Here is a 288,358-nt window from a genome sequence, read left to right on the forward strand (position 1 = left end):
ACTGGCTCCGACGCTTGTCTTATGTGGCAGGGCTTGCAAACTATTACAGACTACAAAGGGAAGCACAGACGTGAGCTGCCCAGTGACACGAGCCTACCAGACGAGCTAAATCACTTCTATGCTTGCTTCGAGGCAAGCAACACTGAGGCATGCATGAGCGCATCAGCTGTTCCGGATGACTGTGTGATCACGCTCTCCGTAGCCGACGTGAGTAAGACCTTTAAGCAGGTCAACATACACAAGGCTACAGGGCCATACGAATTACGAGGATGTGTGCTCCGGGCATGTGCTGACTAACTGGCAGGTGTCTTCACTGACATTTTCAACATGTCCCTGATTGAGTCTGTAATACCAACATGTTTCAAGCAGACCACCATAGTCCCTGTGCCCAAGAACACAAAGACAACCTGCCTAAATGACTACAGACCCGTAGCACTCACATCCGTAGCCATAAAGTGCTTTAAAAGGCTGCTCGTGGCTCACATCAACACCATTATCCCAGAAACCCAAGACCCACTCCAATTTGTATACCGCCCAAACAGATCCACAGATGATGCAAACTCTATTGCACTCCACACTGCACTTTCCCACCTGGAGAAAAGGAACACTTATGTGAGAATGCTATTCATCGACTACAGCTCAGCGTTCAGCACAATAGTACCCTCAAAGCTCATCACTAAGCTAAGGATCCTGGGACTAAACACCTCCCTCTGCAACTGGATCCTGGACTTCCTGACTGGCCGCCCCAGGTGGTGAGGGTAGGTAACAACACATCTGCCACGCTGATCCTCAACACTGGAGCCCCCCAGGGGTGCGTGCCAGGCACGACTCCAACACCATCATTAAGTTGGCAGACGACACAACAGTGGTAGGCCTGATCACCGACAATGACGAGACAGCCTATAGGGAGGAAGTCAGAGACCTGGCCGGGTGGTGCCAGAATAACAACCTATCCCTCAACGTAACCAAGACTAAGGAGATGATTGTGGACTACAGGAAAAGGAGGACCGAGTATGCCCTGATTCTCATCAACGGGGCTGTAGTGGAGCAGGTTGAGAGCTTCAAGTTCCTTGGTGTCCACATCACCAACAAACTAGAATGGTCCAAACACACCAAGACAGTCGTGAAGAGGGCACGACAAAGCCTATTCCCCCTCAGGAAACTAAAAAGATTTGGCATGGGTCCTGAGATCCTCAAAAGGTTCTACAGCTGCAACATCGAGAGCATCCTGACTGGTTGCATCACTGCCTGGTACGGCAATTGCTCGGCCTCCGACCGCAAGGCACTACAGAGGGTAGTGCGTACGGCCCAGTACATCACTGGGGCTAAACTGCCTGCCATCCAGGACCTCTACACCAGGCAGTGTCAGAGGAAGGCCCTAAAAATTGTCAAAGACCCCAGCCACCCCATTCATAGACTGTTCTCTCTACTACCGCATGGCAAGCGGTACTGGAGTGCCAAGTCTAGGACAAAAAGGCTTCTCAACAGTTTTTACCCCCAAGCCATAAGACTCCTGAACAGGTAATCAAATGGCTACCCGGACTATTTGCATTGTGTGCCCCCCCAACCCCTCTTTTACGCTGCTGCTACTCTCTGTTTATCATATATGCACAGTCACTTTAAGTATACATTCATGTACATATGTACAGTCGTATGAAAAAGTTTGGGCACTTCTGACAATTTCCATGATTTCCATTTATAAATAATTGGGTGTTTGGATCAGCAATTGCATTTTGATCTATCAAATAACTGATGGACACAGTAATATTTCAGTAGTGAAATGAGGTTTATTGGATTAACAGAAAATATGCAATATGCATCAAAACAAAATTAGACAGGTGCATAAATTTGGGCACCCCAATAGAAAAATCACATCAATATTTAGTAGAGCCTCCTTTTGCTAAAATAACAGCCTCTAGACGCTTCCTATAGCCTCTAATGAGTGTCTGGATTCTGGATGAAGGTATTTTGGACCATTCCTCCTTACAAAACATCTCTAGTTCAGTTAGGTTTGATGGTTGCCGAGCATGGACAGCCCCCCTCAAATCATCCCACAGATTCTCAATGATATTCAGGTCTGGGGACTGGGATGGCCATTCCAGAACATTGTACTTGTTCCTCTGCATAAATGCCCGGGTAGATTTTGAGCAGTGTTTTGGGTCGTTGTCTTGTTGAAATATCCAGCCCCGGCATAACTTCAACTTTGTGACTGATTCTTCAACATTATTCCCAAGAATCTGCTGATATTGAGTGGAATCCATGCGACCCTCAACTTTAACAAGATTCCCAGTACCGGCACTGGCCACACAGCCCCACAGCATGATGGAACCACCACCAAATTTTACTGTGGGTAGCAAGTGTTTTTCTTGGAACGCTGTGTTCTTTTGCCGCCATGCATAACGTCCCTTGTTATGACCAAATAACTCAATCTTTCTTTCATCAGTCCACAGCATCTTATTCCAAAATGAAGCTGGCTTGTCCAAATGTGCGTTTGCATACCTCAAGCGACTCTGTTTGTGGCGTGTGTGCAGAAAAGGCTTCTTCCGCATCACTCTCCCATACAGCTTCTCCTTGTGCAAAGTGCGCTGAATTGTTGAACGATGCACAGTGACAACATCTGCAGCAAGATGATGTTGTAGGTCTTTGGAGGTGGTCTGTTGGCCGTTTTTTACCGTTCTCACCATCCTTCGCCTTTGCCTCTCCAATATTTTACTTGGCCTGCCACTTCTGGCCTTAACAAGAACTGTGCCTGTGGTCTTCCATTTCCTCACTGTGTTCCTTACAGTGGACACTGACAGCTTACATCTCTGCGATAGCTTTTTGTAGCCTTCCTCTAAACCATAATGTTGAACAATCTTCGTTTTCAGGTCATTTGAGAGTTGTTTTGAGGCCCCCATGTTGCCACTCTTCAGAGGAGAGTCAAAGAGAACAAGAACTTGCAATTGGCCACCTTAAATACCTTTTCTCATGATTGGATGCACTTGTCTATTAAGTTCAAGGCTTAATGAGCTCACCAAACCAATTGTGTGTTCCAATTAATCAGTGCTAAGTAGTTACAGGTATTCAAATCAACAGAATGACAAGGGTGCCCACATTTTTGCATAGCCTATTTTTCACATCTGATTTAATTTCATACAACTTAATATTGCTACACTAAAAATCTTTGTCTGGACAATACCCCAGTACTCAGCTTTTATTAGAAAATGAATGTCATGTGATAATTTTCTGTGACGACAGAGTAAATTATTATGCAGCCTACCCCTCTTTACCCTACTGCTACTCTCTGTTCATCATATATGTGTAACCAATGTGAAATGGCTAGTTAGTTAGCGGTGGTGCGCGCTAATAGCGTTTCAATCGGGTGACGTCATTCGCTCTGCGACCTGAAGTAGTTGTTCCCCTTGCTCTGCAAGGGCTGCAGCGTTTGTGGCGCGATGGGTATCAATGTTTTGTGGGTGTCAGTTGTTGATGTGTGCAGAAGGTCCCTGGTTCAACCCCAGGTTGGGGCGAGGAGAGGAACAGAAGCTGAACTGTTACATATGCATAGTAACTTTAACCATATCTACATGTATATACTACCTCAATCAGCCTGACTAACCGGTGTCTGTATATAGCCTCGCTACTGTTTTTCTCTGTCTTTTTACTGTTGTTTTTATTTCTTTACTTACCTATTGTTCACCTAATAGCTTTTTTGCACTATTGGTTAGAGCCTGTAAGTAAGCATTTCACTGTAAGGTTTATACCATTTTATATGAACCCCCGTATTAATAAAAGCCCCAATTGAACAGGTCTTCAAAAAATTGATCAAAGTGCTACTACTCAGATTGGCACAATGTACACAAAGCCTGTTTGGTGTTGTAATAATACTCCTCAAAGCCATTAAGGCTGATTTGGGGGGCTGGACCTGAATGGGCCTGGTAATGGCACAAAGGGAGAGCAGGGATGTCATGACAATAGCACCTCTTCCCCCTCTATCTCCCATCTCTTCCCCCCTCAGCCCCTTCTGCCCCTGTGCCTAGGCCCAGTGTGTGTAATCACTCTAGAAGACTCTGAGATGCTCTGATTAAGTATGGCTGACGATCGATGGGCATGACTGGAATATATTGTGGAGCCAGAGGTGTCATTAAACTTGTGTGGAATGGCTGTTGTGTGGGTTGCTGTGTGCGCCTCGTCTGCCTCACTCTGCTCCGTCTAGGAGTTTGCCCCCGAGAGCTCTGCTCCGTGCCATGTTGATGTTATTTTCGAGGAGTGCCAGGTTTGAACCGAACACATGTGGGTTTTATTTTACACATAATTCAGGGTTCGCTAAACCTGCTGATAAATGTTCTGCACAGTAGTCTGTCTAGTCTCTACTCCCTCACATCCCTCCCCACCTCAGCCCAGTGTGGCCACCAATGCTTAGGTCAATACCTCTGCAGCCATTCCATTTTCAAACCCTGGAGTCTGTCTGACCTGCACAAAATAAGATTCTTTATCTGTTCATGTCATGTGGGACTTGTAGTTTCAGTGAGAAAGTCTGACTGGGACTGGGAAAAGAGGGCATTCAAACTGTGATTGAGAGTCATCAAAAAATAGCCAGTCGTGTGCAGAAATGTAAAAAGTCCTCTTAGAATTCTAAGACTGCAGGTCAGCCCTGAAGGTGACCTTGGAGCCAAGGAGTGTGAGGATGGAGAGAGGATGGTTTACGGAGGGGAAGAAGAAGACAGGTGTACGGGAGGGGGTGGGCACTGGGCAGGCACTGGAGGCGCTGACTGGTCCCCTGATGGGCTCTTTTCAGGGTGTTTGAGTCTGGTGGGATTGGGATTTGACCAGTGTGAAAGTCTCCTCTCTCCTCCATTGGAGTGACCCAGGACCCTGCTGGCCCCAGGCTGTTAAAGCATCTGCTCTGTCCCCCTTCTACTCTCACATTGCTCACTGACACTCCTCTCACGTCGCTCTCTCACAGTCCTCTCACGTTGCTCACTGACACTCCGCTCACGTCTCTCACAGTCCTCTCACGTTGCTCACTGACACTCTGCACACGTCTCTCTCTCACAGTCCTCTCACGTTGCTCACTGACACTCCGCTCACGTCTCTCACAGTCCTCTCACGTTGCTCACTGACACTCTGCACACGTCTCTCTCTCACAGTCCTCTCACGTTGCTCACTGACACTCCTCTCACGTTGCTCACTGACACTCCAGTCGCCTATGATGATGACATCAGTAATGGTATCCAATGCTGAATAGAACATTTTATAGAACTACATTCCCCACTCTACAAATTGTCTAATGCTTTTGTTTTTCTGTTTCTTCAAAACTGATCATTGTTGTTGAACTACTAAATAATCACTACTGAAACTATTTCCTGGAGGACGTAGACCGTCATTGTAAATATGAATTTGTTCTTAACTGACTTGCCTAGTTAAATAAAGGTTCAATTTATTTTTATTTTTATAAAAACTCACCATGTAAATGCAGCCAATTCATTCCGTGCACCTGAACAGTATTTATTTACTGTGCTCTGCTGTGCTTCATTACTAACTAGTCTAGTATTGTAAATGACATACAGTTGAAGTCGGAAGTTTACATACACCATAGCCAAATACATTTAAACTCAGTTTTTCACAATTCCTGACATTCCTGACTATAGTTTTGGCAAGTCGTTTAGGACATCTACTTTGTGCATGACACAAGTCATTTTTCCACCAATTGTTTACAGACAGATTAGTTCACTTATAATTCACTGTATCACAATTTCAGTGAGTCAGAAGTTTACATACACTAAGTTGACGGTGCCTTTAAACAGCTTGTAAAATTCCAGAAAATGATGTCATGGCTTTAGAAGCTTCTGACAGGCTATTTGACATAATTCGAGTCAATTGGAGGTGTACCTGTGGATGTATTTCAAGGCCTACATTCAAACTCAGTGCCTCTTTGCTTGACATCATGGGACAATCAAAAGAAATCAGCCAAGACCTCAGAAAAAAATTGTAGACCTCCACAAGTCTGGTTCATCCTTGGGAGCAAATTCCAAACGCCTGAAGGTACCACATTCATCTGTACAAACAATAGTACGCAAGTATAAACACCATGGTACCCCGCAGCCGTCATACTGCTCGGGAAGGAGACGCGTTCTGTCTCCTAGAGATGAACATACTTTGGTGCGAAAAGTGCAAATCAATCCCAGAACAACAGCAAAGGAACTTATGAAGATGCTGGAGGAAAAGTACCTGTATCCACAGTAAAATGAGTCCTATATCGACATAACCTGAAAGGCTGCTCAGCAAGGAAGAAGCCACTGCTCCAAAACCGCCATAAAAAAGCCAGACTACGGTTTGCAACTGCACATGGGGACAAAGATCGTACTTTTTGGAGAAATGTCCTCTGGTCTGATGAAACAAAAATAGAACTGTTTGGCCATAATGACCATTGTTATGTTTGGAGGAAAAAGGGGGAGGCTTGCAAGCCGAAGATCACCATCCCCACCGTGAGGCAAAGGGGTGGCAGCATCATGTTGTGGGTGTGCTTTGCTGCAGGAGGGACTGGTGCACTTCACAAAATAGATGGCATCATGAGGTAGGAAAATGATCTGGATATATTGAAGCAACATCTCAAGACATCAGTCAGGAAGTTAAAGCTTGGTCGCAAATGGGTCTTCCAAATGCAATGACCCCACCATACTTCAAAAGTGGTCGCAAAGTGGCTTAAGGACAACAAAGTTAAGGTATTGGAGTGGCCATCACAAAGCTCTGACCTCAATCCTATAGAAAATTTGTGGGCAGAACTGAAAAAGCGTGTGCGAGCCAGAAGGCCTACAAACCTGACTCAGTTACACCAGCTCTGTTAGGTGGAATGGGCCAAAATTCACCCAACTTATTGTGGAAGGCTACCCGAAATGTTTGTCCCAAGTTAAACAATTTAAAGGCAATGCTACCAAATACTAATTGAGTGTATGTAGACTTCTGACCCACTGGGAACGTGATGAAAGAAATCAAAGCTGAAATAAATCATTCTTTCTACTATTATTCTGAAATTTCACATTCTTAAAATAAAGTGGTGATCCTAACTGACCTAAGACAGGGAATTTTTACTAGGATTAAATGTCATGAAATGTGAAAAACCGAGTTTGAATGTTTTTGGCTAAGGTGTTTGTAAACTTTCAACTTCAACTGTAGGTCTGACTCATCTCACTGTTGTTCAAGCTGTTCAGAAGCTGAACTGTTGAGTTGGTGTATTAATCCTTTTGTGGCTGGTTGTGGCTGTCTAAAGGTATCAGCGTGCTTCAGTTTGGCTGGCAGCTAGCCAAAGTCGGCTAGGCAAACCGAACGAGTGTGCTCCCATACTCCCTTAAAAGATCTTCACTTGTAAAACGAGAAAAAAGTGGCAATAGTACTGTTTGTCCTATTTGAGAGCCGTAGCCAGTATACATGTCCTCAAAATAGTCAGAATTAATCTAAGGAATCTGTCATTAATAAAAAAATTGCAGAGGAGATCTTAGTCGCGCAATTTTACATCTAAGATGTTTGGTTCAGTATTTCTCCATTAAAAAATTTGCTTGAAAGCGAGTCGTTGACAACAAAAACTTTATTGAAGAATCCTTACAGTTTACCAATTATGGACAAGGGGCGTAAACTTCGGCTCCCGAACTTCGGCTGGCCTTGAGAAAAATGTTTGTGTGCCCAAGCTGCCCCCCAAAAACTTACCGGAGTCCAAAATGAACAAAAACATCACAAAATATCGTCATTATATATGCACAAACTGTTTTGAGCTTAACAGTCCCTGTCTCTGTCTCTACATGTTGGAATCCTCTTCCTTGTCTTGTGAGAAAGGCTCTCTGCGGCAGCAGCTATCAAGCAATCTCTGTGCCTGAGGCGTCTGACCACCAGGTGCTTTAGCCTTAGAGGGACCTGTCTGGGCCCTTTTCTCTCCCGGCGTCCCTCCCTCCTCAGGCCGGTCTTAGCTATCAGCCTCCATGCTTTCCAACGTGAGTCAAACTGATATTTTGTTTTTCTCAACACCTCTCTCCTCTGTTCTCTTCTTTCAGATCCAGAATGCTGAAGCCAGGATGGATCCTCCAGGTTATCTGAGACGGTCCGCGTGTTCTCCCTGTTCTCCGTCTGCGACGGCCCCCTCATCCCCGAGCCTCGTCCCGCGGGGCCCCATCTGGCTCTCCATCTCCCAGCAGCAGCCCCCAGTTGCGGAGTAGCAGTGGAAAGGCGACCCTGTAAATATGTCTGGATGGAGGTCTCAATGGCGTCTCGTCCTGCTGAACTCCCTGACCTGCGGCCTGGAGATTTGCGTGGCAGCTGGGATCACGTATGTTCCCCCCCTGCTACTGGAGGCTGGGGTAGAGGAACAGTACATGACTATGGTACTAGGTAAGCCAGCTCTGGTTACTCCCCCCTTGTCCCCTCTCTCTGACAGGAAATTCAATAGACTTGAAAGAGTCTTCATCTAAGGGGAAGATGAGAGCCCCCCCCTGCCCCATTAGCTATATATCACCCAACACACACACACACACACACACACACACACACACACACACACACACACACACACACACACACACACACACACACACACACACACACATACACAGTCCCTTGTGGAGAGAAACTGGAGAATAGGATTCATCCGTCTCTTCTGTTGTTCTCTAGCTGACCACTTGATGGATTGTTGGGTGTCAACTGTTTCCCATTATTTAATACATTAGTGTTTCTGCTGCGCCTTTTTCATCTTTATTTGGTAGAAAATATGATTATACCCCATCGCATAATTTTTATGTCCCTTTTTATTGCAGTTAAACTGTCTGCAGATTGCAGTGCCAATATACTTTGAGACTCATTAGTTAATGTAGTCCCAGGAAATGTGTAACTCATATGAAAGCCAAACAAATTGAAATGTATTCTGTGGGTTGATGAACAACTGTGTAGCATATGTGAATGATTTATCAGTTGTTGGTGGCTTAGACTTGATATTCAAATTGATTATGTCCTCTGTAGGAAGGGTAAAGGATAGGAGACAAACCTCTTATTAAAGTGTCTGTGTGTGTGTGCTTGCCTGCTAGCGGGCCTGTGACTGTGTGTGACTATGTCTGGGAGATAGGGTTGGGCAGGGCCACAGGTCTCTCGCTATTAGTCCATTTCCCACTGGCCTTGTAGGCGTCAATGAGGCCATTACCTTAATCAGAGGCCAAATCACTTGTTGCTTTGTTCAGGTCGTAATCAGGTGCTAATTGAAAGGCATTGGGAGACAGAGAGACGGAACGGCTGGAGGCAGCAGCCCTCAGTTTCACAGGCCTACTTTTACTCTTTACATGAGTTGCACTTCAGAACTCAAAACTGAAATGAAGCAGGTCATTTCAGATGTGAATATGAACACGTTTCCATTTGCCCTTTCACTTCTCACGCAATCTCTGTTTTTGTTATGGATGTGTTTGTAATGTCTCTGCTAGTTTGGCTAATTTCTCGGAGCGTAGCTGCATTGTGTTCTATAATGTTTTCATTGCTGTGCAGCTAGGGATTTTACTGGTGAGGGTTGTCAGAGGACTTAGTGTGGAGGTACAGAGGCCCAGTGCTCTGGAGTGGTCTCATCCTGCTGGAAGTGGACAGGGCAGTGCCCCAACAGCCCGTTAGAAAATGTATCTACAACAGCCTGCTGTCTCCTGTGGCTGTTGGCCTGCTGGCACAGGACCACATTTCCAAAAACATATTCACTGTTTTGTCCTGATGGACAGGCTCATTTTAGATCCCCATAGTTGAGTTTCTAATGTGGTTCTGGACTGTGGCTGCAGGGTTGTTCTACACTAACAACAGCAGCCTACTCTTACCGATAGATACAAAGAGGGGTGGTTGTTGTTAGACCTCATTGCCTGCAAACTGTGGCATGCTGTTATATTTGACCTAACATTAATGCTGAATTAGATGTTTAGGTTTAAAATAGACACCACTATGTACAATTGAAGTCGGAAGTTTACATACACTTAGGTTGGAGTCATTAAAACTCGTTTTTCAACCACTCCACAAATTTCTTGTTAACAAACTATAGTTTTGGCAAGTCGGTGAGGACATCTACTTTGTGCATGACACAAGTAATTTTTCCAACAATTTTTTACAGACAGATTATTTCATCTATAATTAACTGTATCACAATTCCAGTGGGTCAGAAGTTTACATACACTAAGTTGACTGTGCCTTTAAACAGCTTGGAAAATTCCAGAAAATGTCATGGCTTTAGAAGCTTCTGATGTATTTCAAGGCCTACCTTCAAACTCAGTGTCTCTTTGCTTGACATCATGGGAAAATCAAAAGAAATCAGCCAGGACCTCAAAAAAATTATAGACCTCCACAAGTCTGGTTCATCCTTGGGAGCAATTTGAAGGTACCACGTTCATCTGTACAAACAATAGTATGCAAGTATAAACACCGTGGGACCACGCAGCCGTCATACCGTTCAGGAAGGAGACACGTTCTGTCTCCTAGAGATGAATGTACTGCGAAAAGTGAAAATCAATCCCATTTTGCCACAACTTTGGAAGTATGCTTGGGGTCATTGTCCATCCGGAAGACCCATTTGCGACCAAGCTTTAACTTCCTGACTGATGACTTGAGATGTTGCTTCAATATATCCACATAATTTTCTTTCCTCATGATGCCATCTATTTTGTGAAGTGCACCAGTCCCTCCTGCAGCAAAGCACCCCCACAACATGATGCTGCCACCCCCGTGCTTCACAGTTGGGATGGTGTTCTTTGTACTTGCAAGCCTCTCCCTTTTTCCTCCAAACATAACGATGGTCATTATGGCCAAACAGTTCTATTTTTGTTTCATCAGACCAGAGGACATTTCTCCAAAAAGTACGATCTTTGTCCCCATGTGCAGTTGCAAACCATAGTCTGGCTTTTTTATGGTGGTTTTGGAGCAGTGGCTTCTTCCTTACTGAGCGGCCTTTCAGGTTATGTCGATATTGGACTCGTTTTACTGTGGATATACTTTTGTACCTGTTTCCTCCAGCATCTTCACAAGGTCCTTTGCTGTTGTTCTGGGATTGATTTGCACTTTTCGCACCAAAGTATGTTCATCTCTAGGAGACAGAACACATCTCCTTCCTGAGAGGTATGACGGCTGCGTGGTCCCATGGTGTTTATACTTGCGTACTATTGTTTGTACAGTTGAACGTGGTACCTTCAGGCGTTTGGAAATTTCTCCCAAGGATGAACCAGACTTGTGGACGTCTAAAATTTATTTTCTGAGGTCTTGGCTGATTTCTTTTGATTTTCCCATGATGTCAAGCAAAGAGGCACTGAGTTTGAAAGTAGGCCTTGAAATACATCCACAGGTACACCTCCAATTGACTCAAATGATGTCAATTAGCCTATCAGAAGCTTCTAAAGCCATGACATCATTTTCTGGAATTTTCCAAGCTCTTTAAAGGCACAGTCAACTTAGTGTATGTAAACTTCTGACCCACTGGAATTTTGATACAGTGAATTATAAGTGAAATAGTCTGTCTGTAAACAATTGTTGGAAAAATGACTTGTGTCATGCACAAAGTAGATGTCCTAACCGACTTGCCAAAACTATTGTTCGTGAACAAGAAATTTGTGGACTGGTTGAAAAACAAGTTTTAATGACTCCAACCTAAGTGTATGTAAACTTCCGACTTCAACTGTATATATAGCCACCGTGCTGCACCCCTGGCTCTGTGTATATATAGCCACCGTGCTGCACCACTGGCTCTGTGTATATATAGCCACCGTGCTGCACCACTGGCTCTGTGTATATATAGCCACCGTGCTGCACCCCTGGCTCTGTGTATATATAGCCACCGTGCTGCACCACTGGCTCTGTGTATATATAGCCACCGTGCTGCACCACTGGCTCTGTGTATATATAGCCACCGTGCTGCACCACTGGCTCTGTGTATATATAGCCACTGTGCTGCAGTGGATTTTTTGTGTAGGCGATGTGAATAGTTGCATCATCCTGTTGCCCGCAAATTGCTTCCACATGGTTTGCTGTAAAGGCATTTCTTCTCTCTCTCAGATTATCTTGTGACCAAACGGATTGAGATTGTCCCTCCGAAATGTGCATATGGCAATTACAGCTCCAATGGACGGATAATATGAGATGTCTTAACGTACACTCCACTCTCCCTCTCTCTAAACAGCTGCACGCAAACAGGAGAAAAAATGTATTTGTATTGTTCCCACACAACCCGTAAACCTGATCGGGGAATGGCACAAAACCTCATTCACTTTCTGCTTTAGCTTCTTCTAATGGAACGGTCAAGTGTTAAGTGAATGGAGATGGAAATTGCGTCCTGGAGGCTTATGTCTGATTTTCCTAGCAGTTATGTCAGATTCTCAGATGCAGTCCATCTACTTTATCTAATGGCTACTTCTCTGGATTTATACTTCCCAGTTGCCTCTCTTTAATTCTTTAATCTACTCTTCTACTCTGCTTTCTGTAGAGTGGCTCAGGGGCATGTCTTATATTAAAAAATCACATTATACTGTGTGTCCTGTATATGAGTGCAAAGCACATGGTGGTGTGTGTATACTGCTTAAAAGTTAGTGATCTCATGGTGGTGGTGGTGATGGTGGTGGTGGTGGTGGTGGTGTGTGATTGTGTGCGTGTGTGTGTGTGTGTGTGTGTGTGTGTGTGTGTGTGTGTGCGTGTGCATATGGTGCGTGTGTACTGTATCAAGTTAAAAAGCACATTGCTGTGTGTGTATTCTATATGAGAAAGTATATTGTGGTGTGCATACATACTGGGATTGTATGTCAAATCATATTGATTGGTAACATACACATATTTAGCAGATGTTATTGCGGGTGTAGTGAAATGTTTGTGGTGTGTGGTGAGGGAAAGAGAGCTCATATTTAGCAGAGTAGGACCGTGTGTGTGAGAGTTCAGACTGTACCATCAGGCTCTACACACTGGATTGTTATGATGGGCTCCCACAGCTGCGGCAGCCAGGCAGAAATGTGAGTGAGGGTCTGACTGCAGTGACCCATTCTGTATGTCTCTGTCTCTGTCTCTGGCCTTCCGTCCGCCTGCCTGTCCGTCCGTCCGTCCGTCCGTCAGTCTGTCTGTGGGGCTGCTCCACTGAGAGCCTGTCAACATGAACTAAACCCCCAACCAACCACATGTTTTCCTGGGAACCATTACACAACTTAATGCCAATAAAATAGTATCTGGTTTCTTTCATTTCATTGTGTAACAGTTTTCAACAAAGTGTTGTTGTCAGATATCCATCCAGGTAGAGAAATCCCAAACATTAAAGGGAACATTGTCTGGGAATGGAATAATGGAATATTCATTATACTCTCCAGTCTCCACACATATTTAATCACAATGACACTTGTGGCGTCATGTGGATCTAGTTAATATGTTTTATTTTTAATTTTTGATGGAATTTGAAACCATGTTTTCAAAAGAAGCATTCCGTGCGTGTTCCCATTGTGAAACCAGAGGCATACATCTGGCCGTTGTGGGGAATGTGAGTTGTGTTGCTCCACAAGCAGCCTTTGTCATGAGGTGTTCCAATTAGCCCAAGCTAGCAGTGGGGAGCAGTGGGGAGCAGTGGGGAGCAGTGGGGAGCAGTGGGGAGGAGGGTGAGGTTGACGGTGAGTTAGCTCGGGGCACAGAACCATCTGTAGGCATCCTTCACAAGCACTCAAAGAGATGGATGTAGCAGTAAAGCGGCCAGTGGGGCCACAGAGCCTGCCTCCAAGCCCTGTCAGCACGGGGAAGGTAGTGAAATAGTAAACTGGAAGATACCAGAAAACATCAGATGCAGCCAGGATATTTGTTGGATTGCACATTTCCTAGTTCACAGGTAAATATTGTGGTAAAACTCAAATCCAATAACTATTATGTTGGCTTTGACTTTGATACTGACAACCAATGAATCAACCTCACTACTTCCCTCCTTTCTGTTCCCAGGTATCGGCCCAGTGTTAGGTCTCATCTTCATCCCTCTGATTGGCTCAGCCAGTGACCATTGCAACAGCAGCTACGGCCGCCGCCGGCCCTTCATCTGGCTGCTGTCCCTGGGAGTCCTCTTAGCCCTCCTCATCATCCCCCATGCCGACCTGCTGGCTGCCTACTTCGCCTGGGGCGGATGCGCCCTGCAGGTGGCCTTCCTCATCCTCGGTGTGGGCCTACTCGACTTCTGTGGCCAGGTGTGCTTCACGCCACTGGAGGCGCTCCTGTCTGACCTGTACCGCGACGAGGAGGACTGCAACCAGGCCTTCGCCATGTTCTCCTTTATGGTCAGTCTGGGAGGCTGTGTGGGCTACCTGCTGCCTGCGCTGGACTGGAGCCGGGGCCTGCTGTCCGTCTACCTGGGTGGCCAAGCAGAGTGCCTCTTCTTCATGCTCATCCTCATCTTCGTGACCAGCGTGCTGATCACCATGAAGGTGTCGGAGGAGCCGCAATGCGCCGCGGCCCTGGAGCCTGGTCCTCTCTTGGAGGCAGGTCGCTGTGGTGTGCCGCGCTCCTGCTGGTACCTGCTCAAGTCGGTTCCGCTACTGTGCCTGCTGAGGACGTGCTGGTCCATGACTCCGGCCATCTACCGCAGCTACTGCCACGTGCCCCGGGTGATGAGGCAGCTGTGCATGGCCCAGCTCTGCAGCTGGATGGCCGTCATGTCCTTCATGCTCTTTTACACAGACTTTATGGGGGAGGGGCTGTACGAAGGCATGCCCAGCGCCGCCCCCGGGACCGCCTCCAGGCAGCGCTACGAGGATGGTGAGTTGACTCTCTTTTTGTAGATATACTATGTGACTCTATCACTAACTTCGGCAGGGCAAGCTTCAGAGTGCCTCTCCATCTCTCATGTAGACACTATTTGATATTATCACATAAATACTTTGGCTGGGCAAGCTCTGCTTCATTGGGACTAGATCCTTGATCTTTGATGGATTCACAATCAGAGAACCCAAAGTTCTCAAATGGCCAATAGAGCAGTGGTGTAAAGTAACTAAGTAAAACTTGTTTGGAGTACTACTTAAGTCGTTTTTTGGGGTACCTGTACTTTACTATTTATATGTTTGACAACTTAAAATTTTACTCCACTACATTCCTAAATAAAATATGTACTTTTTACTCCCATACATTTTCCCTGACACCCAAAAGTACTTGTTGCATTTCGAATGCTCTGGCAGGACAACAATATGGTCCAATTCACGCACCTAGCAATTTAACACGTCGTCATTCCTACTGCCTCTTATCTGGCGGACTCAGTGTTTGTAAATTATGTCTGAGTCTTGGAGTGTGCTCCTGGCTGTCCATAAAAATTAAAAAAAGAACATTGTGCTGTTCGGTTTGCTTAATATAAGGGATTTGATGTATAGCATTTACTTTTACTTTTTACTTTTCCTCAAGTATAAAAATGTACTACTTTTTCCACCACTGTACTTAAGTACATTTCAATCCAGATACTGTATGTGCTGTTACGAAGAAGAAAAAAACATATATGCTATGAAGATTACACGTTTATAGTCGTAGCTACATCCATCGTAACAAGAAATAGTTGACAATGGTGGTAATTTCAGCTCATTGGATTTTTTTCCAATCGCTATGACTGATTGGTAGCACAATCCACTAAGACAGTTTGCTCATAGTTGTGAGTTCTAGTCCCACATGAGGCAGATATGCAGCATTTACGGTGATACGGCCTCTGCAGAAGTCAGGGCATTCATACTTCTTGCGCTTCGCAGAGCAGTTGTGCAGAGCTGTTGTGAAGGATGTTGTCAAGGAAGTGAGTTTGTCTTTATACAGGACCTCCCGCTCCCGCTCCGACCTACCATCAACCAATCATGTCAATGCAGACCTATAAGTAGCTATATGGAGCCCTCCGCATTGTTAAAAAATGTGGGAGGTGCACAGCGATGCAATACGGTGCTCAATTTGGCCTCTGAATGCCTCCAGAGGCTCCACAATTGCGTCACACCCTCCATACCACATTTTCAGTTCAAGCATAAATTGGCTTTTACCCTTTAATAGTGTGGTTCCTAATCCCCTACACTCTTAGAAAAAAGGTTGGTTGCAGATAGAACCCTTTTTGGTTCCAGGTAGAACCCTTTTGGGTTCCATGTAGAACCCTCTGTGGAAAGGGTTCTACATTGAACCCAAAAGGGTTCTACCTGGAACCAAAAATGGTTCATCAAAGGGTTCTCCTATGGCAGGGATCTGCAGCAGGCGGCCAGGGGGCCAAAACCAGCCTGCAAGCCATTTTTTTATGACTAGAAAGATGACTAAAATCGAAGGAATTCAGCAAAAATAAATCTGTTCCCAAGTAATCCCACAAATAAAAAAAGAGATGTGATCGTGTCTCAAAATAATCAACGTGTTAAATTATTGTTATTTTCAAATACAATCTTTTTTGGGGCTTAGATGTGATCTGTGTACAAATTATAATATTTATTTTTCGTCCCCCCGACCATTCACGCCAACAAAAATCGTCCCGCGGCTGAATCTTGTTGCCTAATAGCCGAATAACTCTTTTAGGTTCTTGATAGCACCACTTAATCTAAGCGTGTAGAAGATTGCATAGCTTTATTGGATGAGAAGTGGAAGGTCACTGTAAAAGGAGAAGAGCACTGTCAGTGTCTTTGACCTTCAAACTGCATTAAATCTGACTGGTGGATCACACAGCAGCCTTGGTTGGGGGTGACCTGTGTGAGACAGGCATAGTATCCCAGACTCCCAGCAGAGAGAGGTGAGAGACAAAGAGAGACAGACCCAGAGCAAAAGAGACAAAGTGAGAGAGAAACCGAAAGTGAGCGCCCTCCAGGTCTCTTCTCTGTGTGTAGTGGAGCTCTGCAATGCTTCCTGCTTCTACCTCCCTCTCTCTCCCATGCCTGCAGGACCAGGAGGAATGTCACACTCACAGTGCATTAATGTCATAATCAGTGCACAAAGAGCATGTTCATTCAAGTACAGGACAGGCCAAGCACAAAAGTCTGAAGCCTGACATCATATTTATTGAAGTTATAATAAAGCATGTATTATAAAATCAAATCAAACTTTATTTGTCACAAACGCCCCGAATACAACAAGTGTAAACCTTACCATGAAATGCTTACTTACAAGCCCTTAATCATCAGTGCAGTTCAAGAAGAGTTAAGAAAATATTTAAGTGAAAAATTATAAAAAGTAACACAATAAAATAACAATAACGAGGCTATATACAGGGGGTACCGGTGTTTGGCCACACAATTGTGGGTGAACAGGGAGTACAGGAGGGGACTAAGTACACTCCCCTGAGGGGACCCAGTGTTGAGGATCAGCATGGCAGACGTGCTGTTGCCTACCGTTACCACCTTGGGGCGGCCGTCAGCAAGTCCAGGATCCAGTTGCAGAGGGAAGTGTTTAGTCCCAGGGTCCTTAGCTTATTGATGAGCTTCGTGGCCGCTATGGTGTTGAACGCTGAGCTGTAGTCAATGAACAGCATTCTCACATAGGTGTTCCTTTTGTCCAGGTGGGAAAGGGCATTGTGGAGTGTGATTGAGATTACACCCCATAATTGAGATTATCTTGTGTTAACCTTTTTTTTTTACCGCAATGTGGCTTTTCCTCAGTGCAGGTCTGATTGTATACCCTGAACTTCCAATGCTGGTTAAATCTAATCCACTATCTCAAGCAGTGTTTGTAATGTGGGCTTAGTCCTTTGCTTTAAAACAGCTAGCCCATCCACATCCTTTTCCCATGTGTCACGACTTCCGCCGAAATTGGTGCCTCTCCCTGCGTGGAAATGATTGTTGTTTCTTTTCGATTTTACTCAGTTCTGTGTCTTGCGCCTGACTCCGTCCTACCACTGCACACTGACCCCTGACACCATGTGATATTAGCTGCCATGTTGCTGAACTTGTGACCTATGCACTTACAGCCTACTGTAATATCAGACCGCTTTAAATACTACAAATAAAGTCGGTCCGGGTAGACGTCTTTCCATGGTAGTTATAGGCCCCTTCATGTATTTATTTGGAATCTAGATCCTCCTTGTAATGCCATGTAGACTGTAGAGGGTAGAACAAACTGCTTTTCAGACATATTTGAGCTCAGGAGTCTGCACCTCCTTCTCTGTCGGGTGTTTGAACACTGAATTTCTCTTCAGTGGGTGAGACCCTGAGCAGGCGCTGGTGGGACCCAGACCTGGGTTCAAATACTTAAAAAAAAAAGTTTTTTAAATAACCCTATTTCACCTTTATTTAACCAGGTAGGCTAGTTGAGAACAAGTTCTCATTTACAACTACGACCTGGCCAAGATAAAGCAAAGCAGTGTGACACAAACAACAACACAGAGTTACACATAGAAAACAAACATACTGTCAATAACACAATAGAAAAAAGAAAGTCTATATACAGTGTGTGCAAATGAGGTAAGATAAGGGAGGTAAGACAATAAATAGGCCATAGTGGCGAAATAATTACAATTTAGCAATTAAACACTGGAGTGATAGATGTGCAGAAGATGAAGATAGTTGAATTCTTTGGAGCGTTCACTCTAGCCTACCTGGAGTGCCAGATGGGCAGGGTTTTCAGTTTTGGGACTATTCTATTAGTCCATTAAGCTCAATCAAGCACATATTAAGTATTTGAAAATATATACAATTGTTTTTTAACCCAGATCTGGTGGAACTGGAGCAAGAGCTACCGCCTCAGCAAACATGTCAATTTGGTCTGTGATGGTTTCCGATACAGTCCAGTCAAACTGTTTGCTGACTCAACCGTTTGCTTGTCTTTAAATTCCTCCCAGAGCAGATCTCTTCTGTGAGTTGATGGCGTATGCAAACAGAATTTCAAAACACATAAAGAACCATTAATGCAGCTAAAGGTTAATCTGTGGTAAAGTGTGTTGTATCTTTAGATGGGTTGAAAGTATGACGTGAAATGGAAAAAACACACTTAGAACACAGATCATAACCCGGATCCTACAGGGGTAGTTTTGAATACTTAGTGTCCGGATGAGGCTACTGGTTGTATTTTACATTTGCAACCGCAGCAGGTTGTGGTGTATTAGTATTGTGTTTGACCTTGGGTTGTTCCTGTTTGTGTATTGTCACACCCTGATCTGTTTCACCTGTCTTTGTGATTGTCTCCACCCCCCAAGATGGGTGACACCTGGAAGGGGTGTGTTCTCTGTTTGTCTGTTGCCAGTTCGTCTTGTTTGTTCAAGTCAAACAGCGTTTTGTGTCTCAGCTCCTGCTTTTTCCAGTCTCTCTTTTCTCGCCCTCCTGGTTTTGACCCTTGCCTGTCTGACCACTCTGCCTGCCCCTTACCCTGAGCCTGCCTGCCGACCTGTACCTTTGCCCTCCCTCTGGATTACCGACCTCTGCCTTGCCCTGAGCCTGCCTGCTGCCCGGTACCGTTGCCCCACCTCTGGTTTACATACCCCTGCCTGCCTTGACCTGTCTATTGCCTGCCCCTGTTGGAATATTAAACTCTTGTTTATTTGATGTGGTGTGCATCTGGGTCTTACCTTCATATCTGATATGTATGCATGAACCTGAGGCGATTAGCAATCTAATGGCTAGCTTACTAACTACAATTAGAATAATAAGAATTAGAATAATGAGGAATTACTGTAACCAATAACCATTTTGTATATATATGTTTTTATTTATTGAACCTTTATCTAACTAGGCAAGTCAGTTAAGAACAAATTCTTATTTACCAAAATGCAAAAGGCCTCCTGCGGGGACGGGGGCCTGGGATTAAAAAATAAAAATAAAAATATATATAATATAGGACAAAACACACATCACAACAAGAGAGGCAACATAACACTACATAAAGAGAGACCTAAGACAACAACATAGCAAGGCAGCAACACATGACAACACAGCATGGTAGCAACACAACATGATAACATGGTAGCAACACAACATGGTAGCAGCACAAACCATGGTACAAACATTATTGGGCACAGACAACAGCACAAAGGGCAAGAAGGTAGAGACAACAATACATCACACAAAGCAGCCACAACTGTCAGTAAGTGTCCATGATTGAGTCTTTGAATGAAGAGATTGAGATAAAACTGTCCAGTTTGAGTGTTAGGGCATAGAATTAATATAACATAATATTTTATCTTAATTTGTTGCCACAATTTCAATCCTGTCTTGCAGGCATCCGTATGGGCAGCCTGGGCCTGTTCTTGCAGTGTGCTACCTCAACCGTCTTCTCCCTGCTCATGAGCCGACTGGTTCGCCATTTTGGCTCGCGCCGGGTCTACCTGAGCAGCATGGTGAGCTTCACCATCTCTGCCCTGGTCATATGTATGTCCAAGAGCGTGGTCCTGGTCAGCCTGATGTCAGCTCTGACAGGCTTTGCCTACGCCACGCTGCAGACGCTGCCCTACACCCTCACTTGTCACTACCACAAGGAAATGGAGGTAAGGACCGAAAGGCATACTTACATACAGGACTCTGTGGTCCCTGCACTGTGAATAGTGTATATGGGTCTTTCTATAAACTAGGGTACCAGTGAGGATTTCTTACAATTAACAGCTTGTTACAGCTGTTGATAAGTCATTGATAATAATGCCTTTTTCATGTTATTACATTGATATAAGGGGGATCATAGCTATATTCAATCAAATTAACAAGTTGATTTAAAACCTGTGTTTTACCCTTTATCATTGTTGGTGTCTTGACAGATTTGTCCAAAATCATGTGACATAAAACATAACTTTTCTGTCCTTGCATTTATGGCAGTGTAAGTTGTTCTTATATATGTTAAGCATTAATCAGTTAAATTAGACATTGAACTTGAACCCTGTGAGAATCCTGGATCTAGCTGTCGGAACATGCAGTGTAAGTACAGGTACATTTAGTGTCTCCTTATGTTACTGGTGAAAACGGTATTCATGTGCACACAAATTCAAAATAATGTATGTATTGCAAAATCAAATGCTTCTAACCGATAAAGAGTCACCTTACTTTGATAGTTAACACCTAAATTGATACTGCCATTAACGTGGTTCTTCAATAATTATGCATAATACTTGTTGGATGAGCATTTGGTGTCCAGCTGATTAGTTATGCCGTGATATTTTCACACATAATCTGATCCAGGATGGAATTTTACAAATGACAGTCAAGTGAGGAACAGCTGATGTGATAGCACATGCCATGCAACAGCTCAAGTGCTGGAAAAAGGAATGTCCAGAATATTTTGGTGTCTCGTTCATTTCACCAGTGAAGACCGTTGTACCTGGATCCACTGTTGGATCTAATATCCCTAGCGAATTGATGTTGATCATCTGTTGTTGACTGTTTGATTTCTAGCAGGGTCTCCTTAGATTTAACAGAGAAAGCATCAAGGGAATGAGTTCATGTTTTCATATGTTTTTGTGCCTCGGATTGGACACAGTCTACAATTGTGTGCAACACCCAACGCTCTTCCTATGAATTATTTAAGATATGAAAACAAATGACATAGCCTAGTGGGCTTATTCAAAATATAACCTGGTAAATAAATAAAAACATTTTGCTTTCCATGTTAGACTGCAATTTTAAAGAATACAAGGGTCTTGAAGTAGCTTACTTGAACTGGGAGCTCAGAAATTCAAGTACAAATCAACCTACCTTGAAAATCAGACATGTCCTCAATTTGGTGCGAGAAATGATATTGTAGCCAATTTATGTTCTCCTGCTCCCTTATAAATCTCCATGATTTCATTTTTTATCTGTTTTTGTGAGAGATGTGGCCACTCGTTTGTTTCCCTCCACTTCAATTGAAGGGTGTTGCGCTACTCTGTTGCTGTAAAACCACATGCGGTTATTATAATCTCTGCTTTCCATACAAATCCTTCCATTAGAAAAGGAACCTGTTTTTTGGTCACTTTCTCATTACTAAAACAGTGATGATGAGATGAATGCTAAAGCTATTCATTGCTTTATGTGGGACTCTGTCGGCCCAAAAATCGCCATGCATGCATCCAGTCTATTCAAATCAGGAATTCTCCTAATTATTCACACATTTTAGAATGTAATAATACTTTGAATATCAATGCATTGGCAAGGCCTAAAATATAATTTATTCTTAAAGGGGTAATGGCCACTTTCTGCATGCCATTTGTGGGGAGGAGTGGTTCTATATTAGGCCCTGTATGTACAATTATATAACTTTGGGGTCCTTGAAAATTACAATGAAGTGCTTGAAAAATTCCCTGAAAGTCCTTGAATTTGACTTGCCAATGTCTGTATGAACCCTGCTGAAAGGATGTATAGTTGTGTAGGTGGAGTCATGAACCGGCTCGAAGTTCGTAACAAAAAAGGGAGACAACATAGAGATAAGGAATAACAATACATTTATTAACTGAAGTAAACTAAATACAATTAACAATGTGTAGTTAGTAATCAGTAGTGTAAGTGAGTGGTTGCAAATGTGATAGAGGGGTATTGAAAGGTGCCAAAGCAAACAGAAACAGCCACAAAAATGCCACAACCAAAATCTAACAGTGTGTCTGCATGGAGAGAGTCTCCTCAATGAATGGGGAAGCGGTGTATTTATCCCGGGACACACTCGAGCCCAGGTGTCCCATTTCGCTGACAACCCTCCCGGCTCCGCCCACCGACATCCTATTAAGGAAAACAAGAGCAAAGAGAAAGAATTTGGCAGACAGAGTGGGAGGGTCATCACACACCCCCCCTATAAAACCGGGGACCAACAAGGACCCCGGAACATCATACCAGTCAAACAAAATATTGCCCTGGATCCTAATAGAAGACCCAGCCTGTGTCCCAAATCCATGAGGGTACGTGTTCAAACTTCCACTTGCCCTAACCAACCTCGTCCTCAGCAACCTTTATGCACAGGAAGCAACCTTAAGAGGAAAGAAGAAAATGAGACCAGAAGGGAACAGACAGGAGCGATAGAACAGGACAACACAAGACAGTGGTCAGTCACGTGGACATTCAGGAACAGGGCGCACGAGAGAACGCGTCAGCAACGACATTATCAGTCCCCCTGATGTGCCGCACATCGAGCTAGTGTTTATTTTTACAAGCATTCCATCTCATTATCCTCTGGTTAGGACACATCATGGACCTCAAGGTGAGAGGGTTATGGTCGGTGTAGACCACAATAGGTCCTACTCCCAACCCGACATACACCTCGAAGTGTTGTAGCACCCATATGAGTGCTAGCTTTTCTTTTTCCATGACCGAGTAGTTCAACTGATAAATGGTTAAACTTTTTGGAAAATAAACTAATAGGTCTCTCAACACCAGACACATCTGCACCTGCCCCCACATGACTAGCATCCACCTGCAAGGTAAATGAAAAATCCACACAAGGAGCAGCCAGCACTGGAGTTGAGGTAAGCAGCCTCTTTGCATCTTAAAAAGCTTGTTGACAACAAGACCAGACGTAAACAGCCTTAGTTTTCAGCAAATCTGTCAAATGAGTGACCACAGTAGAGAAGTTCCTACAAAAACTACGGTAATAACCAATCATTCCCAAGAAACGCACTAGTTCCTTTTTAGTAGTTGGTGGTGGAAAAGCATCAATAGCTACCACCTTAGCCCAAACAGGACGCACTTCACCCTGCCCAACCACCTTTCCAAGGTATGTAACAGTCGCCTGAGCAAACTCACATTTAGCCAGATTGATCGTGAGGCGACCCGCAGCTAAGCGGTCGAACAAGGCTTAAATACGGGACAGATGTTCCTCCCAAGTATCTGCATATATCACTACATCGTCCAGATAAACAGCGCACCCGGCCAGACCGGAGACAACCCTGTTCATAAGTCGCTGAAAAGTGGCAGGTGCATTACGCAGGCCGAAACGCATAACCGAATACGAGTACAGACAAGAGGGTGTAATAAAGGCAGAGATTTCACGTGCCCTACTTGTCAGTGGCACCTGCCAAAAGCCCTTTAACAGGTCAAATTTGCTCACAAACTTAGCTGCGCCGACCTGATCAACGCAGTCCTCCAGCCGAGGAAGAGGAAATTAATCTGGCTTAGTGACACTTTACCTTACAGTAGTCCATACAAAATCTGTTTGTCCCATCCAGTTTACTGACCAAGATAGAGGGAGAAGCCCAACTGGAGAAAGGCTCTGCTATATCACTCTCTAGCATGTACCTGACCTCAGCATCCAGACAACGCCGTTTCTCTGAAGAAACTCTATAGAACCTCTGACGAATAGGGTCAGCATCCAACATCAATATCGTGTTCTATTAAGTTTGTACGTGTAGGTGTATCAGAAAACAAACCTGGAAATCTCAGAATCAGACCGATCATCTCTTCCCGCCCATCAACAGGTAGATGAGCGAGAAGGCTGTCTAAAACATCCAGTGTCTGAATTTTTCAATCTACCCTGCAGTATGCAATCGTCGGGACCAAGAACATCTTCCTCCCCATGCATGGACCTAGCATGACAAGAACCCAGCGAAATAACGGTATCGGCCAAAAGAACAGGTTTTACCGTCCTCTGTAGACTCCCACTGTTCAGCCTCAGAGGAACGTGCATAATAGGGTTAACAGATTTACATGGCACAGTTGGTGTGCTTTTCTCTGGTCTAGAGTGGCAACTAGATAGTTTTGTGCACTGACGCACAACCGTATATGGACCTTGAAACTTGGCTTGAAAAGGAGAACCAACAATTGGCAGCAGAGCAAGAACTGGTCACCTGGACTAAAGTGACGAGGCTCAGTTCACTGATCAAATATGCCCTTCATCCTCTCCTGTGAAGATGATAGCTTGTCTTTAGCCATCTCACCAGCGGCGTACAGGCATCACCGGAAATCACACATAAAATAACAGGGACTGACTTCTAGTCATCCTGGAGAACTGATAGGGTGTGTGGACTTCTATGTCCAAACAAGTTCATTTGGACAAACCCGTGCACTCCTGTGAAACCTCCTTAGCGGCTAACAGTAACCAAGGCAACCCCTCCTCCCAATCCTTCTCAGTACAATAAGCTCTCAACAAAGACTTAAGTGTTTGATGGAAACATTCCAGCGCTCCTTGACTCTGCGCGTGATAGGCGCTAGACAAATTGTGTTTAATATGGAGCTGTTGGAGAACCTGACCAAACAGATTAGAGGTGAAATTAGATCCTTGATCACTCTGAATGACCTTAGGGATTCCAAACAGAGAAACTGAGTCAAAGCTTTTAGCACAGACTTAGTCGTGATAGACCGGAGAGGATGGGCAGCAGGAAACCTAGTGGTCTGACACATCACAGTGAACAGGTAACTAGTACCCTTTTTAGAACGAGGCAGAAGACCAACACAGTCAATAATCAGATACTCAAAAGGTTGGCTGAGTAAAGGAATAAAAAACAGTAGTACCGGCTTAATAGCTTGATTAGGTTTACCAGTTAATTGACAGGTGTGACAAGTTTTGATGAACTCAGAAACATCCCTCTTTAACCTAGGCCAAAAGAAATGTCTTAACCTCTATGGGCTCAACAGCCAGTGCAATCCCGTGGCGCGTTATTCAAATACCTCAAAAATGCAAAAACTTCAATTTTTCAAACATATGACTATTTTACAACATTTTAAAGACAAGACTCTCGTTAATCTAACCACACTGTCCGATTTCAAAAAGGCTTTACAACGAAAGCAAAACATTAGATTATGTCAGCAGAGTACCCAGCCAGAAATAATCAGACACCCATTTTTCAAGCTAGCATATAATGTCACATAAACCCAAACCACAGCTAAATGCAGCACTAACCTTTGATGATCTTCATCAGATGACGACCCTAGGACATTATGTTATACAATACATGCATGTTTTGTTCAATCAAGTTCATATTTATATAAAAAAACAGCTTTTTACATTAGCATGTGACTAGCATTCCCACCGAACACTGCCGGTGAATTTACTAAATTACTCACGATAAAAGTTCACAAAAAGCATAACAATTATTTTAAGAATTATAGATACAGAACTCCTCTATGCACTCGATATGTCCGATTTTAAAATAGCTTTTCGGTGAAAGCACATTTTGCAATATTCTCAGTAGATAGCCCGGCATCACAGGGCTAGCTATTTAGACACCCAGCAAGTTTAGCACTCACCAAAGTCAGATTTACTATAAGAAAAATGTTATTACCTTTGCTGTCTTCGTCAGAATGCACTCCCAGGACTTCTACTTCAATAACAAATGTTGGTTTGGTCCCAAATAATCCATTGTTATATCCAAATAGTGGCGCTTTGTTCGTGCGTTCAAGACACTATCCGAAAGGGTAAATAAGGGTGACGAGCATGGCGCAATTCGTGACAAAAAAAATCTAAATATTCCATTACCGTACTTCGAAGCATGTCAACCGCTGTTTAAAATACATTTTTATGCCATTTTTCTCATAAAAAAAGCTATAATATTCCGACCGGGAATCTGCGTTTAGGTAAACAGACAAAAGAAAATAAAGCATGGGGTCGACTCGGGCACGCGCCTAAGCCCATAGTACTCTGATCGGCCACTTGCCAAACGCGATAATGTGTTTCAGCCAGAGGCTGCCTCGATATCGTTCAGCTTTTTCCCGGGCTCTGAGAGCCTATGGGAGCCGTAGGAAGTGTCACGTTATAGCAAAGATCCCCAGTCTTCAATAAAAAGAGCCAAGATGAAACACAACTTGTCAGACAGGCCACTTCCTGCATGGAATCTTCTCAGGTTTTGGCCTGCCATATGAGTTCTGTTATACTCACAGACACCATTCAAACAGTTTTAGAAACTTTAGGGTGTTTTCTATCCAAAGCCAATAATTATATGCATATTCTAGTTACTGGGCAGGAGTAGTAACCAGATTAAATCGGGTATGTTTTTTTATCCGGCCGTGTCAATACTGCCCCCTAGCCCTAACAGGTTAATATGCGATTGTAGGTTTTCCTCACACCCATATGGCCAGCAACATCGTTGTGGGAAGTTGTCAACACCAGGTTGTTGTACCAGCTTAACTGGTACAACAACCTGACTAATAGCCTCTCCCACAAAACTACCACCATGACATCCTCTTTCTCATCAGGACATCCTCTTTCTCATCAGGACATCCTCTTTCTCATCAGGACATCCTCTTTCTCATCAGGACATCCTCTTGGAGAAAATAGCCATGGACGACACCTCCCAACTGTACCACAGGCACAATTTGGTCACAACTCTTCTAACGTTGGGTCAGCCCGTTGCTCCTTGATTAGATCGGAGCAGGGTACAGATAACGGGATAACAGGGAAAGTAGTGACAGAATTCTTTGTGCCATTCTCGTTAGCCGGCGCAGTGACCAGGTCACCACGGCTCATAGAACATGTCACTGCACACGCAGAGAACACTTCTGAGAGACTCTGCGCACTCTCATCAGGAATCCCTACAAATGACAGCTTAGCGGAAATCACTAGAGATGGAAACACAACAAGCCATACACGCTCACTAGCCAAGTTATTCCCAAGGATAGTGTCAATACCCTTAATAGGCAACGAAGGATGCACCCCACAACAACCTCACCTTTCACCAGTCCACAATCCAACATCAGTTTATGCAATGTAACTGACAGTGTTCAAACTTATTCCCCTAATTAAAACACTATTCCCCGAATCAGTCTCAGCAGAGAAGGGTAACAGATTCCAACACAAACGACTCAGAGGCAGCTGTGTCTCTCAGGATTGTTACTGGCACTAGGTCATTACTTCCTAACAGACACAAAACCCTCCGTAATGAAAGGTAAATAGTCTGGGTCAATATGGACTTTCACATGCCCCTGGGAATGAGACAGTGTGTCAGGAGTGAACTAATGTGGGACAGGCACTGCTAACGCCATAGGCTTAGATTTAACACAAGCGCAAGTACTGAATTTACCCTTAGCCCTGAGAACCGGATATTAGTTTTTCCCAATGACCTGAACCCTGACAGTAGTGACTCTTCAAATCAAATCAAATGTATTTATATAGCCCTTCGTACATCAGCTGATATCTCAAAGTGCTGTACAGAAACCCAGCCTAAAACCCCAAACAGCAAGCAATACATGTGAAAGAAGCACGGTGGCTAGGAAAAACTCCCTAGGAAAAACTCCCTAGAAAGGCCAAAAACCTAGGAAGAAACCTAGAGAGGAACCAGGCTATGAGGGGTGGCCAGTCCTCTTCTGGCTGTGCAGGGTGGATATTATAACAGAACATGGTCAAGATGTTAAAATGTTCATAAATGACCAGCATGGTCAAATAATAATCATAGTAGTTGTCGAGGGTGCAACAAGCACGTCCGGTGAACAGGTCAGGGTTTCATAGCCGCAGGCAGAACAGTTGAAACTGGAGCAGCAGCACGGCCAGGTGGACTGGGGACAGCAAGGAGTCATCATGCCAGGTAGTCCTGAGGCATGGTCCTAGGGCTCAGGTCCTCCGAGAGAAAGAGAGAAAGAGACAATTAGAGAGAGCATATTTAAATTTACACAGGACACCGGATAAGACAAGAGAAATACTCCAGATGTAACAGACTGACCCTAGCCCCCCGACACATAAACTACTGCAGCATAAATACTGGAGGCTGAGACAGGAGGGATCAGAAGACACTGTGGCCCCATCCGATGAAACCCCCGGACAGGGCCAAACAGGCAGGATATAACCCCACCCACTTTGCCAAAGCACAGCCCCCACACCACTAAAGGGATGTCTCCAACCACCAACTTCTAAGACAAGGCCGAGTATAGCCCACAACGATCTCCGCCATGGCACAACCCAAGGGGGGGGGGCGCCAACCCAGACAGGAAGACCACGTCAGTGACTCAACCCACTCAAGTGACGCACCCCTCCCATGGACGGCATGGAAGAACACCAGTACGCCAGTGACTCAGCCCCTGTAATAGGGTTAGAGGCAGAGAATCCCAGTGGAAAGAGGGGAACCGGCAAGGCAGAGACAGCAAGGGCGGTTCGTTGCTCCAGCCTTTCCGTTCACCTTCACACTCCTGGGCCAGACTATACTTAATCATAGGACCTACTGAAGAGATAAGTCTTCAGTAAAGACTTAAAGGTTGAGACTGAGTCTGCGTCTCTCACATTGGTAGGCAGACCATTCCATAAAAATGGAGCTCTATAGGAGAAAGCCCTACCTCCAGCCGTTTGCTTAGAAATTCTAGGGACAATTAGGAGGCCTGCGTCTTGTGACCGTAGCGTACGTGTAGGTATGTACGGCAGGACCAAATCGGAAAGATAGGTAGGAGCAAGCCCATGTAATGCTTTGTAGGTTAGCAGTAAAACCTTGAAATCAGCCCTTGCCTTAACAGGAAGCCAGTGTAGGGAGGCTAGCACTGGAGTAATATGATCAAATTTTTTGGTTCTAGTCAGGATTCTAGCAGCCGTATTTAGCACTAACTGAAGTTTGTTTAGTGCTAGGAAAGTAGAGCATTGCAGTAGTCCAGCCTAGAAGTAACAAAAGCATGGATTAATTTTTCTGCGTCATTTTTGGACAGAAAGTTTCTGATTTTTGCAATGTTACGTAGATGGAAAAAAGCTGTCCTTGAAACAGTCTTGATATGTTCTTCAAAATAGAGATCAGGGTCCAGAGTAACGCCGAGGTCCTTCACAGTTTTATTTGAGACGACTGTACAACCATCCAGATTAATTGTCAGATTCAACAGAAGATCTCTTTGTTTCTTGGGACCTAGAACAAGCATCTCTGTTTTGTTCGAGTTTAAAAGTAGAAAGTTTGCAGCCATCCACTTTTTTTATGTCTGAAACACAGGCTTCTGGCGAGGGCAATTTTGGGGCTTCACCATGTTTCATTGAAATGTACAGCTGTGTGTCGTCCGCATAGCAGTGAAATTTAACATTATGTTTTCGAATGACATCCCCAAGAGGTAAAATATATAGTGAAAACAATAGTGGTCCTAAAACGGAACCTTGAACACCGAAATTTACAATTGATTTGTCAGAGGACAAACCATTCACAGAGACAAACGGATATCTTTCCGACAGATAAGATCTAAACCAGGCCAGAACTTGTCCATGTAGACCAATTTGGGTTTCCAATCTCTCCAAAAGAATGTGGTGATCGATGGTATCAAAAGCGGCACTAAGATCTAGGAGCACGAGGACAGATGCAGAGCCTCGGTCTGACGTCATTAAAAGGTCATTTACCACCTTCACAAGTGCAGTCTCAGTGCTATGATGGGGTCTAAAACCAGACTGAAGCATTTCGTATACATTGTTTGTCTTCAGGAAGGCAGTGAGTTGCTGTGCAACAGCTTTTTCTAAAATTTTTGTAGAGGAATGGAAGATTCGATATAGGCCGATAGTTTTTTATAATTTCTGGGTCAAGATTCGGCTTTTTCAAGAGAGGCTTTATTACTGCCACTTTTAGTGAGCTTGGTACACATCCGGTGGATAGAGAGCCGTTTATTATGTTCAACATAGGACGGCCAAGCACAGGAAGCAGCTCTTTCAGTAGTTTAGTTGGAATAGGGTCCAGTATGCAGCTTGAGGGTTTGGAGGCCATGATTATTTTCATCATTGTGTCAAGAGAGTACTAAAACACTTTAGTATCTCCCTTGATCCTAGGTCCTGGCAGAGTTGTGTAGACTCAGGACAATGGAGCTTTGGAGGAATACCCGGATTTAAAGAGGAGTCCGTAATTTGCTTTCTAATGATCATGATCTTTTCCTCAAAGAAGTTCATAAATGTATTACTGCTGAAGTGAAAGCCATCCTCCATTTGCGAATGCTGCTTTTTAGTTAGCTTTGCGACAGTATCAAAAAGACATTTCGGATTGTTCCTTTTTCCTCAATTAAGTTGGAAAAATAGGATGATCGAGCAGCAGTGAGGGCTCTTCGATACTGCACGGTACTGTCTTTCCAAGCTAGTCGGAAGACTTCCAGTTTGGTGTGGCGCCATTTCCGTTCCAATTTTCTGGAAGCTTGCTTCAGAGCTCGTGTATTTTCTGTATACCAGGGAGCTAGTTTCTTATGACAGATGTGCAACTGTGCAACTAGGTGCAACTGCATCTAGGGTATTGCGCAAGGTTAAATTGAGTTCCTCGGTTAGGTGGTTAACTGATTTTTGTCCCTTGACGTCCTTGGGTAGGCAGAGGGAGTCTGGAAGGGCATCAAGGAATCTTTGGGTTGTCTGAGAATTTATAGCACGACTTTTAATGCTCCTTGGTTGGGGTCTGAGCAGATTATTTGTTGCAATTGCAAACTCTTGACCAAAGTCAGCTTTACCACAGGAGTCAGGCTTAACCCTAGTTGAATGAAACTCTGTCCGTGAACCAGAGTATCTCGGTGAGCGAAGCCCAAATCTCGCTGAACGCCCCCACTCACTCCGAATATGGGGCTATGCAAAGACACGAGTCAAAACACTCGTCCACCAAAACTGCAGCTTCATCGACAGTCTTTACTTTTCATTCGTTAATGTATGTGGCTATAAGATCATGGATTGTGTCCTTAAATTGCTCTAGCATAATCAGATCACACAGCCCTTGGAAAGTCATAACTGCAGAGGCGGAACACCAGCGATTAAACTGTGAAGATAACTCTCGCGCAAACTCAACATGAGTCTGTTTAACATCCCTTTTTAAAGTTCTAAATCGTTGGCGGTAAGCCTCAGGAACCAATTCGTAAATCTGTAACAGCCATTTTAACCTTATCATAACTGACACTGTCAGCAACACTAAGAGCTAAATATGCTTCCTGCGCTTTACCAGTCAACACACACTGCAACATTAAAGTGCGGTCAGAATCAGGCCAACTCTTAGCATCAGCAACACACTCAAACAACGAAAATAATGTCTCAGGGTCCTTCTCATTAAATTTTGCCAAGACGCCATAGTCACAAGCAAATACAAAAAAAAAAAATCTTGCTCTTCCCCTCTGCTGAGCACACCAGACCACTACCAGAGAAATGACAATCACACTGGGCACCACAAGAGATGAGATATGTGGAGCTTCCCAAAATCTAAAATAACTCAACCCTAGTCTTCGTGTGGATTTGAGATTGGTAATTACGCACTGTAGCCCGCTGGCAAGGGGGGAGCACACTGGCAGACTCCCCCAAGCCACAGCTGTGCTTTAAGCATCAGCTATCTGAGCAGCTTACTGATCGCTGCAACTGTACACAGCCCATCTGTAAATAGCCCATCCAACTACCTACCTCATCCCCATATTGTTTTTAACTTACTTTTTTGTACACCAGTATTTCTACTTGCACATCATCATCTGCACATCTATCACTCGTGTTAATTTGCTAAATTCTAATTACTTAACTACTACGGCCTATTTATTGCCTTACCTCCTCACGCCATTTGCACACACTGTATATATTCTTCTATTGTGTTATTGACTGTACATTTGTTTATTCCATGTGTAACTGTTGTTTGTGTCGCACTGCTTTGCTTTATCTTGGCGAGGTCGTAGTTGTAAATGAAAACTTGTTCTCAACTGGCCTACCTGGTTAAATAAAAAAATGTATGTGCCCCCAAGACAACTGCTCAGTCCACAGACACCACACAAAAACTAACAAAATAACCATGCCCAACACATTCCAAAGTGAAACACATCGCTAAGCCTAACAGGGGAAAAAGAAAGGCTATAGCTCCGGTTAGAAAGTTTCACTACCCTACCCAAATCTCCCACTGAGGTACACAGCCGATTGTACTCACCCCGGACCGATGTCCCAACAGCGAGTAGAGTCTCCAGCCAATGTACTCTCTCCATTGCAGCACACAACCAATTATCCAGCACAGTGGCAAGTTTACCAAACAAACAAAGGCAACCAACCCTGGGCACCAAACATTACAACTCAAAAAAGCTGTAACAAAAGATGTAAACAAAGCACCTACAAAACAAGGCACTTAACTTCACATTTTCTCCCAAACACAACACACATACTAACTAGTAAGCCCAACGACACTAGTATTAGTCCTTCATAATGCAACAAAGTGCTATACGCAAAAATGTCTAGGAACCAACTTTATGAGCCCAGACGAGCCCCTACTTGTCACAAACCGGCTCGAAGTTCATGAGAAAAAGGGAGACAACGTGGAGATAAGGAATACCAAATATATTTATTAACTGAAGTAAACTACATACAATTAACAATGGTGTGTGTGTGTGTGTGTGTGTGTGTGTGTGTGTGTGTAGTCAGTAGTGTAAGTGAGTGGTTGCATGCATAAATGTGATAACGAGGGGTGTTGAAAGGTGCCAACGCAAACAACTAAAACGGCCACAAACAAACTCTAACAGTGTGTCTGCATGGAGAGAGAGTCTCCTCAATGAATGGGGAAGAGGTGTATTTATCCCGGGACACACTCGAGCCCAGGTGTGTCCCATTTCGCTGACGACCCTCCCGGCTCCGCCCACCGACATCCTATTAAGGAAAACAAGAGCAAAGAGAAAGAATTTGGCAGACAGAGTGGGAGGGTCATCACTGTGGGGTTATGGGCCAATTTGCATATATTCACTGTGAAACTGCATGAAAATCATTTTTATTTTTATTGGATCCCAATGCCACACATTGGCCCCATTATTTATAGAAAGACCCATATGGGATCATATTCTAACCCTGATACATTTCTGTTGACTCCTTTCGACGCTATAGGAGTCAACAGCCATGTATCAGCTGAGTCAACAGCCATGTATCGGCTGAGTCAACAGCCATGTATCGGCTGAGTCAACAGCCATGTATCGGCTGAGTCAACAGCCATGTATCGGCTGAGTCAACAGCCATGTATCGGCTGAGTCAACAGCCATGTATCGGCTGAGTCAACAGCCATGTATCGGCTGAGTCAACAGCCATGTATCTTACTCATATTCCAATACAAACAAACGCTCACATCTTGAGCATAATTTTTCTAGCTCTCTCCTGACACATATTCATATCTAGACCTACACACACAAACTCCCTTGCACACACTGCCTAGGCCTAGACTTTATATTGAATGTACTTGTATCTCCTTGCATTTCAGGTTTACATGCCAAATAAGAAAACCAAAAACATGCTTAAGAACGGGATTGCGATAAAGCGGGACTCAATCATGCATTTGACAGCCATGGACGAGGAGGGGGGGCTGACCCACAAACTGGGGGGCACCAACGGACATGCCATCTTTAGCCAGGAAGGCTCAGACTACTACCCCCCTCCCCACGGCCAGAATGGATCGTCCCTCAGCGCCACGGCCCCCGAGCAGGATGAACCGGAGGGCTACGAGAAGCGCGGCGTAGGGTTGGACTTTGCCATCCTGGACAGCACCTTCCTCCTCTCTCAGGTCTTTCCCACCCTCTTCATGGGCATGATCGTTCAGTTCACAAAGTCCGTCACTGCCTATATGGCCTCCTCCGTCATCTTCGGCATCATCGCCATTTATCTGGCCAACCAGATCATCTTTGACCAAAAGGACCTCAATAGCTGAAAGAAGCAGTAACCAGGAGTGAAGGAATGCACGACTGCTTCCAGCATGCAACACTCCAGTGACATCGCTGGCCGTTGCAATGGCTTTACCAACACATTGCAATGAGGCAGCCTGTCTGTATGTTTGTATGTATGTGTGCTGCAGAATTAAAAGAAAATGTAAACCCGTGACAATTGTTACCTCCAGAGATTACTGCAGGCAGTTACTATGGCTACAAGAGAGAGACTGGTTGGCATTAACTGGTCTGTTGACACTGTCTGTGTACTTAAGAGTGTTTCTCACCTTGTTCCCCTCAGTCACATAGAAGACCGCTCAGATAAGTCCCTTCACCTTCTCCTCAGGTACAACTAGCTACACAGCTTGATCAGACTCCATCAGCCCTTAGACAACTGAAATACAGATGTATTACCATTTTACTCTCATCTATGTGTGAAGTGGTGGAGTTTGTCAACGCTATATCTTTAAAATAGTCTGCTCTTAGACGAAGTCAACAGGAGATTATTAGTCAGTTCTCATGCAGACTGGCCGTGGGAGATAGGAACAAGTTAATCTGGAGAGCCCATTACCTGCTTGGGAAAGAATCTGGTCTCACATAGCTACATGCTGCTACTCTAGGGTCATTTCTGTCTGTTGTTATCAGCCAGGTTGAAAAATTGGGAATGTTAAGTGTCACTGGCCCCTAGTGTTGGAGTTTTTTGGGGTAATTAACAGGTTTATCATATATATTTTGTATATGAATACATATATGTATGTATATCCCTATGGGAATTTATTATGCAACCTGTTTGGTAGAGGTCATCTATGAGGTAATCTGTGTAACTGCAGTGTTGTTAGGATGAAGGGGTTCAAAGCTTTCATTGGAATTTTTTTCTCCCTATTTTCTAGAAATATCAGACAGTGCCATATAGTGCCAATCATTACATAATTTCTACTGCCATTATCATCCCATGTTCAACCTCATATGACAATCTAGGAAAGTAAATGAGGTGAATTATCCAACACTTTAAAAATCCAGGTACACTTATTTTCGGAAACTCCATTAATATTTCCATGAGCAAAATACCAAAAAGTCATACTAGCAACACTGCAGTGATACTGTGAACTGAGTTCCTGAAAATAGTTTTGGTATGATGACAGTTCTCTGTGTTCTGTTACATTTTTTATACTTTGCTCTGTGTACCATACGTGTGTGTGTGTGTGTGTGCGCGCGCGCGCGTGCGTGCGTGAGAAAATTTCAAAGTGTGAGTGCCGTGAAGAGAGCAGGACAACATGGTATGACTTTGGATAAGTGCAGTCTCTCCTCACCTAAGAGAATACTGCAGTCTTTCTATAACTCATCTGTTAATGTATATTTAAATAATAGTTTACATTTTAGCAGACACTCTTACCCAGAGTGACTTACAGTAAGTAGTGAGTGAGTGCATACATTTTCATAATCAAAACCAAACATAATTTAATAGTCCATTCATGCAATGATGAGGTTGCTAAATACAGTTGGCACTAATGGATATACAGTGCATTCCGAAAGTATTCAGACCCTTGACTTTTTCCACATTTTGTTACGTTACAGCCGTATTCTAAAATTGATTGAATTGTTTTTCCCCCTCATCAATCTACACACAATACCCCATAATGACAAAGCAAAAACAGGTTTTTCGAAATTTTGAAAATGTATTAAAAAAAAATTAAATCATATCACATTGTTGTGTATTGATATTCTAGTTTTGTCCCTTTAGGGCACCTGTAACCCCACTTTCTTATTCCTGTGAAACGCATTAAATAATGCCACGTTAATTTCTACTCCCGTCTCATGTCCTGTCCTTATATTAGTTGTATAAGTAATACAGTGTGCTATACAACAAAACTGGCGACGAGGAAGAAACGTTCTCACGTTTGTACTCATCATCTTTGGCAGAAAGTCTGAGTTAAATTCGTTATTTTTTTTTTCGCTGTTGAAAGACGCAAACAAAACGTGGAGCTAGCCAGTCGAGTGACGCTAGCTAGCCTTTGATGTCACAGCAACGAGAGCCTCGAGGGATGGGAAGAGTTTCGCCGCGGGAGAAAGTGAAGTCATCATGAGTTAAAAGAAAGAAAAAAAAGGGATCTGGGTGTAAGGGACCGTCTGAAAACTGTGAGAAAGAAAAATAAACCGAAAATGTCTGCATTGATTGGAAATATAGGAACATTTGATGAATCTGTGGAACAATGGAGTTCTTACACAGAACGTTTTGAGTACTTTGTGTTGGCAAATGGAATTAACTTCTCTAGGGCCAGTGGGACGATTTCGTCCCACCTACGTAACAGCCAGTGGAATCCCGTGGCGCGTTATTCAAATACCTTAGAAATGCTATTACTTCAATTTCTCAAACATATGACTATTTTACACCATTTTAAAGACAAGACTCTCGTTAATCTAACCACACTGTCCGATTTCAAAAAGGCTTTACAACAAAAGCAAAACATTAGATTATGTCAGCAGAGTACCCAGCCAGAAATAATCAGACACCCATTTTTCAAGCTAGCATATAATGTCACATAAACCCAAACCACAGCTAAATGCAGCACTAACCTTTGATGATCTTCATCAGATGACAATCTTAGAACATTATGTTATACAATACATGCATGTTTTGTTCAATCAAGTTCATATTTATATCAAAAACCAGCTTTTTACATTAGCATGTGACGTTCAGAACTAGCATACCCCCCGCAAACTTCCGGTGAATTTACTAAATTACTCACGATAAACGTTCACAAAAAACATAACAATTATTTTAAGAATTATAGATACAGAACTCCTCCATGCACTCGCTATGGCCGATTTTAAAATAGCTTTTCGGTGAAAGCACATTTTGCAATATTCTAAGTAGATAGCCTGGCATCACAGGGCTAGCTATTTAGACACCCACCAAGTTTAGCCCTCACCAAAGTCAGATTTACTATAAGAAAAATGTTATTACCTTTGCTGTTCTTCGTCAGAATGCACTCCCAGGACTTCTACTTCAATAACAAATGTTGGTTTGGTTCAAAATAATCCATAGTTATATCCAAATAGCGGCGTTTTGTTCGTGCGTTCAAGACACTATCCGAAAGGGTAAAGAAGGGTGATGCGCCCGACGCGTTTCGTGACCAAAAAATTCGAAATATTCCGTTACCGTACTTCGAAGCATGTCAACCGCTGTTTAAAATCAATTTTTATGCCATTTTTCTCGTAAAAAAGCGATAATATTCCGACCGGGAATCTGTGTTTTAGTACAAAGAGAGAGAAAATAAAAACACGGGGTCGCCTCGTGCACGCACCTCAGTCTCATTGTCCTCTGATAGACCACTTACCAAAGGCGCTAATGTTTTTCAGCCAGGGGCTGCCTCGACATCATTCAGCTTTTTCCGGGGTTCTGAGAGCCTATGGGAGCCGTAGCAAGTGTCACGTTACAGCAAAGATCCTAAGTTTTCAATAAAAAGAGTCGAGAAGCCCAAGGAATGGTCAGAGAGGGCACTTCCTGTACAGAATCTTCTCAGGTTTTTGCCTGCCATATGAGTTCTGTTATACTCACAGACACCATTCAAACAGTTTTAGAAACTTTAGGGTGTTTTCTATCCAAAGCCAATAATTGTATGCATATTCTAGTTTCTGGGCAGTAGTAATAACCAGATTAAATCGGGTACGTTTTTTATCCGGCCGTGTAAATACTGCCTCCTAGCCCTAACAGGTTAAAGCAGAAGTCGTTGTGTCAACATTTTTGACTGTTATGGGAGGAAAAACATTCAATCTACTGCGCAGCCTAGTAACGCCTGAAAAACCTGGTGATAAATCATTTGATGAAATTGTGGCTAAGGACATTATTCTCCCAAACCACTGATAATCACAGAGAGATTCTGGTTTCATAAGAGAAATCAAGAGGAGGGGAATCAATCTCACAGTTTGTGGCTGTATTGAAACAGTTATCTGAACACTGAATTTGGGCGATCAATGAGTGACACTATACGTGATAGGTTAGTGTGTGGCATGCGCAGCGAGGCAATTCAGAAACGCCTTTTGACTGAGAGTAACTTAACATTGCAGAGAGCAATAGAAGTGAGTACATAAATGGAAATGGCAAATAAAGACGCACAACAGCAAAGTGCATCAACCAAAGTGCATAAGATGTCTACGTGGTTAAAAAACAAGGCAGGAGGTGTCAAGCCATGCTATCGCTGTGGGAAACCAGGTCACCAAGCAGAGGAGTGTTGGTGCAAAGACTTAGACTGCAGAAGTTGTGGAAAAAAGGGTCACGTCGAACGTGCATGTAAAAACAAAAAGACACAATCAAACAAAAGTACTGAACAAAGGAAAAGCGACTTCAGGAAGTACAAAAAGAAAGTGCATAAAATGGAGCACACAGAGGATGAACAAAGTGATACCCTGTCTGAAGGGGAAGAATCTTTGCATGTTATGTCAATTTCAGACAATGGATACGGCTACTGGGTGACACCGCTACTGGATGGAAACGCAGTACAGATGCAAGTGGACACTGGAGCAGCCATATCTTTGCTGTCTGAGGCTGTATACAAGGAGAAACTACATCACCTCACACTACAGCCCACAAAGATGACGCTGAAAACATACACCGGTGAGATTGTTACAGTGGAGCTCAACAAACAAGGTAAAGCTACCACTCTACATTGTGAAAGGCAACCATCCAGCATGGCTGGAAAAGATCAAACTAAACTGGCAGGAAATCCACATGGTTGCAAAAGAGGACACAAGCCTACAAGGGATATTGAGGAAACACGCGGATGTGTTCAAAGGAGACCCTGGCATATGAAGGACATAACAGTTACAGTCGTATGAAAAAGTTTGGGCACCCCTCTGAGGCTGCATAATAATTTACTCTGTCATCACAGAAAATGATCACAGTGGCATGCCATTCATTTTCTAATAAAAGCTGAGTACTGGGGTATTGTCCAGACAAAGATTTTTAGTGTAGCAATATTAAGTTGTTTGAAATTAAATCAGATGTGAAAAATAGGCTATGCAAAAATGTGGGCACCCTTGTCATTCTGTTGATTTGAATACCTGTAACTACTTAGCACTGATTAATTGGAACACACAATTGGTTTGGTGAGCTCATTAAGCCTTGGACTTAATAGACAAGTGCATCCAATCATGAGAAAAGGTATTTAAGGTGGCCAATTGCAAGTTCTTGTTCTCTTTGACTCTCCTCTGAAGAGTGGCAACATGGGGGCCTCAAAACAACTCTCAAATGACCTGAAAACGAAGATTGTTCAACATTATGGTTTACAGGAAGGCTACAAAAAGCTATCGCAGAGATGTAAGCTGTCAGTGTCCACTGTAAGGAACACAGTGAGGAAATGGAAGACCACAGGCACAGTTCTTGTTAAGGCCAGAAGTGGCTGGCCAAGTAAAATATCGGAGAGGCAAAGTCGAAGGATGGTGAGAACGGTCAAAAACAGCCCACAGACCACCTCCAAAGACCTACAACATCATCTTGCTGCAGATGGTGTCACTGTGCATCGTTCAACAATTCAGCGCACTTTGCACAAGGAGAAGCTGTATGGGAGAGTGATGCGGAAGAAGCCTTTTCTGCACACATGCCACAAACAGAGTCGCTTGAGGTATGCAAACGCACATTTGGACAAGCCAGCTTCATTTTGGAATAAGGTGCTGTGGACTGATGAAAGAAAGATTGAGTTATTTGGTCATAACAAGGGACGTTTTGCATGGCGGCAAAAGAACACAGCGTTCCAAGAAAAACACTTGCTACCCACAGTAAAATTTGGTGGGGGTTCCATCATGCTGTGGGGCTGTGTGGCCAGTGCCGGTACTGGGAATCTTGTTAAAGTTGAGGGTCGCATGGATTCCACTCAATATCAGCAGATTCTTGGGAATAATGTTGAAGAATCAGTCACAAAGTTGAAGTTATGCCGGGGCTGGATATTTCAACAAGACAACGACCCAAAACACTGCTCAAAATCTACCCGGGCATTTATGCAGAGGAACAAGTACAATGTTCTGGAATGGCCATCCCAGTCCCCAGACCTGAATATCATTGAGAATCTGTGGGATGATTTGAGGGGAGGTGTCCATGCTCGGCAACCATCAAACCTAACTGAACTGGAGATGTTTTGTAAGGAGGAATGGTCCAAAATACCTTCATCCAGAATCCAGACACTCATTAGAGGCTATAGGAAGCGTCTAGAGGCTGTTATTTTAGCAAAAGGAGGCTCTACTAAATATTGATGTGATTTTTCTATTGGGGTGCCCAAATTTATGCACCTGTCTAATTTTGTTTTGATGCATATTGCACATTTTCTGTTAATCCAATAAACCTCATTTCACTACTGAAATATTACTGTGTCCATCAGTTATTTGATAGATCAAAATGAAATTTCTGATCCAAACACCCAATTATTTATAAATGGAAATCATGGAGATTGTCAGGCGTGCCCAAACTTTTTCATACGACTGTAAACTGACCGTGAAACCAGACAGCAAGCCAAAATGCTTCAAAGCTAGACCTGTCCCATATGCCATAAAACCAAAAGTTGAATTTGAGCTAAACAGACTAGTCGAGAGTGGAGTATTGGATCCAGTGAATGGGCTACACCCGTTGTTCCAGTCATAAAAAAAGATGGATCACTCAGAGTCTGTGGTGATTTCAAAGTCACCATTAACCCAGTCTTGACTGCTGAAAAATATCCACTGCCCCTCATTGACGACCTCTTTTCTGGTTTAGCTGGAGGACAAAAATTTAGTAAGATAGACTTATGTCAGGCCTATCTACAGATGCATGTGGACCAAGAGTCACAAGAACTGTTGACCTTAGTGACTCACAAAGGACTGTACAGGTACCGGAGGCTTCCTTTTGGAATCACCTCAGCTCTGGCCTTGTTTCAGAGAGCTATGGACCAGATACTGAGCGGGCTCACTGGGGTCCAATGTTACCTCGATGATCTACTCATCACCGGCAAAAACGAGCAGGAGCACCTGAAAAACCTGAACGCTACACTACAGAGATTGGAGGAGTACGGTCTGAGGGTCCTGATGGACAAATGCGAGTTTTTCCGGCCCTCTGTTGAGTACCTGGGCCACGTTATCGACAGTTCGGGGCTCCACAAGGCGCCATCAAAGGTGAAGGCCGTTGTGGAAGCTCCATCCCCACAGAACGTGAGTCAGCTGAGATCATTCTTAGGACTACTGACATACTACGCAAAGTTTGTGCCAAACCTAGCTAACATGTTAAAGCCACTGCATGAACTTTTGAACAAAACCAAACAGTGGAAGTGGACAGACAGATGTGAGGAGGCATTCAAGAATGCGAAAACAGCCTTAGCTCAGTCACAGACCCACTTCAACCCCAACTTGCCATTACAGTTGGCATGTGATGCATCGCCTTATGGCGTTGGTGCAGTTGTCTCACACATCATGCCATCAGGTGAAGAAAGGCCAATTGCTTTCGCATCACGGACCTTAAGTAAAGCCGAGAGCAATTATGCACAGATAGAGCGTGAAGCACTCGCCATTGTGTTTGGAGTTAAGAAATTTCATCAGTTTCTGTTTGGCCGACGATTCACACTGCTGACGGACCATAGACCCCTCACCTCCATCTTTGGTCCCCACACCGGCATTCCGTCGCTTGCAGCCAGCCGCATGCAGCGATGGGCGTTATTGTTATCTGCTCACCAGTACGATATCAAGTACAGAAGGTCTGAGCAGCACTGCAATGCAGACGGCCTCTCAAGGCTTCCCTTACCTGTCGCACACACTGAGCACTCCCAGGCTGAAATCTTCTACTTCAAGGAAGTGACGAACACGCCCAGTTACATCTGTCCAAGTGAAAAAGTTCACCCACACTGATCCAGTGATGTCTGAGGTTGTGGACATTGTCACTCGTGGAAAAGGAGAGGTCGGACAGCCTACAACCTTACCTAGTGAGGAGAAACGAGCTCACAGTTCAGTTTGGATGCTTGCAATGGGGTTTTCGAGTCATCATACCACCGCCACTGAGAAGGCAGGTGCTTGAAGAACTCCATTCAGGGCACTGTGGCATGGTGCGAATGAAGGAGATTGCACGCAGCTACTTTTGGTGGCCAGGTCTGGATGCAGCTATCGAAGACAAGGTTAAGTCATGTAATGCATGTCAAAAGATGAGGAAAATGCCTCAGCTAGCGCCACTACACCCATGGGACTTCCCAGTGGAGCCTTGGCAGCGAGTTCACATAGACTATGCAGGCCCACTGGAGGATCGTATGTTCTTAGTCATAGTTGACACACACAGCAAATGGCCTGAGGTCACAGTGATGAAGAGCACCTCAGCGGAGAGAACCATCGAAGAGCTACGGTCAATCTTCAGTCGCTTCGGCTTGCCAACGCAACTCGTTAGTGATAATGGCCCCCAACTGGTGTCTGAAGAGTTCCGGTCATTCATGGAAGCAAATGGAATTCAGCACATCAAGTCAGCGCCGTATCACCCTGCAACGAACGGCCTCGCTGAAATATTTGTCCAAACGATGAAGCAAGCTTTAAAATCATCACAAGGGAACGGCTCCCTCAATAGGCGTCAAAATACCTTCCTGTTAAGCTACAGAAAAACTCCCCACGCTACAACCAAAGTGGCACCCGCGTCAGCCATGATGAAAAGACAGCTTTGCACGCGACTCGACCTCCTGAGACCTCCAAAGACGAAACAGGTTGTACAGACACAACAGAGAGCACAGGTGGAGAGACGGAGCAAAGCAAAAGACAGAAGCTTCATAGCTGGAGATAGAGTTCTTGCTCGGAACTACTGCAAAGGTCCAAAGTGGATACCAGCCACAGTGGTTGCACAAACAGGGCCTGTGTCCTACACAGTTCACACACTGGAAAACATCATCTGAAGGAGACACGTGGATCAACTGTTGCCAGGAACCAACCTCAGAGATGACTCATGTCAAGTGACAAACCAAGATCAGCTACTGGAGACCTACCATGACTACGAGCTATCACCTGAACATCCACTGCAGCAACCTACAAATGTGGAAAGTGCTCCAGACTCACCTGAACCAGCCAGAGTGCCTACTCAGGGTACTGTTGCACCCCAGTCTGGGCATACACCATCACCACTCAGACTCAGAGATAATGTGACTGTAGACTCACCTGTACGTCGTCATTACCCTCCAAGAGAAAGACGACCCCCTGACAGGTTGACTATTTAGTTCAGACTAACCTCCGACATTGGGGCAGAATACACCCCAGGGTTAAGTTTGGCGACTGAGGCAGTCTACCCTCAATCTCTGTTTAGAAAAGGTTATTCTGAAAAAGTTCATTTATTTACATTAACCTGTTGGGGCTACAGGTTAGCAATGAACCCCGAGACGGGATTGCTAACCAGGCTGGAAATTCAAAACATCAAAAATCTAATAATTTCAATTTCTCAAACAAGCAACTATTTTACACCATTTAAAAGATAAACATCTCCTTATTCCAACCACATTGTTCGATTTTCAAAGAGGCTTTACGGCAAAAGCATAAAGTTAGATTATGTTAGGACAGTACATAGCCACAAAAGTACAAACATCCATTTTCAATTCAAGGTCAGGCGTCACCAAAAGCAGAAACCAGCTAAGATTATGCACTAACCTTTGGCAATCTCCATCAGATGACACTCCTAGGACATTATGTTATACAATACATGCATTTTTTGTTCCATCAAGTTCATATTTATATCCAAAAACAGCATTTACAGTCGCGGTGAAATTAAGAATTTTTTTCGGCTCGAATGCTCCCAGTGAATCCAGCGTTACAAATCACGGAATTACTATGGTCTTCCCTGTGGCTCAGTTGGTAGAGCATGGTGTTTACAACGCCAGATTGGTGTGTGCAACGCCAGGGTTGTGGGTTCGATTCCCACGGGGGGCCAGTACAAAAAAAATAAATGCATGAAATGAAATGTATGCATTCACTACTGTAAGTCGCTCTGAATAAGAGCGTCTGCTAAATGACGTAATTGTAATTGTAATTGTACTATTCGAAAACATTGGTAAATTATAATATTGTCATTCAAAGAATAATATATTATCATCTCGTAATTGCTACCGAATGGCCAGATCTCAAAATAACTTTACTGGGAAATCACATTTTGCAATAAACGGGGTACTATGCTAAGAACAATAGGCTATGCTATACAGTTAGCATCATCTAATATCGATAATAACATTGTAAATATCCCCTTACCTTTGATTATCTCCATCAGAAGGCACTGCCAGGAATCCCAGGTCCAGAACAAATGTGGTTTCTTTTGACAAAGTTCATAATTTATGTCCAAATAACACCAAATAGTTAGCGTTCAGTAGGCTCCCACAAAACGTGGTGGGGGGGGGGGTGTAAAATCACGCCGAAAAGCTAAAAAAAACTAGTAAATAATCTATTTACGTTCGTTCAAACATGTCAAACGTTGTTTAGCATTAATCTTTTGGTCCATTTTTAACGTGAAACATCAGTAAACATCAGTAATATTTTCACACAACCTATCAAGTGTCTAGATAAACGATTATGACAAACTCCCTCTTCTCAGATTTATGCGCAGGCGCAAAAAAATGAAGTGACGACATGTCAACTTCCCTGCATTCTAATTTGCTCTCTGTTTATCATAGACGCTTCAAACAACTTTATAAAGATCGTTGACATCTAGTGGAAGCCGTAGGAGTTGCGAAATGAATCCTTTCTCACTATGGTATCTATAAAACAATGACACTAAATAGTACAGTCACAAAATTCAAATTTTTTTAATCTATTTTTCACAGGTTTTTGCCTGCAATATGAGTTTTGTTATACTTACAGACACCATTCAAACTGTTTTAGAAAATTCAGAGTGTTTTCTATCCGAATGTGTTAATAATATGCATATCCTAGCTTCTGAGTTGGTGTAGGAGGCAGTTAAAAATGGGCACATATTTTTTTCAAAATTTCTCAATACTGCCCCCTAGCCCCAACAGGTTTTAAGGGAACATTAAAAAGAAAACAATAGGCAAAACAGTGAATATTTACTTTTTCCTTATGAGTCATCAAAGGTAAAGGGGAGGAATATGTTGTGTATTGATATTCTAGTTTTGTCCCTTTAGGGCACCTGCAACCCCCCCCCCTTGCTTACCTACGTTAAAATGCTTGGAATGTTCTTCCTGTGAAACGCATTAAACAATGCCCACGCTAATTTCTACTCCCGTCTCATGTCCTGTCCTTATATTAGTTGTATAAGTAATACAGTGTGCTATACAACACACATTAACATAAGTATTCAGACCCTTAACTCTGTACTTTGTTGAAGCATCTTTGGCAGTGATTACAGCCTTGAGTTTTCTTGGGTATGATGCTACAAGCTTGACACATCTGTATTTGGGCTGCAGATCCTCTCAAGTTTGTCAGGTTGGATGGTTGGATGCACAGCTATTTTCAGGTCTCTCGAGAGATGTTCGATCAGGTTTAAGTCCGGGCTCTGGCTGGGCCAATCAAGAACATTCAGAGACTTGTCTGGAAGCCACTCCTGCGTTGTCTTGGCTGTGTGCTTAGGGTCATTGTCCCAGTCTGAGATCCTGAGCGCTCTGTTCTTTGCTCCGTTCATCTTTCCCTCGATCCTCACTAGTCTCCCAGTCCCTGCCGCTGATCAACATCCCCAAAGCAAGATGCTCCCACCACCATACTTCACTGTAGGGATGGAGCCAGGTTTCCTTCAGACGTGACGCTTGGCCTTCAGGCTAAAGAGTTCAATCTTGGTTTCATCAGACCAGAGAATCTCGTTTCTCATAGTCTGAGAGTCTTAAGGTGCCTTTTGGCAAACTCCAAGCGGGCTGTCATGTGCCTTTTACTGAGGAATGGCTTCCGTCTGGCCACTCTACCATAAAGGCCTGGTTGGTGGAGTGCTGCAGAGATGGTTGTCCTTCTGGAGGTTCTCCCATCTCCACAGAGGAACTCTGGAGCTCTCTCAGAGTGACCATAGGGTCCTTGGTCACCTCCCTGACCAAGGCCCTTCTCCCCCGATTGCTCAGTTTGGCCGGCGGCCAGCTCTAGGAAGAGTCTTGGTGGTTCCAAACTTTTTTCATTTAATAATGATGGAGGCCACTGTGTTCTTGGGGACCTTCAATGGTGCAGACATTTTTTGGTAACCTTCCCCAGATCTGTGCCTCAACACAAATCTGTCTCGGAGCTCTACGGACAATTCCTTCGACCTCATGACTTGGTTTTTGCTCTGACATGCACTGTCAACTGTGGGACCTTATATAGACAGGCGTATGCCTTTCCAAATCATGTCCAATCAATTTAATTTACCACATGTGGATTCCAATCAAGTTGTAGAAACATATCAAGGATGATCAATGGAAACAGGATGCACCTGAGGTCAATTTCGAGTCTCATAGCAAAGTTTCTGAAAACGTACACTACCGTTCAAAGTTTGGGGTCACTTAGAAATGTCCTTGTTTTTGAAAGAAAAGCACATTTTTTGTCCATTACAATAACATCAAATTGATCAGAAATACAGTGTAGACATTGTTAATGTTGTAAATGACTATTGTAGCTAGAAACGGCAGATTTTTTATGGAATATTTACATAGGTGTACAGAGGCCCATTATCAGCAACCATCACTCCTGTGTTCCAATGGCACATTGTGTTAGCTAATCCAAGTTTATCATTTTAAAAGGCTAACTTGTTGAGTATCTGGAGCATCAGCATTTGTGGTTTCCATTACAGGTTCAAAATGGCTAGAAACAAATAGCTTTCTTCTGAAACTTGTCAGTCAATTCTTGTTCTGAGAAATTAAGGCTATTCCATGCGAGAAATTGCCAAGAAAATGAAGATCTCATACAACGCTGTGTACTACTCCCTTCACAGAACAGCACAAGAGCGCAACAACTGAGCAAGAGGGCAAGTACATTAGAGTGTCTAGTTTGAGAAACAGATGCCTCACAAGTCCTCAACTGGCAGCTTCATTAAATAGTACCTGCAAAACACCAGTCTCAACGTCAACAGTGAAGAGGCGACTCCGGGATGCTGGCCTTCCAGGCAGAGTTCCTCTGTGTTCTTTTGTCCATCTCAATATTTTATTTTTATTGGCCAGTCTGATATATGGCTTTTTCTTTGCAACTCTGCCTAGAAGGCCAGCATCCCGGAGTCACCTCTTCACTGTTGACGTTGTGTACGTTTCTCAAACTAGACACTCTAATGTACTTGTCCTCTTGCTCAATTGTGCACCGGGGCCTCCCACTCCTCTTTCTATTCTGGTTAGAGCCAGTTTGCGCTGTTCTGTGAATGGAGTAGTACACAGCGTTGTACAAGATCTGTTAGGAGTGTGTATCGGAGGCGAAGTTAGGTGCAGGAGAGCAGAGTGTAGTGAAGAGGTGCACCTTTAATTCCAGTCAAAATGACAGCACAAAAATAATAAATGTGCCCAAAACATGGAACATAGACAAAAAGTAATGCTCGTAACAATATCCACAATATCAAAATACACGTAACACAAACAATCCTAAACAAAGACATGATGGGGAACAGAGGAATAAATACATATGAATTGATTGGGGAATGAAAACCAGGTGTGCAGGGAACAAGACAAAACAAATGGATACATGAAAAATGGAGCGGTGATGGCTAGTAAGCCGGTGACGTCGACCGCCGAACGCCGCCCGAACAAGGAGAGGAGCCGACTTCGGCATAAGTCGTGACAGTACCCCCCCCCGACGCGCGGCTCCAGCGGTGCGTCGACACCGGCCTCAGGGACGACCCGGCGAGGCGCAGAGCGATCCGGCCAGTGACGGTGGAACTCACGCAGTTGTTCAGGGTCTAATACATCAGCCACCGGAACCCAGCATCTCTCCTCCGGACCGTACCACTCCCACTCCACGAGGTACTGAAGGCCCCCTGCCCGATGCCTTGAATCCAGGATGGAACGGACGGAGTACGCCGGGGCCCCCTCGATGTCCAGAGGGGGCGGAGGAACCTCCCGTACCTCAGACTCCTGGAGCGGACCAGCCACCACTGGCCTGAGGAGAGACACATGGAACGAGGGGTTAATGTGGTAATCGGGGGGAAGCTGTAACCTGTAACATACCTCGTTCACTCTCCTCAGGACTTTGAATGGCCCCACGAACCGCGGACCCAGCTTCCGGCAGGGCAGGCAGAGGGGCAGGCAGAGGGGCAGGTTTCGGGTCGAGAGCCAGACCCTGTCCCCTGGTGCGAACACTGGAGCCTCACTGCGGTGACGGTCCGCGCTGGTCTTTTGGCGCAGCGCAGCCTGCTGGAGGTGACCATGGGCTGAACCACTCGTCCATCACAGGAGCCTCGGTCTGACTCCAATGCCACGGTGCCAGAACCGGCTGGTACCCCAATTCACACTGAAAGGGGGAGAGGTTAGTGGAGGAGTGGAGGAGCGAGTTCTGCGCCATCTATGCCCAGGGCACGAATGCCGCCCACTCCCCCGGCCGGTCCTAGCAATAGGACCGCAGAAACCTGCCCACATCCTGGTTCACTCTCTCCACCTGCCCATTACTCTCGGGGTGGAAACCCGAGGTAAGGCTGATCGAGACCTCCAAATGTTCCATGAACGCCCTCCAGACTCACGAAGTGAACTGGGGACTCCGATCAGACACTATATCCTCAGGCACCCCGTAGTGCCGGAAGACGTGTGTAAACAGGGCCTCCGCAGTTTGTAGGGCCGTAGGGAGACCGGCATAGAGAGGAGACGACAGGACTTAGAGAAACGAGCCACAACGACCAAGATCGTGGTGTTCCCCTGTGAGGGAGGAAGATCCGTTAGAAAATCAACTGACAGATGTGACCAAAGCCATTGTGGAATGGGTAAGGGATGTAGCTTACCTCTGGGCAGGTGTCTAGGAGCCTTACACTGGGAGCACACCGATCAGGAGGAAACATAAGCCCTCACGTCCCGAGTCAAGGTGGGCCACCAGTACTTCCCAGACAGACAGCGCACTGTCCGACCGATCCCCGGATGACCAGAAGAGGGTGATGTGTGGGCCCAATAGATGAACTGGTCACGGACAGCAGACAGAACGTACTGAAGTCTGACGGGACACTGGAGTGGAGCAGGTTCAGTACGCAACGCCCGCTCAATGTCCGCATCCAGCTCCCACACGACCGGCGCTACCAGGCAGGAGGCCGGGAGAATGGGAGGCTGATCCATGGGCCGCTCTGTGTCATACAGCCGGGACAGTGCGCCTGCCTTAACATTCTGGGAACCTGGTCTGTAGGACAGGGTGAACACAAAACGGGTAAAGAACATGGCCCACCTTGCCTGACGAGGATTCAGTCTCCTAGCTGCCCGGATGTACTCCAGGTTGTGGTGGTCAGTCCAGATGAGGAAACGGTGTTTAGCCCCCTCAAGCCAATGTCTCCACGCCTTCAAAGCCTTAATCACAGCCAACAGCTCCCGGTCCCCCACATCATAGTTCCGCTTCGCTGGGGGCGGAGCTTCGGTGGCGTGCCCGAGCGCTGAGAGAGCACGGCTCTGATCCCAGCCTCTGACGTGTCCACCTCTACTATGAATGCCAAAGAGGGATCCGGATGGGCCAGCACGGGAGCCGAGATAAACAGAGCTCTCAGCTGCCCAAAAGCCCTGTCCGCCTCAACCGACCACTGCAGATGTACAGGACCCCCCTTCAGCAGTGAGGTAATGGGAGCAGCTACCTGGCCAAAACCCCGGATAAATCTCCAGTAGTAATTGGCAAACCCAAAAAATCTCTGCACCTCCTTTACCATGGTGGGAGTCGGCCAATTACGCACGGCTGCTATGCGGTCACTCTCCATCTCCACCCCTGATGTGGAAATGCGATACCCTTGGAAGGAGACGGACTGTTGAAAGAACAGGCATTTCTCAGCCTTGACATACAGGTCATGCTCCAACAGTCGTCCAAGTACCTTGCGCACCAAGGACACATGCTCGGCGCGTGTAGTGGAGTATATCAGAATGTCATCGATATACACCACTACACCCTGCCCGTGCAGATCCCTGAAAATCTTGTCTACAAAGGATTGGAAGACTGAGGGAGCATTCATCAACCTGTACGGTACTCATAATGCCCTGAGGTGGTACTAAACGCCGTCTTCCACTCGTCTCCCTCTCGGATACGCACCAGATTGTACGTACCCCTGAGATCCAGTTTAGTGAAGAAGCGCGGATACATGACTCAATCGCCGTGGCGATAAGAGGTAGCGGTTAACTGTACCTCACTGTGATTTGATTGAGACCTCTATAATCAATGTACGGGCGCAGACCTCCATCCTTCTTCTTCACAAAAAAGAAACTCGAGGAGGCGGGTGAAATGGAGGACCGAATGTACCCCTGACGCAGGGATTCGGAGACATGTCTCCATAGCCACCGTCTCCTCTTGTGACAGGGGATACATGTGACTCCTGGGAAGTGCAGCGTCTACCAGGAGATTTATCGCACAATCCCGCCGTCGATGGGGTGGTAATTGAGTCGCCTTCTTCTTACAGAAGGCGAGAGCCAAATCGGTATATTCTGGGGGAATGCGCACGGTGGAGACCTGGTCTGGACTTTCCACCGTGGTAGCACCAACGGAAACCCCTACACACCTCCCCGAGCACTCTCGCGACCACCCCGTGAGAGCCCTCTGTTGCCAGGAAATGGTGGGGTTATGACGAGCCAACCAGGGAAGGCCTAGTACCACGGGAAACGCAGGAGAGTCAATGAGAAAGAGACTGATTCTCTCATCGTGAACCCCCTGCATCTCCATGGCCAGGGAGATGGTGGTCTCCCTGATTAGCCTCGACCCTAATGGTCGACTATCCAGAGTGTGAACCAGAAAAGGTCTATCCACAGGAATAATGGGGATCCCTAAACTAAGTGCTAATGTTCTGTCAATAAAATTCCCAGCTGCGCCTGAATCGACGAGTGCCTTATGCTGGGAATGCGGGGAGAACTCAGGGAAACAAACAGGTACAAACAGGTGGACAACAGAGGACTCTGGATGAGAGTGGTGCATATTCACCTGGGGTGACGTCAGAGTGCCCTGCCTGCTGCCTCGACTCCCAGAGGGACCAACCCGGCACCGACCGGCAGTGTGCCCACTGCGGCCACAGATGGTGCATGTGAAGGCCCCTCCTTCAGCCTCCCTATGCGCAGCCCCTCCAAACTCCATGGGTACCGGAGCGGGAGTGCTGGGAGATGGAACTGACAGAGCCCCCTCAGGACGTCCACGGATGACCAGCACGTTATCCAACCGGATAGACATATCCACCAGTTGGTCAAAGGTGGTGGTGGCATCCCTACAGGCCAACTCCCGTCGGACGTCCTCACGTAAGCTGCATCGATAGTGGTCGATGAGGGCCCTATCGTTCCATCCTGCTCCGGCAGCCAAGGTCCGGAACTCCAGCACGAAATCCTGTGCGCTCCTCGTCCCCTGCCTCAAATAGAAGAGTCGTTCACCCGCCGCTCTACCTTCGTGCGGATGGTCAAAGACAGCCAGGAAACGGCGGGTAAACTCCTCGAAGTGGTCCAACGCCGCGTCTTCCTCTCCCCACACGACGTTTGCCCACTCCAGAGCTCTCCCCGAGAGGCATGAGACGAGGGCAGATACTCTCTCCCTTCCTGAGGGAGCTGGGTGAACAGTGGGCAGGTATAGGTCCAGTTGTAAAAGGAACCCCTGGCACTGTGCGGCCGTCCCATCATACTCCCTGGGAAGGGAGAGACGTATTCCACTGGAGCTGGATCCGGACGTGACGGGTAGAGATAACCCCGGTTGAGCTGGTCGAGGCGCTGGAGAGAGGTCCATGGTCTGGACAACGCAATCCATCATGGCACCGAGATGATGTAGCATAGCAGCGTGTTCCTGGACGTGTTCCTTGACTCCTCTGACCGGTGTACCTGCTCCTGCTGACTCCATGGTTAGTAGGATTCTTTTAGAAGTGTGTATCGGAGGCGAAGTCAGGTGCAGGAGAGCAGAGTGTATTGAACAGGCGCACTTTTAATTCCGGTCAAAATGACAGCACAAAAATAACAATAAATATACCCAAAACACAGAACATAGACAAAAAGTAATGCACGTAACAATATCCACAATATCAAAATACACGTAACACAAACAATCCTACACAAAGACATGATGGGGAACAGAGGAATAAATACATATGAATTGATTGGGGAATGAAAACCAGGTGTGCAGGGAACAAGACAAAACAAATGGATACATGAAAAATGGAGCGGCGATGGCTAGAAAGCCGGTGATGTCGACCGCCGAACGCCGCCCGAACAAGGAGAGGAGCCGACTTCGGCTGAAGTCGTGACAAGATCTTCAGTTTCTTGGCAATTTCTCGCATGGAATAGCCTTCATTTCTCAGAACAAGAATAGACTGACGAGTTTCAGAAAAAAGTTATTTGTTTCTGTCTATTTTGAGCCTGTAATCGAACAAATGCTGATGCTCCAGATACTCAACTATTGTCCTAAATCAACCATTTATCGGATCATCAAGAACTTCAAGGAGAGCGGGTTCAGTTGTTGTGAAGAAGGCTTCAGGGCGCCCAAGAAAGTCCAGCAAGCGCCAGGATCATCTCCTAATGTAGATTCAGCTGCGGGATCGGGGCACCACCAGTACAGAGCTTGCTCAGAAATGGCAGCAGGCAGGTGTGAGTGCATCTGCACGCACAGTGAGGCAAATACTTTTGGAGGATGGCCTGGTGTCAAGAAGGGCAGCAAAGAAGCCACTTCTCTCCAGGAAAAACATCAGGGACAGACTGATATTCTGCAAAAGGTACAGGGATTGGACTGCTGAGGACTGGGGTAAAGTCATTTTTTCTGATGAATCTCCTTTCCGATTGTTTGGGGCATCCGGAAAAAAGCTTGTCCGGAGAAGACAAGGCGAGCGCTACCATCAGTCCTGTGTCATGCCAATAGTAAAGCATCCTGAGACCATTCATGTGTGGGGTTGCTTCTCAGCCAAGGGAGTGGGCTCACTCACAATTTTGCCTAAGAACACAGCCATGAATAAAGAATGGTACCAACACATCCTCCGAGAGCAACTTCTCCCAACCATCCAGGAACAGTTTGGTGACGAACAATGCCTTTTCCAGCATGATGGAGCACCTTGCCATAAGGCAAAAGTGATAACTAAGTGGTTTGGGGAACAAAACATCAATAATTTGGGTCCATGGCCAGGAAACTCCCCAGACCTTAATCCCATTGAGAACATGTGGTCAATGCTCGAGAGGCGGGTGGACAAACAAAACCCCACAAATTCTGACAAACTCTAAGCATTGATTATGCAAGAATGGGCTGCCATCAGTCAGGATGTGGTCCAGAAGTTAATTGACAGCATGCCAGGGTGGATTGCAGAGGTCTTGAAAAAGAAGGGTCAACATTGCAAATATAGACTCTTTTCAACAACTTCATGTAATTGTCAATAAAAGCCTTTGACACTTATGAAATGCTTGTAATTATACTTCAGTATTCCATAGTAACATCTGACAAAAATATCTAAAGACACTGAAGCATCAAACTTTGTGAAAATTAATATTTGTGTCATTCTCAAAATTTTTGGCCACGACTGTAGATATTCCATTAAAAATCAGCCGTTTCCAGCTACAATAGTCATTTACAACATTAACAATGTTAACAACACTGTTTTTCTGATCAATTTGATGTTATTTTAATGGACAAAAAATTTGCTTTTCTTTCAAAAACAAGGACATTTCTAAGTGACCCCAAACTTTTGAACGGTAGTTTATGTAAATAAGGTATTAAAAAAAAAATTGTAAAACATTTGCAAACAAATCTAAAAACGTGTTTTTCGCTTTGTAATTATGGGGTATTGTGTGTAGATTGATGAGGAACATTTTTTATTTAATCCATTTTAGAATAAGGCTGTAACGTAACAAAATGTGTAAAAAGTCAAGGGGTCTGAATACTTTCCGAAAGCACTGTATACTCTCATTTTGAGAATAGTCGAAATTAACGTGTTTTTTGCTTCAAGTGTAATATTTATTGGCAGTTAGTGACAGATAATATCCTGTCACTCTTAATCAATGAAAATCAATTAGTAGACAGAGAGATTAACCTTTTTTAAATAACAGATTTACTTTTTGGAAATTCCCCCCACACTCAGAAAATAGTTATCTGAGTTACTGTAGAACATAAGGACATACTGCCAGACCGCTTGGAAAAATAAGTCAATTTTGTAATGCCTCTATTACAAATGTCAGTATTTTTTGTACATAAGTCGGTATTTATTGTTCTTTTAAAAATCATAAGCACATATTAAAGTATTTTGCCTTCTTTTCATTGCATCTGACAAAGGTGTAAGGTGCAAAAGCTATTTCTGTGAAAAAAATGATAAATTATTATTTAGTATAGATGTGGTATAAAGACATTTTCTGCTCTATAATTTATTGGGATATTCTTCCATCCCACTCTTTCATCGTTGGCTGCTTACTTTCAGATAGCTTATTGATCTCGACTGCTGTCCCAAAGTTGATGATTTCCTGGTTGATCATGCAGAATAGTACACTCGTAATATTTAAAAATATGGCTTTGTTTTGCTTTAAAGTTATATATATATATTCATTCCTCCTGACCATTTCCTGTATTAGTTCTGGTTTTAAAGGAGCAACTTTTCTGAATGTGCATTTCCTGATGATGACTAATGCCTGTGCAGAGTATGGTAAACGCATCGTGTATCATTATTTATTTGTAAATAGGAAGTAGTCAATACTGTTGCATCTGGGTCAATTATAACCATTGTTCCTCTGTTCCCCCCATATTTAGTTTTGTTGATATTTCATAGACATAAGTAACCATTGAATTTCAACAAGTTAGCAAGTGTTGTGGTCCTTTATTTGTCCAAATGCCCAGTGTTTGGGTTAGTTGTGCTTCATGATAGCAAGTGCCAAGGAACTTCACATTGGGCCTATTTGCCGATGACTGTATGATTATGAATCTGCTATTATGTCCTCAGTTTTCACTGATGCTCCGAATGTGTTGTCCTTGGTATTTTCAGCCTTCATAAAAATCTAATCATTTTTATTATAAATCCAGATTGGGTATCAATGTGCAGTCACCAAATATATTTGTATACAAATAAATGTACTGCATTGTAAAATGCTTGTCTGAGATGTCGTATGTCACTAAGAACAACTTTGTACCGTTTGTGAAAATGATTTGAACTATGGTCAATGGTGGTTGCGTATGAAGCACAGTTATTAAAACCTTGGAAATAGCGCCTTCCATCGGAATTTCCAACCAAAATTGATGACATGTGTTAAGGGGTCCGGTGGAAGCGCGCAACTGTATATAATCAATTTGACGTATAGGCATGCTCCATGGTGGCATTACAAAGAAAATATGATATGCTTTTATGTTTCAGGAAGGGGAAGGAATAGTCTATGAGAGACGTTTCGGGGTAACCGAATTGCGCACTAGGCCTAGCCTTAATAAACAAGCAGCATAGGATGTGGCCTGCAAGGGTGCCATTGCTCTCCGGTGACAAGTGGACTGTTTTTACACCTTCCTTCTAAATAAGGACGCAGCCTGTCAGACATATGACCACCGACCCAATTTGGGAGCTGCCAAAGGGTCTCTCATGTCCCGCAGTTGCTTAACGCCACCCAATGAGGTCTCTCCCTTCCTCGGTTTCACGGGCGCTGTGACAGTGTTCCGTTGAACTCTCCAGGGCACTGCAGTTCAGCGACTCTTTTCTTGCTTGCTCGCAACTTCACTCTCTACATCCTCGGCCCTTGTATTATTCGACGGGGCAGCGGTGAAGTCAGCATGACGTCATCTAGAGATGCGATAGCCTGGCATGGTGAAACAGAGTTTTGGTGAGTGGTATTCTCCACGGCCTGCGTTGCCTACAGAGAGAGAGAGGCGCGGAGCTGCAAAACATGGTAATCATCACCGCCACCACCTCAAGCTCTGCCGCACACTCTCCTATTTCTACCCCTCTGCACTGGGGCTCTCGTTTCATACCCAGAGTTCAGATCCGCGTTCCAAAAATAATCCACTGCCAGCATGCCGAAGGAAGAAAAACAAGAAGAGTGTTATTTTTAGGGCCATTAATTTTGACCACGTGCCCCGAAGGTAAACCGGAAGGCCATTGCGCAAAGGCTCCTCATCAGTATGTCCTACGAGGCCAGCACGCACTGGACGTTGACTGCGATTGTTCTCTTGGGGTACCTAGTCGGGATTGTGTCATCATATCCTATTCCAAGCAGGACAAATGCAACTTTATTGGAGAAAAGATGGGAGACCCTCTTCTCCCGCTCCATTCTGGGCATCTCGGGGGAGAGATCGGACCTGAACTGGGAGAGTGACTATTTGCTAGGTATCAAAAGAGTGCGGAGGCTCTACTGCAACGTGGGCATCGGGTTTCACCTCCAAGTCCTCCCAGACGGCAGGATAAATGGTGTACATAATGAAAACCAGTACAGTGAGTTGCTTCCACAGATGTAATGCAATAGACATCACATAAAGGGGTCGTCAATAATTATGCATCAAACAGAGCCTATAGCCCATATTTTGCGTGATGTGTCATAAGACGCGAAGGGAACATTGGATGACTTCTAGAGCAAAGACAAATCTATTAAAAACACTATCCACCAGTGCTAAATATCTCCCTAAGCTCAAACATGACATGAATGTATGGACGTATTTAGACAACAACTTATTTTTACACTGGCTCCTACAGCGGCCCAGAAACGAACAGTCACCGACACCGCACACGTCCAAAAGGGCAATTATTACACGATAGCCTAAACTGAGCAAATATCGAAAATTGAATGTGGGAATGTATATAGAACAAAGACTCAGCATCCTGCGTAGCAACCTGCAAGGTTACACCCACAAACGCAGAGCACATCCTAGCTATAGCCTAGCCTACAACCATTTCGAAACATATTTTGTGCCAGTCTGATCGGATGTGTTTTTCCAATATCTAATATTTGGTATTTTGTTCAATTAGGTCTATTAGAGATCTCAACGGTAGAGCGAGGAGTGGTTAGCTTGTATGGTGTGAGAAGTGAGCTGTTTGTCGCAATGAATGGCCGAGGAAGGTTATACGGAACGGTAGGTATGCTCACTATTACATTTATTGTCCTGCAATATTTGTTTGAATGGTTCCGCGTGGCATTTGCTATTATGACTGATCGGGTTTTATTTGCATGCCATTTAAAGCTGTTGGGTGTGCCTATCTTAACATGTGCTGTGAATTATGTGATAAGACATATGCTAGTGGAATGGTATTTTGGTATTTTTTATGGTTCATTATATATATGTTTACCCTTTCTTATTATGCATTCGTATTTAATTGTAGGCAGCAAATGAGCTAGGGGCCTGTTCATGGTCGACTTGCCTTGGGCAATAATGATGAGGTTAACAGACGCATAATTTGGTCACGCTCTGTAATATGGCCCTGTGTGCGGGGAAAGCCCCCCGACACTCCGACACTCCAGAACCTGTCATCGTGACTTGGGACCATATGAAATTCGTCCATTAAAGATGAATATGATTTACATGTTAGGTTACATTTATAGGTTATGCCTATCACTGAAGCCCCGTTTATACCTGGTGCTAATATGGGACCTTTGTCCTGATCTTATATACATTCTGATTGTGCCCACATTTCCAGAAATGTGTATTAAAATGTGTCTTATCTGTCCACTGTGTCTGCATTGTGAACAGATTTCCTGGTCCCTTCACTTATGCACATTTTTCACAGCTATTATTTCAAAATAACGTTTCTTTATTGTAAGACACATATTGATGTAATCAGTTAATGGTGCCTCCTGTCAATGATTTTAGAGGGCAAAATAATTATGATTTAAAATGGTGCCTCCTGTCAATGATTTTAGAGGGCAAAATAATTATGATTTAAAATGGTTTCTCTGTCCAGATCTGTCTACACTTGTAAGATATCCAGACACAATGTGTGACTGACTACCTCCGGAGGTGGGCAGGATGATCTGACCACAATCAGGTCACAATGTGTCTTTTGATTGTCTACACCTGTCTACAAATGTGGGCAAAATCAGAATGTGGACAAGATCAGGACAAAGGACGCAAATTAGAACCAGGTATAAATGGGGCTTGAGTGAAGTGCATCCTCTGACTATAGATGTTGAACAAATAGTTTTGAGCTAGGATTGAGTTAATCTCCAACAAGTCGATCAAGAGCTACCAGTAGCTCACTGCCCACCTGTGAGTAGCTCACCAAACAATTCTGAAACTACACTGAACAAAAATATATGCTATAATTTCAAAGATTTTACTGAGTTACAGTTCATATAAGCAAATCAGTCAATTTAAATAAATTCATTAGGCCATAATCTATGGATTTCACATGATTGGGAATGCAGATATGCCTCTGTAGGCCACAGAAAGGTAGGGGCGTGGATCAGAAAACCATTCAATATATGGTGTGACCACCATTCGCCTCATGCAGCGCAACACATCGCCTTCGCATAGAGTTGATCAGGCTGTAGATTGTGGCCTGTGGAATGTTGTCCAACTCCTCTTCAATGGCTGTGCGAAGTTGCTGGATATTTTTCTGGAACTGGAACACGCTGTCGAACATGTCGATCCAGAGTAGAGGTCGACCGATTAATTGGAATGCCCGATTAATTAGGGCCGATTTCAAGTTTTCATAACAATTTTTTTTAGACCTTTATTTAACTAGGCAAGTCAGTTAAGAACACATTCTTATTTTCAATGACGGCCTAGGAACGGTGGGTTAACTGCCTTGTTCAGGGGCAGAACGACAGATTTTTACCTTGTCAGCTTGGGGATGCAACCTTATGGTTAACTAGTCCAACGCTCTAACCACCTGCTTTACGTTGCACTCCACGAGGAGCCTGCCTGTTACGCGAATGCAGTAAGAAGCCAAGGTAAGTTGCTAGCTAGCATTAAACTTATCTTATAAAAAACATTCAATCAATCATAATCACTAGTTAACTACACATGGTTGATGATATTACTAGTTTATCTAGCCAGTCCTGCGTTGCATATAATCGATGTGGTGCGCATTCGCGAAAAAGGACTGTCTTTGCTCCACGTGTACCTAACCATAAACATCAATGCCTTTCTTAAAATCAATACACAAGTATATATTTTTAAACCTGCATATTTAGTTATTAATATTGCCTGCTAACATGAATTTCTTTTAACTAGGGAAAATGTGTCACTTCTCTTGCAAACAGAGTCAGGGTATATGCAGCAGTTTGGGCCGCCTGGCTCGTTGCGAACTGTGAAGACTATTTCTTCCTAACAAAGGCAGCCAAGTTCCCCAAACGGGGGATGATTTAACAAAAGCGCATTTGCGAAAAAAAAGCACAATCGTTGCACGACTGTACCTAACCATAAACATCAATGCCTTTCTTAAAATCAATACACCGAAGTATATATTTTTAAACCTGCATATTTAGCTAAAAGAAATCCAAGTTAGCAGGCAAAATTAACCAGGTGAAATTGTGTCAGTTCTCTTGCGTTTCTTGCACGCAGAATCGTGGTATATGCAACAGTTTGGGCCGCCTGGCTCGTTGCGAACTAATTTGCCAGAATTTTTCAGAATTATGACATAACATTGGAGGTTGTGCAATGTAACAGGAACATTTAGACTTATGGATGCCACCCGTTAGATAAAATACGGAACGGTTCCGTATTTCACTGAAAGAATAAACGTGATAGTTTCCGGATTCGATGATATTAATGACCTAAGGCTCGTGTTTCTGTGTGTTATTATGTTATAATTAAGTCTATGATTTGATAGAGCAGTCTGACTGAGCGGTGGTAGGCTCCAGCAGGCTCGTAAGCGTTCATTCAAAATAGCACTTTCGTGCTTTTTGCCAGCAGCCCTTCGCAATGCATTGCGCTGTTTATGACTTCAAGCCTATCAACTCCCAAGATTAGGCTGGTGTAACCGATGTGAAATGGCTAGCTAGTTAGCGGGGTGCGCGCTAATAGTGTTTCAAACGTCACTCGCTCTGAGACTTGGAGTAGTTGTTCCCCTTCATCTACATGGGTAACACTGCTTCGAGGGTGGCTGTTGTCGATGTGTTCCTGGTTTGAGCCCAGGTAGGAGCGAGGAGAGGGACGGAAGCTATACTGTTACACTGGCAATACTAAAGTGCCTATAAGAACATCCAATAGTCAAAGGTATATGAAATACAAATCGTATAGAGAGAAATAGTCCTATAATTCCTATAATAACTACAACCTAAAACTTCTTACCTGGGAATATTGAAGACTCATGTTAAAAGGAACCACCAGCTTTCATATGTTCTCATGTTCTGAGCAAGGAACTTAAACGTTAGCTTTCTTACATGGCACATAATGCACTTTTACTTTCTTCTCCAACACTTTGTTTTTGCATTATTTAAACCAAATTGAACGTTTCATTATTTATTTGAGGCTAAATTGATTTTATTGATGTATTATATTAAGTAAAAATAAGTGTTCATTCAATATTGTTGTAATTGTCATTATTACAAATAAATAAATACAAAATTCAGCCGATTAATCGGTATCGGGGTTTTTGGGTCCTCCAATAATCGGTATCGGTATCAGCATTGAAAAATCATAATCGGTCGACCTCTAATCCAGAGCATCCCAAACATGCTCAATGGGTGACATGTCTTGTGAGTATGCAGGCCATGGAGGAACGGGGACTTTTTCAGCTTCCAGGAATTGTGTACAGATCCTTGCTACATGGGGCCAAGCATTATCATGCTGAAACATGAGGTGATGGCGGCGGATGAATGGCACGACAATGTCCTCAGGGTCTCGTCGTGGTATCTCTGTGCATTCATATTGCCATTGATAAAATGCAATTGTGTTCGTTGTCCAGTATCTTATCCCTGCCCATACCATAACCTAACCAGTTATGATGCCGAACTGCAGTCAGGATAACAAGCACCCTTATTAGCTTCCCTGAGACAGTTTCTGACAGTTTGTGCAGAAATTCTTTGGTTGTGCAAACCCATAGTTTCATCAGCTGTCAGATGGCTGGTCTCAGACGATCCTACAGATGAATAAACCAGATGTGGAGGTCCAGGGCTGGCATGGTTGCATGTGGTCTGCGGTTGGAGACCGGTTGGATATACTACCAAATTTTCTAAAATGACGTTGGAGGCGGCTTATGGTAGAGAAATTAGCATTCAGTTCTCTGGCAACAGCTCTGGTGGACATTCCTGCAGTCAGCATGCCAATTGCACGCTCTCTAAAAACTTGAGACATCTGTGGTATTGTGTTATGTGACAAAACTGAGTGGCCTTTTATTGTTCCCAGCACAAGGTACACCTGTGTAATGATCTTGCTGTTTAATCAGCTTCTTGACATGCCACACCTGTCAGGTGGATGGATTATCTTGGCAAAGGATTGGCTCACTAACAGGGATTTAAACAAATTAGTGCACAACATTTGAGAGAAATAAGATGTTTGTGTGTATGACAAATGTCTGCGATCATTTATTTCAGCTCATTAAACATGGGACAAAGACTTTCTATGTTGCGTTTATATTTTTGTTCAGTATACATGCAATTTTCACGTGTTCTCACAAGTATCAGACACCGCAAGCTCCTAGCTAGCCTACTATATAATCAACGCACCATTGACATTATCCCACCCCAGGTTAGCCACTATTGGCCAAACCTAGCACAATATCTGCCAATTAATTTCCAGCAATATTGCCCCTGTCTGTCTGTGGTGCGCGCGTTTGTCTATCACTCCGTGTGTAGCCAGTTGACGTGATTTTGACAGAAATACTTTCCCCAAAACCTTCTCAATGAAATGTTAACTGCAAAGTAGGATTATCTGGTAGAAGTATATCATGAGTAAGTATATAATTTGTATCTATTATGTGTTATTTGCAAACTTTGCAATTAAATGAGCAGCAGCAGTACAGAACCATGCTAGACCGACACGTTAGATGACACATTCCTCGCTTGCTAGATGCGCAATTAAAGGGCCAGATGCGCAATTAAAGAGGAAATTACACTCGAATCAAAATGTGTTCGTTTTGTTCTAGACACCCCCCAAAATTGTCTTCTGATGTGATTTAAGCATTAACATGGCCTCAGAACGTTCCAATTCCGTTGTTTCTGTATGAACAATTGTACATTTGAGAGTTAAAAACAAAAAACATCTAAAACCAGGAAAAAGAAAACTGAGAAAACATAATTTGGGAAAATATAAAACAGAATTTGAGAAAAAAAATTACAGATTTTATAGGGCCCCCTTAGAGTTGTTTATTAACCATTATTCTTCCAGGTATATTGACAGAAAACAGTGCACTACTTTCTCTTGTACCCTAAGGACCCAGAAAGAGTTGCAGAGAGAAGGGAAGAATGTGCCTATTTGAAAAAAATTTAAATTAGCTCTCCAAGGTTGGAGACCACTGTATTAGGGTATCTCTGACGGACGTCATCAGCTCCCCGTCTTGTCGATAGTCCCAGCACATGCTGTCTTTTCACAACTTATTATTGCAGAAAATGGTCAGAAAAATAATACTCTGAAAAATATTATTTGTGAAATGTTTATTAGGATAGACAAATGAACAACTTGCAAGGTGAGCAAAAGAAGGCCCATGCAGCTTTCCAATTGCGCATCAATGAACATCACAAAAAGGATACAGTTACATAGTGTATGCAATTAACAACACGTTTACATTAAAGACATACTCTGGTATTTTGGTAACTAATAAAGTATTTTTGAAACCTCTCGCTTTGGGCTGGATGTGTCAATGTGTAGTTCATGCATGCATAATCTATGATCAGAATTACTGGCTTACCTCAATCAGCCACGAAATCCCTATTTTGAAACTATCTGTTTTCTTGAAGATGTGTTGTGCCATTTTCCCTACATTTCCTGCAATGTAGGCCAGCCCACTAGCAATTTGAGTTCTAACCAATGAGCTTCAGCCCCTCAAGCATTTGATTGACAGCTAGCAAGACGACTGCCCAGCTTTATCCAATGAGGTTGCACGGCCCAGTGGACACAGTAGAGAGAGAGAGAGCGCAATTACTTGGTGCACATATGTGACGTAGTACGCAATTTTCAGGGACCACTTTTTGGTTCGTGAGTGCTACATTCAGAACTACTGGCTAAAAAGTATACAAAAGTACTAGATAATCTCTTTAATTATTGCACTAATAATTCATTGGTTAATAGGCTAATTAATTACCCATATGGGTGAGAAATAAGTTGTACAGCAGTGCTACCTGTGTGTAATACACATTCATTGATGTTTTAAAAGGATAGTTCACGTTTACTTCATCTTATTACTACACATAAATACGTCTATAGACCTGTAGTCTATAGGAGGTAGTAAACCAACATTTGTTTTTGTTCAGTTAGCTGCAGCTTAGTATTGTCTTCATCAAGCACAAACTATGGGAGTGGTAGGTAAGGTCCCTGTTAGCATGCTCCCAATAGCATGTGTAAACCCCTCCAAAACAGCAACATGCACAGTGCATTTTTTGTTGTTGATATTGAGTGAGTATGATATTTCAGGATTATATCAGTCAATTTCAATTTTTTATTGTAGTTTTCAATAAAAAAGAGAACATGCTGCAATTTTGGTTAGATATCCCCTCAAGAACATACATGATAAACAATTTAGTTTATTATGAATTTTGGATGGAGCAAGATATGTGCTATTCAGAAACAAAGCTTTACAGGTTCTTCCATCAATCCCAAATTTGATACAATTAGTTAGTGCATGGCTCCCCTACTTTACATGTCAACTAATTCTGGGTGAGGATGAAATGTATGCATGGCATGTATTTTTCTGTGCAACTTGTACAACTGTATAAAACTGGTAACTGAAACTTAACTTGGCCATACTTTTTCTTTTACCTTTTCTCCTTTGTTATTTTCAGACAGTCTTCCATGATGAGTGCAAGTTCAGAGAGAGCATGCTTCCAAACAACTACAACGCCTATGAGTCTTCCGTTTACAGAGGCTCCTACATTGCTCTCAGCAAGCATGGCCGTCTGAAGAGAGGCAAAAAGGCTACCACTGCCATGACTGTCACACACTTCCTCCCCCGAATATGAGCAAAACTGGCAGGCAATAACTCACTTATTTGCACATGTGGATTGTTGTCCAGGTAACATTATACTGTATACACCAATACAAATGGACTGAAAAAGAAAGAAATACCACTATATGATAGTATTTATTCAGTCTTTATATGTATATTTCGGTAGCTTACTTTGTATTAGAACTTACAGATATGCCATTAATTGCTGCTTATTATTTTATCAGTATTATATAAGGGGTGGAGAAGCTTCATCTGTCCCCTTCACTTTGTATGTGTGCTTGCCATACATAAATGGTGAAGACCTTGCCCTGTCAGTAGATGACAGCTCATCTCAGCATCTAGAAGTGGAATGGATACTTTTTATTACCTCAAAGCGCCATTTCCCGAATGAAATAATGTGTGCATGATATTTCTACTGAGAAGAATGCCTGTTTACTTTGAACTTTTGTCATTATCCATCAAGAACTAAACATTTTCCATCATCTGTGTCAACATTATATCATTGTCTAGTAAGGGCAACTAGAGCACTCACCAAATATTTGTTTCCTTGCTTTGTGATGAGGTGGTGGTTGCCTTTGATTCCTACTTGTGGCTCCTTCCCTTGCATGCGAGAAACGCTCCCCTCAGTCAGAAATAGGGACGACACGCAAGTCATCACTCCCTCAGACACTCCAGGGGGCTTTAGCCCAATTCCTAGAGGGCCAAAAGTATCTTCAGTTTATTTTCTTTCCAAAATTAGATCAGTTAAGTAATTGAGACTGTTGGACAGGCCGGGCCCCTCAGGAGCTCAAAGCCATTGATGTGGGAAGCTAGAACTGGAGACCCACCATGCTAGGAGAACTTTGACAATCCTGGCTTTTATGAGGCTGAGTGTGAGATGGCTTGATGTTTAGACCAGATTGAAATGTGTGTGTCTGGTCTTGGACTAACCGGGAGCCTGCTGTATCGATCGATCAAACAGTTTGATTCGTTTTTTGAAACTGATGAGGGTTGAAACCTTAACTTATCTTCCGGTTTGAAAAAAAATGTTAGCACTTTTACAGTATCTCCATTTCTGCAGTAAATGTTGAGCTGCATAAATAGTGCTTGTTTTCACGTTCACTCTGTAAATGAGGGTCTGCTACATTAATTAGAAAAATATGTAAATATTCCTATTACATTTTTTGAGAAGGGATCATTATTTCATGCAATTAAGATGTGCTAACAACATTTCAGGTATCACAATCTGGCTATTATGTCTAATATCTGATATTTAGATAATAATAAGGATTGTACTCGTACGTACCTGTTTCTCTCTTTTATTGTTTAAACTGGTTATTAAGTTGTAAGATCTTGTGTGAAAGAAAAACAGAAGCAATGTCTCAAAGCAATTCACCAAAGGCTTACAGTAGTGATGTTTGGGCTTTGTACAGTATGCAGCATAATTGAAGTCAATGCTTGCTTGCTCTCCTCCTCGAATACTGTACCTGAGCAGACCCCCCTTGGCCAGTTGACACTGTAAAAACCCTTTGTTCAACAACAGTCTTGAGATTCCAGAAGTATCCTTCCTCCCCCACCCAGAGCCATTTTAGTCCAAGGTCAGAGTCATAGACCTCTTTCACTGTGTCTAAGCACATGGTGTTCATGTTCACCAGTATCACTTGGCCCCTTTGATGCCCCTTTGACCTACGTTTTGTTTGTTATTCCTTTATTTATTTATGAATGGTGTGTAGCTCAATGAAAACCTTGCATGAATGACATAAGGTGATTTTTAGGTGTAAGTGGTTTGATTCTGTATCTCTCTTTGACTGGTCGCCAATGAGCATGGATTTATTGGGAATGAAGTGGCATAATCTGATTTAAAGATTTACCTTTGGCTATTACAATGCTATAAGTATGTTTGGTGCGTCTGAGTAAAATACACAGGAAAGGTCATCTTTGACCTCTTTTACCAACCTTTAACTTTACGCCTGTTAAATTCTTATTCCAACACAGCATTGGTAGCCCACTGTAAAATGGATGTGAGCTGGTACTTACCCTCACACAAGTACTTACAGTAGTAAGAAGAGACAGGCTGAGGCTTGATGCAGTGTCTGGTTGGGATGGAACACAGGAAGCATCTGTGTCAAATCAAATCAAATTTTATTGGTCACCTACACGTGTTTAGCAGATGTTATTGTGGGTGTAGCGAAATGCTTGTGCTTCTAGCTCCGACAGTGCAGTAATATCTAACAAGTAATATTTAACAGTTTCACAACATATACCCAAAATACACGTAAATCTAAGTAAGGAATGGATTAAGAATATATATACATATATGTCAGTGAGGCATTGGACTAAGATACAGTGGCATAGTATAGAGTACAGTATATACATATGAGATGGGTGATGCAATATTTACAAACAATTAAAGTGACTAAGATACTGTAGAATAGTATAGAGTACAGTTTACACATATGAGATGAGTAATGCAAGATACAGAGACATTATTAAAGTGGCTAGTGTTTCATTTCATTCATTTCATTGTCAACAGTCATCATACTCCATATTTGCCACAGCCAAAGAGAAAGCAAAGTTCCAATCAGATCAATTCACCAAGCTGAAATTGTATCGATGTGCTAGCTAGGCGCTATTTCCATCAAGGGGGATGGCGGACAATGAAAATATGTAACACAAAGGTTGTTTTGGATTTGGACCGTTATGAGATAAAACACGATTTTATATGCATAACTAGTAGTGCTGTTGCTTGAACCATGGTGCTCCCAGGAGATATAGCTACTGTAATAGTTATGCAAGTTAAAAGTGTTGCTCAGTCTGCCAAGTAGAATAATCTCTACAGCTAGCACCAGATCAAGCCCACTTTCATTGTCACAATGGAACTGAAAAATGTCTTCACCACCTACCTATTCAGGATGATGATCAGTAATTGAGGAATGAATGAAAACAAGCTTTTCCACTCTCTTGCATGTGTTCGTCTGGGATGATAACATAGCAGGATTCATGGTTTATTGAATTTGGATGGTGCAAAATCTTATTTTCCATCCTTTCTTCTCCCCACAATGTCATCATAATAAGACATGCAATGTGAATGTTCATGAAGGTGAACAATATTTGTTTTGATAACAACATCCTTATCATTCTTTTTTTTTTTTTGCTAGTCCATATGGGCAACAGGACACTATCATGACAACATGCAAATACGTGAACTGAAATAGATATTTGGAAATGTGAGAATTGTGCCTCTGTCACAATGGCTTCTCATGTCATAAGGGGCACCTAGTTCAGTGTACACCTGTTAGTCCTAACCATAGGTCTTTGTACCAAATGTATTAAAGCTGCTTAAAGAGTGTTAGATACTCAAATGGTGTTCAAGCCTACAGTAACTTACAATACAGTGCGTTGCAGGCTCTCCAACTTGTGAAAAGGTGCTATGGGTGGTAGTGGATAAGGGAGTGGTGGTAGCGATTCAGTGTGTGTCCCTGTGTGTCGGCAGCCTAAGTTTGAGTTCTCTCAGTTTTCTATTCCTGCACAGAGGGGAGTGTGCTTCCTTCTGAATCCCCCTCCTCTTTTTTAACATATACCTCACCTTCTGCCTTAGTTCTGATTTAATGAAATGATTGTAAATTAGTTTGAAATAACAGACTTCTTCAATCATTTGTTTCTTAAAAAATATGATGACGAGTAAGAATGCTAATATACTAAAAATGGTTTTCCTTTTATTTTTGTACGTATGTGCTGTGCACAGCAGTCAACTGTATTCCTGAATGAATAATAAAACATGTTTTATATGGGTTGTTATTGTTGTTGTTGTTTTATGCCTGTGGTGTATGTCAATTGTGAACTGGATTTAGAATGATTGAACATCCTATGTGTTGATTTGGTCAAGGCCACCCTGAGTATTTTATATTGAGAAGTAGGTAATACAGTACTCAAGGCAAAATATGCCAGCGATTTACATGTTTCTTTGTGGCAGTTGATAAATAAATGTAACTATTTCAAGGACTATACTGCAATTCTCAACACACTCAAATTCCTTTGATATATGTGACGCGGGGGCTCCCCCTTCTGGCAAAAATAAATATGGCCACGTTTTGGGAAGAATATCACCCAAACCACCGTGAAGGCGATTATCAGAGAGCAGGAATGGCATATGGGCCAGTTACCTTTAACCTTTAAAGTGAGGGGCGGTGGTGATATTCCCTGGAAATGTAGGCTACACGATTACATAATACATACATCATTTCCCGCACATACATTATTCTGTTGAGCTTGACACCTGTTTTTTTTATAGGTTAGAGCGAGCATAATGTATTGTTAGCCGTGTTATCTAAAGAGTTTATGTAACTCAACCTGAAATCCGGTCAGTAAAAAAAAAAATATCGACAAGGTTGGGCCAGTCACAGAGCTGTCAGTCTTCAAATATAATCTTTGGCCTCTGTTCCCGTCAATTGTGTTCAACACTGCACCTTGAGTACCTCAGGATTACCGTGTGAACCGGCACATTTCCCCAACATGCAACCGGCTCTCCTCGTGATCTGGCTGGCCGCTCTACAACAATCCATTCCGGTGAATTGTTTCCCTGTACACCTAGACCTGTTGCCGCCGCACAGGACAATCAATGGAATCCTCACGCGCTCAGAGTCTGTCGATACAGGACATTACTTATGGAAGGTGAATTTGAATGGACATGTAAAGAAAGCCATCTCCACAAACTCTCTCGGTAAGTGTATTTTTCTTTAATTAACTATTTTCATACTACCCAGCTAGCACATTTGGTTCCTTGGAAGTTGTGGGAACGTATATTTTTGGTTCAGATGTGGCACCACAGTTTCTAAAGTGTTGGGACATAAGCATTGCGTGTCTTTTCAGGGGCCTGGAGTCTTTCCTTATCTCATGACCTGGGCCCGGTTTTCCGATAGTGATAAAACACTAGTAAGCCTAGGTTTCAACAATGCATATTTCCTACTGCATGCGTTTCCCAAAACACCACGCAGAGAGCATGTTCGCTAAATGTGTCGATGCTGATAGGATCAAAAGAAAAAACACTGCTCTCGGATCTCCCTTTCCAATCTTACCTTAATACTTGAATTTTTCCACAATACTGATGACGTAACAGCTCCTAGAGATATCACATATGACTACAAATATTGAGGCGGCTTATTCTAATGCTTACCCTATAACATTGCACTAAATCAAGATTTGGTACACATTACACCATGAAATATATTCAGGCCAACATTACAGAAAGTAGCGTACAAATAGTTAAATAAAACTACATTTCATTAACATAAAATGGATTTCAATATTATTCAAATATATAGGGCTATACTGCCTATACTGTATTTCTTTTAATACAGCCATCTGGGTTTTCATTTAAAGCATCTTTATGTTGTTTTGCAAAGAAATGGGCAGTTTTGTATTTGTAGTCACTGTCACATTCATTCTAAAGTTAATCTGCGGTCACATAAAGACAAACATCTTGATTTTGTGTTTAACTGAGATCTTGTGTATAAAGTGACGCAGAAGGGCAAAAAGGCATTCACAACGTACTTAGCTGTTCGAGTAGTCTGAGGCGGTCATTAAATAACGAGTGTCTTTCAAGAGCAACTTTAGTAACGTTGGTTTTAGGAAACAGCTCAGAGATCTAAGGATGCTCCTACAACGGTTCTAATGATGAACGTAGCCTTTAGTTAACTGCTTTTGGGAAGCTGGGCCCAAGTCAGGTAAAACTATGGGTCCTATTCGTAGGTTATGTCAAAATATTATTATTATTATTATTATTATTATTATTATTATTATTATAGATGCAGTAGCTTCCCTTTTCATCTGTGCTATGACTATGGGGCTGGGGGCTGGGGGCTGTGCCATACACATTTAGCTAGCTGAATGCATTCCACCAAAATGTGTCTTCTGCATTTAACCTAACCCCCCCCGAATCAGAGAGGTGCGGGAAGTCTGCCTTAATCGACGTCCATGTCATATCAAATGTTATTTGTCACATGCAAATGTTAATGCTAGTGTAGCGAAATGCTTGTGCTTCTAGTTCCGGCAGTGCAGTAATATCTAACAAGTTATCTAACAAGTCCCCAACAACTACCTAATAAACACATCTAAAGGGGTGAATGAGAATATGTACATGTATGAGTGATGGCCGAGCGGCATAGGCAAGGTGCAATAGATGGTATAAAATACATGTGATATCACTAATGTAAGATATGTAAACATGATTAAAGTGGCATTATTTAGAGTGCATTGTATAAAGTGACTAGTGATCAATTTATTAAAGTGGCCAGTGATTGGGTCTCAGTGTAGGCAGCAGCCTCTCTGAGTTAGTGATTGCTGTTTAGCTGATGGCCTTGAGATAAAGCTGTTTTTCAGTCTCTCGGTCCCAGCTTTGATGCACCTGTACTGACCTCCCCTTCTGGATGGTAGCAGTGTAAACAGGCAGTGGCTCGGGTGGTTGTTGTCCTTGATGATCTTTTTGGCCTTCCTGTGACATCGGGTGGTGTAGGTGTCATGGAGGGCAGGTAGTTTGCCGCTGGTGATGCGGTGTGCAGACTACACCACCCTCGGGAGAGCCTTGCGGTTGAGAGCGGTGCAGTTGCTGTACCAGGCTGTGATACAGCCCGACAGGATGTTCTCGATTGTGCATCTGTAAAAGTTTGTCAGGGTTTTGGGTGACAAGCCAAATTTCTTAAGCCTCCTGAGGTTGAAGAGGCGCTGTTGCGCCTTCTTCACCACACTGTCTGTGTGAGTGGACCATTTCAGTTTGTCTGTGATGTGTACGCCGAGGAACTTAAAACTTTCCACCTTTTCCACTGCCCGGGAGCAGTTGTTGTTGGGGGTTAACTTCCTTGCTTAAGGGCAGATATCTAGCTAGGCTACTAAAGATACTAGTTTTGTTAGCTAGCTATAGATTGGATCATTCTAGCTAGTTTTGGAGGACGACTAAACCACTTTTATAAACTGCTTTTATTAACACATACCTTGTTTTCCATGAACATTTGTGTTCGCTCATGAGGCAGGCAGGAGGGACAGTCACCAGTTAACACAGCCACAAAGTTATAAACCGCGCCTATTTAAAAAATGTCTCATCTTAAAATCAGTTTTTAAACCTAACCACACTGCTAACCTTGTGCCTAACCTTAAATGAAGACCAAGAAGCACATTTTTGTTTTCATACATGTTTACGATATAGACAATTTTGACTTTGGCTGTGTTATCTAGTGAAGGCCCAGGAGAGGAGCGTGAGCAAAGAAAGAAATGAAGTGCTGGTGAAATCAAATGTAGTTGTCGGGAGACATGGTTGATGAGACGCTGTAGCTAGGAGACCACTGTGACTGAACCCACCTGTTGCAGCGAGTGTTCATTTGACAAAACCAAGGAAAACAGGCTTTAATTGGGGGAGGTACTATGTCAACTTGTCCAATAAGAAACGCTTGCTTTCTTTTCCATTGCGAAACATTTTCTACGTTTTTCTACGGCGTGAACAAATGAATAGGGTAAACTTGTTCGGTGCTGCTGCTTTGAAAGTGGTGCCCCACCAGATTGAAAAGGCAAATGCTGTCTCGCCACATGTTTTCCGGCAGCTCTGTTTGTTTCACAGGAACGAAGCCATATGTTTTCTGACCGGTAAAACACATTTTTTAAACGTTCTGAGAGCAGAAGTGAAAATTGACTGTTCTGGGAACGTTTATTTTTAAGTTGCAGGAAGGTCTTGAAGTTTTACTCTGGTTCCTTAAATCTTTTCCTGGGAGGTTTTATTAACGCTCTGAGAACGGATATTATAGGTTTTCTTAACATCCTTTAAAACATTCACTAAATGTTTCCATAAGCTTTTAATAACACTGCTAGCTTATATTGGGTTAAAAAAAAGAACTCCAAGCACAGATAGGACAATGGAAATTCCTTTCCTTAGGCATTAATCATGCAAACAGGCAGCTGTGAGATTCTAACCTATAATCTTCTGTTCTCTATCCATGGAATTAGTCCACTACGCCACCTGGATGAAGCTAACATGTCGTGTTATCTTACCAATACAAAGCTGTTATCTTTAGTCTATTCAAACAGACCCTATTTCAAAGGAAACAAGCTCTCATTAAGATCCGGTGTGGCCAATTAGTGGGCATGGCCAACACACTTAAGATAGAGGATGGAGAGTTTTGTTGATGCTGAGAACGGAATGTATGTTTTTCAATAACAATCTTAGAACGGTCTCTCTGAACGTTACTAAAGTTTGCTTGTGGTTTTTATGGAAAGTTTTCTTGACCTTCTCGGAAACAATTTGAGAACATGATTTTAAATAGAACCATTAGGAAACCTGTAGGAAACTTTATCCTTGAGTTCTGAAATTCCCACAGAAGAATGTTGTTTCTGAACTGTTAGAGAATATTCCAAGTGTGTGTGTGTGTGTGTGTGTGTTGAGAATGTTCCAAAGCCAAGCAACTATCCTGTAGGGATTGATACCAGTTGTCACGACTTCTACCAAAGTTGATGCCCCTCCTTGTTCGGGTGGTGTTCGACGATCGACGTCACCGGTCTTCTAGCCACCATTGATCAGTTTTTCATTTTCCATTGGTTTTGTCTGGTCTCTTTACACACCTGTTTCATATCCCAGTAATTATATGTTGTGTATTTAACCCTCTGCTTCCCCTCATTTCTCTGTCGGTGATTGTTTGTTATGTACGTGTTGTTTATGTATTGGTGTGCGACGGGTTATTGTTTACCCAGATGATTTTCTACGTGGGTTTTGGAGTTAGTTTTGGAAATAAATACTCCATTTTTTAACCACTCTGTTTTCTCCTGCGCCTGACTTCCCTGCCACCTACATACACGGACTATGACAGAATCACCGACCAATTTTATAAGTCAGCAGGAGAAGAGATCCCGGACAGGGAGGTGGAGGAGCGCATCCAGAAGAATGCAGAAAGACTATTACATCTATGCGCTGCTATGGATCGCGCTGTTCAGCTGATGGACCGCTTGGAGAGACGGGAGATTCAGCCAGCGCCTCCACCAGCCCAACCAGGGTCGATCCAAAACGCCCCTTGTCAACCTGAACCGGGTGGTATCCGTCTAGCCATGCCTCAGGGTTACGACGGAAGTACTGCCAACTGCCGGGGTTTCCTGCTCCAATTAGAACTTTATCTGGCCACGGTTCACCCAGTTCCATCAGACCGTGAGAAGATTTTCCCCCTCGTCTCGTGCCTCACCGGGAGAGCCCTGGAATGAGCCAGCGCTATGGTTGAAGGAGGAGATACGGCGTTGGACCGATATGAGGAGTTCATCCGCCGTTTCTGGGCAGTCTTCGACCACCCACCCGAGGGCAGAGCGGCGGGTGAGCGCCTCTACCATCTGAGGCGCCCAGGATTTCGCATTGGAGTTCAGGACCCTGGCAGCCGGTGCAGGATGGAATCACGGGGCCCTGATAGATCATTATCGCTGCAGTCTGCGGGAGGACGTCCGTCGGGAGCTGGCCTGTAGAGACACCACCCTAACCTTCGACCAGCTGGTGGATCTGTCCATCCGGTTGGACAACTGGCTGGCTGATCGCGAACGTCCAGATCAGGGTCTGGTGGTTTCATCCTCCTGCACCCCCTCTCCTATAACCATGGAGCCAGGAGAGAGGGTGCACAGGGAGACCGGAGGGTGTTCCCGCTCGTGTACCATCGGTGACCGCAGAGGACACACTGCTGGTTGGTGCCAGGTAGGTTCTTCTGGGAATCGAGGTAACAGCCAGGGCGCTCTTGCGCCACACCAGGTGAGTAGGCATTTGTGTCTGTCACTTTTCCTGATATTTTTTTTTTTAAATAAAAAATGAGTCTTTTTTTTCCCTTCTCATTCATAAGGCACTAGTAGATTCAGGCGTGGCTGGGAACTTTATTTATCAAACGTTGGCTCATAGTGTAGGGATCCCTATTGTACCGGTGAAAGTACCTTTTCCCATTCACACCTTAGATAGTCGACCATTAGGGTCAGGGTTGATTAGGGAGGCCACGGCTCCTTTGACTATGGTGACGCAGGGGGGTCACAAGGAGAAAATTAGTATTTTCCTTATTGACACTCCTGCGTATCCAGTGGTGCTGGGTCTGCCCTGGTTAACTAGTCATAACCCCACTTTTTCTTGGCTACAGAGGGCTCTTACGGGGTGGTCGCGAGAGTGCTCAGGTAGGTGTGTAGGGGTTTCCGTTGGTGCTACTACGGTGGAAAGTCCAGACCAGGTCTCCACCGTGCGCATTCCCCCTAAATATGCCGATTTGGCTCTCGCCTTCTGTAAAAGGAAGGCGACTCAATTACCACCTCATCGACAGGGGGATTGTGCGATAAATCTCATGGCAGGTGCTACACTTCCCAAGAGTCACGTGTATCCCCTGTCGCAAGCGGAGACGGTGGCTATGGAGACATGTTTCCGAATCCCTGCGTCAGGGATACATTAGGCCCTCCATCTCACCCGTCTCCTCGAGTTTCTTTTTTGTGAAGAAGAAGGATGGGGGTCTGCGACCGTGCATTGATTATCGAGGTCTTAATAAAATTACAGTGGGGTACAGTTACCCGCTACCTCTGATTTCCCCGGTGATTGAATTAATGCACGGCGCGCGCTTCTTCACAAAACTGGATCTCAGGAGTGCATACAACCTGGTGCGTATCCGAGATGGAGACGAGTGGAAGACAGCATTTAGTACTACCTCAGGGCATTATGAGTACCTTGTCATGCCGTACGGGTTAAAAAATGCTCCATCAATCTTCCAATCTTTTGTCGATGAGATTTTCAGGGACCTGCACGGGCAGGGTGTAGTGGTGTATATCGATGACATTCTGATTTACTCCGCTACACGCGCCGAGCATGTGTCCCTGGTGCGCAAAGTGCTTGGTCGCCTGTTGGAGCATGACCTGTATGTCAAGGCTGAGAAATGGTTGTTCTTTAAACAGTCCGTCTCTTTCTTAGGATATCGCCTATCTATGTCAGGAGTGGAGATGGAGAGTGACCGTATTACAGCCATGCGTAATTGGCCGACTCCCACCACGGTAAAGGAAGTGCAGCGATTTTTAGGGTTTGCCAATTACTACCGGAGCTTTATCCGGGGTTTTGGTCAGATAGCTGCTCCTATTACCTCACTGCTGAAGGGGGGTCCGGTGCGCTTGCAGTGGTCAGCTGGGGCGGACAGGGCTTTTAGGAAACTGAAGGCTCTGTTTACCTCGGTTCCTGTGTTGGCTCATCCGGATCCGTCTCTGCAATTCATAGTGGAGGTGGACGCATCTGAGGCTGGGATAGGAGCTGTGCTCTCTCAGCGTTCAGGTACGCCACCTAAGCTCCGCCCCTGTGCCTTCTTCTCTAAGAAGCTTAGACCGGCGGAGCAAAACTATGATGTGGGGACAGGGAGCTGTTGGCTATCGTCAAGGCTCTGAAGGTGTGGAGACACTGGCTTGAGGGGGCTAAACACCCTTTTCTCATCTGGACTGACCACCGCAATCTGGAGTACATCCGGGAGGCGAGGAGACTGAATCCTCGCCAGGCAAGGTGGGCCATGTTTTTCACCCGTTTTGTGTTTACCCTCTCTTATAGACCAGGTTCCCAGAATGTCAAGGCAGACGCACTGTCCCGGCTGTATGACACAGAGGAGCGGTCCATGGATCCCACTTCCATCATCCCAGCCTCTTGTTTGGTGGCACCGGTAGTATGGGAGCTGGACGCGGACATTGAGCGGACGTGACGTGCAGAGCCCGTTCCCCCTCAGTGTCCAGCTGGGCGTCTGTACGTTCTGTCCGCGACCGATTGATCTACTGGGGTCACACGTCACCCTCCTCTGTTCATCCTGGGATTCGTCGGACAATGCGCTGTCTTAGTGGGAGGTACTGGTGGCCCACCTTAGCTAAGGACGTGAGGGTTTATGTTTCCTCCTGCTCAGTGTGCGCCCAGTGCAAGGCTCCTAGACCCCTACCCAGGGGTAAGTTACAACCCTTACCCGTTCCACAACGGCCGTGGTCGCACTTGTCGGTGGATTTCATAACCGATCTTCCACCATCACAAGGTAACACCACGATCCTGGTCGTTGTGGATCGCTTTTCTAAGTCCTGTCGTCTCCTCCCTATGCCCGGTCTCCCTACGGCCCTACAGACAGCGGAGGCTCTGTTTACACACGTCTTTCGGCACTACGGGGTGCCTGAGGATATAGTGTCTGATCGAGGGCCCCAGTTCACGTCAAGGGTTTGGAAGGCGTTCATGGAACGTCTGGGGGTCTCGGTTAGCCTTACCTCGGGGTTTCACCCTGAGAGTAACGGGCAGGTGGAGAGAGTTAACCAGGATGTGGGTAGGTTTCTGAGGTCTTATTGCCAGGATCGGCCGGGGGAGTGGGCGGCGTTTGTGCCCTGTGCAGAAATGGCTCAGAACTCGCTCCGCCACTCCTCCACTAACTTCACTCCATTTCAGTGTGTGTTGGGTTATCAGCCGGTTCTGGCCCCTTGGCATCAGAGTCAGACCGAGGCTCCTGCGGTGGACCACTGGTTCCGGCGCGCGGAGGAGACCTGGGACGCCTTCAGCGCACCGTACGACGTCAAAAAGCTGGTGCAGACCGTCGCCGCAGTGAGGCGGACAGGGTCTGGCTCTCGACCAGAAGCCTGCCCCTCCGCCTGCCCTGCCGGAAGCTGAGTCCGCGGTTTGTGGGGCCGTTTAAAGTCCTGAGGAGATTGAACGAGGTATGTTATAGGTTAAAGCTTCCCCCAATTACCGCATTAACCCCTCGTTCCATGTGTCTCTCCTCAGGCCGGTGGTGGCTGGTCCGCTCCAGGAGGCCGAGGTGCGGTAGGTTCCTCCGCCCCCTCTGGACATTGAGGGGGCCCCGGCGTACTCCGTTCGATCCATCCTGGATTCGAGATGTCGGGCGAGGGGTCTTCAGTACCTCGTGGACTGGGAGGGGTACGGTCCGGAGGAGAGATGCTGGGTTCCGGTGGAGGACGTGTTAGATCCTTCCATGCTGAGCGAGTTCCATCGTCTCCATCCGGATCGCCCTGCGCCTCGTCCTCCGGGTCGTCCCCGAGGCCGGTGTTCACGCATTGCTGGAGCCGCGCGTTGGGGGTGGGGGGGGGGCTGGGGGGTTGGGGTACTGTCACGACTTCTATCGAAGTTGATGCCCCTCCTTGTTCGGGTGGTGTTCGGCGATCAACGTCACCGGTCTTCTAGCCACCATTGATCAGTTTTTTATTTTCCATTGGTTTTGTCTGGTCTCTTTACACACCTGTGTCATATCCCAGTAATTATATGTTGTGTATTTAACCCTCTGCTTCCCCTCATTTCTCTGTCGGTGATTGTTTGTTATGTACGTGTTGTTTATGTATCGGTGTGCGACGGGTTATTGTTTACCCGGATTATTTTCTACGTGGGTTTTGGAGTTAGTTTTGGAAATAAATACTCAATTTTTTAACCACTCTGTTTTCTTTTGCGCCTGACTTCCCTGCCACCTACATACACGGACTATGACACCAGTATTGTGACACTCATTACTATCGCGGCAAGGAAACAAAACACGAAGCGGCTTTAACTTCTTTAGGAAAACTGCCCTAATGTTGGAAAAAAAAACATTATGTTGTCATCCAGAGGCACATTTACTTTAATATTTTCAAGCCATAGGACACAATATTTTACATACAGCAGCTTTTAAAGGACCAAAGAGTGTTGCTCTGCGTTTTCATTTTTGCCATGGAAAAATAAATATTATGATACTGGTAACATCCCGGCCTTACTATCCTGCACCATTCTCAGAAAGTTGTGGGAAGGTTGTATGCAAAATAACCATAGGACAGCCACGCTCTCACCAAGCTCTAAGAAACATATGGTTCTCAGAACGTTATGTGCTAGCTGGGTATGCTTTATTTTATAGTTAATTTCACACAAATAGATTTCATTCAAGTTTTCACACTCAAACTAAAGAAACTTTTACAGATAATGTCAAAATTAACTAATTCAACAAAGTGCCTTATTTAGGATCGTTTAATCATTTACCAAAAGGAATACATTGTCTGTCTTTATGTACAGTATGAAATTGTGACATGTTTTTTTTATTTTTCCATAGTTGTCCTCCCAATAAGAACAGAAACAAGTGACTTTGTGTCAATATTGGACTTGAAAAGTAAACGTTTCTTATGTGTGGACGTCGAGGAAAAGTGGTTCAGTTCTGTAGGTATTGCATGGCAAGTCATCCATGGATGGCCACTATGGGAACAGTCATATCTGCTCTCCCAAATCACTTCACATTCATTGTGTAATTAATTTTCGTAGAATCACTTAACGTATTCATGTGAAATTCAAGTTGTGTTTCTGTTGTCACTTCCTACCAGATGATGTTCAGCAGGAAAGAGTGCCTTTTCCAGCACAGGCGGATGGAGAACCATGTTGACGTGTTCTATTCATCCAGCAATGGACTGTTGCTCCTACTGGAAAGGGCTGAGATCCCTGTGAAAGGGTATGACTTGTTAAAGAGACACATGGTTTACAGAAGGAAGAGGAGCCAACAGGAGAACCCAGATGCAGACTCCATCATGGAGGATCAGGACCTGGCTATGCAACAGGACCAAGAACGAGCTGGCGCCATTTCCAAGGAGACCATCACTTCTTGTGACGACCCTTTGCGGGTGTTGCATTCCAATAGCCCAGGCAGCCCTATCAAAATGGCTGTGCAAAAGGCAGACAAAGTGGCCCAGGGTGGTCTAGCGGTCTAAGCAGATGCCTCCGGCACACGTCTACAGTGTTGGCATAGGTTTGAATCCAACCTACTGCCCACTCTCTTTCCCCACTATCATCCTCTCTCTTTATCTTAGGGGTAGGCAACCCTGTTCCTGGAGTGCTTGCAGGATTTTGCCCCAACTAGGCATCACACCAGACCAAATGAGCTAATTGATCAGTTCAGTGATTGACTAAATTCAACACACCTGGTCTTCCAGGTTGGTTAAATCAAAAACATGAAGTGCCTGTGTCACTCCAGAACCAAGGTTGCCGAGTCCTGCTCTAACTGTTCAATAAAGTCAGAAAATAGCTTAAAAATATATTTTAAAAAAGGAAAATGCAGAGAAGGAGTGAAGCATTGGCCAATAGCTTGACTCGAAAGGCCAGAGAAATGGGCTTTGAATTTGAAGCTTGTCTGGAAAATGTTTAAACTTTTTGCTAAATAACATTAAGGGATATACAGTAATGCCATGCACCAGTGCCTCAATCCTCATGAGTTTGTGATTTTGAAATCGTAGTCTGGATGGAGGGGTCACAATACAACTTGAGAAGGAGCACGTTAGATTGAAACAAGGAGGTGAATTAGAAAGCTGATCAGTGAGCATCATGAGAAACAGTCTTACGGTATATGCTGAGGTAGTGCTTCCTAAGGTCATTAATGAGTGGATGAGAACGGGTGGATGAGAACATGTGTATAGTGCAGTGAGAAGCCAACCTTTTGGTTATGCAAGGGTGTGATGCACTTTTTCACTGGGACCAGAAATCGGCCCTGGCATTTGTAACACATCGGCCCATTTTTTTTCCTCAAGGCCCTGACAACGGCCAATTATTATTATTTTTCTTCCCCTTGTGGCCCCTATTCTTAGCCTGATGATGATGATAATTTTGCACAAAAAAACCCAAGTTAGGCAGGCCCATGAGGTAAAGAATCGACCGGCCCATCTGGCATTTTTCACGAAATGCCTGATGGCCAGTCCGCCCCTGCACTTTTTAAATATTTACATTGCAAAAGACTTTCAAACAGTCTGGACTTTCATCCTTGACACAGAGAAAACCAATCAAATCATTGTAACACTGATCCTGAAAATATGCAGGCACATTATGAAATGGGCACTTCTTGTTTTTATAACAGCGTATAAAAAGTTAAGGCAGGTCACCCATTTCCTTTTCTACATTACTTAGAATCGTATATCAATTCATACAGAGAGACGTTTGAGTAGCAGTTGATGAGGGGCCTGTTTGGCAACATTCAACATAAATTGTCCTTTTTGGGTAACGCCTGGGTTGAACCAGTGTCATGTTGTCCTTTTAACTCCTTTTAAAAAGTAACATTTTAAACTGGTTTGGCATTGAGCCTGATGATGTTGCAATAATTTGTTTGCATGAGATTTTGCTATGCATGTCAAAATGGACCAACATTTCTGTATGAATTATTGTAATTGACAAGTAAATATTATTTGATACAACATTGCATTAATGCATTGTAACTTCTATTAATTGCAGACCATTTTTCAATAGATATGTTATGGAATTACTATATTTTGTCAATCTATAGGTTGTGGTGGATGTTCACAATGTTTAAATATGGTAAATACACTATATATATATACAAATGTAAGTGGACACCCCTTCAAATTAGTGGGTTCGGCTATTTCAGCCACACCCGTTGCTGGCAGGTGTATAAAACCGAGCACACAGCCATGCAATCTCCATAGACAAACATTTTCAGTAGAATGGCCTTACTGAAGAGCACAGTGACTTTCAATGTGGCACTGTCATAGGATGCCACCTTCCTAACAAGTCAGTTCATCACATTTCTACCCTGCTAGAGCTTCCCCAGTCAACTGTAAGTGCTGTTATTGTGAAGTGGAAATGTCTAGGAGCAACAATGGCTGAGCCGCGAAGTGGTAGGCCCCACAAGCTCACAAAACAGGACTGCTGAAATGCGTAGCGGTTGCAACACTCACTACCGAGTTCCAAACTGCCTCTGGAAGCAACGTCAGCAAAATAACTGTTCATCGGGAGATTTGTGAAATGGGTGTCCATGGTTGAGCAGCTGCATACAAGCCTAAGTTCACCATGCCCAATGCCAAGTGTCAGCTGGAGTGGTGTAAAGCTCGCCACCATTGGACTCTGGAGCAGTGGAAACTCATTCTCTGGAGTGATGAATCACACTTTACCATCTGGCAGTCCGACAAACTAATCTGGCTTTGGCAGATGCCAGGAGAATGCTACCTGCCCCAATGCATAGTGCCAACTGTAACGTTTGGTGTAGGAGGAATAATGGTCTGGGGTGGTTTTTCATGGTTTTGGCTAGGTCCCTTAGTTCCAGTGAAGGGAAATCTTAACACTACAGCATTTTGTATTTTTATTTATTTATCCTTTATTTAACAAGGCAAGTCCGTTAAGAATAGATTCTTATTTACAATGACGGCCTATGCGCCGTCCTATGGGGCTCCGAATCACAGCCGGTTGTGATACAGCCTAGAATTGAAACAGGGTCTGTAGTGTCGCCTCTAGCATTGCAGTGCAGTGCCGTAGACCGCTGCGTCACTCGGGAGCCCATACAATGACATTCTAGACAATTCTGTGCTTCCACCTTTGTGGGAACAGTGTGTACACAAGGCAAGGTCCATACAGAAATGGTTTGTTGAGATCGGTATGGAATAACTTGACTGGCCTGCACAGTGCCCTGACCTCAACCCTATCAAACACCTTTGGGCTGAATTGGAACGCCGACTGTGAGCCAGGCCTAATCGCCCCACATCAGCGCCCGACCTCACTAATGCTCTTGTGGCTGAATGGAAACAAGTCCCCACAGCAATGATCCAACATCTAGTGGAAAGCCTTCCCAAAAGAGTGGAGGCTGTTATAGCAGCAAAGGGGGGACCAACTCTATATTAATGCCCATGATTTTGGAATGAGATGTATGATGAGCAGGTGTCCACATACCTTTGGTCATGTAGTGTATATCAAGGTTGTGTTTCGCTGTCATTTGAAACCATACCAAATGTTAGCTGGTGCTGGACACCATTAGGAAAAAGCAATGAGCCATCACAATATAATATGTATTTATTCAAATGTATTCACATATTGTTATTTATAATGTGCAATGTTTTGTATGGAAGCTTATTGTTTTATCATAAAATATGTACACTGAACAAAAATATAAACAACATGCAACAATTTCAAAATTTTTACTGAGTTACGGTTCATATAAGTAAATCAGTCAATTTAAATAAATAAATTAGGCCCTAATCTATGGATTTCACATGACTGTGAATACAAATGTGCATCTGGTCACAGATACCTTTAAAAAAAGGTAGTGGTGTGGATCAGAAAACCAGTCAGTTACTGGTGTGACCACCATTTGCCTCATGCAGCGTGACAACTCCTTCATGTAGAGTTGATCAGGCTGTTGATTGTGGCCTGTGGAATGTTGTCACAATCCTCTTCAATGGCTGTGTGAAGTTGCTGCATAATTAAATCGCATTTTATTTGTCACATACACATGTTTAGCAGATGATATTGCAGGTGTAGCGAAATGCTTGTGCTGAAACATGAGGTGCTGGCAGCGGATGAATGGCACGACAATGGGCCTCGATCTCATCACGGTATCTCTATGCATTCAAATTGCCATCAATAAAATGCAATTGTGTTTGTTTTCAGTAGCTTATTCCTGCCCATACCATAACCCCACCGCCACCATGGGGCACTATGTTCACAACGTTGACATCAGCAAACCACTCGTCCACACGACGCCATGTCTGCCATCTGCCTGGTACAGTTGAACCGGGATTCATCCATGAAGAGCACACTTCTCCAGCGTGCCAGTGGCCATCGAAGGTGAGAATTTGTACTCTGAAGTCGGTTACGACACCTAACTTCAGTCAGGTCAAGACCCTGGTGAGGATGAAGCGCAAGCAGATGAGCTTCCCTGAGATGGTTTCTGAAATTCTTTAGTTGTGCAAACCCACAGTTTCATCAGCAGTCCGGGTGGCTGATCGTTCCCGCAGGTGACGAAACCAGATGTGGAGGACCTGGGTTGGCGTGGTTAAACATGGTCTGCGGTTGTGAAGCCTATTGGATGTACTGCCAAATTCTCTAAAATGACGTTGGAGGCAGCTTATGGTAGAGAAATGAACATTAAATTATCTGGCAACAGCTCTGGTGGACATTCCTGCAGTCAGCATGCCAATTGCACGCTCCCTCAAAGCTTGAGACATCTGTGACAAAACTGCACATTTTTGAGTGGCCTGTGCACCTGTGTAATGATCATGTCATTTAATCAGCTTCTTGATATGCCACACCTGTCAGGTGGATGGATTATCATGGCATAAGAGAAATGCTCACTAACAGGGATGTAAAGAAATTTGACATAAATATGCTTTTTGTGTGTATGGAACATTTCTGGGATCTTTTATTTCAGTTCATGAAACATGGGACCAAAACTTTACATGTTGCATTTATATTTTTGTTCAGTGTAAACGGAAACAGATCTAAATATGACAAATTCTGACATAATATTACTAATGTACATAGCATTTGAAAGAATTATTTCACACTAGGTTCATAATTACACCTTGTTCGCACTGCTTTCAATGCAGCTCTAGGTAACACTTTACATTAGTAGTAATGCTGTAATTACTACAGTCACAACATTGTTGTTTACCAATAGCATAGTAATGGGGTTGAGTGGTTTTAGTTATTACGCCAGTGGAAGGAAGAACGGTCCATCTCCCTCTTTTGTAAAGGCAAAACCTCAATTACTAAGCAATTAAAATGCAATTATCATACTCTCCTGACTACTATGTATTACTGGTATAATTACAGTATTACTACATAGGTTTAGACAACTTAATATAAAGTGTTACCCAGCATTCATTCATTAACATGGTGGTTGGATTCCAAGAGGTAAAACTGTGGTCAATCAAAAATAGCCTTTCATGAGCATGAAGTTCTATTTTTCATGACAACAACAGATAGAACATGATGTGAGTAGTTCCAAGAAGGAGATGTGATGTTAAATGCGATGTTATAAGATGTATAAAGAAATACATTAAACCAGCCAAAAGTTTAAGTAATACGAAAAGGCATTGTGCCTGGTTAAACAAGTCTGTTTTTACATTTTTTCTTAAAGTGTGTTCTTTACTTATCAGCAATTTTTTTATTTGAACATTTGTGGAATAAGCCAAACGTTCACATTTCATTCACCAAATAAAACTACCGGTAACATAGAGAACATTTAGATGGTGTCAATGAATATGAAATTTGAATTTCAAAGACAGCGCTGTAGGATTTTAACAAGTCAGATAGTTATTGGGGCGCCAGGGTAGCCTAGCGGTTAGAGTGTTGGACTAGTAACCGAAAGGTTGCAAGTTCTAATCCCCGAGCTGACAAGGTACAAATCTGTCATCTGCCCCTGAACAAGGCCGTTAACCCACTGTCAATAAGGCCGTCATTGAAAATAAGAATTTGTTCTTAATTGACTTGTCTAGTTAAATAAAGGTAAAATTTAAAAAATGCACGGTGCAGTGATTAGATGGAATTGGAAAGCTTCAAAATATGATTGAGAAAAGAAACAATCTTCATTGTGTTGCTTAATGTACATTAAAATACTATCAGACAAATACATATACACTACCGGTCAAAAGTTTTAGAACACCTACTCATTCAAGGGTTTTTCTTTATTTTTGCTATTTTCTACATTGTAGAATAATAGTGAAGACAAAAGCACTATGAAATAACACATATGGAATCATGTAGTAACCAAAAAAGTTGTAAACAAATCTAAATATATTTTATATTTGAGATTCTTCAAATAGCCACCCTTTGCCTTGATGACAGCTTTGCACACTCTTGGCATTATCTCAACCAGCTTCCCCTGGAATGCTTTTCCGACAGTCTTGAAGGAGTTCCCACATATGCTGAGCCCTTGTTGGCTGCTTTCCATTCACTCTGTGGTCCGACTCATCCCAAACCATCTCAATTTGCTTGAGGTCGGGAGATTGTGGAGACCAGGTCATCTGATGCAGCACTCCATCACTCTCCTTCTTGGTAAAATAGCCCTTAAACAGCCTGGAGGTGTGTTGGATCATTGTCCTGTTGAAAAACAAATGATAGTCCCACTAAGCCCAAACCAGATGAGATGGCGTATCGCTGCAGAATGCTGTGGTAGCCATGCTGTTTAAGTGTGCCTTGAGTTCTAAATGAATCACAGACAATGTCACCAGCAAAGCACCCCCACACCATAACACCTCCTCCTCCATGCTTTACGATGGGATATACACATTTGGAGATCTTCCGTTCACCCACGCCGTGTTTCACAAAGACATGGCGGTTGGAACCAAAAATCTCACATTTTGACAAATTTCCACCGTTATAATGTCCATTGCTCGTGTTTCTTGGCCCAAGCAAGTCTCTTCTTATTGGTGTCCTTTAGTTGTGGTTTCTTTGCAGCAATTCGACCATGAAGGCCTGATTCACACAGTCTCCTCTGAACAGTGGATTTTGAGATGTGTCTGTTACTTGAACTCTTTGAAGCATTTATTTGGGCTGCATTTTCTGAGGCTGGTAACTCTAATGGACGTATCCTCTGCAGCAGAGGTAACTCTGGGTCTTCCATTCCAGTGATGGTCCTCATGAGAGCCAGTTTCATCATAGCGCTTGATGGTTTTTGCGACTGCACTTGAAGAAACGTTCAAAGTTCGTGACATTTTCCGTATTGACTGACCTTCGTGTCTTAAAGTAATGATGGACTGTTGTTTCTCTTTGCTTATTTGAGCTGTTCTTGCCATAATATGGACTTGGTCTTTTACCAAATAGGGCTATCTTCTGTATACCACCCCTACCTTGTCACAACACAACTGATTGGCTCAAACGCATTAAGAAAGAAAGAAATTCCACAAATTAACTTTTAAGAAGGCACACCTGTTAATTGAAATGCATTCCAGGTGACTACCTCATGAAGCTGGTTGAGAGAATGTTGAGAGAATGAAAGCGTGTGCAAAGCTGTCATCAAGGCAATGGGTGGCTATTTGAAGAATCTCAAATAGAAAATGTTTAACACTTTTGGTTACTACATGATTCCATATGTGTTATTTCATAGTTTTGATGTCTTCACTATTATTCTACAATGTAGAAAATAGTAACAAAAAAAAAAGAAAGAAAGAAAACCCTTGAATGTGTAGGTGTTATGAAACTTTTGACCGGTAGTGTATGCCTTAAAATAATTTTCAATAACTCAACCAGATTCCTATGTGGAGTCTGTATATCTTAGTCAGCCCCATTCACACTCAAGAGGCCAAGGCGAGTCAGGCCAGCCCAGTACCACTTTGCCTATCTACCATAGTTGCTGGAACCATGCTAGAAAGGACAATGTGAAAAGAAAATATCCTAAACAGCACAGTACGGTTCTAGTCGGCCCTATAGTGTGAACCAGGAGATTATTTCCTTCAACCCCCTCCACTCTACCCCTCCTCTTAGATGTGCTCGCACCTGTTGATGAAGACACAGCGGATGGCTGAGAGGGTGATGCCCGCATCCCCTTTGGTCACAGTGAAGATAAACCGACATATGCCCGTGTTGGGACAGAGAGCGATCACATGGGACATGTCCAACCCCTGGGGTAAAGGACACTTTAGCTCGTCCACAAGGTAGCGCATGGCCACACGTATGAGGGCCCCATGGCTGACCACCAGGGCATGGGCAGGAACATCTCTGGTCCCATCGTCTGGCTTGCCTGCGAGAGCCCCCTCTGGCATCCCTGTCTCCCTCTGTCCTGGTCTGCAGTGGTCAGCCACCATGCGCTGGAACAGGTGCTCCAGAAACTCTTTGATCCGCATCTTCATCTAATACAGAACAAAGAACTCTTATTCACAACACAGACTCATCCTTCCCCTTCCCTTCCTCCACCCACACAACAGACTGTTTGACACCATCCTGATGGAGGGGCCAACAGCTTGTCCTGTGTGGCTAGAGTGTTCCTGGGCCCGGGGGCCCTTCTGTCACATAAACTAGCTGTTGGATCACAATGACACTGAACATGTGACCTGCAAGCTGAGTCCTAATTGGCAAGTCAATGTACGTTCTTGGTCTCAATGGAACATTCCCCCACACTTTAAATAAGTATTCTCCAACAGAAGTAGCGACTATTCAATCGAGACATTGTGTGGCAGCAAAGGCCTATGTACTTTGATCCCCACTTCAAAAGCATCAAGCAGACAAACCTCAATCAAATTAATTTGATGAAGGGAACTGTTATGCAAAACATTTATTGGACATCTTCAGAGTCAAGGATGGATTACCCTGTGTAAAGCATGCCAAAGGTGCCATCTAGTGTTGCTAAAATGTATTGCATCTGGTCTCCCATCAGTAGTATTTCAGAGAGCGAGAGAGAGAGAGCGATACCCACAGGATCCCCCAGAGTTACTCACCTGTTCTATAGTCTCTCCCCCTGGAGGAGTGAAGTCCAGCCACGATTGACCAGCCGCTGTAGCCATGTTCTTCATGTCCACCACCAAGCCCCCCTCGGCACTCCCAAAACTCTGAAAAATAACAGCCGCTTTACTGTATGGCCTTGCGTACAAAAACACACATGGTCATAGAACTACACACACACACACACACACACACACACACACACACACACACACACACACACACACACACACACACACACACACACACACACACACACACACACACACACACACACACACACACACACCCTCGCACACAAACAAACACACACACACTGAGAATGAAAACCGCATCTATAGAAATAAGATATTGACAACCTTTAGCCCAGAGAAAGGGTACTCACCCTCTCTTTAAGCGATGGATCGGTCACAATTTCTAGGCCAGAGCAACTACTGTTGTGTTTTACAATTGTTTCGCAAGTCTGTAACAAAACAGACAAAACAACCATTCACATATATCTTTCTAAGGAGAGATTCTTTTCTCATAAACTTCTACCTACACAATAAAATCTAATCCGCGGGCCATCCCAACACATAATAATGGGGTCCAATTATATTCTAAAAGATGCTAAGGGGTCTGTGACATCATCACCACTCACCTGGCGGGCACGGGCCATGTCACTGACAAACACGTTGGTGAACTTGACGTCTTTGAGATATTTTCCTGCAGCCTCTGCCTGCTGCATCCCTATGTCTGATAGAGACGAGTCTATCGCCTGGCCTGGGGGATTGGGAAATGCCCAGGATTGGTGTGATACTTTAGGCCACAGTGATATGGCATTGAAACATGACATCTAGGAAATCTATTGGGATGATCTGTTCCAAAGCTTTTACTTTGTGCTTTTTGACACGTTTCATCCAAGAGTCTTTCTAACGCAGTGGTTCCCAACCAGGGGTACTAGGACCACAGGTGTTACTTGAGAAGGCTCCTGAGACCATAGGCTTACTGGTAAAATGCAAGAGGGGGAGTATTTCAGGGGTACTCCGGGGAGAGCGAAATTCAGTTGGTGGTACAGTAACAGAAAAAGGTTGGAAACCACTGCTTTAATGTATCCAAAACAGTATCAAAACAAAGACACAGATGTGCTTTTATAGTAAATCATACCTTGTAGGAGGCCTTTTTTATTCCATTCTGTTTCACCACTGGAAGAAAAAAAAAGATCTATAAGCATGTAATAAGACAATAATAACATAGAATACAATTCAATACAGAAGACAGCCCCATCTAATGAGAAATATATCTAAATGGATGGTTTAGTTAGTAGTAGGGTATTTCGCTTTAATCATACTGTATTACTATTGAAGCAGTGATCGACTTGAACAGGACTGCAGTGACTCCTTGACATTTCATGAGAAGCAAGGCTGAACATTCGCACTCAGTCTGACCTTTATCTGGACGTTCACTCCAGCCGCTGGAGACGAGTAATGCGACACCAGCTCAGCGTAGAGCGTCTGTGCGGTGGCCGTGCACTGATAGCATGAAAGCCATTCAAATTCTAAATTGTACTATGATAAGCATTCACCCGTTTTTGACGTGCACCTTGTCAATAACCATTCACTGTATGTAGCAACAGTATCGGGCTACAGTCTACAGTTGCATTGCAAATGGAAACAGACATACACTGAATAGTAATGAATCGACCGCTAGTATCTTCTGAATAATGCACACTTACTGTCGAACTATCGTTATGCCAAAGGTAAGCATCGTTATCCTTTTAAATGTGAGGTAGTTGATGAACTTCAAATCAGAATTCTTCAATATGAACTTTCTTCCTGTCCCCTGCAAAACACAGCACGAGCACGTCTGTGTGTATGGTAATGACGTAAAGACGCTACTCAATATGATTGGCCATGTCCCTTCTAGTACAGGAATGACATCAGAATGGTAAGAAAGCATTTTATATGGTGTATTTAATGTAAAATGCAGTAAAACAAAATGCCTAAACATTATTAGCGTTGTTATTCTTTAAAAAACATATATTTTCCCCATAGCATTGCATATTAAGAGATAGTTCCGACATGATATAGTGCCTGCTTTGTTATCCAACTCATCCTGTGTATTTAAATACAAAATCATTTCTGGGTAACAATTAAGTACATTACTGTTGTTTTTGTCAATATAAATTGTCAAAAAGAAACAAAAAAGCAATTTCTCAATCAAGAATTTAGGTTACAGGTTAAGACTGTCTGGGAGTGGTCTACGTGACCTAATTGGACGAGCCTAATAGGAGGGATATTTAACTTGAAAACCATCTGTTATTGGCAGAGAGGTTCGAAACTCTTTTTTATTGGTCCATTAACTTATATTGCCTGGTGATGTCGCCAGGCAGGCCAAAACTCCATCCCACCAAAACATGCTGAAATTTCAGGCGGTCTTTTCAAACAGCTCTTACACTAAAATGGCATTATCATAACTTTTCACAATTTCACAGTATTATTCCAACTTCATAGTGTGGAAATATATATAATCACGTTTTTGACTGTACTGGGCCTTTAACAGTTTGCAATAAAAAGGTCCCTAAAGAGTTTATGAGTGAGAGAAGATTTTATTAGTAAGATAATAAAGCAATTTGTCAAAATCATAAAAAGAGCAGGGACAATGGATTTCATTCATGGTGAGTTTATTGATCATACAGCATGCCTTAATCCTTAACACCTTTACTGATCCTTTCAAACAGACCAATATAGAGCTGATTAATCATACACAGAAGTTGTCAATACAGAACTTTGAAACCAACTTATTCACTTACTAGGCCTACATGATCCAGTCCCCCCCAAAAACAGCCTAACAAGCTGCATAAGAGTGCCTTAGGGCCCCAGAGTAAGAGGACAAACTCAGACACCAATCCCCCACTTGCCTGAAACTGTACTGATTAGAGTGTGTTTAAAAGGATGTCATACAGGGGAAGCAACAAAAATAACCACATTCACCTCATTTGTTTCTCTACCACCCAATTGATTTAAGCTGTCTACGTTCTTAATGGGAGGTTTTGGTTGGTATTCAAGCAGGGGGTAAACATGATGTCCGTCATCTTAGCTTTTGTTTTTAAAACAAGACTGCGGCCTGCCACCCGCCACAAAATCTCAGCTCCACTCCACTAACATCTCCCCAGTCCTCTTGGTTTCATGACTACAGCAACCTCTATTGTTCACCTCACTGTATGTTCACAATCACATCTCACAATCTGCTCCACTAACCATAATGACATACAAAAAGAAAACAGAAGTGAGAATAACATTGGACTGATATGGTGTCACACTCTTTAAAGCAGAAGTTTATTGAACAGAGGTTGTGCAACAGACATTTCTGAGGTACATGATGTAATTTCTAGTGGATGGGGACAACTAAAGAGAAATCCACGCTGTTGAAACACACTTCCTCATGTCAGATACAGTATGTGGTGAGGTGTTTGATTGATTGGTTTAGCCATTTTGTATTGGTTTTCCAGACAATAGAACCTGGCACATACCAGATCAACTAAGCTCATCAAATCAAGCTTAGGAACCAAAATCTATTGACATTAAATGTAATTGGTACAAACCATATACTCATCAGATATTTGAGACATTTTCAAATTTGTCTTTGCAATGAATGTCACATGAATCTCACATTTAGCACCACAATGAACATGGTATCACTTTAAATTGACCGAGGAAGTGGTGACTGGTTGTTGTGTCCCATCCACTAGGGTTTAAGTCCAGGTGGGAGCCTTGCATGTATGCCACCCAACACGGTCAGTACATTTCACAACAGACAAACTACTGTGCTTCCTACTGTACTGTTACCCTTCCCAGGCTCCCTAAAAACTGTAGAGTTGTGAGGTATTGAGATATTATTTTTTTGTCCAGTAAACCTGAGGTATTGAGATACCGCATTTGCAGAATGTGACCAAGAAAGGAGAGCAAAATAGATCAAAATGAAAAGAAAACATGCTATCTAAGCAACCTGTACAAAGAACATTTCCAGTCGAATACTTATTTCATGTTCTTCTATTACCATCTACTTCAGTATTCTGAATGTATCTCTTAAGCGGTAAAATAATTATATTATAATACAAATGTTTATAAAATAGCAGCACACTCAAGTGACATCACAACTAAGTCATGTTATTTTTTTATATATAAGAATGAAACAAAATCATAGCTTTTAGCAGCGCAAAAAGACAATAATAATAACTCAATACAAATATTGACACTTTATGATGTCTTCACACCACCTCCATCTCTCTTCACTTTGGAATACAGTATCTAACCCCTTACAAACACTCCACAAACTCCATTAGGTCTGGACACCCCATAAAATAAAACAAACACAATTTTAAGGAGGTGTATTTACAAATTCAAACCTAACACAGTCCAAAAACAAAACAAATCATAATTTTTGCTCAGAATAGAGCTTGCAAAAAACAAAAAAAGGCTGACATTCTTGGCAATGATGAACAGGGGCTAGTTTTGTTGAGGGGTTGAAGATGGCCTGGTTTATAAGATTTGTTTCTCGAAAACATTAGCCTGCTAAAACACTGAATCCTCAACTTCCCCTCATACCTACCTACCACACACATACTCACGTACACACAAACAAACGCTCAAGCACACACATGCGCACACACACACCAAAGCCCCCTTTAAATGTAGCATTGAGAATTTTGTGTGAGTCAAAGGAAAGCTACCTTGTGCTGGCGATGTACCCTGTTGTCAGTCTTGGAAGTGAATTTGTTTAATTCTGACATTTGGGTAACTGATTGAACCCCATGCCAATGAAGTGACTGAAGCAGCAATCACTTCGGGAGGAGAGGGGTTCACACAGAGACAGCTACACAGGGGTATCCCCATAGACAATAGGCCACGTTCTACAAGCAAAACTATCAACAAGGTAGCCTTGAATATAGACCAGCTTCATTTGTTTGAAAGAAAACCTCAATTGCCCTCAGAACATGTGCAAAAATCTGATGTTATGGTAACATTTTCTTTATAGTTCATCGCCCATGTGACTTTTTTTGTTGCTGTGAAGCAGATCAAATAGAAAATTCAAGTATAACAAATATTTCATAATGTGATAACTTCTAAAACAAAATCATAAAACTGAAATCATAAAGGTCTGTAGCCTTTTGAAATTGGCATTGGCATTAATTATTTGCTAAAACACATGAAATGGTCAGATGGCCCTTTCATCTTGCACTTTTCGGAATGTTTTTTGATCGGAATGTCCTCATATCATAAGGTGTTAGGCCTCAATGTGGGAAACCAGCCCTACAAATTAAATCAAAGAAAAAGCTCACAAGAGAAAACATCCATAGACCCCCACACCGTAACCATTTCATTTGTCCCTTGGGGAGCATGTTTTCTAAGTGCTTTGCTGTTGAAATCATAGGCGTGTTGAAACAACTATGAGGGACTACAGATGCAATGATCACAAATCTTCCCCTGCTCCAATACATTTCTCTGTCCTCTAATGAACCAATAAAGTTAATTCTCAAATAATGAGCTGGCAGCGTAAAGTCTGGTTTTGATCCTAATTCGTCATCCGTGGCCTCGATCTGCCCAAAACGCAGAAATCGGATAGATATAATTTGAGGCCTTTAGGCTCCTCTGCTGTATCTTTCAGCAACTCACCTACATCTCCTCCCTCTACACAGCAGCATGCTTCTGCAGCGCAACAAACCCTTTCTTTCCATCTACACCTGTTCACCCCCAACCCCTTCCATCCACCCCCAACCCCTTCCATCCACCCCCAACCCCTTCCATCCACCCTCTCCTCTCATCTGAGATACTAGAGCACCACTTAGAGAGGCACACACTCCACCTTACTGACACTAAGCAGCCTGAAGCTCCTTCCATAACTCCAAAAGAACAAAACAATAACATGAAAATACAAACGCTATCTGGCAATATTTGATTGGTATGTTGGCAGTGAAAAACAAACACCTCAAAATGAAACTTCTAAACAGAGGGTCCACGGCTGACTCTTCTAGACAAAACGAAGGAGCACAGCCACCCCTCTCTCCTCTCGCTCCATCCCTTTCACCGTTCCTCCACCCACTAGGTGGACTCAGATCCCCAGATTTGTGTTGGCCGACAACGCATATTAACTGAAGGCAGTGATATAACATAGATGCCCTGCAAATAATCCCTGTCTCCTGCCTGTTCCATAGTTTATCACCAGTCTTCCCACTCAAGTGCCAAGCCATAACGCTCCAACACACACACACACGCACACACACACACACGGCAATCACACCAACCCACTCACACTCAGAGATACATGCCCACACACATACGAACAAGCAGCCTGACAAAAAGAGCTTATTGACATCTATTACTCTTCATTCACGAATACGTTTCTTAATAATAATAATAATAATAATAATAATAATGTAATTCACTATTATATACTTGGCTGTTCCCTGGATTTGGGACCCTTCTTGTCTCTTTCTTAGCACAATACTCTGCAATTCATGCAAAGTGCTCCCCTTATCACCAACACACAGCCAAACCATGTCATATTGAGCCCTGCCATTCACGGTCAGTGTAGCCCATATGGGGCTCCTATCTCAGGCAGACCAACATGTACAAAAACAAAAAATACAAAACAAAACAGAAAAACCTTGCCCCAAATGTGATCCCATATATGCAAGCCTTGAATGGACTCACCACTACTTTTTAAAAAGCCTTATTAAGCTATTGGTTTCTTATTCAATATAACTTTATTATGATTAAACAATCAAAAACAGAACTCAATATGATTGGCTTCCCTTCTGTATATCTGAGGCACCATTGACATTTTGTGTATCAAGTCAGAGCTTTTAAAGGATATCTATTTTATATCTAAAAATAGCTTTGATTTCGTAAAATACATGGGTGCATGTTTTTGTGTTATAAAATAAAAAATCTCTACAAAAACTAGCAAGCACTTTTTTCCAGGGGTAGTTTGTTTTTTGTTGTTTTTTTATGTTGATTTGTTGCTTATTTCGGATGCGCTACTGCTTCTTGCAGGCTCACAAGTTGATGTCGCGAACGTCCGTTGGGGTGCTGGACTGATCCAGCTCGTCCATGGTCTTACTGCTGGGGCCATGCTGGACCTGCTGCTGATGCTGCTGTTGCTGCTGCCGCCCCTCGCGCAGGCTGCTCACCAAAACCCTCTCAATCTGCTCCTGACACTCCTTCAGACAGTCCTGCAACACACAACCAAACAGACATGTCCATAAATATAGGAAGAGTGCACAGTACACAAGGTGATGGAAATAAATATGTAAATAAAGTCAGACTCAGACAAAATGACACGTGTGTGCATTTACATATACACGTACATAAATATATTACATTTTTTTACATTTACATTTGAGTAATTTAGCAGACGCTCTTATCCAGAGCAATTTACAGTTAGAGCATTCATCTTAAGATAGCTAGGTAAGACAACCACATATCATAGTAGTAAGTACATTAAGTACAAAAATATTTTGATGAATTTATTCATACGTTTGTATCTTTCTACAAGATATAGTCCCAATACAAATCTAGGGTTTCTACCCAAGCCGGCTGATCGTTCTATTGTTTCAGTTGCCAGAGACGCGACCCAGTCGTTCAGTATTTTTGTTCTGTATATATGGATACGACCCAGTCGTTCTTTCTAAATGTTCCATTGCCATACTGGCTGGCAACATTCTTATCCCTTGCTTGGTAGCTAGCCAACTACGGCTAACTTACTTGTCCCCCCGACCATCAGCTCCAAATCTATAGTTGCCTACCCCTGATGTATATAAACCCTGGATTTCTGATGCTATGTAATGGCCAATGAGAGGCTTTGAAGGTACCGGTCGGCCATATTGGCACTCCTCAGAAAAAGCAGTCCTCTATAGGAATGAATGGAATTTTACAGTATTTTAAATAAATGTTTAAAAATAAAAAAATGACATCTATTTAAGTATTCATTTTTTTGTATTGGGGACAGTAACATTAGAACTTTCAAAAAATTATACTTTAAGGAAAAAGTTATATATTTTAAATTGTTTTATTTGTATATATAGCTCACATAATTTAATTTAAAAGTATGCATTAAGGTGTCTAATATAATAAATGTGGCAAAAACAAATGTAGACATTAAACAAATTAATTTCTATAGCTTCTAAAATATTATTTTACAACGATGGGGGAGTGCCAAGATGGAGTCACGTGGCTTCAACACAGCTCCCCGTCAGTCATCTAGTGTATATATAAATCATTGGCTCTGACAAAACAGAGGTGACACTGACACAGACCTCCAGTTTCCTGACTGTACTGTACTTTACTATGGGAACAGGGACCATGCAGAATTTGGATGACCGCTACCCTGACTGCCGCCCCCACAGACAGAGAACTACGGCTGAGCGGTGATTAGGACCAGGCCAAGCATTACCTCAGCCCACTAGGGCCCAGCACTGAACACCTCCCCCATCCCCCCATTCATCCCCCCCTCACACACACACACAACTCACCAGTAGCCTTGACAACAGTGAAAACACAGGTATAGGCCCTAGTACTGAAGCTAAGCTATGTTAATTACATCCACGTCCTATGGGAACACAAAGGTGGTGCTTTTTTAACGAGCCAGTCTCTGCCTGTAGGGAATCCACCTGAGAGCGGGCCGATCGGGTTTCAGCATCAAAGAGAGCCGGAAGTACCTGAGAATCCTCCGGAGAAAGCAACCTCTCAACACCCCTAAGCCCACCCCGTCTCAGACCTTGTATCCGCCACGATGGGGAGATGATGTAGGGGACATGAGGAGACCAAAGGAAAGGAAAGGAAAGGAAGAGAGGAGGACTGACTGATTTGTTTTTACAGGATTGGGATTTAGGAATCTGCCTCAAAGGGTGTGGGACAGAGGAAATATCCAGTATCCTGCTGTGGCCCCAAGATGCAGCTCTCAGGTTGGAAGTATTAGAGAGGAAGAGTTCTGATCTGACTATTAAAATATTAGTGCCCTGTAATAACTATGCTTATGGCTTGCAGTTTATGACAGTGCAGCCCTCTGGTGGTATACAACAGTAATGCACCCTTAGCTCTGTTGGAACAGCCGGGCGGCTGTGGGAAATAAGAAAGAGAGCCCCAAAGCCAGAAGCTTTAGTCTTGTGAGGAGGGGAACATTCCTTAGACATTTACAGCTAATTTAAACCTGATGGGCCATGGTTTGAACCTGTGTAATGGCTTCTGGGCCTGGGCAAGTGTTGCCTGCTGCATTGGTGAAATGAGAACAGAGGCCAATCACATGGGAATTGCTCCTTAGGAGGTGAACTGAGCTGAGTTATGAAAAGTCATCGTGTCAAAGGTCACAATGCAAAAATCTCCAGGAAAAGCCTTGCGCAAATGAATGCTAAATCAAAAATGCACTACTTAGGCTAGGTATATGATCCTAGTGAATTACTCTGTAAATAATTAATGAATTACTAATTAAATAATTCTAATTCTGTATTTGGGCTCAATCGAGGACGAGCCAAATGTGTCTGATAAATGGACTCACTTCATATTAAATAACTCAAAATTTATTCTGTATTCTACCTACAGTGGCCATGGATGTGGACAGATGTGAGAAGGCTGTGTGAGGGTTAGGGGGCCTATGAATAGGGCTGGAAGAGCACTAACATGTGGAGGAGCCTCAGGGAGGGCGTCTCCCATGATCGCTAACTGGCTGCGCTGACGTGGAGGAAACACGACCGTCGCCCAGCATCCCAATTTTATGCTTCAGAGGTCCCCAACTTCCCACCAACATGTGCCATGTGCTCCAAAAATCTACTCCAACGAGATTAACTAAAGCACAAAACATGTAAAGGAACTGCCTGTGTCTTACCGCAAGAATGCAGGCCTTAACATCTTAAAAGACATTCCCCTCTACGCTGCTCTTTAATGCTTCAGTTTGGATCCCATACCAAGGCCCACAGGCTTAATTTGAGAACCTTTAATGGCTTCAATATGACTATTGAAAACACCAATATGGTTTTCAGATAGGGTTTTTGGTACTTAGATACTAGGGAAGGCAGCACTTGGAATACACTGGGAATTAAGTTTGGGAATTTTGTACCCAATCCTGAGCCCCCATTCCCCCACTCTTACATGTTAAACTTTACCCAAATAAATAAAAATGTATTACAATTATTTTGACAATTCAATCAACAGTGTGAGGAGGAACCACAAGACAAACACTGCATCCATTGTGACATCACAAGAAGGAAGTTGAGCAGACAGACAAAACCATGGAATTTTTTAACTACTGTACCACACACGGCAGTGCTACTCTGTGCAGACAGCATGGTCTGTCTATGTGTCTGCGCGTGTGTGTGAGTGTGTGTGTGTGTGCATGTGTGCATGTGTGCGCGTGTTCATGTGCGTCTGTGTTTAGGAGGGGGATCATGCCATACCCTGGAGGTGGTCAGAGCAACCCATGACCCCATGTACACAAGATCAATGTGAGTTCAAATGTGATGTGTCTCTCTCTGCTTTGAGCAATGTCATGTTTGAGCATCACAAGGAGCTATCCCATTCCCTTTGGCTATATTTCTGTGTTACACCCAGATTATTACACACATCATTGCTCAATAGACTAAACTTCCAGATGAAATTAGAAACAACTTTGGCTAAAAGAAGATCTCAATGTGAGTCAGGAGGGGTGGATGATGAGTGGAGGGATGCAGGAAGGGAAGAAAAGGGAGAGAGGGTCAGGGGAAGAATGAAGGGGGTGTGGAGGACAGGGGCGTGTGTGTGTGTGTGTGTGTGTGTATCTGGTGTCCTGTGAGCTACTCCGAGAGTAAAGATGAACGGGAGAGAGTGAGAGTGTACGCTTGCCAAGCAAAGCAGACAAAAACGTGGAAACAGTCTTCTAGCCCCTTCCTCTCTTCCTGTTTCAGCCTGCTGTGTGTTATAACAGAGAAGGACCTTCTGCGCATTTAGCTTCAATGGAAGGTTTCACATTTGATGAGCTACATTACTTTTTATGTCAATCCACTTTCTATCGTCCTACCTTTCGCTGGCAATGCTTTTGGCTTCTTGGATGTTGAGAATCAAAACAGAAGCAGCAAACAACCGACAGTAGCCCAGCAACAGAGAATCCCTTTGGTCTTACAGGAATCACAACCAATCGAAACCTCCTAGTAACAAAGTTTTAATTCTTCCTCAGCGCCAGCCTCTCCCATCATGGCTTGGCCTGAAGGCTCACTGACCGGGCTGCTGTACCTGACTGACCACTCTCTGTGCCACACCAGGTGTATCTAAGGCTATATACACATTCCCCGGGGCGGCGTGAGACGGTGACTTGGCCCTATCACATGTCCTCTCTGAAAACCACACACTCTGGATACCAAATATGCCAGCGGGATGCCAGAAGTTGGTGTTGGCATTAGCAGCCGGGCTGGCAAGAGTTTACTTTACTTCATATTTTGCCTGGCCATCTCCATCCCAGCTCTGTGCCAACTCCCCAGCCGGAGCAACAAACCAAATGTGTGTACACACTCACACTCTGTTTCATACCAAACTGACGACTGATATAAACTGATATAATTGAGGTGGTTGTAGCCATTAGCTGTGGGATTGACATTAAGTGGCTGAGCTTGGAATTTTTGTAATTCATTATTACAATTTTATTGAACCTTTTTTTAACTAGACAAGTCAGTTAAGAACAAATTCTTATTTACAATGACGGCCTTTCACACTTACCCTACCTGGAAAAGGAAGGGTAAGTGTGAAATGACACACCAATTCCTCTTTTGCTTTTATAGCGAGACCATAGACAGAGCAGTGCTAACCCACTGGGCACAGACGTCATTTCAACATCTAGTTTTGATTTACACTTGGTTGAGTTGTCAACTAACGTGAATTCAATGTGAAATCAACAAAAAATGTATTTAGATTAAAAGTTGTGTGGGAAAAAATGACAAAATTCCCTTATGTTGACGAATTTGAGCAAATCCAATCAGTTTTCCATGTTGATTCAACATCAACACATAGATTTTTCTGTTGTTGAAATGACATGGAAACAAAGTGGGAAGTAATCATCAAGCATCCTCTTCCAAAAAATGCTGCTCTGGCAGGCCAGTTTACTGTAGCAGAGGGCCTGTGCTGCTCAGGCCAGCCATTTGTTGTTTATTGGCTATGGAGCACGACGTCACACACCACACACTGGGGAGGGAGCCTCTCCTGCAGAGATGCATTATGGGGCATGAGAGAGAGAGAGGGGGTAACCATCACAAGTGAGGCGGGATACTGGCTATCCTCCCCTGGTGTCCCTTTTCACACTTCAACAGCTTTCTCCCCACCTTTCCTATCCTCTCCCACAGCTGTCTCTTGCTCTGTCTGGCAGTAGGTTTAGCAGGAGAGAGCCAGAACAGAGGCCAATGCAGCTCAGGCAGCCTCAGCCCCCCACTCTCATGCTCCCAGGTCTCCTCTCCCCGCCAGCCACAGCAGGGTCAACTGGCCTTACAGGTCAAAGGACTCTGGTCAGGCCAGAAAGCCCTCAGGTCACTCAGTCCTGCCTCAAACGAGGAGGAATGCACATGACCAAGGAATATTAGGAGGCGACCGACAGAATGGAGGTTAGCGCCTGCCATCAGGGAGTTTTAAATGACAGGACTATTATCACCCCCCTGTACACCCGCCCTCCTTCACCTACCCCACCCATGCTCCCCTCCTAATGAAAAGAAGGTGCGGGAGCCAGCTGTGGCCCAGCCTGCCTGCCTGCCTGTGTTTGGGCTGGGCTGAGCACCCCCCCCCCGCCACGGCACTGCTCTACCCCCAGAACCACACAGAGGGCCGCCTGGCCTGGCTCTGCTTCCTCAGTTTGCATTTGAGCACCACATTCTGCCTGGATTAGCAGATATTTTATGTCGGGGACCTGCAAGGCCCTGGGATGCTGACTGGGCTGTGGGAAACTAACCTGGATTGAAGGGGGAAATCACTACCTTTGCATAGCAGCTCCACGCAAATGTTACGTGGAATATACTGTCACAGGGCACTAGGGAACTATGGAAGGGTTGGAAAAGAGACATTGAGCTACATTTAGATAGACAGCATTTGACTGGGTCTGTCAATCAATCGTAATCAGTGGTTGAGGTATTTCTGTATGGGCTGTTTTTTCCGGACAGGCTGATTGGCTGAAGAGATCAAAGACTTGTGATTTTACCTGTGGTTCAACTTTGACTCACATACAGGCCTTGACTCAAATATTTTAAATGAACTTTACTGCAAGTGTAGGTACTCGGATATACCTAAATTAATAATGCTTCTGAGAAGGATTCTGTGTAGATGTCAACCTTTGCTCTTACTCATACTGTTTATGCTGAGAAAATTACCAGAAAAAAAACATTTGAAGGAGTTTTCTCTCAAGTCAGAATTGACCAGAAAGACAGGTCACTCACCACTTCTGTGTTTGTGATTTTGGCCAGCAGGTCTGTAAGACTGTCCCCCCACTGAGACTGGTCACCCGAGTCCAACTGAAGCCCACAGATAGCCGCTCCAACACTGCCCGTGGCGATCATCGATGGGGGGTACATGGCGAAATTGAAGTCTGTGGGAGGACAAAAAACATGCTGAAGTCATGACTTTCTAAGACTACATGGCTGTAATGGAGGACACATTTGTCTGTCTGCTCAAAAACAGTTATGAGGGCAGTAAAACTGATTTTAAAAGGTACCCAGCAATAAAGCTATAAAACATGTCAATTTTATAGAGCATATCCCCAGTTAAAAGTAATTTACACTTACCAACTCATCCAGAGATATACACCACAAACACTCCAGGTGAGCCAGCAAAGGCCACTACATTTAGTGAGTGAGATGTGAATAGTTTTCTTAAGTTCACAATTGACACAATAGGGGTACAGACAGACACGTTCCCCCTAGAGACAATCTGATAGGCTAATCTGGTGGTCATAAATAATCGCCTTTAGCACTGGCTCCCACTAATGACCAGGACCCTGGGTAATGAGGGTTCACTTGGCTTGTAAAGGAGCTGAAAGGCAAACCCTTCCACCCCGCTGCCCCTCTACCCCCCTGTCCCAGTCAACCTCCCGGTCCGGCCCCTTTTCTTCCAGCTCCTGAGTAAACCGTGTGCTGTCTGAAAAAAGCCCCATAGCGCTTGGAAAGGGTGGAATAAAGAGCCACAGTCCCTCTGCCAATGCTCACTGCTGTAGGTCCTTTTCCACGTGTGGTCGCAGGCGTGCGTCTCAAAGACCAATAACCTTGTTAGCTCCCCTCACTGTCATTCATAATGCAAATAAGATAGCTTGTGAACGGGCCACTGGCCACCAGGAAGGCCACTGGCAGAGAGGGAGAGGAAAAGATTTTAAAAAACTCTTAGGTTAAGACTCCTTCTGGGTTGTTACACGAAAAGAGTGCCTTTTGCGTCCCTTTGATATTTTAAGTAGAAATGGTGCACCAATATTGCATTTTAAAAGCCTGTTATACTAAACAAAGTACCCTTTAAAGTGGAACTGACAGCATTTTAGCAACATGAAAGCTTATTAAAATCTGTTCATATACACCCCCAGGAAGACTATAACACTTTAAAAAAATATTTTCTGACAAGTGACCACTTAGATATGGTCATTTTCACATTTTCATAAATTCTTAGAAAGTTTTGCAATTACATATAGTTAAGGCATTTGTGAAAATACTATAGCAATATAGAGTGGGAAATTGACCATGCGTTTGGAATTTTTTATTTTTTATTTGATTTATTTCACCTTTATTTAACCAGGTAGGCAAGTTGAGAACAAGTTCTCATTTACAATTGCGACCTGGCCAAGATAAAGCAAAGCAGTTCGACACATACAACAACACAGAGTTACACATGGAGTAAAGTAAACATACAGTCAATAATACAGTAGAAAAATAAGTCTATATACAAAGTGAGCAAATGAGGTGAGATAAGGGAGGTAAAGGCAAAAAAAGGCCATGGTGGCGAAGTAAATACAATATAGCAAGTAAAACACTGGAATGGTAGATTTGGTAGATTTGCAGTAGAAGAAAGTGCAAGTAGAAATATAAATAATGGGGTGCAAAGGAGCAAAATAAATAAATAAATAAATACAGTAGGGGAAGAGGGAGTTGTTTGGGCTAAATTATAGATGGGCTATGTACAGGTGCAGTAATCTGTGAGCTGCTCTGACAGCTGGTTCTTAAATATACTGCAGTAAATAAAACCTAATAAAAACAACTGTCTCGTCCTGGACCGGAGTCTACGCAGATCGCTGCGCCATAGCCAATCAAAGATACACTCTTAGAAAAAAGGGTTCCAAAAGGGTTCTTTGGCTGTCCCCGTAGGAGAACCCTTTTTGGTTCCAGGTAGAACCCTTTTAGGTTCCATGTAGAACCCTCTGTGGAAAGGGTTTTACATGGAACGGAAAAGGGTTCTTTCTACCTGGAACCAACATGGTTCTACCTGGAACCAAAAAGGGTTCTTTAAAAGGTTGTCCAATGGGGACAGCCGAAGAACACCTTTTTTTTTTTTATATATAAGAGTGTACAGTAGGCCTTAATGCAAACAAGCCATTTGCTACAAGGGCCTGCCATCATTCACTTTGAACTGGACTGTGTGTTTACAGGCAGTTGCAACAGCGCGACTTTAGATCATTAGAACGCATTCGCCAAAAGCCAGAAAATATACCTGATTTCTGCAAATATGTAAATACCATGGGAGTCCGTATATTTGGGAACATTACAGTCGTATTGATCAAACAACCATGAAAAGGTAAGCTCTCTCTCCCTCAGTTATGCACATCAACAACAAGATCAACAACTAATGCTAGTCAGAGCAAGATGATCTAACATCTAACGGAACATTAGATAAACCCTTTCAAACCTTTTCAGCTAGTTGGCCATCAAAATTGCACAGATAAACGATAGGAAATAGTAACTTGCTCGCCCTAACAGAGCTGGTTAGGCTGTTTGCATGTTATCTAGAGTGCTCGTGACTAACTATTACTTTTTTGCCTTGGTTTACTGAGACCAGTCCTATTCAGCAGGTGTTGCACGTTCATAAAGTGATTTTGCGCTCTGGCACACTCAGACGAGAGTGCCCTGAAATCAGAGTAGATAGCCTGAGTGAATTTGCGAATGCAAGAGATATGCTAACTGGATAACAGTCGTTCAAGTTCAGCATAGCTGCTGAACCTTTCTTACTAGCTAACCAAATGACACTTGCGTCTCTAGCTGTGTAGCCACCAAAAAAAGTAAGTTACTCACCTACTCCTCCAATGACATGACATCCTCCTAGCAGCTAGCTAGCTAGCTAACGTTAGGCATTGTACTTTTAGCTTGCTACATAAATAAATACGCTAGCCTACTAGCCACGTTATGACTGACTTGTGATCATTGACCTTGCTAGTTTGAATGAATTGACATTCCTAGCCTTAGTTACATTCGTCCGTTTTTGTCAAAAATATTGAGTAATTGAAACTGAAACAAATGTATTGGTGAATTATATGAATCATGCATTGAACAGTATCTATCTATTCTGCCAACAATGCCTTAATGTACGTCATGGAATGTTGAGTCAAATAGAACCGATTTTTAAAACCTCTTATAAAGTTGGTTTTGTAGCATAAACTGGGAATTTTATATTTTTGACTGATATGATTGCCTGTTTGTTTCATATCTGCAAAGTTGTTAAAATGCTATTTCCATTTTAATATAGACCACATGGAGAATTAAAAAAAATCCGATTTTTTTATATGAATAAAGACTTTCTAAAGTCCAACAATTCTGCATTTTGACATGACCCTCTGTGCACTCTCTGTGCCTTCTAGGAAGATTTTAACCGACTTTACCCCAGAATGTCTTCAAGTTTTTACCATCACCAAGTTTTCACCATCATTGTAAAGCCCTAGTTATTTAGTTGCTTTGACAAAGCCATTTCTGAAGATTATTATTTATTTCATGTGATTAGTGATTAGTATACGTCTGTCCCTCATTTTAAGGTCAACCCTGTTACGTGAACTGAATTCTCGTTTTAATATGGTTAAACTATTCCTTTTTTTTCATTCAAAAGAAAAATTGAACATCTAATAGTCAAATCACAGCGTAAAAGCAGTTGAGCTGGCCATTTTCTGGTGTTTTGTGGTGGGAAACTGAGCGGTCAAGCATAACACGTCAACCCTGTTACCCATATATAGGCTAGAAATGTTTTAACAATTAATATTTTCCTGTGAAGCTTGCGTTCAATTTTCGACTCCCTGTTGCACAAGAAGCTTTCATTCCCCATGTACATTGGAATTTATGGCTGATTTAAGATTAAATCGTCAACCCTGTTACGGCCAACCCTGTTACTTTAATAGCCACTTACTATAGTAATTTTCTGAGATGGGAAAACATGTTTTTTTTATAATGATGAATGTGTGCTCTTTATGGCAGAATGTAAAAATTAAGTGAAATCAAACGTTGTTTGTTTTACCAAGTTACACTTCTCAAAAGTCCCTGAATTGATTGAACAACTGATCTACTCCTTTAATTTGTCTGTCTGCTCTCTGCCTGTCATGTTCGTCGTAATAATTGGACCAAGGTGCAGCGTGAGTAGCGTTTCACATCTTTATTATAATGTGAAACTTAGCATAATCCAAAAACAATAAATGAACAAACGAAACATGAAGACAGTGAAGTGCAAATAGGCACCTACACAAAAACAAGATCCCACAAACACAGGTGGGAAAAATACTTACTTAAATATGATCCCCAATTAGAAATAATAAACTAGAATACCCCCCAGTCACGCCCTGACCTACTTCACCATAGAGAAACAATGGCTCTCTATGGTCAGGGCGTGACACTGCCCCCCCTTTTCCCCAGTTTCAATTCCTTCTCCCTATTGCTCCACTCACTCTGCCTCTCTCACTCTTATCTTTTCCTGTATTTTTTTATATATTTTTTTTTAGAAACAAGCTCCTCTGAATGGCACAGATGCCCAGCTCTTTGTTGCAGCCAGTGATTTGTATTTGCGGAGCGGCAATTTTTTTGTGTGCATAGTAATTTGGTGCAGCCAGTAGCTGAGAGAGGATACGCAGGAGAGTGTAGCTCCATTGTCTGAAGTCATCACCTCATTTCACCCAAGTGAGAGACCCGGCAACAGACCCTCTCCGCTGATACCGATTCAATCCGACAACTGTTCAAAGAGCAGTGGAGGGGGGACTGTGGTTCTGGGGAGAGTAGGGACAAGGGGGCGAGTAGGGACAAGGGGGAGAGTAGTGGGTGGGGGGCATCGCTCTGCTGCACATCGCTCTCTAGTCTGTGTCCAGACCCTTGTGAGTTTTTGGAAGAAGAAAAGAGTCGGTCTCCCTCCCACGTCCTCACACCTCCATCCACAGCTATTCCTCTGTAGCTGGGCCACCTTTGGGCTTGAGGAGTGGACAGAGCCATAGAGAAACAGCCAATGCATTAACATATTGCCATATTCAATAGCAAAAGCAAACTGTGTGTGTGTGCAATGGCTCTGAAGGGGAGTTTCTTTTTTTCTCTCTCTCCAAATCAAAGAGGTAGGTCCTTTGAGAGCTGCTGCAGCAGCCCCTCACTGCCTTTTTAACATGCAGAGCCAGGCGCTTTCTCATCTTGTGGCTCAGTGTTGACAAATAAATGAACTTATTATACACCCCTGTGTTAGCTGCTGGGCGACTGCCACGGACTGATTTATTAATGACAACCTCCACAAAACAGGAAAGAGGGCACAGAGCCCTGAGCACTACATCAGCACTTTACCAGCACAGCTTTTTATAGTGAAAAAGGGACAAAGACATATATGTGCACACACACACACACACACACACACACACACACACACACACACACACACACACACACACACACACACACACACACACACACACACACACACACACACACACACACACACACACACACACACACACACACACAAAGCATGGGGCCTAAGTGGAGCAGTGGGCAGCAAGCTGAATTTTGGCCCCGGAGGACAAGACAGGTCTGTTGCAGAACAAGGGTCATCGACGGAGGCTACCACTCTGGGGCTGATGGGCCAGTGGTGAGTGCTACGTATGGGGGGGAAGAATAGCTGTATTTTAGGCTAGCCTAATTGATATTCATGCAGAGGATAAAATGTGTATGTAGCTGAGTGGGGACGCCTGCGATGGAAAGCTCACTGTGAGCAACGGCTGACTGGCCCTGCCTGCAGGCCTCTCACCCCCTTCAATGCACCCCCATCCACTCCACAGCATCCATCCCCAGGCCTCCTCTCCACTCCACTCTGCTCACCCAGCCTGCCTGCCTGGCCTGCCATGCTCACCAGGGCCAACTCCTGGGTGGGTGAGATGCACTGTATACACATTTAACTTGTAAATTAATAAAAGCTGGAAACTTGACCAACAGCCAAAAACAAAAAAGAAAAAATGATTGTGCAATAAATCAATAGACTGTGTTCTATACAGATGCAAAGTTCTTTTTTTTTTTTTTTTACTGGGTTCCATTTTGAGGACCTTGGCCCTGTTGATTGATTAAGGTCATAGACAAACATCATTTTGAGACTGGCATTATGCTGTTTCTCACCACTAATGGAGTGGACCAGGTAGTCAAAACAACATTTACAGACATTTAGCCAGACTGTAAACTACCTCTCTGGGTCAGAGAGGAGAGGCACTATAAACAACTGTGAACCTCCTGACTTTTATTGCAGTATGTCTTACTAATGCTGCATAGAATGTGAAAGAGTTAATTTTCTAGGAAAGAAGCATCTGACATTCTTATCTTGGCAGGTTCCATAACTTTGCTTATTCCATAAGAACACATTTACTCCAAAAAACTAAAAAAAGGATAGAAGAAATGGGTTTGGGTCACCACGGCACAGCCTCAAAGGCACATTGATTTGCCAGAAACAAAAACAGGAATCCTCCTTAACGGTTGGATCCTGTAACAACTTGCTTCAGTGTTGCACCACCGCGACCCAGAGACTTGAGCAACAGCACTCAGGCCTGGCGTGGGAGGAAACAGACCCCTCTGAACTGGAAGAACATGAATTGGCAGCTTTCGTTTGGAGCACAGTTAGAATCCCTCATCCATGACTTTCTGTAGTTGAGTTTCGTTTCCAGACAGTATTCGACAGATAAAATTGTATAAACAGCTGAGGAATAGCCGACCGACGCATCTTTACCTAGAAACTCCAGCTGTGTTCAGGGTGACTTCTTGTATTATGAGAACATCATTCATGTCAAACTCAAAACCCACCAGCCGCTAACATTTACTTTACTTCCAAACCTCCGATGTTATTTTCAGTGGTTAATCTGTGCCCTTAGAAAATCACTTCCTGCTAGGACAACTGCAACGTCCACGCATTCATTGTTTGGCCTTATGGTGGATGTTAAAAGGCCAGCCCTTATGGTACATTTCGACCAGAAGTGGTGCCTCCGCTTGACATCACTATAGCTCCAAAAGATTGGCAGCTTCGTGGGTGTGGGTGTAGGCGTGAATCTATTCAAGTAAATAATTAAATACATTTTGAAAACGTTAAAACAATGTATTATTAGCTAGCTAGCTACAGGAGACCACAGTGTGTAGGCTAATGAACTGATCGTTAGCTAGCTAGCTAACCAACTTTACATACTACAGCTAGTTAACTTCATATTAGCTTGTTATCTTGATGTAAGCCTATTTATCATTATAAATTAAAAACGTGTGCTCCAAATGTGTTTGTAGATAACAGCAATGGGAGAGGGTGAAAGGATTTTCTGCTCCAGCTTTCAGAAAAGGGAGTAGGTATACTAGTTAGATAGGGCAGGTTGTGCGATGAGATTATGCAAATATCTCTTGCTTCCTGTTTTAGTTTCTGTCTATAGGCTGGAAGCAACAAAATGGAGTCGTGGTCAGCTTTTCCAAAAGGAGGGCGGGGGAGGGCCTTATATGCGTCGCGGAAGTTAGAATAACAGTGGTCCAGGGTTTTACCAGCCCTGGTAGAGCAATCGATATGCTGATAGAATTTAGGGAGCCGTGTTTTCACATTAGCCTTGTTAAAATCCCCAGCTAAAATAAATGCAGCCTCAGGATATGTGGTTTCCACTTTACATAGAGTCAAATGAAGTTCGTTCAGGGCCATCGATGTGTCTGCTTGGGGGGATATATGCGGCTGTGATTATATTCGAATAGAATTCTCTAGGTAGGTAATGCGGTCGGCATTTGATAGTGAGGAATTCTAAGTCAGGTGAACAAAATGACTTGAGTTCCTGTATGTTGTTATGATCACACCACGTCTCGTTAATCACAAGGCATACACCCCGCCCTTCTTCTTACCAGAGAGATGCTTGTTTCTGTCAGCGCGATGCGTGAAGAAACCAGGTGGCTGTACCGACTCCGATAGCGTGTCTCGAGTGAGCCATGTTTCTGTGAAACAAAGAACGTTACAGTCTCTGATGTCTCTCTGGAAGGCTACCCTTGCACGGATTTCGTCTACCTTGTTGTCAAGAGACTGGACATTGGTGAGTAGTATGCTCGGGAGCAGTGCGCGATGTGCCCGTCAACGGAGCCTGACCAGAAGACCGCTCCGTCTGCCCCTTCTACGGCGTCGTTGTTTTGGTTCGCCGGCTGGGATCCGATCCATTGTCCTGGGTGGTGGGCCAAACAGAGGATCCACTTCGGGAAAGTCGTATTCCTGGTCGTAATGTTGGTGAGTTGACGTTGCTCTTATATCCAATAGTTCCTCCCAACTGTATGTAATTAAACCTAAGATTACCTGGGGTAATAATGTAAGAAATAAGACATAAAAAAAATTACAAAATACTGCATAGTTTCCTAGGAACGCGAAGCGAGGCGGCCATCTCTGTCGGCGCCGGAAGTTCATATATGACAATCATAATGTTAAGATACCATAATCCAATTGGTAGCATATTACATGGGAAATTCATGCTTAGTGTATCATTTACAATGTTATAATGTGTTACTGGTGATTTCTATCCTTTGGTAGGCACATTTCACAATACAATTTATTTTTGTATTTTATTTATTTCACCTTTATTTACTCAACACATTTACAAATGGTGGCTTTGATCACAGTTTTGAGGTTTAGGTTGCTTGATGTTCACAGCTAGCTAGCAGCACAAGCGAACATCGTTGGGCAAATCTCTCTTCACCTACCATTAACACCAACAATTCGCTACAATCCTCCATGCCATGGACCTTATTTTGTCTCTGTATTCTAGCAAAGTAAAATCATATAGAATTGGAAAAACAGACAGCGATGATTGGCTTTCCTACATCTTTCTTGGTTGTGCTTGCCCGGAACTAATGACAGGCGTAACAGTGTTTCATGAACGGAAGATTTTCCTCACATGATTGGTTAACGGCAATGGTAGCCGCGTGCAATTTGCATAAAGTAGAGCAGAGCTGAACTTTTTCTATCGCTCCGCTCACCTTCCCACAATCCTCTGCGCATTGCTCCACGTGCTCCCATTGAAAAGGAATGGGGTGGAACTTCGTCTGGTGAATTGGGAAGTGGTGGAAACGCTACCTGCAGTCTGCAGTTTCAGCACCCCTGAACAAGGAGTTTGTTGTACTTACCCAACACCCCTTATTTTCTTATTAGTGGTAGCTACAAGCCCCCCCACTTGTATCAGCTAATCACAGTTTGCCACTCCCTGTGCGCCTCACTGAACCCCACTCCTGCCGTCAGAGTGAGACCGTGGTCAGAAGATAATTAACTGTTTCTTAAAAGCATATGCATTTGACCTGTGTTTAGTGCGTGCATCTAAGTGTAAGTACTGTGACATGTCATGCTAGCCCGTTATGTTGTCTACCACATGCAGTGGCGACCCGTCATTCAGGGCAGAGCCTATAGCGCTCTGCTAGTGCCCTGTTTTACATGGTCCTCCCGGATCAGCCTTTAGTATTTTTCAGTGGAAGTCTGGCCGCCCCCAGGTTTTCTGATGTGGTGTTGATAACCACAGTGAGGTGAGGCTAGTTCAGGACATACCATTCTATGACACACCGTGTATCACATTCCTGTGTGCACACTGTGAGGAAGCTTCCTCTAGCCTCATGGATGGATGCTGCAGATTAATCAGACATCAATGGAGTTGGTGCGGACGGAGAGAGGAGGTTCATTAGTTGGAAGAGGAGGAGGAGGAATAATTTGTTAGAAGCTCTGACTAATCAAATCAGAAGCCTTTTCTGTTAACAAACACGGGTATAGAATTAAAGACCTACGCCATGCAGTCCCAGTGGATTGTAAATCCCACCTCTAGTAAAGTAGTCGGATGAAGCTGATTATTAGACAGGTTCAGGCCTATCTGCTTCCTTCCACAACTAGTGATGCGCGGGTTGACTCATAACCGGCAGTCCCCACGGTTATATCCATGTGGATGAAGGGCGGGTGGGTGAAGGGCGGGTTGAATAAAGAGAAAACAATACCTTAAAACAGTCATAAATGTCATTCTTGTGCAATTTATATCTATAGGCTACATTGAGGGTTTCTTTCATTATTTTAGGCTGTCTGGCATTAGTGCATAAGCTTAAGATTTAGCGCCGAAAAGCCTACACGCCAATCGCCCAATGGTTTTGGGAACGGGCAGATAAAGTTCCTGTCAATCCACAGAGGCAAAAATAACAATGTCGGAAAAGCTGTGAAAAGAGGGTTGAAAATAAAGAGAAGGGAGGGCCAGAAAATAAATGTTTGGGAATGAGTTGGTGAAGTGGTAAAACATAACATAACACTATGTTATGTGTGATGATTGTGAGGAGCTTTGCAAATTTGACAGTCACAAAACCGGGACCTCAAATAGGCCTATGTCATGTCAAAGGAACTGTAACCTACTGTTCAGATGGGTTAAATGGAGAATGAAATCTGGACACTGACTGTAGGTCTATAACCTCTCACATAGCCTTAATATTAACTCCTGCAGAATTAAGCATTTCTTGCAGTAAAATGATACACAAAATGTGGGCAAAATTTTGACCTGGGAACTGGAGTGGAGAAATATGTTTTTTCTTTCACCCTCGAGAGAATTTGAATGCTCAGTTAAATACCACAGAGGTGCTATCTTTATCAGCATCATAAAACTGATAGTATTTCAACCATATAAAATATGCATCCAAGCCTAACTGAAATCTTACCAGAAACATGTTGGGTTGTTTTCACAGCTTTATATTTCCTTAAAACCGGTCAAATTGATCGTTCCAGTTTTTTGTTGTTTTCTAATTGCATTTTCTCTCTGGCCCCTAAACATCTTTGCTCCGTGAAAGAAGATGACAGAGAAAAGTTTACCAATGTCAACTAGATTGAAGCATTCATTCTATCGATGTATGACATTATTCTGGTGAGCAAGGGTTTATTTAGTCTTCTTAGGGTAACATACACTGAGTATACCAAACATTAGGAACACCTTCCTAATTTGTCAGGACATGGACTCTACGAGGTTTTGAAAGGGGATGCTGGCCCATATTGACTCCAATGCTTCCCACAGTTGTGTCAAGTTGGCTGGATGTCCTTTGGGTGGTGGACCATTCTTGATACACACAAGAAACTGTTGAGCATGAAAAACCCAGCAGCATTGCAGTTCTTGACACAAACCGGTGCGCCTGGCACCTACTACCATACCACGTTCAAAGCTACTTAAATATTTTGTCTTGCCCATTCAGCCTCTGAATGGCACACATACACAATCCATGTCTCAATTGTCTCAAGACTTAAAAATCAGTCTTTAACCTGTCTCCTCCCCTTCATCTACACTGATTGAAGTGGATTTAACAAGTGACATCAATAAGGGATCATAGCTTTCACCTGGATTTACCTGATCAGTCTATGTCATGGAAAGAGCAGGTGTTCTAAATGTTTTGTATACTCAGTGTATAATGACAGAAGAGAAGCTGCATGTATCTAATTATAGACAAGGGGACTAAGAAATAGCCTACCAAAATGACAGAAATTATAAGCAGAAACATATCCAAATCAGGCAAAAAATAATCCTGCACCCTCACTCAAAAAATCGTTCCACCGTCTTTGACTGTAGCCTATAGCACGTTTTCATTTTTGCGGGTTTGGTTCGGGTGCGGGCCTCAGATGTTCACTTTATCACATATAGTCGGGCAGTTGCGGATTGGTTATTAGGAATTGCGGGCTGGTACGGGTGAACCAACAACTGACCCGCGCACCACTATCCCCAACCCCTCCTTTACCTCTATTAAAAGAGAACGGGACAGGAGACCAGGGGGAAACAAGGGGACAAGAAGTGCTTGGTGTCTCTGTGGAAGAAGGAGGCCATAATCTCCCTTAATGGGCTTGTTTCTCCACCATTATCCTGTAGGCTTCCCTGGGGAGACGCTGGTGATTCCTATGGAGTGCCCCCGCTGTGCTGACCCTTACATGCCTCTGCATATGAAATGTAGAGCCGGCTCTTTGTCTCCTTTCTCCCAGCCTCTGTAGCCGAGCCCGAGACCATTTGCATAGTGCTGAATGGACCCTCCCTCATTATTAATTAATACTGAACCAGCCTGCGCCTCCCGGCCCACAGCCACCTGACCAAATCCCCACAGAGTGCCTCGAACAGAACTTTTCCATCAAAAGAGAGGAACCATTAAAAATTAGAGCCTTTTTTTCCTCTTCACCTCTCCTCTCTCTCACTCCATCAAATACAGAAGGGTTGGTTTATGCACATTTTCCAGGAAGAGGGAGTGGAGGTGGGGGTGAGTTGAATCACTTCTATGCATGAAATACTGAGACCCCAGGAGATCTGTTGTCAACTGTCTTGCAAATAGCAAAGCCCTAGAAACTTCCTCCTTCAGCTTCACCTTCTAAGCATGTCTGGAGGGGGATTCTCAGGGAGGAATCTCACAAGATAGTTGAGTTGATTTATGGCTGGGAACGTTGCACAAAATGGGTTTTGAATTCCCAGAGATCTTCAGATGCACCAAATTGTTCAGCATGCTCTTTGCCTACATATGAATCTGAAATCTGAGGAGAGTATGCAGACAAAATAGCCTGCTGCTAATCCTAGTTATCTGCAACAAGGCTTCCTTCTACAAGACGTCAGGAAGACATCTCCCTCCACAATACTCATATATGTATATCCACTGCCTCACTGAAGCAATTGTGGACCAAGTGCATTGGGAGCCTTGCACAATGTTGCTTTGGGAATAGGTCTGATCACTGACACAGTCGTTCCTTACATTCATCTCTCCAATGGCACAGAACATAAAGGAGAGCATGAAGAGAGAGCGAGAAAGAGAGAGGAAAAGAGAGAGCCACAGAGAGACAAATGGCGAACAATGGGGCCAGTTCCCATGGAGACCATCAATGTGCTCTGTCTTTCACAACATACAATATCAATTGCACAATCAGAAATGGGATTCTACATCAAAAGTGGCAATGTTTAGAGACCTGTCACCGTAACTCCCTTCCATCCATCCATACACACACTCCTCTACCACCACATGGATCTCACCCATAAGGGAATGTAGGGGGCATTCCTGTGGGGCCAGAGGTGAGACCCTGGGGTGGAGTCCAGAGGGGCCAGGGAGGGAGAGGGGAGCCTTGCTGCAGCTCTGGATCCCATTACCCCCCATACTGCTGGGCTGTGTGCTGGGAGAAACTGCCCCACAAACACACCCTGAACATGGGAAAGTCATCATGCCCTCAAGCAGTAGGGAGGCGTAAGAGAGGGAAATGGACAGATATGAAAACACTATGCGGGACTGCAGGAAAAATATACTCCTCCTCCTCTCTTTCTTTCTTTCTTTCTTTGCTCTCACCCTCCTCCTCCAGATTTTCAATTCATATTTAGAGAATCTCCTCTCACTCCCACGACTCGATGTTTGATCTTGAAGAAACAATTCACCCTGGAAAGCGGAGGGGACAATGCCCAGTCCCATGCCCAGTCCCACCCCCATCAGGTCCTCCCTTGGTCCCAGAGCACACAGGAACACCGGAATGTCCTTTAAACCAGGCTGTTGCCCTTTGAAGTGTCACTCTATTCTCTGATAGCCACTGATATGCCTCCAGAACATGACCGTACCAGCCGCCGCAGCCGGGAGAGAGAACATGATGGACGTGGACATGAGACTCTCACAGAGACACGTCCTCCATGACACATGCTTTTCTAAGCCCCACATATTTTCACATTGAGGTAATACATCTCACTTAAGAGACATGACACCACATGACGGGGGGCCCACAAAGCCACCTGAATGGGGTCTCCTCCAGTCATTGTTGCTCAGAAAATATATTTTGATTTTGTGTCGAAAGAAGGGGAGACAAGGATATTTTGCAACTATGTTGACGCAAGACATCCGCACCTAATTAACTTGGCAGCACATCTGTATCGTTTTGACTTACAAAATGTGGAATGGGAGCCAGAAGTGATATCAGATGGCAACCCACATTGGCTCATCTTTTGATGACATAAATATCCACCAGTGAGACTTTAGTATCGATAAAGGATGCAACATACCTGTGGCGCAGAGGGCGATGAAGGTCTGCACATGTTTACGTATCAGCGTCAGCTTGTCCTCGGGCAACGGCAGCTTCCTCACAATGTGTTCAATGAAGTCGTTTGGTGTGACAGCCGCCAGGTTCCACTTCAACTTCCCCAACACCACCAGCTCCCACTCCTGAAACAGAGAGAGCGAGAGAGAGGGAAAGAGAGAGAAAGAGAGCGAGAGATAGAAAAAGAGAGCAAGAGAGAAAAAGAGAGGGCAAGAGAGAGAGAGAGAGAGAGAGAGAGAGAGGAGAGAGAGCGAGAGACTGTTTTAGGATGAGAGCGGCAACAAGGCTAAACATACTGTATATACATGGCACCAGCCTAGCTGAGACCGAGCCAGGTTAGATGGGGGACGAAGGGGGAGATATGGACTCTAAAACTACCTCTCACTAACATGCTCAAGCCAACAGAGGCAATGAATATGTTCCTATATGGCTGATCATTAGGTTAACGATTTATTTAGTATAAAAAAATAATAATACATTTACATTTTATTAATTTAGCACATGCTCTTATCCACAGCAACTTACAGTTAGTGCATTCATCTTAAGATAGCTAGGTGGGACAACCACATATCACAGCCACAGTAAGTACATTTTTCCTCAATAAAGTAGCTGTCAGCAAAGTCAGCTAGTAAGAGGAAAATGAGTCAAGTGCGTGTGTTAGTTCACAAAATGCTTATTTATTGGGGGGGTGCTGTGGGATTATCTAAAATAGGGGGTAGGGTTTCAGATGTTTTCGGAAGATAGGACAGCAGAGTCCGTGCCTATCTTCAGGGGGAAGCTGGTTTCATCATTGGGGTGCCAGGACAGAGGAGCTGCCCTTTGGCAGGGGTGGTAGAGCCAGGAGACTAGAGGTGGTAGAACGGAGGACTCGGGTAGACAGGGGCAATTCCTCTTGCTGCTCCGTAGGCAGCAAGAAGTACCATGGTCTTGTACACAGTATCAATTATAGAAGTACAAATGCATGACAAAATGCACAGCAAACAGGTTAGCACAGGATAGCATAGTTTAGCCTTTGTCATAACCTGTTGGAAGCTATTAAGTTTTACCACAGTTCGGGCCTGTTTTGCTACTTTGAGCACCTAGCTAAATTCAAATTGACGCTGTCTCTGAAATTCGATCGATAATGTTAAACAAACGCCAAACAAACGCCAAACAAAGCTAATTTACAACGATTTTACAGCTCACCTGGCACACAGACTTAACAAGTGTATACCTAATGTTTGATGTGAACAGCATAAAAGGAAACTAAAAAAAAATATCCCCACCTAGCAAAACTATAAACAAAATGACAGTTTCCCTAAAACTAATCAACTTGAACTTGTTCAATCGTGAGTAGTATCCTCAACTGCACAATCCCAATGTCTATCAGCAATAGCCAATGACATTTAGGCCTATCTTAAATCACATGGTTATATTTTTCTTGGGGGGTGGGAGGTTATGTTTGAGTTATATGGTTGTCCTTGTTTCTTAGAGAAGAAAGGATGAGTAACGGAAGGAGCTGGTGACTAATTTGGGAGGAATTTTGTGGTTTGTGAGTGTCCTTGTGCCTGGGACCTGGGACACTAGTGATTTTCCCCTTCAGAGAGTCACATGGTTCTTAGTCATGAGACAACGCAGGTCCAATGTGGCAGCCATTAACTGCCTTTAAAGCTCCACGACAGGGTGATTCTGAACCGATGACCACATCTCATTCCCAATATCAGATGAACTGTACGTAATTCTGAACCGATGACCACATCTCATTCCCAATATCAGGTGAACTGTATCTCTGTACTTCTGAACCGATGACCAAATCTCATTCCCAATATCAGGTGAACTGTACGTAATTCTGAACCAATGACCAAATCTCATTCCCAATATCAGGTGAACTGTATCTCTGTAATTCTGAACCGATGACCAAATCTCATTCCCAATATCAGGTGAACTGTATCTTTGTAATTCTGAACCGATGACCAAATCTCATTCCCAATATCAGGTGAACTGTATCTCTGTAATTCTGAACCGATGACCAAATCTCATTCCCAATATCAGGTGAACTGTACGTAATTCTGAACCGATGACCAAATCTCATTCCCAATGTCAGATGAACTGTACGTAATTCTGAACCGATAACCAAATCTCATTCCCAATATGAGGTGAACTGTATCTCTCTCCTCTCCTCTGAAAGGGGACCACACACTATGCTACAGCCCTATGATATCCCCACTTCAGTTTCACAGGGTGTTGTGTTTCCCTATCAACTTACAAAAACAGTAAAAAAACTGCTAAGGTTCAGTGAGTCACTTCTTAAGAATGCCACATATACCGCTGAGAAATAGGCCGTTGACAAATGTGATGCTGCGGTTAGAATTCAAGGAATCAATGAGGAATCGTATAGATAGATGGCCCTGACTGTGACCTAACTCTTGTCCACACTCTGCAGTGTTTCCCCTCTCTATCATTAGAGGTCTGCTTTCTGCTGTGGTAGAAAACAGACACGAGCTGACAGACACAAGCTGCGAGAGAGAGAGAAAGAGAATGAGACAGACAGAGAGACAAAAAGAGAGAGAGAGAATGAGAGAGAGAGAGAGAGACAAAAAGAGAGAGAGACAAAGAGAGAGAGAGACAAAAAGAGAGAGAGACAAAAAGAGAGAGAGACAAAGAGAGAGAGAGAGAGACAAAGAGAGAGAGAGAGAGAGAGAGAGAGAGAGAGAGAGAGAGAGAGAGAGAGATGTGGCAAAACCTTGCAACACACCCTCTATGCAGGCACCCACTTCCTTCTGCTGGTGCCTCCGGTCCCACCTTCTGGGTGACATTGTGGTTTATTTTACAAGAAATTGTTACCAAAGATGGGGACAAAAAAAAACGATCACATGGGCCGAGCAGCTGATCTCCTGTTTCCTGTATCTATCTGTCAGCCAAAAGATTGCCTTAAAGAGAAGCTAATTGTGAACACGACCAGGCAAGCCTCATGAAACCATCTCAGAAACATGATACTCCTCTGACCCATGCCTAAACAGCATGTATGGGTGGATACAGCTCAGCCCAGTCCAGTCCAGCCCAGTTCCCAGTAAAAGGTGAATCTTCACCTGATGTTGATCATGCTTCTGTCAGCAAGTAATACAATAACAACCAATGAGAGATAGGGGCTGAGGCTGTCCCTCCTCCCAAGACCACTGATGCAGGACCTGTCATCACAGGGAACAGCTGGCCTCTCCAACCCATACATACTTAGTACCACAGCATTGGGATCAGCAATCAACTGAGGAGGTGGGCCAGGACCAGGCATCCCCCAAGCTCTCAGCTGAATAATATGCGGCCTCTTTCACAACATGGGTGGGATTGACTGTTGTTTACTAAAGAATGTTTATGTAGCGTCGCAGAGGAAATAGTTTTCTGATGTGAGAAACTGACTCTTTAAATGTTCACCACCACTTGGGTCCACCATGACCCTATGAGATTGCCAAAGGCTCTAACTTTGGGGTACCAATGACTGCAGCAGAAACCCTAACCAAGACAAGCAGGATGTACCCACACCAGGTCAAGTGAAACCTTGTTGTGAGCGCCTACAACCAAGACATCCAATTACTGAACTAATCCAATGCAAAATTGTAATGTACTGTATGCAAGTAATAAGCATTGTTTTCTAACACATTGGAAAAAGGGCTTTTTGAAACAGGATCTACAAAAAACAAAAAGTGTCCATTCTTTGAGGACATCTATGTCAAACCTTGAGTAGAGCAAACTTGAGGTCAAAGATAACATTTTGTTTGCCAGGACCATCAAAATGTGAGACTTCCTCTCTGTAGACTGAAGTCTCTAAAGATCACTCACTCCTCGGATCTAAACCTTGGCCTCAGTTCAACGGCTGACCTCGTTCTACTGCAAATATTTGCCACTAGATGGTGATGGAGACCACTGTACTAAACCCTACTGTACAGTCCAATACACAGGTAACTGCCAAAATAAAGGAAACACTTGAGGAAATCAAGGATACAAAGTATAGTGAAAGCAGGTGCTTCCACACAGGTGTGGATCCTGAGTTAATTAAGCAATTAACATCCCATCATGCTTAGGGTCATGTATAAAAATGCCCAGTTGCCCATAACTTTGCCTACCATGACTAGAAGAGTTCTCAGTGACCTTGAAAGAGGGGTGTCTCAGTCACCAGATCTCAACACAATTGGACACTTATGGGAGATTCTGGAGCGGCGCCTGAGACAGCATTTCCACCACCATCAACAAATCACCAAATTATAGCATTTTTGTGGAAGAATTGTGGCTCATCCCTCCAATAGAGATCCAGACACTTGTAGAATCTATGCCAAGGCGCATTGAAGCTGTGCTGGCAGCTTGTGGTGGCGCAACGCCCTATTAACACATTTAATGTGGGTGTTTCCTTTATTTTGGCAGTTACCTGTAGTACAGTATAACTCTTGGGGGACAAAGCACTCTGGGTCATTCTTAGAGTGATGGGGCCAAACATTTAATCTTGGTTTGCTGATGATTTCCGTGAATTACATTCCATAATATCTTATCCTTAGAGAAAAGGGACAGTAGCCTATCTAATATGGATAAATATAAAACATATATAATGTAGGTGGCTTTTGAGGTATGGCCCATAACATAAACAAATAGTCATGAGTTTCATATTTGACAAAGCCATAATAACAATCTGAAATGTAACTCATAATTTTGCTGGCAGAAACCAACTGTTGCTTACCAGCAGCTCCTGTGGTCTGATGGAGTTATCAGTGTAGATGCAGAGTTTGTCTGCAGTTAATGGACGAGTTTCTTTCAATTTGGATGCAAGGAACATGCAAACTGCTCCAAGAAGTTGCAGATCACACTTTCTGGTTGGAACCACGGCTAAAAATCTGTCTAAGTAGTTCATTGCCAAGGGAAAAACCTCTTCCTCACACTTCTGTTCTTCACAAACCTAGAGAGAGAGGCAACATGTGACAATGTGCAGCAATTGGCATCATCAAATTCCAGTTATTTCAATTACCTATAATGTGTTCAATACATGTGAAACATAAAAATGATAACGAAATTAAGGAAATAATGTAACAGCCAGATATGCATATATATTCGTCGAAACCCATTGGGACGTGGCCAATAATTGAGCCCCACCCAGAGTTGTTGCGACATCATCAATAAATTCTAAATAGATTATTTTCAATGTTTGAAAAAGCTCTCAGGCACAGGCTGTCAATAGAATCACATTCCTTCAGTAAGAAATGAATTCAAGTCACAATTACCCCAGCCAAAAAACACCCATGCAGCACAGTACGGAACCTCTTTTTCTTCCTTCGTCATATTTTCCTAAAATATTTAAAAATATAAATAAATTGTCTACACCTATAATTTTCACATCATAATGAACACCAATGTCTTTCACATCAGACCCGACAATTGATAAACATGTAATTTGAAGATAAATGCGAAATAATTGTCAAATGTAAAACGAAGTAGCATGTGGCTGCTCTCGAGTGCGTCACCGCCAGGTCGAAATATATTTTCAAAAATTAATATAAAATATTTCATGTATCTTAGTAAACTAACTCTTACATGAAAATAAAGCTCTGACGGTCAGGTTTCTATTCAGACAATTCCCAACATATTATGTCAAACAAAGTGTAAAAAATCTAACTTAATTCCTGGGTGACGGATTTCAATGAGGAGACCAGAGGGACAGAAAGGCCCGCAACCCTTCCGCGATCCAATATTTAAAAATAAATAGAAAATGTTTGATCAATATTTCGCATTCATTTCAATGATGACTATGTAGTTCAGACACTGCTCTTTCATTTATGCCACGTATCAACTACAGTTATAGCGTTTATGATCTGTAAAATCGTCAGAAAAACTGCAACAGTTCCTGAAAAAACAACATGGCGTTAGAATATAGGCTAGAATAGGGCTAGCATTGAACTGCATACGTGTGCATGGACATATTTAGGCAATTTTAAAATATATAACCAATAATCCCGTGCACCTTTCCTAGATCCGACCTATGCAAAGAAAAGCTTTATCTGGTGATAGACTACACCACTGTAACCACCTGTCAATGGATCTGACACATAATCGTCAGTGACTTGGTTCAAAAAATAAAACCATATAAATAAGATAAGCTAATTATAGGCTATCAGGATTGTATATTCGGCAATGTGATGTGCAACCCTCCTCTTTCTCACACCATGCAAACTGGACAAAATGACAGAACGAAAGGTCCGATTTTAGTGTGTTTTGATATGAGTCGTGAGCCTACAGAGTACTTCGGTACAAACCTCCAGCATCCATGTAGCAACCATCCTCCGCATAAATGGCTGAATATCTTTCTGAACGCACTTGAAATAAGAACATTGGGGAATAAATCGTTCTTCAATGGTCAACAGGCTTTGTAATACCCTATCATCACACAGAATATTCGGATCAGGACGAGCTCTTAAAATGGTGTCCATTTCGAGGCAAAGCAGCTCCATGGTCGTTTCAGTTTTTACAAAGCCGGATTATTCTTGTGAAAATACTATAACAAAATTGATAGATGCAAAGAAACTGGAAGGAAAGTATTTTGGAGGCATAAAAGTGAGACTGCAGGGCTCCCAAGAGTAGTCCTGCCTCTCCTTGCGAACTTTTTCCTCTCCCCCTCAGTTCGCTTCTACTTTCTTCTGGCGTTACATTTTAAGCCTGCCTTTTCCGACCAAAGTGACGCGAGCAGCAGCGCAGACCACACTATGTTGAGCAGTTACTCAAACATTTGTTCCTCTTTTCTCTCCACTTTTAGATGACAACTTCGTACTTCATATTAATTGTATTTTATCATGACAATATTACCACAATTAAAACCCCACCCATGCGTCACATGAACAAATTGAGAAAATGTACTCGGATAATATAGGCTATATAATTGTAACAATTTATCCATTTAGCAAGTGTTAGAGTTCAAACTCGTCAAGGGTACAGTTTTTCTGCCTTCAGAGGGGATGTAGCCTAGGGCTAGGCTATGAATGCAGGAATAGCAATGTACCCAAGTTGACAACTTCATAAACATGCATTAGGCTAATTTTATTTCTGTATTTCAGTTTATCAACAAAAAAACGTATCCTTGTTGATTTGCTTGCTCTGTTGTTTTTTCGAATGCACTTGATTAACTTCTAATCGCCCCGCTCTCCCTCTCCCCGACACACACACACACACACACACACACACACACACACACACACACACACACACACACACACACACACACACACACACACACACACACACAAAGGTCTACCATAACTATCTTTTATATAGCAACATCTCGCTTGTGGTTGAATGAGATAGCTTTCTAGGAAATGCAATGCAGCATAAAACAGTTGTTGCGACAAACTTCTCTTATAGATAACACCACGACAGTCTATGCTCTGTATTGGACAACTGCATGTATTCATATATAAATATAATCCATATTGTTGAGGTTGTGATCATTACACTCATATGCAGAACGATACACATAGGACCCATGTCCAATACTTAATTATAGGTATTATGCCTTGATAAAGGTCTCTTAAATATGCTACTGTGTAATGTTGGAGGAGCTTTAAGTAGAACTGATAGTTTGCCAAAAAAGCTTAGTCTCTAATAATATTCTACCCCCAAAGATGAGTCAACTAGACTATCCTGCATGGATTGTGTTTCAAATGCAGAAGGGGCAGTCTTCCGCTGCGCTCAAAGTTGTTAAATTCCATTCGAGTGGGTGTCTCTATCGGTCTGAATGGCAACACCTTTGTTCTTGTACTTGTGAAAGAAGTGGGAAATGTCTCTTTAAAGCATTTTTTGTCTCGAGATAGTTTCCTCCCCATGTCACAATTTGCATATAGCCAATAGGTCTTCTGCGCGTGACCGAGGCTTGCCGGTTGTTACTGGGCAGAATTCTATTGCATAGGCTATATTCGGAGAACCAGGGCGGTCCAACTCCTACAATAACTAACTATTTATCAATTCACACGATTAGCTGATGTTATTGCCCCCCTAGCATAGATAGAAATCGTAAAATTGCATTCAACAATCAAGCAATTAAGACATGGCAAAGCAACACATTCCAAATGGATGAAACCTCCACATCACACACGTTTTAAAGTTTTAACTAAAAAACAGTTAGACTTTTAAAAGTAAGAAGTTCGACAAGCAGACTAAGCTACTACAATAAAGATCAACATTTCTATATATTATACGCAAAAATTAGAGAAATATAGCCTAGGCTGAGGCTATAACTGTTTCTTAATTGGTTCCATGATAACCTATTATGTTGTTATGACAACCACAAATATTACAACTACATGAATGAGGCACTGAGTGATTACCCCCCCCCCTTCTGTCGGAATGTTTTGGACTACAAGAACGACTACATCAAAGACAATAAGGGATGTTTTTCAACGAACAATAGTATAGACCACTAGCCTACACATCCAGAAAGTTGCTCGTTTTGTGGCAGTGTACAGGGGGAGTTCCCCCAGATATTTATCGTGTCCCTGACGCATTTCAATGAATTATTCTGGTATACATTTTTTCCCTCAGAGAAACAGAACAAACAATCAACATTCTACATCGTGCAAACCCATTTGTGCCATAATGACTGATCTTAAACGCTCACACATAGAATGCAAAAAACGATGCAGTAGTAGACTACATTGAGCCAACATGCGCACAATCATGTCCAATTGAAGTTTATACTTTGCCAGACAGATACGCTTGTGAAGCGCCTTGATGGCCATGCTTCTCAACCACCTCCTCAGGTGTCAATATGCATTTGTTATAATATCCATTCATTCATATTTCAACCTATTTATCATATTTCGGCTTTCAAAATGGGGACTTATTTTAGGCTGTTCGTGTTCTGATTGCCTCTGCATCTCATGACTTGTTCATGCACCTGTCACTGCCATCAGAAATGATTTTTTTATGTCCATTTGTTGGACAGCATGTTAAACAAAGTGAAAAATAAAGACAGCCCAATAAGCCCATTTGTGTTCTTACTTCCAACAAAGACAATCGTTTTGCTGCAGATATTAACAAATGGAAAATGTAGTGTTTAAACTCTTGGGAACACAACACTTTGAACATTAAGATCCCTAATCCCCAAGTTATGGTAGATTTCTTATGATGCTAAGGTTAAAGTTTACAATGTCATGGAACAAATGCAAAACAAAAAAAGAAGGTAAATCAGCAAACACATACCATTCGACAATCATTCCACAACTACAGTAGCGGCTCAGCACTCCAGCCTGAAAGAACCATGCTGTATTTTCGCGGAATAATGACGTCACCGCAGGCTCTGAGGAGAGTCAAACGCAGCGGAGGCGCTACATTATTTCCCGGATGCATGCAATTAACATGATATCCAATGGGACACAAACTAAAGAATATTGCAACATTTGTTTTAAACTTTATTTTGATTTGATAGGGAAGTTTGAAAAGTTATCTCACCTCATATCTCACCCGTGACTACAATGGTTTGTCTCAAAGTTTACTCAAAGTGGTATGAAACAGCCTACATAAGGTTTTGAAATAACGGGAAGATAATGTAAGTGTGGGGTAAGCTAGGCAGCATACTAAAGGCACAAGTGGGTTGCTGACATCAAAACAGGAATTATGATGTTTTCAAAATGTGTCAAATTAACAGACATGGGAATTTTGGAAGGAACTTTATGAGTTTAAGGTTTCAATGTTCTACAAATAACAGCAATAGACTATAAACAATCTAAAGAAAAATAAACCTTTTAACATTTAAAATTCAGAAAATTGACATATTTGAACTGAAAACCATCTAGAATGTCTATACCAACAAACATAGGTTGTACTTTCAAATTCATAAATGTTGATCATTTCCCAACAACTGTTCATAGTATATTTCTGAGAAATATTGTTTATCCTCCCTTTGAGCATGTTTACATATACATTATACATCAAATTAAACATCCATAACGTGTTCATTGGGCTGCTACATGGAACTGTATTTGAAACTATTACAAAATAATTAGCAAACAGGTTCAAAAAGGAATTCTGAAAATATGCCACTTCCACAATGTTACTAAATTAGGTTGTGTGAAAGTTGGCTGATTTCTAGATAAACCCATTTATGGCAGGTGATAGAAGTATGTTTTGAAAAACACATGGAATGTTGCTTCCTATAGATAATTCTAACACACCTGCAGCCAAGTGCCACAGCTGCAAGCTGGTATTAGTGCAGTTCTGCAATGAAAGAATAACATCTTTCTAACCAGATAATTAACATAGGCCTATATGAAAACACAAAAACACATTTTGTTATTCACTTATACATGAAAAATCTAATAAATCGAACAAATAACTAGATGTCTCACAGACCATATTAGAGGGCAAAAGGTAGAAAGAGGCAAATCCACTCTGTAGGTTCTTGGTTTGAATGACTTCATATAATTTCAGACTGTATGCACCAATATATATTATATTTGTCCTTTTATTCAGTTTTATATTTGAAATTATTTTTAAAAGACTGTGTCAATGTTAACAATAACCTTGTTAATAGTGTTTAAAGAATGGGTTGATTAAATATAATTAAATTTAACCATTCAATTATATATACCATAACAACATTAATAAAGTTCACTATTTAATTTCCTAAATTAATATATATACTAATGTTATTTATAGAAATAGCTTTTGTTCTCTTATTCCATACTTTTGGCCTGGGGTGAACATTTTAACAGTAGCCTATATGTTGTTATAAAAGCAGCAATTCAAACCCAAAAAGTGTTGTGTTACATGTGATAACTGTGAAAAGCGGAGAAAATATTCCCTAAAAATGACCAAATAAATACAACATATTCTTGATGTAATAAAACATTAGAATAAATCAACCATGACAGGGTCAGAAGTTTTGCATGACAAAAAACATGTGCATACAGTGTTAATGCCAATTGATAGGAGGTCCAACTAGTGACTCCACCCCACTCTGTGTTTACATGTGTTCACCATTCACTAACTGCCTCATTGGCTGACTCCAAACACTGCAAAGTAATGTACTGGTGTAACAAACTCACCATTCACTCTTACGGTAATTCAAAGAGTTAATTAAGACGTTTTAACATTAAGAACTCTCCTGACATTGTCATCAAAAAATATAATCTATGGAGTATAAAGCAGAACCTTGTCAGGAAAGTTATGTGGTTGACACTTACAAAGCAATGCAAACTCTATTTCCTGCATTACCCTGAGCTTGGACATCTGTTATAACTCACAAGTCTCCTTAGCTTCTCACACACAAGCATCAAAAGATACTACATTACTACTCCATGTAGTAACAACCATGTAGTAAGACTGCACATTAGGTGGTCATAAGAGATCAGTTGCTACAAAATATGCTATCAATAATGTACACTAAATGTTTCAGTTCAAAACATCTTATGCATATTTATAATTTGCTTATTTCACACATGCTCATAGCTTATAACAGCATTTCTGTTATTTTGTTGTGGTTGAACAACTGCAGATGTCTGAGTAAAACAATAACAAAACAGAAATAACTTGTCCATCCATACCACAATACCAGGCTGTTTGCAATGCTCCATTGGTTAGACTTATTTACATAACAGTAATGTTTTAGCTGATATCAACAAAGAAGTGCAAATACAACGGTGTAATAATAGTGTCCTGTATCCCTCCTAATCGTAGAGTGCAGACACAGTACAGTCTGTAGGCTATAGACAGAACCAGAAATAGACAGAACCAGACAGAACCAGAAAGCCAGATAGCCATAGCTTAGTCTGCATAACCACCCAACACTGCGTATTTCACACAATCCAAATTGTCTGCTTGAAACACAACACGTTAGATTAGGAACACATACATCCATGTTTGATTCAGCCAAACAGATTAATTTGATTCGATTATAATATGTTTCGACCACATTTCTCAAAGACGAAGTGGCATAACATCACAGCAAAAGAGACCTGAGTTTGGTCTACACTCTTGGAAAAAAAGTGTTCTCCTACGGCTGTCCCCATAGGAAAACCCTTTGAGGTTCCAGGTAAAACACTTTTAGGTTCCATGAAGAAATCTTTTGACAGGGTTCTACGTGGAACCCAAAAGGGTTCTACCTGGAATCAAAAAGCGTTCTCCTATAGGGACAGTCGAAAAACCGTTCGGAACCCTTTTTTCTAAGAGTGTGCAGAGAGCAATGGATAAAGGAGTAAAAGCTATTCTAAACCACACACATGGAAAGAGAATAGGAGGGATAGCTAGAGAGCCAGCTCAATTTACTATTTAGTGAAAGTAACTATGTGTAATGGATTGATTAAAATAATCTAATCAAAGTTTATTGCTCGAATACACAGATTTGCAGATGTTATCGCAGGTGCAGCAAAATGCTTGTGTTTCTAGCTCCAACAATGCAGTAAAAATACCTAGCAATACACAACAATATGCACATAATCCAAAAAGTTAAAATAAAGAAATTAAGAATAAATTAAGAATTATCGAATGCTACAGGCTACATTCTCAACCCCTTTCCATACTCTGATATGTTTTAGAAACCAACTTACTAAATTCACGAGGGTTGTCCCTGGAAGCTCATGCACCTGTGGGATGTTTTTATTCTTTATTCTCACCCTTCTATTACTGATGTTACAATGCAAATGTGGCACCAATGACCAGGGCTGTAGACTCACAGCCAAACTCCCTCAGACATTCTGTATGCAAAGATGTCCTCCTGCAATTTCTTTAAACCTGTTTTTATCTCATGAAGTCCAAAAACAAGGGAACGAGCAAAATATCTATGTTTAATTGTCATCTCCCAACGTTTCGGGGGGCGAGGGGTGGGCGTCTGAGGAAGCAAGGTGAATACCCTCCCTGTTAGAGAGATGAATTGATGCTGCCGACAAGAGGTACATGCTTCAAACATTCTCATATGCTATGTGGGGTTGGTTACAATCAGTTGCAAAGTTGCAATAGTCTTGTATCATATGACTGATATTACAGTATTTGCAGGTGCATGCCACAAAAATCTTGGGAACAGATGTGATCTAGATTCTAGACACAGACAAAGATAAATTAATAACACGTAGCTGTATTCTGGTTGTCGTGCAACAATCTTAAAAACACCAACTTCAGCCACATTTCTTCCCATATGTTTTTGAAGCAAATCGTTAGAATCAATCAAAGAAACAGCTCTTGAAAAGTAAAACAAAAATACAAGTTAAAGCATTTATAACTAAACGCAATCTATCAAAGGGGTTGCTGACAGCACATTGAGGGATGTATGGGTCTCTCCACAGAGAGGACATAGTTGATGTTGTTCTACCTGCATGTGACATAAAATAAGGATGTCTGTAGAGCACCAACTAGACAAACCATCCCTCTGCCAACAGAGAAGAGCCAGTCTGCTATTCATTTACCTTTATTTACTCTTCCCTCCTCTCTCACATGCTTGACCCTGCCTTTTGAACTCCACCAACAATCTTTCATGAACTCAGAGGAAAGGAGATGAGAGGGAAGATCTGGTGCACAGCTTGCCATGGATAGTAACTTTTCCCTTGCCAATCCAGAGGATACATAATATAGGTTTTCCTTTCTTCTCACACTTGTCGGATAACACAACTGCACATTTTTGAGCGGAGCAGGTCAGCTGCTGTTGTGTCTTCACCCCACTGCTCTCTAGGATTTTCCAATGTTCATATCGGTAGCCCTTAAGTTTGTCACTCATGCAACAACTGCTTACCAATATCATACCAGAGCTTTTTTCCCCTCCTTTCCTTTGCAACCCACAAGTAAAAACAAAGGCATTGTTGGTCCAAGGGGTCTTGCAAGGACTCTCTGGGGGCAGGTTGTCACGACTTCCAACGAAGTCGTTTCCTCTCTGTCATGATCGTTATATAAATAATCGGACCAAGGCGCAGCGTGAGTAGAGTTCCACATATTTATTACAGTGAAACTTCAAAACAACAAAGAATTAACGAACGTGCAATACGTAGCGCACATGGGCACTCATACAAACAATATCCCACAATGCAGGTGGGAAAAGGGACACACTAATAATGATCCCCAATTAGAGGCAACGATATTCAGCTGCCTCCAATTGGGAACCATACTCACACACCAACATAGAACTATAATAACTAGAAAAACCCCCTAGTCACGCTCTGACCTATCTGACCCTGCTCTCTATGGTCAGGGTGTGACAATATCCCCCCCAAAGGTGCGGACTCCGACCGCAAAACCTGAACCTAGACGGGGAGGGTTAGGGTGGGCAACTAGCGTCGGTGGCGGCTCCGGTGCGGGACGTAGCACCCGCTCAGACCGCGGATCCGGCCATGAAGCCGGGCTGAACGCCGTGCCTGGACTGAGCACCGGCGCAGAGGAAGGCTCCGGCCATGGAGCGGGACTGGATGCAGTGCCTGGACTGGGCACCGGCGCAGAGGAAGGCTCCGGCCATGGAGCGGGACTGGACACTGTGCCCTGGAGGCCTGGTGCGTGGAGCCGGCACAAGTTTCACCGGGCTGATGACACGCTCCTCAGGGCGAGTGCGGGGAGCCGGCACAGGACGTACCGGACTGGGGAGGCGCACTGGAGGCCTGGTGCGTGGAGCCGGCACAGGTTTCACCGGACTGATGACACGCTCAACATAAAACTATAATAACTAGAAAACCACCCTAGTCACGCTCTGACCTATTACACCAGAGAACCCTGAGGGCTCTCTATGGTCAGGGTGTGACACTCTCCTTGTTCGGGTGACGTTCGGCGGTCGGCGTCACCAGTCTTCTAGCCATCGTCGATCCACTTTTCAATTTCCATTTGTTTTGTCTTCTTTTCCTACACACCTGGTTTCCATTTCCCTCATTATTTGTTGTATTTAACCCTCTGTTCCCCCCATTGTCTTTGTGTGGGATTGTTTGTTGTAAGTGCTTGTGCACTTGTTGACTGGTGCTCGTCGGGTTTTTGTATTTTTATGTCGTTGGTTTTTGGATTAAACTGCTCCGGCTACTACCAAGTTCTGCTCTCCTGCGTCTGACTTCCCTGCCACCAGTTACACACCCTTTTACACAAGTTGTGTCCCTCATGGTGTAATTCTGCACAAAAAGGCACTCCTGATTCCAGGTCATTTGAAACGTTGATCCAGAGGGAGCAAAAACACCCTGAAGACTTGCACCCACATGTCCAGACCAAATGTGCACCAAACAGAAGAAAACTGACCCAAACAGGGAGAGACCACCTGGACCTTAAACACATTTTATGTTGTGTGCCCTAATGAACTGATGACTCTGATGGCTAGTTCCTAAAGAATGTGTTCCCTTCCTTGTCTGAGTGAAAACATTGCATGGGCTTCAAACTCCAGACTTTAATTTATCCTCAATATGTTCTCTCAGACAGATGTCAGTTTGAGACAGATAGAGAGACAGATGGAATGAAAGTCAACCAATCCCCTGGGAGGTTCAATTACATTTTGTCTCTGAAGATCAAGACATACAGTCATGTCCAAAATGATTGTCACTCTTGATAAAGATGAAATCAAATAATTAAAATACTAATACTAAAATAGCTATATTACATGCTCAGACATTTTTGTAATTATATTATTTTATACTTGGAACTGTATATTAAACGATAAAGTACTTTGGCATTCATTGACGGGAATGCTTCAGAAACATCCAAAGGAAAAAATACATGGATTGATACCTCATTTATCTACACGTCAACTGTAATCCTGATCATACAGCATACAGTTTAAGTTGAGTGACACCCAATTTTGACACCTGCTGCAAATCGCCCAAAAAGAAAGAAACGCTGCCTCTGAGTGAGGAATTCATACAAATCATGTTTAATGTATGATTCATGCACCTCTCCCTGTTGGGAACAAAGAAAAATGCTGCCTATTGACATTGTTTGTCAAACAGACAAAAAGCATTGCAAACGTGAAAGGTTTAACTATGTGTTCTCCACAACTTCAATTGAGAAAGTGGGAATAAGGTGGCACAGAGACCTTTCTGCCTGCAGCTGTATTTAAGATGCTCTTCTATTGACTTTGAAACCCAGAAAAAAATTGACAGGGTTTCAAGGCTTGATGTGCTCATTGTCGTGTCATTGTAAACACCTGAATTTTGCACGCGCACATGCACAGTGGGTAAGGGCCCCGTATTCCCTGCAGTGTGTGTGGTTAGGTCAGGACCCCGAAGGTCTCCAGCACAAGCAGATGTTACATGAAGGAACCTCTTATAGTAAAGATAAACTAGATTACTTAAACAATTATACCACTCTAATATTCCATCCATACCCATCAGGTGTTGACTCATCTGGTATATCTAATATTAACATTGAACAGTCTGGGAAGATAAAAAAAGAACCATAAAACACATGTTGCTGGTTGAAGACAAACACTGACACAGATGTAGAGATGACACACACACACACACACACACACACACACACACACACACACACACACACACACAAATGTTCACGCTCACACTTGCACATCCAGCCTGGTCTCATAGACTAGACGTAACATAGTAAATGTAAATCCGGGTAACTCATATTATATGTTACGTTTGGTACGGTTACATAAGACAGATGGTTACTTAATGCAAAAATGAAAGGGGGTGATGGGTGGGCTTATAACATGAATATCTAGCAACTCAAATGAATGTCAAGCAACTCAAAGGTTGTGAGTTCAAATCTCATAACAGACAACTTCAGCATTTTAGTTAATTGGCTACTTTTTAACTACTTCATTATTTTTAGCTACTTTGCAACTAAACACAGCAAAAAAAGAAACATCCTCTCACTGTCAACTGCATTTATATTCAGCAAACTTAACATGTGTAAATATTTGTATGAACATAACAAGATTCAACAACTGAGACATAAACTGAACAAGTTCCACAGACATGTGACTAACAGAAATTGAATAATGTGTCCCGGAACAAAGGGGGGTCAAAATCAAAAGTAACAGTCAGTATATGATGACCACCAGCTGCAATAAGTACTGCAGTGGATCTCCTCCTCATGGACTGCACCAGATTTGCCAGTTCTTGCTGTGAGATGTTACCCCACTCTTCCACCTAGGCACCTGCAAGTTTCCGGACATTTCTGGGGGGAATGGCCCTAGCCCTCACCCTCCGATCCAACAGGTCCCAGATGTGCTCAATGGGATTGAGATCCGGGCTCTTCGCTGGCCATGGCAGAACACTGACATTCCTGTCTTGCAGGAAATCACGCACAGAACAAGCAGTATGGCTGATGGCATTGTCATGCTGGAGGGTCATGTCAGGATAAGCAGGAAGGGTACCACATGAGGGAGGAGGATGTCTTCCCTGTAACGCACAGCATTGAGATTGCCTGCAATGACAACAAGCTCAGTCCAATGATGCTGTGACACACCGTCCCAGACCATGACGGACCCTCCACCTCCAAATCGATCCCGCTCCAGAGTACAGGCCTCAGAGTAACGCTCATTCCTTTGACGATAAACGCGAATCCGACCATCACCCCTGGTGAGACAAAACCGCGACTCGTCAGTGAAGAGCAGTTTTTGCCAGTCCTGTCTTGTCCAGCGACGGTGGGTTTGTGCCCATAGGTGACGTTGCTGCCGGTGATGTCTGGTGAGGTCCTCCTTTACAACAGGCCTACAAGCCCTCAGTCCAGCATCTCTCAGCCTATTGTGGACAGTCTGAGCACTGATGAAGTGATTGTGCGTTCCTGGTGTAACTCGGCAGTTGTTGTTGCCATCCTGTACCTGTCCCGCAGGTGTGATGTTCGGATGTATTGATCCTGTGCAGGTGTTGTTATGCGTGGTCTGCCACTGCGAGGACCATCAGCTGTCCATCCTGTCTCCCTTAGGCGTCTCACAGTACGGACATTGCAATTTATTGCCCTGGCCACATCTGCAGTCCTCATGCCTCCTTGTAGCATGCCTAAGGCATGTTCACGCAGATGAGCAGGGACCCTGGGCATCTTGCTTTTAGTGTTTTTCAGAGTCAGTAGAAAGGCCTCTTTAGTGTTCTAAGTTTTCATAACTGTGACCTTAATTGCCTACCGTCTGTAAGCTTCTTAATTAACAACGTTCCACAGGTGCATGTTCATTAATTCTTTATGGTTCATCGAACAAGCATGAGAAACAGTGTTTAAACCCTTTACAATGAAGATCTGTGTAGTTATTTAGATTTTTAGGAATTATCTTTGAAAGACAGGGTCTTGAAAAAGGGACGTTTCTTTTTTTGCTGAGTTTACTTAGCATGTTAGCTAACCCTTCCCCCAATCATAACCCTGTTAGCGAACCCTTCCCCTAACCTTAACCCCTTTAGCTAACCCTTCCCCTAACCCTAACCTTAACCCTAACCCCTAGCCTAGATAAAGTTAGTCAGCTAGCTAACGTTAGCCACCTAGTCTCCTAGCTAGAATTCGTAACATATCATACTGTCATATTCGTGTATGTAGGTGGCAGGGAAGTAAGGCGCAGGAGAAACCAAATTGGTTAATCTGGAGTATTTAATGAAAAAACAAACTCCAAAACCAAAGTACAAAGTAACATGGGTAAAATATACCCGTCGCACACCGATACAAAAACCCAAGTAACATAACATCACAAACAATCACCGACAAGGACATGAGGGGAAGCAGAGGGTTAAATACACAACATGATTAATGGGATTGGAAACATGTGTGTAGGAAGACAAGACAAAACCAAAGGAAAATGAAACTGATCAATGATGGCTAGAAGACCGGTGACGTCGACTGCCGAGGACCACCCGAGCAAGGAGGGGCATCGACTTCAGCAGAAGTCCCCCCGAAGCGTGGCTCCAGCAGCACGTCGACACCGGCCTCGGGGACGACCCGGAGGACGAGGTGCAGGGCGATCCGGATGGAGACGATGGAACTCTCGAAGCAGGGAAGGATCTAAGACATCCTCCACCGGAACCCAGCATCTCTCCTCCGGACCGTACCCCTCCCAGTCCACGAGGTACTGAAGACCCCTCGCCCGAAGTCTCGAATCCAGGATGGATCGAACGGAGTACGCCGGGGCCCCCTCAATGTCCAGAGGGGGCGGAGGAACCTCGCGCACCTTAGCCTCTTGGAGCGGGCTAGCCACCACCGGCCTGAGGAGAGACACATGGAACAAGGGGTTAATGCGATAATAGGAAGGGAGCTTTAACCTATAACATACCTCGTTCACTCTCCTCAGGACTTTAAACGTCCCCACAAACCGCGGACCCATCTTCTGGCAGGGCAGGCGGAGGGGCAGGTTTCTGGTCGAGAGCCAGACCCTGTCCCCCGGTGCGAACACTGGGGCCTCACTGCAGCGACGGTCTGCGCCAACTTTCTGGCGCTGCACGGCGTGCTGAAGGCGGACATGAGCGGCGTCCCAGGTTTCCTCCGCGCGCCGGAACCAGTCGTCCACCGCAGGAGCCTCGGTCTGACTCTGATGCCAAGGGGCCAGAACCGGCTGATACCCCAACACACACTGAAAGGGAGAGAGGTTAGTGGAGGAGTGGCGGAGCGAGTTCTGAGCCATCTCTGCCCAGGGCACAAACTCCGCCCACTCCCGGCCGGTCCTGGCAATAAGACCTCAGAAACCTACCGACATCCTGGTCAACTCTCTCTACCTGCCCGTTACTCTCAGGGTGAAAACCCGAGGTAAGGCTGACGGAGACCCCCAGACGTTCCATGAATGTCCTCCAGACCCTAGAAGTGAACTGGGGACCCCGATCAGACACTATATCCTCAGGCACCCTGTAGTGCCGAAAGACGTGTGTTAACAGAGCCTCCGCCATTTGTAGGGCTGTAGGGAGACCGGGCAAAGGGAGGAGATGACAGGACTTAGAAAAATGATCCACAACGACCAGGATCGTGGTGTTACCTTGTGAAGGTGGAAGATCGGTTGTGGAACGGGTAAGGGTTGTAACTTACCCCTGGGTAGGTGTCTAGGAGCCTTGCACTGAGCGCACACTGAGCAGGAGGGAACATAAACCCTCACATCTTTAGCTAAAGTGGGCCACCAGTACCTCCCACTAAGACAGCGCATCGTCCGATCAATCCCAGGATGACCAGAGGAGGGTAACGTGTGAGCCCAGTAGAGGAACGTACCGACGCCCAGCTGGACACTCAGGGGGAACGGGCTCGGCACGTGACGCCCGTTCAATGTTCGCGTCCAGCTCCCACACAACCGGCGCCACCAAACAAGAGGCTGGAATTATGGGAGTGGGATCCATGGACCGCTCCTCTGTGTCATACAGTCGGGACAATGCATCTGCCTTAACGTTCTGGGAACCTCATCTGTAAGAGAGGGTAAACACAAAACGGGTGAAAAACATGGCCCACCTTGCCTGGCAAGGATTTCTCCTCGCTTCCCGGATGTACTGCAGATTGTGGTGGTCAGTCCAGATGAGAAAAGGGTGTTTGGCCCCCTCAAGCCAATGTCTCCACACCTTCAAAGCCTTGACGACAGCCAACAGCTCCCTGTCCCCCACATCATAGTTTCGCTCCGCCGGGCTGAGCATGCTTAGAAAAGAAGGCCCAGGGGCGGAGCTTAGATGGCGTACCCGAGCACTGAGAGAGCACAGCTCCTATCCCAGCCTCAGACGCGTCCACCTCCACTATGAATTGCAAAGACGGATCCGGATGAGCCAACACAGGAACCGAGGTAAACAGAGCCTTCCGTTTCTTACAAGCCCTGTCCGCCCCAGCCGACCACTGCAAACGCACCGGACCCCCCTTCTATAGTGAGATAATAGGAGCAGCTACCTGACCAAAACCCCGGATAAACCTCCGATAGTAATTGGCAAATCCTAAAAATCGCTGCACCTCCTTCACCGTGGTTGGAGTCGGCCAATTACGCACGGCTGCAATGCGGTCACTCTCCATCTCCACTCCTGACGTAGATATGCTATACCCTAAGAAGGAGACGGACTGTTGAAAGAACAGGCATTTCTCAGCCTTGACATGCAGGTCATGCTCCAATAGGCAACCAAGTACTCTGCGCACCAGGGACACATGCTCAGCGCGTGTAGCGGAGTATATCAGAATGTCATCGATATACACCACTACACCCTGCCCGTGCAGGTCCCTGAAAATCTCGTCTACAAAAGATTGGAAGACTGATGGAGCCTTCTTCAACCCGTACGGCATGACGAGGTACTCATAATGCCCTGAGGTGGTACTAAATGCTGTCTTCCACTCGTCCCCCTCTCGAATACGCACCAGATTGTACGCACTCCTGAGATCCAGTTTAGTGAAGAAGCGCGCCCCGTGCATTAACTCAATCACCGTGGCGATTAGAGGTAGTGGGTAACTGTATCCCACCGTGATTTTATTTAGACCTCGATAATCAATGCACGGGCGCAGACCTCCATCCTTCTTCTTCACAAAAAAGAAACTTGAGGAAACGGGTGAAATGGAGGACCTAATGTACCACTGACGCAGGGATTCGGAGATATATGTCTCCATAGCCACCGTCTCCGCTTGCGACAGGGGTTACACGTGACACTTGGGAAGTGCAACGTCTACCATGAGATTTATCGCACAATCCCCCTGTCGATGGGGTGGTAATTGAGTCGCCTTCCTTTTACAGAAGGCGAGAGCCAAATCGGCATATTCGGGGGGAATGCGCACGGTGGAGACCTGGTCTGGACTTTCCACCATAGTAGCACCAACGGAAACCCCTACACACCTACCTGAGCACTCTTGTGACCACCCCGTGAGAGCCCTCTGTGGTCAAGAAAAAGTGGGGTTATGACTAGTTAACCAGGGCAGACCCAGCACCACTGGGTACGCAGGAGTGTCAATAAGGAAAATACAATTTTTTTTCCTTGTGACCCCCCCCTGCGTCATCATACTCAAAGGAGTTGTGGCCTCCTTGATCAACCCTGACCCTAATGGTCGACTATCTAAAGTGTGAACGGGGAAAGGCACATCCACGGGTACAATGGGGATCCCTAAACTACGAGCAAGAGCTTGATCAATGAAATTCCTAGCCGCGCCTGAATCTACTAGCGCCTTATGCTGGGAACGCGGGGGAAAATCTGGAAAAGTTACAGACACAAATATATGTGCAACAGAGGGCTCTGGATGAGAATGGTGCCTACTCACCTGGGGTGGCGCCAGAGTGCCCTGCCTGTTACCTCGATTCCCAGAGGAACCTACCCGGCACCGACCAGCAGTGTGACCTCTGCGGCCACCCATGGTGCACAAGCGGGAACCCCTTCCAATCTCCCTGTGCACCCTCCCTCCCAGTTCCATGGGAAGAGCAGAGGGGGTGCGGGAGGATGGAACCACCAGACCCCGATCTGGATGGCCGCGAGCAGCCAGCAGGTTGTCCAGCTGGATGGACAGATCCACCAGTTGGTCGAAGGTGAGGGTGGTGTCTCTGCAGGCCAGCTCCTGATGGACGTCCTCACGCAGACTGCAGCGGTAATGGTCGATCAGGGCCCTGTGATTCCATCCCGTACCGGCTGCCAGGGTCCTGAACTCCAGGGTGAAATCCTGGATGCTCCTCTTCTCCTGCCTCAGATGGTAGAGGTGCTCACCCACCGCTCTGCCCTCGGGTGGGTGGTCGAAAACTGCCCGAAAACGGCGGGTGAACTCCTCATAATGGTCCAACGCCGCATCTCCTTCTCCACACACAGCTCTGGCCCATTCCAGGGCTCTCCCGGTGAGGCACGAGACGAGGGTGAAACTCTTCTCACGGCCAGTTGTAACTGGGTGGACCGTGGCCAGATAAAGTTCTAATTGGAGCAGGAAACCCCGGCAGTTGGCAGCACTCCCGTCGTAACCCTGAGGCAAGGCTAGACTGATGCCACCGGGTTCCGATTGGCACGGGGCGCTTCGGATAGACCCCGTTTGGGCTGGTGGAGGTGCTGGATGAATTCCCTGTCTCTCCCCGAGGTCCAGATTCTGGACAACGCGATCCATGGCGGCGCATAGATGGTGTAGCTTCTCCGCATTCTCCTGGATGCGCTCCTCCACCTCTCCGTCTGGGGTATCTTCACCTGCTGCCTTCAATATGCTGGTCGTTGATTCTGTCATATTCGTGTATGTAGGTGGCAGGGAAGTCAGGCGCAGGAGAAACCAAATAGGTTAATCTGGAGTATTTAATGAAAAAACAAACTCCAAAACCAAAGTACAAAATAGCATGGGTAAAATATACCCGTCGCACACCGATACAAAAACCCACGTAACATAACATCACAAACAATCACCGACAAGGACATGAGGGGAAGCAGAGGGTTAAATACGCAAAATGATTAATGGGATTGGAAACAGGTGTGTAGGAAGACAAGACAAAACCAATGGAAAACGAAAAACTGATCAATGATGGTCCCGTGTGGCTCAGTTGGTAGAGCATGGTGTTTGCAACGCCAGCGTTGTGGGTTTGATTCCCATGGGGGACCAGTATGGAAAAAAATGTATGAAATGTATGCATTCACTACTGTAAGTCGCTCTGGATAAGAGCGTCTACTAAATGACTCAAATGTAAATGATTAGAAGACTGGTGACGTCGACCGCCGAGCAAGGAGGGGCATTGACTTTGGCAGAAGTTGTGACACATACGTATTGCAAATTCATAACATATAGTACATTTCCAAATGTGTAACATATTGTACGTTTTGCTCATTCGTAACATATCATATACATTCTAATACGTAACATATCATACGAAATGGGTGATGGACATCCACAAATTATTACATACTGTTACGTGTTACGTTTTTCTTGCTCCCCATTTTTCCCATGTTAGTGTGTTTGTGTCCTAGGCATGACAGGTGTACCTAGTTGCGGCTGACGATGGTGGGCGTGGCTGTAGCTGATTGAAGAGAGGATATCTGTTTGTCGTGTGAAAAGAGAAGAGAGGGGGGAGAGAGAGGAGACACTTGTTTTTTTGGCTAGTTGATGAGTTGTTGTTTTACAGCCTGTCCTCCTGATGTACTCCACCCTACCTAGGTCCTGGAGAAGGGAAAAGGTAGATCTGCCCATGGGTGTACATTCCCACGTAGATAACCCATTGTTTTATACACTAGGTTAGCCGGGCGGGTGTCACCCTTGTATTTTCTTGGAACCAGGTAGGACAGTGGGTTAGGGTTTAGAGTGTGTTAGGAAGGATTAGGTGTGTAGAAGAGGAGGGACCTTTTGTTTATTTTCATTACTTGGACACCGATCCCAAACATTCCCTTCTCTTACCTTCCCTGGTTGTGGTTGTTAGTTTTTGTTTTCTTACTGATTCTTTATGGGTGTTTTATATTGTTTATTTAATTACTTTACTAAACATCCCCTGAGGGCTAAAATTGAGTTCTGGTTGTGGTCTGATTACTTTAGCTCATTACACCCCACATTTCTTCCCCTTTCATCTGGTTTACCTGGTGTGTTTAGGCCCAGGCATTTACGTCTCCTCCTCAGACGAGCTACACCCGAGGGGAGATCGTAATACATACCTTACGAAACGTAACATGGCATACTAAATTGAGAGTCACCGGATTTACGTACTGAATAATATGAAATGCTTTGAGACCAGGTTGGCACATCAGGGGTTGGAACTAAGAAGCGCTGGGCTTCTTGTGATGACATGCATTACCTGAATTAGTCCCACAGAATTATACCTATGGAGGAGCTGCTTCTATGGAGGAACTTTTTTTAATTGTAATATTAAAACATAGTCTACTTGTAGTGAAGCCGCTCAACATTTACATTACATTCAGTCATCTAACAGACTCCCATGCAGAGCGACCCACAGAAGCAACCAGGGTTAACGCCCTGCTCAAGGTCAAAAACTGGACCCGAACCAGCAATCTATCAGCCTCAGCCCAAGCTTCCAACCACCAGGCCACCAGCCCTCCAAGATCCCCCCCACAGTTCCCGAGAGCTGCCCCTAAACTATCTGAGCCCCCCCCCCCCCCAGAGCCCCACCCCCCCCAAAATATATAATTTAAAAATATATAACAAATCCATGTGCCTTGCTAAAAGTTAATTTGTGGAATTTCTTTCCTTCTTAATGCGTTTGAGCCAATCAGTTATGTTGTGACAAGGTAGGGGTGGTATGCAGAAGATAGTATGGACTTGGTCTTTTACCAAATAGGGCTATGGCAAGAACAGCTCAAATAAGCAAAGAGAAACGATAGTCCATCATTTTGTATTTCTTTGTGTTGGGCCGAGTGTGGTTCCTAACCAGAGGCAGCTGTTGATCGTTGTCTCTGATTAAGAACCATACTTAGGCAGTCTTTTTTCCACCTGTGTTTGTGGGATCTTATTTTTGTATTGCTTTGTGTGCCTACAGAACGTGACGGTCGTATTTTCTTTATTCATTACTTTTTATCGTGTTCTGAGTAAATAAATCACAAAATGAACATATTTCACGCTGCACCTTGGTCCACTCCTCTTCACGATCGTGACAACATGAAGGTCAGTCAATACGGAAAATGTCAAGAACTTTGAACGTTTCTTCAAGTGCAGTCGCAAAAACCATCAAACGCTATGAGGAAACTGACTCTCATGAGGCCCGCCACAGGAAAGGAACCCCAGAGTTACCTCTGCTGCAGAGGATAAGTTCATTAGAGTTATGTCATGACGTGGCCCTCTTTGGGTACAGCGAGCACCGTCCCCCTCTCTCTGACCACCTCTCTCTTCCTCCTACACCCAGGCTCTGTTAGGCAGGTCATGAATTCATGGAGTTTCTCTCCTCATGGCCAGAGTATAGAGAGAGTGAGTTTCACAGGAGAACAAAGGAACCTCTTCCACATCACAGAACTTGAGAACTGAACAATGTCCATGTTTTGGAGAATGTGTACACATTCGGGGAAGAATCCAGCAACGACCGGTCCATTTCGTTTAATGTTTGTGAAATTCATGAGAGACAATACAGCCACATTACCATAACTGTTTATACAAGAGTCTCAGTTGTGAGGCTTGCATCTAATTGTTGTATAAAATGAATGAGTAAAGATTAAACTATTTGTGAAATGATGTAATGTGATTATAAACTGTTTAATGAAGGAAACTCCAATTCCCTTTGGAGTTTAACTAGGTCATAGGCCCGCCCCATGAGCACAGACATTGACCTGGCATCATGGGACAGCCCTCTTCTGCTGTTACGAATATAACCCCACCTGAAGGATTTCCTAGCAGACCAGCTTACCTCGATTACCACGAAAGGGCTAAGGTTTGAGACCAGACCAGTACCTCTTCACAGAGGGAGCTAAAGTTTGAGTAGATTGCTGAATCTTTTAACCATACCACGTGGTTAAACTCTGAGTCTATCGATCTGACAGAATAAGAGCAAATATTTGATATTAATTACTAGTCTGCAGCTAGGAATTCTATACCATTGAATGTGAAGGTCGACAACCGCCGAAACATCTATTCTATAACAACATTTCTGAATGTTATTCTGAAGTAGCCTTCCTAACCAAAGACTCCAGGGACGCAGAGAGAGGGGCGGATGATCTTCCAACAGAGATCATGACGACACACTGAGCGTAAATATATATATATATATATTGATTGCAATTATTCCCAAATGAGTGAGCGTTCATGTGCAAAGGATTAGCATTTCAATGGTTATAATTATCAACTTTGTAGTGTCTTATCTTTCACGCCCTTCTCAGTTCCTTTGTCTACCAAGCCGCGATACCGGTTTAGCCCACTAGGGCACATCCCCTATCATTTCCTTGTAACCATATCTACTTTGTTTGTTTGTGTGCATTTCTGTGATTATTTAGTTAGTTAATAAATAAATGATTGAGACAATTGATGTATGGATGATTCTTAGTGAAGGCTGGGATCGTGCAGATAACCAACAATTTACGACGTTTGGAATGAGACTAACATGAGGTAAAGAATAATTCATTAATTAGAAGTCTAATTGATCAGATATTAAAATATCTGAAAGTTACATTAGGAACATTTTTTGTCATCTGAATATTTTCCTTGGTGCCCCAACCTCCTAGTTAATTACATTTACATGATTAGAATAATCACGTAATAATTACAGAGAATTGATTTGATAAACTAACAGTCTTCAGTTTTAATGATGCCAAAGACATGACAGTTAACAGCCTCAGAAATTGCAGCCCAAAAAAATGCTTCACAGAGTTCAAGCAACAGACACATCTCAACATCAACTGTTGAGACTGCCTGAATCAAGCCTTCATGTTGCAAAGAAACCACTACTAAAGGACATCAATAAGAAGAAGAGACTTGCTTGGGCCAAGAAACATGAGCAATGAACGTTAGACCGGTGGAAATCTGTCTTTTGGTCTGATGAGTCCAAATTGGAGATTTTTGGTTCCAACCGTCATGTCTTTGTGAGACGCAGAGTAGATGAATGGATGATCTCAGTATGTGTAGTTCCCACTGTGAAGCATGGAGGAGGAGGTGTGATGCTGCTTTGCTGGTGACACTGTCTGTGATTTATTTAGAATTCAAAGCACACTTAACCAGCATGGCTACCACAGCATTCTGCAGCGATACGCCATCCCATCTGGTTTGCGCTTAGTAGGACTATCATTTGTTTTTCAACAAGACAATGACCCAACACACCTCCAGGCTGTGTAAGGGCTATTTGACCAAGAAGGAGAGTGATGGAGTGCTCCATCAGATGACCTGGCCTCCACAATCACACGATCTCAACCCAATTGAGATGGTTTGGGATGAGTTGGACCACAGAGTGAAGGAAAAGCAGCCAACAAGTGCTCAGCATTGACTGGTACTGTACAAAAAAAACCAAAAATATAAAATGCAACATGTAAAGTGTTGGTCCCATGTTTCATGAGCTGAAATAAAATATCCCAGAAATTTGATATTGGAACAAAACGCTTATTTCTCTCAAATTTTGGGCACAAATGTGTTTGCATTCCTATTAGTGAGCATTTGTCCTTTACCAAGATAATCCATCCACCTGACAGGTGTGGCACATCAAGAAGCAGATTAAACAGCATCTTCTGTTCTTTCGACCAATCGACTGGTCAAATATTTTTTTCCATATATAGACACACCCAATGTGTTTTAATAAAAGCAACTACTGTATATGTTGGCTACTGAGCTTGTCTGATGCTTTAAACACACTGTGATTAAATTAATAAGACGCACAAAAGACTCAAGAGAGACAGAAATCAAGATAGCCTAACCAGAAGAAAAAAACCTGTTCCTGGACCTCCTACCGCTGCTGCTGGCCTTCGCAGATTCTGCCATTACGTTCCCGAAGTTGCCAATAATAGGCTACTCCAGGGGTCGGCAACCTTTTCCATTTGGAGTGCCAATTTATCTTACTATTTCTACCGATCTGCGTGCCAGTTTTGATTTACATATGCACAAAATAACAAAATGACCAACAGTTCCGTCAGGTTCAACAAAACAGAAAGTAACCACCCACAAAACCCAAAGGAAAACAGGCTGCCTAAGTATGGCTCCCAATCAGAGACAACGATATACAGCTGTCCCTGATTGAGAACCATACCCAGCCAAAACAAAGAAATACAAGACATAGAAAAAAGGACATAGAATGCCCACCCTAGTCACACCCTGGCCTAACCAAAATAGAGAATAAAACCCCCTCTATGGCCAGGGCGTGACAGTTATTCTATCTAATTCTAAATAAAAATTATACAAATCTAAAAGTAAGTTCTATTGCCATTGCCAACTATGTAAAACTAGCCTACATAAAGCCAACAAATAAAAACATTGCAGTTTGCAGGTAGAATATACTCTGATAAAAATAAATCACATTGGCTACTCATAATTTGTCTGCAAGGAACTTGAAACATTTAATAAAATATTCTGGACCCTCAGTTTCCCGTGCCAGTGAGTTCCGGACAGACACAGACAGCTGTAGACTATTTGCGCAAGGGATAAGAAGTAATCAGGTACAGTAGGCCGATTTTATGAGGTTTCCACCAGATCAGAGCATGACCTTTTTTTCCCTTTCACACTGAGTGGTTATGGAAAGGGAGAGAGCTGGAAAGATTTTTCAAATAGGTTACATTGAGGAACTATTGTCATTCTCAATGGATGTAAAAACAGACTTTACTTGCTGTTTGAGTTGAAGAAATGTTTTATTTGAGAAGCTCCACAGCTCATTAGTGGTGGTGAGTTAAGACAATCTGAAATACTATCAGATCCCCAAATGGTACATTTATTAGCCTACATTTGCACCCAGGCCAGGTAGCCTAGGCCTACTTCTATGCGTAATCAGGTACGCGTCTTTACTCAACATTGACAGGAGAGCTCCAAAGAAAACGCAATTAATAAATGGACAATTTGTAAATGGAATAAAATAAACCAAAACTTGTTTCTCACAAGTGTAGCCTAGGTTGTGCACTCTGCAAACATCATGTCCACTCCGACAACGAGAACTGTAAAAGACAGTAATAATAATATATTGAATGCATTAATAGAAATTACGGTAACCAAATAAACATTGTAGATTAGAAATTATGGGAATTAACGGTAAATGTACTACTGGTGATACTTATGTGCCATCCCCGTGCCCTTCGCAATGGATTAGTCCACTGAGGCAGGCATCAATCAAGACGTGCCATATTTATTGCATTTTTTTGCAACTGCTCGACCAAACAATTGACCAGTCGACTAAATGGGGTCAGTAGTACAATGAACACAATTGCATTTTATTGATGGCAATTTGAATGCACAAAGATACCGTGACAAGATCCTGAGGCAAATTTCGTGACATTCATCCACCGCCATCACCTCATGTTTCAGCATGATAATGCATGGCCCCATGTTGCAAGGATCTGTACACAATTCCTGGAAGCTTAAAATTTCCCAGTTCTTTCATGGCCTGCATACTCACCAGACAAGTCACCCATTGAGCATGTTTGGGATGCTCTGGATCGAAGTGTACAAGAGCTTGTTCTAGTTCCCGCCAATATCCAGAAACTTTGCACAGCCATTGAAAAGGACTGGGACAACATTCCACAGGCAACAATCAAAAGCCTGATCAACTCTATGCGAAGGATATGTGTCGAGCTGCATGAGGCAAACAGTGGTCACACCAGATACGGACTGTTTTTCTAATCCACACCCCTACCTTTTTTGTTGTTGAAGTATCTGTGACTAAAAGATGGATATCTCTAATCCTAGTCATATGAAATCCATAGATTAGGGCCTAATGAATTGACTGATTTCCTTATATGAACTGTAACTCAGTAAAATCGTAGAAAGTTTTGCATGTTGCGTTTGTTGCATGTTGCGTTTCTTCAGTATAATAAGAATACACCTACATATCTTCATTGTATCTGATCAGGACAAACGTGAGGCGCATAGTCTGGCCTCCCTCCCAAAACTCTGGACCTCTGCAATGACAAGTCAAACTCCCTTCATCATAATTACAGCACCACCTATCAATTCACTGCACCATCCCACACTTGGATCTGCCTGCAATAATCAAATTCTTTTGGGAAACTGGAGTGTCAGATGGTAATTTATAAACAATATCTTTCAAGTTGTTCTTTTGACCCGCTGGTGACGCCAGCTCTGTGGGTTGCCGAGCTGCTGTGTGTGTTTAATGGCAACATGTGTCACTCCCTATCTCGTTCTCCAAGTGGCACAAAGGTAAAGGGAAGCTTAACAGCGTGGGAAAATGCTGAAGAGTGTGAAATTACCTTGATCCAAAGATTCCTGCCGCATACCAGCACAACGAATCCGTAACAGCACAGGCACTAACTCAGTCAGCCTGGCCGAGAAAAGAACAGCTGAGAGAGAGAAGTTGAGAGAGATAGAGGGAAAAAAGAGAGAAAGAAAGAAAAAGAGGCCCCTCGAGTAATATACTGCAACAGCCAGAAGTCTATATCTATATCCCATATTATAATTTTTTTTCTTAACCTTTATTTAAGTTGGTCAAAAGGGGTATCTATCTACTACAGTGCATTCGGAAAAAATTCAGACCCCTTGACTTTTTCCAGATTTTGTTAGGTTACAGCCTTATTCTAAAATTGATTACATCGTTTTTTTCCCTCAATCTACACACAAAACCCCATAACGACAAAGCAAAAATTGGTTAAGACATTTTTGCTAATTTATTAAAAATAAAAAACAGAAGTATCATATTTATATAAGTATTCAGACCCTTCACTAGGTACTTTGCAGAAGCACCTCTGGCAGCGATTACAGCCTTGAGTCTTCTGTGATATGACGCTACAACCTTAGCACACCTGTATTTGGGGAGTTTCTAAAATTCTTCTCTGCAGATCCTCTCAAGCTCTGTCAGGTTGGATGGGGAGTGTTGCTGCACAGCTATTTTCAGTTCTCTCCAGAGATGTTTGATTGGGTTCAAATTCTGGCTCTGGCTGGGCCACTCAAGGACATTCAGAGACTTGTCCCAAAGCCACTCCTGCAATGTCTTGGCTGTGTGCTTAGGGTCGTTGTTCTGTTGGAAGGTGAACCTTCACCCCAGTCTGAGGTCCTCAGGACTCTGGAGCAGGCTTTCATCAAGGATCTCTCTGTACCTTGCTCCGTTCATCTTTCTCTCGTGCCTGACTAGTCTCCCAGTTCCTGCCGCTGAAAAACATCACCACAGCATGATGCTGCCAACACCATTCTTCAACATAGGGATGGTGCCATGTTTCCTCCAGACGTGATGCTTGGCATTCAGGCCAAAGAGTTCAATCTTGGTTTCATCAGACCACTCTGTGAGTCTTTAAGTGCCTTTTGGCCTTTTACTGAGGAGTGTCTTCCATCTGGCCATTCTACCATAAAGGCCTGATTGGAGGAGTGCTGCAGAGATGGTTGTCCTTCTGGAAGGTTCTCCCATCTCCACAGAGGAACTCTCGAGCTCTGTCAGAGTGACCATCGGGTTCTTGGTCTCCTTCCTGACCAAGGCCCTTCTCCCCCGATTGCTCAATTTGGCCGGGCGGCCAGCTCTAGGAAGATTCTTGGTGCTTCCAAACTTCTCCCATTTAAGAATGATGGAGGCCACTGTGTACTTGGGGACCTTCAATGCTACAGAAATGTTTTGGTACCCTTCCCCAGATTTGTGCCTTGACACAATCTGGTCTTGTAGCTCTACGGAAAATTTCTTTGACCTCATGGCATGGTTTTTGCTCTGACATGCACTGCCAACTGTAGGACCTTGGGCCTCCCAAGTGGCGCAGCCGTCTAAGGCACTGCATCACAGTGCTAGAAGCGTCACTACAGACCCAGGTTTGATCCATGAAGACCCATGAGGTGGCGCACAATTGGCCCAGCATTGTCCGGGTTAGGGGAGGGTTTGGCCGGCCGGGATATCCTTGTCCTATCACGCTCTAGTAACTCCTTGTGGCTGGCCGGGTGCAGGCACGCTGACTTCGGTCGCCAGTTGTACGGTGTTTCCTCCAACACATTGGTGAGGCTGGTTTCTGGGTTAAGCGAGGACACGTGGCTCTTGACCTTCGCCTTTCCCAAGTCCGTATGGGATTTGCAGCAATGGGACAAGACTGTAACTACAAATTGGGGAGAAAAAGGGGTAAAAAGTCAAAAAAAAATAATATATATATGTACAGTTGAAATCGGAAGTTTACATAGACCTTAGCCAAATACATTTAAACTCAGTTTTTCACAATTCCTGACATTTAATCATAGTAAAAATTCCCTGTCTTAGGTCAGTTAGGATCACCACTTTATTTTAAGAATCTGAAATGTCAGAATAATAGTTGAGAGAATTATTTCTTTCAGCTTTTATTTCTTTCATCACATTCCCAGTGGGTCAGAAGTTTACATACACTCAATTAGTATTTGGTAGCATTGCCTTTAAATTGTTTAACTTGGGTCAAACGTTTCGGGTAGCCTTCCACAAGCTTCCCACAATAAGTTGGGTGAATTTTGGCCCATTCCTCCTGACAGAGCTGATGAAACTGAGTAAGGTTTGTAGGCCTCCTTGCTCGCACACGCTTTTTCAGTTCTGCCCACAAATTTTCTATAGGGTTGAGGTCAGGACTTTGTGATGGCCACTGCAATACCTTTACTTTGTTGTCCTTAAGCCATTTTGCCACAAATTTGGAAGTATGCTTGGGGTCATTGTCCATTTGGAAGACCCATTTGCAACCAAGCTTTAACTGCCTGACTGATGTCTTGAGATGTTGCTTCAATATATCCGCATAATTTTCCTACCTCATGATGCTATCTATTTTGTGAAGTGCACCAGTCCCTCCTGCAGCAAAGCACTCCCACAACATGATGCTGCCATCCCCGTGCTTCACGGTTGGGATGGTGCTCTTCGGCTTGCAAGCATCCCCCTTTTTCCTTCAAACATAGCGATGGTCGATATGGCCAAACAGTTCTATTTTTTTTCATCAGACCAGAGGACATTTCTCCAAAAAGTACGATCTTTGTCCCCATGTGCAGTTGCAAACCGTAGTCTGGCATTTTTATGGCGGTTTTGGAGCAGTGGCTTCTTCCTTGCTGAGCGGCCTTTCAGGTTATGTCGATATAGGACACGTTTTACAGTGGATATAGATACTTTTGTACCTGTTTCCTCCAGCATCTTCACAAGGTCATTTTCTGTTGTTCTGGGATTGATTTGCACTTTTTGCACCAAAGTACGTTAATCTCTAGGAGACAGAACACGTCTCCTTCCTGAGCGGTATGACGGCTGCGTGGTCCCATGGTGTTTATACTTGCGTTCTATTGTTTGTACAGATGAACGTGGTACCTTCAGGGGTTTGGAAATTGCTCCCAAGAATGATCCAGACGTGTGGAGGTCTACAATTTTTTGTAGAGGTCTTGGCTGATTTCTTTTGATTTTCCCATGATGTCAAGCAAAGAGGCACTGACTTTGAAGGTAGGCCTTGAAATACATCCACAGGTACACCTCCAATTGACTCAAATGATGTCAATTAGCCTATCCGAAGCTTCTAAAGCCATGACATAATTTTTGGGAATTTTCCAAGCTGTTTAAAGGCACAGTCAACTTAGTGTATGTAAACTTCTGACCACTGGAATTGTGATACAGTGAATTATAAGTGAAATAATATGTCTGTAAACAATTGTTGGAAAAATGACTTGTGTCATGCACAAAGTTGATGTCCTAACCTACTTGCCAAAACTATAGTTTGTTAACAAGACATTTGTGGAGTGGTTGAAAAAAAGGTTTAATGACTCCAACCTAAGTGAATGTAAACTTCCGACTTCAACTGTATATGCATACGTACACTACCGGTCAAACATTTTAGAACACCTACTCATTCAAGTGTTTTTCTTTATTTGTACTATTTTCTCTATTGTTGAATAATAGTGAAGACATCAAAACTATGATATAACACATGTGTAATCATGTAATATATTTTATATTTGAGATTCTTCAAATAGCCACCCTTTGCCTTGATGACAGCTTTGCACACTCTTGGCATTCTCTCAACCAGCTTCACCTGGAATGCTTTTCCAACAGTCTTGAAGGAGTTCCCACATATGATGAGCACTTTTTGGCTGCTTTTCCTTCACTCTGTGGTCCAACTCATCCTAAACCATCTCAATTTGGTTGAGGTCGGGGGATTGTGGAGGCCAGGTCATCTGATGCAGCACTCCATCACTCTCCTTCTTGGTCAAATAGCCCTTACACAGCCTGGAGGTGTGTTCGGTCATTGTCTTGTTGAAAAACAAATAATAATAGTTCCACTAAGCCCAAAACAGATGGGATGGCGTATCGCTGCAGAATGCTGTGGTCGCTGTGCTGGTTAAGTGTGTCTTGAATTCTAAATAAATCACTGACAGTGTCACCTGCAAGCACCCCCACATCATAACACCTCCTCCTCCATGCTTTACGGTGGGAAATCCCCATGCGGAGATCATCCGTTCACCCACACACGTCTCACAAAGACACGGCGGTTGGAACAAAAATCTCCAGTTTGGACTCCAGACCAAAGGACAAATTTCCACTGGTCTAATGTCCATTGCTCATGTTTCTTGGCCCAAGCAAGTCTCTTCTTATTATTAGTGTCCTTTAGTAGTGGTCTCTTTGCAGCAATTCGACCATGAAGGCCTAATTCACACAGTCTCCTCTGAACAGTTGATGTTGAGATGTGTCTGTTACTTGAACTCTGTGAAGCATTTATTTGGGCTGCAATTTCTGAGTCTGGAAACTCTAATGAACTTATCCTCTGCAGCATAGGTAACTCTGGGTCTTCTATTCCTGTGGCAGTCCTCATGAGAGACAGTTTCATCATAGCGCTTGATGGTTTTTGCAACTGCACTTGCAGAAACTTTCAATGTTCTTGAAATGTTCCATAATGACTGACCTTCATGTCTTAAAGCAATGATGGACTGTCGTTTCTCTTTGCTTATGTGAGCTGTTCTTGCCATAAAATGGACATGGTCTTTAACCAAATAGGGCTATCTTCTGTATACCCCGCCCTACCTTGTCACAACACAACTGATTGGCTCAAATGCATTAAGAAGGAAAGAAATTCCACAAATTAACTTTTAAGAAGGCACACCTGTTGAAAATGCATTCCAGGTGACTACCTCATGAGGCTGGTTGAGAGAATGCCAAGAGTGTCCAAAGCTGTCATCAAGGCAAAGGGTGGCTTTTTGAAGAATCTCAAATATAAAACATATTTTTATTTGTTTAACACTTTTTTGGTTACTACATGTTTCCATATGTGTTATTTACTAGTATTGATGTCTTCACTATTATTCTACAATGTAGAAAATAGTAAAAAATAAAGAAAAACCCTTGAATTAGCAGGTGTTCTAAAACGTATGACCTTTAGTGTATATACACTTGTTGTAATGACTATTGTAGCTGGAAATGGCAGATTTTTGATTAAACATCTACATAGGCGTACAGAGGCCCAATATCAGTAACCATCACTCCTGTGTTCCAATGGCACATTGTGTTAGCTATTTTTATTTTTAAATTTTTTATTTCAATTTTATTTAACCAGGTAGGCCAGTTGAGATCAAGTTCTCATTTACAACTGCGACCTGGCCAAGATAAAGCAAAGCAGTGTGACAAAAACTACAACACAGGGTTACACATGGGATAAACAAACTTACAGTCAATAACACAATGGAAAAATATACAGTGTGTGCAAATGTAGTAAGATTAGGGAGGTAAGGCAATAAATAGGCCATAGTGGTGAAATAATTACAATTTAGCATTAACACTGGAGTGATAGATGTGCAGTTGATGATGTGCAAGTAGAGATACTGGGGTGCTAAAGAGCAGAAATAAATAACAATATGGGATGAGGTAGTTGGGTGGGCTATTTACAGATGGGCTGTGTACAAGTGCAGTGATCGATAAGCTGCTCTGACAGCTGATGCTTAAAGTTAGTGAGGGAGATATAAGACTCCAGCTTCAGTGATTTTTGCAATTCATTCCAGTCATTGGCAGCAGAGAACTGGAAGGAAAGGCGTCCAAAGGCTTTGGCTTTGGGGATGACCAGTGAAATATACCTGCTGGAGCGCGTGCTACGGGTGGGTGTTGCTATGGTGACCAGTGAGCCGAGATAAGGCGGGGCTTAACCTAGCAAAGACTTGTAGATGACCTAGAGCTAGTGGGTTTAGTGACAACTATGAAGCGAGGGCCAGCCAACAAGAGCATACAGGTCGCAGTTTTGGGTAGTATATGGGGCTTTGGTGACAAAACGGATGGCACTGTGATAGACTACATCCAATTTGCTGAGTAGAGTGTTGGAGGCTATTTTGTAAATGATATCGCCGAAGTCAAGGATCGGTAGGATAGTCAGTTTTACGAGAGTATGTTTAGCAGCATGAGTGAAGGAGGCTTTAGTTGCGAAATAGGAAGCTGATTCTAGATTTAATTTTGGATTGGAGATGCATAATGTGAGTCTGGAATCCAAGTTTATCATTTTAAAAGGCTAATTGATCATTATAAAACCCTTTTGCAATCATGTTAGTACAGCTGAAAACTGTCGTTCTGATTAAAGAAGCAATAAAACTGGCCTTCTTTAGACTAGTTGAGTATCTGGAGCATCAGCATTTGTGGGTTCGATTACAGACTCAAAATGGCCAGAAACAAAGAACTTTCTTCTGAAACTCGTCAGTCTATTTTTGTTCTGAGAAATGAAGGCTATTCCATGCAAGAAACTGAAGATCTCGTACAACGCTGTGTACTACTCCCTTCACAGAACAGCGCAAACTAGCTCTAACCAGAATAGAAAGAGTGGGAGGCCCCGGTGCACAACTGAGCAAGAGGACAAGTACATTATAGTGTCTAGTTTGAGAAACACCTCACAAGTCCTCAACTGGCAGCTTAATTAAATAGTACCCGCAAAACACCAGTCTCAACATCAACAGTGAAGAGGCGAGTCCGGGATGCTGGCCTTCTAGGCAGAGTTGCAAAGAAAAAGCCATATCTCAGATTGGCCAATAAAAAGAAAAGATTAAGATGGGCAAAAGAACACAGACACTGGACAGAGGAAGATTGGAAAAAAGTGTTATGGACAGACAAATCTAAGTTTCAGGTGTTCGGATTACAAAGAAGAAAATTCATGAGACGCAGAAAAAAAAAAAATGATGCTGGAGGAGTGGTTGACGCCATCTGTCAAGCATGGTGGAGGCAACGTGATGGTCTGTGGGTGCTTTGGTGGTGGTAAAGTGGGAGATGTGTACAGGGTAAAAGGGATATTGAAGAAGGAAGGCTATCACTCCATTTTGCAACGCCATGCCATACCCTGTGGACGGCGCTTAATTGGAGCCAATTTCCTCTTACAACAGTACAATGACCCAAAGCACAGCTCCAAACTATGCAAGAACTATTTAGGGAAGAATCAGTCAGCTGGTATTCTGTCTATAATGGAGTGGCCAGCACAGTCACCGGATCTCAACCCTATTGAGCTGTTGTGGGAGCAGCTTGACCGTATGGTATGTAAGAAGTGCCCATCAAGCCAATCCAACTTGTGGGAGGTGATTCAGGAAGCATGGGGTGAAATCTCTTCAGATTACCTCAACAAATTGACAACTAGAATGCGAAAGGTCTGTGAGGCTGTAATTTCTGCAAATCGAGGATTCTTTGACAAAGTTTGAAGGACGCAATTATTATTTCAATAAAAAAATCATTATTTATAACCTTGTCAACGTCTTGACTATATTTCCTATTAATTTTGACAGATGTGTGCCTTTCCAAATCATGTCCAATCAATTGAATTCCACACAGGTGGACTCCTATCAAGTTGTAGAAACATCTCAAGGATGATCAATGGAAACAGGATGCACCTGAGCTCAATTTCGTGTCTCATAGCAAATGGTCTGAATACGTATATAAATAAGGTATTTCAGTTTTTTGTTTTTATTAAGTTTGCTAAAATTTCTAAAAACCTGTTTTCAATTTGTCATTATGGAGTATTGTGTGTATATTGCTGAGCAAATTGTTTAATTTATTCAATTTTAAAATAAGGCCGTAACGTACCAAAATGTGGAAAAAGTCAAGGGGTCTGAATACTTTCCGAAGGCACTGTATCTACAAATAAAGTAAAGAACTCTTCCTCAAAGTGAGTGAATCGATTGGTGTGTCCCCCGCCAGGCCTGTGACTTGGGTTCATTTCCAGGGGAGGACAGGTCGTTATGGTTGGAATGCTGTTGTGTGAACGATGAAGAGAGCATTCAGGTGGGGTGATTGCTGCCTGTACTTCAGTCACAATAGCAAGGGGCTAACTGCAACAATAGCGGATGTAATCTGTAGCCCGGAGCAGAGCAGAGAGTCAAACAATCCTCCCTGCTGCCTGCATTTCCTCTCTGCCACCTACTGTCTTCTGAGATGCAATTTTGATAAGAACATATTTAACCCTCACTAAAAAAACTGCTGTGTATGTATATGTATGCTTTTGTATGCTTTTGGTTTGTCTCCAATGATTCAATGTATGGTACCCTTTTATCTTATGTATGAGACTGGGGTTCTATTCAGTATATTTTTTATTACTAAGACAATTCCCTCCCCCAACGTAAAAGTTAAATGCAAAACTGCAGATGAACAAATGCCTTGAAGTGCAATGCCACGCACATGAAATGCACCTCTACAGTTCTTGCAGCACCCTATAAAAACATCAAACATTGATCACAGACTGAGGCTGCGCACGCACACACACACACACACACACACACACACACACACAAACTTCAATGTCCCATTATCACCTACCAGGCCTGAATAATTTTCTGTGGCCCAGAGGGTTGTGTTGTCTTTGGTCCCCTGCCAAGTGTCAGTAGATATTTATCAAAGGATACCTACATTCACAGGGAAACAGTACTGTTTTCTCTACCTCTTTTTTCCTGGGAACATTCTCTTTGCATTGCTTCATCAAGATACTACAGAGCATGGAGGCGGTGTAGGCAGAGGTGGATAGGGTCTCCTCACACCTGCCATAGTGTAGCTTCACCAGACAACTGTTTCAGCCATGACAAAAAGGCATTCAACCCAGCTCCCAGGCTGCCTTTCACAATGAGTCCAACATAGCTCAGTTCTATGGCATGCTGATCATGCTGGGCTCATGCAGTCCTCTCTATGAGCAGACACTCAGCAACCAGGCTGACAGTTCAGCACAGCATGCTTAGCAGACCAGCCATGCAACAATACAGGGACAGAGTTCATCACGGTGCAGTATCAGTATCTCACACAAGAACAGGCATCAGAACCGGATCCAATGTCGGAGAGGATTTAAATGCAACACAATCTCTCAATGAAGATGCTACAGTACTGATCATCTACAAAAACATACAGTTGTTTTCCCGGGAGAACTGATATGGCACTACAAGGGAGAACGGTAGAGATGCCAGTTTACTGAATCAGATTTGTAAATGGGGGATGATCTGATATCCTGCATGGCTCTGTTGAGAAGTGACTCTGGTGTCATTGGGTCTGTGTTGATTGACTTGGAACCATTTCAATCACTATCTGGATGCTTCACAATTTCTCCCCTCACCTTGGGAAAACACTAACTGGCATTTATAACTGACCAAAAATGGGCATAATTAGTTTGATTGGCCCACTGACAACTCTATTTGTTTTAATTCGATCAAATGCCTGTGTCTTGAGATTGAGGGACAGGCAGGATGATAGGGGAGAATGGGTAAGTTGAGCCAAAGGGAAAGTTGAGACACTCTTGTTTCTAGGAAACCATACACAACATGTAGAATTTGTTCTAAATATTCAGGAAGAGGTCATCATTTCATGGCGATAAAGACAAAGAAGATGATTGTGGATTACAGGAAAAGGAGTGCCGAGCACGCCCCCATTCTCATCGAAGGGGCTGTAGTGGACCAGGATGAGAGCTTCAAGTTCCGTGGTGTCCACATCACCAACAAACTAACATGGTCCAAACACACCAAGACAGTCGTGAAGAGGGTACGACAAAACCTATTCCCCCTCAGGAGGCTGAAAAGATTTGGCATGGGTACTGAAATCCTCAAATAGTTCTACAGCTGCACCATCGAGAGCATCCTGACTGGTTGCATCACTGCCTGGTATGGCAACTGCTCGGCTTCCGACCGCAAGGCACTACAGAGGGTACATCGCTGGGGCCAAGTTTCCTGCCATCCAGGACTTCTATACCAGGCGGTGTCAGAGGAAGGCCCTAAACATTGTCAAAGACTCCGGCCACCCTAGTCATAGACTGTTCTCTCTGCCACCGCACGGCGAGCGGTACCGGAGCGTCAAGTCTAGGTCCAAAAGGCTTCTTAACAGCTTCTACCCCCAAGCCATAAGACTCCTGAACAGTTAATCAAAGGGCTACCCAGACCCCTCTTTTACGCTGCTGCTACTACTCTCTGTTTATTATCTATGCATAGTCACTTTAACTCTACCTACATGTACATATTACCTCAATTACCTCGACTAACCGGTGTCCCCGCACATTGACTCTGTACCGGTACACCCTGTATATAGCCTCGCTATTGTTATTTTACTGCTGCCGCTTAATTATTTGTTAGTTTTATTTTCTATTTTTTACTTATCTATTTTTTACTTAACACTTATTTTTCTTAATACTTCTTAAAGCATTGTTGGTTAAGGGCTTGTAAGTAAGCATTTCACTGTAAGGTCTACACCTGTTGTATTTGAAGGAAGAAACCACATGAAAAAAGTGGTAAGCAAGTTAGGTCCAAAAAACGAATGTATTGTGTTAGAAGTTTCATGATGCTTGCTTCTAAACTAAAGTAGATCATTTTAAGATTGTTCTATACATCAGTTGTAGTCTCAATAAGCTTCAATATGAGGGCCTAAACCTAGCATGAAAGTGGATCCTTGTAGCTCTGTGGGCTAATATAGTACAAATATTTGCCTTGGGGTAAGTTATAGTCGAGCCAATGGCAAGTTGAACAAATTGAAGTGTTCTCCTCCCAGGCATAATGCAAGGCATTATCTCTGGGATATGAGGTAACAACAGTGCCTGGCCTATGTTAAAAGTGTTTTAAAAACTACAAAGTGTTTGTTAGGCGTTAAGCCTTTGTTAAAAGTTGCTTAAAATGATTAAAAGGCTAAACGCGATTGTTATTGTGCTGAATTGTATTTGGGAAATAAAGATCGACACGCTATTACAAAGGTAGTGGTAATATTTAATTCAGTACAGATATTTGTAGGCTGCTTAATTTACCATACCCGGGGTAAATTGTGCAAAGAGACCACTTTTTTTGACAAGCGTTGTGTTTTCAAAACTGTAATGTTTACATGAATTGAATTCTGATTATTTCCAGGGATACACAAAATCCTGAAATATATGTAGATATCTTTCTTAGAAAGAATACTATAGTGTCCCATTATAACACTGAGGAAGAGGTGAGGAGGGTGCTCTGGCTCCACCTAGATCCTCCTGCCCTGCTCCTGCCCCGTCATGGCCGCCCAGTCCACCGCCTGTCTCCATCTACTGAAGAGGCTTCCATTAATGATCCTTTACCTGTGGAATTCCAGCAGCGGAAGAAGGGAGCAGGGCCACATCACAGGCCTACATTCTCCTTTCAATCACAGGGCCACTGTAATCACTTTAACTCATATATAATCGTATTTCAAGTACTGACTGGAGTGTGACCTGTGCCTTCCACCGGACTAATCTAATACATGTGTTTCCTCAAAGACAGAGGGACGGGTTGTTTTTGGGGGAGCGAAAAAAGGCAAAGAAGAGAGATCTACCATGCTGTGTCATGCCATGGCTATAAAAAGGGATGCTGGCATTCTGGATGAATCAGCCTGTGAACTAAACATCTATTTTTAGCCTATGTAAAGAGCAAAGAGTACTACGTGTAAACAGTCCCCAGGGCTTGGAGCTGCTCTGAGCTCGGAGAGACAGAAGGAGAGGAGGGGGGGATAGATGACTAACAGACCCTCCTGGATGCTTGTCTGTCTGTCTGTTGGGTCTGAGCTGCCTGCTGCTGAGGGACCTCTGGAATCCTGCCCTCACAGGGGCTCCGGGGTCAGCAGAGTGGGGAGAACACATCAGCATTGCTCTCTCTATGTTGTAAGTCCATCTCTCCCTTCCTTCCTCCCTCCCTCCACCCATCCCTTTCCCCTTCCTAATCCCCTGCTGTATCTCTTGCTCTCTCTCTCTGCCCCCCTCTCCCCTTCTCTCTCTGTTCTTAGCAGGCTCACTCTGTGCTGCTTGGTTATATGCTGTGTCTGTGTCATTATTACAGGGCAATTCGTGTACATGCTAGCATCCCATTCATCATGGAGAAAGGCTGTGTCCCAGGATCTTAAATGCCTAGGCCCTCACAGGTTCAAAGTGGTGGCATCCAGCTCTCTCACAGCAGGTCAGAGGTCAGAACCCTAGATCTCCTGAGTGATCACAACCCCTCTTCCGTTGCCATTTCCCTCTCCCCTCTTCAAGATTCCTTCCCTCCTCTTCACGCCTATCTCTTCTCCTCCCTCCTGCCACCTCGTCAAGATCCACTCTCTCTCCCCTTTCCCCTCTCTCACTGCTTCAAGATCCCATCTCCCCTTATTCCACCCCTTTCTCCTCTCCCTCTCCCCGTTCCCCTCTCCCCTTTCCCCACACCCAACTTACCTCCCACCTCCCTCCTCCATCCCCCCACTATCCCACATCACATTAATGGCCAACAGCCTTGACTTTCCCTAAGCAGCCATACAATGCGGGTTGTGAATGAACTACCCAGAGGAAAAAGTGCATTCCTAGCACAGGGTGGTGAAAGGAAGCAGCTGGTTGGTCAATTCATGTCAAGCCGTGTTTTATGTCTTTGTTCTCCATACAGGAAAAGCACATTTCCAGGAGATGATATAGTGGAAGGTAATGAATTTTGGTGCTCCCTCTGTCATGCCACCTGAGGTTGTCCTCAGTGAATCAGAGCTTCTCTGGTCCACCGTGGACCAGCACAAAGGAGGAATTAAAGACTCAGGTCAGGGCAAGAGGTCACTGAAGGAGCATCCACTCTGGGTAAAACAGTATTTTCTTAAAATCTTTTCACATGTCCAATCAAAAGCATCTCACAGATAATGTGGTTACATGTATCCGATTAGTGAAATTAAGACATGGACCATGTTTAGCCAGCTTGCTGCCATGGGGTTCACGTAAACAGCCGACCATGGGTTTACTATAGAATGGCATTTGTGGCATAGGAGTGCCGTGGGAAACTCCAAACAAGTACATCATGTAAGCAGTCAAGACAACACACCAACAAACATACCAACCTTTACGATACTAAACAGACAAACAACATTTTCGGATTTAATTTTAGCCAATATTTTCAGAAGCCATATCAACCTAAGTGTTAAAAACTAAGTTTCCTCTGCTTCATGTTTAGAGGCAGTATATTTGCTGTAAATATCTTGGCTCCAGGGAGCCACCAGCCAGGCAGGCGAGGTGAGGGGAGAATGAAGCCAGGCAGGCAGGTAAGGCATGTACAGGCCCTCCTTTCTGCCAGTTCCTAATTACGCCCAATTACACCTTGAACACAAATGGGCTGCTGTGGACGTTTCTCAGGGTGTGAGGCCAAGCATTTCCTGTGTCTGTGAATGGCTCACGTCGGGGGAATTGTCTTGCAGACGAGGCTCCCTCCCTCTCCCTCTCTTCTTCCCTCCCCCTCCACCACCAAACCTCCACCATTCATTCCAAAGGCTGATAGGATTTTTAACACCTTGAACACTCTCGCTGGACCTCTCTCTCTGGCTGCAACACACACATACAAAATATGCATGTTGCTATGTATTAATATGCATATTGTTGATTTGTATTAAACACACAATTCTAATATATTCATTCAAGTATTGGGGTTGTGATTAACTGGTCCCAGTTTTACAAAAGTAATCTATCTGGATTTCGCCTATCGGATAGGATTAAATGCATATAAATATAATGATCTGTCCGTTCCATTCATTCTATTTCTATGCATTTAATCCTATCCGATAGGCGAATTTAACTGACATTTTAATTCATTTAAAAAAAAATAATGTATCCTATTTTATCTCCTCCAGTATCCTACTGGCACACAACCCATCTATACAAACAAGGTGGTTCTGTCTGTGTCCGGTTTGTTAGGGATGTTCCCTCGTGTGCCAAAGGGTTTTTTCCCTTTTCATGCATTGCTTCCTCTTAATTACAATACACCTTGAGCTGGATCTAGTTCCTATATTTGTTAATTGGAGATGTAATCTCTAAGTCTAGTGAGAACAGCGTGAGGCACTACTTCCCCCAGCAGAGAATCACCCCTGCTGAGCTGAACCAGAAAGCAGCCTCAGTCACAATGGTAGTGTACCAATAGGCTCGGTTCCCACACCCAGTAGAACAAATAAATACTCCATAATCACTGCCTATCACAACACGCAACACAGGCTGAAACGAAAATGTGCATTCCATGGGAAATCCATAGCGAGCAAGTACATGTTCGCTCCTCCACACTGACATTTCAGAGACACAAGGGAGAGATTAGCGGCACATATGGGAGGGTCAGAAAGCAGGATGAAAGACGGTCTGGTGAGATGGAGGTTAGGCCCCTTTTAAGAGATGAATAGGTGGCCATTTTAGATCAGCTAATTTAAGTGAAGCGAGCGTTTCAGTAAAAATATATTCTGGTGTGGACTGTAGTCAAACAATGCGTTCTGGTATGTATAGTTGTTTTTGTGTGCGTTGTCTGAGTTCATTCCATTGTCCAGCTTTTTTCATATTTCCAGAGTGATGTAACAAGTGACAACTGTTCCATGAATGATGCAGCAGTTGTCTCTAATAAAAAAAAATACATGTTTTATTGTCACATAGGTGCAGTGAAATGTGTTGTTTACAAGGTCAGCCATAGTAGTACGGCGCCCCTGGAACAAATTAGGGTTACGTGGTTACGTGGCTTGCTCAAGGGCACATTGACAGATTTTCCACCTTGTTGGCTCAGGTATTCCAACGCTCTAACCGCTAGGCTACCTGCCACCCTACTCACCTTCACTTTCAAAACACAAGAAGAGAAATGTATCCTCAAGTAGATAAATAAAGGAAATCCTCTGAAAGGGAGTGTCATTGTCTTTAGGTGAACAGAGAAGCTCATTGGCTGAGAGGTGTACTTTGAACTCCCCTTTTTCTGCCTTCCAGACGCCACCCCCCGCCCACCCACTCGCCCACGCATGGTCTGCAATGGCCCCCGTGGCCACGGGCCCTCCCCACCAGAGGAGATTGAGTTACAGTTATGATCTTGCAGTCTGCCCTGCCAGAAAGACAGGAGTGGAAATAAATACAAAAATGGGAAAAGAAAAAGGACCAGGAAAAAATTGGTATTTTAAATGCTGAGTAGAGGAGTTCGGATAATATTGTAAAAAAATAATAAAGAGCCCAGATATGAGAAAACTGAATCAGTCCTGGACACTGTGCCAAGTCCTGCCTCAGCTCAGCTGTTGTTCCAGCCCCTGCATCTATCATGCAGGCATTTCCCCAGCAAGAGAATACTTTGGATGCATCCAAAAGGGGACCTTGTCCAGTGGGCTGTCTAAGTGTGGCTCTAAGTGGCATCTCAGTTCAGGTAGAGCGAATCCTAAAGAGAGACAAACTACCTGGCAAATATTTGTGTATTGAATTCGCATCCAGGGCCACATCAAGGAGGAGAAAGTGAACTTGGTGGAATATGGCCTAAAGCTATCCAACACACTGCTTTTCCTCCCTGCATTCTTTACCTTGGAAAAAAATGAGAGAGGGAGAAAGACGGAGAGACCGAGCTAAGGTATTGTGTTCAACATGTCAATGGCTAACAATTATAAAAAAGCTTTTCCAGGTTTTCACAATTTCTCACTTTTATGAACAGCAGAGTAGGAAATTGGGTATTTTCGGTTGTTTGGCCAGATAATGAGCTTACTGAAAATTGTTTAATTGTTTCAGATGACCTCTCAGCACCATCCTCATATGGACCCAATCGAGCCGCACTCCGCCAGCTCCTAACAACCCAAAATAAATCGGATGTAATGGGAAAAGGAGGAGGGAGCACGGGAGTCTGGATACAAGGTAACGACATCCGCAGTTCCAGCATGAAAGTGCTGGAACTGCTCTCAACCAATCAGAGTGCAGGGCAGAGAAGGGGGTGGAGGGAAAGGGAGTCACAGTCTGCAGCCTCTTATCATCCCGTAACGTTCAGCTCAGACCCTTATTTCAGCAACATGGGATTCAAGTCATATGTAGGCTTTGTTTTGGAAGTGGGGGACTGGATGCCCCTAAGACAAAATACTAGATAAGACTGATTGGGAGACACATTCCTTCATAGGACGATGAATATCCAATGAAATGCCATTGAGGGCACTCTACCAGTGTAACAATGTGCGCTGAGAGTCGGGAAGCAAGTTCAGCGAGTGAGTGTTTTAATAAATAAACATAATACAAAAATAAGAAACACGAACAATGCACAGAACTGACACAGGAACAGAAACAATGACGCCTGGGGAAGGAACCAAAGGGAGTGACATATATAGGGAAGGTAATCAGGGAAGTGATGGAGACCAGGTGAGTCTGATGACGTGCAGGTGCACGTAATGATGGTGACAGGTGTGCTCCAAATCAAATCAAAGTTTATTTGTCACGTGCGTCGAATACAACAGGTGTAGACTTTACAGTGAAATGCTTACTTACAGGCTCTAACCAACAGTGCAAAAAAGGTATTAGGTGAACAATAGGTAAGTAAAGAAATAAAAACAACAGTAAAAAAGACAGTGAAAAATAACAGTAGCGAGGCTATATACAGTAGCGAGGCTATAACAGTAGCGAGGCTATATACAGGGACCGGTTAGTCGGGCTGATTGAGGTAGTATGTACATGTAGATATGGTTAAAGTGACTATGCATACATGATAAACTCAGAGTAGCAGCAGCGTAAAAGAGGGGTTGGGGGAGGAGGGGCACACAATGCAAATAGTCTGGGTAGCCATTTGATTACCTGTTCAGGAGTCTTATGGCTTGGGGGTAAAAACTGTTGAGAATACTTTTTGTCCTAGACTTGGCACTCCGGTACCGCTTGCCATGCGGTAGTAGAGAGAACAGTCTATGACTGGGGTGGCTGGGGTCTTTGACAATTTTTAGGGCCTTCCTCTGACACCGCCTGGTGTAGAGGTCCTGGATGGCAGGCAGCTTAGCCCCAGTGATGTACTGGGCCGTACGCACTACCCTCTGTAGTGCCTTGCGGTCGGAGGCCGAGCAATTGCCGTACCAGGCATTGATGCAACGAGTCGGGATGCTCACAACGTTGCAGCTGTAGAACCTTTTGAGGATCTGAGGACCCATGTCAAATCTTTTCAGTCTCCTGAGGGTGAATAGGTTTTACTGTGCCCGCTTCACGACTGTCTTGGTGTGTTTGGACCATTCTAGTTTGTTGGTGATGTGGACACCAAGGAACTTGAAGCTCTCAACCTGCTCCACTACAGCCCCGTCGATGTGAATGGGGGCGTGCTCGGTCCTCCTTTTCCTGTAGTCCACAATCATCTCCTTAGTCTTGGTTACGTTGAGGGATAGGTTGTTATTCTGGCACCACCCGGCCAGGTCTCTGACCTCCTCCCTCTAGGCTGTCTCGTCGTTGTCGGTGTACAGGCCTACCACTGTTGTGTCGTCTGCAAACTTAATGATGGTGTTGGAGTCGTGCCTGGCCATGCAGTCGTGGGTGAACAGGGAGTACAGGAGGGGACTGAGCACGCACCCCTGAGGGGCTCCAGTGTTGAGGATCAGCGTGGCAGATGTGTTGCTACCTACCCTCACCACCTGGGGGTGGCCCGTCAGGAAGTCCAGGATCCAGTTGCAGAGGGACGTGTTTAGTCCCAGGATCCTTAGCTTAGTGATGAGCTTTGAGGGTACTATGGTGTTGAACGCTGAACTGTAGTCAATGAATAGCATTCTCACGTAGGTGTTCCTTTTGTCCAGGTGGGAAAGGGCAGTGTGGAGTGCAATAGAGATTGCATCATCTGTGGATCTGTTTGGGCGGTATGCAAATTGGAGTGGGTCTAGGGTTTCTGGGATAATGGTGTTGATGTGAGCCATTACCAGCCTTTCAAAGCACTTCATGGCTACAGACGTGAGTGCTACGGGTCTGTAGTCATTTAGGCAAGTTGCCTTCGTCTTCTTGGGCCCAGGGACTATGGTGGTCTGCTTGAAACATGTTGGTATTACAGACTCAATCAGGGACATGCCCGGACATGCACATGCCCGGAGCACACGTCCTGGTAATCCGTCTGGCCCCGCAGCCTTGTGAATGATTGACGCTTACTCACGTCGGCTACGGAGAGCGTGATCACACAGTCGTCCGGAACAGCTGATGCTCTCATGCATGTCTCTGTGTTGCTTGCCTCGAAGCGAGCATAGAAGTGATTTAGCTCGTTTGGTAGGCTCGTGTCACTGGGCAGCTCGCGGCTGGTTTATTGTCCAATGATTGCACGTTGGCGAGTAATATTGACAGTAATGGCAGCTTTCCCACTCACCTTCTGTGGATCCTTATGAGGCACCCCGCTCTGTGTCCTCTGTACCTGCGTCTCTTCCTCTTGCAAATAACTGGGATGATGGCCTTGTCGGGTGTTCGGAGAATGTCCTGTGCGTCCTGCTTGTTGAAGAAAAAAACTCCCCTAATCCGAGGGGAGTGATCGCTGTCCTGATATCCAGAAGTTATTTTTTGCCATAAGATATGGTTGGAGAAACATTATGTACAAAATAAAATGAAAAAACGCGAAAAAACCCCCACATAATAGCACAATTGGTTGGGCGCCCGTAAAACTGCTGCCATTTCTTCCGGCGCCATTTTACTATCATAACGAGCATCCTGGTGACCTAGAGGCCAGAGAGGGAGCACACGTGACAACCAGGCAAAGACTTTATTAATTCTAGTGTGAATTGTGAAGCTTCCAGATACAGTTGAAGTCTGAAGTTTACATACACCTTAGCCAAATACATTTAAACTCGGTTTTTCACAATTCCTGACATTTAATCCTAGTAAAAATTCCCTGTCTTAGGTCAGTTAGGATCAACACTATATTTTAAGAATGTGAAATGTCAGAATAATAGTAGAGAGAATTATTAATTTCAGCTTTTATTTCTTTCATCACATTCTCAGCTGGTCAGAAGTTTACATACACTCAATTAGTATTTGGTAGCATTGCCTTTAAATTGTTTAACTTGGGTCAAAGGTTTCGGGTAGCCTTCCACAAGCTACCCACAATAAGTTGGGTGAATTTTGGCCCATTCCTCCTGACAGAGCTGGTGTAACTGAGTCAGGTTTGTAGGCCTCTTTGCTCGCACACGCTTTTTCAGTTCTGCCTACAAATTTTCTATGGGATTGAGGTCAGGGCTTTGTGATGGCCACTCCAATACCTTTACTTTGTTGTCCTTAAGCCATTTTGCCACAACTTTGGAAGTATGCTTGCGGTCATTGTCCATTTAGAAGACCCATTTGCGACCATACTTTAACTTCCTGACTGATGTCTTGAGATGTTGCTTCAATATATCCGCATAATCTTCCTACCTCATGATGCCATCTATTTTGTGAAGTGCACCAGTCCCTCCTGCAGCAAAGCACCGCCACAACATGATGCTGCCACCCCGTGCTTCACGGTTGGGATGGTGTTTTTTGGCTTGCAAGCCTCCCCCTTTTTCCTCCAAACATAACGATTGTCATTATGGCCAAACAGTTCTATTTTTGTTTCATCAGACCAGAGGACATTTCTCCAAAAGTACGATCTTTGTCCCCATGTGTAGTTGCAAACCGTAGTCTGGCTTGTTTATGGCGGTTTTGGCGAAGTGGCTTTTTCCTTGCTGAGCGGCCTTTCAGGTTATGTCGATATAGGACTCGTTTAACTGTGGATATAGATACTTTTGTACCCGTTTCCTCCAGCATCTTCATACCTCTCTCTAATATCAATATGCCTCGTCCATTACTGTCCTGGTTAGTGATTACTGTCTTTCACTGTAGAGCTTCTCTAGCCCTGCTCAATAACCATGTTGTTCCACCTCCTACATACACATTACTCTCTGTTCCGAATGTGCTAGACGGCCAGTTCTTATAGCCTTTAGCCGTACCCTTATCCTACTTCTCCTGTGTTCCTCTGGTGATGTGGAGGATAATCCAGGTCCTGCAGTGCCTAGCTCCACTCCCACTCCCCAGGTGCTCTCATTTGTTGACTTCTGTAACCGTAAAAGCCTTGGTTTCATGCATGTTAACATTAGAAGCCTAATCCCTAAGTTTGTTTTACTCACTGCTCTAGCACACTCTGCCAACCCGGATGTCTTAGCAATGTCTGAATCCTGGCTTAGGAAAACCACCAAAAACCCTGAAATCTCCATCGCTAACTATAACATTTTCCGGCAAGATAGAACTGCCAAAGGGGGCGGTGTTGCAATCTACTGCAAAGATAGCCTGCAGAGTTCTGTATTACTATCCAAGTCTGTACACAAACAATTCGAGCTTCTACTTATAAAAATTCACCTTTCCAGAAACAAGTCTCTCACAGTTGCCGCTTGCTATAGACCACCCTCTGCCCCCAGCTGTGCCCTCGATACCATATGTGAATTGATTGCCCCCCATCTATCTTCTGAGCTTGTGCTACTAGGTGACTTAAACTGGGACATGCTTAACACCCCGGCCATCCTACAATCTAAGCTTGATGCCCTCAATCTCACACAAATTATCTATGAACCTACCAGGTACAACCCCAAATCCGTAAACATGGGCACCCTCATAGATATCATCCTAACTCATTGCCTGCATCCGTAATGGGTCTGCGACCAAACGACCACCCCTCATCACTGTCAAACGCTCCCTAAAACACTTCTGCGAGCAGGCCTTTCTAATCGACCTGGCCGGGGTATCCTGGAATGACATTAACCTCATCCCGTCAGTAGACGATGCCTGGCTATTCTTTAAAAGTGTCTTCCTCACCATCTTAAATAAGCATGCCCACTCAAAACATTTTGAACTAGGAATAGATATTGTCCTTGGTTCACTCCAGACCTGTCTGTCCTTGACCAGCACAAAAACATCCTGTGGCGTTCTGCATTAGCATCGAATAGCCCCCGTGATATGCAACTTTTCAGGGAAGTTAGGAACAAATATAACAAACAGGCAGTTAGAAAAGCTAAGGCTAGCTTTTTCAAACAGAAATTTGCATCCTGTAGTACTAACCCAAAAATGTTCTGGGACATTGTAAAATCCATGGAGAATAAGAGCACCTCCTCCCAGCTGCCCACTGCTCTGAGGCTAGGAAACACTGTTACCAAAGATAAATCCACTATAATTGAGAATTTCAATAAGCATTTCTCTATGGCTGGCCATGCTTTCCACCTGGCTACCCCTACCCCGGTCAACTGCCCGGCACCCCCCACAGCAACCCGCCAAAGCCCTCACCATTTCTCCTTCACCCAAATCCAGATAGCTGATGTTCTGAAAGAGCTGCAAAATCTGGACCCATACAAATCAGCCGGGCTAGACAATCTGGACCCTCTCTTTCGAAAATGATCTGCCGAAATTGTTGCAACCCCTATTACTAGTCTGTTCAACCTCTCTTTCGTATCGTCTGAGATTCCCAAAGATTGGAAAGCTGTCGCTTCAAAGGGGGTGACACTCTAGACCCAAACTGCTACAGACCTATATCTATCCTACCCTGTCTTTCTAAGGTCTTCGAAAGACAAGTTAACAAACAGATTACCGACCATTTCGAATCCCACCGTACCTTCTCCGGTATGCAATCTGGTTTCAGAGCTGGTCATGGGTGCACCTCAGCCACGCTCAAGGTCCTAAACGACATCATAACCGCCATCGATAAGAGACATTATTGTGCAGCCGTATTCATCGACCTGGCCAAGGCTTTCGACTCTGTCAATCACCACATTCTTATTGGCAGACTCGACAGCCTTGGTTTGTCAAATGATTGCCTCGCTTGGTTTACCAACTACTTCTCTTTCAATTCTCGGGCCGACTCTCTTCTCTGTATACATCAATGATGTTGCTCTTGCTGCTGGTGATTCTCTGATCCACCTCTACGCAGACGACACCATTCTGTATACTTCTGGCCCCTCTTTGGACACTGTGTTAACTAACCTCCAGACGAGCTTCAATGCCATACAACTCTCCTTCCGTGGCCTCCAACTGCTCTTAAACGCAGTTGGAGGCCACTACTCTGGACGGCTCTGCATCACTACTCTGGACGGCTCTGCATCACTACTCTGGACGGCTCTGACTTAGAATACGTGGACAACTACAAATACCTGGGTGTCTGGTTAGACTGTAAACTCTCCTTCCAGACTCACATTAAGCATCTCCAATCCAAAATTAAATCTAGAATCAGCTTCCTATATCGCAACAAAGCATCCTTCACTCATGCTGCCAAACATACCCTCGTAAAACTGACCCTCCTACCAATCCTCGACTTCGGTGATGTCATCTATAAAAGAGCCTCCAACACTCTACTCAACAAACTGGATGCAGTCTATCACAGTGCCATCCGTTTTGTCACCAAAGCCCCATACACTACCCACCATTGCGACCTGTACGCTCTCGTTGGTTGGCCCTCGCTTCATACTCGTCGCCAAACCCACTGGCTACAGGTTATCTACAAGTCTCTGCTAGGTAAAGCCCCACCTTATCTCAGCTCACTGGTCACCATAGCAGCACCCACTCGTAGCACGTGCTCCAGCAGGTATATCTCACTGGTTACCCCCAAAGCCAATTCCTCCTTTGGTCGTCTTTCCTTCAAGTTCTCTGCTGCCAATGACTGGAACGAACTGAAAAAATCTCTGAAGCTGGAGACTCATATCTCCCTCACTAGCTTTAAGCACCAACTGTCAGAGCAGCTCACAGATCACTGCACCTGTACATAGCCCATCTGTAAACAGCCCATCTATCTACCTACCTCATCCCCATACTGTATTTATTTATTTATCTTGCTCCTTTGCACCCCAGTATCTCTACTTGCACATTCATCTTCTGCACATCTACCATTCCAGTGTTTAATTGCTATATTGTAATTACTTCGCCACCATGGCCTATTTATTGCCTTAACTTACCTCATTTGCACTCACTGTATATAGACTTTTTGTTTTCTTTTGTTCTACTGTATTATTGACTGTATGTTTTGTTTATTCCATGTGTAACTCTGTGTTGTTGAATGTGTCGAATTGCTATGCTTTATCTTGGCCAGGTCGCAGTTGCAAATGAGAACTTGTTCTCAACTAGCCTACCTGGTTAAATAAAGGTGAAATAAAATAAAAAAGGTCCTTTGCTGTTGTTCTGAGATTGATTTGCACTTTTCCCACCAAAGTACGTTCATCTCTAGGAGACAGAATGTGTCTCCTTCCTGAGCAGTATGCCGGCTGCATGGTCCCATGGTATTTATACTTGCGTACTATTGTTTGTACAGATGAACGTGGTACCTTCAGGCGTTTGGAAATTGCTCCCAAGGATGAACCAGACTTGTGGAGGTCTACAATTTTTCTTCTGAGGTCTTGGCTGATTTCTTTTGATTTTCCCATCATGTCAAGCAAAGAGGCCCTGAGTCTGAAGGTAGGCCTTGAAATACATCCACAGGTACACCTCCAATTGACTCAATTATGTCAATTAGCCTATCTGAAGCTTCTAAAGCCATGACATAATTTTCTGGAATTTTCCAAGCTGTTTAAAGGCACAGTCAACTAAGTGTATGTAAACTTCCGACTTCAACTGTATATACAGTCACCTTTACGGTCGGTACTTACACTTAATGCAGCATGCAGGTAATGTTTTCACATACAATTTAAGCAAAGATGAAAGAATAAGATAGTCAGCTCTCTGGGTGCACCATGCATGTTTTAGAGAATAACCCAAAACAGAGAGCTAATAGGTAGAATGGTCATTCCACCAAATGAGTACCTTTTGCCTCCCTTTGATATTTTAGGTAGAAATTGTGCACCAATATTGAGTTTTAAAAGTCTGAGTTAAATGAAGTGCCCTTTAATACAGACCACATGAAAAATTCAATAAATCTGATTTGTTTATATGAATAAAGACTTGCTTGCTAAAGTGCCAAAATTCTAGATTTTGACATATCCCTCTGTGCACCCTCGGTGACTTCTAGGAAGATTTTAACCCGCTTAACCCCAAACTCTCTCCAAGTTTTCACCCTCACCAAGTTTTCACCATCATTGTAAAGCCCTAGTTATTTTGTTGCGTTGACAAAGTCAAGTCTGAAGATTATTATTTATTTCATGTGATTGTTGATTAACCTAATCACATGAAATGTCTGTCCCTCATTTTAAGGTCAACCCTGTTATGAGAACTGAACTCTATTTTTAATATGGTGAAACTATTCCTTTTTAAATATGTATTTCAAAATAAACATTGAACATCTAATAATCAAATCATAGTGTAAAATCAGGTGAGCTGGTTCTACACTTTTTGGCCATTTTCAGGTGTTTTGTGGTGTAAAAGTGGGTCAAGCATAACACAGCAACCCTGTTACCCATAGACAGACATGCTAGAAATGTTTTAACAATTATACTTAACAAAAAATATGAACGCAACATGTAAAGTGTTGGTCCCATGTTTCATTATCTGAATTAAAATATCCCAGAAATCTTCCCTACACACAAAAAATGTAATAAAATGTATGCACTCTACTGTAAGTCGCTCTGGATAAGAGCGTCTGCTAAATGACTAAAATGTAAAAAATGTACATGTAAAATGCTTATGTTTCTCAAATTCTGTGCATACATTTGTTTATATCCCTGTTAGTGAGCATTTCCCCTTTGCCAAGATAATCCATCCACCTGGCATGTGTGGCATATCAAGAAGATGATTAAACAGCATAATCATTACACAGGTGCACCTTGTGCTGTGGCCACAACAGCCTGATCAACTCTATGCAAAGGAGATGTGTTGCACTGCACGAGGCAAATGGTGGTCACACCAGATACTGACTGGTTATTAAGGTATCTGTGACCAACAGATGCATATCTGTATTCCCAGTCATGTGAAATCCATAGATTAGGGCCGAATGAATTCCAATTTGTACTATATGTTATGAATTTGTTGTGCTTAAGATCCTGGAGTGCATCTTTAATAGGCACTTGCTATAGTATTTTTTTAGATGGGAAAACTTGTTTTTTTATTAAGTTGAATGTGTTCTTTATAACAGAATGTAAACATTAGGTCAAATAAACGAAGTTAGACTACCCAATAGGTACTCATTTGGTGGAACGACCCAGAATCATGGGTAAGATAAAAGACACCAGACTTCGTTGATGTTTTCCCAGAGGGCTGTTCAGCCAGAAAGCACCGCATATTGAAACACCAAGCCTCCCTGTTCCTCCAGTTAAAATAAATAGTATTTACATTTACCTGATTCTGAATACAGTAAGGTCAAGTATGCTCCAGCAGAATCCTTGAGAGAGGGGTGTGGGGCCTGGGGATATCCCCCTGTCAGAATGTTTGACAGTTTACCCTATAGCCCTGATGCAAATTCAAAGCCCTACGAACACTAATCAATCTACACTTTGATATATGCAAACAATAACATAGGTATGTGTGTCATATTTTACCAGCCCTGAGACAGAGATTCCCATGTCATTCACTATTACTACTCCCATATACAGTGTACTGTACATATACAACCCTGAATTAACCCCACATCCAATCCTTCCGTTCCCTCTCATCTTTTGGTTTCTTTATGTTTACAACATCCTCCTGATCAGTTTCCCCCTCCGCTCTTTTATGGTAACCTGCACCCTTCTTCCCTGTCTTGTAAACTCTCACCCACTGGGGGATCCTCCAGGCAGCAGACTACTACACCCCCACTACGGGGTGAGGTGCGGGGGAATGCATGGCTGGTCTGTGGGGAGAGCTGGAAGTTGGAGTCGGTCCCCGCCACTGGAGGTGTTGGGCCCCAGCCGTCAGATGTCTCTGTCTGGTGCATCTGCTACACCATATATCTGTGACCCAAGCTGACTGACAGAGCCCCTTTGCCCCTAAGCCAGGAAACACAAGCTGGCGTACCACATCCCAGCAGTGCTATCCCTCTCTTTGTGGGCTTGAGTTATGACGTGCCACAATCATTTGCCGCTCGCAGACAGCTGCCCTGACAATTGGTGACAAGTGAGGCAGTGTATGAAGGGTTGGCATGGCTGGTCATCACTGGACAGACCAGAGTGTGGGGTCACTGGAGGCAGATAGAAGAGAGCCAGACAGACACAGCATGTTGGTTAAGTCTGTAAAAAATAACAGTTAACCATGAAACAAAGACTACTGAGTGTTGGGCGCTTGTCCTGTCAGCAGTCTTCTGTACTAGAGCTCAGAGCTGTCCCATATGTGACCCGTTTCAAGAAACCAGGCGTATGTCGCACATCACTACTTCGCAGGAGAGGCATTTCATAGGTTTTTTAAAATGGATTTTTAATCAAAAGGTCATTCGCCTCTCCTGAGCCCGTTAGGGAGTTGCAGCGATGAGACAAGATCTTAACTACCAATTGGATATCACGAAATTGGGGAGAAAAGGGGGTAAAATTAAAAACTAAGGGCCTCCCTGACAGAGGGAGAAGACTTCATCTATGTATACGGGTAAGAGTCTACCTACATTTTCAGATATTATACATTTCTAATTTTGCCCAAAAGTCGTTTTCATTGCAAGTTAAAGCGTACTGTTAGCTAACTAGCTAACATTACGTGTATGATCTGTGTAGTAATATTATTTGTATCTCAGAAAGCAATTTGCATTGCTAGTTATAGCCTAATGTTAGCTAGCTAGCAAACATTAAACCTAGTTGGTTAGCTATTGCTACCTGCAGATTCATGCATGGTAGAATTGCTGCATTCAAAACAACTGGGAACTCTGAGAAATTCGAGGTCAAATCATGACGTCAGTGATCTTCAGGTCGGAAAGTCGGCGCTCTAGAAAAAGGCCCGAGTTCCTGAGTTGGAATTCCGAGTTGGATGACCGTTGAAATCGATTTCTCCCAGTCGGAGCTGTTTTTTTTTACGTTTTTTTTTTTGTTCTTTTGAACGCTCGGAAGGCGGAGATTTCCTAGTTCCCAGTTGTTTTGAACACGGCATTAGAGTTGGGATTACGGTTAATTGTTTAGCTAGGTAGCTAATGCACCCTAGCCTTGTAGCATAGCATTAATACGCTAATACTGAATAAAAATAATTAGCAAAATGTTCAATGCAAAAAGTACTAATCACTCAGTACACAATTAATGTTCTTTGCATATGAAGACTCCACATCTTGTATAAGAAACAACCAATTAAAAACAATAACAGATAATCAATCCAAGAAATTAGTTGGTCTAGTAAGTTTGCGTGACTGTAAACAACTTGGTTTACCAAGTTTAATGAATGATGAACTGCATGCTGTCCAATGTAATTAGGGTCATTAGTCAATCAGAGACACTTGGCCCCTACTGCTTAGCCTGTTACATTGTTACAGTACATAGCTAGGAGAGTGAAGGTCACATAATAACATTGAGATACAATTCTGGGTGACTTTAACCTCCCTACGTCTACCTTTGACTAATTTCTCTCTGCCTCCTTCTTTCCACTCCTCTCCTCTTTTGACCTCACCCTCTCACCGTCCCCCCCTACTCACAAGGCAGGCAATACGCTTGACCGCATCTTTACTAGATGCTGTTCTTCTACTAATCTCACTGCAACTCCCCTCCAAGTCTCCGACCACTACCTTGTATCCTTTTCCCTCTCGCTCTCCTCCAACACTACTCACTCTGCCCCTACTCTGATGGTATTGCGCCGTCGCAACCTTCGCTCTCTCTCTCCTGCTACTTTCTCCTCTTCCATCCTATCATCTCTTACCTCTGCTCAATCCTTCTCCAACCAATCTCCTGATTCTGCCTCCTCAACCCTCCTCTCCTCCCTTTCTGCATCCTTTGACTCTCTATGTCCCCTATTCTCCCGGCCGGCTCGGTCCTCCCCTCCTGCTCCGTGGCTTGACGACTCATTGCGAGCTCACAGAACAGGGCTCCGGGCAGCCGAGTGGAAATGGAGGAAAACTAGCCTCCCTGCGGACCTGGCATCTTTTCAGTCCCTCCTCTCCACATTTTCTTCCTCTGTTTCTGCTGCTAAAGCCACTTTCTACCACTCTAAATTCCAAGCATCTGCCTCTAACCCTAGGAAGCTCTTTGCCACCTTCTCCTCCCTCCTGAATCCTCCTCCCCCTCCCCCCTCCTCCCTCTCTGCGGATGACTTTGTCAACCATTTTGAAAAGAAGGTTGACGACATCCGATCCTTGTTTGTTAAGTCAAACGACACCGCTGGTCCTGCTCACATTGCCCTACCCTATGCTTTGCCCTCTTTCTCCCCTCTCTCTCCAGATGAAATCTTGCGACTTGTGACGGCCGGCCGCCCAACAACCTGCCCGCTTGACCCTATCCCCTCCTCTCTTCTCCAGACCATTTCCGGAGACCTTCTCCCTTACCTCACCTCGCTCATCAACTCATCCTTGACCGCTGGCTACGTCCCTTCAGTCTTCAAGAGAGCGAGAGTTGCACCCCTTCTCAAAAAACCTACACTCGATCCCTCTGATGTCAACAACTACAGACCAGTATCCCTTCTTTCTTTTCTCTCCAAAACTCTTGAGCGTGCCGTCCTTGGCCAGCTCTCTTGCTATTTCTCTCAGAATGACCTTCTTGATCCAAATCAGTCAGGTTTCAAGACTGGTCATTCAACTGAGACTGCTCTTCTCTGTGTCACGGAGGCTCTCCGCAATGCTAAAGCTAACGCTCTCATCCTTCTAGACCTATCTGCTGCCTTTGATACTGTGAACCATCAGATCCTCCTCTCCCTCCTCTCCGAGTTGGGCATCTCCGGCGCGGCTCACTCTTGGATTGCGTCCTACCTGACAGGTTGCTCCTACCAGGTGGCGTGGTGAGAATCCGTCTCCGCACCATGTTCTCTCACCACTGGTGTCCCCCAGGGCTCAGTTCTAGGCCCTCTCCTATTCTCGCTATACACCAAGTCACTTGGCTCTGTCATATCCTCACATGGTCTCTCCTATCATTGCTACGCAGACGACACACAATTCATCTTCTCCTTTCCCCCTTCTGATAACCAGGTGGCGAATCGCATCTCTGCATGTCTGGCAGACATATCAGTGTGGATGATGGATCACCACCTCAAGCTGAACCTTGGCAAGACGGAGCTGCTCTTCCTCCCGGGGAAGGACTGCCCATTCCATGATCTCACCATCACGGTTGACAACTCCATTGTGTCCTCCTCCCAGAGTGCTAAGAGCCTTGGCGTGACCCTGGACAACACCCTGTAGTTCTCCGCTAACATCAAGGCGGTGACCCGATCCTGTAGGTACATGCTCTACAACATTCGCAGAGTACGACCCTGCCTCACACAGGAAGCGGCGCAGGTCCTAATCCAGGCACTTGTCATCTCCCGTCTGGATTACTGCAACTCGCTGTTGGCGGGGCTCCCTGCCTGTGCCATTAAACCCCTACAACTCATCCAGAACGCCGCAGGCCGTCTGGTGTTCAACCTTCCCAAGTTCTCTCACGTCACCCCGCTCGTCCGCACACTCCACTGGCTTCCAGTTGAAGCTCGCATCTGCTACAAGACCATGGTGCTTACCTACGGAGCTGTGAGGGGAATGGCACCTCCTTACCTTCAGGCTCTGATCAGTCCCTACACCCAAAGAAGGGCACTGGGTTCATCTACCTCTGGCCTGCTCGCCTCCCTACCTCTGCGGAAGCACAGTTCCCGCTCAGCCCAGTCAAAACTGTTCGCTGCTCTGGCACCCCAATGGTGGAACAAGCTCCCTCACGACGCTAGGACAGCGGAGTCAATCACCACCTTCCGGAGACACCTGAAACCCCACCTCTTTAAGGAATACCTGGGATAGGTATTGACTCCCCTACCCTCCCCCCCAAAAAAGATATAGATGTACTATTGTAAAGTGGTTGTTCCACTGGATATCATATGGTGAATGCACCAATTTGTAAGTCGCTCTGGATAACAGCGTCTGCTAAATGACGTAAATGTAAATGTAGATACAGTGCTGCTCAGTAGCGTACAGTACAGTACAGTGAACAACACTATATTGCAGGTCATTGAACTCATGAACAAAAGTTTCCTCTGCAAACCTATAGTAGCCTAGATCCGCTGCCCCACAAAGCATATGCTCAGAAATACACCAAGAACCACCAGCAAGGAGCCCCTGCAGCTTACTCTCCTCTATACAAGCAAGTTGCCCCTGCAGCTTACGCTCCTCTATACCAGCAAGGAGCCCCTGCAGCTTACTCTCTTCTATACCAGCAAGTTGCCCCTGCAGCTTACGCTCCTCTATACCAGCAAGGAGCCCCTGCAGCTTACTCTCTTCTATACCAGCAAGGAGCCCCTGCAGCTTACTCTCTTCTATACCAGCAAGTTGCCCCTGCAGCTTACGCTCCTCTATACCAGCAAGGAGCCCCTGCAGCTTACTCTCTTCTATACCAGCAAGGAGCCCCTGCAGCTTACTCTCTTCTATACCAGCAAGTTGCCCCTGCAGCTTACGCTCCTCTATACCAGCAAGGAGCCCCTGCAGCTTACTCTCTTCTATACCAGCAAGGAGCCCCTGCAGCTTACTCTCTTCTATACCAGCAAGGAGCCCCTGCAGCTTACTCTCTTCTATACCAGCAAGGAGCCCCTGCAGCTTACTCTCTTCTATACCAGCAAGGAGCCCCTGCAGCTTACTCTCCTCTATACAAAGCAAGGAGCCCCTGCAGCTTACTCTCTTCTATACCAGTATGGGGCCCCTGCAGCTTACTCTCCTCTATACCAGCAAGGAGCCCCTGCAGCTTACTCTCCTCTATACAAAGCAAGGAGCCACTGCAGCTTACTCTCTTCCATACCAGCAAGGGGCCCCTGCAGCTTACTCTCCTCTATACCAGCAAGGGGCCCCTGCAGCTTACTCTCTTCTATACCAGCAAGGGGCCCCTGCAGCTTACTCTCTTCAATACCAGCAAGGGGCCTCTGCAGACAGGAACTAGAAAAAGAGGCAGCGGGGGAGGAAGAGAGAGTTAAAGAGGGAGAGAGCAGGAGAGAGACAGGGAGTAAGGAAGTGGGAGAAGAGAGAGGAGGGTTCTCTGCACAAAAGAGAAGCCTGAATTAAGTCATGAGCAGCAAGCGACATAGGTTGGATTTTTAACGAGTGAGATCACATCCTCTTCCCTAAATAGTAGAGGAACTCATTCTCAGTCGGACAGTGGTGCGCCAAGCAACAAAGACTGTGGACATCCACAGTGGCATGCAGCCGTGCAGCAAGCAGGGCGGTCAGATCCACCACACGTCAGCAGTCAGAACAAGTGGGACAGACATCCATTGTGCAAGAGAAAGACAGAGTGTATGTGTTTGTGTGTTTATGCATGCATGTGTCTATGCATGCATATGTGTGTGCGTGGATGCACGTGTATGTGTGTGTGCGTGCTTGTGCGTGTGAGTGTGTGAGACTGAGTAGGTGGGTGATGGGTGTTTAACCTGTGGGGGTCTCAAGGTTACATCACTGAGAAGAGGGGCCCCCTGCACTGTTCCATATGGGGGCACCAAAGCTTTCTCTCTCTTTCACCAAATCCCATCTTGAGACCAATACGCCATTGTTGATTCATATGGACGGAACACTAAGGACAGATTCCAGAGAGAACGCAAAATAGCATGATAATGCAGAATGTTTTGGTGTGTCAAGGCTTCCTTATAATCTATAGATCATAACTAATTGCTATTTCATTATATCATTAGATCACAGAAACAATCTTGATGACACAAATCAAATTTGATACATTCTGAAGTTGCATTCTGTTGCCTATTTTTTTAGAATAAGTAATTTAAATTTAAAGATACATTATAAAAGTTTTCTATAATTTCAGCCAGTAGTTTTAAAAGTAGCACTCACAAGCCAAAATAAAATTTCCCTGAAAATTGCCAATCACCGAAAATGGTGCACAATTATGTACAGCATCATCTGTTTCGAGATGCTACAAATTCCAATTCGTACAATATGTTACTAATTTGCAAGTGCTTAAGATCCCGTTGAATCTCTTTAAGGCTGAAAGCACCGATTTGGATCAGGTGAATAATATTGATCCAAATAGTATTCCTTTATCACACTTTATGGTAATTGAAAAAGGAAATAAATCTTAAGTTAAGTCTCTGGAACAGAAGTGGAATGCAGTTCTAATCGAGATCGATGTTGAGGAAATCGAGGGAGGGAGGGGTTTGACAACCTGTGTGATAATTCAAGCGCGGTGGAAGTGTTGAGCCACTGTTCACCCGTCTTGGAATACCTGATGTTCAAATGCCAACCCTTCTACCCAGGGACGGACTGGGAGTAAAAAACGGCCCTGAACTTTGATCCAGACCGGCCCACTAGAACCGGCCCCCGTATACTCCACTACGGCCGCCCTGCTAATGCACACACGTACACACACGACCAGCCCCTAATACAGCCACCTAGCTGCATCACAACCATTGATCACTATTGCAGTACTACTTTAAAAAGGCAGCAGAACACACACACAAACGCTGCACATTGTTATAAAACTTATACAGAACACACACTGAATTTGTCATGATTGAACTACCTCACATCACATGAAGCCTGGAGTGAAAAAGATATTCTAAAATATCCACAATACTCACTGAGACATAGAGCTGTCTAACTGCTGCTCAGGGTCAGCTGGCTGGCTTTATGTCATGGAAGTACACCTTCTAAAAAAACAATGGTTGAACACCTCTCCAAACATAGAGCGTAACCTGTTAGAGAGCAGCACAAGCCATCATGAGTCGTGATTCATCTACATCACCTGAAGCCTGGAGTAAAAAAGAGATGCTATAATATCCACAATACTCACTGAAACATAGAACTGTCTAGCTGCTGCTCTGGGTCAGCTGGCTGGCTTCACTGGACAAAATACTGGACAGAAATATTACAGACAGGAAAAAGAGACATTATAAATGTAGGAGTAAAATAATGGTAATTAAGCATATTATAGGAAATAGGTAGCAACTACCTTATTGGAGGAGGAATTTTCTCAACAACTCGTTTTTCTCTGCAACTCTATCAATCACCATGTCAGTATCCAGGGCCATTAGGATGTCCTTCTCAGTGGCCATCAGCATCAGCAAGGCCTCTAGGTGTTCTTGTGAGAGAGCGCTCCTGAGTCTGCTCTTGATATACTTTAAGGTAGAGAAACTTTTCTCACAAGCTACCTGGGTAACTGAGAGGGTGAGTAGGAACTTGTATCCAAGGCCAAGGATATGGTATGCATCAGTCAGCAGGTTGTACCGTCTCAGCATCTGGTAACAATTTAGTGGACATTCTCTGGATGAGCAGCATTTATTCTTAATTTCCACCTCATCTTCATTTCCATCAGAGCCGTCCTCCACTGTCCTGGTCATGTATTCCTCCAATCTTGAACTTTTCAGTCTTTTCCACTGTACAGCGAGGCTCCTCAGCTCACACTACAAATTGTCAACAGTTGCTCCGCTATCAAATCAAAGCAAACATTTACTGAGCTCTTGAAGGGCTGTCTCTGGAAGACCCTTGGATGTTATTTGGGAGAAGTTTCTAGGGTCCAGAAGGGCAAGGTCAGCATATAGAGTTCCATGAGACAGAAATCGCCTGTGGATACTATCTGTGAATGTATCCATAATTTGATTGTGGACTTGAACTATATAGGCACTCTGTGCCCCTGTCAAGCTTCATGTTAAGCAGTCTCTCCAGATATGATTATCTTCTTTCTTGCCCTTTTCTGTGGCAGAGTGGCTTCCACCTCCTCCAGCTCTGTGTCATCCTGTTCTTTGATCTTCTTATTTGCTAACTGAACATATGTGTCTGTAGCTGCCTTAATGTTGTCAAAGTCTCTTGACATGCCTTTAAGGGTTTCCTGTGTAGCCACAACCATTCGATGGGCAGACAGGATGTCCATCCCACCTGTCTGCAGGTATTTGGACAGGGGTGACGTGTTCTCAAATATCCAAAGAAATATTTGAGCTGTCAGTATCGTCTCATACCGGAGAAGAGCCTCGTGTGAGGATTACTTCAACATAGAGATCCTGGTCTGGTTTTTCAAAGGATTCAAAGACCTTCTTCAAAGCACTATCCTTAGCCCACCAGTGTGTTTCTCTGATTGGAGATAGGCATCTGTGTCGCATGTCCTCGCTCTTCTTCTCCCACATCCATCCTTTGGTAGGATTCACGGAGTAACACAGCAATGTTGTTAAGGAGAGCAAACAGTGACCCACTTGCTAAAACAATTTCAGTTGTGTCAGACAAACCAGATTAAGGACATGTGCATAGCACCATACATGTACTTGATTGGGGGACTTTGAGGATAACAGAGTAGAGAAGCCCTTATATTTTCCCTGCATATTGGATGCTCCATCCGTAGCATTGCCAATGCACTTGCTCATGTCTAATTTTAGTTTATCCACGACATCTGTCAACAACTGGACAAAGTACTGTCCAGTGGACGCCACACACTTCAGAGCCACAAGCCTCTCTTGTACGACGTCTGTCACATGTCTCACAATGACAGAGCACTGGACTTGAGAAGTAATGTCCTGAGTTGTGTCGATCTGGACAGAGAACATTCCAGCTTGCTCAATTTCACTTGACATGGTCTCTTGGATAATGCTCTGAATTGTGTGAAGCACGTTGTTGACAGAATTTTTTGAGAGGAGTGTGATTAGAGAACCTTTGCGACAATATTATCATCTCCAAGAAATGACCGTGATCGATACTGGTGTCCTCTAATGTATACACAGCCTCAGACTGCATCCCCCTGTAACTGAACCCCCTCTTGCCAATGACTTTCACTATGTCTACGACACGTTCGAGCACCTGCCTTCTCCTGCGTACCTGCTCTCTGTGGGCAGACACCTGATTGCCACTGAGCAGACTTTGAATGTCTGCTTTGGAGGACCTTAAAAAGTATGTCTCAGCACTACTTCTGTGCATGTTGCTCTTCTCGTGCTCTTCTCCCCTTTGGTGAACATGTTTCCAATCCGTCATTCCACTCATAAAAATACTGGTGTCAGTAGGCTTTGCAAATGCCATACAAATTGAACAGTATAACACATGGCTTTCTTCATTGTATGACAGCCATTTCCGATTGGTGCCGTCTTTAAAACAGAAAACCCTCTGTACCACAGAGTTTTTTGATTCCTGCATAGGGTAGAAGCCCAATTTTTTTTTTAGGTCATCTGACTTGGGTCTCTTGAAATAACCAAAAGTTGTTCTGGCATCCTGGCCTTCCCTGACTTTCTCTTCCACTGAAACTGGACTGGGCCTGTCATCAACCCCAAAGATCCTCTCTTCCACTGAAACTGGACTGGGCCTGTCATCAACCTCAATGCTCTCTTCCACTGAAACTGGACTGGGCCTGTCATCAACATCAATGCTCACTTCCATTGAAACTGGACTGGACCTATCATCAACCTGGATATGAATAAAATAATATATAAATTAACTAATAATGATCCAATTTTGAAAACTACAAAAACACAGCAGCAGCCCCACTATTTCATATCAAGTGAAAGAATGACAACACAACTGTAACGGCTCTCGTTGGTGGTAGAAGTAGACCAAGGCGCAGCGTGGTAAGTGTTCATGATTCGTTTATTCAAGAAACACTAAAACAAAGTAACTACAGCAACAAAACGAAAGTGAACAGTTCTGTCAGGCACAGACACTAAACAGAAAATAAGATCCCACAAAAACCCAAAAGGAAAATGACAACTTATATATGATCCCCAATCAGAGGCAACGATAGACAGCTGCCTCTGATTGGGAACCACACTCGGCCAAACACAAAGAAATAGAAAACAGAGACTTTCCCACCCGAGTCACACCCTGACCTAACCAAACATAGAGAATAATAAGGATCTCTAAGGTCAGGGCGTGACAACAACACGTTTTTTTGTGTGGCTTTACTCATCGTTCACACCAGACTGTTGGCATGATGATGAGTTTCAATGCATTGTCTAGTAAGAGGTGAAGTAGTAGGAACCGTGGCGATGAGGATCATTCCTAGCAAATCACTGTAGCCATATTCTCCCGCACAAAATATGAATTTGAGAGGGAAAGGACTTAATTGGTTTTACAATATGTATACTATTGTCACGATTGTCGTTGGAAGCATACTCAGACCAAAGCGCAGCGTGATCTGTGTTCCACATGTTTATAAATGAAACTCTCAAAAAACAATAAATAAAAAACAAACACGTGAAGCTATGGAGTGCTCACAGGCAACTACACAAAAACAAAACAAGATCCCACAAAACACAGTGGGGAAATGGCTGCCTAAATATGATCCCCAATCAAAGGCAACGCTAAACAGCTGCCTCTGATTGGGAACCATACCAAGCACACCAACATAGAAATAATAAACCTAGAACACCCCCTATTCACGCCCTGACCTACTATACCATAGAGAACCAAGGGCTCTCTATGGTCAGGGCGTGACAACTATTGGCTGTATTGACATGAAATAAAATTAAGTAATTAACGTTTGTATATGTCTAATGCAATTTAGCGTTTAGAACGACAAGACAAAAGCAATCAGAATCAAATGAATCAACTGACAGCTCGAAAACTAGCTACAATAGAAAATGGAAAAACAGAGTAAAAAAAACGTAAGGGTGGGGCTGAAAAGTTAAGAGACAAAAGAGTCAAAAGTCTTTCCCTCAAATGCAAGTAAATGTAAAAAACTAAACGACTTATTCGGTAGTAGTAGTACTAGTACCAGTGCCACCGACGCTAACATTGAAGTGCTAAACCGGCAAGAGGAAGATGCCACAACCCAGTTTGTGGGTAAAAGAGTAGACGAAGAGGACAGCGAAGCCGAAGCGGTAGATATGTGCCTAAATGTGTTACAAATACAACATGTTATACCGGAAGGCCCACTATGATCGCGGCAGAGTCATCAGATGAGCAAAAGGAAGACCCAACCATGATCTGCCCAACGATGCCCTCTATCAGATGAACTCAATGCATTTTATGGACTCTTTGACAACAACTACATCAAGCTGGGTGTGACGCCCATCACCGACCCAGAGGACTGGGGGATCTCGCTCTCCAAGGCCGACGTGAGAAGGGTCTTTAATCAGGTCAACACCGGCAAGGCCGCGGCCCCCGACGGTATTCCAGGGCGCGTTCTCAGAGCATGTGCAGAACAGCTGGCAGGCATATTCACGGTAATTTTAAACCTCCCCTTGTCCCAGTCTGTAATCCCCAGATGTTTAAGATGGCCACAATCATTCCTGTTCCTAAGAAGTCTAAGGCTTCATGCCACAATGACAACCGCCCTTTAGCACTGACTTCTGTAATCATGAAGTGCTTTAACAGGCTGGTTTTAGCACACATTAACTCCACCATTCCATACACCATAGACCTACTCCAATTTGCATACCATCCTAACAGATCCATAGACAACGGAACCTCAATTGCTCTCCCCACTGCCCTCACCCGCCTAGATAAGAGGAATACCTACAGTTGAAGTCGGAAGTTTACATACACTCATTAAAACTCGTTTTTCAACCACTCCACAAATGTCTTGTTAAAACCTGTTGGGGCTAGGGGGCCGTATTTGCATGGCCGGATAAAAAACGTACCCGATTTAAACTGGTTACTACTCTTGCCCAGAAATGAGAATATGCATATAATTAGTAGATTTGGATAGAAAACACTCTAACGTTTCTAAAACTGTTTGAATGGTGTCTGTGAGTATAACAGAACTCATATGGCAAGCCAAAACCTGAGAAGATTCCATACAGGAAGTGCCCTGTCTGACAATTTGTTCTCCTTCTGCGGCATCTCTATCGAATATACAACATCTCTGCTGTAACGTGACATTTTCTAAGGCTTCCATTGGCTCTCAGAAGGCGCCAGAAAGTGGAATGACGTCTCTCCAGTCTCTGGGCGAAAAACAGCAGGAGATTTTGTGAGTGGTCAGGCTGAGAACAGTGACACTGGAGATGCGCATTCATGTGAATTCTCCATGTTTTTCTTTCTCTCTTTGAATGAATACAACGTCGCCCGGTTGGAATATTATCGCTATTTTACGAGAAAAATCGCATAAAAATTTATTTTAAACAGCGTTTGACATGCTTCTAAGTACGGTAATGGAATATTTTGAATTTTTTTGTCACGAAATGTGCTCGCGCGTCACCCTTCGGATACTGACCTGAACGCACGAAAAAAACGGAGCTATTTGGATATAACTATGGATTATTTCGAACCAAAACAACATTTTTTGTTGAAGTAGAAGTATGCTAGTTCTGAACGTCACATGCTAATGTGAAAAAGCAGTTTTTTGATATAAATATGAACTTGATTGAACAAAACATGCATGTATTGTATAACATAATGTCCTAGGAGTGTCATCTGATGAAGATCATCAAAGGTTAGTGCTGCATTTAGCTGGGGTTTTAGTTTTTGTGACATATATGCTTGCTTTGAAAATGGCTGTGTGATTATTTTTGGCAGGGTACTCTCCTGACATAATCTAATGTTTTGCTTTCGCTGTAAAGCCTTTTTGAAATCGGACAGTGTGGTTAGATAAAGGAGAGTCTTGTCTTTAAAATGGTGTAAAATAGTCATATGTTTGAGAAATTGAAGTTATAGCATTTATGAGGTATTTGTATTTCGCGCCACGCGATTCCACTGGATGGCAAGCGTCCCACCTTGCCCAGGGAGGTTAACCTCTTACATCTAGACGTTCCGCTAGCGGAACACCTGCTCCAATATCCAATGATGGGTGTGGCGCGAAATACAAACTCCTCTAAAATCCGAAAACTTCAATTTTTCAAACTTATGACTATTTTACTGCATTTTAAAGACAAGACTCTCGTTAATCTAACCACACTGTCCGATTTCAAAAAGGCTTTACAGCGAAAGCAAAACATTAGATTATGTCAGCAGAGTACCCAGCCAGAAATAATCAGACACCCATTTTTCAAGCTAGCATATAATGTCACAAAAAACAAAACCACAGCTAAATGCAGCACTAACCTTTGATGATCTTCATCAGATGACAACCCTAGGACATTATGTTATACAATACATGCATGTTTTGTTCAATCAAGTTCATATTTATATCAAAAACCAGCTTTTTCACATTAGCATGTGACGTTCAGAACTAGCATACCCCCCGCAAACATCCGGTGAATTTACTAAATTACTCACGATAAACGTTCACAAAAAACATAACAAATATTTTAAGAATTATAGATACAGAACTCCTCTATGCACTCGATATGTCCGATTTTAAAATAGTTTTTCGGTGAAAGCACATTTTGCAATATTCTCAGTAGATAGCCCAGCCATCACGGCTAGCCATTTAGACACCGACCAAGTATAGCCCTGACCAAACTCCGATTTACTATTACAAAAGTTTGATTACCTTTGTTGTCTTCGTCAGAATGCACTCCCAGGACTGCTACTTCAATAACAAATGTTGGTTTGGTCCAAAATAATCCATCGTTATATCCAAATAGCGGCGTTTTGTTCGTGCGTTCAAGACACTATCCGAAGTGTAAATAAGGGTCACGAGCATGGCGCAATTCGTGACAAAAGATTTCTAAATATTCCATTACCGTACTTCGAAGCATGTCAACCGCTGTTTAAAATCAATTTTTATGCCATTTTTCTCGTAAAAAAGCGATAATATTCCGACCGGGAATCTGCGTTTCGGTAAACAGACGAAAGAAAACAAAGCATTCTGTCGACGCGGGCACGCGCCTGAGTCTCACAGTACTGTAACCAGCCACTACCCAAACGCGGTACTTTTTTTCAACCAGAGCCTGCAAAGCCACGATTCAGCTTTTTGCCGCCTTCTGAGAGCCCATGGGAGCCGTAGGAAGTGTCACGTAACAGCAGAGATCCTCTGTAATGGATAGAGATAATCAAGAAGGGCAAGAAATTGTCAGACAGGCCACTTCCTGCATGGAATCTTCTCAGGTTTTGGCCTGCCAAATGAGTTCTGTTATACTCACAGACACCATTCAAACAGTTTTAGAAACTTTGGAGTGTTTTCTATCCAAAGCTAATAATTATATGCATATTCTAGTTTCTGGGCAGGAGTAATAATCAGATTAAATCGGGCACGTTTTTTATCCGGCTGTGAAAATACTGCCCCCTAGCCATAACAGGTTAACAAACTATAGTTTCGGCAAGTCCTAGTAATTTTTCCAACAATTGTTTACAGACAGATTATTTCACTTATAATTCACTTTATTAAAAAGGTCTACAAAAAATTGTAGACCTTCACAAGTCTGGTTCATCCTTGGGAGCAATTTCCAAACGCCTGAAGGTACCACGTTCATCTGTACAAACAATAGTACGCAAGTATAAACACCATGGGACCACGCAGCCCGTCATACCGCTCAGGAAGGAGATACGTTCTGTCTCCTAGAGATGAACGTACTTTGGTGTGAAAAGTGCAAATTCATCTCAGACCAACAGCAAAGGACCTTGTGAAGATGCTGGAGGAAACAGGTACAAAAGTATCTATATCCACAGTAAAACGAGTCCTATATCGACATAACCTGAAAGGCAGCTCAGCAGGGAAGAAGCCTCTGCTCCAAAACTGCCATAAAAAAGCCAGACTACGGTTTGCAACTGCACATGGGGACAAAGATCGTACTTTTGGAGAAATGTCCTCTGGTCTGATGAAACAAAAATAGAACTGTTTGACCATAATGACCATCGTTATGTTTGGAGGAAAAAGGGAGAGGCTTGCAAGCCAAAGAACACCATCCCAACCGTGAAGCACGTGAGTGGCAGCATCATGTTGTGGGGGTGCTTTGCTGCAGGAGGGACTGGTGCACTTCACAAAATAGATGGCATCAAGAGGTAGGAAAATTATGTCGATATATTGAAGCAACACCTCAAGTCATTAGTCAGGAAGTTAAAGCTTGGCCGCAAATGGGTCTTCCAAATAGACAATGACCCCAAGCATACCTCCAAAGTTGTGGCAAAATGGCTTAAGGACAACAAAGTCAAGGTATTGGAGTGGCCATCACAAAGCCCTGACCTCAATCCTATAGAAAATGTGTGGGCAGAACTGAAAAAGCGTGTGCGAGCAAGAAGGCCTACAAACCAGACTCAGTTACACCAGCTCTGTCAGGAGGAATGGGCAAAAATTCACCCAACTTATTGTGGGAATCTTGTGGAAGGCTACCCAAAACATTTGACCCAGGTTAAACAATTTAAAGGCAATGCTACCAAATACTAATTGAGTGTATGTAAACTTCAAACCCACTGGGAATGTGATGAAAGAAATACAAGCTGAAATAAATAATTCTCTCTAATATTATTCTGACATTTCACATTCTTAAAATAAAGTGGTGATCCTAACTGACCTAAGACAGTGAATTTTTACTAGGATTAAATGTCAGGAATTGTGAAAAACTGAGTTTAAATGTATTTGGCTAAGGTCTATGTAAACTTCCGACTTCAACTGTATTTGAAAATGCTGCTCATTTACTACAGCTCAGCATTCAACACCATTATCCCTTCCAAGCTCATCACCAAGCTTAGGACTCTGGTTCTGAACACCTCCCTCTGCAACTGGATCCTGGACTTCCTGACGGCCAACCCCAGGTGGTGAGGGCAGGCAACAACACCTCCACCATGCTGACCCTTAACAATGTATGCTTAGTCCCCTCCTGTACTCCCTGTTCACCCACGACTGTGTGGCTACGCACGACTCCAACACCATTATCAAGTTCGTTGATGACACGACGGTGGTAGGCCTGATCACCGGCGACGATGAGTCAGCCTACAGGAGGTCAGTAACTTGGTAGTGTGGTGCCTGCGCAACAACCTCTCCCTCAACATCAGGAAGACCAAGGAGCTGATCGTGGACTCTGCGAGCACGCCCCCATCCACATCGACAGGGCGGCAGTGGAGCAGGTAGACAGCTTCAAGTTCCTTGGTGTCCAAATCACTATAGATTTCAAATGGTCCAAACACAAACGCACAGTTGTGAAGAAGGCGCGACAGTGCCTCTTCCCCCCTCGGGAGGTTGAGAAAGTTTGGCATGGGCCCTCAAATCCTGAAAAGGTTCTACAGCTGTACCATTGAGAGCATATTGACTGGCCGCATAACTGCTTGGTGTGACAATAGCACCACCCTTGATCGTATGGTGCTACAGAGGGTTGTGTGGACAGCCCAGTACATCAATGGGGCCGAGCTCCCTGCCATCCAGGACCTCTATATCAGGTAGTGTGAAAAGACCTCAACCACCCAAACTATAGACTATTTTCTCTGCTGCCGCACGGCAAAAGGTACCGGTGCATCAAATCTGACACCAAAAGGATCCCCAAGCAATACGACTGATAAATAGCTCACAAAATAGATACACGGACTGAGTTTACCTTGTATCTTTATTTACCGTTTATTTCAAGATTTGCACTGTCTCTATGCACACTCATAGGGCCCTACACACTCACACACACTGTCACTCCAACACACACAAACACTCACTCCATCATTTGTTCACTCACACATAATATGCACATACATTTATACTGACTCTACAAACCCGCACACCCACTCACATACAAGCTGCTACTACTCTGTTTATCTTATATCCTGTTGCCTACTCACCTTACTCCCTATTACATATCTACATCCATCACTCCAGTATCCCTGCACATGCAAATCTGGTATATTTCTTGTATATAGTGTGCTTACTTACTTATTGTGTTCTTCATATTTCTTGTGAGTCTTTTCTAGTATTACATTGCTATTGATTATTGCACTGTTGGGTTTTGAGTTAGCAAGAAAGGCATTTCACTGTACTTGTGCTTCTGACATTAAAACTTGAAACTACGTAAAGAATTCAAACACTTAAGGATGGTGTCCCAGATCCGGTTTAAGCCTATTCCTGTACTAAAAAAGTACTTTACATTACTAAGATGATCAAATGAGCATATGTTGACACAGGTAGGCTTAATCTGGGTCTAGGAAACTGTCTCTTAAAGAACAGCAAGACCTTGGATTGTGTGGAGCAGAACTGTGCTCTTTCGCCCTCCCATCTCATCCCCAGACATGACCCTATGTCTAGAGCCTAAAGGGTGGGCTAGTGAAATTCTGGACTGGTGAGCTGAGTGGAGATGGTGTACAGATGGAGATACTCTCCTCTTACAGACTCAACACCGTAAAGAAATTAAAGATCCAAGGAAAAAAATGAAGGAAGGGGGATAGCCCCCCCCAAAAAAAGACCACAGTGTGTTATGGGAATTTTCCTTCCTTCCTCAAATATTTCCTATATGGACCAGTTGCCGGTCTCTCTCTCTCTCTCTCTCTCTCTCTCTCTCTCTCTCTCTCTCTCTCTCTCTCTCTCTCTCTCTCTCTCTCTCTCTCTCTCTCTCTCTCTCTCTCTCTCTCTCTCTCTCTCTCTCTCTCTCTCTCTCTCTCTCTCTCTCTCTCTCTCTCTCTCTCCAGACTGGCTTTCGCTTTGGGGGGCCCTCAGCCTCCCTGTACTGACCAGGGAGCTTTCAAGGTACCCTGATGGATGCTAATGCCAGACTCTTTCAGATCGTTTTACAGGGAGACCCTTTGATGTGCCAGCAGGCCTCTCTCCCTCTCTTCTCCCTTCTCTCTCCCTCTCCCTCTCTTTCTCACTCTCTTTCTCTGAGAAAAAAGATATGTTGATTCCAAACGGGGTATAACTTCAGATGAGAAAGTGTTGAAGAGAGAGAGACTGAGAGAGCGAGAGAGGAGGAGAGACAGAGTGAACAACAAAGAGAGAAAGGGAGATAGAGACCAATAAAACAGAAACATTGAGGACATGGAGGAGGAGATGGGGGAAAGGTTAAAAGAATAAAGAAAGAGAGAGACAGAAAGAGGAAATAGAGAGGGGAGGGGGAAAAAATAGAGGAGGCAGGGTAGAGCACTTTGGGGAGGAACAATGTTGTCGAGGCAGTTTGGTCACAGCCAGGGGCGGATGTGTCTGTGCAGTTGAGAATTTAGGAAGGAAGAATTGAAAAAGAAAGTCCGGTGAAGGAACTCCAGTCAGTAGCAGCAGCGGCAACAACAGAACTCTGAATGGTGAGGGTGCCGGGCGGACAGCTGGAGGCAGCTGATTGGCTAAGAGGCTGTGGAACTCAGGGCTGCTGCTGCTTGCTGCGGCCAGCTGCTGTGCACAGGGCTCCCAATGACAAGGCCTATAATTGATAACTAGCTGGCAGTTCAATGGGGTGGCCCGAGTGCACAGCACAGAGACAATAAAGTACTGTACAGAGGGACTCACTGTATCCTCTTTTCAAGAAAACAAAGAGAGTGAGAGAGAGAGAGAGAGTGAGAGATTCCTCTGCGGCCCTCTGTGAGATCACTCTCTCTGGCTGCTCTGGCAGCTTGGCCTTGCATGTGCTCAGACCGCTCTCAGCCAGGCAGGCATTTTTCTTCCTCCTTCCCTTCCTTCACCACGCCAGCGTTTCTCTCCTTCATTCTTTACCTCCAGAGAACGAAATGAAAGTGCATTGAAAAGTGCTTAACATTAAAGCTTCTCAGTGAAGGTATATGAATGGTTTGCAGGTATTGCAAACAGAGAAGGTTTGCATTGCTGGAGACTGTAGAGCTTCCTGTGTGCAGCCAGCAGTGCATGCTGCTAGCCCTGTGCCCCATTCCTACTGCAGCCAGATATAAAGAGCTCTTGTGAGGCAAATTCAGCTCAGGCCCTAATTAACTTTATTAGTTTCATTGTTTGTAAAGGGGGAAATAATCATTTGTTTCTAAAATAAAAAATATAAATATTTCCTGGAGGCAGAGCAGACGGCCTGGCTGATTATAGCATTCTGGCGGCCCAAGGCTGGCCTCACCAAGCGAACGCACCTCTGCTGGGGTAATGCTCCTGCCTATTTCCTTCTCTTACCCTCTCCCGCTCTTCTTCCTTCCCTCCCTCCCTCCCCTCTCCCTCCTTAACACACAGGCATGATGTCATCACTGTGGTTTCAGGAGGAGAGCAGGAAGCAGAGCGGTCCTCCTCCTTGTTGCTTTTATACAGTAGCAGCATCCCCCTCTCTTCCCCTCTCCAGGACAGATCCGGCCCCCAGGGGCCCCTCACTATATCAGGGGGAAGGAAGCAGCATCTCCAGCCTCCAGCCACCGGAGAGGAAAGGAAGTATCAAAGGCTTGTCTGAGCTGGAGCTGATCCACTTCACTGAAGCCTCTCACTATAGAGAGACTGATTGTGTGAGAGGGGACACAGTCAAGCAGGAGGAGTGAGTGGGTATGTGTGGCTCCACACAAACAACCGCAAAGAACAGTAGAGGACAGATAAACATGTTCATGTTAGAAACAGTACTAGCTACTGTTAGTTTGAAAAATGTCCAGTCCATCAAATAAAACATTTTGTTCAGTACATTGAATGTGCTGCGTTATGATTGTGACTGACAGACTCACTGTTTCTGTGGCTCAGATATCCTCTCAGGGCTTCTGCTCCATAAGTCGAATGTTAGCCAGACAGTAACAGCTTACCTCAGTGGAAATTTCTGAGTCATCTGAGTCATCACTTTGAATGGCAGCATTGAACAGGGACGTTTTTCTTCGAACAAAGCCCTGTCTCCACCTACACCTATGTAATGTAGCTATCTCAAACTAGGCTGTGCACCCACACCTCCTGAAATTATGAGGTAAGCAAAAATACATCACATGTTTGGTTCTCAAGAAGTTGCTACCTAGGTGACAACAAAGGAAACACTTCTAACACACTGTGTAGCTTTGTCGATTTGAAGTAACACCTCTAAAACAAAAATTAACACATTCAAAAGCTTGTGTCTGTCTCTGTCACAATTCTCCACTTCAGCAAAATGAGAAAGTAAGAGAGAGAGAAACGACTGTGGTCAAGAATGTATCTATTTTCTTTCCCTTGGCTTTGTCGTTGAAGTGCACAGATGAGTAAGTGAATTGGAGAATAAGCTGGAAAAAGGAGTTTCCTGGTGAGAGGCAGTGGCTATGTCCCAAATTGCACCCTATTCCCATATAGTGCACTACGTTGACCAGAGCCCCACCATATAGAGCCTTATGGGCCCTAGTCAAAAGTAGTGTGCTATAAAGGCAATAGGATTCCATTTGGAACGCACTCTCAGTGAGAGCAAGGGGCGGGCTGTGCATTCACTGCCAGGCCGAGAGATGCATGCTTAGCCTCGGTCCATAGGCCAGATCTGTTTCTATAGGCATGGTGTCTGCAGGCTGCAGGGCTGCAGCTGAAGGTACTCCTGCTGGAAGGAGTCCAGGTAGGGAACACTCCCAGCTTGGGAACACTCCCAGCTTGCACGCTGCAGACCACTCCATGGTCTTGGGCCCCATTGCAAGACAGCACAGATACTGTATACAGTACTACAAAAGAATGGAGCCGTCTATGAGGGATAAGTCATATTGATCACATCCAACTACTAGCTCTATAACACCACTCTCCCATATGTCTCAAACCTGATTCTACATGGGAATATCCCATAGTAAAAGTTGACAAGTAACATTGGTTTCATACCAAGAATGCCAGAGAATCTGTGCTGTAAGAGAGAGAGACAGCATTCTTTCCCTATGCTATAGTCTGCCAGTTACAGTTAATGTGAGGCTACATTATTGCTTCACTTCCTATATCAGGATATTACCGTTTTGTTTTATTTATTATTTTTTCCTTTTTTTGTGTGTGGTATTTTATGCTGATAAGACATGGTTTTGCAGAGGCACACCCTTGCCTGCTCTTGTTCTGTGACTAAATATAAGCAGGGAAGTAATGTGAAAAACTCTATTTGCATTCTGGTGAGTTAGGGCTGCAGAAGTGCCGTCTCTGTTGAGATGTGGAATCTGTGCTAGATGACTTTGAAAGAATTGCACTCTGGCTGCACTGTGCAAGCAAGCAGGCAAGAGACAGAGAAAGAAAAAGAGAGAGAGACAAAAATAAACATTGAGAAGAAAGAAAGAGGAACACAGAGAGAAACAGAGAGAGAGAGAGAACGAGAGAGGAACACATACGGAAAGAAAGAGAGAGAGAAAGAGAAACACAGAGACAAACAAAAAATATAAATCAAATAAAATTGTATTTGTCACATGTGCCGAATACAAGAGTTGTAGACTTTACCGTGAAATGCTTCTTACGTGCCCTTTCCCAACAATGCAGAGTTAAAAGTAAGAACAATTAGCAAAAATAAAAAAGGACATTTTAATACAATAAAATAACAATAAACAGACTTTATACAAGGAGCACTGGTACCGAGTCAATGTGCAGGGGTACGAGGTAGTTGAGGTAATTGAGGTAATGTTTACATGTAGGTAGTGATAAAAGTGACTAGGCAATCAGGATAGATAATAAACAAAGTAGCAGCAGTATATGTGAAGAGTGTGAAAGTGTGTGTGTTTGTGTGTGGCGTCAATATGCATGCGTGTGTGTGTTTTCTGTGTGTGAGAGTATGTAGTGTGTGTGTGTGTTGGAGTGTCAGTGTAGTATGTGTGTGTGTGGGTAGTCCAGTGAGTGTGCATAGTGCCAGTGCAAAAGAGTCAGTGCAAATAAAAAGGGCGTCAATGCAAATAGTCCGGTTAGCCATTTTATTAACTCAGCAGTCTTATGGCTTGGGGGTAGAAGCTGTTCAGGAGACTTTTGGTCACAGACTTGACGCTCTGGTATCGCTTGCCATGGGGTAGCAGAGAGAACAGTCTATGACTTGGGTGACTGGAGTCATTGACCATTTTTAGGGCCTTCCTCTGACACCGCCGGGTATAGAGTTCCTGGATGGCTGGAAGCTTGGCCCCAGTGATGTACTGAGCTGTACGCATGACCCTCTGTCGGATTTCAAGCAGTTGCCATTCAAGATGCAGCCAGTCAAGATGCTCTCAAAGGTGCAGGTGTAGAACTTTTTGAGGATCTGAGGGCCCACGCCAAATCTTTTCAGCCTCCTGAGGGGGAAGAGGCATTGTCGCGCCCTCTTCACATCTGTATTGGTGTGTTTGATGATAGGTCCTTAGTGATGTGGACACCGAGGTACTTGAAGCTCTCAACCCGCTCAGCTACAGCCCCATCGATGTGAATGAGGGCATACTCGGCCCTCCGTTTCCTGTAGTCTACGATCAGCTCCATTGTCTTGCTGACGTTGAGGTAGAGGTTGTTCTCCTGGCACCACACTGCCAGGTCTCTGACCTCCTCCCTATAGGCTGTCTCATCGTTGTCGATGATCTGGCCTACCATCGTCATATCGTCGGCAAACTTAATGATGGTGTTGGAGTCGTGCGCAGCCACGCAGTCGTGGGAGAAAAGGGAGTACAGGAAGGGACTATGCTCGCACCCCTGAGAGCCCCCTGTGTTGAGGGTCAACGTGACCCTGGGGAGGCCTGTCAGGAAGTCCACGACCCAGTTGCAGAGGGAGGTGTTTAGTCCCAGGGTCCTTAGCTTAGTGATGAGCTTGGAGAGCAATATGGTGTTGAACGCTGAGCTGTAGTCAAGGAACAGCATTCTTACGTAGGTGTTCCTTTGAATCCAAATGCCGACTAGGTATAAAATCTGTCTCACAGGGAATCAATCACGTATTCACCCCCCCCCCCCACACACACTCAAAAACATAAAAGGAGCATGTTTGTGCTTATCTATAGGAAATAGCGTTAGCTAAAATTGGACTCTTGAGCTGGGCATGAAAGGGATGGTATTGCCTAGGAGATCATTAGCGCTGTCCCCCGACACACAGCCTGCTCTTGATATCCTGAGCTGGGCCCTGGTGGAATGTGGAAGGTGAGCATGGAAGGCACGCTGCCCTGGGTGGGATCCCCATTTGGCACTCACACTGGGACTGGCCCCCATCAGCCTGGTATGTCAGTATGCATGATGAAGATGCTCCTAGGCCCATATGAGGGGACTGCCCAGCGAGCCAGCTGAATGCAAATTTGTCTGAAGGAAATCAAGCAAACACAACTAAATATAAACTAGTCCTGGGGAACTGGGACTGCAGCTGGTCCTGTTGGCCTGGTTAAGTCTGTGTTTCGTGTCTGTTCCTCCATGTTTCCATTTCACCGGGTGGGTAGTCAGCCAAAACATTCTCAGTCCCCGTCTCACAATGCCCTGCCCCACTACCAGTGGCGTCCGTATCGCAATATTTTCCCAGCATATGTTTTTTTCCCCATGGTCGCTTTTCAGGGAATCTACAGTATTTAGGCAGTCTATCAAACAAGGCTGAAAAAAGTATTTTGGAAAATCTGCAATAGGTCACTTTCACTGGTGTAAATCAGTCATCGATTAAGTCCACGCTAAATGGACATATTAATGAGTTGATTCTAAATCTGCACAATGGTTCTCCACTTCCTCAATGGTTCAGCTTTCAGCAAGCATTATTATCCAACTCATGTATTGTTGTGAATAGGACATTGAACCGAGTCAACTGACCATTTACATGATGAGTGCTACAGTATACAGTATTTCCTGTGCATTCAGGGACAATAGGCAGTTTGCACAGCAGAAAGCATGTAGCTATACATCCTTTCGTGACCAGTGTATTGGAACAATGGTAGATGTCAAGCAATGTACAGTACCAGTCAAAGGTTTGGACAGACCTACTCATTCAAGGGTTGTTCTTGATTTGGACTATTTTCTACATTGTAGAATAATAGTGAAGACATCAAAACAATCAAATAACACATATGGAATCATGTACTAAACAAAAAAGTGTTAAACAAATTAAACATATTTTATATTAGAGATTCTTACAAGTAGCCAGCCAAGTATCACTCTTGGCATTCTCTCAACCAGCTTCATGAGGTAGTCACCTGGAATGCATTTCAATTAACAGGTGGGCTTTGTTAAAAGATAATTTGTGGAATTTATTTTCTTCTTAATGCATTTGAGCTAATCAGCTGTGTTGTGACAAGGGAAGGGTGGTATACAGAAGATAGCCCTATTTGGTAAAATACGAAGTCCATATAATGGCAAGAACAGCTCAAATTAGCAAAGAAACAACAGTCCATCATTACTTTAAGACATGAAGGTCAGTCAATACGTAACATTTCAAGAACTACAAGGAAGACCCAGAGATAGCTCTGATGCAGAATAAGTGCATTAGAGTTACCAGCCTCAGAAATGGCAGCCCAAATAAATGCTTCACAGAGTTCAAGTAACAGACACATCTCAACATCAACTGCTCAGAGGAGACTGCATGAATCAGGCCTTCATGATCGAATTGCTGCAAAGAAACCACTACTAAAGGACACCAACAAGAAGAAGAGACTTGGTTGGGCCAAGAAACACGAGCAATGGACTGATGGAAATCTGTCCTTTGGTCTGATGAGTCCAAATATGACATTTTTGGTTCCAACCGCTGTGTCTTTGTGAGAACCAGAGTAAGTGAACAGATGATCTCCGTATGTGTGGTTCCCTCCGTGAAGGATGGAGGAGGTGTGATGATGTGGCGGTGCTTTGCTGGTGACAATGTCAGTGATTTATTTAGAATTCAAGGCACACTTAAACAGCATGGCTACCATAGCATTCCGCAGCGATACACCATGCCATCAGGTTTGCGCTTAGTCGGACTATCAATTTGTTTTCCAACAGGACAATGACCCAACACACCTCCAGGCTGTGTAAGTGCTATTTGACTGTATATCTGAGACAGGTTACTCACCCTGGCTCCCATCGTGTCACTTAGTGACTAAAATTGTCCCAGAGCTGCAGGGCTCGATGTGACGTCACAGCCCAACACAAGCCCACATGTCAAAGGCCCAGTGTCGGTTTGTCCCTGATATAGGCTACAACTCATGTATCACACATTGTCAACACATACTCACATAGTATTTTACGAGCAACATGATGTACAGCTCACTGGGCTGAACAAAAAAGGAAGGAGACAGGGAAATGTATTGTCGCTAAGATCTATGATTCTTTATCAAGAGGTTCTCACAACAACTCAAGATGCTGTAACACCGCTGGCATATCAGAGGCACTATTAATACTATGGGATCTCAGGGAACAACGACTGTCCCCGTTCCTGGAGAAAGAAGGAGGAAGTAATTGATTCTATGGACTTTATCCATCATATTACTGGGACCACCCATAACCGTAGCTATACTCTGGTCCTGGTTATTACCAAGGGCTTTCTATTGACATATCCTCTGTTGTTGATGTTGCTTTATCTGATCACCACTGTGTATTTTTTACTACCTTGTTGCCCATATCACAGGATAATACAGACCACATTATTAAGAAATGCTATCTGACCTCTGAAGTTGCTACATATTTTATTGAGTGTATGAACAATACTCCATCACCTATTCTGCCTTCCTCTTGTGATGATTTAGTTGATAGCTTTAATAGCAAATTAAGGGAAAGCATTGATACCATAGCTCCAGTAAAGTTAAAAAAGGCCACATCCAAACAGATGAGTGAGGAAACAAATCAATGTAAGTGAAATTGCAGGAAGGCAGAGCGGAAGTGGAGAAAGTCAAAGTTGCAGGTTCATTATGATGTTCTGAGAGAGCAACTTGGCATATCTAACAAGACAATTAGAAATGCCAGACAGGCACATTATTCTAACTTGATCACTATTAATCTGAATAATTCGACAGTGCTCATCTCGACCATTGATGGCCTGATAAATCCTACCTCTGAAAACCTACAGTATGTGAACTTTCCTCCACATCTAAATGGGATGAGGTTGCGGCATATTTCAGAGATGAAATAACCAACATTAGGCTGGGAATCAGTCAAGCAAGCCTTCTGCCTGCTTTCTCAATCCTATCCCCACCACCTTCTTTAAAATAGTTTGTAATTGCATATCTGAAGAAGTGCAAGCTATTGTTAATCACTCTCTGTTCACAGGCACTTTCCCCACTGCACTAAAAACTGCTATGGTGAAACCCCTTCTGATGAAAAGTAATCTAGATTCTTCAGTTCTTAGCAATTTTCAGACAATCTCAAACCTTCCTTTGTTAAGCAAAAAAAAATCCTATCTGTTTTTTTGTGCCCAGCACAGAGACAGCCTTAGTTAAAGGGGTAAATTATCTTAGAGATAACAGATGCAAAATAGCTTTCTGTCCTTGTACTCTTAGATTTAAGTGCTGCATTTGACACTGTTGGGCTTGATGGTATACAAGTAGAGGTATAGCAGACCTTTTTTGATGTACTCAAAGATACATTATTAGCATGTTTTAATTACTCCTATACAAATGGTAGACTTTCAGGTACTCAACAAGAAGGTCTCATTTCATTACTAATAAAACAGGACCCAGATGGTAAGTATAAAGTTCCAGTCCATTTAAAAACCTGGAAGCCTCTTACACTTCAATGTTCTGATGCGAAAATCCTGGCGAAATGCATAGCACATAGAATAAAAAAGGTTTTACTGTTTTATTGTTCATCCTAATCAGACAGGTGCTTACATGGACGATATATTGGAGATTATATACAACCATTTAAACAATTGAAAATTCTAAAACATCAAAGATACCAGGCCTGGTCTTCATAGCAGATTTTGAAAATATGTTTGATACGACTAGAATGTATATATAAATGCCTGGATTACGGTGAATAACTTATACAATGGGTTAAAGTTATGTACAGCAACCCTAGATGTAAAATAGTAAATAATGGTTACTTCTCAGAAAGTATTGAGCTTTTAAGAGGAGTAAAACAAGGCTGTCCGTTGTCTCCATTTCTATTTATTATGGCCATTGAAATGTTAGCTATTAAAATTAGATCCAACAAGAACATCAAGGGGTTAGAAATCCAGGGGATAAAAAAAAAAGTGTCAATGTATGCCTATGACTCTAGTTTTTTCTTAAGTCCACAATCTTGATCTCTGCACAGTCTCACTGAAGATCTTGATCACTTTTCTAGTCTTTCTGGACTAAAACCTAATTATGACAAGTGTACCATGTTATGTACTGAAACATAAAAAATACAGTGTTTACACTACATTGCAGTTTACCAATAAAATGGGCGGATGGTGAAGTGGACATACTTCGTATTCACATCTCAAAAAATATTTATTAATTTACCACAGTTCATTTCAATAGAAAGTTTGCAAAAATAGATAAGATTCTGCAACCATGGAGAGGTAAATACTTGTCTATTTATGGAAAAATCACATTGATCAACTCTTTGGTCATATCACAGTTTACCTACGGCACTGCCTACTCCAGACGGATCTTTGGAATGCTCAGCTAGACAAAATGAAACGTGCCTATTTAGGAATGGAAAGGGAATTTATATAATGAATATGAGTTTGGGCGGGCTAAAATTAATTCAATATTAAAGCTTTAAACCTCTCACTAAAAGCTTCACTCATACATAAGGAACCCTGACCTATTCACCGGACGTGCTACCTGTCCCAGACCTGCTGTTTTCAACTCTCTAGAGACAGCAGGAGCGGTAGAGATACTCTCAAAGATCGGCTATGAAAAAGCCAACTGACACTTACTCTTGTGTTACTGACTTGTTGCACCCTCGACAACTACTATGATTATTATTATTTGACAATGCTGGTAATTTATGAACATTTGAACATCTAGGCCATGTGCTGTTATAATCTCCACCCGGCACAGCCAGAAGAGGACTGGCCACCCCTCATAGCCTGGTTCCTCTCTAGGTTTCTTCCTAGGTTTTGGCCTTTCTAGGGAGTTTTTCCTAGCCACCGTGCTTCTACACCTGCATTGCTTGCTGTTTGGGGTTTTAGGCTGGGTTTCTGTACAGCACTTTGTGATATCAGCTGATGTAAGAAGGGCTATATAAATAAATGTGATTTGATTTGATTTGATACTTAAACCCAAAATGGTTCTCCAGTAAATTATTAAAGCTCATCCTTTGTTCAAAAATGGCCTTTTTTCCTTTTGTCACAAACCGGCTCGAAGTTCGTAACAAAAAGGGAGACAACGTGGAGATAAGGAATAACAAAATATTAACTGAAGTAAACTAAATACAATTAACAATGGTGTGTGTAGTCAGTAATCAGTAGTGTAAGTGAGTGTTTGCGTGCATAAATGTGATAATGAGGGGTGTTGAAAGGTGCCAAAGCAAACAAACATAACGGCCACAAAAATGCCACAACCAAAATCTATAAGTGTGTCTGCATGGAGAGAGTCTCCTCAATGAATGGGGAAGAGGTGTATTTATCCCGGGACACACCCGGGCCCAGGTGTGTCCCATGTCGCTGACGACCCTCCCAGCTCCGCCCGCCGACATCCTAATAAGGAAAACAAGAGCAAAGAGAAAGAATACGGCAGACCATTCTGCCTGCCTTGATCACGGGCCTGTCTGCCACTCTGTACCTCCTGGGCTCTGATCTGGTTTTGACCTTTTTGCCTGTCCACGACCATTCGCTTGCCTACCCCTTTGAATTAATAAACATTGTAAGACTCCAACTATCTGCCTCCTGTGTCTGCATTTGTGTCTCGGCTTGTGCCTTGATACATACAAAGCTGGTTACAATTTCAGTTTCATCCTCCAGAAAAGATATAACAAATGTTAAGGTTAAACTAAAATATACTGATGAATAAAAAAACATTCTTTATGGATTACATTTTTTTTTAAATTATATTTATGAATGATATTATGAATAGAAACAGAGGAGTTATGTCACATATGCAGCTATTGAAAATATATGGGAATAACTGCTCAATCCAAACTTACAACCAACTGATTGCAGCACTACCACAAAAATGGAGGAGGCAAGTGGAAAAGGGAGAAGGCAGGGAACTTCTTTGCCTGCCATATACTAAAGATACAAATTGGCTGAAAGGAATTGGCATAAATAGAAAAATATACCAGTTTCATTTGAGGACAAAAATGTTGACTGCTGCACCATACAGGTTGAAAAATAAATGGGAAGAGGCCTAGAAGGCCAGCATCCAGGAGTCGCCTCTTCAACGTTGACGAAGAGACTGGTGTTTTGCGGGTAATATTTAATGAATCTGCCAGTTGACGACTTGTCTGTTTCTCAAACTAGACACTCTAATGTACTTGTCCTCTTGCTCAGTTGTGCACCGGGGCCTCCCACTCCTCTTTCAATTCTGGTTAGGGCCAGTTTGCGCTGTTCTGTGAAGGGAGTAGTACACAGCGTTGTACAAGATCTTCCGTTTTTTGGCAATTTCTCGCATGGAATAGCCTTCATTTCTTAGAACAAGAATAGACTGACGAGTTTCTGAAGAAAGTCCTTTGTTTCTGGCAATTTTGAGCCTGTAATCGAACCCACAAATGCTGATTCTCCAGATACTCAACTAGTCTAAAGGACAGTTTTATTGATACTTTAATCAGAGCAACAGTTTTCAGCTGTGCTAACATAATTGCAAAAGGGTTTTCGAATGATCAATTAGCCTTTAAAAATGATAAACTTGGATGAGCTAACACAACGTGTCATTGTAACACAGGAGTGATGGTTGCTGATAATTGGCCTTTGTACGCCTATGTAGATATTCCATAAAAAAATCTGCCGTTTCCAGCTACAATAGTCATTTACAACATTAACAATGTCTAGACTGTATTTCTGATCAATTTGATGTTATTTTAAAGGACAAAAAATGTGCTTTTCTTTCAAAAACAAGGACATTTCTAAGTGACCCCAAACTTTTGAACGGTAGTATATATATATATATATATATATATATATATATATATATATATATATATATATATATATATATATATATATATATTGTTTTTATTTGACCTTTATCCTGTTGGGGGTAGGGGGCAGTATTGACACGGCCGGATAAAAAACGTACCCGATTTAATCTGGTTACTACTCCTGCCCAGTAACTAGAATATGCATATAATTATTGGCTTTCGATAGAAAACACCCTAAAGTTTCTAAAACTGTTTGAATGGTGTCGGTGAGTATAACAGAACTCATATTGCAGGCAAAAACCTGAGAGGATTCTATATGGGAAGTGGCCTGTCTGACAAGTTGTTGTTTATCTGGGCTCTTTTTATTGAAGACTGAGGATCTTTGCTCTAACGTGACTCTTCCTACGGCTCCCATAGGCTCTCAGAGCCCGGGAAAAAGCTGAACGATATCGAGACAGCCTCTGGCTGAAACACATTATCGCTTTTGGCAAGTGGCCGATCAGAGTACTATGGGCTTAGGCGCGTGCCCGAGTCGACCCCATGCTTTATTTTCTTTCGTCTGTTTACCTAAATGCAGATTCCCGGTCAGAATATTATCGCTTTTTTACGAGAAAAATGGCATAAAAATGGATTTTAAACAGCGGTTGACATGCTTCGAAGTACGGTAATGGAATATTTAGAATTTTTTTGTCACGAAATGCGCCATGCTCGTAACCCTTATTTACCCTTTCGGATAGTGTCTTGTACGCACGAACAAAACGCCGCTATTTGGATATAACTATGGATTATTTGGGACCAAACCAACATTTGTTATTGAAGTAGAAGTCCTGGGAGTGCATTCTGACGAAGAACACCAAAGGTAATAACATTTTTCTTATAGTAAATCTGACTTTGGTGAGTGCTAAACTTGCTGGGTGTCTAAATAGCTAGCCCTGTGATGCCGGGCTATCTACTGAGAATCTTGCAAAATGTGCTTTCACCGAAAAAGCTATTTTAAAATCGGACATATCGAGTGCATAGAGGAGTTCTGTATCTATAATTCTTAAAATAATTGTTATGCTTTTTGTGAACGTTTATCGTGAGTAATTTAGTAAATTCACCGGAAGTTTGCGGGGGGTATGCTAGTTCTGAACGTCACATGCTAATGTAAAAAGCTGGTTTTTGATATAAATATGAACTTGATTGAACAAAACATGCATGTATTGTATAACATAATGTCCTAGGTGTGTCATCTGATGAAGATCATCAAAGGTTAGTGCTGCATTTAGCTGTCTTCTGGGTTTTTGTGACATTATATGCTAGCTTGAAAAATGGGTGTCTGATTATTTCTGGCTGGGTACTCTGCTGACATAATCTAATGTTTTGCTTTCGTTGTAAAGCCTTTTTGAAATCGGACAGTGTGGTTAGATTAACGAGAGTCTTGTCTTTAAAATGGTGTAAAATAGTCATATGTTTGAGAAATTGAAGTAATAGCATTTCTAAGGTATTTGAATAACGCGCCACAGGATTCCACTGGCTGTTACATAGGTGGGACGATTTCGTCCCGCCGGCCCTAGAGAAGTTATTTAACCAGGTAGGCTAGTTGAGAACAAGTTCTCATTTGCAACTGCGACCTGGCCAAGATAAAGCAAAGCAGTTCGACACATACAACAACACAGAGTTACACATGGAATAAATAAACATACAATCAATAATACAGTAGGAAAATCTATATACAGCATGTGCAAATGAGGTAGGATAGGAGAGGTAAGGCAATAAATAGGCCATGGTGGCAAAGTAATTACAATATAGCAATTAAACACTGGAATTGTAGGATGTGCAGGGGATGAATGTGCAAGTTGAGATACTGGGGTGAAAAGGAGCAAGATAAATAAATAAATACACTATGGGGATGAAGTAGATTGGATGGGCTATTTACAGATGAGCTATGTACAGGTGCAGTGATCTGTGTGCTGCTCTGACAGCTGTGCTTAAAGCTAGTGAGGGAGGAAAGAGTCTCCAGCTTCAGAGATTTTTGCAGTTCGTTCCAGTCATTGGCAGCAGAGAACTGGAAGGAGAGGCGGCCAAAGGAAGAATTGGCTTTGGGGGTGACCAGTGAGATATACCTGCTGGAGCGCGTGCTATGGGTGGGTGCTGCTATGGTGACCAGTGAGCTGAGATAAGGCGGGGCTTTACCTAGCAGAGACTTGTAGATGACCTGGAGCCAGTGGGTTTGCCGACGAGTATGAAGCGAGGGCCAGCTAAGGAGAGCATACAGGTCGCAGTGGTGGGTAGTATATGGGGCTTTGGTGACAAAACGGATGGCACTGTGATAGACTGCATCCAATTTGTTGAGTAGAGTGTTGGAGGCTATTTTGTAAATGACATAGCCGAAGTCGAGGATCAGTAGGATGGTCAGTTTTACGAGGGTATTTTTGGCAGCATGAGTGAAGGATGCTTTGTTGCGAAATAGGAAGCCGATTCTAGATTTAATTTTGGATTGGAGATGTTTAATGTGAGTCTGGAAGGAGAGTTTACAGTCTAACCAGACACCTAGGTATTTGTAGTTGTCCACATATTCTAAGTCAGAACCGTCCAGAGTAGTGATGCTGGACGGGCGGGCAAGTGCGGGCAGTGATCGGTTAATGAGCATGCATTTAGATTTACTTGCATTTAAGAGCAGTTGGAGGCCACGGAAGGAGAGTTGTATGGCATTGAAGCTCATCTGGAGGTTAGTTAACACAGTGTCCAACGCAGGGCCAGATGTATACGGAATGGTGACGTCTGCGTAGAGGTGGATCAAAGAATCACCAGCAGCGAGAGCGACATCATTGATGTATACAAAGAAGAGAGTCGGCCCGAGAATTGAACCCTGTGGCAGCCCCATAGAGACTGCCAGAGGTCCGGACAACTGGCCCTCCGATTTGACATACTGAACTCTATCGGAGAAGTAGTTTGTGAACCAAGTGAGGCAATCATTTGAGAAACCAAGGCTGTCGAGTCTGCCAATAAGAATGTTGTGATTGACAGAGTCGAAAGCCTTAGCCAGGTCGATGAATACGGCTGCACAGTAATGTCTCTTATCGATGGCGGTTGTGATATCGTTTAGGACCTTGAGCGTGGCTGAGGTGCACCCATGACCAGCTCTGAAACCAGATTGCATACCGGAGAAGGTACAGTGAGATTCGAAATGGTCGGTAATCTGTTTGTTAACTTGGCTTTCAAAGACCTTAGAAAGGCAGGGTAGAATAGATACAGGTCTGTAGCAGTTTGGGTCTAGAGTGTCTCCTTCTTTGAAGAGGGTGATGACCGCGGCAGCTTTCCAATCTATGGGAATCTCAGTCAATACGAAAGAGAGGTTGAACAGGCTAGTAATAGGGGTTGCAACAATTTCGGCAGATCATTTTCGAAAGAGAGGGTCCAGATTGTCTAGCCCAGCTGATTTGTAGGGGTCCAGATTTTGCAGCTCTTTCAGAACATCAGCTATCTGGATTTGGGTGAAGGAGAAGTGGGGGAGGTTTGAGCGAGTTGCTGTGGGGAGTGCCGGGCTGTTGACCGGGGTAGGGATAGCCAGGTGGAAAGCATGGCCAGCCATTGAAAAATGCTTATTGAAATTCTCAATTATTGTGGATTTATCGGTAGTGACAGTGTTTCCTAGCCTCAGTGCAGTGGGCAGCTGGGAGGAGGTGCTTTTATTCTCCATGGACTTTACAGTGTCCCAGAACTTTTTTGAGTTTGTACTACAGGATGAAAATTTCTGTTTGAAAAAGCTAGCTTTAGCTTTCCTAACTGCCTGTGTATATTGGTTCCTAACTTCCCTGAAAAGTTGCATATCACGGGGGCTATTTGATGCTAATGCAGAACGCCACAGGATGTTTTTGTGCTGGTCAAGGGCAGACAGGTCTGGAGTGAACCAAGGACTATATCTATTCCTTGTTCTACATTTTTTGAATGGAGCATGCTTATTTAAGATGGTGAGGAAGGCACTTTTAAAGAATAACCAGGCATCCTCTACTGACGGATGAGGTCAATGTCAATCCAGGATACCCCGGCCAGGTCGATTAGAAAGGCCTGTTCTCTGTGTTTTAGGGAGCGTTTGACAGTGATGAGCGGTGGTTGTTTGACCGCAGGCCCATTACAGATGTAGGCAATGAGGCAGTGAACGCTGAGGTCTTGGTTGAAAACAGCAGAGGTGTATTTGGAGGGCGAGTTAGTTAGGATGATATCTATGAGGGTGCCCGTGTTTACGGATTTGGGGTTGTACCTGGTAGGTTCATAGATAATTTGTGTGATATTGAGGGCATCAAGCTTAGATTGTAGGATGGCCGGGGTGTTAAGCATGTCCCAGTTTAGGTCACCTAGCAGCATGAGCTCAGAAGATAGATGGGGGGCAATCAATTCACATATGGTGTCCAGGGCACAGCTGGGGGCAGAGGGTGGTCTATAGCAAGTGGCAACGGTGAGAGACTTGTTTCTGGAAAGGTGAATTTTTAGAAGTAGAAGCTCAAATTGTTTTGGTACAGACCTGGATAGTAAGACAGAACTCTGCACGCTTTCTCTGCAGTAGATTGCAACACCGCCCCCTTTGGCAGTTCTATCTTGGCGGAAAATGTTACAGTTAGGAATGGAAATGTCAGGGTTTTTGGTGCTTTTCCTAAGCCAGGATTCAGACACGGCTAAGACATCCGGGTTGGCAGAATGTGCTAAAGAAGTGAATAAAGCAAACTTAGGGAGAAGGCTTCTAATGTTAACATGCATGAAACCAAGGCTTTTACGGTTACAGAAGTCAACAAATGAGAGCACCTGGGGAGTAGGAGTGGAGCTAGGCACTGCAGGTCCTGGATTAACCTCTACATCACCAGAGGAACAGAGGAGAAGCTGGATAAGGGTACGGCTAAAGGCTATAAAAACTGGCCGTCTAGCACGTTCGGAACAGAGAGTAAAGGGAGCAGCTTTCTGGGCATGATAGCATAAATTCAAGGCATAATGTACAGACAAAGATATGGTAGGAAGACAGTACATTGGAGGTAAACCTAGGCATTGAGTAATGAGACGTTTAAACCAGGTGATGTCATCGCATATGTGAGATGTGGAACAACATGGTTGGTTAAGGCATATTGAGCAGGGCTAGAGGCTCTACAGTGAAATAAGACAGTAATCACTAACCAAGACAGTAATGGACAAGGCATATTGATATTAGGGAGAGGCATGTGTAGCCAAGTGATCGTATGGGTCCAGTGAGTGGTTGGGCTGGTTGGGGATATGGCGATTCAGACAGTTAGCAGGCAAGGCTAGCAAGCTAGCAGTTAGCAGGCCGGGGCTAGCAAGCTAGCATAAGGGCCTTAGATGGACGTCGCGATGGGGAAAGTCTGTTTTTGCCTCCTCGTGCGGTGACGTCGATGGATCAGTCGTGGAATTAGTAGGGTTCCAAGTAGCAGAGGGGTCCAACTCCAATTGGCAAAATGGGTATAGTGGTCCAAGAAACTGGCCGATGGATCAGCTAACAGTCCAATATGCTCTAGATAGCTAGCAGGCCGCGGTTAGCAGAATGGGCCTTCAGGAGACGTCGCGCCTGAGGGGCCTGTTGGGATCCTTGGGCAGATTATGTCAGTATTCCAGTCGTGAAGGATCGGAGGGGTTCCGTGCCCCGTACCGGCAGTAGAAGGGGTCCGGATATTGTAGCCGAGGAGGGGGCTTCAGGAGTAGCCCAGGAGCCCTAGCCGGGAGATGGGTCTAGCATGGGCTAGCTCCAGGCTAGTCAACCCGGGTTGAGGTTAGCTAGCTGTGATGATCCAGATGAAAAGGTTCAGAGTTTGCGGTAGGAATCCGGGGATATGGAGAGAAAAATAGGTCCGGTATGCTCTGGTTTGAAACGCGTTGTACGAACTGGCGAGAGATTTCCGAGCTAAAGGTTAGCTGATGACCACTAATAGTGGTTAGCTGACTGACAGCTGATAGCTGGTAGCTAGTTAGCTAGCTAGCTTCAGTTGAGGTATTCCAGTTTGGAGGTAAATTGAAATACTTTAGGAAAAAAAACAGATCCACACCACATTGGGTGAGGCGGGTTGCAGGAGAGTATTTTGAAGTTGAGGTTTAGGAAAAATATTAAAAACAATGCAAAGAAAAATATATAAAAAGATATATACATGGGACAAGACAAGAAAAAGAGAAAGACGTCTGACTGCTACGCCATCTTGGATTCGGAAATGTGTAGCAGAAAAGCTGTAAAAAAAAAATATATATATATATAGTTGTCTTCCGAAGAGTGGTGGAGGGGTTAATTTTAAACAAATTTAATAAAAAAATTGCATATCTGAAGAAGTGCAAGCTATTGTTAATTGCTCCCTGTTAACAGGCACTTTCCCCACTGCACTAAAAACTGTTATGGTGAAACCCCTTCTGATGAAAAGTAATCTCGTATTTTCAGACAATCTCAATCATTCCATTCTTAAGCAAAATTGGTGTTCAAACAGCAAAATATTTTTTTCATGCAAACTGTATTTTAGAAAAATTCCAATCTGTTCTTTGTGCACAGCACAGAGAAAGTCTTAGTTAAAGCGTTAAATTATCTTAGAACCAACACAGATGTGAAACAGCTCTCTGTTCGGTTGAGAGTTTTTTGTCACTCTTGGTGAACATAACTCAGAGAAAATACATATCACATGTGGCGTTCCACAAGGTTCGATTTTGGGTCCTGTACTGTTCAGTTTAAATATGTTACCCCTTGGCAGCATTATCAGAAAGCACAGCATTGATTTTTACTGCTACGCAGACGATACACAACTTTACATTTCAGTGTCACTAGAGGATTTTAGCTCCACAGATCAATTATTAGACTGTATTAGTGATTTAAATACTTGGATGGCTCCAGGGGCGAAAATCTGATATCAACTTTGGAGGGGACAATTACATTACATTTTCTCAAGAGCAATTCCTGAGGGGGACACCAAAAGTAGTGCTGTAACACATAGCCTACGTTTAATATGGTAAATGTATATTGAGGAACCAAAGAAATAAGGTGTTTGCCGTACTCCTAACTACCGGTACCCAAAACTACACAACTAATCACAACAGCAATACCATTGCCTTTAACAAATCTTAGTTCAGTCACCAGTTTAAGTTGAGAGTGGGGGTGTCCATGGCATTTTCCAATTATGTTCCTATTTTACAAGTAAAAAAAATGGAGAACCTTTCATAATGTTGCCAAACAAAGACTCAACAAACTTACCTGAGACTCCCTGTCTCTGCCAGTCTGTCCCTGCATATCTGTCCCCAACTCTGCTGTCTGTGTGCCATCTGTTGCCTGCTCTGCCTAATGACATCATTGTGAAACATTTCCATTAGAATTTCATTTCTTTCTTATGAGCATTTTATCAACTAGTCTTTGAGATATTAGGCTACTAGGGTTCTTACTTTGCGTTTTGGTGTACTGAAAAATACTCTGATGTCTGTCTTTTTTCTGCCATTTTTCTGCAATTTTTCTACCTGGTTGGCTACACACACAGTATGTAGGTTATTTACAGTAGGAGATGGGCTTCTATCATCTTATCTTCTATCATTCTATATGGGCTTCGATCTAAAAGGTAGCTAGCAAATGTGAAACGGATTGCAGTGACAAGAGTTGACAGCTGTATGAGTTCACCATTTACACAACATATGCTGCAACCTTTTGTAATTTTAATCGTTTGTTTCATATTGGCTGGCTTCTAACAATAGCTGAATTTGCAAAGCTAGCGAGCACCAATTCAGTGGTGTTTGCTATAATCTTTGCTACCCGGGTTAAATAAAGGTGAAATAAAATATATAAATAAAAGTTCCCTTGCGACAATTTAGCTTTTGCAACGAGACCATTAAATATATTTAAAACAATGGTAGAAGAGAGTGTAGTTCTGTTCAGTTTATCGCTAACCTTATCACAGGGACTTTGAAGCACTAACTTACATGCATGCTGATCTTGGAATAAATTGACGATAGCAAAGATTCCATCTTTGACGACGCCACATAAATGGAATAGGTACTAGCTAGCTTGATAGTTAATATTTGCACGCTAGCTCTGCATATTCAGCTAGTGTGTGTGCGCGATTGACTGGATTAACCTCACGTCAGTTACGTGCATTGAGTGCCTTTCAGACAGTAGATACGACCTCTACGTTACCTCGCAAGCTAAGGAACTGGCAGTGGATCAAACCATTGTGAGGCAAAGGGTGGGGTGGTCGCAATCTTTTGAAACTTAAAAACGAGCTATTAAGTGTCTATAATCAGCACAATTGCTTTCATTGCGTATTATTAATATTATTTAAATTACATAGTTATGTTTCAGTGATATATTGGGGGGGGACAAATCATATTTTTCCCAGGATGGGGGGGTCGTGTCCCCCCCCGTCCCCCCCGGGATTTCCGCCCCTGGATGGCTCACAACTTCCTCCAGCTAAATCAAGACAAGACCAAGGTACTTATTGTTGGAGCCAAAGCACAGAGAGAGAATCTAGCCACACATTTTAATTCATGGGCAATAAGATAAAACACCAGGTAAAAAACCTAGGTGTTATTTTAGATTCTGAAGTAAAATTCAAATCACACATTAGGAATGTGACCAAAATAGCTTTTTACCTCCTGAGGAACATTGCCAAGGTGTAGACGTTTCTCTCCCAGGCTGATACAGAGAGACTCATCCATGCATTTATTACAAGCAGGCTTGACTACAGTAATGCTCTCCTGTCTGGTCTACCCATAAAGTCATTGGTCAACTGTAAAACATACAGAATGCTGCAGCATGGGTACTGACCAAGACCAGAAGGAGAGCACAGATTACACAGGTTTCATGGTCTCTGCACTGGCTGCCTGTGAGTTTTAGAATTCATTTTAAGATTCTTCCATTGGTTTTTAAATCAATCCACGATTGTGCACCCCAATACATGTCAGACATGCTTTTAAGTTATGTACTCTGTAGGTCCCTCAGGTCCTCTGGCACTGGCCTTTTAACTATCCCAAAGCCTAGGACCAAGAGGCATGGAGAGGCAGCCTTTAGTTATTATGCCCCCAGCCTCTGGAATAGCCTGCCAGAGAACCTGAGGGTGGCTGAAACTGTGGACATACTTAAAAGAGAGCTTACAACACATATTTTAACTTTTCCTTAATGTGCTTTTTATTTGTTCAGGTTGTGTCATTCTTTGTTTTTTTAATCTTATGTTTGTTGTGTTGTAAATATTTTAGCTTTTTTTAATTCGTTTTTTCCTGTAAAGCACATTACGTTGCATTCCATGTCTGCAATGAGCTGTATAAATAAAGCTTGATTTGATTTGATTCCCACCACAATCTCTGGGAAGGACAGATCTTGCTTTTCCCTTTTGGTTGACAGGGTTATTATTTTAAAGTCTGCGAGAGAGAGTGCTAGTTAACCCACACTAGTCTATTTCTGTGTCTGTCTGGATGAGGGGACAGCATAGGACCAAGAGGTCCAAGAGAGGCCTCTTTTATGGCCATTCTTTCCCGGGATCGTGACCTCCTCACTGGGGATCATTCTCACAGTCGCAGTTTCTGTGCTCATACCTCCATAGCCCCAGGATGTAATGTATAGAACAGCCCAGTGACCTATATTTTGTGCATCACCCAGACCATGCAGAAGACATGTCATATTCATGAGCTACACGTTTATTATTAGCAATGACATGTTACAGATATCCATGACAAGGATCTGTGACAACAATAGCTGATCTATGGTTAGGGAAAGGGAAAGGGGGATACCTAGTCAGTTGTACAACTGAATGCCTTCAACTGAAACGTGTCTTCCGCATTTAACCCAATCCCTATGAATCAGAGAGGTGCGGGGGGCTGCCTTAATCGACATCCACGTCTTCGGCGGCCGGGGAACAGTGGGTTAACTGCCTTGCTCAGGGGCAGAACGACTGATTTTTACCTTGTCAGCTCAGGGATTCGATCAAGCAACCTTTCGGTTACTAGCCCAACGCTCTAACCACTAGTTAGTGATCTATCTGAAGTCACATCTTGACAGGTTTGGGTTATGGCTCTATGTTTAAGATATATGTTTAACTAACCAATTAGCCTCCTGAAAGCTTGTGGAACTGTCTCAATACAGCTGTACTGTAGGTTCAAGGGACATTCTGCTGTTGCAGAATATTCTAGTGTCCAGTTCAAGTCTGTGAGCTCTTCCCTCTGTCAGTCTACCTGGGGTGAGTCAGCATTATCTACCCCTTCTTCTCTCATTCTCTCCTCACACTCATTGAATGGGGGATTTCCTCTGTGAGAACCAATGTTTGATGGGAGCCCCCCCTAACAATTCAAGATACACACTAAAACCCGCACTCAAATGTATGCACGCAAGCACAGCTGCGTGAGCACAACTGCTTGGGCTAGGGTTAACAGTAGTATGCATGTGCAGAGGCACATCTTTGCTCAGAGAGACAGATAGAGAGAAAGTGAGATAGAGAGAGAGCGAGAGAGAGAATGAGAGAGACAGACAGAGAGAGAGAGAGCTGTGGCAAAACCTTGCAACACACCCTCCATGGTTGAAGCTGCATTGATCCGGGGGCTGCAGCTGTTATGGTGGGGGGCAGAGGGACTGGGGGGGTGGTGGTGGTGGTGGTGGTGGTGCTGGGGGCTGAGACGGAATGAGGGGGAGACAGCAGCAGAGCAACCAGAGCTGAGCGACGTGCACGACGAGCTGCTCTTCCTCCCCCCAGCCCAGGGCCAGTCTGTCTGGATCTAGTGCAGCCAGCAGCGCTGCAGAGGAGCAGATGTTTCCTTTATTTAGCAACCGAGCTACAGACAAACTGGGGGCTAACCTGGCAGACTGTTTGACGTGATGACATGGCCCCAGACTGGAGCTAGGGACTAGGGGCTAACAGCGGCTCACTGCACAGAGGGGCCTTTGCTGTGCAAGCCCTAAACAACAGAAAGTACTCTGACTGGAGCACTGGATCCCAGAGACATGAGTGAGATAACCAGAGAAAGGAAGACAGTAAGGGAGACAGTCAGGCACAGTGGACTGGGCGCTCAGTAATGCCATTGGCAGTATAAGACAAAATTCATATATTGCTAGTAATCATTAAGCATGGATTCAGATCGCTCACACACACAAATATCTCAAATCAGACAAAACGTAAATCGTTCCATGTTGTCACTGCCTATTAGATGAACTTGAAACAGAAAACAGACATCTGTACCCTCTCTGGTCAACGGGACCATAGGGTACAGTTGTAGCCGCTGCCTAGGCTGGCTGCTGCGGGACAGGTGGGGGGTGGGGGGTTCCAGCACCCTGAACTCCACCTCTGTTCTTGAGCCCCGGTCGGTCAGCTGTGGGGAGGCAGCTGCTACAGAGGCTAATCCAAAAATGAAACGTATCTGAGCACAAGTGTGCTAGCACATGTCAAAAGTGTCGAGTCACTCTGAGCAGATCCACTTCACTGAGGAATGCCCTGACACACTGGGTGCCTGTGCTGTGCCTCCATCCATATACCCTCCCTCTTCGCGAACAAGATACATCTGGTGGAAAAGACTCAGGAAAAGGTGTGATACTAGGAAAGTGTCTGTTTCTGATGTAATGAGCCTCAGTTTACTGAGGTCTATCAGTTTGACACTTGAGTGAATTATTTTGTGAAAATAATTTCAGGACAATTAAGTGGATGGTCCTTGACACATTGAAAATACTCTACAGCTGCTGTACAACATCAAATGTTTAAAATAAGTTAAAATCATCAAGAGATATGAGAGTGCTGGATGGGAGAGAAACCACCTGACCACCATTTACAGGAATTCAAGCCTGTGGAATTTCGGTGGTAGAGAAAGAAAGACACAGTGCTGGTATCAGATCATTTGTTATAGTGAAAATGACAGTAACATATGTGACCACTAATAGATTCACATATGACCTTTACCTTCAAGGTGGGCACCGGCTCCAATGCAGCCTTGATGAATCTGTGTACTGTCATTGATCAATTTACCAAAAACAATAGAGTATGTGAAATGTTCTGGTATTTATTTAACCTTTAACTAGGCAAGCCAGTTAAGAACAAATTCTTATTTACAATGACGGCCTACACTGGCCAAACCCGGACGACACTGGGCCAATTGTGCGCCGCCCTATAGGACTCCCAATCACAGCCGGTTGTGATACTGTCTGGATTTGAACCAGGGACTGTAGTGACACCTCAAGCACTGAGATGCAGTGCCTTAGACCGCTGCACCACTTGGGAGCACCGGTATAGTTATGAGAATTAGATACCAGTGGGTAGATTGATTGTGTTGAAATATTGTTGTTGATCCATTTACAGTTCATAATACAACATTTTGCAAACAGCCCCCACCACCTCACAGAGAAGTACATAGACATGTGAAATTGATATCTACTAACAGTGACACCTGATGCACAGTGACTATGAGACTCGAAATTGAGCTGGTGCATCCTGTTTCCATTGATAATCCTTGAAATGTTTTTACAACTTGATTGGAGTCCACCTGTGGTAAATTAAATTGATTGGACATGATTTGGACAGGCATACAGTTGACAGCGCATGTCAGAGCAAAAACCAAGCCATGAGATTGAAGAAATTGTCCGTAGAGTTCCGAGACAGGATTTTGTCGAGGCACAGATCTGGGGAAGGGTACCAAAAACATTCTGCAGCATTGAAGGTCCCCAAGAACACAGTGGCCTCCATCATTCTTAAATGGAAGAAGTTTGGAACCACCAAGACTTCCTAGAGCTGGCAGCCCGGCCAAACTGAGCAATCAGGGGAGAAGGGCCTTGGTCAGGGAGTTAACCAAGAACCTGATGGTCACTCTGACAGAGCTCCTCTGTGGAGATGGGAGAACCTTCCAGAAGGACAACCATCTCTGCAGCACTCCACCAATCAGGCATTTATGGTAGTATGGCCTGATGGAAGCCACTCCTCAGGACAAGGCACATGACAGCCCGCTTGGAGTTTGCCAAAAGGCACCTAAAGACTCTCAGACTGGTCTGATGAAACCAAGATTGAACTCTTTGGCCTGAGTGCCAAGCGTCACATCTGGAGGAAACCTGGCACCATCCCTAAGGTGAAGCATGGTGGTGGCAGCATCATGCTGTGGGGATGTTTTTCAACGACAGGGACGGGTCAGGATCGAGGCAAAGATGAACGGAGCAAATTACAGAGAAATCCTTGATGAAAACCTACTCAGGACCTCAGACTGGGGTGAAGGTGCAACCTTCCAACAGGACAACGACCCAAAGCACACACCCAAGACAATGCAAGAGTGGCTTCGGGACAAGTCTCTGAATGTCCTTGAGTGGCCAAGCCAGAGCCCGGACTTGAACCCGATCGAACATCTCTGAAGAGACCTGAAAATAGCTGTGCAGCAATGCTCCCCATCCAACCTGACAAAGCTTGAGAGGATCTGCAGAGAAAAATTGGAAAAACACTCCGGGTACAGGTGTGCCAAGCTTGCAGCATCATACCCAAGCAGGCTCGAGGCTATAATCACTGCTAAAGGTGCTTCAACAAAGTACTGAGTAAAGGGTCTGAATACTTATGTAAATGTGATATTTCCAGGTTAATTAGCAAACATTTCTAAAAACCTGGTTCTGCTTTGTCATTATGGGGTATTGTGTGTAGATTGATGAGAAAAAAACAAAAATTTAATACATTTTAGAAGAATCTGAATACTTTCCGAAGGCGTTGTATACATTTTTCAAAAATAATCATCACAAAAACTTCGGAATAAGCAAAGGCTTTGATTTATTGACAAACAGAAGGAAAAGCGGTCTTAGAAAACATCTACCAGAAAAAGTCTTAAAGGCATTACAAATACATCAAAACACAATAATGTTGAACTAAAGACCCCTGCCAACTAATATCAACACTTATATTTCGTTTTGCTAGGAAAAACATTAGCACCATTAGGTGCAGGAACTCGACTTACCCAGTTGCGGCTCACTTTTTGGAAGCGAACCACTCAATTTCATCCCTACGTTATATCGGCATCGAACACATCACCCTCCCTAGGAGAGGAGGTGAACTCGACAATTTATTGTTAAAATGAGAGGCTGCCTGGATCTTTCATTTAAATACCCTTTTTCCCTTCGGTCTCAACGTAGACTTTGATCTGAAGCCATTCTTGTGATTATTGTGATTTTGCTATTCATTGTAAATGTTTGTAGGCCTATGTAGCCAAATTGTATCTTTGATCGTATGCTATCATTCATGTTTTTTGTATGTTATTTTTATATCTAAGAATTAACCAATGATATCAGGCCACACCCGGCCATGATTACAGACCCCTGTGTGAGTTCTTTGACACTATATAAACTAGTGACCCACAGTGTTTGTCATTATACCCTGATGAAGACAGCTTGTCTATCGAAACGTTGGATATTAGGTTATTCAATTAGGTTATTGGATATTAGGTTATTCAATTGTTTATTTTTCAAGGAAAAACAATTCTGCCTTCTGTAAGTTTAAGAAACATTGCCTTGTGGATTGAAATTCTGTTACCAAAAACCCATATATCTTTAAGATATTTTCTAATTTCTCTACCTCATGAGGAGGGAGGATAATGGACGTTCACAGAAGTAACAAGTAAATGTTATAGTGTTCTTACTGATATCAATTTTGTTAATTCATTATTAAGTGACTAAAACTTAAAATTCTGATACCAAATCAGTAACAGACTTCTGAAAAATCTGTTACAAAATTTCTGCAATTGAATTGGCTAGTAGTAGTAGTCACAAATCACTGCTGGGTCACTTGCTACTGTCCTGCCTTCCACTGGCATACTTTTATGTTCAACTGATAACAGTTTTTTTTCTCTTTCTGTCATCTGGTGGTCAAAGCAAGAGTGTGAAATTCTGGACAACACCTCCCTCTCTCTCTCCAATTAATGCCAACTCTCCGGGCAGTTATCCATGAGCCCCCTCTCTTTCCATTTACTGTAACCATTATCCTCACCCACTGAGCACTGACTGAAACTGTTAGATGGACGTTGAAAAGTAGGTGCAATTCCGTTGTGTTCTCGTGGAATTGCCCCATCCTATATCATTTACACATCTTGTATAATAGTCTATTGTTTCAGGATATTCTATTTCTCAAATGCTAATCAAATCACCAGAGGGAATCTGCAGGGACAGGGAATGTCTTCTATTCCTTCCTTACAGTACAACACATGCAAAATCTACAATATTCTTGCTGTGGTAGAATTTCTTCATTGAAAACAAAGAGGGGAATTCAGTAGCCTTCCCATGTGAAAACAGCAGCTCACATGTACAAAGTAAACCATGGTAGCTAAAGTCTTACCTGAGATGAGCCATGCCCAGCCAAGACCATTCCTGAGACGCTCAGATGCTCCTAGAACAACAAAAACAAAGACACAATTAAATGAACTGAGTGATTGATAGCCATCATATCAACAAAGAAAGTACTGCTCAAACTTAGTTTACTGTTCTCAAGATGATGATGATGATTGCATGGAAAGTACTATTCCTCTTCAATAAAATGTACCTTTCTAACTGGAATTCCCCTGACAGTAGTTTCCTGACAATTCTGATATGAGATAAAAACAAATGCAACTTGAATTGAACAGTCACTTATCCTACAGACTTGTAAATTCCCTCTGTGGGTGACTGGGAGCCCATTGCTTCATGTGTTCACACAATCTTGATCTGAAGAATAATAGTTTGATCATGTGTTACATGTGATATGGCTGAAAGCTCAAATCTAACCCATCTGGTTTACAGTTTTGAAATGAGCCATCAACTTATGCAAGAATGGGGGGTATTCACAAGGTGGCAGATAGTCTAGCGGTTACGTTGGGCCAGTAACAGAAAGGTCGCTGGTTCAAATCCCCGAGCTGATGTGCCCTTGAGCAAGGCATATAAACCTAATTGCTCCTGTAAGTCGCTAAATGACAAAAAATGTAAAAATGTAAGCCACAAAATGGACTGAAACTACTTGAACTTATAAGAAATGCTTAATTTCATTTTACATTAGTGCCCTATATGAATATGATCCTGATTCAGAACAACAAGCCATCACTCCATACCTTCAGTTGAAATCATAGTAAATCTCATGACGTAACAGGTAACAAAGAAGAGAAGGATACAATTCAGAGGTTCCCTGAGCTGTTATCACTCACAATTATTTGGATGAGAGGGGTGATTATTCCACAAAAGTATGTGTCAGTTAGAGTTAAGTCTTCTATCAAGACTTCCCCAGAGAGATCAGTTTATCTGGGCCAGCGAGGCCTCAGGCCCCCCAACCAAAACAAGTCTGAGAGCTAACGTTACTTTCTAAAGTTAATGCCCCCAATCCATCGCAGGAGGAGGGGGAGGGGGGAAGGAGGAGGAGGAGCAGCTTCATTTAACAGTAAGACAAGGTTCAATTCACCTGGAAGGAATGCAAGTGGGAGAGGATTTCTCACGGAAGGAGGGAAGAAGGGAAGGGAGGGAGGGGCACTGTATCATGAAAGCCAGTGAGATGTGAAGTTGTCAAAACACATATTTATTTTCAAACAAAGTAAATCTAGAGTGTGAATACAAAGCGCTTCAATGTGCAACTGTCACAAGTAGATCCCACAACTTCAGAAGTCAGGAATAAGGATAAGATAAATGTTGAGGGGGACATCTAGGATTCAAGTCCCTCCATTGTCTCAAATCTCTTTTTAAAACTTCTTCTATTATTTAGAAATGTCTTTGAAATCTGAGCACTTGGCAAAGCAGCACATTGGTTATCATGCACCTGTCCGTCTTCTCCATTTCTGTTAAGCCGTGACTGTAAGGATTCTCTTGATAGGCAAATTTGCAAATAACAAAAATAAAAAATTATTAAAATCCTCAATGGATTACGCATAATATCTGATCAATTATTTATTCTGCATTGTGACAATACAAGCCTAAGTTGTTAAATTAAATTCTACAGGTTTCAAGACATTCATCATGCCCATAGATATTAAAAACAAAAATGATGTATTATGTGAGAAGTAGGCATTAGTTTGAAGCCGAAAAAGAAAGGAAATACACATGAGCACCACAATGCCTACTTCACCCATGCTCTATTAAGGTTTTGCAGCACACAGTTTTGACCTACTACAGTAGCTATGTTGGTCTGTTGTACTTCACACAATATCGTTTTCAGGTTGCTTAGAATTCAAACCTTCAGGTGCTCCCATAATAATGTGATTTGTACCGCATACAAGATGAAGTATTGAATTCTTCACACACCACACTAATCCCATTCCACTACATTTTCAAACGTTTTAATAATTATATGAAAGCAAGCTTTGCTTTTATACTTACAAGACCATCATGCTTGATTGAGCAAGCTGTTTGCTCAATCAAGCATCAAGAAAAATCTATATTTCATTTAAAAAAATGTGGTCAGCATGTACCCAACATAACAACAGGTGGTGGTGTGTTGGACACATTCACATTCACAGGTCTATAGAGCCTGTCTGCATTCCTTATTTCTATAACTGTTAGTTTACCTGTGAAATATTGACATATGCTCAGAAACACGTGTTTAGCAAGCATGGTCCTGTTTTATCAATTGCTTTCTGATGAATGGGCAGTTCATTACCTCTGCAAAATGAATATGTAACTTAGTTATGTTTGTATTTGTATTTATGGTGAAGCTACAATAATACATATTTACAATAGGTCTATATCTAAAAATACATACAGCATAATGATATACACTCACAACCTGTTTTTTAGTTTACACCACCCCATTCACGAAAAATGAATCACTCCTACAGACACCACACATGAGTCATACAAACAGCTCGTTGATGAGAGAGGTCAGAGGAGAATGGCAAAAATCGTGCAAACTAACAGGCGGGCCACAAATAGACAAATAACGGCACAGTACAACAGTGGTGTGAAGAACGGCATCTCGGAATGCACAACTAGTTGATCCTTGTCACGGACGGGCTATTGCAGCAGACGACCACACTGGGTTCCACTCCTATCAGCTAAAAACAAGATGAAGTGGTTCCAGTGGGCACGCCATCACCAACACAGGACAATTGAGGAGTGGAAAAGCACTGCCTGGTCTGACGAATCCCAGTTCCTATTGCATCATGCTGATGGCAAAGTCAGGATTTGGCGCAAGCAGCATGAGTCCATGGATCCATGGTGGTGGTATACTGGTATGGGGAATGTTTTTCTGGCATACATTAGTTCCCTTGAAAGCACTTGAGCAATGATTGACTGCCACAGCGCATCTAAACATTGTTGCTGACCAGGTGAATCCATTCAGGCTGTTCTGGAGGCAAAGGGGGGTCTGACCCATGACCAAATATATATATATATATATATATATATATATATATATATATATATATATATATATATATATATATATATATATATATATATATATATATATATATATACTTCTCAAAAAAATAAAGGGAACACTTAAACAACACATACTAGATCTGAATGAAATAAATAATCTTATTAAATACTTTTTTCTTTACATAGTTGAATGTGCTGACAACAAAATCACACAAAAATAATCAATGGAAATCCAATTTATCAACCCATGGAGGTCTGGATTTGGAGTCACACTCAAAATTAAAGTGGAAAACCACACTACAGGCTGATCCAACTTTGATGTAATGTCCTTAAAACAAGTCAAAATGAGGCTCAGTAGTGTGTGTGGCCTCCACGTGCCTGTATGACCTCCCTACAATGCCTGGGCATGCTCCTGATGAGGTGGCGGATGGTCTCCTGAGGGATCTCCTCCCAGACCTGGACTAAAGCATCCGCCAACTCCTGGACAGTCTGTGGTGCAACGTGGCATTGGTGGATGGAGCGAGACGTGATGTCCCAGATGTGCTCAATTGGATTCAGGTCTGGGGAACGGGCGGGCCAGTCCATAGCATCAATGCCTTCCTCTTGCAGGAACTGCTGACACACTCCAGCCACATGAGGTCTAGCATTGTCTTGCATTAGGAGGAACCCAGGGCCAACCGCACCAGCATATGGTCTCACAAGGGGTCTGAGGATCTCATCTCGGTACCTAATGGCAGTCAGGCTACCTCTGGCGAGCACATGGAGGGCTGTGCGGCCCCCCAAAGAAATGCCACCCCACACCATGACTGACCCACCGCCAAACCGGTCATGCTGGAGGATGTTGCAGGCAGCAGAACGTTCTCCACGGCGTCTCCAGACTCTGTCACGTCTGTCACATGTGCTCAGTGTAAACCTGCTTTCATCTGTGAAGAGCACAGGGCGCCAGTGGCGAATTTGCCAATCTTGGTGTTCTCTGGCAAATGTCAAATGTCCTGCACGGTGTTGGGCTGTAAGCACAACCCCCACCTGTGGACGTCGGGCCCTCATACCACCCTCATGGAGTCTGTTTCTGACCGTTTGAGCAGACACATGCACATTTGTGGCCTGCTGGAGGTCATTTTGCAGGGCTCTGGCAGTGCTTCTCCTGCTCCTCCTTGCACAAAGGCGGAGGTAGCGGTCCTGCTGCTGGGTTGTTGCCCTCCTACGGCCTCCTCCATGTCTCCTGATGTACTGGCCTGTCTCCTGGTAGCGCCTCCATGCTCTGGACACTATGCTGACAGACACAGCAAACCTTCTTGCCACAGCTCGCATTGATGTGCCATCCTGGATGAGCTGCACTACCTGAGCCACTTGTGTGGGTTGTAGACTCCGTCTCATGCTACCACTAGAGTGAAAGCACCGCCAGCATTCAAAAGTGACCAATACATCAGCCAGGAAGCATAGGAACTGAGAAGTGGTCTGTGGTCCCCACCTGCAGAACCACTCCTTTATTGGGCGTGTCTTGCTAATTGCCTACAATTTCCACCTGTTGTCTATTCCATTTGCACAACAGCATGTGAAATTTATTGTCAATCAGTGTTGCTTCCTAAGTGGACAGTTTGATTTCACAGAAGTGTGATTGACTTGGAGTTACATTGTGTTGTTTAAGTGTTCCCTTTATTTTTTGAGCAGTGTATATACAGTACCAGTCAAAAGTTTGGACACACCTACTCCTTTAAGGGTTTTCTTTATTTTGACTATTTTCTACATTGAAGAATAATAGTGGAGACATCAAAACTATGAAATAACACATATGGAATCATGTAATAACCAAAAAAGTGTTAAACATATCATAATATGTTTTAAATTTTAGATTCTTCAAAGTAGCCACCCTTTGCCTTGATGACAGCTTTGCACACTCTTGGCATTCTCTCAACCAGCTTCACCTGGAATGCTTTTCCAACAGTCTTGAAGGAGTTCCCACATATGTTGAGCACGTGTTGGCTGCTTTTCCTTCACTCTGCAGTCCAACTCATCCCAAACCATCTCAATTGGGATGAGGTCGGGTGATTGTGGAGGCCAGGTCATCTGATGCAGCACTCCATCACTCTCCTTCTTGGTCAAATAGCCCTTACACAGCCTGGAGGTGTGTTGGGTCATTTTCCTGTTGAAAAACAAATGATAGTCCCACTAAGCGCAAGCCAGATGGGATGGCATATCACTGCAGAATGCTGTGGTAGCCATGCTGATTAATTGTGCTTTGAATTCCAAAGAAATCACAGACAGTGTCACCGGCAAAGCACCCTCACACCATCACACCTCCTCCTCCATGCTTTATGGTGGGAACCACACATGCGGAGATCATCCGTTCACCTACTCTGCGTCTCACAAAGACAGCGGTTGGAACCAAAAATCTCAAATTTGGACTCATCAGACCAAAGGACAGATTTCCATCAGTCTAATGTCCATTGCTTATGTTTCTTGGCCCAAGCAAGTCTCTTATTCTTATTGGTGTCCTTTAGTAGTGGTTTCTTTGCAGCAATTTGACAGTGAAGGCCTGATTCACTCAGTCTCCTCTGAACAGTTGATGTTGAGATGTGTCTGTTACTTGAACTCTGTGAAGCATTTATTTGGGCTGCAATTTCTTAGGCTGGTAACTCTAATGAACTTATCCTCTGCAGCAGAGGTAACTCTGGGACTTCCTTTCCTGTGGCGGTCCTCATGAGAGGCAGTTTCATCATAGCTCTTGAGGGTTTTTGCGACTGCACTTGAAGAAACTTTCTAGAAATGTTCCGTATTGGCTGACCTTCATGTCTTAAAGTAATGATTGACTGTTGTTTCTCTTTGCTTATTTGAGCTGTTCTTGTCATAATATGGACTTTGTCTTTTACCAAATAGGGCTATCTTCTGTATACCAACCCTACCTTGTCACAACAAACGCATTTGCCAAAAGGTCTGGACCTTAATGGCACAGCTGGTATGCTCATATAATTGCAAGGGTTTCTGGTTTAAACCCTTTTGGCTGTTTCCTTCGAACTAACTATTAAAGTATGTGTAGAATTTACCATGGATAGTCAAACATTATTGTCTGCAGTTTTCAGAAGGTGAATAGCTCAATTGATTGTGACAGACTTACATTGTAAAATATGACACAATTCACATTGAAAGCAAAGTTTAAAAAATGGTTTTAAATCATTGACTTTTGAAGGTTGTATAACTCAGCCATCACAGGAGGTTGGCATCATAATTGGGGCGAACGGGCTTGTGTTAATGACTGGGGCAGAATAAGTGGAATTGTATCAAATACATCAAACACATGGTTTCCAGGTGTTTGATTCCATTCCATTTGCTCCGTTCTTACCTTTATTATGAGCCGTTCTCCCATCAGCAGCCTCCTGTGTCAGCCATAGATACTAAACAAAGATATCCCCATGTACACTGGAGCGGCGTCTTTATTGTGCCTTTTACAGCTTGTTTCTAGCCTGAAGCGTTGCAGAGTTATGCATCCTATACATTTGTATAATCCGGGATTGGGGGGGTCATTAGCCCACTCCCCCCACCCCTAGTGCCGTGTCAGTAGAATGGCCGTGCACAGCGGTTGTTGACAAATATCCAACAGATAGGCTAGTCCAGCATCCAGATCGGAGCTGTAAATACAGTCAAGACGGTCAAATGGCAGAGTTGTTAGTTTGGCAAGGTTGATTAGCACACATTTCGATTAAAATGTCAAGAAAACAGAAGGAGGATTGGTCGAAATGTTTACAATTATTAGTCAAAAACACTTGATTGAATTTCAATCCATGAATGTCCCCTATCCTGTGTGATCGAATGAATGATTGATTGACGGATATAGTAGCCTATATATTGAAATATAGGCCTAAGTAAGTTACGGTATTAAGACTAAACAGGACGCGCTGTTTGCGCCTACAGCTAGATGTTGGTTATACAGGATACTATACAAAGACTACTATGATAACGACATTACTTATTATTATAATGATCATAAAAATAATTGTAATAATAATAAGAAGGAGATCAAGAAAAATAGGAGCGAGAGCTGCGGACATATTGTGTGAGACAAACAGGTGCTATTCTATTACAATATAATTTTTCTGCCTGTTTGGGGCTTGCACTCTCCTCAATTTTCTTAGCCAATTAGGATAAGCCCTATTCGCACAGGACTAGTATTACTTGAGAACGTTGGTTATGTAATTATTACCCCAGAATGTATGTTATTCCAAAGGCAAATTCGGACGGGATTAGTTTATTTTTTTCTAATAAATTGACAGTTACAGTATGATGGAAGATATTTCAACAAGTCCAGGCGATAACAGGGCTACACTGATAACTCGAGCTTGGTGTAACGGTCGTCGTATGTAATGGACCAAGGTCCAGCGGGTTGAGTGCTCATTTTAACATTTATTAGAACACTGACAAAACAAAACAAGAAAACGAACGAACGAACGAACGAACGAACGAACGAACGAACGAACGAACGAACGAACGAACGGTAATGCAGGCTACACACACAGCAGTGCAAAAACAACTTCCCACAAAACCCATTACAAAAACACCCCTCTGTATAGGACCTTCAATCAGAGGCAACGAGGAAACAGCTGCCTCCAATTGAAGGTCCATCCAATAACCCTAAACATAGAACTAAAAAGACTAGACCAGAACATAGAACTATACTAACATAGAAGATAACCAAAAACCCCAGAACACTCTAAACAAACACCCCTCTACCTAAACACATAGCCCAACAAACCCCGAAACACTCTAAACAAATACCCCCTGCCACGTCCTGACCAAACTATAATAACAAATAACCCCTTTACTGGTCAGGACGTGACACTTGGTTCCCAAGTTTCTAAACCATACCAAACCATCTTTGGTATAGTGCCACCATAATATTTGAATTGAGGAAGTGTGAACATAATCATTAGGATAGTTTAGCGATCCCCAGTAGACTTCCTAAATGCCCCCCGGCCTTCAGATGTGAGATTAACTGTGCACTTGCACTTGAGATGCGTTTTAACGCTATGGATGCGAAAGTTAACTTATCATTTTGTTTCGGTCAGTTGTATGCTGCTTTGCGATCTATTAACAGCAAGGGTTACAAATAGGCATAATATTTTTTAATGATGCATTTGGCCATATTCAATTCATACGCACAAAACATATTAACTAACGCATTCACTGTGAATGTTGATACATGTAGGCCCTTCATATATAGGCTATGCGCAGCACTTCATTCAATTTTTTGAATCAGTTATTGCTTTCTTGCTCAAACCCAGAGCAACACCGGTCAAACTCAAGACATTTCTCTCAAAACACAAGGATGTCGACCTTGGAATTCGCCAAAAAACAGTAGGTTATTCTGGCTGAAATTGTTACTCTCCTGCCATGTACAAATTACTAACGCGGCAGATTCGGACGGGAGTAAAATGACAGATGTGGTGTTTTGTGCTTGTCCACATAATGTGCACATAACTACATTACCTGACCACCCCCGGTAAAACTAATCCCATCCGAATAAGGCTAAAGACAAGAGCTGTTTCCTCGTCTCTGCTGCTGCTGCCTCCACCACATTGTTCTCAATCCCAATATGCTGGTTAATTTTGCTATTATGCGCATAGCAACATAGGGAAAGGAGCCAATTCTACTGCGCGCGCACTGAAGATTTTGTTTCAGAATTGGGGAGAAGGTCATTTTGTATAAAATAATATTAGATTTATTAGTGCACCATTATTTTGTTACATAATATAACCATATACAATTTCAGTAACAAATGTTTTAGATTGATGGACTGTGCATGTATTGTATAACATAATGTCCTAGGTGTGTCATCGATGAAGATCATCAAAGGTTAGTGCTGCATTTAGCTGTGGTTTGGGTTTTTGTGACATATATGCTTGCTTTGAAAATGGCTGTGTGATTATTTTTGGCTGGGTACTCTCCTGACATAATCTAATGTTTTGCTTTCGCTGTAAAGCCTTTTTGAAATTGGACAATGTGGTTGGATTAACGAGAGTCTTATCTTTCAAATGGTGTAACATAGTCATATGTTTGAGAAATTGAAGTTATAGCATTTTTGAGGCACGCTAACGTCCCACCTAGCCCATAGAGGTTATTGTAGTTTGGTGAGGGCGTGGCAGGGGGTGTTTGTTTTGTGTGTTTCGGGGTTTTTGATTTATGTTCTATATTTTCTATTTCTATGTTTATTCTAGTTTTCTATTTCTATGTTGTGTTTTTCAATGACCTCCAATTAGAGGCAGCTGGTTGTCGTTGTCTCTAATTGGAGGCCATATTTAAGTGTGTTCGTTTTTCACTTGTGTTGGTGGGTGGTTGTTCCTAGTATAGTCTGTGCACCTTATTGGACTGTTTTCGTCATTTGTTTTGTTTAAGTGTCTTTCCTTTAATAAATAAGAAGATGAGCACTTTACCCGCTGCATTTTGGTCCACTCCTTACGATGCCCGTGACACTGTCAGAGCAGCTTACCAATCACTGTACCTGTACACAGCCAATCTGTAAATAGCACACCCAACTACCTATTTATCTTTTTGCTCTTTTGCACCTCAGTATCTACTTGCACATCATCATCTGCACATCTATCACTGCAGTGTTAATGCTAAATTGTAATTATTTCGCCTCTATGGCCTATATATTGCCTTACCTCCCTAATCTTCTACATTTGCCCACACTGTACATAGATTTTTCTATTGTGTTATTGACTGTACATTTGTTTATATGTAACTCTGTGTTGTTGTTTTTGTCGCACTGGTTTGCTTTATCTTGGCCAGGTCGCAGTTGTACATGAGAACTTGTTCTCAACTGGCCTACCTGGTTAAATAAAGGTGAAATAAAAAAAGAACAAAACCTAGGTAATCAAAATATATGTTTGCATTTATTGATTAACCTCAGTTTGAATACCACCATATAGCTAGCTTTACTAAAACCGCATTCCAGCCAGTGTCTATTCCACAATTTACCACTGGCTAAATCTATGACGTTAAAATGCCTATTTACTCTGTTCAATTTGACTGCGTACTGTCCACTGTCTCATCAGCCCAGTCAGACAATTTATAAACTTGATCTCCACTATAAAAAGCATCTAGACATCTCACATTTCTTTTAGACCAGAATTTTGTTTTCAAACGCAGAGATTTGTATAAACCCTGCTGTCTGTCTCTTCAGCATTTGCAACATTGTTTCAATATTCAAATTCATTCTCCAGCTGAACCATAGTAATGAAGTGTAGTGAGTCGGGACAAGACAAACAGTTTGAAGTTATTGTTGGCTAGCTCCTCTGAACAACAATGTTCTGATGAGAAAGCGCATTTTGTATTCCAGGCGAAATCACACCTCATTAGCTCATTGTTAGGTTAGGGATGCATCCAAATAATTGTCACTAGAAAATCTAATCAAATCAAATTATATTTGTCACATGCGCCAAATACAACAGTAAAATGCTTACTTACAAGGCCTTAACCAACAATGCAGTGTTAGGAAAATACCTAAAAAAAGTAGGAGATAAGAATAACAAATAATTCAAGAGCAGCAGTAAATAACAATTGCGGGGCTATATATACAGGGGGCACCGGTACAGAGTCAATGTGTCAATGTGCAGGGTCACCGGTGTCGAGGTAATTGAGGTAGTTATGTACATGTATGTAGTGTTATTAAAGTGGCTATGTATGGATAATAACAGAGAGTAGCAGCAGTGTGTGTGTGTGTGTGGGGGGGGGGGCGGGGCAATGCAAATAGTCTGGGTAGCCATTTGATTAGCTGTTCAGGAGTCTTATGGCTTGGGGGTAGAAGCTGTTTAGAAGCCTCTTGGACCTAGACTTGGCGCTCTGGTCCCGAATGCCTTGCGATAGCAGAGAGAACAGTCTATGACTAGGGGGGCTGGAGTCTTTACCAATTTTTAGGGCCTTCCTCTGACACCGCCTGGTATAGAGGTCCTGGATGGCAGAAAGCTTGGCTCCGGTGATGTACTGGGCGGTACGCACTACCCTCTGGAGGCCAAGCAGTTGCCATACCAGGCATTGATGCAACCCGTCAGGATGCTCTCCATGGTGCAGCTGTAAAACCTTTTGAGGATCTGAGGACCCATGACAAATCTTTTCAGTCTCCTGAGGGGAAATAGGTTTTGTCGTGCCCTCTTCACGACTGTCTTGGTGTGCTTGGACCATGTTAGTTTGTTGGTGATGTGGACGCCAAGGAACTTGAAGCTCTCAACCTGCTCCACTACAGCCCCGTCGATGAGAATGGGGGCGTGCTCGGTCCTCCTTTTCCTGAAGTCCACAATTATCTCCTTAGTCTTGATCATGTTGAGAGAGAGATTGTTGTCATTGCACCACACAGCCAGGTCTCTGACCTCCTCCCTATAGGCTGTCTCATCGTTGTTGGTGATCAGGCCTACCACTGTTGTGTCATCAGCAAACTTAATGATGGTGTTTGAGTCGTGCCTGGCCGTGCAGTCATGAGTGAACGGGCAGTACAGGAGGGGACTGAGCACGCACCCCTGAGGGGCCCCGTGTTGATGATCAGCGTGGTGGATGTGTTGTTACCTACCCTTACCACCTGGGGGCGGCCCATCAGGAAGTCCAGGATCCAGTTGCAGAGGGAGGTGTTTAGTCCCAGGGTCCTTAGCTTAGTGAGGAGCTTTGAGGGCACTTGAACACTGAGCTGTAGTCAATGAATAGCATTCTCACATAGGTGTTCCTTTTGTCCAGGTGGGAAAGGACAGTGTGGAGTGCAATAGAGATTGCATCATCTGTGGATCTGTTGGTGCGGTATGCAAATTGGAGTGGGTCTAGTGTTTCTGGGATAATGGTGTTGATGTGAGCCATTACCAGCCTTTCAAAGCATTTCATGGCTACAGACGTGAGTGCTACGGGTCGGTAGTCATTTAGGCAGGTTACCTTAATTGTCTTGGGCACAGGGACTAAGGTGGTCTGCTTGAAACATGTTGGTATTACAGACTCGGACAGGGAGAGGTTGAAAATGTCAGTGAAGTCACTTGCCAGTTGGTCAGCGCATGCTCAGAGTACACATCCTGGTAATCCATCTGGCCCAGCGGCCTTGTGAATGTTTACCTGTTTAAAGGTCTTACTCACATCAGCTGTGGAGAGCGTGATCAAACAGTTGTCCGGAACAGCTGATGCTCTCATGCATGTTTCCGTGTTACTTGCCTCAAAGCGAGCATAGCAGTTATTTAGCTCGTCTGGGCAGCTCTTGGCTGTGTGTCCCTGGGCGTAGCGGGATTTCTTAGAAGACTTATAAGTCCCGCTCCTTGAAAGCGGCAGCTCTACTCTTTAGCTCAGTGCGAATGTTGCCTGTAATCAATGGCTTCTGGTTGGGGTATGTATACGTACAGTCACTGTGGGGACGACGTCCTTGATGCACAGCTTAAACAAATGCAAATGCGGCTACAATTGTTATTATGTCTGCACTGTTTGATGTGACTGTAAGTTAGCCGTAGTTGGCTAGCTAACAAGCAAGGGATAAGAACGTTGCCAGCCAGTATGGCAATGGAACATTTAGAACAAACGACTGGGTTTCGTCCATAGATACTTAACAAAAAGACTAAATGACTGGGTCGCATCTCTGGCAACCGAACCAATAGAATGAATGACCAGCTGGCTTGGGTAGGAACCCTAGATTTGTGTTGGGACTATATCTTGTGGATGGATGAAATAGTATGAATAAATGCATCAAAATAACATTTTTAATTAAAATATGTCAATCATTATTTGAATATGTTGGTAACCCGCTGTATAAAAGTGATAATGCACTGGATGCAGTCTATCACAGTGCCATCCGTTTTGTCACCAAAGCCCCATACACTACCCACCATTGCGACCTGTATGCTCTCGTTGGTTGGCCCTCGCTTCATACTCGTCACCAAACCAACTGGCAACAGGTTATCGACAAGTCTCTGCTAGGTAAAGCCCCGCCTTATCTCAGCTCACTGGTCACCATAGCAGCACCCACTCGTAGCACGTGCTCCAGCAGGTATATCTCACTGGTTACCCCCAAAGCCAATTCCTCCTTTGGTCGTCTTTCCTTCAAGTTCTCTGCTGCCAATGACTGGAACGAACTGAAAAAATCTCTGAAGCTGGAGACTCATATCTCCCTCATTAGCTTTAAGCACCAGCTGTCAGAGCAGCTCACAGATCACTGCACCTGTACATAGCCCATCTGTAAACAGCCCATCTATCTACCTACCTCATCCCCATACTGAACTTATTTATTTATCTTACTCCTTTGCACCCCAGTATCTCTACTTGCACATTCATCTTCTGCACATCTACCATTCCAGTGTTTAATTGCTATATTGTAAGTACTTCGCCACCATGACCTATTTATTGCCTTAACTTACCTCATTTGCACTCACTGTATGTAGACTTTTTGTTTTCTTTTGTTCAACTGTATTATTGACTGTATGTTTTGTTTATTCCATGTGTAACTCTGTGTTGTTGTATGTGTCGAATTGCTATGCTTTATCTTGGCCAGGTCGCAGTTGCAAATGAGAATTTGTTCTCAACTAGCTTATCTGGTTAAATAAAGGTGAAATAAATAAAATTCTCTGACATTATCACTTAAATCTGCAATAGCCTAGGTTTGTTCTCCATTTCCTATAGACTGGCAGTAGCAGATGTTTTGTTGCCGAGTAACCGAGTTGCTCGACCCCTTTAGATAGAACTCTGAGATTCGGCTAAAAAGATGTTAGCATTGTGAGAAATGCTACACAAAAGTATCATGTTGTTGGTTCTTAATGGTTGTAAATGTGTACGTGACAGCAATAAATTATACATTTAATAAAAACTGTTGCACCTAGAAATTTTGTCCACTTGAGTAAAAGTAAAGATACCTTAAAAAAAATGACTAAAGTAAAAGTGAAAGTCACCCAGTAAAATACTACTTGAGTAAAAGTCTAAAAGTATTTGGTTTAAATTTACTTAAGTATCAAAGTAAAAGTATACATAATTTAAAATGCAAACCAGACGACACGATTTTCTTTTTTTTTTTTTTCAATTTACGGATAGCCAGGGGCACAGACATAACACTCAGACATAATTTACAAATAAAACATTTGTGTTTAGTGAGTCTGCCAGATCAAAGGCAGAAGGGATGATCAGGGATGTTCTCTTGATAAGTGCGTGAATTAGACAATTTTCCTGTCCTGCTAAGCATTCAAAATGTAACAAGTACTTTTGAGTGACAGGGAAAATGTACGTACATAGATTTCTTTAGGAATGTAGTGGAGTAAAAGTAAAAGTTGTCAAAAAGATTAATAGTAAAGTAAAGTACAGATACCCCAAAAAACGACTTAAGTAGTAGTTTAAAGTATTTTTACTTAAGTACTTTACACCACTGCCGGTATGTGGTTCTCGGTAACGGCCAGACGGCTCATGATGAGAGGCGAGGAGTGTGTTGTGTACCACCAATCAAGTGCAAATTTTCATTGACATTGGTGTCATATTGGCTTAGATATGGTAGGGAGATTTTAATTTAACATTGAGCTTCAACCAACACATACAATATAATACAGTATCATGCACTATGATGTTTTGCTTGTATCACTCTACGCACATAACAATCTGGGAGGCCTAAGTAAGTGCACAAGCTCTCTCTCTCTCTCTCTCTCTCTCCCTCTCTAGCTCTCTCATTCTCCCCTCCTCTCTGTTTCTCCCCTCGGTGTGTGTGAAAGTTCTGGTCGTTTTCCCGCGCGTGCTATCGCAGCTCTATTGTATCAGTGTGACTGGAATGTCGATCTTTTTTGTTTTGTGTGCGTGTGTGTGTGTGTCTAATGCAATGCCAACATGTTACCCAGGTGGATGTCAATAAAGAACCCAGGCTACAGGTAGAACCCCCCACTCTTTCTGGGACCTAATCTCTCCATTGAAGCAGCTGCTTTGATTTGTGATTGGTACAAAGGCTGAGCAAACAGCCCGGCCAATGGCACCAAAGGAAGGACTGGAAGTGACTTCCCAGTCAAGTGCTTTAGTCTGGTTTAGGATTTGTTTGGAGGAGGGTTTACCTATCCATTCAGCCCTAGCTAACTGGCTGCATCAGTGGATTAACAGAGTGCTGGATCCCCTCTGTATCTTTGTTTGCGGCCCTGTTAGAATTCCCCCTCTGTGTTTGTCCCTGTCCGCCGTTGTCAAGCAGATGTTCTCTCACTGTGATCAGGAGACACACTGAGACAAACACACTGACACACAAAAAGGCACACACAAAGACACAAACACACAAAGACACACACACAAACACTAAGACACCCACTAAGCACTAAGACACACATACACACTGAGACCACATTGATGGAGAGGTTTCAGCACATCAAGGAGAAAAACAGATGGAGGACAAAACAAATGACAGGAGAAAGAGAAAGGTAGATTAAGGTAGAGGGAGGTAGATTAAGGTAGAGGAAGACAGAGGAAGGTAGAGGAAGGTAGAGGAATATAGAGATCGTCACTGAGGATAGGCCACACATTCTTTGTTCTGTTCTGGAGGAGTGAGCAGTGAGCGTTGACCCTGGGTGAGAGGAGCCACATGTTCTGGTCAGTCAGAGAGAAGGGGGGAGAGATAGAGAGACAGTGGGTGTATAGAGAAAGAGAGACAGAGAATAGAAGAGAGAGAGAGAGAGCACTGATCAGAAAGAGAGAGTGGAGGTGTGGAGTTCTGATCTCTGGCCTCACAGAGAGTGCCAGGCCTCCACTAAACCATGCAGCCATCAACATCCCTCACAGCCCACTTAGGCTGGCACCTGCACTGACAGCTTTGTCAACTAACTACACCCCTGAGGGTGGGAACACAGGCAGAGACAAGAAGTGGATGGTCAGACAGGTCAGGGGGTCAACAGAGGTCAGCAGATACAATGTCTATGAATATGTCTAAGTGCATGAAACATAGGTGCGTATTGAGTTATTTAAGATGTTTTGACAGGCATCAGGTTGGAACACTTGTTGGGTTGGGTTAATTTGTCCCTCATTATTTCCATGTTTTTACATACTGTCACACACATCTGTACATCAGCAGGCAGGTGCAAGGTACCCAAGATGATACTACTTCACAGCTACTGAAATGTTAGATACTTCAAAAATGTTTTATTGCATAATAGGACTGAGCATGACCCTCCAGTGCCTGTAGTACATACTACAGTGCATTCAGAATGTATTCAGACCCTTTGACTTTTTCCACATTTTACATTACAGCCTTCTTTTCTCTACATTCCCTCATCAATCTACACACAATACCCCATAATGCCAAATGAAAAAAAGTTTTTTTTAAATGTTTGCAAATGAATAAAAAAAAACAGGAATATCACATTTACGTAAGTATTCAGACCCTTAACTCAGTACTTTGATGAAGCATCTTTGCCAGCGATTACAGCTGTCACGTTGGTATGAATGATCCGGGAGACAGACGCAGGAATGCGTAATCGTCTTTTTTTATTGTACCCAAATTACGGCGTGCCGTGTAAAGGCACGGGGACAAAAAACAAACAAACACGTAACAAAACACTGGGTAGAAACCCAAAACAAAGAGCGAGGAGTACCTCGAATAAATACACAAACACACAATGATTATCACACAGGATGAGACCCGTAATCATCTGCGCAATCCACAAGGGCATGAAAGCCCAAAACACACAGCACAGGTACTCACACGCACCAATGGACATTGTAACAATAATCGACAGACAAGGGAAACTAAAGGGCACACTTCAGTACTAATCAGTGGGAATAGGGGACAGGTGTGCGTGATGAAAGTTCCAGAGGGATCCGTGACAACAGCCTTGAGTCTTCTTGGGTATGACGCTACAAGCTTGGCACACCTGTATTTGGGAAGTTTCTCCCAATCTTTTCTGCAGATCCTCTCAAGCTCTGTCAGGTTAGATGGGGAGCGATGCTGCACAGCTATTTTCAGGTCTCTCCAGAGATATTAGATCGGGTTCAAGTCCGGGCTCTGGCTGGGCCACTCAAGGACATTCAGAGACTTGTCCCAAAGCCACTCCTACGTTGTCTTGGCTGTTTTATTTATTTTATTTTATTTCACATTTATTTAACACGGTAGGCCAGTTGAGAACAAGTTCTCATTTACAACTGCAACCTGGCCAAGATAAAGCAAAGCAGTGCGACAAAAACAACAACACAGAGTTACACATAAACAAATGTACAGTCAATAACACAACAGAAAAATCGATGTACAATGTGTGCAAAAATAGAAGATTAGGGAGGTAAGGCAGTAAATAGGCCATAGAGGCAAAATAATTACAATTTAGCATTAACACTGGAGTGATAGATGTGCAGATGATGATGTGCAAGTAGAGATACTGGGGTGCAAAAGAGCACGAAGATAAATAACAATATGGGGATGAGGTAGTTGGGTTTGCTATTTACAGATTGGCTGTGTACAGGTACAGTGAGCTGCTCTGACAGCTGATGCATAAAGTTAGAGAGGGAGATATAACTCTCCAGCTTCAGTGATTTTTGGCATTGAAGCTCGTTTGGAGGTTTGTTAAACTTCTTCAGCCTAGGGTTTATTTGTCTCCACTTCCTGTCTGACTGACGTGCCCAAAGTAAACTGCCTGTTACTCAGGCCCAGAAGCCATGATATGCATATAATTGGTACCATTGGATAGAAAACACTTTGAAGTTTGTAGAAATGATAACATAATGTATGAGACTATAACACAATTGATATGGTAGGTGAAAATTCTAAGATACACCAACCAGAATATATTTTTATTTTGAGAGCCCATGCTCTTACAGTTCCAGCTCCCAGATTGCAATTCCTATGGCTTCCACTAGATGTCAACAGTATTTGTTCAAGGTTTCAGGCTTGTTTCTTCCCAAATGAGGAAGAATTTTGAATTTTAGTACTAGGAGTCAGAGTTGGAAATCAGTCTGTGCGTGCGCGACGAAGAGGACGCGCACCTGCTAAATTTGCTTTCCTATTGAACATACTTCTTTCCGTATGAAATATTATAGTTTAATTACATTTTAGGGTACCTTAGGATTAACCTGTTAGGGATAGGGGGCAGTATTTGCACGGCCGGATAAAAAACGTACCCGATTTAATCTGGTTACTACTCCTGCCCAGTAACTAGAATATGCATATAATTGTTTGATTTGGATAGAAAACACCCTAAAGTTTCTAAAACTGTTTGAATGGTGTCTGTGAGTATAACAGAACTCATTTGGCAGGCCAAAACCTGAGAAGATTCCAAACAGGAAGCGCTCTCTCTGACTATTTCTTGGCCTTCTTGATCATCTCTAACCAAAACAGGGGATCTCTGGCATAACGTGACATTTTCTAACGCTCCCATAGGCTCTCAGAAGGCGCCAGAATGATGAATGGTGACTTTGCAGGCCATGGCTGAAAAACAGTAGCGCATTTGGATAGTGGTCGATCTGAGGACAATGAGACTGGAGGCGCGTGCACGAGCCGACACCATGTTTACTTTCTCTCTCTTTGAACGAAAACAACGACTCCCGGTCGGAATATTATCGATTTTTTACGAGAAAAATCGCATAAAACTTGATTTTAAACAGCGTTTGACATGCTTCGAAGTAAGGTAATGGAATATTTTGAAATTTTTTGTCACGAAACGCATCGGGCGCGTCACCCTTCTTTACCCTTCGGATAGTGTCTTGAACGCACGAACAAAACGCCGCTATTTGGATATAACTATGGATTATTTGGAACCAAACCAACATTTGTTATTGAAGTAGAAGTCCTGGGAGTGCATTCTGACGAAGAACAGCAAAGGTAATCAAACTTTTCTAATAGTAAATCGGATTTTGGTGAGTACCACACTTGGTGGGTGTCAAAATAGCTTGCCTGTGATGGCCGGGCTATCTACTCAGAATATTGCAAAATGTGCTTTCACCGAAAAGCTATTTTAAAATCGGACATAGCGAGTGCATAAAGGAGTTCTGTATCTATAATTCTTAAAATAATTGTTATGTTTTTTATGAACGTTTATCGTGAGTAATTTAGTAAATTCACCGGAAGTGTTCGGTGGGAATGCTAGTCACATGCTAGTCACATGCTAATGTAAAAAGCTGGTTTTTGATATAAATATGAACTTGATTGAACAAAACATCCATGTATTGTTTAACATAATGTCCTAGGAGTGTCATCTGATGAAGATCATCAAAGGTTAGTGCTGCATTTAGCTGTGGTTTGGGTTTATGTGACATTATATGCTAGCTTGAAAAATGGGTGTCTGATTATTTCTGGCTGGGTACTCTGCTGACATAATCTAATGTTTTGCTTTCGTTGTAAAGCCTTTTTGAAATCGGACAGTGTGGTTATGTTAACGAGAGTCTTGTCTTTAAAATGGTGTAAAATAGTCATATGTTTGAGAAATTGAAGTAATAGCATTTCTAAGGTATTTGAATATCGCGCCACGGGATTACACTGGCTGTTACGTAGGTGGGACGATTTTGTCCCACATACTCAAGCATCCCACCTAGCCCATAGAGGTTAATAAATAGAAACATATTTTGACTTGTTTTAACAAAGTTTAGCGGTAGCTTTTTGGATTCCTTTCTCTGCATGTTGAACGGGTGGATCGATGGCGCCAACTAAACAGACATTTTGGGATATAAAGAAGGATTTTATCTAACAAAACGACCATACATGTTGTAGCTGGGACCCTTTAGATTGCAAATCAGAGTAAGATTTTCAAAAAGTAAGTGAATATTTAATCGCTATTTGTGATTTTATGTGCAGGTGGAAAAATATGTTGATGTGGGGCGCCGTCCTCAAACAATCGCATGGCATGCTTTCGCTGTGAAGCCTATTGTAAATCGGACAATGCAGTTAGATTGTCACAACTTCCTCCGAAGTCGGACCCTCTCCTTGTTCGGGTGACGTTCGGTGGTCGACGTCACCGGTCTTCTAGCCATCGCCAATCCACCTTTCATTTTCCATTTGTTTTGTCTTGTCTTCCCACACACCTGGTTTCAATTCCGTCATTACATGTTGTGTATTTAACTCTCTGTTCCCCCCATTTACTTGTCCGGAATTGTTTGTTGTAAGTGCTTGTGCACGTTATGCTGGTGGTTGACGGGTTTTGTACCCATTTGATTTATTGTTCTGTTTGTGGTGGTTTTTATTATTAAACTGTGCCGTTGTAAATCAGTTTTTGCTCTCCTGTGCCTCACTTCTCTACCGCCAGTACGCACCCCTACATAGATGAACAAGAATTTAAGCTTTTAACCGATATAAGGCACTTGTGTGCACCTAAATGTTTAATATCCCTAATTTTTATGATTATTTATTTGAATTGTGCACCCTCCAATTTCACCGGAAGTTGTCGACAGGTGTTCTGCTGGTGGAACGCCTAGCCCTTATAAGTGTTTAACACAGTGTCCAAAGAAGGGCCAGATGTATACAGAAGGGTGTCGTCTGCGTAGAGGTGGATTAGATAATCACCAGCAGCAAGAGCCACATCATTGATATATACAGAGAAAAGAGTCGGCCCAAGAATTGAACCCTGTGGCACCCCCATAGAGAATGCCAGAGGTCTGGACAACAGGCCCTCTGATTTGACACACTGAACTCTATCTGAGAAGTAGTTGGTTAACCAGGCGAGGCAGTCATTTGAGAAACCAAGGCGGTGTCCTTAGGGTCGTTGTCCTGTTGGATGGTGAACCTTCCCCCCAGTCTGAGGTCCTGAGCGCTCTGGAGCAGGTTTTCATCAAGGATCTATCTATACTTCACTCAGTTCATCTTTCCCTCAATCCTGACTAGTCTCCCAGAGACTGCCGCTAAAAAACATTCCCAGAGCATGATGCTGCCACCAACCATGCTTCACCATAAGGATGGTCCCTGGTTTCCTCCAGACGTGACACTTGACATTCATGCGAAAGAGTTCAATCTTGGTTTCATCAGACCAGAGAATCTTGTTTCTCATGGTCTGAGAGTCCATTAGGTGCCTTTTGGCAAACTCCAAGCGGGCTGTCGTGTGCCTTTTACTGAGGAAAGGATTCCGTCTGGCCACTACCATAAAGGCCTGATTGGTGGAGTGCTGCAGAGATGGTTGTCCTTCTGGAACGTTCTCCCATCTCCACAGAGGAACTCTGGAGCTCTCTCAGATTGACCATCGGGTTCTTGGTCACCTCCCTGACCAAGGTTCTTCTCCCCTGATTGCTCAGTTTGGCCGGGCAGCCAGCTCTAGGAAGAGTCTTGGTGGTTCCAAACTTCTTCCATTTAAGAATGATGGAGGCCACTGTGTTCTTGGGGACCTTCAATGCTGCAGAATCTTTTTGGTATCCTTCCCAGATCTGTGCCTCGATACAATCCTGTCTCGGAGCTCTACCGACAATTCCGTTTGACCTCATGGCTTGGTTTTTGCTCTGACATGCACTATCAACTGTGGGACCTTATATAGACAGGTGTGTGCCTTTACAAATCATGTCCAATCGATTGATTTTTCCACAGGTGCACTCCAATGAAGTTGTAGAAACATCTCAAGGATTATCAATGGAAACAGGGTGCACCTGAGCTCCATTTCAAGTCTCATATCAAAGGGTCTGAATACTTATGTAAATAATGTATATCTGTTTTATATTTTTAATACATGTGCAAAAATGTCTAAAAACCTGTTTTCGCTTTGTCATTATGTAGTATTGTGTGTAGATTGATGAGTAAAAAAATGATGTGATCAATTTTAGAATAAGGCTGTAATGTAACAAAATGTGGAAAAAGTCAAGGGGTCTGAATACTTTCCGAATGCACTGTATATCTTACAGTCTTTTAATCAAGATGCATCCATTACATCCACACACAGGCATGCACCCCCACATACAAACACATGAGATGAGCAAGCATACACACACACACACACACACACACAAGTTCAAACACAAACACACACACAGAACTAATTATAAGTACAAACGCGAGCACACACATTTTTTAAAGCACCAAAGCTTTTGCGTCGACAAGAGGAGTAAGCTAACTAGCCAAATCTGGGGGGGTACATTCTTGCCGTCTCCTCGCTCACTGTGAGCACAGCACATGGCCTTCATTGCATGTGCTTCCCTCACCGACTGCTCCTTTTAAGAGTGCTTAATGGGTCAAACACAATGTACTTTCTGTTACAGAGCAGTGAACCTCCTGTGAGGGGAGCTGCCGTGTCACCAGGGTTCAGGTGGAGAGGTATGAGGTGATACCCAGGATGGATTTGGGGTAATGGGTCGACAGGGCAGTTCCAAGCAGGCCCCCCTGTCCCCTCTGACTGGGCTGGGGCCACAAAGAGTCAGGGGCCACACTGATCCTCTCAGACCCGGCCCCTATTCATTCAGAGCACATGGATGATGTGACGGGAGAGGACAGGGCTCATTCACAAGGTCAAACACTCCACAAACACATGAAAGAGGCATTGTCGGTTCAGGCCCCACCACCACCGTCACCCCCAACACTGAACCAATGCACAGTCCAGCACTACATAGCATGCCTTGGCCTCCCTGAGTAGCCCTGGCCTCCAGGCCCCAGCACCAGCCACCAGCACACGCGGCCCCAGGCAAGCAGGCAGCACACTGAGGGTCACCCAGCAAGGAAATGTCCTACAGTGGGGAACAGCTGCATGGGCTGGCCTGGACTGGCCCCAGCCACCCCTCAGCCACAAAGGGCTGCTTGTGCCCCGACTGGGTGGAACATAAAACACCAGAGATAAGCTTAGCGACAGTGTTTGCCAGGACCAGTAGACCTCCCCAAACAGGAACCGGGTGCAAGTGACTGACACACACACAGAGCAGGGTCACAGAGGGGCACAAACAGGCCCGCCCCCTATAATCCCTGAGAAAGGAGTTGCGCTCGTGTCTTTGTCTGGGAGCCCCATGGAAGGGGTCAGGGGTGATAGTGCGAAGGGGGTTAAGAATTGGGGAGAGAGGGGTGTGGAGATGTGTAAAAGGAGGTGAGGTCTGCTTTCCCATGATCATCCTTTCTTTGACAAGCCGTCCTTCTTCAAGTTCCTAAAAGGTTACTCATTCTACCACAAATCACTTATTATGAAGAGTAAATTACTTGGAGAAGACAGGCTAGTGTCACTCTCTGGCAGCAATGCTTGTCACTGTGCGTAGCACTGAGTCATCCTCAGTCCGTCTGCGTCGCTCATCACACACAACCACGACACAGCACTGGCTGTGTGTCCAGGCAGTCCGAGCTCAAGGTCCAACCAGGGTGGGAGGGGAATCCTCGCAGAACGTGACTGTTTCTTTGTCTTTATCTCTGCCCTTCTTGCCCACCAAATCTATGTCACTATCCCCCTCTCTCTCAATCTCTGGCTCAATCTCTTTCTTGCTCTCTGTAAATACAGCATTGTGTGCATGACACAACACATTCATAAAAGTCGGATCCCTCATATTCTTCCGGGGCTGATTGCATGAATCAACTTGGCGACCTTTGCTGTTTTAAATATTTATGTCCATTACGTCAACAGGGTGTGCTTCTCTGAGGCCAGATGTGTGAGGCGCGACTGGAGTCTTGCAGAATAAATGGAGCATCACGCGCAGTTTATTTTAATAATTTCCTCCTCATCCTTCAGCTGTCTGTGCTGACCACTCGGCCACACAGCTGTGGGCCATTCATAACCCTAACCACCCCCCCTCCCTCTCCTTCTCCCCGCACTGCTCTGCTCACCCACACCGACCCAAAACTGACCCCTCTCTACAGGGCACCACAACACACAACCCTACTGCTAGATAGATACAGAGCTCCAACATGAATGAAGGTGCTTACACAACACAGACAGCCACACAAAGACACACACACACACACACACACACACACACACACACACACACACACACACACACACACACACACACACACACACACACACACACACACACACACACACACACAGAGTCACACACACATACTCCAATCTGAAGAACAGTGTCAAGCAGATGATGTGACAACAGGACCTTTAAGGGTGTTTTCACATATAGTCCTCTTTAAAAGAACCAATCTCAGTCCTCTTTAAAGTGAACTCTGGGGTAAAAAAAGCTAAAGAACTCAGTTCACTTTTTGCATCCACACTGCCCTTACCTTTGAATGAGGACTCAACTCTTTTGCCAGTTCACTTCACCTATTTTGTAGTCCAAGCCCTCTTTGCATTCACATTTCAATGTTTAGAAAGTAACCAGTATCTTTTTCCAACATTCACTAATGCACTTTTACAAAGTGCAGGACACGCCATTCCATCGGAACGTGTTATCGGACAGCTAGACAATATACCTACTTACATATTGGAAGCTAATAGGTCGCATTTATTTAAAAGATGAGACCTAATAATTGTAATCAGAACATAATATTATCATGTATTCCCAAGATGGCGTAGCAGTGCAGACGTGTTTTGTTCGTCCTCTCGTGTACTTTTGTATTTTTCGTCCTTTTTTGTATATATTTCGATTTTTATTTTCAATCTCTTTCCATTTTAACTCAATTATACCTTCCGGTAACCTGCCTCACCCAATGTGATACAGAACCGCTATTATTTTTACATTTTTAGACCTTATAGCAAGAGCCATCAGAAGCTAACCAGCTAATTTAGCTACAAGCTATTTTGTTATTGTTAGCCACTGCTAGCGGCCTTTACCTTCTGCACAGATACCAGCCCTTTTTTTTTAGCTTGGATAATACTCGCCAGCCTACCCGTATCGGACTGTCTCTCCACTACAACGCTGGATTCCTGCTGTAATCCCTGGACCATTACTCCTGATCTTCACAGCTAGCTAGCACCCACCGAGTTACCCAGTACCGAAGCTATCCCTGAGGCCCACCTCCCGGCCTACTCAGTTGTTCACCCCAACCCCACCCAAACACGGCTAGAACACACTACACTACCGGATCCTTGCCGTAAGCTCTGGACCTTGGCACCGGATCACCGCTGCTACCAAGTGGCTATAGTGGCTAACGCCCCATGCCCTGAAGCTAGCACCAAGTAGCCGTGAGCCAGGCACATCCCCTGGCTAGCAAACTAAATTACTACATCTACAATACCTCTTTTGCCATCTGGCTTGGATCCTTTGTCGACACGGCGCCCCGCCGCACCACCACGACTGGTCTGCTGACGAATACTCCATCCGCTGTGCCTCCAACCGGCCTCCGTCGGACGTCGGAGCAGACGCTTCTACTAGCCCCGGGCTACTAACTTTAAGCGCCGTGTCGCCCGCGTGCTAGCGTAGTAGCGACTACTCCGCGGCCTCCCTGTTCCATCTATTGCTGCCCCCAGGACCCTATGATCACCTGGCTACATAGCTGATGCCTGCTGAACTGTCCATTAATCACGGTACTCCATTCTGTTTATTATTTGTTTATCTGTCGGCCCCAGCCGCGAACTCAGGCTGTGTGTGTAGTTAACCGACCCTCTCTGTCCAGTCATCGCCATTTTGCCTGTTGTTGTTGTTTTAGCTGATCAGCTGTTGTCTCCCCCGTTGTTGTCTAGCTAGCTCTCCCAATCAACACCTGTGATTACTTTGTGCCTCGCTGTATGTCTCTCTCAAATGTCAATATGCCTTGTATACTGTTGCTTAGGTTAGTTATTGTTTTAGTTTACAATGGAGCCACTAGTTCCACTCATCATACCTCTGTTACCTCCTTTGTCCCACCTCCCACACATGCAATGACCTCACCCATTATAACCAGCATGTCCAGAGATACAACCTCTCTTATAATCACTCAGTGCCTGGGCTTACCTCCGCTGTACCCGCACCCCACCATACCCCTGTCTGCACATTATGCCCTGAATCTATTCTACCATGCCCAGAAATCCGCTCCTTTTATTCTTTGTCCCCAACGCTCTAGGCGACCAGTTTTGATAGCCTTTAGCCGTAGCCTCATCCTACTCCTCCTCTGTTCCTCGGGTGATGTGGAGGCTAACCCATGCCCTGCATGTCCCCAGGCACCCTCATTTGTTGACTTCTGTGATCGAAAAGCCTTGGTTTCATGCCGCCAACCCTGATGTCCTTGCCGTGTCTGAATCCTGGCTTAGGAAGGCCACCAAAAAATTCGGAGATTTCCATACCCAACTACAACATTTTTTGTCAAGATAGAACTGCCAAAGGGGGAGGAATTGCAATCTACTGCAGAGATAGCCTGCAGAGTTCTGTCATACTTTCCAGGTCTATACCCAAACAGTTCCAACTTCTAATTTTTAAAATTAATCTCTCCAGAAATAAGTCTCTCACTGTTGCCGCCTGCTATCGACCCCCCTCCGCTCCCAGCTGTGCCCTGGACACCATTTGTGAATTGATCGCCCCCCCATCTAGCCTCAGAGTTCGTTCTGTTAGGTGACCTAAACTGGGATATGCTTAACACCCCGGCAGTCCTACAATTTAAGCTAGATGCCCTCAATCTCACACAAATCATCAAGGAACCCACCAGGTACAACCCCAAATCCGTAAACATGGGCACCCTCATAGACATTATCCTGACCAACTTGCCCTCCAAATACACCTCCGCTGTTTTCAATCAGGATCTCAGCGATCACTGCCTCATTGCCTGTATCCGCTATGGGTCCGCGGTCAAACGACCACTCCTCATCACTGTCAAACGTTCCCTAAAACACTTCTGCGAGCAGGCCTTTCTAATTGACCTGGCCTGGGTATCCTGGAAGGATATTGACCTCATCCCGTCAGTCGAGGATGCCTGGTCATTCTTTAAAAGTAATTTCCTCACCATCTTAGATAAGCATGCCCCGTTCAAAAAATGCAGAACTAAGAACAGATATAGCTCTTGGTACACTCCAGACCTGACTGCCCTTGACCAGCACAAAAACATCCTGTGGCGGACTGCAATAGCAGCGAATAGTCCCCGTGATATGCAACTGTTCAGGGAAGTCAGGAACCAATACACGCAGTCAGTCAGGAAAGCAAAGGATAGCTTTTTCAAGCAGAAATTTGCATCCTGTAGCTCTAACTCCAAAAAGTTTTGGGACACTGTAAAGTCCATGGAGAACAAGAGCACCTCCTCCCAGCTGCCCACTGCACTGAGGCTAGGTAACACGGTCACCACCGATAAATCCATGATAATCGAAAATTTCAATAAGCATTTCTCTACGGCTGGCCATGCCTTCCTCCTGGCTACTCCAACCCCGGCCAACAGCTCCACCCCCCCGCAGCTACTCGCCCAAGTCTCCCCAGCTTCTCCTTCACCCAAATCCAGATAGCAGATGTTCTGAGAGAGCTGCAAAACCTGGACCCGTACAAATCAGCTGGGTTAGACAATCTGGACCCTCTCTTTCCAAAACTATCCGCTGCCATTGTTGCAACCCCTATTACCATTCTGTTCAACCTCTCTTTCGTATCGTCCGAGATCCCTAAAGATTGGAAAGCTGCCGCGATCATCCCCCTCTTCAAAGGGGGTGACACCCTAGACCCAAACTGTTACAGACCTATTTCCATCCTGCCCTGCCTATCCAAAGTCTTCGAAAGCCAAGTTAATAAACAGATCACTGACCATTTCGAATCCCACCGTACCTTCTCCGCTGTGCAATCCGGTTTCCGAGCCGGTCACGGGTGCACCTCAGCCACGCTCAAGGTACTAAATGATATCAGAACCGCCATCGATAAAAGACAGTACTGTGCAGCTGTCTTCATCGACCTGGCCAAGGCTTTCGACTCTGTCAATCACCGTATTCTTATCGGCAGACTCAATAGCATTGGTTTTTCTAACGACTGCCTCGCCTGGTTCACCAACTACTTTGTAGACAGAGTTCAGTGTGTCAAATCGGAGGGCATGTTGTCCGGACCTCTGGCAGTCTCTATGGGGGTACCACAGGGTTCAATTCTCAGGCCGGCTCTTTTCTCTGTATATATCAATGATGTCGCTCTTGCTGCGGGCGATTCCCTGATCCACCTCTACGCAGACGACACCATTCTGTATACCTCTGGCCCTTCCTTGGACACTGTGCTAACTAACCTCCAAACGAGCTTCAATGCCATACAACACTCCTTCCGTTGCCTCCAACTGCTCTTAAACAACCAAATGCATGCTTTTCAACCATTCGCTGCCCGCACCCGCCTGCCCGACTAGCATCACCACCCTGGAAGGTTGCGACCTAGAATATGTGGACCACTACAAATACCTAGGTGTCTGGTTAGACTGTAAACTCTCCTTCCAGACTCCTATTAAATATCTCCAATCCAAAATCAAATCTAGAATCGGCTTTCTATTTCGCAACAAAGCCTCCTTCACTCACGCCGCCAAACTTACCCTAGTAAAACTGACTATCCTACCGATCCTCGAGTTCGGCGATGTCATCTACAAAATAGCTTCCAATACTCTACTCAGCAAACTGGATGCAGTCTATCACAGTACCATCCGTTTTGTTACCAAATCACCTTATACCACCCACCACTGCGACCTGTATGCTCTAGTCGGCTGGCCCTCGCTACATATTCGTCGCCAGACCCACTGGCTCCAGGTCATCTATAAGACTATGCTTGGTAAAGCTCCACCTTATCTCAGTTCATTGGTCATGATAACAACACTCACCCGTAGCACACGTTCCAGCAGGTATATCTCACTGATCATCCCCAAAGCCAACACCTCATTTGGCCGCCTTTCATTCCAGTTCTCTGCTGCCAGTGACTGGAACGCATTGCAAAAATCGCTGAAGTTGGAGACTTTTATTTCCCTCACCAACTTTAAACATCAGCTATCTGAGCAGCTAACCGATCGCTGCAGCTGTACATAGCCCATCTGTGCATTGCCCACCCTATCTACCTACCTCATCCCCTTACTGTTTTTATTTGATTTACTTTTCTGCTCTTTTTGCACACCAGTATCTCTACATGCACATCTTCATATGCTAATTTATCACTCCAGTGTTAATCTGCTAAATTTAATGATTTGCTCCTATAGCCTATTTATTGCCTACCTCCTCATGCCTCTTGCACACACTGTATATAGACTTTCTTTTTTCTACTGTATCATTGACTTGTTTATTGTGTTATTGGCTTGTTTGTTTACTCCATGTGTAACTCTGTTCTTGTCTGTGTCACACTGCTTTGCTTTATCTTGGCCAGGTCGCAGTTTTAAATGAGAACTTGTTCTCAACTTGCCTACCTGGTTAAATAAAGATGAAAAAAATTTAAATAAAAATAAAATTTAAATATTATTGGTAACAGAATGAATAGCAGAAGAATAACTGCAGATGAAATAATGCTGTAATTGAAAATTGTACACCCATGTAGGCTACTGCCCCTTTAAGAGCTAGAATTGATTTTGTACCCTTTGATGTGATTCTCACCAAACATGTTGTTTTCTTCTCTCACTATTTAAACCCCACCATCGAATAAACAGTGCATGAAGCTCTCTTAGCCTATAGATCACATATTGCAAACAAATAATCTGAACAAAATATTTAGGAATTTCTGTGCATCCAATCGCTAATCAATATCCAAAAACAGCACAACGGTGTTGCAGTAGTCAATGTGAGGGGTTATGGCAGGGGAAACGGTGTTGCAGTAGTCAATGTGAGGGGTTATGGCAGGGGAAACGGTGTTGCAGTAGTCAATGTGAGGGGTTATGGCAGGGGAAACGGTGTTGCAGTAGTCAATGTGAGGGGTTATGGCAGGGGAAACGGTGTTGCAGTAGTCAATGTGAGGGGTTACGGCAGGGGAAATGATAAGGGAATGTATATGTTTAAAGGTAATGACTAAACAATTCCACCCTGAAACGTAATTATGACATTATGTAGCATATATAATGAATAATTAGACAAACATAACTATTAGTAATTATTAGATTCTGTAACATGTATAATGAATTAGAATGATAAACTTCAGTCTAAGGTTTGGTCGAGACAAGTAGAAATATGTGTGTGACTAAGAAAATATCGAGAACAATTAAACTGTGTATGATCTGACCTGGCTAGAACTCTGAGAAATTTACGGCAGGAAAGGGAGTCCCATCAAGGTCCCTCTAATCTCGGGGGAATGGAACTGCCAGCTTGGTAGTGATAAACAGTGGTGAGAACTATGGGGAAGGATACATCCCACCTACTGTTCGTGTGTATGTATGTGTGTAGGCTATCTACTGTTTGTGTGTTGGTATGTGCATAAGTAGGGAGGGAATGAGTTATAAAATGACATGTTCTTTGTATTTTGACTTTAGAACATTCTCTGAATAAACTGTATGGACCTTTTGCATAAGCTGAGTCTTTGCCTAATTATTATTAAACCCAGGGTCTTACAAACCTCGTGGATTGGTCAAAGCTTAATTGATTGTTAGATATTATCATTGGGATTGAAAATTCTTGTGACAGGAAACGGTGTTGCAGTAGTCAATGTGAGGGGTTATGGCAGGGGAAACGGTGTTGCAGTAGTCTGGTGTGAGGGGTTATGGCAGGGGAAACGGTATTGCAGTAGTCAATGTGAGGGGTTATGGCAGGGGAAACGGTGTTGCAGTAGTCAATGTGAGGGTTTATGGCAGGGGAAACGGTGTTGCAGTAGTCAATGTGAGTGGTTATGGCAGGGGAAACAGTGTTGCAGTAGTCAATGTGAGGGGTAATGGCAGGGGAAATAGTGTTGCAGTGGTGCGGGAAAAATGACAAGCGAACCTAGGGAGCTTTGTGTTCACATTGACCGGGCCGCAGAATTTCACCTCCTGAGATGGTTAAACATGTTTTTAGAAAGCTAACCTGTTGTGGTATAGGGGGCAGTATTTTCACGGCCGGATAAAAAACGTACCCGATTTAATCTGGTTACTACTCCTGCCCAGAAACTAGAATATGCATATAATTAGCAGATTTGGATAGAAAACACTCTAAAGTTATGTATTTTGTCAACGTTTATCGTGAGTAATTTAGTAAATTCACCGGAAGTTTTCGGTGGGTATGCTGGTTCTGAACATCACATGCTAATGTAAAAAGCTGGTTTTTGATATAAATATGAACTTGATTGAACAAAACATGCATGTATTGTATAACATAATGTCCTAGGAGTATCATCTGATGAAGATCATCAAAGGTTAGTGCTGCATTTAGCTGTGTTTTGCGTATTTGTGATGCATGCTAGTTGCTTGGAAATGGCTGTGTGTTTTTTTTGTCTATGTACTCTCCTAACATAATCTAATGTTTTGCTTTCGCTGTAAAGCCTTTTGGAAATCGGACAACGTGGTTCGATTCAGGAGAAGTGTATCTATAAAATGGTGTAAAATAGTCCTATGTTTGAGAACTTTGAATTATGACATTTTGTGGTTTTAAATTTGGCGCTCTGATTTGTCACTGGCTGTTGAATAGTGTGGGACGATTTCGGCCCACCTCCCCTAGAAAGGTTAATTTTAAAGTTAGGTGAAATCAAAAGTTTTTTGGACCAAGTTACACTTCTCAAAAGGCACCGAATTGGTGGAACGACCCAACTCTCAATATTGAAGCAATTAGCTCTATTTCAAAATATAACCTTTTCCAAGAATAAACACTGTTCCATGAGCTCCACATGTGAGAATGCTGCAGACTGAATAAAAACATATATAATTATTCTCACCCTTCTATCTACACACAATACCCCATAATGACAATGAGAAAACATGTTTTTAGAAATGGTTACTCGTTTATTGAAAATGAAACAGAAATATCTAATTTACTTAAGTATTCACACCCCTGAGTCAATACTTTGTAGAATCACCTTTGGCAGCTATTACAGCTGTGAGTCTTTCTGGGTAAGTTTCTAAGAGCTTTTCACACCTGGATTGTTCAACATTTCCCCAATATTCTTTAAAAAAAGTTCAAGCTGTGACAAATTCGTTGTTAATCATTGCTAGACAACCATTTTCAGTTCTTGTCATAGATTTTCAAGTAAATTTAAGACAAAACTGTAACTTGGCCACTCAGAAACTTTCACTGTCTTCTGGGTAAGCAACTACAGTGTAGATTGTGTAGGCCTTGTGTTTTAGGTCATTGTCCTGCTGAAATGTGAATTAATCTGCCAGTATCTGGTGGAAAGCAGACTGAACCAGGTTTTCCTCTAGGATTTAGCCTGTGCTTAGCTCCATTCCGCTTCTTTTTTATCATGAAAAACTCCCCTGTCCTTAATGATTACAAGCATACCCATGGGGCGGCAGGTAGCCTAGTTGTTAGAGCGTTGGGCCAGTAACCGAAAGGTTGCTGGATTGAATCCCCGAGCTGATAAGGTAAAAATCTGTTGTTCTACCCCTGAGCAAGGCAGTTAACCCACTGTTCCCTGGTAGGCTGTCATTGTAAATAACAATTTGTTCTTAACTGACTTGCCTAGTTCAATAAAAACATGATGCAGCCACCACCATGCTTGAACATATGGACAGTGGCACTCAGTTGTATTGGCCCCAAACATAACACTTTGTATTCAGGACAGAAGGTTCATTGCTTTGCACATTTTTTTGCATTATTACTTTTGTGCCTTGTTGCAAACAGGATGCATGTTTTAGAATATTTGTATTCTGTCCAGGCTTCCTTCTTTTCACTCTGTCAATTAGTTAGTATTGTGGAGTAACTGCAATGTTGTTGATCCATCCAGTTTTCTCCTATTACAGCCATTAAACTCTGTAACTGTTTTAAAGTCACCATTGGCCTCATGTCGAAATACCTGAGTGGTTTCCTTCCTCTCAGGCAACTGAGTTAGGAAGGATGCCTGTGTCTTTGTAGTGACTGGGTGTATTGATACACCATCCAAAGTGTAATTAATAACTTTACCATGCTCAAAGGGATATTTAATATTTTTACCCATCTAATATTTTTACCCATCTACTTATAAGTGCCCTTCTTTGCAAGACATTGGAAAACCACTCTGCTCTTTGTGGTTGGATCTATGTTTGAAATTCACTGCTCGACTTAGGGACCTTAGAGATAATTGTATGTGTGGGGTACAGAGATGAGGTAGTCATTCAAAAATAATGTTAAACACTATTATTGCACACAGAGCGAGTCCATGCCACTTATTATGTGACTTGCTAAGCACATTTTTACTCCTGAACTTATTTAGGCTTGCCCTAACAAAGGGGTTAAATACTTATTGACTCAAGACATTTCAGCTTTTCATTTTTAATGAATTTGTAAACATTTAAAAAAAAACATAATTCTACTTTCACATTATGGGGTATTGTGTTTAGGCCAGTGACCAAAAATCTCAATTTAATCCGTTTTAAAGTCAGGCTGAAACGCAACAAAATGTGTAAAAAGTCAAGGGGTGTTAATAGTTTCTGAAGGCATTGTAGCTTACAGCAGGGATGGCAAACTCCAGTCCTCGGAGGCTGGAGTGGTATCACACTGTTTCCCCACCCCTTGCAAACACAGCTGATTAAACTAATTGCATTCTAAACTGAAAATCATGATTAGTTGATTATTGGAGTCGGGTGCGTTAGCTGGGGCTGGGGCTAAAGTGTGACACCTATCAGGCCCCTGAGGACTAGAGTTGGCCACCCTTACCTACAGTAACATAAACAAATGAAAATCCTATTGTGTTCTTTGAAAAAATTATTTTTTGTATTCTAATGTTACCCAAGACCTTCACAAACACAACAGAATGATTATTTTCCCCACAGCATATATGACATGTATTTATTAGACTGTTACAATGTTGCAGTCAAAAAGGCTGATCAGTGGCGAAGTAAGGGGGGTCGCAAGGCCCGGGCCGTTTAAATATTAAACATCTGTCTATGCAAATGGATTGAGAGGAGGACACTATGATGTGAAACACCTGGCACCTGTCCCTTTTGGGGACACTTCCACAGCATGGTCATGCAGCCTTACAAACATACATTGCTTTGAATTTCTTATCTACATCCAAAATCAAACATTATGTGTGCAAAGAACCCACATTTTTTTAGCAGTCATAGTACAGATTATTTTAATTGGTGCAATTTGAATGGTATTCTTATAAATATGTGCACACACACACAATCAGGTGACCATTCAAAATGAAGGCTGTAGCCTCAGAAGGTTCTGGTATTTGGCATGCATCACAACAGCCTGGTGACATCCCTCCATCCCTCCTCCTTACGGGTTGATCTCAATACAGGGTTATTTTTGATGGGTAATTAGCATTCATATCAGTCAGCAGACTAGACATATTTATGAGGCTTCTCAATACACAGTGTTACTGAATGTTGCATTCCGACCCTCTGCACCAATTCTGACAGTATCTAAAGCTCCAATAAAGGGTCTACAATAAAGGGGTCTGCCAAGCTTCCTGCCATTCAGGACCTATATAATAGGCTGTGTCAGAGGAAAGCCCATAAAATTGTCAGAGACTCCAGTCACCCAAGTCATAGACTGTTTTCTCTGCTACCGCACGGCAAGCGGTACCGGGGCGCCAAGTCTAGAACCAAAAGGCTCCTTAACAGCTTCTACCCCCAAGCCATAAGACTGCTGAACAATTAATCAAATGGCCACTGGACTATTTACATTGACCCCCCCCTCCATTTGTTTTGTACACTGCTGCTACTCGCTGTTTATTATCTATGCATAGTCACTTCACCTCTACCTACATGTACAAATTACCTCAACTAACCTGTACCCCCGCACACTGACTTGGTACCGGTACCCCCTGTATATAGCCTTGTTATTGTTATTTTATTGTGTTAATTTTTAGATTTTCTTTTACTTTAGTTTATTTGATAAATATTTTCTTAACTCTTCTTCAACTGCACTGTTGGTTAAGGGCTTGTAAGTAAGCATTTCACGGTAAGGTCTACACTTGTTGTATTCGGCGCATGTGGCAAATAAAGTTTGATTTAATTTAATTTTACATGACTGGCATAACCATGTGTAAACTATTATGGAGGAAATGCTACCATAAGTTTGTTAAATTGATCAACATCAGCTGTTTGTAACAGAAATTGGCAAGCGAAGATATGAATCCATGAATTGCAATATACATAATTCCATAAGTGACCTGTTATAATTATATATGGAAGCAAATGCAGTGTTCAGTAGGCACCCGGATGTTGAAATCATGTGATGATAAACCATAGGCCTGTCCTAAAAAATGAGAGTTGAGTTGAGTGAGATTGCTTTATATAGGACTGTGATACTGATGAATGGACTTGAGGTTTGGTCAAACGTGTACTTTCAGATTCCACTCATTCATGTTGTTTAAAGTAGAGAAGTTCAAAAAGGGGAAGTTGTACCAAAAAGGAATGCACCACTGATGCTGCACTGATCTGTTCCCTAAAGTTAACTTAATGTTTGAGCCATAATGTCATTACTAATGGAGTGAGTCTGGGCTGGGACACACTGGGAGAAAGCAACAACATTCTCTAAACGACTTTCTGATTAAAGCTAATTCAGATGTCACCGCTCTGTGTCTTAAAATACCACAAGTTCCCTGGTTCTTTTGGAGGAGGTATTTGCCTGATTTCTCTCCATTTAGCCCAAAAAAGCCTGTGATTAGTCTAAGTGGAATGTCCTTGCAAGAATTCAACTCCACTCCAGCCATGCTGCTTTCACTCAGTGAGATCTGACTTAACTTGAACTGTTGCCAGGCAAAATAAAGAAGCCCACATGACAGTAGGAGTCATTCCCATGTGATTGGTTGATAATTGCCATGTTTGGAATGATGGGAAATTCTTTGGGATCGGTGCCGGTCAGTGCTATCCGGGATCCATGGGAAGTTGCTATCATAAACCTTAACTTTAAACTCTACACTTACCCTAACCATAACCATAACTATTATCTAACCCTAACATTAACGCTTACCTTAACCATTTTAAATGTCAACTTCAATGAGGTAGGGATGTCCCCATTGGCAGGCTTACCATTAGGCAGAAGAGGCATAAAAAACAATTAAAAAAAAACCTGTAGCTACTGTACTTTGCCTGATTCCATTGCAACACAGTGCATAAAAAAACTGCTGTACAGTTATTTGACTGTGGTTTACCATTCCAATGCAACACCAACGCGTAGGCAATGTTCTTAAAATGGTATGTCCTTGAGGGCAACACATTTTAGAAACTGTTACAGTATACTGCTATCAATAGAAATCAATGTTGCTATAGTTATGGTACATCATGCCCCTCCCCTGTTCTAACAAACAGAATGTTTCAGTGATGCTGACTCAGATGATGAGGAGGAAATGAAAGGTGAGACCTACAACCTGCCCCTCCCCCTCCATGGCCCCTACCCCTCCCCTGCCCCCTCCCTTGCCCCTGCCCCTGTTGCCCCTGTCCTTGGCCCTGCTCCTGCACAGGTATGTGTAGCTGAACAGTGGTAGAGTATCTACTTCCTGACTCAGCAAACAAGAGCAGCTCTGCTCTGCTCCTCTGTCTGTCTGTGTCTGTCCAGGCAGCCCTGACAGCGTTCAATAGAGAGCTCCAAAGGCAGGCTGCAGCTCTGTGGTCGGGGCTCTCCCCTGCATCTGTGTCTGCCTTGCTTGTGAACAAACTTGGTCCTGGGGCCCCCCCGGTGAACGTTTTGTTTTTGCCCTAGCACTACACAGCTGATTAAAATAAGGAAAGCTTGATGATGAGTTGGTTGTTTGAATCCGATGTGTAGTGCTAGGGGAAAAACTAAACGTCCTGGGCAATGTTCACTCAAATCTTCTTCGTCACTGATCAAATTTCAGGTCTGCTGAGCGCAAACTTAAATGTTGTCAAAATTCTGTGCAAGTTCCAGAGCAGGTTTACTGTGAACACTGAGGCTGAACCCGCTTTAAGTTACAGTTTCAGACAGTGGTCAAGTAGGCTACTGTGGCTATTTGACCATAATATGGGCCTACCAGAGTGGCCTACCATAAAAAACAATAGAGAAAATGCATCCCATAACATTTTAACATGGAAATAGCTGGTCTATCATTCAACCTATAGTAGCAGCCAATGGGTGGTGTTCAATGTAGGCCTACATTCATGAACCTTTTGAAAAAAACATGCAGGGCTTGACATGCAGGGTTTATCCACTTGTCCTTCAGACAAAGAGGTGACTGAAAATATTGTTGTGTTGTTTGATGCAAGAATCCACTTTACAAAATAAAATGCATTATTATTCCCATACCATTATTACAGAGAATCAGACAAATTATGCTACCCTCTGTCTATTGGTTACTTAACTTACTCAAGCCTGTCTCAAAATACAACACTGCCCCTTTATGAAAAAAAAAGCAATTTATCTGACTCCCTTATCAAAGATGTCTAGAAATGTGCACATTTTGTGCTCTTGTAGGAAGCAATCACGCCCTCATTTCTAACTACAAATGATCTATTACTGGGCTAATAACTCACTAACTAGCAAAGGATATGAACAAATGTGCACACGTGGCTACATGCAGCTTTAATCGACTTCTCATGCTGTAAACATAGTCTAGTTCAAAGAGAATGGCACAGATCCATATTTGGCAATGGTCTATTTGCATATAGGCCTACTACAGCTCTGATTGGTTATGCCGCACCGGTCTGTGTAGAGTAGAGGCTGAGTCAGGCATGTCAATGCAATAGAATCCCTCTGCGATGCGTTCTACCTTCAACAAAATCTCTTGCATAGTTAGTTTTGCATACTAAGTCTTGTATAGTTAATTTTGTTACAGTATGTTGCATTGAAAGTGGCTAATATTGCATTGTTTCCATCACAATTCCCACAGTAAAGGGAAACGTTGAAAGTGTTAACTAAGGGGGAAAACGAAGTTAAGTTCAATCTCGTGCTTCCTTGCTCGATCTGATATTTCTTCTGTACGGCAGTCCCGGGGAGCTGCGCGCGCCCGAGCACCCAGGAAACCCTGCTCTATGGACTGCTTCACCAGCAGCTGCAGCAGCAGTGCTGCCCCCTTTAAACAGCTGCTCTGCTATAGCACTACTATACTGACAGACAAAACCACACAGATCAGTTTGTCATAATCATGAATTCAGTCATATAACATTTTGATTTAAGTTCTACTGTAGCTTGGTGAGTTTATGATCATACATGATATACAGCAGATAAATGCAACTTTATCATTTGTAAATTGATGGTAAATGGTTTGTGATCAATGCTACTTTTTTATTAATATATCAAATAAACTCAGTGAGCAGACCATGGGCTTCACTCACACGATTTAAACCAAAACTTCACTTTTTACAAATGTCATCTTCCCTTCGGTATAGTGTGTGTGTGTGTGTGTGTGTGTGTGTGTGTGTGTGTGTGTGTGTGTGTGTGTGTGTGTGTGTGTGTGTGTGTGTGTGTGTGTGTGTGTGTGTGTGTGTGTGTGTGTGTTTGCGTGAGAGTGTGCCACTTCCGAGCTTTGCTTCACCACAAAGCCATCAATAAACAAGTCTTAGAATGAAAACAACAAGGATGTTCTCAGTGTTAGTAGAAATGTGCTCAGTAAATGAGAAATAATGAGTATATATGGGAGAAGGAGAAAGGGAAGGGGTAGTTAGGCATCATATACTAAATATGTAAGCCACCAAATCAAACACTAGGGTTCCCGACAGTGACATTGTCTACTGAAATGACTTACTGTAATAGGTAGCAAACATGTTTAGGCGGGGGACAACAGCCCTTGGTGGGGCACGTTCTAGGTAATACTAGGGGAAACACAATGTCCATATTGTATACTTTGAGTCTGTCTGAGGCAGTTTTATTTAGGTCTTCTTTTTGCTACATTACACTGCATACTTTCATGCCCTGGTTGCTGTCATGTCATTCTAGTGTTTTCACTATGAGTCCATTTAAGAGAAAAATCTGTTCGGCTCACCACTTGTATAGTGGAGCTAAAAGGTCATTATCAGTCAGCTGTAGGCTCCACATAGGTTCCGCATCTCTCCAAAAGTACAGCAACACGCAAAGACTGACGCCAATTGATTTGAATAGTAAAAAGTGAATTCAAACTTCCATAACACCTTTCTGGGCTAGATGAATATACAAATCACCTCATGAGGGGATAAACACAGTCCAGTAGGTGGGGAAAGTCACAAAACGAATCTCTTCATATAAATTTGCTCATTGTGAAACCTGATCGTTTTGGAAATGTAATTGTATATGCATGATTGCACATTCATGGGAAAATATGAAGGACAATCTTGTGTTAAATCATGGTATTTAGGTAAGTATTTATAGCTTGAGGATAGTATGAAGGATCTTGAGAGAGTCAAAAATGTCCAGAAAGCCCCCTTGTTCTTACCAGTAACAACTTCGAAGATCAACTATGACTTTCCAAAGATAATCCAATAACATGAGTTAAATAAGTCTTTAATATAGGACATGGAAATCACAAGGCTTGTATCAACATGACTGTCCCAGAGCCTGTCACATAACAAGCCATTCATATCTCCATCTCCCTCGTCACACTCCTTTACATGAAAACCAGCACACTTGGTCCATTATCTCAACCTTTCTGATATAAACCTGTCAGTATCCCCTTTAAATCCCCCACATGCTCTCTATCTCTAATAATAGTTCTAACATGAGAGGCAGAGCAGTGTGGTTGTATTGTGGAGAGATGGTTGGTGGTGGTAGGGCTGGAGGAGGCTGGAGGTGGCTGGGGCAGTGTCCTCTCTCTCCTTTGCCTCCTGGACAGGGCTCAGTGTTTGGCCGGGCCAGCCAGGCCAGATAAAAATGAGGGCCAGTCTAATCTTATCAGCGTCAGCATTGGTGTTATTTCCGTTGGCACCCGGTAACACTGCTGTTTGCTCTGGAATGGCCTCTCTGCTACCACACGGCTGGGGGGCCACTTATCAGTGTGAATAAAGTGCTTCAAACGAGAACGTGACCACCCAGCTGTCCGGACGCCTCCATGAAAAACATGGAGACCGCAAACAAATTCCCCCTCAACAGTGCCAGAGCGACTGCCTGGCGGCATAAAAAATAAAAATAATAAATGTGCTCATTGTCACATTAGTGCAGTGAAATGTGTTGTTTTACAGGGTCAGCCATAGTAGTATGGCACCCCTGGAGCAAGTTAAGGTTAAGTGCTTTGCTCAAGGTCACATCCACACATTTTTCACCTTGTCAGCTCGGTTATTCGAACCAGCGACCTTTCAGGTAACTGGCCCAACGCTCTAACCACTAGGCTACCTGCATCACCAGAGCATGACATTACTGTACAACAGTACAGTACAGACATTACACACAGTTAAAGAACTGTCATGTAGAAAGAGAGGGAGCCTATAGTTTATAGACCTTTCCGTTCTTGGAACTACAGTAGATTTATACCAGACACTAGAGAGCAGGTCATAGATTCATTTTATTTAATAGAGTGATAAAGCAAAAATGTCTAATTCATCAAGCATATGTAAAATATCACATATAATATCACATAAAATATCACATATAATCATACATGACATAGCTTTACTTCAAAAGTCAATCCACCCCTGAAAAATTACCAACTGAACTCAACAGTATTGTTGGCCAAGCAGATCCTAACAGTTGACAGGCAGACTGCGGTGTTCCCCCGATGTGAGTGATTCTTCATGCGTGCCTCAATAGCCTCCACAGAACCCCAGTCCCCAGTCCGGCCCCAGACCCAGACGTCTGTTCTAGGCTTCTTCTCCTCTCTCTGACTAACGGCAGCCAGGGTTCAATTGAAACAAGGGAAAACAAGCAGTCCTGTGTCTGTAACAGGTACCATCTGCCTCTAGTTACCCAGCAGTGGGGTCTGTGCAAGGGATGCAGACCAACCTCCCCCACCTCCAAATAAGGGGTCAGGAACAGCCTCCAAGAGCTGAGAGTCCAACACATAAGCATTCACGCACAGTCTGGAAGTGTGACTGTCTCATGTTTCTGCCACCTTGAAGTTTGAATTATACTGTTAGGTTACTTGAGCTTGAGTTTCCAAATAAACCTCTCAGAATCCATCAGTAGAATGGCTATGACAATCAGTAGATCAACATAGTGGATCAGATCAATCAACCAGTAAATTGTGTGTTTGTAACAAAGGAATTAGAAAATGTTGAGACTGTCTCCAATCATCTTGTTGTAGCTGGAATTTGGAAGCTATTATAATCATAGTGTGTGCTTGGAGTCATTGTCAGCAAATGTCTGTCAAGATGATGGATTTTGACAATAAATCCTCAAAATGGCTTGTTTAGCATTTCTAACCACACTTCACATTTCTGTGACCTGTTTTCATTCCTGCTTTGATTTTGCACAGACCCCGGGCGGGTTTCAGATTGTATGTAGACAAACATTTGTTGACCATTGCAAAAGTCAGTCGGTCTTTACACATTTATACAAGTTCTGCCTCATTATCATGCTTTGACAGAACTCTGCAGTGAAACAAAAAGAGAGAGAGTGGAGTGGCTATCCTGGCCACCACAGCAAAAATGTTTCTGTCTCCCTGATTAGAGAACATGTCCAATGCTGCAGCACCTTATCTCCCAGTCATGTTACTGTATGAGGGATGGCCTGGAAAAAAAATGATAATACATTCCCTCATGCTGAGGTTATTTCTTGGCCCCATCATGCAGCTGGGTCTGGATCTGCCTATGGACCAGTTCAGGGGAGATGGGAGATGGGCTTGAAACATACTGCTACGGTAACACAATGGCAGTCAAGAGCATATCATACAGAATGATACACTCTAGAAAGGAACTGTGCCATGGATCTTCTCACATGACCCTAAAGGCACAGTGCAATCAAAAACGTGATTTTCCTGTGTTTTTTTATATATATATATAACTTCCGACTTCATCTATATATATATCTATATGTATATATATATATATACACAGTGAGGGAAAAAAGTATTTGATCCCCTGCTGATTTTGTACATTTGCCCACTGACAAAGAAATGATCAGTCTATAATTTTAATGGTAGGTTTATTTGAACAGTGAGAGACAGAATAACAACAAAAGAGTCCAGAAAAATGCATGTCAAAAATGTTATAAATTGATTTGCATTTTAATGAGGGAAATCAGTATTTGACCCCTCTCAATCAGAAGGATTTCTGGCTCCCAGGTGTCTTTATACAGATAACTAGCTGAGATTAGAAGCACACTCTTAAAGGGAGTGCTCCTAATCTCAGCTTGTTACCTGTATAAAAGACACCTGTCCACAGAAGCAATCAATCAATCAGATTCCAAACTCTCCACCATGGCCAAGACCAAAGAGCTCTCCAAGGATGTCAGGGACAAGATTGTAGACCTACACAAGGCTGGAATGGGCTACAAGACCATCGCCAAGCAGCTTGGTGAGGTGACAACAGTTGGTGCGATTATTCGCAAATGGAAGAAACACAAAAGAACTGTCAATCTCCCTCGGCCTGGGGCTCCATGCAAGATCTCACCTCGTGGAGTTGCAATGATCATGAGAACGGTGAGGAATCAGCCCAGAACTACACGGGAGGATCTTGTCAATGATCTCAAGGCAGCTGGGACCATAGTCACCAAGAAAACAATTGGTAACACACTACGCCGTGAAGGACTGAAATCCTGCAGCGCCCGCAAGGTCCCCCTGCTCAAGAAAGCACATATACATGCCCGTCTGAAGTTTGCCAATGAACATCTGAATGATTCAGAGGACAACTGGGTGAAAGTGTTGTGGTCAGATGAGACCAAAATGGAGCTCTTTGGCATCAACTCAACTCGCCGTGTTTGGAGGAGGAGGAATGCTGCCTATGACCCCAAGAATATTATCCCCACCGTCAAACATGGAGGTGGAAACATTATGCTTTGGGGGTGTTTTTCTGCTAAGGGGACAGGACAACTTCATCGCATCAAAGGGACGATGGACGGGGCGGTGTACCGTCAAATTTTTGGTGAGAACCTCCTTCCCTCAGCCAGGGCATTGAAAATGGGTCATGGGTGGGTATTCCAGCATGACAAGGACCCAAAACACACGGCCAAGGCAACAAAGAAGTGGCTCAAGAAGAAGCACATTAAGGTCCTGGAGTGGCCTAGCCAGTCTCCAGACCTTAATCCCATAGACAATCTGTGGAGGGAGCTGAAGGTTCGAGTTGCCAAACGTCAGCCTCGAAACCTTAATGACTTGGAGAAGATCTGCAAAGAGGAGTGGGACAAAATCCCTTCTGAGATGTGTGCAAACCTGGTGGCCAACTACAAGAAACGTCTGACCTCTGTGATTGCCAACAAGGGTTTTGCCAGCAAGAACTAAGTCATGTTTTGCAGAGGGGTCAAATACTTATTTCCCTCATTAAAATGCAAATCAATTTATAACATTTTTGACATGCGTTTTTCTGGATTTTTTTATTGTTATTCTGTCTCTCACTGTTCAAATAAACCTACCATTAAAATTATAGACTGATCATTTCTTTGTCAGTGGGCAAACGTACAAAATCAGCAGGGGATCAAATACTTTTTTTCCCTCACTGTATATATACAGATGTTGTCAGAAGTTTACTTACAATTAGGTTGGAGTCATTAAAACTCGTTTTTCAACCACTCCACAAATGTCTTGTTAACAAACTATAGATTTGGGAAGTTGGTTAGGACATCTACTTTGTGCATGACACAAGTAATTTTTCCAAAAATTGTTTACAGACAGATTATTTCACTTATAATTCACTGTATCACAATTCCAGTGGGTCAGAAGTTTACATACACTAAGTTGACTGTGCCTTTAAACAGCTTGGAAAATTCCAGAAAATTATGCCATGGCTTTAGATGCATCTGATAGGCTAATTGACATAATTTGAGTCAATTAGAGGTGTACCTGTGGATGTATTTCAAGGCCTACCTTCAAACTCAGTGCCTCTTTGCTTGACATCATGGGAAACTCAAAAGAAATCAGTCAAGACCTCAGAAGAAAATGGTAGACTCCACAAGCCTGGTTCATCCTTGGGAGCAATTTCCAAGCGCCTGAAGGTACCACGTTCATCTGTAAAAACAATAGAATGCAAGTATAAACACCATGGGACCACGCAGCCGTCATACCACTCAGAATGGAGATGCGTTCTGTCTCCTAGAGATGAACGTACTTTGGTGCGAAAAGTGCAAATCAATCCCAGAACAACAGCAAAGGACCTTGTGAAGATGCTGGAGGAAACAGGTAAAAAAAGTATCTATATCTACAGTAAAACGAGTCCTATATCGACATAACCTGAAAGGCCGCTAAGCAAGGAAGAAGCCACTGCTCCAAAACCGCCATAAAAAAGCCAGACTACGGTTTGCAACTGCACATGGGGACAAAGATCATACTTTTTGGAGAAATGTCCTCTGGTTTGATGAAACAAAAATAGAACTGTTTGGCCATAATGACCATCGTTATGTTTGGAGAAAAAAGGGGAAGGCTTGCAAGCCGAAGAACACCATCCCAACCGTGAAGCACGGTGTGGCAGCATCATGTTGTGGGGGTGCTTTGCTGCAGGAGGGACTAGTGCACTTCACAAAATAGATGGCATCATGAAAATGATGTGCATATATTGAAGCAACATCTCAAGACATCAGTCAGGAAGTTAAACATTGTCCGCAAATGGGTCTTCCAAATGGACAATGACCCCAAGCATACTTCCAAAGTTGTGGAAAATGGCTTAAGGACAACAAAGTCATGGTATTGGAGTGGCCATCACAAAGCCCTGACCTCAATCCCATAGAAAATTTGTGGGCAGAACTGAAAAAGCGTATGCGAGCAAGGAGGCCGACAAACCTGACTCAGTTACACCAACTCTGTCAGGAGGAATGGGCCAAAATTCACCCAACTTATTGTGGGAAGGTTGTGGAAGGCTACCCAAAATGTTTGACCCAGGTTAAACAATTTAAAGGCAATGCTACCAAATACTAATTGAGTGTATGTAAACTTCTGACCCACTGGGAATGTGATACAAGAAATTAAAGATTAAATAAATCATTCTCTCCACTATTATTCTGACATTTCACATTCTTAAAATAAAGTGGTGATCGTAACTGACTTAAGACAGGGAATTTTTCATTTGAATACCAGTCAAAAGTTTGGACACACCTACGAATTCCAGGGTTTTTCTTTATTTTTACTATTTTCAACATTGTAGAATAATAGTGAAGACATCAAAACTATGAAATAACACATATGGAATCACGTAGTAACCAAAAAAGTGTTAAACAAATGAAAATCTATTTTATATTTGAGATTCTTCAAAGTAGCCACCCTTTGCCTTGATAACCACATACTGTGAAATGCTTACTTAGAAGCCATTAACCAACAATGCAGTTCAAGAAAGAGTTAACCTGTTTAGGATAGGGGGCAGTATTTTCACGGCCGGATAAAAAACGTACCCGATTTAATCTGGTTATTACTCCTGCCCAGAAACTAGAATATGCATATAATTGTTTGATTTGGATAGAAAACACCCTAACGTTTCTAAAACTGTTTGAATGGTGTCTGTGAGTATAACAGAACTCATATGGCAGGCCAAAACCTGAGAAGATTCTAAACAGGAAGTGCCCTCTCTGACCATTTCTTGGCCTTCTATACCCTCTTTATCGAAAACAGAGGATCTCTGCTGTAAAGTGAAATTTTCTAAGACTCCCATAGGCTCTCAGAAGGCGCCAGAACGTTGAATGATGACTCTGCAGTCCCTGGCTGAAAAACAGTAGCGCATTTGGATAGTGGTTGATCTGAGAACAATGAAACGGGTGCGCGCGTGCACGTGAAGAGTCCATTTTACATTTTCAGTCTTTGAACGAAAACAACGTCGCCCGGTCGGAATATTATCGCTATTTTACTAGAAACATCGCATAAAAAATTGATTTTAAACAGCGTTTGACATGCTTCGAAGTACGGTCATGGAATATTTTGAATTTTTTTGTCACGATACGCGCCGGTGCGTCACCCTTCGGATAATGTCTTGAACGCAAGAACAAACGCAGCTATTTGGATATAACTATGGATTATTTGGAACCAAACCAACATTTGTTGTTGAAGTAGAAGTCCTGGGAGTGCATTCTGACGAAGAACAGCAAAGGTAATCCAATCTTTCTAATAGTAAATCTGAGTTTGGTGAGTGCCAAACTCGGTGGGTGTCAAAATAGCTAGCCATGATGGCCGGGCTATCTACTCAGAATATTGCAAAATGTGCTTTCACCGAAAAGCTATTTTAAAATCGGACATAGCGATTGCATAAAGGAGTTCTGTATCTATAATTCTTAAAATAATTGTTATGTTTTTTGTGAACGTTTATCGTGACTAATTTAGTAAAGTCACCGGAAGTTTTGGTGGGTATGCTAGTTCTGAACGTCACATGCTAATGTAAAAAGCTGGTTTTTGATATAAATATGAACTTGATCGAACAAAACATGCATGTATTGTATAACATAATGTCCTAGGAGTGTCATCTGATGAAGATCATCAAAGGTTAGTGCTGCATTTAGCTGTGGTTTTGGTTTTTGTGACATTATATGCTAGCTTGAAAAATGGGTGTGTGATTATTTCTGGCTGGGTACTCTCCTGACATAATCTAATGTTTTGCTTTCATTGTAAAGCCTTTTTGAAATCGGACAATGTGGTTAGATAAAGGAGAGTCTTGTCTTTAAAATGGTGTAAAATAGTCATATGTTTGAAAAATGGAAGTTTGGGGATTTTTGAGGAATTTGTATTTCGCGCCACGCCATTGGATATTGGAGCGGTGTTCCGCTAGCGGAACATCTAGATGTAAGAGGTTAACCTTTTGAGGATCTGGGGACCCATGCCGAATCTTTTCAGTCTCCTGAGGGGGAAAAGGTGTTGTCGTGCCCTCACAACTGTTTCACAACTGTTTTGGTGTCTTTAGACCATGATAGTTCGTTGGTGATGTGGACACCAAGGAACTTGAAACTCTCGACCCGCTCCACTACACGCCTTTTCCTATAGTCCACGATCAGCTCCTTTGTCTTGCTCACATTGGGGGAGAGGTTGTTGTCCTGCCACAACAGTGCCAGGTCTCTGATCTCCTCTCTATAGGCTGTCTCATCATTGTCGGTGATCAGGCCTACAACTGTTGTGTTGCCAGTCGTGGGTGAACAGGGAGTACAGGACTGAACTAAGAATGCACCCCTGAGGGGTCCCAGTGTTGAGGATCAGCGTGGCAGATGTGTTGTTGCATGGGGACGGCCCGTCAGGAAGTCCAGGATCCAGTTGCAGAGGGAGGTGTTTAGTCCCAGGGTCCTTAGCTTAGTGATGAGCTTTGTGGGCACTATGATGTTCAACGCTGAGCTGTAGTCAATGAACAACAATCTCACATAGGTGTTCCTTTTGTCCAGGTGGGCAGTGTGGAGTGCAATTGAGATTGCGTCGTCTGTTGATCTGTTGGGGCAGTATGCAAATTGGAGTGGGTCTAGGGTTACCGGGATGATGGTGTTGATGTGAGCCATGACTAGCTTTCAAAGCACTTCATGGCTATCGACGTGAGTGGTATGTGGTGGTAATCATTTAGGCAGGTTACCTTCACTTCCTTGGGCACAGGAATTATGGTGGTCTGCTTGAAACATGTAGGTATTACAGACTCGGTCAGGGGAAGGTTGAAAATGTCAGTGAAGACACTTGCCAGTTGGTCGGGGAATGCTTTGAGTACACGTTCTGGTAATCCGTCTGGCACTCTTTCAATCACTGCATTCTTATCGGCAGACTCAATAGCCTTGGCTTCTCAAATGACTGTCAAACGATGTTTACAATCAACCTTAAGGTCTTTTTAAGATAAAACGTCGATAATATTCCAACCGGACAATTGCGTATTCATTCCAACGTTTGACATGTTTCTACGACCGGTAATGGAACATTTTGATTTTTCGTGCCCTGATTTACGCTCGCGCGTTATGCCTGATAGTGATCTGAACGCATGAACAAAACGGAGGTATTTGGACATAAATATGGAGTATTTCGAACAAAACGAACATTTGTTGTGGAAGTAGGAGTCCTCGGAGTGCATTCTGACAAAGATCAGCAAAGGTAAGAGAATATTTATAATACTAATTCAGAGTTTGTTGATGCCAGAACTTGGCGGGTAGCTGTATTGCTTGCTTCGATGGCTGAGCTAGGTACTCAGAATATTGAACAATGTGCTTTCTCCGTAAAGTTATTTTGAAATCTGACAAAGCGGTTGCGTCAAGGAGTAGTGTATCTATATTTCTTTCAATAACTGTTGTACATTTTATCAACGTTTATGATGAGTATTTTTGTAAATTGATGTGCACATTCACCGGAGTTTTGGTGGGAATACATTTTCTGAACATCACGCACCAATGTAAAATGCTGTTTTTGGATATAAATATGAACTTTATCGAGCAAAACATACATGTATTGTATAACATGAAGTCCTATGAGTGCCATCTGATGAAGATCATCAAAGGTTAGTGAATATTTTAGCTGTACTTTTGTTTTTTGTGATGCATGTCCTTACTTGGAAAATGGCTGTGTGGTTTGTCTTGTGAAGTTTATGTCCTAACATAATCTAAATGTTATGCTTTCGCCATAAAGCCTTTTTGAAATCGGACAATGTGGTTAGATTAACCTGTTAGGGCTAGGGGGCAGTATTGACACGGCCGGATAAAAAACGTACCCGATTTAATCTGGTTACTACTCCTGCCCAGTAACTAGAATATGCATATAATTATTGGCTTTGGATAGAAAACACCCTAAAGTTTCTAAAACTGTTTGAATGGTGTCTGTGAGTATAACAGAACTCGTATGGCAGGCCAAAACCTGAGAAGATTCCAAGCAGGAAGTGGCCTGTCTGACAACTTGTGTTTCATCTTGGCTCTTTTTATTGAAGACTGAGGATCTTTGCAATAACGTGACACTTCCTACGGCTCCCATAGGCTCTCAGAGCCCGGGAAAAAGCTGAACGATATCGAGGCAGCCTCTGGCTGAAACACATTATCGCTTTTGGCAAGTGTCCGATCAGAGTACTATGGGCTTAGGCGTGTGCCCGAGTCGACCGAATGCTTTATTTTCTTTTGTCTGTTTACCTAAACGCAGATTCCCGGTCAGAATATTATCGCTTTTTTATGAGAAAAATGGCATAAAAATTGATTTTAAACAGCGGTTGACATGCTTCGAAGTACGGTAATGGAATATTTAGAATTTTTTTGTCACGAATTGCGCCATGCTCGTCACCCTTATTTAAGCTTTCGGATAGTGTCTTGAACGCACGAACAAAACGCCGCTGTTTGGATATAACTATGGATTATTTTGAACCAAACCAACATTTGTTATTGAAGTAGAAGTCCTGGGAGTGCATTCTGACGAAGACAGCAAAGGTAATAACATTTTTCTTATAGTAAATCTGACTTTGATGAGTGCTAAACTTGCTGGGTGTCTAAATAGCTAGCCCTGTGATGCCGGGCTATCTACTGAGAATATTGCAAAATGTGCTTTCACCGAAAAGCTATTTTAAAATCGGACATATCGAGTGCATAGAGGAGTTCTGTATCTATAATTCTTAAAATAATTGTTATCCTTTTTGTGAACGTTTATCGTGAGTAATTTAGTAAATTCACCGGCAGTGTTCAGTGGGAATGCTAGTCACATGCTAATGTAAAAAGCAGGTTTTTGATATAAATATGAACTTGATTGAACAAAACATGCATGTATTGTATAACATAATGTCCTAGGGTTGTCATCTGATGAAGATCATCAAAGGTTAGTGCTGCATTTAGCTGTGGTTTGGGTTTATGTGACATTATATGCTAGCTTGAAAAATGGGTGTCTGATTATTTCTGGCTGGGTACTCTGCTGACATAATCTAATGTTTTGCTTTTGTTGTAAAGCCTTTTTGAAATCGGACAGTGTGGTTAGATTTACGAGAGTCTTGTCTTTAAAATGGTGTAAAATAGTCATATGTCTGAAAAATTGAAGTTTTTGCATTTTTGAGGTTTTTGAATAACGCGCCACGGGATTACACTGGCTGTTACGTAGGTGGGACGATTTGGTGCCTAGAGAGGTTAACGAGAGTCTTATCTTTAAAATGGTGTAAAATAGTTGATTGTTTGAGAAAATTAAGTTATGAGATTTTTGCTGTTTTGTATTTCGCGCCATGCTATTCCACTGGCTGTTGAATAGTGTGTCCCGCAGGTGGGACGGTAGCGTCCCACGTAGCCCTGAGAAGTTAATGCAACCGCTGTGACAGATTTAAAAAAAGCTTCACAGGGAAAGCACACTTTGCAATAATCTAAGTACGGCGCTCAGAAAAATACATCAGGCAATACAGATACCCGCCATTTTGGAGTCATCTAAAATTATAAATAGCATTATAAATATTCACTTACCTTTGATGATCTTCATCAGAAGGCACTTCCAGGACCCCCACGTCCACAATAAATGTTGTTTTGTTCGATAAAGTCCATAATTTATGTCCAAATACCTCCTTGTTGTTTGCGCATTCAGTAAGCTGTTCCAAATGTAGGAAGCGTGCCAAAAATTTCACGATGAAAAGTCAAAAAAAGTTATATTTACATTCGTAGAAACATGTCAAACGATGTATAGCATCAATCTTTAGGGCTTTTTTAACATAAAACTTCAATAATATTCCAACTCGACGATTCCAATGTCTTGAAAAATGTTATGGAACACAGCTACCTCATCACGTGAACGCGCGCCAATGAACTCATGTCATTTTCTGAGTCACCAACTTCCCGGCCTTCTTGTTCGCTCTCTGTTCACTGCAACAGCCTGAAACAAGGTTCTAAAGACTGTTGACATCTAGTGGAAGCCTTAGGAAGTGCAAAATGAACCCTAAGTCACTGTGTGTTAGACAGGCAATGACTTGAAAAGACTACAAGCATCAGATTTCCCACTTCCTAGTTGGATTTTTCTCAGGTTTTTGCCTGCCATATGAGTTCTGTTATACACACAGACATCATTTAAACAGTTTTGGAAACTTCAGAGTGGTTTCTATCCAAATCTACTAATAATATGCAAATATTTGACTCTGGACCCGAGTATTAGGCAGTTTACTCTGGGCATGCTTTTCATCCGAAAATGAAAATACTGCCCCCTATACCTTAAAAAGTTAAGGAGATGTTTATCTATAATTCTTTGAATAACAGTTTAATATTTTATCAACGTTTATGATGAGTATTTTTGTAAATTGTTGTGGTTATTCACCGGCAGTTTTGGAGGCAAAATATTTTCTTAACATCACGCGCCAATGTAAAATGTTTTTTTTTATATAAATATGAACTTTATCGAACAAAACATACATGTATTGTGTAACACTGAGTCCTAGGAGTGTCATCTGATGAAGATCGTCAAAGGTTAGTACTTAATTTTAGCTGTATTTCTGGTTTTTGTGACCCCTCTCCTGCTTGGAAAATGTGTGGTTTTTCTTGTGTCGGCACTGTCCTCACATAATCTAACTTTATGCTTTCGCTGTAAGGCCTTTTTGAAATCAGACAATGTGGTTGGATTAAGGAGAGGGGTATCTTTAAAATGGTGTAAAATAGTTGTATGTTTGAGAAATTTGAATTATGACATTTTGTTGTTTTGAATTTGCCGCCCTGATATTTCACTGGCTGTGTCCCGCAGGTGGCACGTAGCCCATAGAAGTTAACTACATCATCTCCACCCCTCATACAGTATTCTACAAGAGCACAGACACAAGAGACAACAGACACACCGGTCTCTACATTGCAGATGAGCTGAAGGCAGTCGTCAGTGACCTTGGACCACAGAAGTTATTTGCACTGGTGACAGACAATGCTGCGAAAATGAAGGCTGCTTGGTCTAAAGTGGAGGAGTCCTACCCTCACATCCCACCGATTGGCTGTGCTGCTCATGCATTGAATATGCTCTTCAAGGACATCATGGCACTGACAACAATGGATACACTCTACAAGAGAGCCAAGGAAATGGTTAGGTATGTGAAGGGTCAAATTATAGCAGCAATCTACCTCACCAAGCAAAGTGAGAAGAATAAGAGCACCACATTGAAGCTGCCCAGCAAAACCCATTGGGGTGGTGTTGTCTTCATGTTTGACAGTCTCCTGGAGGGGAAGGAGTCTCTCCAAGAAATGGCAATATCACAGTCTGCCGATATGGACAGCCCCATCAAGAGGATCCTCCTGGATGATGTATTTTGGGAGATAGTGGTAAGCAGCCTGAAACTTCTGAAACCTATAGCAGTAGCCATTGTACGGATTGCGGGAGACAATGCCATCCTGTCTGATGTTCAGACTCTGCTTGCAGATGTAAGACAAGAAATCCGTACTGCCCTGCCCACTTCACTGTTGCTCCAAGCAGAGGAAACTGCAGTTCTGAAATACATCAAAAAGCATGAAGAATTCTGCCTGAAGGCCATACACGCCGCAGCATACATGTTAGGCCCCAAGTATGCTGGCAAGAGCATCCTGTTTGGTGCAAAGAACAACAAGGCTTATGGTGTCATCACTACTGTGTCTCGCCACCTTGGCCTGAATGAGGGCAAGGTTCTTGGCAGTCTGGAGAAGTACACTTCCAAGCAAGGGTTTTGGGATGGAGATGCAATATGGCAGTTGTGCCAACATATCTCATCAGCCACCTGGTGGAAGGGACTTCGTGGATCTGAGGCTCTTTCCCCTGTTGCCTCCACCATCCTCCAAATCCCGCCAACATCAGCCGCCTCAGAGCGCAACTGGTCCTTGTTTGGGAACACACACACCAAAGCACGCAACAGGCTGACCAATACAAGGGTTTAAAAATTGGTGGCAAGCCGGGCAAATTTGAGGCTTTTTGAGCCTGACAATGAGCCATCTCAACAAGGTTGGAAAGTGACAGTGAAGATGAGGCCTCAGAGTCTGATGTTCAAGAGGTGGACATTGAGGAGGTCCAGGGAGAAGACATGGAAGCCTGAGAGGAAGACAACCAAAGCTTTCGTTTCTAGACTATCATTTTACAGATGTATGTTTAAAACATTTTTAGGAGATGCGATGGATCATTGGGGATCATTCAATATTCCCTTTCTTTTGTTGTTCAGTGAAATCATCTCATGTTTAGAGTCAACTCATTTTATTAAAGTAACTCAATTGTTCTTTTTTATTTCTATTGATAGGATTTAATCATTTGTAATTATGTCTACTTAGGTAAAAGGTTTATGTTTCTGTCTCCACATGGTAAAAATAGCCAATGCAAAAAATATCTACATTTAAATGGTATTAATATTAATTTGCATATATTCCTGTTAATTCCCATATTCCCGTTAATTCCCACTAAAAGTTTCCACCTCTGAATATTCCCCAAAATGTGCAACCCTAGTCATGTAAACACCTTACTCTACTTATCTTAAATCGGTGCATGGTCACAATTGAAGTAACCATACGCTGATTAAAACACCTGTCCATGTAAACAGGATTGATTATTAGGAGAATCTTTCTTCTTGCAAAGCTTGTAAATGTTTAAACAAACTATTATATTAAACTGACTATCCACTCTCAGAAAGTCCTAGAAAAAGTCTTGCTTGAGAAATTGCTCTTAGCTAAAGCTATTTTTATTCATCTTTGACCATTTTAATCAAAAACAATCAGAGTAAGGTACTTAATTGTTACACCGCAGTGATTTGATATTGAGATAAAAATGGCTGCATTGGACCTTTAAGACACCTACAGTACCTGAGACATTTTACACAGTCTGATATACCAAATGATACACAAAATAAATCAAAATAAGTGGGGTACTGTCGATGTAGAGGTGCAGCGAGGAGAGGAAAGGAGTTATTCCATTCTCTTATAATAATTAGGTGCGAGATTGAATGAAATGGCGAGACAGAGAGAAAATCTCCCAATCAGAAGCACAATAAGTAAAATAATATCTACTGTCTTTTTGGGTTTAACTCTCTCTTTACTTGCGTAATGGGAAGGGAACACAGTATTGTTGATATTTGTTTTGGGCAAAGAATGTTATCAATCATGGTGAATTTACTTGTTGTATAGCAGCAAGTGTTTTTAATTTGACTGAAATTGGGTAACTGGATTTATATTCATTATTCAGGAATGCAACAGAGAGAAAAGAGCTAACATAATAACCCAGAAGTCCTTGGGAATCTTAGGAATCGCCAAACCGTGAGAACCCCCTCAGTGATCTTCCAGCAGAGATTCTGCTGGGTAGCCGAAATTTAATGGTGGAGTCTAAATAGAAACTGTTTAAGACTATGTCTAAGATAAAAACACACTGTCTAGTGCCGGATCAAGAGCTACAATTTAATATAACTTCAGGCACTTATAAACCAGCATTTTCACACTCACAGCGTCATTGTTTCCATCTTTTTAAAGGCAGCGCAGCCTAACTGCCCTTTGCCCAAGGCTGATGACTAGCAGTTTGCCTCTGGCAAGGACGGCAAACACATTCCCGCTTGCAGAACTCTCCTCTCATTCAACCGTGTGGGTCAGTCTTTTCAGTGAGAAGAGAGAGGGCCTGCTACTGGCTGAGCTCAAGCAGAGAGGCACAAACAAATAGGACCACACTTCCTGACACATCCTTGCCTCTTCTCCTTGACCATCATATGGTGTTGCATCACATGCCGCGCCACACAACACACGCATCAACAGCCTCCGCTGTTACCACAGATCACAGGGATCGCAGGGCCCCGGGAAAAACAACAATAACACATCATCATGTGTCTGGTTACTCATTTGCAGAAAGCAAGGCAGTCAGAGGGGCTACATTTAGTTGATGTAAAAAACAAAGCCTCATGTGAGGATTTTTTGTCTTTACTCATGCTGAGCCAAGCAGACAGGAGGCCTGGCACTTATTTTCAGAATGGACCTTTGGTATAAGAGATTGGACTCACATGATGTTGGAGTGTTGTTGTTTTTCATAACAGCAATACCATCTTTGATTGATTTTGATTAGGCCTATAGAGTGTGATCTCTCTTGATCCCCTAAACATTTACCATTCAAGTTCTATTGCTGAGCTCCTACATACCTTTCCATGGTGGAGTGCTTTCAGAAAGTATTCACACCCTTTGACTTTTTCCATATTTTGTTGTGTTCCAGCCTGAATTTAAAATGGATTACATTGATATTTTTTGTCACTGGCCTACACACAACACCTCAAAATGTCCAATTTGATTTATGTTTTTCAAAATCTTGACAAATTAATTACAAATTAAAAGCTGAAATGTCTTGAGTCATGAAGTATTCAACCACTTGTTCAGAAGCAAAAATGAGCTTAACAAGTCACATAAGTTGCATGGACTCAGTCTGTGTGCAATAATAGTGTTTAACATGATTTTTTAATGACTACCTCATCTCTGTACCCCACACATACATATGTAAGGTCCCTCAGTTGAGCAGTGAATTTCAAACACAGATTCAACCACGAAGACCAGGGAGGTTTTCCAATGCCTCGCAAAGAAGGACATCTATTGGTAGATGGGTAAAAATAAAAAAGCAGACACTGAATATCCCTTTGAACATGGTGAAGTTATTAATTACACTTTGGATGGTGTATCAATACATCCAGTCACTACAAAGATACAGGTATCCTTCCTAACTCAGTTGCCGGAGAGGAAGGAAACCGCTCAGGGATTTCATGATGAGGCCAATGGTGACTTTAAAACAGTTACTGTACAGAGTTCAATGGCTGTGATAAGATAAAACTGAGGATGGATCAACAACATTGTAGTTACTCCACAATACTAATCTAATTGACACAGTGAAAAGAAAAAGCCTGTACAAAATAACATATTCCAAAACATGCATCCTGTTTGCAGCAAGGCACTTAAGTAATACTGCAGCAATGTGGTAAAGCAATTAACTTTTTGTCCTGAATACAAAATGCCATAAAACACATTACTGAGTAGCAATCTCCATATTTTCAAGCATGGTGGTGACTGCATAATGTTATGGGCAGGGTTGGGTAGGTTACTTTCTAAATATAATCCATTACAGTTACTAGTTACCTGTCCAAAATTATAACCAGTAACGTAACTTTTGGATTACCCAAACTCAGTAATGTAATCTGATTACATTCCGTTACTTTTAGATTACTTTCCCCTTGAGGCATTAGAAGAAGACAAAAATGTATGTTACCAATTGAACGACATCTATGGTAGGATAAATCAATGTTAAAGTTTACATAGCTGGCCATATATATGGGTGTTCAATTTTACTTCATGGGTTGGTTAAGTAGGCTTCTTCTAACCTATCTCTTTCTACTACATATATATAATACGATTAAACCAAAGTATATGAGAAATCCAGTCATTCCAATAAATGTTATACCCTTAATCTTCAAGAATAGGACTTGGAAATATGGAAGTATAGATTAGTCAAATTGTTTTACCTGAGCATGACCCCAAAACTAAGGATTTAATAGCCAGCCCTACTCTGTTGTTTATGATTTTGTTGTCATGGAGGACTGATTGGGCTCATTGATCGAGTTGAAAAATAAATGCTGAGCTCACGGAATGGCATGCTTTGAGCACTACTGAAAAGTGCTATTTACATGTGGAAAATGAATGCCATATGCTGCATTTACCTTTCTTTTGGTGACACTTTGATATCTTGATAATATGCAGCTGTTTAACCTGTTGGGGCTAGGGGACAGTATTTGCACGGCCGGATAAAAAACGTACCCGATTTAAACTGGTTACTACTCTTGCCCAGAAACGAGAATATGCATATAATTAGTAGATTTGGATAGAAAACACTCTAAAGTTTCTAAAACTGTTTGAATGGTGTCTGTGAGTATAACAGAACTCATATGGCAGGCCAAAACCTGAGAAGATTCCATACAGGAAGTGCCCTGTCTGACAATTTATTGTCCTTCTGTAGTGTCTCTATCGAAAATACAGCATCTGTGCTGTAACGTGACATTTTCTAAGGCTTCCATTGGCTCTCAGAAGGCGCCAGAAAGTGTAATGAGATGTCTGCAGTCTCTGGGCTAAGTACAGTAGCTGTTTATTACTGGCCTGCCTGGGGACAGTGACACTGGAGATGCGCGTTCATGTGAATTCTCCATTTTGTTCTTTCAGTCTTTGAATGAATACAATGTCGCCCGGTTGGAATATTATCGCTATTTTACGAGAAAAATCGCATAAAAATTTATTTTAAACAGCGTTTGACATGCTTCGAAGTACGGTAATGGAATATTTTGAAATGTTTTGTCACGAAATGCACTCGCGCGTCCCCCTTCGGATTGTGACCTGAACGCACGAACAAAACAGAGCTATTTCAATATAACTATGGATTATTTGGAACCAAACCAACATTTGTTGTTGAAGTAGAAGTCCTGTGAGTGCATTCTGACGAAGAACAGCAAAGGTAATCCAATTTTTCTTATAGTAAATCTGAGTTTGCTGAGTGCCAAACTTGGTGGGTGTCAAAATAGCTAGCCATGATGGCCGGGCTATCTACTCAGAATATTGCAAAATGTGCTTTCACCGAAAGCTATTTTAAAATCGGACATAGCGATTGCATAAAGGAGTTCTGTATCTATAATTCTTAAAATAATTGTTATGTATTTTGTGAACGTTTTATGCTGAGTAATTAAGTAAATTCACCGGAAGTTTCGGTGGGTATGCTAGTTCTGAACAGTTTTCAGCTGTGCTAACATAATTGCAAAAGGGTTTGCTAATGATAAATTATCCTTTTAAAATGATAAACGATGAGTGATGGTTACTGATAATGGGTCTCTGTACGCCTATGTAGATATTCCATAAAAAATCTGCCCTTTCCAGCTACAATAGTCATTTACAACATTATCAATGTCTACACTGTATTTCTGATCAATTTGATGTTATTTTAATGGACAAAAAATGTGCTTTTCTTTCAAAAACAAGGACATTTCTAAGTGACACCAAACTTTTGAACGGTAGTGTAATATATATATATATTACAAATGTTAGAATTCTTCTTCCACTTTGACATTACAGAGTATTCTGTGTAGATCGTTGACAAAAAAATACAATTACATCAATTTAAATCCCACTATTGTAACACAACAACATTTCGAAAAAAGTCAAGGGGTGTGAATATTTTTTGAATGCACTGTACCTTGGGACACTGCTACATGAAGCAACACAACAGGGTGAGACGTCCAATGTTCAGACATGAATGGCCATGATAGGCTTAAAAGAGAAAAGGGCACTAAGGAGGGTGAGGATGATTCCTCTTTTGTTCCGTCTCTGTCACCTAATCAATTTTCTTTGGCATGTGCTAAATAAAGTCATAAAGTGGTACTAATGTTTTAATACAGTGCCATGTGTCTGTGGCACGATTATGTCCCCCGTCCCTGGTATCCCCCACTGGCACCCCTCATCAGCCAGGCATAGGACCAACAGTTTCTCCAGAAAGAGTAGAGAAGAGACAAAAAAGAGAAGGGGAAGGAGGAGGGAAGGGCAGGTGGCGGCAGAGAAGAAGAGACAAGAAAGAAGGACAGCATGGCAGAAAGACCCTTCAGTCAAACACTTCTCCCAAGGCGCCTCTATGACAGCCACACTTTCCCCTTTCAAATCCCCAACACCACAAGAAAGCATCCTGGAGGAAAGAAGAAGAAACAGAAGACGAAGAAGAAGAAGAAGAAGAAGAAGAAGAAGAAGAAGAAGAGGAAGAAGAAGAAGAAGGGGTGTTAAAAGTCTCCCCAACTGAAGGACTGCTGGGCTCAGCAAGTTAGTGATTACTGATTAGCCAGTTGGATCCTGCAGTCTGGGGAAGCCTGCCTGTCTGTCTTTGACTTGGGAAAACAACATGAAAGGGAGCCGGCTGTTTTGTGAGAGGGACTTGAATGCACGTTAGCTATCGGAGACATTAGCCTTATCAATGGCTGGTGCACTAGAGCCAAGCTATATGAAGTAACAAGGGCACAGGGTTCCCAGCAGGGAGATGACACATTATAAGGTCAGGAGGGGCAACAAGGAACCATAATAAAAAAGAGTTTCAAACTAGCAGAGCAGGGTGGGTAGCAGTGCCAGGCGAGCTCCAAATGCCAGCCAGTCACTATGGCCTGCCTGTCTGGTGGGACTGGCACAGGCCTGCTGTGACTGGTGCTACAGATCTGTCACATCTGCTAAGCCGGGCTGTCCTTGGGCGGCACATCAGATCCTCTCCAGGAAAAAAACTTGCTAACTCTGACTGGATCACTTGGTATACAGCCTGGTCAGAAGCTCTCTCACTCTCTTTGTCTCTTGAACTCTCTCTATCTGAAACATGAACATCACACGTCTATCTTTTACAGTTTATACACTCACTGCTGATCGGGGTAGGGGCTCGGGTCAATAAGTGCAAATAGATCTTTCAATCATTTAAGAGACCACCATGATACTGTGGGATAAATCCTGTGTTGGGGAGTTAAGGGAGAGTTTTCCATTGGGCGCAAACCACCCGGCTAATCTGGTTAACTTGGGTCAAAAAGTCAGGTCTACAGGGGAGAGAGAATGAAAGTGCATTTTGATAGCGACAGAGTGAGACATGCAACAACATTCTGAAAAGCCCTGTTGTTACTTGATTGATTGAATTTATTTGACAATTTGTAAAATACATACATAAGGGAATTCCAGCTGGTGACGCCTCCACATACAATTTAAGAAAATCATCAAGGATAACACAATAAAGCTTAACAGCTTATATCCATTGTGGTCCTTTTGAAGAGGGAAAGGGGAAGGGGTACCAGTCATTTTCATGTGTTCTGTACAGCCGGGAGAGGCAAAGTCAGTCACTAGCATGGTAGCCTGTAAACACTGTCCATGTGCTATCAAAAGTCAGTCACCTGGCCATGACATAACATACTGTACAGTCACTTCTCTGTTGCAACCACATAACATCAAAGCAGTCAATGCTATGGCTTGCTGCTGTACATGTACACAAATGTGGCTAGGATAACCTGAGAGAAAATTAGCTCATGAAAAGCAAGGTGAAAGGTTGCTTGAACGGCTTAAAACTGATTGGAACAACAGACTTTATTCACGTCGGGGTTTTGAGCACCGTTACACATCTTGTGCCACTATTTTTCCTATGCTAGTCAACATATTCTCAGAAATTGAATTTTTGAAATAAATGTAAAGGTCAAATTTGAGGAGAGTTTTGTGGTTTTCCGTAATCAGTTGAACACTTCCATGAGGTCCCGCCACTTAAATAAAGATCAATAAGATCAATAAGGAACTAAATCTGCCATGAATTCACCGGTCACTGAAAACAAATGTCTTAATCACAATGTCACACTGAGATCCACAGGTTGCCCATGATGTTTGCTGTATTTGCTGTGCACAAACATCTGGATCAAAGTGCAACACATGAGCAGAACTCCTCTCCTCTCTTGCCATCACCACCTTCAGTGCTTTTTCTCTCTCTCAGCTGACTGGCTGGTACACCTTAGAGGGGCCAAAGTCCAGAAACAGAAGAAAAACACATCCAAGGTCCCAGACTGCAGTACCTTCCGACCATACAACTGAAAAAGCTCTTCTCTGAGCATAAGAAAGCAGGTGAGGGCACTCAGCAGCCTTTGATTGCCTTGGGCCTACAAGGGACCATATCCACATCCTGTACTAGGTGATTCATTAGAAACAAAGTATTGGCAGTAGGAGTCAGACCTATTTATGCTCTATCATTATCAAAGGCATGTATTTCAAAAAGAACTAACTGCCTGGCCAACCCAGAGCTCCAACCTCTCCTACTGTACTCTCTCTTTGAGGTCTTCATTCACTTATTTGCACATGATTTGGATTTGTCTTTAAAAAAAAAAAATCACACCTCATTACATCATGAAATGATAAACAGAGAGAAATACCTCCACATCATGTGGTCCTGATTCGATTTGACGCCAGTCAGGTAAGTTGTACAGTATGAGAAGAACAGCTATACTGAGTGCTGAGTGTGGTGTTGGGAGGGATCGGGGCAGGCAGGGAATAGGGGGATCAGAGATAGGAGTTCAAAGCAGACGTCGCCATCCCTCCATCCCTGAAGGGGGAAACGGGAACGCTTTGTTTGTCATCGATGTCATCCCAAGTCACCGCACTTAACTTGTTTTAGGCAGAGGAGATGTACTCCACAGTGATTTATTTGTTCAAGCCGTGCACCCCACGTGTGCCTCTCCGCCGACACTGTGCGCTAATGGCTCCCATATCAGGCGCATGCACTCAGTCGCCTCGGTCACATATGACTGCCATGCTTCCCCATCAAAGTGTCCTGGCCTCCACAGGGCCAGTCAATTAGTAACTAACTAGCAGGGGAAAGGAGAACAGGCTTCCGAGGGTCTCCCAGCAGGGTGGCTCTAACAGATTGGCTAGGGAAATGGATCTGTATTTACTAAAAGGCACATTCGGCAAGCACTGATGGTAATCTGACTTTAATTGAAGTGGTAAAGTGGGGATGTATGGGCTGGTTGGTGTGTGCGGGGAGAGCAGAGGAGCAGGGCTGGGGGGGTGGGGGGGGGGTCGTAATTGAGACCATATTTCAGAAGCAGACCCAGATCTTGACTCAATCACAGGTGTATCAGGGCCCAGATCATTATTTCACTGTTTAGTACAGCTTTGTGTTCTAGAGGAGTGGACGTGCACATGGATACCAGAGGAAAGAAAGGAAACTAGAAATGTTATAAAGAGGGAAAAAGAAATTAATACAACTGTTGGACCAGGCATTGTGTATGGCGGTGGATCGTACATTGGTGAGATGCTATCCTCCTCATTCCTCAAATTCTCTCCCAATCTGATGTTCTCTGGTTGGAGATGGAAGTGTTTGATAAGCAATTAGCTAGCCATATAGGTATATACCAGATAGATATCAGTAGATGGATTTGTTACTACCCCACACTAAAAGGATTCATCTGTGATCTCTCTCTGTGATTTAGGCTATACTGTATTTGATAAACTAACACTCCCACAGATCTAATCTGAGTAACACATTACAGTCCTGCAAATGCACTGCTATGGTTTCTCGAGACAATGTGCAATGAGCAGCATATGGAGTTGAGATATGGACCTTTGGAAAAGCACAGCAGGAAATGTGATGCGGAAGTATTCTATTGAGCCCCATTCTCCGCCGTGGGGGGCCACATGGAAGGGGATATCAATGATGGTCCGCTCAGCTCCGCTTCAGTCTACAACCACAGTCGTTTGGCTGCCTTCATCCCTTACAGACACAAACATCAAATTGTACTTGGCACAGTCAAACCGCTAATACCGTAACTTACACAGAATTTATTTTTATGATTGTTTTCTCTTAATGTAAGACAGCCTGTCGACTTTATTACCTTCCTGCGCATTGACGTCTATTTACGTTTCCTATAGCATTCTTGCTAAATTACATGATTACCTTATTTGTCTTTTTGACATTGTTCAAAAACAAAGACCCCCAAACTTCTCTGTCCAGCCATGTTTTCCAACAGCATTCAATATAACATGTTCAAATGGAATTTGGGTAACACTTGACTTAAAGCCTGCATGTATAATGCTTCATGACTTGTTACAAGCCTGTATGAGCCTTTATAATACGGCATAGTAAAGTGTTACTGGAATGTGCAAATACAGTAGAACACTGTAAGTATGTAGCCTATGTACATACCCGCTCTGGTAAAAGCTACAGCTGTATCTATCCACAGGAGTAGCCCTACCACAAGTGGAAAAAATAAACACATATTGTATTTCAAAAGCCAAATATTTGAGTCTTTTTAATACTCTATTTGGTTTAAGATGTCCCCACATGTTGCTAAATCTGTGAAAGTAATGTGCATGTTTTTTCTCATCTTGATTCCCATAGACCTGTAATTTGGAATGCTTTACAATCCATCCGCTACCAGAAACATCAGGGGGAGGAAGGCCATGAGATGAGGCCAAAAAAGAGACAACAAGTGCCAAATGCTCTAAATGGTTGGAATGAAGTTCACCCTCAAAGAAAGCACCTTTACCAGAACAGTCTGTATTGACTTTTATTAAGAGCCTTACAGTGCATGGGAGACGGCCTTGAATTCCATGTACCTAGGTCACCAAGACTGTCTGTTGAGTGACAAGTCTGAAATAAGAGGGGTTAACCAGACAGAATTCAAAATATTATGTTGAGGTATTGTGTCAGTGTTAAGGATGGTCCTGAAACATTGGAAAAGCTCTAATGAGGTAGTACTCACGGAGTGGATGAAAATGTTGATAAAAACAACAAGGTATGAAATAATGTTAGCAAAGAGGCTGGAGACAAATAATACAGAATCCAAGAAGATATGGGAACGATTCTTGTGTTTCCTTAAGGGCACATAAAATAATATAATGTCCATGAAAAAGAATATCATTTGTATTTATTTGTGTTTTGTATTTCTGTGTTTTTGTTCACTATGTTGGTTGTTGTTTTTGTTAAAATAATAAATAATTCAATAAATTGTCAATCCACAGTCAACCCATACAACAATGTATTCATCATTTCATTCCCACCCAGTTGTCTGCGCTGGACAGTGTCCACATGGGAGTAGACGTTGACAGTGGATTTCACACGTTATAAGTATAGGTGTGGTGGGGAAACGATTATAGAGCCAGGGATCTTCAAAATACCTTTAAAATGCAGAAAACTAACATATCCCCCATTCGACAATCATTAAAGTGCAAATGCTGAAGCTACTGTTCAAGTCTCACCAACCACGCTGAGCCCTTGAGCAGTGAAACATGGAAGTTTCTCCTGCCGCCATACTTGTGTGTGTCTAGTTAGTCTGTGGACTACTGCTGCCTGTACAGTAAATGGTACCGAAAAAAAGTGTGGAGAAAATTAACTGCAAATCAACTCAAACTCATCCCAGAAACCTGCTTGCCGGTTTCAATTGAATAGGCCATCCAGCCCTAAACATTTTACAGGACATCCAAAAAGCCTACAGAAAAAAACACCTGAATATAAGATCTATGTTTTTCATAATGTCAATGAACACATGAAAATATCTATTGGCAAATGGCCATGATGTCAGATTCTGAGTGAAAATAGAGTAACATCCTAGATACAGTGCCTTCAGAAAGTATTCAGACCCCTTGACTTTTTCCACATTTTGTTACGTTACAGCCGTACTCTAAAATGTATTAAATAAACACAATTCCTCAGCAATCTATACACAACACCCCATAATGAGAAAGCGAAAACAGGTTTTTAGAAATGTTTGTAAGAAACATTTATTAAAAATAAAAAACAGAAATACCTTATTTACATTAGTATTCAGAACCTTTGCTATGAGGTTTGAAATTGAGCTCAGGTGCATCCTGTTTCCATTGATCATCCTTGAGATGTTTTTACAACTTGATCGGAGTCTACCTGTGGTAAATTCATTTGATTGGACATGATTTGGAAAGGCACACCCTTGTCTATATAAGGTCCCACAGTTGACAGTGCATGTCAGAGAAAAAAACCAAGCCATGAGGTTGAAGGAATTGTCCGTAGAGCTCCGAGACAAGATTGTGTCGAGGCACAGATCTGGGGAAGGGTGCCAAAATATTTCTGCAGCATTGAAGTTCCCCAACAACACAGTGGCCTCCATCATTCTTAAATGGAAGAAGTTGGAAACCACCAAAACTCTTCATAGAGCTGGCCAACTGGCCAAACTGAGCAATCGGGTGAGAAGGGCCTTGGTCAGGGAGGTGACCAAGAACCCGATGGTCACTCTGACAGAGCTCTTGAGGTTCTCTGTGGAGATGGAAGAACCTTCCAGAAGGACAACCATCTCTGCAGCACTCCACCAGACGGAAGCCACTCATCAGTGAAAGACACATGACAGCATGCTTGGAGTTTGCCAAAAGGCACCTAAAGACTCTCAGACTATGAGAAACAAGATTCTCTAGTCTGATGAAACCAAGATTGGCCTCTTTAGCCTGAATGCCAGAATGCCAGAATGCCAAGCGTCACGTCTGGAGGAAACCTGGCACCATCCCTATGGTGAAGCATAGTGGTGGCAGCATCATGCTGTGGGGTTGTTTTTCAGCATCAGGGACTGGGAGACTAGTCAGGATCGAGGCAAATATGAACGGAGCAAAGTACAGAGAGATCCTTGATGAAAACCTGCTCCAGAGCACTCAGGACCTCAGACTGGGGCAAAGGTTCACCTTCCAACAGGACAACGACTCTAAGCACACAGCCAAGACAACGCAGGAGTGGCTTCGGGACAAGATCTCTGAATGTCCTTGAGTGGCCCAGCTAGAGCCCGGACTTGAACCTGATTGAACATATTTGGAAAGACCTGAATATAGCTGTGCAGCAACGCTCCCCATCCAACCTGACAGACCTTGAGAGGATCTGCAGAGAGGAATGGGAGAAACTCCCCAAATATACAGTACCAGTCAAAAGTTTGGACACACCTACTCATTCAAGTTTTTTTTTATTATTATCTACATTGTACAATATAGTGAGATACTAAAACTATTAAATAACACATATGGAATCATATAGTAAAAAATAAAGAAAAAGCTCGGAATGAGTAGGTGTGTCCAAACTTTTGACTGGTACTGTAGGTGTGGCAAGCTTGTAGCATCATACCCAAGAAGGCTGTAATCGCTGCCAAAGGTGCTTCAACAAAGTACTGAGTAAAGGTTTTGGATACTTCTGTAAATGTGATATTTCTGTTTTTTATTTTTAATACATTTGCAAAAATATCTAAAAACCTGTTTTTGCTTTGTCATTAAGGGATATTGTGTGTAGATTGATGAGGGGGGAAAAAACAAATCAATCAATTACAGAATAAGGCTGTAACGTAACAAAATGTGGAAAAAGTCAAGGGGTCTGAATACTTTCCGAATGCAGAGTATGGCATGCTCTTTACTCTTTGTCAAGACTTTGACAGCGGTAGAGAACGAGGTGTAGATCAAACGCGGTGGCCTGTGGTGGATTATATCAGATTCCACTTTGTTACGAAGGCCTGGATTCATTTTCTAACATTTACAGTCGAGGCCCAGCCCTTGTTGAGGCCCCTCAAGCTCAGGCTTTCACAAATCTACCAGCCGACGGGAAAAAAACTCAAACCGAGAGCATCTGATTTCCATTGCCCAGCTCGGCGTGTGTGTTCCACTTAGCCACTGGTATTTCGAGGAGGCGCACGGCGCAGTTTCCAAAGCCTGCGCTGAAAGGCACATGATGTCATTGAGGTTCAATCATTACAAGCAGCATATGATTCGCCTCTGGATGGGCCGGGTCAGTTCCCACGCTAGTTTGGCAAAGTGCACTTTGGGAGTAATATTGCAAAGAAGCTTCTGGACAAGATTAAAGATTGGAGAGGGAGAAGAGAGGAGGAAACCATAGAGAGGAAGAGAGAGACAGAGAGAGTGAGAGGACTTTTACTGAGGACTTCCTGTTTTTTTTAATGGCTCTCGAGTTACATTCCATATTGATCATCTGTCCAAGAGGCCCTCTGCACTCAGTCCTCAGAGAAGTCCCAAAGGCAGAAGGCAAACAAAGACCAAATGAACTAGTTCCTGTGGAGTCTCTGCCAAAAGAGTGAGTTCTTTGGTGACAGCCCACATTTCCTTATACTTCAACATTTGCTGCCGTAATGAAAGGTGAAGGACACATGTCTTTGCGTTGTATTTACATTGACTCAAATGGTTGATCAAAGACAGAGATATGGAGAGCAAATTTTCAACTCTGTTCGTGATGATGGTAATCTGACAAATTGTGTGTAGTGATCAGCCCTGCTGGTTTTTACTGCATGGCATACCCACTGTGACAGGTTTAGTGTGTGGATGTTACTGTGCATTCAGATACTCTACTGCCGTACAATGTGGATGAGGAGTATCTTACTTAACACATCAGAGAGCTTGTCTGAAAGGAATTCTTCACTTAATGAATTAAGATAAAGTGAATGTGATCCGAGCAATCTGTTGCCATATGCCCCATTCCCACCACCACTCACACGGTGAATAATAAATACAAAGCGTCCAATCAAATTGTACAAAGTCCTAGGAGATAAAGAGAAGCAATAAAAAAAGGAAACAATCTAGAACTTTGACACCGCAAGTGCTGCCGGCAGAGGCAGGAATGTGCTCTTTGAACAAGCTTTATTTAACAGTGGAGCAGCATGCATGCGCTCAGCACGCCCTGCCTCTGCCTCATAACAGACCCGCAGACCCATTCACCCCCGGCCTGGGCACGTCAGACTAGGGCCACCGGGTCAGGGAGCTGGCATCTCACCCCTGGCACAACTCGTTACCCTCAGGGGCGAGACGCTGACACTGCGCTCATGGGGAGCCCCAGACAGACAGGGGCCTACCAAACAGCTTGTGACCATAATCAACTGTGGCAGGAACAATGAATGCAATTATTTACCAGAACACAGTCCAAGTCTCAGAGTCCTCCCCAGTCCCATCAAATCTGTTAACTCTGAGTCTTTCATGGCGGGGCACTGACCTCCAGAGTCGGCAGGTCTTTTCAACTCTTGAGTCCAGCTGGACTCTTATTAACCAAAAGTTCACTTTTTTTTAACGAACTCCATCAAAATAAGTCAAGGCGAGAATAAGGCCAATTGTGTTAAAATAAGCCCCAGTCAATGGGTTTTCTAAAGCTGAGGTAAAACGGAAAGATTTGCCATGGTTCAAACAATAATATGTGGTGAATCGCTGCTTTCATGGGCCATTAGGAAGGAATGTATTTCTACTGCTTTTAACTGCAGAGAACCCGGGGTGAGCCATGAGAACCCGGAGAGACATGAGAACCCGTGGTGAGCTATGAGAACCCGGGGTGAGCCATGAGAACCCAGAGAGACATGAGAACCCGTGGTGAGCTATGAGAACCCGGGGTGAGCCATGAGAAGCTGTCAGCGGTGGCGTCTTAAGAGTTGGGGTGGGCCTAGTGTATCACTATCTGTTTAGCCAGGGCCAGTGCCACCAGGCTCACCTACAGGTGCGTCCCCGGTACAACACCTCTCCCCTGGGGAAAGACTGCTCTGAACCCTCCTTCCCCTGTGCGCTCCAGCTGAGCAAACAACAATGTGGAAGTTACTGTGGACCAGTGGGTGTAATATACCTGAAAATATCTCCAGTTACTCCAGCACAGGTCTTACATGCTCTTCCGCCTCCACTCTATTGATAGGCAAGACAGCACCTGTAGCTCCTTAAATCCAGAGCCTCAAAGCCCTTGACTGTCCTCTTTTCAGGCAGATGAAGAGAGCATGAGTGTGATGGAGAGTCTTGCCATAAACAATAAACAACAAATATCTTGTGTGCGTTTGTCTGTGTCAAGTGGCACACAAAGCCTAGATGAGCATCTGAGAGGAGTCTGCTACTTTCTTCCGCCTTTGGTCTCCTGTCTTTGAATTGCATTTGCATTTGAAAAATCTGTGTGTGTGTGTGCGTGTGTGTGTGTGTGTGTGTGTGTGTGTGTGTGTGTGTGTGTGTGTGTGTGTGTGTGTGTGTGTGTGTGTGTGTGTGTGTGTGTGTGTGTGTGCAGCAGGACTCCACTCTATTGTGTTCTGGAGCTGAATTAAAAGGCAGAATTAAGAGTGGCGGGGGAGTGAGGCAGAACTGCGGGGAGGGCGCTCTCCCAGATCCCAGCTGCCCAAGTCTGGCCGAGAGCTCCAGGCGAGTGCCAGCCTTCCATGGCCCTCATGGAGGAGGGCCAACAAGAGTGGGAGGAGTGTAAGGTAAAATGCCAAAAATAATGTCTGGGCCTATATAAAGCAAACCTCATGAGACGGACAATGCTGAGTCATACAAAAGGAAAACACATTTGCAGGGGAAACTTTCATAGGGCAAAAAATATATATATTTTTCATAAAGAACAACAAAGCAAGTGTTCAAATAATAATTTGTTATATAAGTTGTTCCTTTTATGATACACTGGAATTCACTAGCAAGAGACTTCCTGCATCACCTAGTGAAGTGGTCCTTAACATCTGTAGTCCAAAGGCCTATCTCTAGTAGTATATAAGGGCCAGCAGCACTGAGCAGAATCCAGTTTATATGGAACTGTTCAATGCATTATTTGTCTAACAATCAAGAGGGAGAGTTTATTTTGCAGATAATCATAGCTTTTGTTGAGTTCGATGGCCAAGATAAGCCAGAGTTCCGAACCATTAAGTAGTGTGCTTATTCTGGCAGGGTCTAGCTCAGAGTTTTCAACGCAGTGCGCACCCAAAATGCTGACTGCTAGAGAACGCTGACACAAAGGGGTAAGACTTTGTACAGTGCCCTTCGATACCTGTTCAAGCAACACAGTGTGGGGCTTCAAACTGATCTACATTCATATTCCTGGCTAGACCCATTTCATTCATACAGTACTCATCCTTTCACGCTATGCAAAAATGCAAGAATTCCATTTCATATACAGGACTGTGAATGGTGACATTGCTACCCTACTCTATACCTGTGTACAGTTTCCAAACCAGAGCCTACAGTGAGTGAGGATTATAAAGTTATAATGCTGTTAGTAATAATAGCCCTGCCTGGCTGATGCCTGTGGAATTCCCCCTACTGCCCTTGGTGTTGACCCAGGAATGGGCCGGGCTGGTGATAATCATGGCCCCTTGGCAGAGCCCAGTGCGTTTCCAGAGGTCCAGGGAGAATGGCCTGCCTTCCTCTGGAGCCAGGTAATCACAACAAGAACACATCCAGCTGCAGCCAGCGCTGCTCTGTCCACTTCAGAGAGAGAAACTATTTCAGGCCGTGTGCTCCGGCAACAACCAGTGACCCCTGTGTCACCCTGTGCAGTGCTAATGCACTGTCCTAATGTGGGCCGTTTGTCATTGTTCCCACCCAGGTCCAGGGACAGGAAATTTGTCTCACTATGACGAGGGACCAACTCATTTAAATCTACAGGCTGACCCCCCCCCCTATAATATCATCTGAATAGATACAATGCAGAAAAAAAACTGCATCAAGAGCAAGGTGGGCTTTAAATCTTCTTCTTATACTTCTATAATGTGTCCAATCATAATGTTCCTAGATTATACTTTAGTACAGTAGTACCACAGGCAGAGAGATTCCTACTTTAATGGGGCCCAGACGAGCTGGCCGTGATGTCTATCTGTCCATCCGTCTGTCTGTCTGGCCTGCAGGGCTCTACCTCTCCCAGAGTTTTTCAAAAGCTATCTATCTGGATGTCGCCTATTTGATAGGATTAAATGCAGATATAGAATGAATAGAATGGACGAATAATTTACTTGAATGGGAACTCCCGTTCTATTAATTCTATATATATGCATTTAATCCTATCCCATAGGCAAAATCCAGATAGATTACCTCTGGTAGAGGTAGGGCCCTGCCTGCTCCTCTATACCCTTAATTTCCTGGGCCACACATTCACAACTGTACCTTTGACAAGCAGGTCTCCACGTTCACTTCCTGCATCAGAGTTATGACGTATCCACCCCTGTGTATTTCTGTGATTGGATCTTTCCTTTGAACACCTGGACTCTATTTGTCAGGCAGTATGTGACCACGGACGGCCATTTGGAATATATTCATTACAACTAATGACATACTGTCACCCTAGTATTACCCCTACTAGCTTCACTAGAGACTGGTGCAGTGGGATGTCTAGATGTGTTGGCGTCAGGTAGCCTAAGAGCATTGGGCGAGTAACTGAAAAGCCGCTGGTTCGAATCCTCGAGCCAACTTGAGCAAGGCACTTAACCCTAATTGCTCATGTAAATCGCTCTGGATAAGAGTGTCTGCTAAATGACCAAAATGTAATGTGTTGTACTGAAGAACAAAAGTATTTCCCTGTCAAAACACTGGAGAAGTATCTCTATAATCATGACTGGATTTCTGGCCCAGAAGCAATGGAGTGAGTGATTTCCCTGTACTCTCCACATTAGATCAGATCACACTATTGTGATATTAGGATAAGATGAAACTGCCTGTGACTATGAACCATTAACGTGATTAGATCTGCAAATTGAAACAGGGAGCCACTTCAGTGCAGATAGCGTTTGTAGGGGGATGTGGGTATCCTGCCTTCAAGGTAGAGTACTCGTGCAAAAATGTGTGTAATTCTCATCTCAGACCAACCATTGCATCACAGATAGCAGACCTTTTATCACTTTCATCGTATTACCCCTACCTGTCACGCCCTGACCTGAGAGAGACGGTTTATTTCTCTATTTTGTTAGGTCAGGGTGTGGGGTGGGCATTCTATGTTTTATATTTCTATGTTTTGGCCAGGTATGGTTTCCAATCAGAGGCAGCTGCCATTCGTTGTCTCTGATTGGGAACCATACTTAGGCAGCCCTTTTTCCCTCCTTGAGTTGTGGGATCTTATTTTTGTACTGCTCGGTAAGCCTGCAAGATGTGACGGTCGTTTACCATTGTTTATTATTTTGTTTTAAGTGTTCTGAGTAAAAATAAATATCAAGATGAACACTTACCACACTGCACCTTGGTCTACTCCTTTGGACAACCGTTACACTACCTTTATAATTATCTTTCGTTGTAATTCGTCAACATAGGGAAGGATGCTAACAGCGCCTCATCAAAGAGGACAATTACAGGAATATAAACTCCAGTGGATATAAACTCCATGCTGCATGTCAGTTCCCACAGTCAAAACAGAATGTCCCATTTTCAGTACTGAATAGTTCAGTTACAATGACATTTAAGAGATGGTCATGTCCATCTAAAACCACACTGAACTCTCCTTCGTATCACATAAAACCACACTGAACACATGACAATAAACAACATGATAACTGAGTTTTGAAACACTTGTCTACATAAACAACTGCCATTCATTGACTGTCATAGCGGTGTGTGGCCAGACCTAGGCCAGAGGGCTGACCGTCTCTTCCATTTCACAGCTTCTGATGCTCTCCTCCTCTCTTCAGAGAGATAGGTAGACGTTGGCACCATGGTCTGGCCTGTGTATGGTATTTGATAATCTCTCTCATTATTAATGATCTCTGCAAGATAAGAACATGAAAACCATTTGGGGAAAAGGAAGAGAACATTGTTTGGATAGAAAAGTGAATCGTTTTTGCGTTTTTGCCTTGAGTAACATTTTCCAGTTACAAAAGATCAAATCCAATGTATTTTCAATATTATTTTTGTGAATGTAGCAATAAGACTGTGTTTTTCATTAGCGCCTGCTTTCGGCTAATTAGCCGGTTACAGACTAATTTTCAGCCAGCTACATTTTCCACTTCATATTAACTTGGATAATTTTTATTTAAAAGCTTCAATTCGCCGTCGAGCCCTCCGGCTAGAATGAACAACATGCATCTTCTAGTCATCTACTGATAGGATAGGGGCCTGTCAGTCACAAGAGAGACGACTGGGAAACGCAGCAGAGAGGAAGAGGCAAAGCAAGAGGTTTCACTCTCACCAAAATCTGTCCAAAGTACGTTTCTATGGGCCTTTTTGGACCGAATCTTGTCGCCTGCCTCCCATTGTTAGGGCGGAGACATGAGCATCTCGTCATTATATACAGATCTTGGTTGCTGTCGAATTTATTCACACGGAGGAGGGAGAGAGTGCATGATGCATGAGTTTGCACGTCCCATGTAATGTGGTAACAATAAGTCGAAATCCACGACTTAGCCTAATTATTGTTATCTGACACATACATTAATTTTCTTTTGCGTGTTTCACATA

General features: G+C 43.3%; 5 protein-coding genes across 9 annotated transcripts in view; 3 read left to right on the forward strand and 2 right to left on the reverse strand.

Moving 5' to 3' along the window:
- Positions 1 to 35,900, forward strand: part of LOC106561359 (solute carrier family 45 member 3) — a 72,068-nt gene extending 36,168 nt beyond the window's left edge. For both annotated transcript variants that reach the window (XM_014125222.2, XM_014125221.2), the window contains exons 2-5: positions 8,025 to 8,358; positions 13,930 to 14,736; positions 20,121 to 20,386; positions 33,893 to 35,900. In XM_014125222.2, coding sequence (XP_013980697.1) covers positions 8,211 to 8,358; positions 13,930 to 14,736; positions 20,121 to 20,386; positions 33,893 to 34,336 — 1,665 coding nt within the window. In that variant the 5' untranslated portion in view covers positions 8,025 to 8,210 and the 3' untranslated portion in view covers positions 34,337 to 35,900. The remainder of the gene's footprint in view (positions 1 to 8,024; positions 8,359 to 13,929; positions 14,737 to 20,120; positions 20,387 to 33,892) is intronic.
- Positions 35,901 to 54,208: 18,308 nt separating this feature from the next.
- Positions 54,209 to 68,135, forward strand: LOC123723733 (fibroblast growth factor 6). The gene is made up of 3 exons (XM_014125225.2): positions 54,209 to 56,760; positions 57,292 to 57,395; positions 64,202 to 68,135. The coding sequence occupies exons 1-3, from the start codon at positions 56,451 to 56,453 to the stop codon at positions 64,376 to 64,378; spliced, it is 591 nt and encodes a 196-aa protein (XP_013980700.1). The 5' UTR covers positions 54,209 to 56,450; the 3' UTR covers positions 64,379 to 68,135.
- Positions 68,136 to 68,528: 393 nt separating this feature from the next.
- On the forward strand, positions 68,529 to 82,254 carry LOC106561358 (fibroblast growth factor 23). Its single transcript, XM_014125220.2, has 3 exons — positions 68,529 to 69,064; positions 78,411 to 78,514; positions 78,676 to 82,254. Exons 1-3 carry the CDS (start codon positions 68,857 to 68,859, stop codon positions 79,054 to 79,056), a joined length of 693 nt encoding a protein of 230 aa, XP_013980695.1. The 5' UTR covers positions 68,529 to 68,856; the 3' UTR covers positions 79,057 to 82,254.
- A 3,901-nt stretch (positions 82,255 to 86,155) lies between these two features.
- tigara (TP53 induced glycolysis regulatory phosphatase a) lies at positions 86,156 to 89,353 on the reverse strand. Of its 2 annotated transcripts, none has more exons than XM_014125219.2 (6): positions 88,927 to 89,353; positions 88,646 to 88,683; positions 88,140 to 88,261; positions 87,885 to 87,962; positions 87,496 to 87,606; positions 86,156 to 86,910 (listed from the first exon to the last, which is right to left on the reverse strand). In XM_014125219.2, the coding sequence occupies exons 3-6, from the start codon at positions 88,224 to 88,226 to the stop codon at positions 86,542 to 86,544; spliced, it is 645 nt and encodes a 214-aa protein (XP_013980694.1). In that variant the 5' UTR covers positions 88,227 to 88,261; positions 88,646 to 88,683; positions 88,927 to 89,353; the 3' UTR covers positions 86,156 to 86,541. The 2 variants fall into 2 exon arrangements, with proteins under 2 accessions (XP_013980694.1, XP_013980693.1); XM_014125218.2 differs by having other exon boundaries at positions 86,157 to 86,910; positions 89,214 to 89,353.
- A 791-nt stretch (positions 89,354 to 90,144) lies between these two features.
- On the reverse strand, positions 90,145 to 216,156 carry LOC106561356 (G1/S-specific cyclin-D2). 3 transcript variants are annotated; one of them, XM_045688353.1, is made up of 5 exons: positions 216,112 to 216,156; positions 119,684 to 119,899; positions 114,947 to 115,106; positions 100,917 to 101,065; positions 90,145 to 94,712 (listed from the first exon to the last, which is right to left on the reverse strand). In XM_045688353.1, the coding sequence occupies exons 1-5, from the start codon at positions 216,139 to 216,141 to the stop codon at positions 94,536 to 94,538; spliced, it is 732 nt and encodes a 243-aa protein (XP_045544309.1). In that variant the 5' UTR covers positions 216,142 to 216,156; the 3' UTR covers positions 90,145 to 94,535. The 3 variants fall into 3 exon arrangements, with proteins under 3 accessions (XP_045544309.1, XP_045544310.1, XP_013980691.1); XM_045688354.1 differs by lacking the exon at positions 216,112 to 216,156 and adding an exon at positions 124,186 to 124,204; XM_014125216.2 differs by lacking the exon at positions 216,112 to 216,156 and adding an exon at positions 121,251 to 121,660.
- Positions 216,157 to 288,358: the final 72,202 nt, after the last annotated feature.

The sequence above is a fragment of the Salmo salar genome, chromosome ssa10, assembly GCF_905237065.1.
Source record: "Salmo salar chromosome ssa10, Ssal_v3.1, whole genome shotgun sequence".
NCBI classification, from domain to species: Eukaryota; Metazoa; Chordata; class Actinopteri; order Salmoniformes; family Salmonidae; genus Salmo; species Salmo salar.

Coding starts and splice junctions, on each gene's coding strand:
- LOC123723733 (XM_014125225.2), top strand. CDS start 56,451: ATGTCCTACGAGGCCAGCACGCACTGGACGTTGACTGCGATTGTTCTC. Junction 56,761..57,291: donor ACATAATGAAAACCAGTACA/GTGAGTTGCTTC, acceptor TTGTTCAATTAG/GTCTATTAGAGATCTCAACG. Junction 57,396..64,201: donor GAGGAAGGTTATACGGAACG/GTAGGTATGCTC, acceptor TGTTATTTTCAG/ACAGTCTTCCATGATGAGTG.
- LOC106561358 (XM_014125220.2), top strand. CDS start 68,857: ATGCAACCGGCTCTCCTCGTGATCTGGCTGGCCGCTCTACAACAATCC. Junction 69,065..78,410: donor CATCTCCACAAACTCTCTCG/GTAAGTGTATTT, acceptor ATTTTTCCATAG/TTGTCCTCCCAATAAGAACA. Junction 78,515..78,675: donor AGGAAAAGTGGTTCAGTTCT/GTAGGTATTGCA, acceptor ACTTCCTACCAG/ATGATGTTCAGCAGGAAAGA.
- tigara (XM_014125218.2), bottom strand. CDS start 89,245: ATGCTTACCTTTGGCATAACGATAGTTCGACA. Junction 88,262..88,645: donor TAAAAAAGGCCTCCTACAAG/GTATGATTTACT, acceptor CCAATCCCCCAG/GCCAGGCGATAGACTCGTCT. Junction 87,607..87,884: donor ATCCATCGCTTAAAGAGAGG/GTGAGTACCCTT, acceptor GTTATTTTTCAG/AGTTTTGGGAGTGCCGAGGG.
- LOC106561356 (XM_014125216.2), bottom strand. CDS start 121,445: ATGGAGCTGCTTTGCCTCGAAATGGACACCATTTTAAGAGCTCGTCCT. Junction 115,107..119,683: donor TCAGACCACAGGAGCTGCTG/GTAAGCAACAGT, acceptor TCTCTGTTTCAG/GAGTGGGAGCTGGTGGTGTT. Junction 101,066..114,946: donor CATCGCCCTCTGCGCCACAG/GTATGTTGCATC, acceptor GTCCTCCCACAG/ACTTCAATTTCGCCATGTAC.